At 42.2% G+C, this 275,440-nt stretch overlaps 1 protein-coding gene across 1 annotated transcript; it reads left to right on the top strand.

Moving 5' to 3' along the window:
* The first annotated feature begins 12,685 nt into the window (after positions 1-12,685).
* Positions 12,686-241,814, top strand: APBA1 (amyloid beta precursor protein binding family A member 1). The gene is made up of 13 exons (XM_068552336.1): positions 12,686-12,779; positions 162,755-164,011; positions 202,702-202,797; positions 207,045-207,084; positions 210,790-210,935; positions 219,639-219,671; positions 220,686-220,772; positions 221,400-221,585; positions 225,283-225,462; positions 226,942-227,154; positions 237,091-237,210; positions 239,463-239,603; positions 240,374-241,814. Exons 2-13 carry the CDS (start codon positions 162,824-162,826, stop codon positions 240,443-240,445), a joined length of 2,502 nt encoding a protein of 833 aa, XP_068408437.1. The 5' UTR covers positions 12,686-12,779; positions 162,755-162,823; the 3' UTR covers positions 240,446-241,814.
* The last annotated feature ends 33,626 nt before the right edge of the window (positions 241,815-275,440 follow it).

A 275,440-nucleotide genomic window follows, 5' to 3' on the forward strand; every position in this document is an offset into this window, starting at 1 on the left:
ACGATAAATTTCTCTGAGAAATAAAAGTAGAAAGTGTTGTGTTTTTTTTTTTTTTATGTTGACTAATGTCCTTTTTTAAAAGTCAGTTTTCTGTTTGACAGAAAAAGTCAGAGACTTCTGAACCAGGAAAAAATAGAAAATATGAACAGACGAATCACAAGTAATGAAATTGAAACTGTGATTAAAAATCTTCCAACAAGCAAAAGTCCAGGACCAGATGGCTTCACAGGTGAATTCCATCAAACATCTAGAGAAGAGCTAACACCCATCCTTCTCAAACTCTTCCAAAAAATTGCAGAGGGAGGAACACTCCCAAACTCATGCTATGAGGCCACAATCACCCTGATACCAAAACCAGACAAAGATATTACAAAAAAAGGAAATTATGGACCAATACCACTGATGAATATAGATTCAAAAATCCTCAACAAAATACTAGCAAACAGAATCCAACAACAATTAAAAGGATCATACACCATGATCAAGTGGGATTTATCCCAGGGATGCAAGGATTCTTCAATATATGCAAATCAATCAATGTGATACACCACATTAACAAATTGAACGATAAAAACCATATGATCATCTCAATAGATGCAGAAAACGCTTTTGACAAAATTCAACACCCATTTATGATAAAAACTCTCCAGAAAGTGGGCATAGAGGGAAGCTACCTCAACACAATAAAGGTCATATACTACAAACCCACAGCAAACATGATTCTCAATGGTGAAAAACAGAAAGCATTTCCTCTAAGATCAGGAACAAGACTAGGGTGTCCACTCTCACCGCTATTATTCAACATAGTTTTGGAAGTCCTAGCCATGGCAATCAGAGAAGAAAAAGAAATAAAAGGAATCCAAATTGGAAAAGAAGAAGTAAAACTGTCACTGTTTGCAGATGACATGATACTATATACGGATAATCATAAAGATGCCACCATTGATAGAGCTAATCAATGAATTTGGTAAAGTTGCAGGATACAAAATTAATGCACAGAAATCTCTTGCATTCCTATACACTAACAACAAAAGACGAGAAAGAGAAATTAAGGAAACACTCCCATTTACCACTGCAACAAAAAAAATAAAATACCTAGGAATAAACCTACCTAAGGAGGTAAAAGACCTATACTCAGAAAACTATAAGACACTGATGAAAGAAATCAAAGATGACACAAACAGATAGAGAGATATACCATGTTCTTGGATTGGAAGAATCAATAGTGTGAAAATGACTACAATACCCAAAGCAATCTACAGATTCAATGCAATCCCTATCAAATTACCAATGGCAGTTTTCACAGAACTAGAACAAAAAATCTTAAAATTTGTATGGAGGCACAAAAGACCCTCAATAGCCAAAGCAATCTTGAAGGAAAAAAAAGGAGCTGGAGGAATCATACTCTCTGACTGCAGACTATGCTACAAAGCTACAATCAAGACAATATGGTACTGGCACAAAAACAGAAATATAGATCAACAGAACAGGATAGAAAGCCCAGAGATAAAACCACGCACCTATTGTCAACTAATCTATGACAAAGGAGGCAAGGATATACAATGGAGAAAAGACAGTCTCTTCAATAAGTGGTGCTGGGAAAACTGGACAGCTACATGTAAAAGAACTAAATTAGAACATTCCCTAACACCGTACACAAAAATAAACTGAAAATGGATTAAAGACCTAAATGTAAGACCGGACACTATAAAACCCTTAGAGGAAAACATAGGAAGAACACTCTTGGACATAAATCACAGCAAGATCTTTTTTGACCCACCTCCTAGAGTAATGGAAATAAAAAAAATAAACAAATGGGACCTAATGAAACTTAAAAGCTTTTGCACAGCAAAGGAAACCATAAACAAGACAAAAAGACAACCCTAAGAATGGGAGAAAATATTTGCAAATGAGTCAATGGACAAAGGATTAATCTCAAAAATATATAAACAGCTCATGCAGCTCAATATTAAAAAAACACACAACCCAATCAAAAAATGGGCAGAAGCCCTAAATAGACATTTCTCCAAAGAAGACATACAGATGGCCAAGAGGCACATGAAAAGATGCTCAACATCACTAATTATTAGAGAAATGCAAATCAAAACTACAATGAGGTATCACCTCACACCCGCTAGAATGGGCATCATCAGAAAATCTACAAACAACAAATGCTGGAGAGGGTGTGGAGAAAAGGCAACCCTCTTGCACTGTTGGTGGGAATGTAAATTGATACAGCCACTATGGAGAACAGTATGGAGGTTCCTTAAAAAACTAAAAATAGAATTGCCATATGACCCAGCAATCCCACTACTGGACATATACCCAGAGAAAACCATAATTCAAAGAGATACATGCACCCCAATGTTCACTGCAGCACTATTTACAATAGCCAGGACATGGAAGCAACCTAAATGCCCATCAACAGATGAATGGATAAAGAAGTGGTACATATATACAATGGAATATTACTCAACCATAAAAAGGAACGAAATTGGGTCATTTGTAGAGACGTGGATGGACCTAGAGACTGTCATACAGAGTGAAGTAAGTCAGAAAGAGAAAAACAAATATATATTAACGCATATATGTGGAATCTAGAAAAAAGGTACAGATGAACCGGTTTGCAAGGCAGAAATAGAGACACAGATGTAGAGAACAAATGTATGGACATCAAGGGGGGAAAGCGGGGTGGGGGGGGTGTGGTGGGATGAATTGGGAGATTGGGATTGACATATATACACTAATATGTATAAAATAGATAATAAGAACCTGCTGTATAATAAATAAATAAATAAATTTAAAAAAAGAAAAAGTCAGAGACTTTAAGTCCTTTTTTTTTTTTTTCAGCTTTCAGAAAGTTTGTTCATTAGAAAGATGATCTCTATTATTTTTCTGGAAGCAGACACATTTGTCTGCCCATAGTGCTTTAAAATACATGTATTTCTCATCTTGGAGAAACTCACAAGACTTTGGGTTTAAAGGAAATCAACTCCAGGTGATCATAGTATTTTATAAAATTAGGAAACAAAATTTCTTTTAAGGAAAAAAGCCCTGCTCACTTAATGACAGACCTGACTTTTAGAGAATTGATTTAATTCCCTGAACACATAGTAGTTAGCAAAACAAACAAACAATGACAGCAACAACAACAACAAACATTTGTCCAGGCTCTCCTTTGTACACTTCCCTGAAATGATTTGTTTATAGGTCTGTCTGCCTTTCTTAAGGTACAAAAGTCCTCAAGGGTAGAGAGATTGTGGTATTTGGCTTGGTCTCTCAAATGCCTACCACAGTGACCAGCATATGCATATGCAGCTTGTGGAATGAAAATGTAATACTTAGTGACTTTTTGATAGTATAACCTACTGGAAATTGTCAGTATGGCCATGACTGTTAGTTATATTGTTACTGCTCTTCCAGAGTAAGAGAGACAGAGGGAGGGAGGGAGAGAGAGAGGGAGAATATATTACCTCTCTTGGCTGGCAAAGAGCATAAAGTTCTGATAAAATTGCTGACACTGATTATATGTACTATTAAAGCCTTACCTGGGCTCTTTATTTTTGAGTCAAGAGAGATACTTATAACTTTTTTTCAGAGGCTACTGAATTCTAGTAAAACTAGTAATGAAGGAAAAAGTAATTCTTTTAAAGGCAAATCACTTCAGTAGTCTCGAACAACCTAGCTGTAGTAATTAGAAGGATAGTTAGTAAATATATCAACCAGCCAACAAATATTTGATGAATACTTTTCCTAGGAACTTTATTATATGCTAGGTGTTTCGTGGAAGGAACACAAACGGAATATAACTGACACTTGGTCACTAATCTTTAAGTGTTCATGAACTAGTTGGGGAGGTGATACAACATACCCAAAACAAAATACCTAACAGAAAATAGGAATAAAGCGGTGATTTTTAAATTACACTTCCATATGTCAGTGCTATTGTAGAAATGGTACTGAGGTGATCTGCCCAAAATGAATAATGGTAGCCTATTTCTTGGTTTATGAACTGATAAAAGAAAAGAACTGGTTAATAGAATTTTCTCAATTTTATATTTTTATCCTACACAACTTCCTTAGACAATTGATGTTTACTACCTTTTCTCTATTAGTAAGATGGCAAAAAGATATAAATCTGTAGCAAACACATATTAAGAGAAAAATTTTCTGAAATTGCTGAGCACTTCATTTCATAGCTTCTTATTTTTAAGTAAATACACTTCTGGTTGCAATGTTATATTTTATCTAGAGCACATAGTCATATTTTCTTCCAGTAAAATTGTTCCTAGTGTGAAGGATGAATTAAATATATCAATATTTTATGCTGTTCCTACGAGATGACCATAATATTCAGTTGTTTACTACTGAAATAAATTGGGAAACAACCAAGTGCATAAGCAGATGTTAAATAGAATGAGAAAACAATTTTATCAGTTTTTGTCTACTTATACTCTGACATTCCATAGAGGCTGTAAGGCTCCCAATGCTTCAAACAAATGCTCAGACATTAAGGTACATCAATAAGAGCAACATAGTCTGAAAGCATTTTCTTGAAGTATGTGGTATTTCAAATAAGCCTGGAAGGATAAATCAAATCTGGAAAAATGTTTTAGAAATGCAAAGTGACCCAACCGTTTATTTTGGGATGCCATCAGGCATCTGGTGGTAACGTTTTTAAGTTTTACAGCCACATTTTTAGTAACCTTATTTTTTCAAATTGTTAAGGTCATGTGTATACTGGAAAAAAATTTTTTAAACTACTAAAACACAGAAAGAGGAAAAGAACACTAATACCTGAGAGGACTACTACTAACATTTTGATGTTCCTTTTATTCTGTGCACTTTTTAAAAGTTGTGATCAGACTTCCCTGGTGGTGCAGCGGTTAAGAATATGCCTGCCAATGCAGGGGACATGGGTTTGAGCGCTGGTTCGGGAAGGTCCCACATGACGCGGAGCAACTAAGCCCACCTGCCACAACTACTGAGCCTGTGCTCTAGAGCCCACGAGCCACAACTACTGAGCCTGTGTGCCATAACTACTGAAGTCCGTGTGCCTAGAGCCCGTGCTCCGCAGCAAGAGAAGTCACCACAATGAGAAGGCCATGCCCCACAATGAAGAGTGGCCTCCACTCGCCACAACTAGGGAAAGCCCATGCACAGCAACGAAGACCCAATGCAGCCAAAAATAAATAAATAAAATTTTAAAAAAAGCTGTGATCAACTGTCTACCTAATTTTGTATCCCGATTTTTAAAAACTGTGATGAGAATAAAATTAAAAGCTGGTTCTTTGAGAAGACAAACAAAATTGATAAACCACTAGCCAGACTTATCAAGAAAAAAAGGGAGAAGACGCAAATCAATAGAATTAGAAATGAAAAAGAAGTAACAACTGACACTGCAGAAATACAAAGGATCATGAGAGATTACTACAAGCAACTGTATGCCAATAAATGGACAACCTGGAAGAAATGGACAAATTCTTAGAAATGCACAACCTTCCGAGACTGAACCAGGAAGAAACAGAAAACATGAACAGACCAATCACAAGCACTGAAATTGAAACTGTGATTAAAAATCTTCCAACAAACAAAAGCCCAGGGCCAGATGGCTTCACAGGTGAATTTTATCAAACATTTAGAGAAGAGCTAACACCTATCCTTCTCAAACTCTTCCAAAATATAGCAGAGGGAGAAACACTCCCAAACTCATTCTACGAGGCCACCATCACCCTGATACCAAAACCAGACAAAGATGTCCCAAAGAAAGAAAACTACAGGCCAATATCACTGATGAACACAGATGCAAAAATCCTCAACAAAATACTAGCAAACAGAATCCAACAGCACATTAAAAGGATCATACACCATGATCAAGTGGGGTTTATCCCAGGAATGCAAGGATTCTTCAATATACGCAAATCAATCAATGTGATACGCCATATTAACAAACTGAAGGATAAAAACCATATGATCATCTCAGTAGATGCAGAAAAAGCTTTTGACAAAATTCAACACCCATTTATGATAAAAACCCTCCAGAAAGAAGGCACAGAGGGAACTTTCCTCAACATAATAAAGGCCATATATGACAAACCCAGAGCCAACATCGTCCTCAGTGGTGAAAAAGTGAAACCACTTCCACTAAGATCAGGAACAAGACAAGGTTGTCCACTCTCACCACTATTATTCAACATAGTTTTGGAAGTTTTAGCCACAGCAATCAGAGAAGAAAAAGAAATAAAAGGAATCCAAGTCGGAAAAGAAGAAGTAAAGCTGTCACTGTTTGCAGATGACATGATACTATACATAGAGAATCCTAAAGATGTTACCAGAAAACTACTAGAGCTAATCAATGAATTTGGTAAAGTAGCAGGATACAAAATTAATGCACAGAAATCTCTTGCATTCCTATACACTAATGATGAAAAATCTGAAAGTGAAATTAAGAAAACACTCCCGTTTACCACTGCAACAAAAAGAATAAAATATCTAGGAATAAACCTACCTAAGGAGACAAAAGACCTGTACGCAGAAAATTAAAAGACACTGATGAAAGAAATTAAAGATGATACAAATAGATGGAGAGATATATCATGTTCTTGGATTGGAAGAAGCAACATTGTGAAAATGATTCTACTACCCAAAGCAATCTACAGATTCAATGCAATCCCTATCAAACTACCAATGGCATTTTTCACAGAACTAGAACAAAAAATTTCACAAATTGTATGGAAACATAAAAGACCCCGAATAGCCAAAGCAATCTTGAGAACGAAAAATGGAGCTGGAGGAATCAGGCTCCCTGACTTCAGACTATACTACAAAGCTACAGTAATCAAGACAGTATGGTACTGGCACAGAAATAGATCAATGGAACAGGATAGAAAGCCCAGAGATAAACCCACATACATATGGTCACCTTATCTTTGATAAGGGAGGCAAGAATATACAGTGGAGAAAAGGCAGCCTCTTCAATAAGTGGTGCTGGGAAAACTGGACAGCTACATGTAAAAGAATGAAATTAGGACACTCCCTAACACCATACACAAAAATTAACTCAAAATGGATTAAAGACCTAAATGTAAGGCCAGACACCATCAAACTCTTAGAGGAAAACATAGGCAGAACACTCTATGACATAAATCACACCAAGATCCTTTTTGACCCACCTCCTAGAGAAATGGAAATAAAAACAAAAATAAACAAATGGGACCTAATGAAACTTAAAAGCTTTTGCACAGCAAAGGAAACCATAAACAAGACAAAAAGACAACCCTAAGAATGGGAGAAAATATTTGCAAATGAGTCAATGGACAAAGGATTAATCTCAAAAATATATAAACAGCTCATGCAGCTCAATATTAAAAAAACAAACAACCCAATCAAAAAATGGGCAGAAGCCCTAAATAGACATTTCTCCGAAGAAGATATACAGATTGCCAACAGACACATGAAAGAATGCTCAACATCATTAATCATTAGAGAAATGCAAATCAAAACTACAATGAGATATCATCTCACACCGATCAGAATGGCCATCATCAAAAAATCTACAAACAATAAATGCTGGAGAGGGTGTGAAGAAAAGGGAACACTCTTGCACTGTTGGTGGGAATGTAAATTGATACAGCCACTATGGAGAACAGTATGGACGTTCCTTAAAAAACTAAAACTAGAACTACCATACGACCCAGAAATCCCACTACTGGGCATATACCCTGAGAAAACCATAATTCAAAAAGAGTCATGTACCAAAATGTTCATTGCAGCTCTATTTACAATAGCCAGGACATGGAAGCAACTGAAGTGTCCATCAACAGATGAATGGGTAAAGATGATGTGGCACATATATACAATGGAATATTACTCAGCCATAAAAAGGAACTATTTATAGTGAGGTGGATGGACCCAGAGACTGTCATACAGAGTGAAGTAAGCCAGAAAGAGAAAAACAAATACCATATTCTAACACATATATATATAGAATCTAAAAAAAAAAAAAAAGGTCATGAAGAACCTAGGGGCAAGATGGGAATAAAGATGCAGACCTACTAGAGAATGGAGTTGAGGACACGGGGAGGGGGAAGGGTAAGCTGGGACAATGTGAGAGAGTGGCATGGACATATATACACTACCAAACGTAAAATAGATAGCTAGTGGGAAGCAGACCCATAGCATAGGGAGATCAGGTCGGTGCTTTGTGACCACCTAGAGGGGTGGGATAGAGAGGGTGGGAGGGAGGGAGACGCAAGAGGGAAGAGATATGGGGACATATGTATATGTATCACTGATTCACTTTGTTATAAAGCAGAAACTAACACACCATTGTAAAGCAATTATACTCCAATAAAGATGTTTAAAAAAAATAAAAAAAATAAAAACTGTGATGAGAACTTAAGCTTGTGTTTTTTTCATATTATTAAAAAATCTGTGGATATAACATTTTTAATGGCTGCATAATATAACACTGTAAAGACATATTAATATATGTGCCAATTCCCTTATTATTGTACATTTATGTTAAATTTTCTCATTTTTCTCTGGTATAAGCCTAAGATGAACAAGATAGTTGCTTTCTTCTGTCCATTTCCCGCTCTTTGTGGTAATACTTAGGTCTGCTCTATCCTTAATCAACCACGTGGTTTGAGGAGGATCAACCCAGCTCCAGGGGTGGGAGTCCTGCCACTGGCCATGGACGTTGGTTCAGGAACAGGCACATGACCATTTAAACAAGACAATATGTTCCCATGACATTCTTCATTCAGAAACTCCATTTTCAGCTGTAGACTTACTATGTGTGGAACCAGAATATCTTCCAATGGGTCAGATAAGCATAGCCACAGTACAAAATTCTGGTGGGAATCTTTAAAAGGGCACAGTGAATGTGATTCAAGGAAGAGAGAGAGGGAGCCTGACCTGTTTGGGGAATAGAAAAGACGGGGATCTGTCTGAAGCCAGGACGGAATGTATGTCTAGAGAAAAAGCTGGTGAAATAAGAATCAGCGTGTAAAAGTAAATTCACTGAAATTTACGATATGTCCATTTCATAATTGTTTATTTTGTCCATACATTTAAAATTCTGTGACAAAATAACTATACTGTAGATTAGAAAGGTTGCTAGATTATCAAATGTTAGCAAAACTGAAATCCTCAAGAAAAACCTCATTACCTGAAGGTGGCTGAGTGTTTGTCCTATATACAACCTCAGCTCATAAGACAAACTCAGGGACTGAGACAGAAAGAAGGCAATCACTAAGCAACTTTCTGAAGTCAAGCAAAAGTATCTACCACTACCCAAAGAGACATGTCCAGTTTGGGCTGTCCAGAATCATAACAGAGGCTGAAAGACATGGTCACACTCTTTTGAAGTGTCAATGAATTTAGTTAATCCTGGAATATTCAGGTCTTTGCTGAGAAAAAGAAACCTAAATGAGTAAAAGATCATGGATCCCTGCCCTCTCATCAACTGAACAAACCGTGCTTATACCACTAAGATATACTTGTAAGTACAGGGCAGGCCGATGAGTTCGGGAACTTGGAGATCACACTAAAGGAAATTATGAAATTATCTATGAGCCAGTGGGAGACAAACTTGAGTGTGCTTGTAATAGGAGGCTCTAGACTGGCATGCACAGAGACTTCAGATCCACATGCAATGGTGGACAAGGCCTGAATTTAAACTCAAGTCACTTGGCACAGTGTCTATAGTATTGTACCCGCTACAATGGCTGGCAGGGTGCCAGTATTTTATATCCTGGCTTCTGAAACATTGAACAGCAGTTCTGACCCTTGTTAAAATAGCTGGATACAAATATTTGAAGTGGCTTATAAGAATACCTATAATAAAGTAGAAAAATACCAATAAACAAGGCACAGGAAAACTACAGATAGAACAGAAAAACAAGACGAAGGGAAGAGCTATGACATAGATATGAATGTTATATGGATCTACCCATTTCCTACAATGACCTGCAAATTTGGCTTGAGTTTCCTGCCAGCCAAGGCACAGAGTAACATGAGCACTTCAGACAGTTTGTGCTCTCCAAAAGAAATAGGCATCTCTGTGTTTTTTCGTGGGAGGGTGGAGGGAAGAGGAGGGAGTGAGTTTTCAAGATGTGAATATTTGGTAACTAATTAGTTTTGGAAGTCTCTAAGCTGCCATTATAACAATGATTATTTTCTTTTATATGGCACTTAATACTTCACAGAGTAATTTCACTCACTTTCTTTAATCTGCACAAAAATCCCGTGATGCAAAATTTGAAGAAAAGATATTATATTATTAAAGTAATAATGCATCTCTCATTCATGCATCAAGGAATTTTGCCTCACCGTAAGCACAGCACAAAAGCAGAAAATAAGCAGAAAGATCACTGAGATAATAAACCAAACGACACCAAGCATATGCACAGAAAAAGCTTCTCACTCAGAACCTACAACCCCTTACTGAACCTGAAATTCTAACAAGATTAGTTAATTTCTTTCCTAAACTGCAGCAGATTAAAAGTAACAAAATAGGGACTATTACAGAGAGGCACTCTGAAAGGCCCCCAAACTGGTACATATGAAAGCAGAGGGAAGAACTAAAAGCAAACAGAAGAGCAGTCAGTGTAAAGACTAAAAACTCTAAATACTCACCAAGCATATAGGCAGGGATGTGTCATGGGGCTCAGATTCTCTCTGCCCTGGACCCTACCCTCCATGAATCACTTCTTCACATCACTACCTCAACCATCTTTAAAGAACTAAACTGTGATCATGATCACTCACTCCCAACTCTTACAGCCTTTCAGAGACCTTCCAAGGCTCACAAGATAAAATCCTTATTCAAAAAGGCCCACAGGGTTCTACAGTTTCTGGCTGCTGCTGCTGCCTGCCTCTCCCACCCGGCTCTCCTTTCCCTCTCATTTCAGCACCACCTGGGTGGGCTTCTGCACATTTCCTTCCTTCTGTCTACCTGTAAGTGTCTCAGTGCTGCCTCTCCTGGGCAACTTGAAAGGTCACTTCCCCGGAAAGACTTACCCAATCCTGGAGAATATATTAGGTTTTTCTGTGAACCCTTAGCACCTTTGCATTTGAGAACTGATCGTGGTTGCACTTATTAGTCTGATTGTTTAATACCTGTTTCCTCCAGTGTACTGAGAGCTCTGGGAGAACAAGGACCTTGTCTGGAGCACATGTCGAATAAATATTTGCTGGAAAAAAAATGGAAATGTAAGGTCACAGGGCAAGTATGTTACATCTTCCTAGTATATAATATTTCAATTTTACTAAAAGATCTTTTTGAGGAGGGGAAGTTATTATTTGCTTTATTAAAGCGAAAAAGAGAGAGAGATTCATTGTGGAGTAGAATGCAAATTCATGTGAATTTTAAAACTGAAACACAAAACTTCAAGAATGCTTCAGGCTACATACCCAGATTTTTCTGGAGGCACTGTGCTCAAAATAATATGGAAACACGATGTGATAGAAGATCTCTTTCCCAAGGGATCTAGATAACCAAAGCTTACCTTCATTTTACTAGATGAGAATATGTGTATGAAGATGGCTTTGCAAACTATAAGGCTTTGTGCAAATATCATTTCTTATTATTGCTAAGAAATCTGTGAAGAGGGGAAATGATTTTGCCCATAGTGCACTGCCAATTACAGGTGAGGCAGGCCGGCGCCAGAACCCAGGTCTCCCGAGGCCTGTCCGTCCCACTGCTTTTCATTAACACAGAGCGCCTGCCACCTGGTCCCTGCTGCAAAGGTCCCCTCCCTTACTCCCTTCCAGGCATATCTGGGGCTGATGCCATAAACCAGGCTCAAATACACTCCCGGCATCATAATCCAGATGCTTCCTGCTCTTTCCCGCAGGACTGGGCAGTTCCCCTCAAGGGCTGCAAACGCGCCCCAAACCCGAGCAGCTCTCTCCCTAGCGGCGAAAACGCAGAACTGCAGCGCGCTCCAGAGACACCAGCAACCCCATTTTCTTGGGGGGCCTTGTGCGCCTGCCTGGCCGCGCAGTGCAGGCAGCATTCAAGGGGCCGGAAGAGCGGGAAAGCTCGGTAGTAACTCAGGAAAGGGAACACCCCTCAGGAGCCGACGCGGCGGCCGGGCTTCGTGGTCCCGCGAGCAGAGGTTGGCCACAGCTGCTGCTGAGGAAGCCGGGGACCCCTTTGGGCTTCTACCGAGGAGGGTGGAGGTCCCGCAGCCGCATTTCCCGCTCCGTGCGCCGGGCCGGGAGCCGGAGGGGGTCCGGGGAGCTCCAGTGGGGCCTGCGCACCCCAGGACGCGCCCGCCCGAGCTGGGGCGCGATGGGCTGCGAAAGACAGTAGCGCCTCTCACGCCCACCCGCGCCGCGACTGTGGAGCTTCAGGGGCGGCGCATGGAAAACACCGCCCCGCGGCTTCGGGCTCGCGCGCTGCGCGTGCGCGCAGGTGGGCGTGGGAGGCGAGGACGCTCCTAGCACGCGGCGTGCGCGCGCGCTCCCCTCGGCGCCCTCCCTCGCCAGTCCGCCAGCTCAGCCCAGGCGCGCGTCACTAGGGGTGGGGAGAAGGGGGTGGGGCCGCGGGACCGGAGGGGCCCGAGCGCCGGCTGCGGAGCCCCAGCCGGAGCTGGGCGAGGGCGGCTGCGGTCGCTGCGGCGGCGGCGGCGGCGGCGGCGGCGGCGGGAGAAGATGGTGGCGCGGGAGGTAGGAGCGGCTGGAGTGGAGCTTTATTCCCAGCCTTGGCACCAACGCTGTCGTTAGCACCGCCTGCTCCCGCGGGCCCGCGGACCCAGCTGTCAGGCAAGGTACCACCGCCAGGGACGGGTGGGTGAATGCGGGGTCCCCGGTGCTGATGCTGCCCCCGATGGATACCCGGTCCTCGCCGAAGGGCGCCCCTGGGCGCCTGCAAGGGACAATAGTGCGGATGAGAGGGGACAGCCGGCGACATCCAGGGGCAATGACTTGAGCCATCGAGCTAACGGGGCGGGGGAAGGGGTCGCTGAGGGTAGGTGGTGTCCGGTGCGCGCTGAGGTGCGGTGCTTTGGGGGTAGCGGCGGGCCTGATGACAGTCATGGCAGGAGTGTGTGTGTGTGTAAAAGGTAGAGCCGAAGGGATGGGGGTGGCGTACGGTGTTGGGGGAAGGTGTTGGGGGATGACATTTCCAGGAATCCCCGCTAGGATCCCTCAGCTCTCGGCTGACTTCTCCGGGAGAAAGAGTGTGGTGATGGCAACGATGAAGTGGGCAGGATGCACTTGGTGTCTGAGTGTGGAGGGAGGCATTGGGGTGGTGCGGATTTGTAAAATCCCATGTGTGTGAATCTGTGTATGTCTGTATACTCGTGTGATTGCATACTGCTCTCCAAACCCGGAGATCTGCGGGTGCCCTGACTTGCTGCCACCCGTTGACTGTAGGACAGTGTTCGTTATTTCGACCCTGCAACTCTGAGCACAGTCTCGGTTCTGCTCCTGCCGCGTGGATGGCCGGGTGTAGGGATTCTCACTTCCCTTTGCTTCCCCTCACTTCCCTCTTTTTTCACATGTCTCTTGACATGGGGATGTGGAAGTGTGCATGTGGCTTTGGGCACATGGCAGGGAAACAGGATAATGGTTACCCTTTCTGGGCTTGCTGGCATCCAGGTTTTGAAGGGAGCTTGCATCCTGTGACACTTGTCCTCTCCTCAGCCCCTGTTCTGTAAGGGTCTTAGATGCCCTGACTCTGCAGTTTCTATTGTTTATCTCTTGTCTGACCTGAAGGAGAAAGGTCTTTAATGGTCACAACCTTCTCTCTGTCCCCATAACTTTGAATGTGAACTAGACCTTCTTCCACATTTAAACACTGGAAATCTTATGGCTGAAGAATATGGTCTTTTTGTGGGTTCTTGTAGAATGAACTCTGGAGGTGTGTATAAGAGATGGAGGGTAGTATTTAAAAAGAAGAAAAAGATCATACTGAGAAATGTTTGGTATCCCCCCACCTCCAGCCTTGGTCAGCGTCACACAGGCAGGGCGTTTTCCTTAGGAAAAGGGATACTTTATTTCTACTGCTGGTGACATCCACTCTTCCAGCCTTCACAATGACTAGGTGGTACCATGTATTATTCGGGAACTGAAATCCCCAAAGACCCATGGTGATGGGGTCCCAGGTCAGTGTGTCTGCTTTCCTAGCCAATGTAGCCTGCTAGTAGGGAATTTGGAAAATGTCAAGCTGGCAATAAGTCACCCAGTGGGAGCCAGGACCCAGAATTGCATCCAAAGCCTATAGCTGTTTAATTGTTTCTGTGTGATAAAGATAGGCTTGTGTGGGGTTGGGTAGAGAGAGATAGGAAGGGAGATAGCATATTCATATGCGTGCCGACTGCAGTTTGGCTCCCCAGCTCCTGTATTTCTCCTGCGGTATTTATAGGAATGAATGCACCTTTACACTTAGTATCTTGATACTTCTTTATTAAAACGTTGTGGGACTAGGTTAACCTGCTTAGAACCTATTTTAATCGTTAACACCTTAGATTCTACTGCATTGCTGTCAGAATCCAAACTGGCTGCCTCGGTCCTCTTGAAGAGCCTGTAGCAGTCATAGCTACACAAGTAAGTATACAACACGTTGGCATCAGACGTTTCTTTCTCTTTTAAAAAATTTTTGTTTTGTTTTGTTTTGCAGAGGTTGTGTTGAAAATAATAGAAGCAGGGCTGTCCACATATGTTTTTTTCTTCTCTTAATTAATGATGAACCGTAGACCAGGTTTTCTTGGAGCTGTGAGCATTAAAGTAAATTTCCTCATGTCCTTTAAGTCAAGCCTTCTAAAATTTTAATATGAGGTTGTTGGATCGCATCCAAGGTTTAAGGATAGATTTATAAAAATGAATTTGGAATCTTAGTTCTTTACTCTCTTATTAGTTCTGCCAGTTTCTTTCTGAGAAAAGTACTTTGGAATGTAAAAGGCATTCTAAGAGGTTTTAGCTTTTTTTTAAAAAAAGTTGTCGTCTTTATATTTGCAAGTAAAATACGGAGATATCAATATCTTACAAGGAAGTTTAAGAATGTTAACAATTATCAAGGTAAATCAACTGTTTAGAGAAAGAATAATTATACAACAGCACAATTGATGACTCAGGAATTAGTGATTTCCTTTCTAATGTAACTGTGATGATTTTTAAAATGCAATGCCCAGCTTTCTAAAGATTGGACTATTAAGGTTAATGATACAGCTTGAATCCTGTAATTCAGTCTGCTAAACGGTTGTACCTTTTGCTGTAGCCTGCAGCAAGTAATTTGTTTTGCATGGATGCATTTTCTTCACTTAAAGGAGCATTAATTCTTTTCTTTTCCACTATTGGGTCTTTTAAAGAAGTTTGTTTTTCGGAAGACTTGGGAATAAAAGACATCTGAAAATTGACCTTTGGGGCCAAAAGGAATAAACTATGGTACTGTGGGGGAGGTGGGACTTACATCCTGCAAGGAAAAAGTAATTGTTATTACAGTTGAGAGAATTTCAAGCACTAAAACCCAAAGTTAACCCTTTGGGTCACAATGATTAATTTACAAACGTTTGTTAGTTGCCTACTACATCTCAGGCAGTGTATACCTTTGGATAGGGTTTGGGAAATGTTACGGGAGCTGGAGATTTGAAGAATAAGGAGACTTAGATCCTGCCCAGAGGAAGTTCATGGCCAGCAAGGAGAGACAGGGCATGCATGTAACGAACTACAAGAATGGTGGAAAATGGTTAAGTGCTGAAAAAGCTATACGCCTGTAGAGCTGTAGGAGTTCACAGGATACAACAATGACTTCAGAAGGAAGAATCAAGAAGGATTTCTTGGAAGAGGGAGCCTTTGAGCTGACATTTACATAGGTGGAGTTTGGGCTGTCGGGGAAGGAAGGGCATACTCGGGGGAGGAACAGCGTAGCAAAGGTGGAAATTATGTGCCCATTCAGGGAACAGAATGGTGTGCTTAAAAATTCTTTCTCAGTAAAACTGGGGGAAAAAAAAGAATGATGTGCTCTGGCTGGAGCGTAGGAGATGCCCAGAGATGAAGTGAGAAGTAAGGTAAGAAAGAGAGGGTCACTCAAGGCTGTGGGGCAACTTTTCTGTGGATTGTATTCAGTAACTGCCAGGGAGCCTTGGAAGGTTTCTGAGGAGGAAGGTTGACAGGACCAGAACTGTGCTTCAGGGTGCTAATCTTGAAGCATTGTGCTGGATGTATGAAATGAGGAAAGAATGGCAGTAGCTAGACCAGATAGACTCTATTGTCAAATTAGGGGTAAGAGGAAATGAGACAGTGGGAGTGAAGGGGAGAGGGCAGACTCAAGAGACAGGGCGCAAGAATAACCTGAACACTGAGCAGGGAAGTCAGAGGTCATTGTAAGGCTCAGCTGAGAGAATGCTTGGGTCATTGTCAAGCAGGAGCTTCAGAGGAGGATGAGGAAGAGGGGAAAAAAGAAGTTTCATTTTGGGCCTGACAGGTTTGTCCAAATGAAGGGACTACCATACAGGGGTAGGTCTTGGAGAGAGGTTAGAGCTACAAAGAGAGATTTGTAAGTCATCTACTTAGGAACAATTTTAATGTCTCAGGAATGGCCAATAAAGAAAATGGAGCAAGAAGAGGCGAAGGCTAAGGGTAGGATCCTTGGGGGATGTCTGTGGGTTGGAGAGGAAAAGAGAAAAAAGCGGATATGAACAATGTTAAACAAGGGGCAGTTGGAGGAATGTGGTGGCAGTAGTGTGGTTCATGGAGGCTGGGAAAGGTGAGGGGAGCACCGTCGTTCCTATAGCACGGCACAAGGGGATGAAGGTGCAGTGAAGGAAGAGCCATTGGATTTGACTCCTGGCGTTCCTTGATTATCTTGAGGCAGGTAGAAGTGTAGCCAGCCTGTGAGGGGTTAAAGAGGAGAGGGTGATGCACATGGAAACAGTGAGGACAGAGTTCCTTTTTAGTAAGTGGGGTGAAGGAGAAGGAGAGAGAGTTTACTACATCAAAGGTAGGGTGTAGTATAGGGAAAGTAATTTTTTAGTATAAGAAGACCTGAGCCTACTTTATAAGCGGAGGAGAAGAAACCATTGAAGGGAAAAGAGATCAAAAATGTAAGGGAGAGGCTAAACTGATGGGACAGAATCTTTAAAAAGATGGGACTCTTCAAAGGAGGCACTCTTTTGAGACAGAAGCATGGGAACTTTGCGGTAGAAAGAAAGGAATTTGGCTATAGTCTTCTAAGTCAAGTCAGAGAGAGGAGGGCAGGTTGAGGTCATGGGTAGAATAATAAAGACTTGGACTAAGTGCTGTGGAAATGTAGTGGTGAGTCAATCAGGGGTGAATAAAAGATTATCACCCAACTATGAGGGCCTCCTTGTTTGGAGAGCATGAATTTGTGGTGGAACCAGTTAGCCCTATGTAATTAGTTTGACAACCACTTATGTAATTTTTGTTATTAAAATTAATAACATTAAATGTTGTTAAATACAGTGGTTCCTCCTTCCCTTAAACTCAATCAAAAGAGAAAAATGTTTGCCTTTAAAATTAGCTGAGTAAAAGACTGCACCTGAAGTATTTCCTGTGACTATTTTCTCTCAGGGATTGCCCACTTCAATAAATAATGGGGGAAAATGTAAGTATTTTTAAAAAGATGAACTTTCCCTATCTATAATGGCAGAATGTTGCAAAAGAAAAATCAAGTATAGCACTTCACCCAACACCATGCCCATCATAAGCACACAATAAGTATTTTTTGCAGGAATACATGAATAAGTTATTTCTTTTAGTAAAATAGGTACAGTATCTAAGATCTAAAATTTCAGGATTTCTTTCCTATTTACACTGTGGACATTGAATGAGTTGCATTCCATGGCCTGTCCAAGTTTATGACAAAATTAAAACTTTTATTTATTCATACCTGCTATACACATTGAAGCTTTACAAAAGTTTTTTTCACAAAATAATTTTGTACCCTTTAGACCCTTGAGTTAAAGGGTCATGTCATGATTCCAGACAAGTATATAGAAATTCGATTGTGGTGAGTGATGATTTTGAGGTTCTGATGATGAAGTCATTTGTTCATTCCTTCAGCAAATGTTCACTGAGCACCTTCTCTCTTCCATTCACTATTCTTGGTGCAAGGGATACAGCAGGGGGGGGAGAAAGTCCCTACTACCACCGACCTTTTAGAGGGAGGAGATTAAAACATAAATAAGCACATATATAATATGTCCGGTGGCAGTGCTTGCCATGAAGAAGAAAGCAAGGAAGGAGTAGAGTGTGGTGATGTAGGGGTTGCTGTTATTTTATATGGAGTGATCAGGAAAGGCCTTGAGCAGAGAGAGCTTAAGCAGCTGAAAGAGTGAGCCATGCAGGTATTTGAGGGCAGGGCCTTCTAGGCAGAGAATGTCAAGAGCAAAGGGCCTGAGATGGGAACATGCTTGGCATGATCAAGGAAGCCTCACTGGTTTCCTTGCTTCGCCTGGCCATGTAGTGTCACACATGATACCTGGAGCGGTCACTTAGGGACCCTGCAATGTGATGCCTTGCCTTTAGGTATTGAATCAGTTGCCCATAAGGCTGTATCACACGTACCATGTTTGGGCTGACCTGTGGGTGAGTCAGTGCTGAGTTTATAAAAAGATAGATGTCCTCAATCACACGTTTGAGTTAGAAAACTTGAAGAGTGGCTGTGTCTGAGTAGTGATGAAATACTAGTCAGCTGGAAGTAGTCCCTCTCTTGGAACTGCGCATCACTTTTCTGTGGCCTGAATCTTCTTCAGTGATAGGGTTCCTTTTCTTCTTCCATCTTTCATGTCTCATTCTCAAGTCTAAGGTCTTTGAAACTAGAACTATATTTTGTTCATCTGGGCATACGCTGCAACCCATAGAAAAACTCTTTGCCTTAGTAAGGGATCATCAAATGTTTATTGAAAGGAATGGATGAGATATTTCCAAAGATCTTTTCATTTGTAAAGAATGAGGGTAAAGCTCTTTTACCTTGATTCCTGCAGACACCTGTTTTTCAAAGAGGACACAAAATCACCACATGATGCTAAGTAGTTTATGCACGCAGGGCCTGAGACGACGACTTGGGTACAAGTAGTCTATCTGGGAGGTGATCCCAAGAAGCACACGTGAAAGAATGGAGAAAATGAGACAGGGAAGGAAGGAAAACCAGTAAGAAAAGAGGCAGATTAGTGAGCAGATTAACATTGTGGGCAATGGAGGCTCTGTTCTTTATGATTGTCCACCAAGCAGTGGGGAAACTGGGATTTTATCCACCATTTAATACTGGAGGCATTAAGTCCCCAGCACTTTAATGCTGCCAGTATTAGCCTGAGCAAGCTTTGGAGGCACCAGAGAAAGCCGTTGGGTAGCTAAGCAGAGAGGAAAAGTGGGCTAGAGGCGGGAAGCTGTCAGTGTGCAGGGGAACTGTCCGTCAGAGCTACAGGTGAACTCCCAAGTGGGCTGAGGGGACAGCACAGCAACAGCCTCTGTGGCACATGGCACAGGGATATCATAGGGAATTTTTAACAGATAAGAATTTGTTTGATAGCAGTTACTGGTATTTTATTTTAGGGATTTTAGTGTATTGTAACAGCTTCCTACTCTTCAGGTTCACTCACAAGCCAACTATTGACAATCCTCAATTATCTGGGATGGAGATTACCACATATGCCCATGTATAAGGTACCCTTGATTATGAGGTGGTCCCCAATTTTCCAACGAGGTGGTTTTTTAAATGGCTTTACATCAACTTGAATAAGCACGTTTTAGGGATGTAAATAAAGGATGAAATATCTACTTATATTTATTAATCTACTTGCATATATTTTAACTCACATTATATAAAATTAGTAATTTAAAAATATGACATTCTTCGGGGCTTCCCTGATGGCACAGTGGTTAAGAATCTGCCTGCCAATGCAGGGTACACGAGTTCAAGCCCTGGTCCAGGAAGATCCCACATGCCGCGGAGCAACTAAGCCCATGTGCCACTACTACTGAGCCTGCTCTCTAGAGCCTGAGAGCCACAACTACTGAGCCCACGTGCCGCAACTACTGAAGCCCGCACTCCTAGAGCCCGTGCTCCACAACAAGAAAAGCCACTACAATGAAAAGCCCGTGCACCACAATGAAGAGTAGCCCCCGCTCATCGCGACTAGAGAAAGCCTGTGCACAGCAACGAAGACCCAACGCAGCCAAAAATAAATAAATAAAATAAAATAAAAACATGACATTCTTCTACTTTTGCACTTCACAAAATCATTTCTTCAAGTGCTTTGACTTCAGAGTCTTTTTCATCATTAGGCCACTTTCGGCATATTCATTTCTATCTAACTTGTTTAAAATGTAGTACTTCTTGAATTTCCGTATGATTTTGGCCCTGTACACTTAATTCTAAGCCCCGTGTGCCCATTCACATAGCGTAAGAACAATTGTTTTTTTCCTTTCTTCCTATAGGCGTATATTCCTGCTCTCCACAACCCAGCACTTCTGCATGACTTGTCGGACATCCAATGCAGGCAGTTGTGAAGGAGTATATTCTTAAATTGGTGTTAAAATCTTGGCCCCCTTCATTCATTCATTCATCTATTCTATTTCAATCCTATGACCTCCGTAAGCATCCCTATCTAGTATTGATTGCAGTTGTTTCTGGCTATCTTCTCCAAATAGTTCTCAAGTAACCTCTGAAACATACATCTCCTTTTCATAAAATCTTCAGTCTTACCGGGTAAATGTTTTTGACATGGTTTCTCCCTTTAAAATCAGTTGCCATCACCTCCAGGATTAATGAATTGCTTGATTTCAGTTCCTGTTATCTTGGAGATAATAGACTTTTTGCTTTTTGGCATTCAGAAGAGAGTGATTGAGGGAATGCCTATTAGGATGGGAGACTTCATATGGAGTTAAATACAAGGTGACTTTCTCTCTTCCGAAATCTAATTTTGGGGGGACTAGGAATCTCATCTTATTTTGTATACACCAGGTAATCATGGGGGTTGTTCAACTATAGTGGTGGTAAAAGCCATCCCTGCCCACTGTTTCCTCTCCAGCCTCCTCCTCTTCTGCTCCATGGTGGATTAATTAGTGTGAAAAATACTTCAGTGATTTTGTTTCATGAAGCAGGTGATCAGCCATCGTTCTGAACAATGTAACCATTTATGTTTCTGACTTTTGATAAATTTTGTATCTCAAGATCAATTCTGTATTAATTGACAGATACACTTTATTTTAGAGAAGAGGTATACATGACAAGGTGGGCATAAATCCTTTATCCTGTAAATTGTAGCATACCTTAAATGCAAAGGAAGAGCTTATCATTTAAAGAAATTCCACTTATCAGGAATAATAATTACCCTCTCATGTGGCTATTCAATGAATTAGGATTTTTATACTGGATTTACCTACATGGATCACACTATCTCAATGCCTTTAAACTTGTTTGACCACGATCTCTAGTGAGAATACCATTTACATCATAGCCTAGCAACATAGATGAGTGTGTGTAAACACACACATACACAAACATATAACTGAAACAAAAGATTCACTTAACAATACTTGTCCTTTATTATGTGTAATGCACTTGGATATCTTCTGTTCTATTCTATATGGTTGTCAACGCAGTAAACTGATTTCAGCTCTAATGGGTCCTGACAAGCGGTTTAAGAAACAGTGTTCTGTTGTATTACATCCATCAGAAGAGTGCTTATTTCCTTATAGTATGAAATAATTTCACATCAGAGAGTTTTTAAAATTTGTTTCAAATTATTAGCATATTTGGATATTTGGTAGTATGAGTGTAGGAGGTCACAGTAATACTAAAAGGAAATTTATTTTGAGTAGATGTTTTATTTCCCAGAGAAGAAATTATTAGTGTGGAAAGTGGAGCAAGATGAATGGATTGATTCTTAAATCTAGCGGCTTTCCTGGGCTGTATGAACCATGCTCGGCCCCTGGGTCCCGACTGCATTGCTGGACTGATCATCACTCATGGGTCTGCTTAATCTCTCCTCATGGTTCTTTCCTGCCCTTCTCCCTTCCTGCCTCTTTCTCAGACCACTGCCCCCAAACCCCAAGAGTTCTAGATGTTCGGTTCAATTACTGAATTCTCAATTTCAACTTAACATTTCTTCCTAGATGTAAAACTAGATTTTACACCCACTTCTCTTCCAAATAGCTTGAAAGTACAAGAGTCTTTTTTTCCTGAGCTAATACCTAGGAGGGTTTTTTAAAGGAGCTAGAATTTGTTCCACAGGTGGAATGTTTCCATAGTGTTGGGTGGTGTGAAAGTCTAACCTAGTCTGATGTTCAGGTGTGATTGCACTCTTTATGGCTCTCCTGTTGTCTAGTGGAAGGACATGTCAATTCCTGTTTTCAAAGCCCAGTAGGCTCCCCGTCCAGTGAATGAAAGCAGGTTAACATCATAGCTACGAAGTGCCAGGTGTTGTGCTAAGCACTATACATACACAGTTAACTCATTTGCTTCTCATACTGACCTCACTTACTCTTCATAACTGTATCAGGAGAGGACTTATGTTACCGATAGGACTTGAGTCTCTCAGAGGTTCTCTCAGTGACTAAAGGACAGGGCCAGAGAGACTCACCTCGGGTCCAGGGATGGGAGCAGACCCTGACAGCTCCTGTCTCCTTTGTCCTGGGGCCCAGCAGAAGCCCTCCACACCAGCTGCCCAGCTGGACTCCCTTGTTTATGGTGCCCTTGTCCCATCTGGGATGTCTGTGTATGCGTAGCTGTTGCACCAGCATCTCTCCAATCTCTGCACCCTGGGGTAGAAAGGCTCAAGACATATGTAATGTGGTACTGCCACTGATTAGCTACCAACATTGAACAAGTCTCTAGATTGGGCTGAGCCTCAGCTTCCCCAGCGGTAAAAGGGGGGAATGATGAAACCTGCCCTTCCCTTCTCGTCCCCCAAAGGGCCACTGGGAGGGTCACATGGGCTATCAAGGGCTATAGGAAAGTAAGGTAGGTTTGTCACTTCCCTCATAATGACCTTGGGCAGAAGTGACATCTCCCTCCTCTAGGCTAGGGGTTGGCAAACTGTTTCTGCATATGACCAGATAGTAAATAGGTTCCGAGGGGCCACACAGTCTCTGTCACAACTTCTCAGCTCTGCTGCTGTGGTGCAAATTCAGTGGTGGGCAATGTGTAAAGCAATGAGCAGGGCGGTGCTCCAATAAAACTTTATTTCTGGATGCTGAAATTTGAATTTCGTATCACTTTCACTTGTCACAAAATTTTGATTCCTCCCTTGATTTTTCTCCAGCCATCTAAAAATGTAAAACCACTCCCAACTCCCAGGCACTGGGCCAGATATGTTGCATGGAACTTAGCTTGCTGACTCTTGGTGTAAATGTTCACAGCGCTTTGTACCACTTGTTAGTGAGCAACTCCAGTTCACTTTGGACTGCAGCAATGCGTGCTCACTCTATTCCATCCCTCTCTTGTCCTTCCAAAATATACACCCACCCACTGCCATTTTTTCATCTCCTTTAGCACTGGGAAGGCTAATAGCATGTAGATACTCTGCACACATATACACAGATATATAGTATATGCTGAATACATATTTGTTGAATATATGATTTATATGATGAGAAAATCTGCTACTTTTCTGTGTATCTTATTTTTCCATCTTTAAAAGGAATTCTGTCTATTTTCTAGTAAACCTTTGGGAATGAGTAAGTTAACATTTTGTAATTAAATTTAAGGGCTTTAAGAATCATGTTTTTCCCCCCTGCTATTAACCAAAAAAGGAAAAGAATGTCAGGGAAGAAAGAAGGGGAAAGCAAACAGACAAAACAAAACCAACATTTCAGCATAAAAAGGGCTTGTTAGAGAATAACTGAAGTGGCCAAACGTTTAGCTTTGGTCCCTGGGGCTTTCTGTCACTGTAGGAGCTCTGGAGGCTGACGTGCTTTGTGCCTCAGCTGCCAGCAGCCCTGCTTTTTGCTGTGCTTTCCCAAAAATTTAACTCAGGGGCCAGAACTTTGCATTTGGCTATATATAAAGATAGAATGATAGAATGTATTTTATCTTTTCATCTGTATTTTCTCAACAGGTATCAAGGAGTCACATCTCTTAAGAGCAAAGCCTTGAACACAACTCCTGTTTTATTTCTTAGTAGGTATATAGGCTCGGGAGTTGGCAGTATTAGGAAATATATAAATCTAAAATTTTCTTCTCAAAATAAGATGGGCAGAAACTGGATGGTGGAATTGCAGCATGCATGTGTGTTATTTTTCCAAATAGTCTGTGATGAAGATATTACTCTGTGTTCTGTCATGAGGAAATTAAATATATGTGCGTGTACGTGTGTGTGTATTTAAGGAGGGGGAAGGAATATGCTAGAAAATTGGAACCAAAATTGTTAATAGTCTATGCCCCTTATTAAAATTTGTTAAGGAAAAGAACAGTTAGGTCAGCTTTCAAATAAGCACTTACCTTTTTTGGTCTGCCAAAACGTATTAACCTGGAGAAAAGATCCACGGCTGGTGTAAAAGAAATTATCAAGTGTGCTTTCGACTTGGCGTAAATTGTTACTGCTCTGGTAGATGCTGTCTAGCCTTGAAGACAGAATGTTAATCCAGTGTTAGAAGTGCATATTACATTTAAGTCGTGTGAGGTATTCGAAGCCTGCTTGGGGAAGAATGGAGCCTGAGGCGCCCAGGATTTTGTTCCCTATTATGTCTGAGCTGCTCCCGGTGAGACACAACATACCACTTACTGGCAGTGCAAAGACTGTTTTCAAAATTACTCTCGGTGGATAGAGGCAGAGGGGGTGAGGGAGGGGGGCAGGCTTACCTGAGAACTGCAAGGTGGGGGGGTGGTAATTACCCATCTGTCTGCGGTTTCTTGTGTGGCATGAGGCTCCCCTTGATGAAGTAGAGACTGTGCTTATGCAGGTGGATGATTAAGGTTTTGTTCATTATGTTATCTGCACAATGAGTCTTACCTTTTCTTCTTTTACTGAGTAAATTTGTTCCTTTCTTACACCCCCCCTCCTCCTTCTTTCTTCCACTTGGGGAATTACAGTGGGCTCATTTACATCTCATGGCTTATTTGGATGGCTCCCTTCCATGCCAGAGGTTTTCAGCTAATGTCTGGTCATCATGGATTGTCCATTCATATTAAGGCTGTGACACCGAAGATGGCCAGGCATCTGTATTAGTTGGCAGGGTTTGTAAAGGTCTTAGGTTGGGCTCCCCAGAGCAGACACTGAAAAGAGGGTGTGTGCAGGCACTGCTTTATTAAAGAGATGCTCCCAGAGGAGACTGGGAAGGGAGGGGAGAGGCAGTCAAACAGGGTATGATCCCAAAGGCACGAGGGTGGGGAAGCTGTGGTATGATGTGGCCTCAGGACTGTCCCCACCAGAGTCAGTGGGGTTGGCAGTACAGACTCCATACCTGTCAGTCATTGGGTAAAGGCCCTGGGCATGAGGGGGTACTGTGGGGAGGGGGACATACATTCTCAGGTATTTCTGGTTCTCTGTTTGAAAAAGCAAAGCTAGTGCAGCCCTCCCCAAAAGAGTCGTAGGTGCTGGCTGTTGACCGGGTGGGGATTTGGATGTGACACCAACATTGTCCACCACCAGACCAGTGGCTTCTCCTTGGAGCGGTCGGCCAGGGAGCCAATCCAGCTGCTTCCCTGGGAATCCCCAAATGCCAGTCTTTTTCCTGAGAAGTGGCTGCTGGCTTCTGGTGATATGTGTGTGTCACATCGAGCAGAGGACTGGGATCCAACTGTCTGGTTACAGTGAGTCGCCTGTTTCCATAGCCTTCTGTACCTCCATCCTTTGCCAGGCCTGTATCCCTGGGGTTCTACAGTCTAGTCACTTCCAAAGAAATGTGTTAAAATCTCGTTTGTAGATATTCTCTCTCCTATTCTCTTTGTGGCTTTATGGCTTATCTATGCCTTTATACTCATTTAAGTGGGACCTTGAGAGGAAAAGGATAAAAATGTACACGGTCAAGTTGTCACCTTTAACCAGGAGCCACTCAAAATAAAAGCTAAAGTAGAATTGTGGACTGAAAAATATATCTGAATGTATATACACACACTTACGTATATACACACACTTACTTAAGCATAAATGCTTAAACATTTATATTCCTGCAACTCCATGGAAGTACACTAATAGTTGGGAATTAGCCAATCTTAGTATCACCTAGCAAAGTGGTATATTAGCCAAAAGGAATAGTTACAATCTGTTACAGTCATTAGCTGGGTACTGTGAGTCAATGGTTGTTGTTGCTATCTTTGGGCTAAGCAAGAGGACTTCTGTCTTCCCCAGTATTTTTGTATAGTACCACCAGACGTGGTAAACTGCAGATGTCAGCATGAACCCTGGTTCCCATGTTATCACATCAGAGTTCATCTTGGCGGTTAACTAGTAAACAGAAACCTAAGTACTAATAACTTCGACAGGCTCCAAAACACTGTCTTGTTATTTAGGGGATCTTGAGTTAAAGAAACTGCCCTCTGTGTAGAATAGGTTTATGGAACGGGTTAGGTTCAGTAGGGTGCACATAGCCACCCTCCCCAGTTCTTCTTACATGGCTCCTTCAGGTCCACTTAACAGACTTGTTTTCTCTTCCCTGTTGGAATCCAGTCTTGGTCCTTTAGATTTCCTTCTCTTGAGTGGTGAAAAGTTAAATCCAGTCTACTGATCACATAATATAGTCCAGTGTAATAATAAAAATTCCGAACTCCTGCCTCATTCCTGACTTTTAAAAATTGCACAGTAACCTGAACACAGTATAGAAATCTCAAGTGTGTAATTTGTTGAATTTTCATGTATCTTAAAACCCATATAACTAGCACTTAGACGAGATACAGAACACATCCTAACCCTCCCCCTCGCCCCCCAGGCTCCCTCTTGGCCCTTCCCAGTTAATATCAACCAGCACCCCAAAGGTAACCACTAATTTGACCTCTATCACCATAGAGCATTTTGCCCGTTTTTAACTTCATATACGTGGAATCATAGAGTATGTAACCTTTGGTGTCTGACTTTTTTGTTCAATACTGTATTCAAGATTCATCTATGTTGTCATATGTATCAGTAGTTCATTCCTTTTTATTGCTGTTTGGTAATCCATTGTGTGAATATACTGAGTTTATTGTCCGTTCTGTTGAAGGACAGTTGGGTTGTCTCACTGTGAACATCCTTAAACGTTTATTTTGGCGCGCATAAGCGCTCATTTCTATAGGAGTGGAATGGCTGAGTCATAGAACAGGTGTACATTTAGGTTTTGAGCTATCCCCCAGAGGTTTTCCAAAGTGGTTGGGCCCATTTACTGCCCCAACAATGGCCTATGAGAGCTGCGGTTAGTCCCCATCCTCGTCAGCACCTGGTTTCACACCATTCATTTAGCTCTAGCGGTGCTGGTAGGTGTGTAGTGGTGTTAAACACATAGAGCGTTCAACTTCACCTCCTCCAGCTCAAGCAGGCTGCTTCTGTGGAGTCCACAGGAAACACATGTTGCTGTTCCACTGGCAGTACAAGTGCCTTTTGCTGCAAACACAGCCCCCTCTCCCTTTGCCCTGCCGGTTCTGACTAGCTTTTTGATTTCTCATAGCCAGAGTCAGATAACAACACCTGGGTCCCCAAACTCCAGAGGGCCTACGTCAAGCTCCCGGAGTTTTTCTTGAAGCCTCTTTGCATGGTGTGTTAGTCTGCTAGGGGTGTCATAACAGACTACCACAGACTGAGCGGCTTGTCCAACAGAAATCAACTTTCTCACCGTTCTGGAGGCTGGAAGTCCAAGATCAAGGTGTTGGCAGGCCTTTCTCCTCGGCCTGCAGACAGCCACCTAGGCTCTGTGTCTCTACATGGTCCTTTTCTCATGTGTGCACATACTTGATGTCTCTTCCTTTTCTTAAAAGGACACCAGCCGTGTTGGATTAGGGCCCCAACCTTATGACCTCATTTAACTTTACCTCTTTAACGGCTCTCTCTCCAAATACAGTCACACTGGAGGTTGAGGCTTCAACGTGTCGGGGCAGGGGGCACACAATTCAGTCCATAACACTTGGTTTGGTGTGTACATGGGAAGAGTTCTCTGCCAACTCTGCAACAACACATGAAGTACTCACATGGCAGTCAGTTTTGTTCAATCAGAGTACAATTGGTCATGATTTAAATTACCAGTCGGGAAGATTTTTTTTTTTTATAATAGGAGTAAAACACATACAGTAAAGTACAAAAAGTATGTACATCTTTAGTGTACAGTTTGAGGAATTTTCCATATGTATAAACCTGTGTAACTGCCACCCAAATCAGGATGTAGAACATTGCCAGCACCCCATCGATTCCCCCAGCCTCTACCTGTTCCCCCTCCCCGGAGATAAACACTGTTGTGACTTCTATCATCATTTATCAGGTTTGATGATTCTTGAACTTCATATAAAAAGAATCACATATGTACTTCTTTTTCGTACAGATTCTTTTACTTGGCATAATATCTATGAGCTACATGCATGTTATTACAGGCATCAGTGGTTCATTCTTCTCATTGCTGTATAGTGTTCAGTTGTATAAATACACAATGATTTGTTCATCTGTTCTGCTGATGGACATCTGAGTTATTTGCAGTTTTTGGCTATATGAACAAAGCTGCTATGAACATTCTTGTATATGTCTTTCTGTCTTTTTTCCTGTTTCTTGGATATGTATTTAGGAGTGGAATTCCTTGATCATAAGGATTGGTGTGTGTCTAGTTGGAAACATTTTAATCATTTGTTTTTGTAAATACCTTTCTGTTTGATGTCTTAACATATCCTCTTCATAACTCAAGGATAGATGTAGGTATACATGCACTGCTTTAGGGCAGAGATGTGTTTTGATTTTTTTTCTGATTACTTTTATTGTCTAACTCAGTTAACGGAATGTGATTTTGTTACTTTATATATCAAAGGTAAATGAGGCATATGCTTGTGAATTCAATGGATACTGAACAGGTTATTCACACATATTTGAGGAATGTTTTTGTCACACTCTGTTAAGAAGTCAACAACCATCCACTAACACATTTTGTTTGCTTTATCTGAATCAACAAGTTTATGCATTCAGAATATTTTCATTAAAAATAGTTTTATGCACAACAAAACAAGCCAGTGCATACTTTAATTTTTAACATCTTCGTTTTAAACATTAATTGAGCCCCATTCGAACCAAATGATATTCGTTTTTGCTAGAATACCGTAAAGCAGCTTTAAAAAACACCTAGTAATAATAAAAGGGAAAACATTTACATATTGTCACATAAGACACTGTTGAATAACGTAAGACACTGCTCAAAGCACTTAATATGCATTAACTCATTTAATTCTCGCAACAACACTATAAAGTCTGCTATTATTATATACCTCATTTTATAGATGAGGACACCGAAGTACAGAGAGGTCAAGTGACTTGCCCAAGATCACACAGCCAGCAAGTAGCCAGGATTCAGAGTATGTACACATATAACCACTATACAACACTGCCTTTTAACTCATTCTTTCATCTTTCTGTTTATTCATGGGAGAGAGGGCTGAGGGAAAGAGCATGCCTGCTTTTTCAATTCTTAGACATTTTCTCAGTTTAGATTAAAGCTGTAGCAGTTAAAATCTTTATTGTTACTTGAACAGATTCTGTCAATCAGATGCCTAAAGAACGCCAACCTGCTCTCACTGCCTTAAAAAAATCACATTAAAAGAATACCAACAGAAATAGTGTCACAGATGTAGAAAACAAACCTATGGTTACCAGGGGGTAAGGGGGGAAGATAAATTGGGAGATTGGGATTAACATATATACACTACCATATATAAAATAGATAACTAATAAGTACCTACTGTATAGCCCAGGGAACTCTACTCAATACTCTGTAATGGCCTATATGGGAAAAGAATCTGAAAGAGAGTGAACATACGTGTATGTATAACTGATTCACTTTGCTATACACCTGAAACTGACACAACATTGTAAATCAACTATACTCCAATAAAAATTAAAAAAAAAAAAAAGAATACCTCTCTCCCCCTTTTTGAGCCAGGAGGTTATATTGGGGAAATCTGTTAAGGGTAGAGCCTGGATGTTCCTCCAGACACTCTGAGGCCCTGAAAGACCGGCCTCTGTATGGCAGGAGAATGATCCTCAGTGAGAGAGGCCTTAACCACCGTGATCTGAGCACTAACTCCTTTCTCAGGGTTCACCCTCCAAGACATTCATTCTACACGTATTTGCTACACATGGACAATGTGCCAACCCTGTGTGAGGCCCAGTGGGTTGATGGGAGCAGAGCCCCTGGAGCCCCTCTCCTCAGGGAACTAATTTAGAATTGAGCCCAGGAGACAGGTACTCACACTAACCACAGAAATGTCACTGCTGTCATTACACCTGATAAGTGCTGTGAAGGAAAGGTGAGGGTGCTTAGGTGTGACAGGGAGCCAACCCTGCCGGGGTCGCTCAGGAAGGGCTTCTCTGTGTGGGGAAGTGACTGAGACGAGGCAGAGGAAGTAACCCCAGCGGAAGGGAGAGGGTGCACCAAGGCCCTGGGAGGGGAAGGGGTTTCTGGAGGGGACAGTGGGGGCAGCTGGCTGGATACTGAGGACAATAGGGAGCCGTTTAAATGTTTCATATAAAGGAAAGACATGGTCAGATTTGTGCTTTTCTGAGACAGTAGATTGGAAAGAGGGCAAAAGGGAAAGCACATTTGTAAACATTTTGCAAAAGGGAAGGTGATTCCCATTAGAGCCCATCATAGAACTCCAAGGGGGAGGTGATGGTTTGGAAAATGCTGGTAGAAGAGCTGGGAGATGGACAGACCTAAAGATATTTAGCAGGTAAAGTCATCAAGACCTGGGGATGGATTGGGTGTAGGAGGCGAGGAAATAAGGGGCATCACGGCTGACGCCCAGGTTTTTTGTTCTGCTGGAGGGATGGGGTCTCCAGTCACTGAAATAAGAGATGGAAAATGGAAGGTGACTCATTGGGAGGGTGGGCAGGGAGTGGAGAAGACACTGACCGTAAGGTGTATGTGAAGTCTACAAGGAGGGGCAAAAGGTGGGTGCTTGGATATGGGCGTCTAGAACCTAAGGGGAGGTCCGGACTAGAGATTATGCTAATCAAGCATCATAGCTTTAGAAATGAGGTTCTAATCCACAGGGATGCCTTGAGTTTGGTTAGATCAAGTGCTGTTGTAAAAAGAGCGTGGATGAGGAGTAGAGCAAAGAACCAGGAGTTAGCCTAGTTGAATTGCCCTTTCTCAATGCTTCAGACCTGCTCTGAACTGACTGCATCTGGAGTCCTAAAACCATAGAGCTCTATCATAGCACCAGTGGTCCAAGCTCTTCAATTGCTCTTAAACTGAAAATTTGTTAAGTATTTGATCAGTTTGTCTTTAAAATAGGTGCATGGTTTGTGTAAAATGTTTATAAATATGTTTACATGTAAACTTGCTGATAGTAAAGTTTATAGTATCAACTACTGATTAATTGGAAAAATTACTTCTATGTCCTGGGCTTTAGGTATGTTAGAGCCACTTACTCAAGTGCTTCTTGTAACTTTGTTGTGAAGTTAAACCCATTTATGTTTTCTGACCTAGACTCTGGTATAGTTTTGTTCCTAACTTTGTTCTCACCTCCCTTTAGATTTGCCTCAAGGGCATCACTCTTGGTGAGAAATGGTGAGGCCAAGGGTCTAGTGGCCAGACTGTGGGAAGCCAGCATAGAGGACTTTTACCCATGCCCTGCTCTTCCAGGCAGGTGACTAGCCCTTCACCTGTCTAGACACTGTAAACAAGGACATCCGAGTGCCTTTGAGCTCTGACCCAGAGTCACAGAGGGCTGGTGCAGGATTCAGGCCCATGCTGGGGCCAGCAGTGTGGCTCAGCCTTCAAGCCCCGCCTTGGTCACCCCCCTGTTCCTACTCCCGGAGAGACCAGCACCAAAACCCTGCTCAACAGTCTGCACTCTTTATTAAAAAGGACTTATCACGAGCTTCACTGGTCATTTGGCACCTTTAGCTTGATTTTCTAGAAAACAATGCTGTTAGAAACATTTTACCTAAAGATTTTTAGATACTCAATAGTATTGTTTCATTTTTGTGTATTTTTATGTGCTTGAATCTTAATATTTTAATAGCGTACATTCTGGTGCATTAAGGAAGCAACTTTTAAAGCTTGGTTATTTTGAGGTTTGCTTTTCTGTGTAATGACATGCATATCTTAAACTGTTGCTTTCATGACCTTGAGTTATAAGTTAAGAATAAATTTGAGAAAAATATTGTCAGGAAACCTGAGAAAGAAGTTATTGTCTACCCTGAAAGCTGTCAGATAGAGATTACATGTAATATTTGGAATTTGGCTGGCCCCTTTACTGTGGTTTTTTAAAGCACTTGCCATATCTAGCTACTTTGCAAAATACTGATAAACTCTCGGGAAGATGGGTGTGTTTTTTATGGCTTGATTTTAAGAGTAATGATTTATGAAACTTAGATACTTTATCTGAGGGAGGCGAAGAATAATAAAATAGCCAGGGTAGAACTGTAGGTTTGAGATTCCGTGCTTTGCTTCTTTTTCTTATACTTTGTGAACAAAAAGGTTAAGATCAATAGATAAGCTTTCTAGGCTTCAACGTGCCTGCTTTCTGAACAAAAAGAGCTGTAATCCCATTAAAGTGTCTTGCTGCTAATAAAACCTCAGGGCCTGGCCTCGGATATTTTATTTGAGGGCACAGGTTATATCCTGCTGTAACTAAGACATTGAGCCCTATTTGGGGGAGGGCAGTTTCTGAATATTAAGTAATGATACATTTCCCAGCGAAGCAGTGGGAGAGAGGCTGCAGGCTGGACTGCCAGCGCATCAGGGGCTGTGTTCCCCTGTGTCCCGGGACTTAGGCATGGAGGGCGCTGAGAAGCCTAGAGAAATAGTGTTCATCACAGGGCCCTGGGTGCCTGGGTGTGTCTGGGACCACTTAATCACATCCCTCAATTCCCCTCCCAACTCTGGAACCAGTGAGAACAAATCAGGCAGGAGACAAATGGAGCTCTGTTGCTGATAAAGCCAGCTGGAAGCCGTGCCTTCGGTCTGCAGCCGCCAAGGACTATCTGAAATCCATCTCACTCACACTCTCCGCCCTGCCACAGCAGGGTCAGCGCGTGCTGGTAAGCTCACCTGTGGGCAGGCAGAGGTGAGAGAGAGGAAGGGTTGAAACTGGGCACGCTCAGGGCTTCCTCCCAGCTCTCCCACGTCCCACGGGACACACCCCGTCTTGTGAGAAGGGATGAATGTTTAGGAGTGGGGTGTGGCTGAGAGTTGGGGAGGGTTACTCCCTTCAGTATCCCTCGTGGGAACCTGAGACCATGGGAAGGAGGTTGCTCCTAAGATGGAGAAAGTAATGATCAGCATACCTGCAGAAAATATCAGACATGTTTCTGTGTCTTCTAAAATGACTGCTTATCATATGAGAGTTACACAGGCAAGGTAGAAAACATATAAACTGTGTATAAGCAAAATGAAGGAAATCAATATCACTCTTTATCTCACTAGCCCAAAGTAATGACTGTTAACATTATGATGTAATCTCTTCCTGTGTGTGTAACGAAAATACAGCATGTGTGCTATTTTATGTCTGCCTCTTTTCACTTAACAAAATCATAAATTTTAATAAATCTAGAAAATGACGCCTAGGAGCTTATCAAACTAAAACTTTTCCTATTTTCAGCTTGTTTATATGCTGGAGGACTTGATTTCAACTGGTTGTAAGATTAGTGAATGAATATACACGTGTAGGATTTAGAGTAACATATGTGACATTTATGGTATTAATGTGTATCAGTCAGGGTTCTTAGACGCAAGTAATAGAAAGTGACTGGCTGACCAGGCAGGAAAGTTACTGGGTAGCTCGCAGAATTGTTCAGAGACCTGGAGGCCTGGGATGAAGGTTGAGCTTCCTGAACAGCACCCAATATTAAGCCTCCAAACTGGTCTGACAAGAAAAATGCCACCTCTTCTGAGCTCTTCATGACACATGACTTCATTGCCAGGACCTTAACTTTTTGCTTTTTTTTTTTTTTTTTAAATTGAAATGTAATTGACCTACAACACTACGCTAGTTCCAGGTGTATTAGAAAATGATCACCCAGGACCTTAACTTTATCACAACGACTTGTCCCACGATCATTGAAGCTATCTCTGTGTCAGGTACTCAACCAAGTGGCCATGACCTCTTCTGCCACCACTGAAGAGAAAGCGAGCTCCCCTCTTCCCCTTTCACATCTCGAGCTCCTGAGTCTGCCTCTGTACAGCTTTGCCTGGTTGGCAGAGTCCAGGTCATATGCCTTTCCTTGAGCTGCAAGAGAAACTGGGCAAGCAGGTATCTAGTTTTTTTTCTCTCATGTTTCTTGCCTAACTTGGACTCATAATGATGAACTCGCCAAACACAGAATGAAGTTCAGGCAGGGGTAGCTGAATGAAAGAAAAATGTTTTGCATGAGTCACGTTGTTATGAGTTCTTACTTTAACTGATGTTTTCAGATAACTGACCAAATTTCTGTCTTGATCATGTTAGAGAAATTGGCTTCAATTCTTTTGGCTCATGTGGCTTGGACAAGTTACATTCTTTCTTACCTGCCTATGCCACAAATAAGGTGAAAAATGCTTTGGGAACGTAAAGAACATATAAGCTGTAATTATTCAACCCCCTCAACCAATTTCTTTATATCTCTTTTGCAGTCTAACCCCCATCTGACACTGTTATCTTGAGGATTATCGTGCATCTTCTAATAAACAGTCCAGCAACTTCAGGCTTGACCCTTTGGCAGCATCTGACACCTCTCCCATCCCCACCAACCTAGTCCCATCCCCACACATACTTCTAGTCACCTTCCAATCCAGATATATTCTTCCCCCGCTGTTGTTTTCTAGGGTTCTATTTCCAGAGCCCTATTCAGGCCCTACTCAGAATAAAGTCAGCTTCTAAGAGGCTTCACCATTAGGACCCTGGCTCTCCATTCAGAATTATTTTGTAGTTTCAACAGATACCCCCGGCTTCCTCTATTCAAACCAATTACTTGTGGTCTCCCAAACATGCCCATCCCCAGGCTTTGCTCACATTGTGTCCTATTCCTGGAGTGTCTTCCCCCATCTCCCTCTCTCTAGACATTCTCCACTCTTTTATTTCTAGACCTCAGTTTTATCTATACTGATTTCTCCTTTTATATTCTGTTTTATTTGAATCTTCCCTCTTTCTTCTTGGCAGTCTTGGCAGATGTCTATCTTATCAAATCTTTTTAAAGAACTATCTTTTGGTAATGTTAATTTTTCAATTTTTTTTTTTTTTTTTTTTTTTTAGTTTTCTAATGTATTGATTTCTACCTTAATTATTTACTTCTTTTTGTTAATTTGGGTTTGCTCTGGGGGGGTTTTCCCCAACTTTTTTTTTTTTTTTTTTTTTATGGCTGTGTTGGGTCTTCGTTTCTGTGCGAGGGCTTTCTCTAGTTGTGGCAAGCGGGGGCCACTTCATTGCGATGCGTGGGCCTCTCACTATCGCGGCCTCTCTTGTTGCGGAGCACAGGCTCCAGACGCGCAGGCTCAGTAGTTGTGGCTCACGGGCCCAGTTGCTCCGCGGCATATGGGATCTTCCCAGACCAGCGCTCGAACCCGTGTCCCCTGCATTGGCAGGCAGATTCTCAACCACTGCGCCACCAGGGAAGCCCTTCCCCAACTTTTTTATTTGAGCGCCTAGCTCATTTATTTTAAAACTTTCCTTGTTTCCTGATAATTGTATTTAAAAACTATAAAATTACCTCTAAGTACTGTTTTAGCCACATCTCTATATTTTTCACATGTAATATTTATCTGCATTTTAATTCAATGCTAAGTATTTCTTTTCTCCATTCTCGAAGGTTTTTTATATGCTACCTCCTTTCTAATACCTCCCCCATCACACATCCAGAATCTGTTTTGCTCTACTCTCCTTGACTGTGAGAATATTTTTCCCTCTCAGTACCCTTCTTATAATCTACCTTATTAGTTATCTGTGTGGTGTTTTAATCCCTGCAGTGAACAGCCTGTCCCTTGGCAGTGTCTAAGGACTCTGTATTGTTCATCTCTTCTGGCTCCAGCCCCCGGTACAGGGCAACAATGGTACGTGCTCACTATTATTAAATTGTCTGGAACAAAGGTTTTTATTTTAGGTTCCTGTGTACTGAATGATCAATCAGTAACTGTCAATCCACAGGCACTTGCTAAGCATATTTTGTTTACAAGCTTCTGTGCCCAGTCCTGTAGGTGTGTCTAAAGAAGCTTAAACTCTTGAGGTCCCATCTAAGACGTGGCCAAGTTGGAAAGAAGAAGGGGGTTGCTGGCCCTCTAGAAATAGAACTCTCTAGTGAGAGCATCTGGGTCTTATGGATAGGGAAAGCCAAACTGAAGCTGCCAGAACGTGATTAAATGGCTAAAGAGGAATTGACCTGAACCTCTTATTGAGAACTAACAGCAGAATTTGGCTGGGGGGGATGGAAAAAAACTAGGTCAACATTGAAAGAGTAGAAAATAGGGGCATAGACATGGTAGGAAATACCCCACCCCCATGGGATATTATCAGTGGGGATAAATGGACTGTGATGATGGTCACTGAATTAAAGTGGGTATGTAAAAATTAATTAGTACTTTATAAAACATATTTATGGAACATTTACTCTATGCCCGATACCGAGAGTCCTATTGATACAGCAGGGAACGTAACAGTTCTCACTCTCATGAAGCTTACATTCTAATGGAGAAAAATAGATTAACAGGTATATGTGTGTGTGTGTTTTACAGTGATCTGAGGACAGATAAAGCAGAGTAATGGCAAAGAATATGGCATAGAGTTTGCTGTTTTAGATATGGCCACCAGGGAAAACCTGACCATTTGAGCAGAGGCCTGATGAAGTGAGGGAGTCAGCCTTGTTGATATCTGTGCGATGAGCCTTTTAGACAAAGAGACAGCAAATGCAAAGACACTGAGGCCAGGATCATGATGGAGTCCTTGGGGATAACAAGGAGCTAAAGGACAATGGTATGAAAAATGGTGGTCAGTGTCAGCTCAGGTAGGGCCTCACAGGTCAGAAAGCTGATCCCTTTCCCAGAGAGTTGTCTCCTAGGCCAGCCCCTGTTCACTGGACATTGGGGCTTGGGATATAAGCTCTGTATCCTTAGCCAAATAGTCCTCAAGATGAATCAATTCATTTCTTTCTCCTGAGAATTTGGATATGAAACTATATTAGGTGGTAGGAGACAAGGCAGGGCTGGGCTGGCCATGTTTGGCTCCTGTTTCTGGAACAAGAAAGAGAAGAAGCATGAGGTAGATATGACTGGAGAGAAACAGTTATGAGAGACCACCTGCTCTTGAGGAGGAGAGGAGATAAGCCAGTTCCTGGTCTCATACCTTCCTGAGGTCAGCTGTGTTTCCTTTTTTCAAATTCCATAAAATATCCATGTCCTCACTAGTAAATTCACATATACATAAGCCAGCTTGAGTGAGCTCCTGTTTCTTTTTTTAAAATAAATTTATTTATTTATTTATTTTTGGCTGTGTTGGGTCTTCATTGCTGTGCGCGGGCTTTCTCTAGTTGTGGCGAGCGGGGGCTACTCTTCATTGCGGTGCGTGGGCTTCTCATCACGGTGGCTTCTCTTGTTATGGAGCACGGGCTCTAGGCGCGCGGGCTTCAGTAGTTGTAGCACGTGGGCTCAGTAGTTGTGGCGCATGGGCTTAGTTGCTCCGTGGCATGTGGGATCTTCCCCGACCAGGGCTCAAACCTGTGTCCCCTGCATTGGCAGGCGGATTCTTAACCACTGCGCCACCAGGGAAGCCCAGTGAGCATCTATTTCTTTCAATCTAATAGTTGCTAACGCAGACACCATTCTATGCTACATGACAGGTATGGAAAAGGGGCTGTGGACATTGAGGAGGGCAAGGTCATTGGGTCTGGGCAGGTGAAGAAAGACCTCAGAAGGAGCTCATGGGCTTCAAAAAAAAGAAATATTAGGACTTCCCTGGTGGTCCAGTGGTTAAGACTCTACGCTCCCCATGCAGGGGGCCCTGGTTCGATCCCTGGTCAGGAAACCAGATCCCGCATGCCGCCAATAAGAGCCGGCACAGCCTAATAAACAAATAAATAAAGAAATGAAAAAGAAATATTATAGGCACCTATGGAAGTATTTTCAGTGTTCATAATGCTTACTTCACAACCGATTGTTATGCTTTTTATAAAAATTGAGGTGTAATGCACGTACAATAAAATTCATCTTTGTAAAGTATACAGTTTGATGAGTTTTAACTAACATATGCAGTTTTGTAACATCCACCACAATCAAGCTACAGAACATTTATGTCACCTAAAAAAGTTTTCTTGTACCCCTGTAGTCAATCCCCTCCCCTCCCCTTCAGCCCCTGACAACTACAGTCTGTTTTCTATCCCTATAGTTTTGCTATTTTTAAGAATGTCATATAAATGAAATATTACAGCATATAATCTTTTATGTTTTACTTCTTTCACTTAACATAATACATTTGGGATTAATCCATGTTGTTGCATGGATCAGAAGTTCCTTTTTTGTCATCTTATTTTTATCCTATCATATAGACACATCACTTGATGTGCATTTATCCATTTACCACTTGATGTGCATTTTGGCTTTTTCCCATTTTTCTACTATTATGAATAAAACTATTAAGAATATTCACAAAATATAAGGTCTTTGTGTAGACATTCGTTGTTTTTTTTTAGGAGGGTAAATCCTTAGGAATGGGACTGCTGGATCATATGTATGTATATGCATAATTTGATAAGAAACTGCCTATAGTAGAGTTCTCCAGAGAAATAGAACCAACAGGATATGTATATATAGAGAGTGATAGAGATTTATTTTAAGGACTTGGTTCATGTGATTATGGAGTCTTAATAAGTCTAAAATCTTCAGGATAGGCAAGCAGTCTGGAGATCTGGGGAAGAGCTGCAGTTTGAGTTGAAAGGCAGTAAGTATGCTGACAGAATTTTTTCTTGCTCAGGGGAGGTTGGTTTTTGTTCTGTTAAGGCCTTCAGCTGGTTGGAAGAGGCTCACCCATGTTATGGAGGGTGATCTGTTTTACTTCAGGTCCACTGATTTAAGTGTTAATCTCATCCAGAAAACATCTTTACAGAAACATTGAGAATAATGTTTGACCAAATATCTGGATACTGTGGCCCATCCAGTTTGACACATAAAATTAACCATCACACTGCCAAACTGTTTTACCAAAATGGCTGTTTCACCATTGTGATTTTTCCATCAGCAACATATGAGAGTTTCAGTTGCTCTGCATTTTGCCAACACTTGGAATTTCCAGGTTTTTTTTTATTCTTAGTCACCCTAATTGGGTTATAGAGCTAATTCATTGCATTTCCTTAATGACTGACTGATTAGTTTGAATATCTTTTCATGTGCTTATTGGCCATTTATATGGTGTCTATAAGAAAGTGTCTGTTCAAATGTTTTGCTTATATTTTTAGTGGATTGTCTTATTACTGAGCTGTAAGAGTTGTTTTTATTCTAGGTACAAATCCTTTAGCACATATGTGTTTTGCAAATACTATCTCCCAGTCTGTGACTTGTTCTATTGTCTTAACATTGTCCTTCAAAGGACAGAATTTTTTAATTTTGATGAAGCCCAGCCCAAATTATCAAATTTTTCTTTTATACTTTGTGCTTTTGGTGTGTCCTGTTTAAGAAATCTTCTCTTAGCCCTAGATCACAAAGATTTTCTCCTATGTTTTCTTCTAGAAGTTTTATAGCTCTAGCTCTTATATTTAGGCCTCCAATCCTTTTCAAGCTAATTTTTTTATATAGTGAGACTTAAGGATTGAGGTTCTTTTTTTCATATATGACTATCCAGTTCTTCCAGTGCCATTTTTTGAATAGACTTTGTTCCCCATTGAATCATCTTAGAGCTTTTGTCAAAGGTCAACTTACCATACATGGTGGATCTATTTCTGGACTCTGTTTTGTTCCATTGATCTATATGTCTGTCCTCATGTCAGTACCACATTGTCTTCATTACTGTAGCTTTATATTAAAATATAATATGTTTTATTATATTTTATCAAGAACAGTTGACAATATGGGGGTTAATCCATGAATAACTTATAGTCAGCCCTCCAGATCCAGGGTTCCTCTGTATCCACAGATTCAGCCAACCATGGACCATATAGTACTGTAGTATTTACTATAGAAAAATACCTGCAAATAACTGGACCTGAGCAATTCAAACTTGTGTTGTTCAAGGGTCAACTATAGTGTGAATCCTCCAACTTTGCATTTCCATATATATTTTAGAATCAGGTCCTTGGAATTTCCATACAACTTTTAGGATCCACTTGTCAATTTCTACAGAAAAGTCTGCTGGGATTTTGATTGGGATTATGTTGAAGCAATAGATCATTTGAAGGATAATGACATCTCATCTCAATATTGACATATTGAGTCTTCTAACCCATGAACATGGTATATCTATCCATTTATTAAATTCTTCCTTAATTTTTCCAACAACAACAACAGAAACAAAAAAGTAAAAACCTACGAAACTACAGACAAATATGCTTCATGAACAGATGTAAAAATACTTAACAAAATATTATCAAATCAAATCTAGCAATATGAAAGAAGACTAATATGTCATGACCAAGTGGGGTTTATCCCAGGAACGCAAGGCAATGTGTTCCGTTAGGGTTAGGATTAAGGTTAAGGTTAGGGTTAGGCACTGCGCAATGTTTTTTGATTTTCAGTGAACATATTTTGTTAAATTTATCCCTATATCATGTGTTTGATATTTCCTTTTAATTTCAGCTTCCATTTGTTCATTGCTGACATGTAAAAATGCAGTTGATTTTTGTATATTGGCCTTGTGTCTTATGACCTTGCCAAACTCAGTTATTAGTTTTATAACTTTGATAGGTTCCTTGGGATTTTCTTTATATAGATGATTATGTCACCTGCGAGTAAAGAAATTTTACTTCTTTATTTCTTTTTCTTGCCTTATTACGCTGGCTATGACCATCAACATTGAATAGAAATGGGGAGAGACGTGGTCATTCATCATTAATTATGATGTTAGCTGTTTGTTTTTTAGAGATGACCTTTTCAACTCTCCTTCTATTCCTAGTTTTTATTATGAATGGGAGTTGAATTTTGTGAAATGCTTTTTCTGTGTGCACTGAGATGATTGTATGGCTTTTCTTTGTTAGTCCTTTGGTATGGTGAATTAAATTGATTGATTTGTGAATGGTGAAACAGCCTTGCGTCCCTGGGATAAACCCCACTTGGTCATGACGTATTAGTCTTCTTTCATATTGCTAGGTTTGATTTGATAATACTTTGTTAAGTATTTTTACATCTGTTCATGAAGCATATTTGTCCGTAGTTTTGTAGGTTTTTACTCTTTTGTTGTTGTTTTTGGTGATGGTGATATCTTTGTCTCATTTGATATCAGGATAACGCTGGCTTCATATGATGAGTTCTCCCCTCTTCTGTTTTGTGGAGGAGTTTGTATAAAACAGTATTGCTTCTTTCTTTAAGTGTTTGGTAAAATTAACCAGTGAAACCACTTGGGTCTAGAGTTTTATTTATAGGGACGTTTATGACTGTGGCTTCAATTTCTTTAATAGAGGGATGCTCAGGTTATCTATTTCTTCTTCTGTAAAGTTTGGCAGATTGCATGTCTTCCAAGCAATCTGTCTGTTTTATTTATGTTATCAAATTTATTGGCATAGAGTTGTTAACAATATTCCTTTATTGTCTTTGTAATATCTGTAGGATTTGTGGTGATGTCTCATGTCATTTCTGATATTGGTACTTTGTGTTTTCTCTTTCTCTTATTCTGAGCAGTTTAGCTAGACGTTAGTGAATTCTATTGATCTTTTTTTAAAATTGAAGTATAGTTGATTTACAGTACTGTGTTAGTTTCAGGTGTACAGCAAAGTGATTCAGTAATATATATTTTCAGATTCCTTTTTATTATAAGTTATTACAAGATATTGAATATTGTACCCTCTGCTATACAGTAAATCCTTGTTGTTTATCTATTTTATAGATAGTGGTATGTATGTATTAATCTTATACTCCTAATTTATTTCTCCTCCCCAGCCCTTTCTCCTTTGGTAACCATAAGTTTGCTTTCTATGTCTGTGAGTCTGTTTCTGTTTTGTAAATAAATTCATTTGTATTATTTTTTTAGACTCCATATATGTGATATCATATAATATTTATCTTTCTGTATCTGACTTACTTCACTCAGTATGATAATCTCTAGGTCCATTCATGTCGCTGCAAATGGCAATATTTCATTTATGCCCAAGTAATGTTCCATTGTATATATATATGCCACATCTTCTTAAACCAATCATCTGTTGATGGCCATTTGGGTTGCTTCCACATCTTGGTCATTGTAAACAGTACTGCTATGAGCACTGGGGTTCATGTATCTCTTAGGATTAGAGTTTTTGTCTTTTCTAAATGTATGACTAGGGGTGGGATTGCTGGATCATATGGTAGCTCTATTTTTAGTTGTTTAAGGAACCTCCCTACTGTTTTCCACAGGGGCTGCACCAATTTACATTACCACCAACAGTGTAGGAAGGTTTTCTTTCTCCACACCCTCTCCAGCATTTATTATTTGTAGACTTTTTGATGATTGCCATTCTGACCCATGTGAGGTGATACCTCATTGTAGTTTTGACTTACATTTCTCTAATAGTTACTGATGTTGAGCATCTTTTCATGTGCCTGTTGGCCATCTGTATGTCTTCTTTGGAGAAAAGTCTATTCAGGTCTTCTGCCCATTTTTTGATTGGGTTGTTTGATTTTTTTCATGCTGAGCTGTTTGTATATGTTGGAAATTAAGCCCTTGTTGATCACATCATTTGCAAATATTTTCTCCCAGTCTGGAGGTTATCATTTCATTTTGTTTATGGTTTCCTTTGCTGTGCAAAAGCTTATAAGTTTGATTAGGTCCTGTTTGTATATTTTTGCTTTTATTTCTTTTGCCTTGGGAGACTGATCTAAGACAATATTGCTATGATTTATGTCAGAGAATGTTTTGCCTATGTTCTCTTCTAGGAATTTTATGGTGTCATGTCTTATATTTAGGTCTTTAAACCATTTTGAGTTTATTTTTGTATATGGTGTGAGGGAGTGTTCTAACTTCATTGATTTACATGAGGCTGTCCAGCTTTCCCAGCACCACTTGCTAAAGAGACTATCTTTTCTCCATTGTATACTCTTGTCTCCTTTGTTGAAGGTTAATTGACTGTAGATGTCTGGATTTATTTCTGGGTTCTCTATTCTGTTCCACTGATCTACATGTCCGTTTTTGTGCCAGTACCACACTCTGTTGATTACTGTAGCTTTGTAGTATTGTTTGAAGTCTGGGAGGGCTATGCCTCCAGTTTTGTTTTTTTCCCACAGGATTGCTTTGGCAATTCTGAGTCTTCTGTGGTTCCATGTAAATTTTAGGATTATTTGTTCTGGTTCTGTGAAAAATGTCATGGGTAATTTGATAGGGATTGCATTTAATCTGTAGATTGCTTGGGGTAATATGGCCACTTTAACAATATTAATTATTCCAGTCCAAGAGCATGGGATATCTTTCCATATCTTTGAATCATCTTCAGTTTCCTTTATCAATGTCTTATAGTTCTCAACGTATAGGTCTTTCACCTCCTTGGTTAGGTTTATTCCTACATTTTTTTTTTTTTTGATGTGATTTTAAACAAAATTGTTTTTTTTTACTTTCTCATTCTGATATTTCATTGTTAGTGCTAAGAAATGCAACAGATTTCTGTATATTAATCTTATATCCTGCTACCTTGCTGAATTCATTTTAGTTCTAATAGTTTTTGTGTGAAGTCTTTAGGGTTTTCTATATAGAGTATCATGTTATCTGCATATAATGATAATTTTACCTCTTTTTTTCTAATTTGGATACCTTTTATTTCTCTTTCACGTCTGATTGCTGTGGCTGGGACTTCCAATAATATGTTAAATAGAAGTGGTGAGAGTGGGCATCCTTGTCTTGTTCCAGAATTTAATGGGAAGGCTTTCAGCTTTTCACCATTGAGTATTGGCTGTGGGTGAGACTTTATATCATGAATGGATGTTGAATTTTATCAAATGCTTTTTCTGCATCTATTGAGATGATCATATGGTTTTTGTCTTTTCTTTTGTTGATGTGGTATATCACATTGATTAATTTGCATTGAACCATCCTTGCAACCCTGGAATGAATCCAACTTGATCATGGTGTATGATCCTTTTTATGAGCTGTTGGATTCGGTTTGCTAATACTTTGTTGACGATTTTTGCATCTATATTCATCAAAGACATTGGCCTGTAATTTTCTTTTTTGATGGTGTCTTTGTCTGGTTTTGGTATGAGGGTGATGGTGGCTTCATAGAACGACTTTTACAGTGTTCCCTCCTCTTCAGTCTTTTGGAAGAGTTTGAGAAGGATTGTATAAGTTCTTCTTTGTATGTTTGGTAGAATTCCCCAGTGAAGCCATCCAGTCCTGGATTTTTGTTTGCAGGGTTTTTTTTAATTATTATTACAGATTCTATTTCACTTTTACCGATTGGTCTGTTCAGATTATTTGTTTCTTCTTGACTCTGTTTTGGCAGGCTGTATGTCTCTAGAAACTTGTACATTTTTTTCTAGGTTGTCCAATTTGTTGACATATAACTGTTAATAGTATTTTCTTATGATTTTTTGTTTCTGTGGCATTGGTTGTTATTCTGTTGATCTTTTTAAAGAACCAACTTTTGGTTTAATTGATTTTCTCTATTCTGTTAGGCTTGAAGATACTGTTTCCTCATCTCAAAACCTATGCCCTAATATGATCAGCATAAAATCTCATTTTCCCTAAAAGATTCCCAGAATGCTTCTGAAGGAGTTTTTTTTTCATCTGTGAGACACTCTACACCAAATCCTGGTTAAAAGCCGCATATCTTCCATGTATATCTAGAATCCAAGATGAGTTGATCCAGCTTTTTTTGAAGCAGAATGGTGAAGTGGTTAAAAAAACCCCACACAATTTCTGGAATCATGTACTGGATCCACCAGTTACTAGCTATATAGCGTTGGGGAAGTTACTTCCTCTTGGTGAGAAATAGGGACAGTAATACTTGTTCCGATGGTTGTTCTATAATATATGTAAAATATTCAGCATAGAACCTGGAATTTGGTAAGAAATCAATAAATTTTGACTCGTCATAATATTATATACATTAAATATTTTTCAATTTTCCAAGTATAAACTTATATTTTTAATGTAATTTGCAAGCTTTTGCAAATTATATAGTTCCCAACAATCCTAGACTTCCCTCAAAGGGTGCTGTGCCTCATTTGAGGATTACTGTTGTAAGTTTTCCAAATTTCCTTTATTTCCCAAGTGTGAGGGCTCACACTAAGTTTTATGATTTCCCAATCAAAAATATGATATTCTAAAACTGTAGTAGTTTTCTAGTAATTTTAAAGCAATTTTTTTGTTTACATATGCATCTAGGACATGTTTGTCTCTGTGTGCTTGTGTAATGGTTTAAAAAGTTGTACATATATGTACTGTGCACAATTGACTGGTATCAAAACTGAATAAATTTTGTTATCATTAATATTTTCTGTTCTCTTTCTTCCCTTTATAATTTATTTGTTGAAAAAACAAACAGGTCGATTTTCCTGTAGGTTGTCCCAGAGTCTGGATTTTGTTGACCATCCCCTGTGGTGTCATTTAACGTCCTCTCTGGTCTTCACATTTTATATAAATTGGTAGTCAGATCTAGAGGCTTCATCAGATTCAGTTTTGATTTTTTTTGCAAGACCATTTCATAAATGGTTTTTCTAAATCTATTGATTTATTGGGCATTACAAAATGATGACATTCTAATTTTATCATTTCCTCATTTATTAGATGGATGTCTTCTATAAAGAGAAATTTCCCCTTGTCATTTATCTGGTTGCTTTGAAGTACAGTTCACACTGGCAAGGCAGGCTAATTGCTTTGTTCTTTTTCTTTGTTTACCAGTTTTCAAAATAAAGTGTTGGTTTTCTCACACCCTCCAGAGGTAACCAGTGAGGAGAAGTTTATATTGTTATTGTTGACTTTAGTGCCCTGAATTTAAACACATTTGATGTGTTTTCATCCATTACAGTTTGGCCAGTAGGAGCCTGTTAAAGTTGGCTCCTGAATCCTTTGGACATTATCCTAGTAGTCTTTGATAGCTCCCTTGCTTCTAGTGTGATAAGATATTCCAGGTTTGTCTCTTACATTTCCTGCTCCATACCTGGACTCAACCATTTCTCTTATGGACCCTGGTTCCTATTAGTGAGAAATGGTAAAGACCACAGTCCATTGGGGCTACTCATTGCTACTGGGTTGCTCATCATTTCTAGGCCAGGTGAATTGGAAGAGTTGGGAAATGCATATTTTTTTACAATACGAAATACGTCATGAGTTCATGCTGATCCTTCCCATTCAAATTTAACACTACAGGATTATAACTACCTTTTAAAAGAGAAAAATTTGCATAGGACCATGTAGCTTCTATGAGCTTTGGACCTCAGCTAAGAATAGATGAAAATAAGAGCAGGAGTCCCCAACCCTCAGGCCGCGGACTGGTACTGGTCCATGGCCTGTTAGGAACCAGGCCGCACAGCAGGAGGTGAGTGGTGGGCAAGCTAGCGAAGCTTCATCTGCCGCTCCCCATTGCTCCCCATCGCTCGCTCCGTGGAAAAATTGTCTTCCATGAAACTGGTCCCTGGTGCCAAAAAGGTTGGGGACCACTGTCATAGAGCCACTACCAAACATTGCTGACTTCCTGACAAGCTATAATTGAATTAAGATTTTCTAGTTTAATTCAAATAAGAAGCAAAATAAATACACTGGATATACATACAATGGTGAGAGTGTGCAGTCATCTCTCTCACTGATAGGAACATCTTACTATTCATTTTTAAATGTTTTACTTGTGTTTTTAAATGCAGTGAATATTTTTTTACATAAATTGATCATGTTATGTGCAATGCCCATTAAGTGATTCACAGATGGTGAAAATTTGAGAAACCATATTTTATAATTTGTTGTTTTCTTTTATAGTCTTAATGCTTTCCCCATATCCCTTAATGAGTTAGGGCAGTGTCCTTAATTTAGCCTATAGATTGGCAAATGAAAAAGGACAGTATAGCTCTTGACTTGTATTTTTTTATGGCATCACTAAAGAGTTGAACTTCTTGTGTTCACATAATTTGCCATGTGTGGGTAAGAAAAAACCCCCACATACTAGTCATAATGCAGGTGTTCTTTGTTTTTCACATACCATGTATGATATAGATATGAAAATGTGATATTTAAAATATGTGGGGAGTGGATTCTTTTTTATTCTGAAATAACACAGAAAAAAGTACATAAATCATATATGATTGTTTAACAAATAATTGTAAAACAAACCCTTGTGTAACCAGTCGCAACGTTAGAAACTAGAATGTTGCTGGTATTCCAGAAGTCCCCAGTGTACTTCTCCCTTATCATAAATCTCTCCCGCCCTCCACGAGTAACCACTATCTAACTTTTGATAATCCTTTCCTTTTCTTTGAAGTTATACCATTATGTAAGCATTCTTAAACAATGTAGTTCAGTTTTTCATGTTTTTGAACTTTATGTGAATGGAATCGTTGTATGTATTTTTGTCTCTCCATTTGCTTAACATTATGTTTCTAAGTTTTATCCATTTTTTATAGTTCTAATTCGTTCATTGTCATTAATGTACAGAATTCCATTGAATGAACTACAATATAATAGAAAATAAACATTTAGTCTTCGGAAAAAAAAGAATAGATGAATATAATATTATAAAAATGTCTTTCAATTGCAAACTGTCCCTGCAAAGTAGAGGTTTTTTGCATTTATAAGTAATAAAATGATTTAGTGCAAGTGGTGGGAACAGAAGATTGGATTATCATAGAAATGAAAACCTCTGTAAATTCTACAGTTCTAGCATAGAGCATGGACCTTCCTGTTTGAGAAGCCCTGTCCTAGGCTAAATCTCTACGTTATTCTCTTGTGACTTCATTAAAGGTTAAACCTTTTATCTTTTTTCTGTTAACCTTCTGAATGGGCCCTGAGGCATCTGAAGTAAAAGATTTTTCATATCTTTGCTTAGACTGACTCCAAGATGGTCTTTTCTTAGTAAACATTTGATGTGACTTTTAATCACTTCAGAGTCCTTTGCTGACTTGAAGCCGGAGATTCTTTACACTATTTAAACCCATATTCACGCATACCCACATGCATAACACGCACAAACCAACTGTTTAATCTCATACACATAGGACTTCCCTGGTGGCGCAGTGGTTAAGAATCCGCCTGCCAGTGCAGGGGACATGGGTTCGAGCCCTGGTCTGGGAAGATCCCACATGCCATGGAGCAGCTAAGCCCGAGTGCCACAACTACTGAGCCTGTGCTCTAGAGCCCGTGAGCCACAACTACTGAGCCTGGGCACCACAGCTACTGAAGCCCGCGCACCTTAGAGCCCGTGCTCTGCAACAAAGAGAAGACACTGCAATGAGAAGCCCATGCACCACAACGAAGAGTAGCCCCCGCTCACCACAACTAGAGAAAGCCCACACCCAGCAACAAAGACCCAACGCAGCCAAAAATAAATAAATAAATAAATAAATAAAATTATTTAAAAAACCTCATACACATAAATGAAGAGAGCGCGAGGGGCAAGGGCTTTATTATTCACTTTACAAAGTATTCACTTGAGTGTTTGTTCCGTAAAGCTAGATCCCCTAGTGCATTTGAAATATGATTCTCTGTACAAAAATCTGATTTGTACGCAGCTCTTCAGCAGCATGTCTCTTGAGTCAATAAAATTATAGCTTATCAGTTGTGTTGTGTTTTGGAAGAAACAACATCATTTTCAGAGGCTGCTAATGCTGCTCAGTTGTGGATTTTACAGGAAGGCACTCATGGTAACGTCATGATTTATGACATATGTGCCGCACTTGGACGATGCAGTTGGCCTGATGTTCCTGAATTTTCTTTCTTTATCTCATGTGTCCTGGCTCTCTTTTTCCTATGTTAAATACCTCTTCTTTAGCTCCATTTTTAGACCCATTATCCATTTTTCCTAATAAAATGTCGTTTCAGCATTAATGTTCATTAATCATGATTTTTTTAATATCATGTCAATATTGAAGATCTTAATACTTCATATCACTTTTGCTCTTGGGTCCACATTAAACAGATAGAACGTGTTATACACAACAAACACAGCTTCTCTGCATGAGAAATTCTCCATATTAGAACCATGTCTTAGCCTGGGCCTGCTGCTTCAGAGTATTGAAACGTACTTTACCCATTTTATTTACTTGGGCCAACAGTTATCACTAAAGCAGCCCACAAACATTTATTGAGTAATTTTCTTGTATAGAGTATGACCTAAAGATGCAACTCATGATTAATTCATATGGTGAAGCTGAAAACTGCTGCTGGTGTCACCTTCTAAAATTAAGCTCGTGGTTATAATTAAGAGCTGAAGCCCTGGGGCATTCAGTATTACTGCTGACTTGATTGTTAACAGGGAGAGCTCCAGGAAGTATCTTTCAACTCCTGTCCCTCTAAGCCAGCTTGGATAAGGTGAGGTAGCGTTAGAGAAACTTGTATTTGAACTTGTTCTCAAGGACCTGGTAGCAAGTGCCTCGGTGGATTGAATGCAGATGGAGAGGAAACTTTGATCATTTGAGAGACAGTGTACCAGTGTACTTATGTTGCAAGTTGTCAGAGGAAATAACATTTACCTGACCAGAAGGTCAGCGAGGAGAGTAAATGCTGAGAGGATTGGGGTCTCCCACTTTGCGCTCTAAGTTACCAGCTCAAATGGCAAGAGTTTGAAGTGGTGTGCTTTGCGTGAGAGTCTCAGCCTTCTGGCTCCACTGTGTTTTTTCACATATCTAAAGTGTTCAAGGTGCTCTCTTGCCTTCAGGTTTTGCTTGGCCATATGTCACTAAGCTTGACTTACTTGTCGGGCTAGGTCCCAGCAGGAAACAATCAAGTAATTTATTGAAGGGACTATTTAAAACCTTATGTTCGGGATTAAGGGAAACAAGAGATCATGAAACATTCTGGGGCTTGCAACAGCGGGGAGCCGTTACCCTTCACCACCCTCTAGGCCTGAAGGGGCCAGGAGAAGGAAGATTACCAAACCCTGGAGAAGGTAGCTGGAGCTGTAAGTGAGGGCAGCCTGGCAGGAGCTGTGACCTTTGGGAGAGGTGACTTAGCAGAGAGGGAGCTATAGGAACAGACACCCAGAACTCACTTTCCTTCCTCTGTCCTGTCCTGCCTATACCTCCCATTGGTTGAATCTAACCAGAAGCTAGAGGATAAGGAAGCCCATTGAGGCAGGTCAGCTTTGGAACACAGAGCAGATAGAGAGTAGATCCAGAGAGGCCATTGGGAGAGTATCCAACAACATCTATTTCTTATAATGTATACAAATGTAGATTGTCTTATTTAGAAAAATGACAAATATGGACAAGTAATTCAGATGTCTGATTTCAGATCACTTTGTGGGTTGGAAGTGAGAACTCCAATAATATTGGGCTAAAAATAGTAGTTATCAGCATTCTCATCTTAATATTTATTAGGAGCTTACTTTGTGCCAGGTAGTGTTCTAAATACTTCATCTGTATTAACTCGTTTAATTTTCAAAACAATCCTATGAGATACATACTGTAATTAGTCCCATATTACTATTGAGAGAACTGAAGCATAGGGAGCTTAAGGTATCTGCCCAGTCTCAGAGCTAGGAAGTGGAGAGCTGCACTCCTGCCCTGCACTGCCTCTTACTCATTAAAGCCAAAATATGTAGAATACATCTGATGGGGGAAGGGGGCTGCAGTGTTCAGTGATGATTACTATTTGCTTCCAGTTGGTAATTGGAAGAGATTTTATATGTTAGAATTCTCTTCCCACACTTGAGAATTTTAGGTCTATAAGGGCAAAATTCATTTGTTTGTGGGTCATTAGCTGTGACCCCCACCTAGAACAATTTAGTGATGGATCTTCTCTCTCCCCCCTTTATGTTATTTTTCTTTCCTCTGTTATCCAGACAGAAGGTACTCTTTTTGAGCCTCAGAAGGACAGTACCAACAGAATAGCATCTACCAAGTGCCAGGCACTGGCCAGAGGACTTGAGAAGGATAAATTATTTGATCATCATAACATCCCTGCAAGGCAGCTGTTAAACTCCCTATTTTACAGGTGAGAAGACTGAGTCCTGGGGACATGGTTTCTTGCCCAAGGTCACACAGTTAGGAAGTACAAGTCCAGGTCTCACTTGCTCTGGTGCCATCTTTTCCACTATACTGTCTCTCAGAGACTAAGTCACTTGCCCCAGGCCAAGGCCATCAAGGCTGATGAATAAGCTTTCACGTGACCAAAGCCCCTAAGTACTTTTCCACCTGAACACCTGTGTTTATTTATGGGTCATTCCCAAGAAGAGAAACTGAGGAGAGGCCTGAGATTTAGGAGAAAATGAGGATGGCTGTGGGGTCTTGGAGAGAGAAGAGTACTTCTAGAAAGAGAGCGTGGTCACCTATTGCAAAGGTAACAGACAGATAAGTTAAGGACAAGTGTCCCTTGGATTTGGACATGTGGAGAGCATTGGCAACTTTAGCAAGAGCAGTGTTAGGAGACAGATCCAATTAGAGTGAGAACTGAAGAGGAAATGGGAGGGCCAGGAGGTGGAGGCAGCATGTCTGGACTTTTCCTTGGAGAAATGTGGCTGGGAGAGATGAAGAAATTGAGTGGTAGCCAGGAGAGTGGGATGGTTCTTGAGAGATAGGAGATGATATCAATAGAATGTGTTTGAAACTGATGAACAGGATCCACAGACCGTGAGAGGATAATAATGTAGCAGAGAGGGAGAACAACTGAGGATCAAAATGGACCTTTTTAACTTAATTCTACATGACCTGGCCCCTGTCCACATCCCTGGCCCCATCTCCTTGGTTGTTAGGCCCAGTCACTCTCACTTTCTTTCTGTTTCTCCATGCTAAACTCAGTCCTGCCTTAGTACCTTGGCACTTGTGGTTCCCTCTCCCTGGTGTGCTCTGCTCCCAGATCTTTGTATGTCTGGCTCCTCCTTGAAATAGAGGTCTCAGTTAAAATGCCATATCCTCAGAAAGGACTCCCCTGGCCACTCATCTAAAGTGGCCCCCCCCTCCCTCCAGTCACTCCATCATAACCCTGTGTTACCTCCTTTGTAGCACATTTCCTCTTCAAGTCTGCTCAGAAGTCATCATCTTATTGGTGCCTACCCTGACTGCCCCAATTAGAATTGTGACCCACTGCCCCTCCACGTACATGCTTCTAATTACCTTTATCCTGTTCCCTTTCTCTCTTTTTTTTAAGATTTTAAAATAATTAATTAATTAATTTTTTGGCTGCGTTGGGTCTTCACTGCTGCACACGGGCTTTCTCTAGTTGCGGCAATCCGGCGCTACTCTTCGATGCGGTGCGCGGGTTTCTCATTGCAGTGGCTTCTCTTGTTGCAGAGCACAGGCTCTAGGCGTGTGGGCTTCAGTAGTTGTGCCTCGCGGGCTCTAGAGCGCAGGCTCAGTAGTTGTGACGCACAGGCTTAGTTGTTCCGCAGCATGTAGGATCTTCCCGGACCAGGGATCGGACCCATGTCTCCTGCACTGGCAGGTGGATTCTTAACCACTGAGCCACCAGGGAAGTCCCTCTCTCTCTTTTTAACATAGCGTATATCACCTTTTAACACAGTGCATAAATAACGTACTTATTATGATGTGTTTTTCTTTCTCTCCCCTGGTAGAGTGTGATCTCCATGAGGGTGGGAATCTATGTCTGTTTTGTCCAGTGATGCATCTCTAGTGGCAGAGCACTGCCTGGCCAGGAGTAGGACCTCCCTAATATGTTCACTTGAATTAACTTTCCACTATCTGAAATTACTTTGATCAGTTGTTGGCTTGCTTGTTAACTCTTTGTCCTCCAACTAGAATGCACGCAGGGACCTTGTCAGTCTTATTTGCTGCTGTTAACCCCAGCACTAAAACTGTGCCAATATATAGCAGATGCTCAATAAATATTTGTTGAGTGATTGATGGTTGCATTCCCTAACTTGATTGAATTCCCAGACTTGAGACTTTTGATTTGCCTTAAGCACAACTGAACTAAGACTCTCAACCTGTACTCTCAGACCTTTGCCATGCTTTGTCCCTCTGGAAATTTCTGGAACTTCAACATCTGCAGTAACACAAAATATGAATTCTGGCTCCATTTAATGCAACTTGTTGTCATCATTATATGGATGATATTATATCTGTTTTTACTTCTTAATACATACATATGCTGAATAAATATTACTCAAAAAGTAAGATAATCATGAACTATTAGCACTAGAATGATTCTTAGAGGTTATCTAAATCTATATCATGTACCATGATTAATATCAGAAATTGGGTTAACATTAACATCAGCTATCTAATTATAATGTGTAGTAAAAATTCAACTAAGAACTAAATATTCTAAGTATTAGCTAAATAACCTTGTCATTAACCAAATATTTGACACTGACATTGAACAAGTGGAGGAGAGGAATCCTGATAGAATCCTCAACATATAATGGGTATATTTAAGAGTTATTGGTTTCAATTCAGACGTTAGCTGTAATTTTTCCATTTATGCTCCACTTATTATAGGAACTACATATTCTAAAGATACCTTTTGTATAGTTTTATCTAAGCAACCTTATGTGATTAATTTTTGAACTTGTCATCCTATAAAACAGCTATAAAGAAATTACTGAGAGTCTAAGAAATGTAATTGAGTTAACATAGGTAGAGATTAACACAGGAAGTTTTACAGCCCTGTAAAAATACCTTCAAAGCAGAAGGCCACATTAGGCATTCTTTCTTTTATAACTGACTTTTATTCCAGAACTGATAAGATGATGACGAGAACTCACAGGTATAGAGATTTAATGGAAACTTATTTGCAAAAGCATGAGCTATAGGCAGACAAAGACAAATTGGTTATATGTCATTGTTCTGCATTTCCAGGAATTTTAAGTAAAGCTACCTAGAAGTTCCCTGTATAGTATAATAAGATTTTAGAACATGTCACTATGTCCATTATTTTTCATTGTCTGCTTAAGAAGCTCCTCTGGTTAATAAGCTTTCCGTCGGAGGACCCAGAACGTCTAAGAAGCTAATAGGCATCCTTTGGAAAAGTTGATACGGCGCTCAGCTGGCTCTGTCCAGCTCTGTCTGAATGTTTCTTCCTGGGATTATCTGCACAGGAAGGGGGTTAGCAAGGAGCTCTGTAGCCAGACTTAGAATGACCCTGATTCCTTTGCAGGGTGGGCGGAGAGGGACTTATCTAATTTCTTCTCTCAGTAAATTAGTTTTCTGTTTCTGCATACTGATTACCACAAACTTGGCAGCTTAAAACGACACACGTTTCTTATCTCACGGTTTCCATGAGTCGAGAGCCTGGGCAAAGCTTTGCTCGGTCCTCTGTTCAGAGACTCACAAGACTGCACTCAAGGTGTCCGCCAGGCTATGTTCTCATCTGGAAGCTTGACCAGGGAAGAATCCACTTCCATGCTCACTCAGGTCATTGGTAGAATTTATTTCCTTGAGGCTGTAAGACTGAGGGCCCAGCCTTTACTAGCTTTGAACGGGAGTCCACCCACAGCTCTTTGCCGTGTGGACTTCTCAACATGGGAACTGACTTCATCAGGCCAACAAGGAGAATCTCTCACTATGTATTAGTCATGGGAGTGACATCCTGTCGCCCTTGCTATGTTCTGTTGGTTAGGAGCAAGTCTACAGGTCATGCCTGCCCTCAAGGGGAGGGGATCACACAAAGGCATGAACAGGAGGAAGTAGCATCATCGGGGTCACTTTAGGGTCTGTCTGCCGTACTCAGGTACCTCATTCCCACACTGATGCTTTTGCCTTTTAGCCGTCACATCATACATAGCTTTTACTAAAGTGAGTGGTAACATAAAATGGAGGAATTTGGACCTTATTTTTTTCTGCTTGGGAGCCTAATTCATGTTCTTTTCTCAAGCTTCTTTCTGTGTTGTGGGATCTCTCTTGGTTACTTTGGGGGTGAGAGAGAGTCATTGAGGATAATGGAAGGAAATCAAAGAATTTGCTTCTGAGGAAGGAGAAGGTTGGCTCCAGAGTTTTGGAGTAGCCGTCATCTGTGTTTCATGTGGCATTCACACAACTTCCACTTGGTTTCTCATTATGTCACTGGGGAAAGTCCCTTCGTTATAACAATGAATTGACACCGAGGGCACACATACTGTCAAAGGAGTTCTGCAGTTAGGATGGGAGCTGGCCCAGATGAACTCAACGAGCATGTCCCACCCACAAATATTTTGTATTTGCTATAAAATTAGAAAGTCTGCCCTCCCATGCAGGCCAGTTAAGGAAAGATCTATTCCCCAGAGATCTAGTTAACGGAAGAGAGCTGTTTTCCACACTGACTGAGAGAGAGGGAGAGAGAAGGAAAAATAAAAACCCTAGGGTGACTCTAACTGCATTGAACTATAATGAATCTAAAAATGGTGTTATTTGATCATGAAAAAAACCTAAACCAAACCCAAACAAAAAGGGACTCTTCACAATTTAAAAAGCATAGTGATTTTGAGATATTGTAAAAATTCTCTCTCACATTGAGAGTGTTCATATTTGTGGTAAATATGATGTAGTGTGTTTCTGTTTACATTCTTACTAATAACTTGCTCTTGCGGTGCTTTAAGGAATGCCCACAGAGTGGTTTAGCTTTATTCAGAATAAAGAATAGGTCAGCTGTGTGTACCATTGCATGGAAGGATTTGAATGGTGACTAGAAGGCACTTTTAAGCACTGACAGCCAGAATTAGTGAGGTAGAAACCTGAAAAAGCAAAAGCATTATTTAAAATAATACTTCTGAATTTATCCAAGTTTTTTTTCCCCCCAAGTGCTGCTTTTCTCCCACTGGCCTCAGGATTACAAACTTTGTGGACTTAATGGCTGGCGTTAGTAGGTAAATAAATATAAGAAGAGACGCCATTGGCTTTTATGAATATTGGTATGCCTCAGGACATGAACAGAAAATCATATTTGTTTCTTAGGCTTTGGAAGCTTATGTCCCTATTCCATTCTCTCAAGGAGGTTTGTCCACATCTTAAAGAGTAAATTTATATAAACAGCCAAAGGTCTCAGAAATTGGGTGACAGATAAAGAGGGCAGCACATTTCATTTTTCCTGTTCCATATTTTTGAGGACATGCTGATGTATGCAGTGTAGCTTACAGCACTCTCTTACTGTCTTGTGTATTATCATAAAATTTGTGACTCTTAGTCCTTAATGGGAAGTGTGGTAACATATTAAAATGGAGAAATACTGGTTGGAATTTGACTTATTGGATCACCACTGTTGGTTTTTATATAATCCTTTTAAAGTACTAACAACTCCTAATGCATGTTTGTCAAAGACCAGTTTACCTCCTGTGCAGTAGAAAGACCTCTGTGGCCAAGAAATGAGCCAATACGGCTGCTCTTCACTTTTTGGTAGATGCTTATGGCTGAAGCTCAGTTCATCCTCAGCATAGCCACGCACATCACCAGTATGCAGGTTGCTCTTCACTGACCTTATAAGCTTGTGAACTATATTTAGAATCTACCAATTGGGCCTAGAAAAAGGGCAACTTCATTTAAAGGCTTGAACAAAAATTTGACATAACCGGTACTTAACAAATTGCTTTTTCTAGACCTAGAATGATATTTAAATGGTAGTTAATGTTTGAGTTTCCCCCAGTATCCAAGTTAATCCCCTTACCAAATAACTCAGATAAAACCTTTTCAGATGATCAGGGTAGCACTGGATATACTACGCCAATAATGTGCTTAAGAATTAATCTTCTGAATTTATTCCCAGAGAGTAATTTAGGCAGTGATGAAACTGAAGCCTGGTGACATGTGTTGCTGTCTTATATGTTCAAGTTCATGGTCGTGCATTGAGTCAAAACCTCTCATAGCTGTTGGGATATGTTTCAGACTTTAGTAGCACTTCTCTAATAATAATATGGTTAATGTTAAGTTTTATAAAAAACAAATGAAAAGTTTGAATTATGTTTTAACTAAATTAGCTCCAGAAGAGAACAGAAGTTTAAACTGATTGGGTCTATGGGTGACATATCTCTAAGCCCAGTTAATGCAACCTCACTGTTTCCCCTATTCACATGTCCAATAAATATTGATGGGCTGACTATGTGCCAGGGAAGGTTCTAGGCACTGGGGATACCACAGTGGTCAATTCAGACAAGATTCCTGTTTTATGGAGCTTACAGTCCATTTGAGGAAGAAGACAATTAGCAAAAATGTAAATGTTCAAGAGAAATATCAGCTGGAGATAAGTCCTGTGCAGAGAATTAAATAGGGCCTCGTGATAAAGAGTGATCAGACTCAGGGAAGGTCTCAGTGAGAAATACAGACTGTAAATGGAGATCCCAATGTCAAAAAGGAGCAGTCCTGGGAAAGATGAGGGGAGAAAGCATTCCAGGCAGAAGGGACAGCTGGTGCAAGCCTGGTGTGTTTAAGGCCGGAGAGAAAGCCTTTGTGGGCTATAGCGCGCTAGGAAAGGGAAAGGTGGCCCAGTGTCGGGGCCATGTTGTACAGAGCCCTGTTTGGTAGGGAAAGGAGTTTGAATTTATATTACACACAGATAGAGCCCAAAGATTCCTGGAATGTAAGCTCCACGAAGGCAGTATGGAGACAAGAGACCTCCATACTCTTGGGAGACTATTGCTGTGGTTTGGTTGTCAGCAATTACGTATCTGTAACAAAGGCTGGCCATGACCTATTTTTTCCTTTGAAAAAAAAGAAGAAAAACCTGGAAAAAATATGCCGCATTTTGACAGTGGAGAAAGAATTTAAAGCATTTTAAACTTACTGTTGACATCTATTTAAACTCAACTTCACATCTGGATTTCTCTGTATTTGTGAAAACTTAAACGATAAATCATGCCTGGTTTTAAAACCCTCACTCAAGAACAAAGTTTTGGGCACACACTGTTAATTTTGTTGAGAAGATTTATGTAATTTCTTGGAAATTTGACTTCGGTGTGTTGCCCTCTAGAATTCAGAACAAGTTTCACTTTCCACTGAAGGTGGAAGGTCTGACTTGGATGAGAATGTAAAACCAGGTCTTTTACCTGCTGGGCACCTCACCTGGGCTCTGTGGGTAGGGGGAGGGGCAGCCCTATTCAACTTCCCACAGGACAGCAGCGGGAACTGAACACAGACTCTCCTACTCGCAAAGAAAAATGCTATTTTGTGGGTACTTTCCTTAATAATTAATAAGAGAGGAGAATTAAAGAAATTATTTGAACTATAAAAATTGTTTCAAAATTGAATGTGTTTTTCATTTGGGATCTTGGCCCAGTTCTGAGAAAATTGCTTGGTACGGTAAGAATGAGCATTATATGCTCTGTAAGTGTGTGGGATGTTTTCATCTGAAGCATCCCCCATCCACCCCTATGCTGATCTTACACAGTATGGGTACTCCTTTAAAATTCAATGTATCATAAATTCATGCTGCTCTTTATTAAATTTGGAGACCATTTGAGTTTCACCAGAAACTGGCTCAGACTACACAGTATTCTAATTTGGGCCTCCAGGAACTTTATGTTTCCAATCCAGAATCCCTCAGAAGCAGTTTGCCAGCATGTTCTAAATACAGGTTACAAATGAGTAAATGAAAAAAAAAAGGATTATGATAATTTATGTTTCACATTTTATGTTGCTTTACATTTCTAAAAATACATTCACACCTACCTTGTATAATTCTCAACATATCCACATGAGAGAGGTCTTACAACACACAAAGGGAGAATCAGACACATTAAGGTGACCTACTCAAGGTCACAAAGCTAGAAACAACACAACTGTCCACCAGTTCTGTTGCTCACATTGTGCAGGGGGTCGGGCTGTGTTCAAATGGCCAGGGAGCCTGTAAGAATGCAGGTTTGGGCCCCACCCCAAACCTGAATCGGATTTTCTAGTTTTGGAGTCTAGAATCTGCATTCGTCAAGCACCGTGGCCCAGCTGAGTTTTATATATGGTAAAATTAAGAACAATTAACAGGTCTAGTCACGTCAGCCCTTGGCAAATTGGAGTTTGGGGAAGATTTTCTGTGACCCATCTACCTCCTGCTCCAAATCTTGTTCTTCCTTTTGAGCCATCAAGCTTACTTACCGCTTTCTTTTATCAAACTCCCTCTGAGAAGAGGATGTGCAAAAGCTAAAAGTACCACTCCTCCATGGGATTTCTGCTTTGTAACACACAAACCAAGTCTTAAGTAAAAAAAGAAAAAAGAAAGAAAAGAAAATCTATTGGAGAAGTGGAGGAAGCATGTAGGAATAAAGGAGAATGAGGTCCTCCCTGAACTTGTAGAATCACCCTCATGTCACCTATTCTGTTGCAATCTCAGGTCAGGTATGGGTAAAGCACTGACCTACCAGCTGCACATTTCAGAACAACTATAGATTGTTAATCTAGGTTTTTAGGGCAGGGTGCCTATGAGCCTCTCTTGAACTTGCTGGTTCCCAGACTTTTCAAGTACAACTTAGCTGTTTGAGCCAAAGATCATGTCAGACACTGGGCATTTAATGATGAAGCTTGGGTCTTCTCTTTCTAGTGGGACCCCCTTAGAGCATCTTTGGCAATGACCCCTGGCTCTGCCAAGGGTGTAGACACTAGAGTCATGAGGTCATTGTTGCAGATTCTGTTGCTGCCTGTGCAAATCACAAAGGCAACACGTGCCGTTTCTATGGGCTGTGATTGCCAAAACCACAGCTGACCATGAGCTGCTCTCCAAACATTAGAGGGGTTCGTTGTGAGTGGTTGGGAAATCATATTCCCCATCCTTACTGACACCTCCAGGGAGATATCTTTAGCTTGGGCAGGAATTTAGTTCCTGGGCTCTGGATAAGCTGTTCTGGGACATACAGAAGAACATGTAATCTCAAGAAGATCCCAAAAGGCTTCTTGGTGTAAAAAGGTATAAAAATAGATGTTTGTTTCATTGCACTGGCCTTAAATGCTATTGGTACTGAATGACTTCACAGGCCAGAAACATCTGTCAGTGGCATTTGTCTCTGCAAATGGAAGAACCCACGAAACCTAGCCAGAACCGCCCTGTTCTCGTAATGACCTCGACACAGACGTGCTCATGTCTAATCACCTTTGGAGATTAAGCCTCAGTGTATGATTCATTTCTTTGTTTCACTTTCTGGAGATGGTTTTGCTGGAGGAGACATCTGTGACATGCGTGAGCCTTGCTCTGCCTCTTAGTGATGCTGATACTTAGGGGAGGTGAGCTGATTCTGCTCAGTCTTAGTTTGATCATCTTTGACAGAAAGATAATGGATTGAATCAGTGGATCCCAAACGTGGATGGCATCCCATATTCCTGGGACCCGTCCCAGACCTACTAAAACAGAATCTCAGAGTCTGGGCCCTGGGAATCTACGTTTTTAAAAAAGCTCTCGGGGTATTTTGGGTACACATCAGGTTGGGTGCCTACTGCATCAGGTGATCTTTCAGAACCCTCTGGCTTGGATGGACCAGGAGGAAACACCTATCCTGTTTGTCAGGTTGCCATTCGGGACAGTAGGACATGGTTTATGACTAATCATAGCCAACAGAGGGTTCCAATTAATTGCTTCGTTTCTGCCAAATGCCATGGTTTATTCATTAGTAGAAAGTAGATTAAAGATCACAAAACATTTGCCTACAAAGCCTGCTGAGCATGACTCACTCCTATTTTCCTGTTATATTCATGAAGCACAGTTGTAATCATGGCCAATATTCGCTTAGTGCTGGTGCCAGGTGCTTTTCTAAGATATATATATATACGCTCATTTGATCTTCATAACCACTCTATGTCGTGGGACTATTGTGATACCCATCTTATAGATGTGGAAACTGAGACACAGAATAAATAACTTCCTCCAGCTACTTAGTAGTGGGGCCAGGACTTGAACCTGAGCAGCCTACTCAAGCGTGATACACTGAGCTGCTGTACTATACAGACTCTCCATGGATGAGAGTTTGTCACTGGCTTGTCTGCTTTTACTTAGGGTTTCTAGGCTGGTTGATTGGAAGGATGGTCGGGTACTAACCAAGACAGGGTGGTGGAGGGGCCATGGGTTTGGCAGGGAAAGATCTGTTTGGCAAATTGAGCTTGAGATGTATCATGGATATTGGGAAAAGTTGGGTCTCACTCTCTGAAGCGGAGACACGGGTAGAAGAGCAGAGTGGGGGAAATACTAGAAGAGACGTGGATGACATAGGTGAGGAGCGGGATACAGAGTGCTGGGAGAGCCAAAGAGAACAGCCACCATGAGGGTTGCCTCCCTTCTGGTCCAGATGGACGAGGAGCCGGCTAAGGGCAAAGGAGCAGTCAAAGAAGTAACAGGAGAACCAGGGGGCTGCAGTTTCAGAAAACCAAGAGAACACAGATTTTCTCAAATTAAGGAAAGATAACTAGTGTCGAGTGGTGCAGTGTCAAATAAATGGAAAACTAGGACCTCGTTGGTAACCTTTCAGAAGGGAATTTCAGGATGTTGAAGTACCAGACAACAAGGTCGTGTTAGATGAAACTGTGTTGACGTCCAACATTTAACTGAATTATTTTGTGTAATCCTCTGCGAAGTAATACCTGCGGAGTTAGTACTTGAAGGAAGTCCCACCTGCATCAAGACAACCAGCTCACCAGGCTGTCAGCACCTTTAACATTTCAGTATCTGTAGTTAAGCTCACCTCGCTGGTAATTACAGGTACCATTTGGTGAATGCTCACTCTGTGCCGAACGCTGATCCTTAACAAAAGTCCAACCATCCCCATTTTACAGGTCGGGAGACTGACGCACTGAGAGGTTATATATTTTGCCCTGCATCTCGGTCAGTACAAGCAGGGCTCAGATACAAGCCCAGCTCACACATTCATCCCCAGCAGCACTGCCTCCTTCTGCCACCTGTGCCCTGTGCTGTTCCAGCCGCCTCTTCCTTTCTGGAACCTCATTATTGTTCATCTGTGTACAACACAGGTGTGGCCAGACTGGCCTGAGCCTGCCTCCTTTAACCTCTTACCCAGGCCTTTCCATGCAGAGACGGAGTGAGTGGGTGTAAAGGGCCGGGACAGGGCCCTGTGGCTGCTCTCTGACCCGTGGGGCTCCTCCTGACCAGCCACAGAAGGAAGACGTGGTCTGTCACCTCCCTGCAGTCTCTGGGGACAGTCTCTCCATCTTACCCATTTCCTCAGCTTAGCGTGTACCCTACGGCCTCTCATGTTCTTCCTGAGGACTTTGCAGGGGAAAGAGGGACTAGCGTTTATGCCAGGCTTTGCCCTGGCTTACAGAATAATTTTTTTTAAACCCACTAGACCATCCTCAGGAGAAGTTGCAAGCCACCAGTACTAACTGCCAGATCTAATTTGGGGCAAAAGAGGGAGAGGCAATGCTAGTAACTGGGACCTAGTTTTCCAGAAGACGGACAGAGCTGTCAAGGGAAGACTGTTTTCAGTTCAGTACTTAATTGCCGGTTTTTGAGTGTTGGGAAACTTTTTATTTTTCCAGTGGTTGAGAGATTTCAGGCAACTTTTTACAGAGAAAGCCAGAGTAAGAATTTTTATTTTTGTCAGAGAATTTTGTTGGCTGTACAAACAAGGAATGGAAAATTTGCTGTTTACGTCATCAAGCAGAACATAGAGTGTGTGTGTGTGTGTGTGTGTGTGTGTGTGTGTGTGTGTTGCACATGCGGGGGCAGCCCAAGTACCTCTGTCAATGTGAATAATTAGGTCAGGAAACGTCTATTAAAACCAGAATTTAAGAAATGAGTGAGTGTCAGGTTCAAACTTTCTCATAAAGCAGGTTTTGTTTTATAAGCAGGTAAAATTTCATCTTGGTTTTTCTGTTTGTCCGAATCTAAGCACAGGGAGGGGGCCCGTATTTTAATAACTGAGAGATTTTGTTGTGCTCTTTGAGGTGATGGTAATAATGATGACTTGTCTTTATATGGCTCATGGCGGTTGGCAGGGCCTGTCCACATACATTATTTTGAGTCTCACAGCACCCATTGAGATAGACAGGAGAGAATGCAATCTGCTCTTCATGGTTGACGAAGGAGAGATTCAGAGAGTTTAAGCAATTTGTGTAAGGTCACACAGCTAGTAAACAGTAGGGATAAAATAGCAAATATGTTTGTAGTATTTATGAGTGTAGTATTTATGCGTCTCATATCTCCTTCCCTGATTTACAGAGATCTCTCCAGTAGCTTCACCGGTGCTCTCAGCCTTCGCAAACGACTGTTGTGTAATCACGCAGAGAGTATGTTTCTAAAGTAATGTTCGTATTATGGGTTCCATTCTATGAATGTAATTTCTTTTCTTATGGCTCTTGAAGATATACATTTCTTTTTGTTCACCACTGGATGAATTCCTTGAGAGTGGGAACTAAGACTTAAATTCCTTTTGAATTGCCTCAAAGCAACAGTACTGTGCTTATTTCAATAAATATTGACCCATGTAGTTTTGTGGTCCAGTGCAGTCCTCAGAAGCCCTTTAAATAAAAGGGAAGCAGACTGTATTAGTACCTGCCGCGTGCTGAATACTTTGCTCGCTGCCCTACAAACTGCATCTCAGTTAACTTTCACACAGTCCATCGAGGTAGACGTTATTGTCCCTATTTTGTAGAAGTGACATTCAGAGAAGTTGAGAGACTTACCTGAGGTCCCCCACGTAAGTCTAATAGGTGGCAAGTTAGGATTTGAACCCAGATCTTTCTGGATCCAACATGTTTGTACCTTTCCTCTATATATCTTTAAAAATAAAGACTAAAAATATATGCTAAGAATTTCTTATGACACTTGAGACCTCGCCTGTCTTTGTGTTAGTGAATCTGCCTTCAGCCTAGGTCCTTTTCTGCCCTGAGCCTTCTCCTTCTACCTGGGTCTGCCCTACCTCTCACCCCTGTCTGATCCTCCCTGTCACAACCCTCTGATCTTTTTTAGCCCAGATCAATCTCAGTTGAATGTAACAAGTGACCTTGACTTCCTTATACCTCCACTTCTGTTTGTCTCTCTGTGGAAAGTACCATATCCTTCCTCACATAATAGTTATTCTAGTACCTGCCTTGACCTCCCTCCACACTGTAAGCTTTAGGGGATTGGAACTTACCCTACTTTTCATTTAGTCATTGCAGCAACTGGAACAGTGTCTCTTGCACATAGCAAGGGTACGCTGAACGTTGAGCGAATTAAACTGAATCAAGAGAAACTGAGTGGTTCCTAGAAAAGAGCTGGTGCCAGCCCAGCTGCTTACATCTGCAGTGGTCGAAGAGTCTGAGAAGTCGTGCGGGTGCTGCACAAAGCTGTTGTCCGTGGCTGTGTGCTTGTCAGAGTCTGAGCTCTGTTCCATTGCTCTGAACCTGCACTAAAGTGACTAGTCCAAGGATGACAAATCCGGAGCATCCATGCTGCCATTCCACCTCCCACACGTTCCAGCAGGCGTTACCAAGCAATTAAAGTTGACATTTAAAAAAATGTCGTTGCTGCTCCTGTTTTGCTCTACCTAGGGTGTATGTGTGTGTGTGTGTGTGTTTAAATTGGATAGTATCAATAAAACATTGAGATGCTGGAGCTTTAGCAATGCCTGTTTAAGTATGTCAGTAAACACCCAGACTTGATCTTCTCATTGGCAAGAAAGCAGGATTTAAAGGGAAGTATAGTTTCACAATCATGTGAATGTACTTAATGCCACTGAATTCTACACCCCCAAAATGGTTAAAATGATAAATCGTATATTATGTCTGTTTTACCACAGTTAAAAAAAGAGGTATAAGTCCCAGATATTTGGTGTTAAAAGTTGCATGACCTAGCACTAGGGGTGGATACAGTTTTGGGGAGAGTGGAGGTATAATCCCCACTTCTTCCCGATCATACTCCCAAATTCTCAACAATTTCCCAAGCCTACAGCAAACATGCATCATGACCTGGGGTAAATTTATTATTAAACCATATTTCTGGCTCTTAAAGTGGGGTTGGGTGTATAGGGAATAGTCAGTAAATATTTGTTGATGATGGTAATGACCACATGTAGGCGGAATACATACATACTCACTAGATGAGATTCCATCATTGGTTATCCAGTATAAATATAATTGCTCAGTCAGTTTCTACACTATGCCATCTTGGTAGTGTGTAAGTCTTCTCCATCTGGCTTTAGGCTCTCTACAGACAGGAAATAAGTCAACCACTAGAAGATGAACCCTCCAAGACATGAATTGTCATTACTTTTATTTAATGTCATTTCTTTTTCCCACTCCCCAGTATAATGCTCAGCAAGGAATAAGTGTAAGCATTTTTAAAAACGTTGCATGAAGGAATAGAAATGACATCTGGTTTGTTTTACGTTCATTTCAGTGCCTAGCCTAGTCTGTCACACATACAGTACATGTTTATAGGTTAAACTGATGTTTTAGATGAAAAGCAGATCCCATACCACAGTGGGTATCACCTACTTAATTAGCCCTAAGAAGGGCTAATTAAATATTAGTGGCTGTTATTAGATTATGTCTAGAAAATATTAAAGCTAACACAGTGGCACAAGGGTGGAAAAAAGCCACATCTTTAGAGGAGGGACAGAGGGTGATGGAAACATCGCATAATTAGGGCTCAAAGTTGGGAAGGGATACCTGATGGGTATATGACCTAAACCTAAGTTCTCAGCATGGGTGCTCTTTAATTCAGTTTGCTTTAGGTAATTGCATGTAATTATCTACTGGGTCTGTATCACTGCTTCTAAGGAGGAGAAAACCAAAGGGGACCTCTTGAAGATAATGGTATTTAGATATTCCCTTGTGACCTCTTTTCCCTTTGTATGTTGAAGTGGTGTGTTGGAAATACTGTTCTTATGGAGGCTAGTGCCTTAAAGAAGACTTGTGCATGTAATGGGCAGTCATCCCTTCCCAAGGTGTCATTATTCTTCCTCACTGCGTTTTCTTTTTAGCCCTTTTGATATTCTGAAGTTAGCTGTGAATATTGGTTATAATTCTGCTCTCTGATCCACCTACCCTCCCCCCACTTCCTCTTGAGTAATTTGATGATGGTATAGATTTTTAAAAATCCTTTCAATTAAAAAATAAAAGAGGAAATAAGATTGATTAAGATGTACCTGATCTTGTGTGGGTGTACTAATTCACCACTGTAGCAGTTTCCACCTAGGTAAACATTTCTTTTTTTTTTTTTTTTCATTTTCACCAAGACCTTTATTGAACAACATATTCACCATTTTGTTCCATTACCTTCCTCCATTTTTCAGGCAACTTCATAATTCCATCTTCACAAAGCTTTTTATCTTTTTGAGCAAAGAACAGACATTTCTATTTTTTACTACTGAGTTTGCAGTCAACAGTTTTCATCATGGTAAATAAAAAGATTTTGTGATTTCTTTTCCAAATATGATACTAAGTGTTATTGGGGGAATACCACTGCATATAAAAAGGGTGCGTTGTAGGGTAGTTTACAGTATGATACACTTACAACTAAATGATTATCTCCTGTGGTCAGAGGAGTCTCAAAATAGTAGATGTGGCTTGTTTCTACCCTGTACTGCCTTGTTAGCACTAATATTTTGTAGGCATAGTCTAATGATAACTGATATTTATTTAGCTGTTACTGTGTTACATGCATGACTTCACAAAAACCCTATGAAAGAGCCGCTGGTAATATCCGCATTTTACAGATAGAGAAATTAAGGATTAACCAACTTAAAACATTTATCCATGGTCAGTCAGTAAGAGACAACACTGAGATTCCAACCCAAGTGGTCTGAATCTGGAGGCACAGCTCTAACCTCTGGTTAGTACTCCTTTCCATGCTCTACTGGTTGGCACAAGGAGACCAGTTTTTGTCCCATTAATGTTTTACTTAACAAGTCAAAATAAGTAAGTCAAAAGTTATCACAAAGTACTTTGGGGAAACAGAAGAAAAGAAAAATATGTGCTTTTATTTAGAGATGAGTACTACAGTGTATTATTCAAAGCGCATAGGGTAAAGCCTAGGTTAGAGGAAGCTTGAATTAAAAACTATAAGTGTGCCCATTCACCAGTTCTAGAAGTAACTGTGGATGCTGCTGCCGCTCTTCTTTTTTCACTCCAAAGGAGATGATCACAGAGTCAACTAAAGGCAGAACTCCTCATTTCTGAAGCAAATGAAGTTCTGGTTGGGACCGTGGGGGGTTTCTTTTAAAGAACTTCTACTGTGTTTCTTAGAAATAAATGGAGTGGTGTCATTTTATTTTTAACTTATCCATTTCCCGTCAGACCAGGAAATCTTCTCTTCATCTACGTTTTTTACCACTTGCCTTCTTGCTCCCTCATCACCTTGTTTCACTTCTTTTAGGAAGCAACATGGCCTGAGAACAGAGGAAGGACTATAATTGGACAGACTTGGGTTCAAAACCAACTTCCCACTCACCTCCTATGAGAACACTGTTTAACTTCTATGACAATAAAGCCTAACTGATAGAGTTCTTGTGAAGTTTACACTAAGTGAAGAATAGCAGGTCCCTATCGCAGTGCCTGCTGGCCTGCGGCGGGCACTGATATAATACACTCTAGGTCCCGCCTCTTCCCCTCTTCTCCTCTCCCTGCTCCATTAAACCAACATTCGCCAGTACTGGGTTTTTTAAATCAAAAGCAAGTATCTGCTAATGGACAGAGGGCAAGGAGCCCTCTTTGCTGCACTGATATTCTAGAGAAAGACCAATCCATTTGCTTGCATACCAATGCTTTTTTTCAGAGTGTTGGCCATAAACTCTAGTGCATATATGTGTGCATTCTTTTGTGTATATTTACAGTTGTTAAGCCTGTTGGCAGGACTCTTTGCCTATTTTCTTCAGATTCCAGGAGACTGAGGGCCATGGATATTTTCTATGGTTTTGTGAATTCTTTTTGAGAATTTTCCATTCATTCACTCAATCATTCATTCACTGAATAAGTATATATAGAGTGCTAGCTATGTGCTAGGTATTCTTTTTTAAAAATTTTTTTATTGAAGTATAGTTGATTTACAATGTGGTGTTAATTTCTGCTGTGCAGCAATGTGATTCAGTTGTACGTATATAAACACTTTTTAAAAATATTCTTTTCCATTATGGTTTATCACAGGATATTGAATATATTTCCCTGTGCTATACAGTAGGAACTTGTTGTTTATCCATGCTATGTATAATAGTTTACATCTGATAACCCCAAACTCCCACTCCATCCCTCCCTCAACCCCCTCCTTGGCAACCACAAGTCTGTTCTCTATGTCTGTGACTCCATTTCTGTTCCGTAGATAAGTTCATTTGTGTTATATTTTAGATTCCACATATAAGTGATATCATATGGTATTTGTCTTTCTCTTTCTGACTTACTTCACTTAGTATGATAATCTCTAGTTGCATCCATGTTGCTGCAAATGGCATTATTTGGTTCTTTTTTATGCCTGAGTAGTATTTCACTGTATATATGTACCACATCTTCTTTATCCATTCATCTGTCCACGGACATTAAGGTTGTTTCCATGTCTTGGCTATTGTGAATAGTGCTGCTATGAACATAGGGGTGCATGTATCTTTTTGAATTATAGTTTTGTCTGGATATATGCCCATGAGTGGGATTGCTGGATCACATGGCAACTCTATTTTTAGCTTTTGGAGGAACCTCCATACTGTTTTCCACAGTGGCTGCACCAACTTACATTCTCACCAACAGTGTAGGAGGGTTCCCTTTTCTCCACATCCTCTCCAGCATTTGTAATTTGTAGACCTTTTTAATGATGGCCATTCTGACTGCTGCGAGGTGATACCCATTGTAGTTTTGATTTGCATTTCTCTAATAGCTTGTGCTAGGTATTCTGCTAAGTGCTGGGAACACCACAGTCAAAAAAGCGGACACAAATCCCTGACCACACGGGGCTTACAATTGTAATGAAATTCATTTTGATGATAATTTAAAAACAAATTTAATGGCAGCTTGTCCTGGATTGTGTGGATGACCAACTTGAAACTAAATGCTGCTGCAAGGCCTCGGTGCTCACAATGACGTGTGTTCCTAGTGCTCTGTCATCAAGTGGTTTTCCTTTAATAGTGGCTCAAAGGGCAGAGGTGAATATGATTACAGATGATGCCTTCCAACCAAGGCAAGGCCAAATGACAATATGAGGCAGTGTTTGTGACAATGGAAGCTGCATGTAGAGCCTGAATAGGAAAAAGTGGTTAGACAATTGAGTCATCACATCATATACAATAGAATAAGGAGGTCAAACTTGAAAGAACCAGGCCACAGTATGGAAATCTAATTTCAACAGTATATTACATATCAGACTGATTAATGTGATTCACTTGGATTTTACTGGCCTTGTGGGTTTGTTTGTATTATCAGTTATAAACGTGTTCTGATTTTATAGCTATGTAAGAGCTTAACACATAAGGAATTTATAGCTTTATAATTTTTTTTTTAGTTAGCCCAAGGGGGGCCTGAGATAATTTTTTTATTGTAAAGGAGGTCAAGTGCAGAAATGTTGTTTCAGAGAAAGTGTCTCTACAGGTAAAATCCTTTGGAAATATGAACAGTTTAGCAGGAACTAGTTATATCCTTGATTTATCAGAAAAATAAGAAAAGGGCTATGAGGAAAGGCTGTAGCTATTGTTTTTACCCCCAAATCATGCTGTGTTCTGTTCTGGAGTTGTGAGCTATTGTTTTTATGTTAGTTATGACTGAGTTGTCATGACTGTAAGTATTTCTCATTAATTCTTTTAGAAGAAAAAATTCACACCGACTTCTTTTTCCTTGCCATGCCTCTCCACTTACCCACGTGTACACGTGTTTGTGCACACACGTATACACACATGCCTGAATGTCGACCTATAACCGTCTCCTGAATTATACTCATCACTCATTTATTTTGGACCTGTCCTCATTATAAATTCCCTTGTACAGCATTGCAAGACTTGTTTTAAAACAGTTTTAGTATTCAGGAAGACTTTAGCCTATTCGAGAAACATTAAAGAGCAATCATAAGAGATTATATCTTCATAATAATTATCATCTTCTGCTATGTAATATAGAGTATCTGATCTCCCCTTCCAGATTTTAGGGTCCAGGGCAGGACTGGGGAGGTGGTTCTCTGTTAGGATGTGGCATGATGCCCATACGCAGGGTGACCATACGTCTCTCCCCAGTTGTCTGGCACTATCCAGGCTTGTGTCTCCTGTCTCAGCTTATTAAAGGTGCCCCCTTTCACTCTCAAAAGTATCTCATTTGGATGATAAGTTGGAAGGTCACTCAAGTTACACAAAACACTTTGGCTTTATGGTCTTACTAGATCCAAACAAAGAAGTTGCTTCGCAGTCTCAGTTTAATCACTAATTCTGTTTCTTCACTTACTCCTAACTATAGATCTATGTTTGAGTTTACACAATTGGGAAGTGTTTATGTAGAAAGATATGGTGATATGCATGTACTTGTTAGTAGCAACTCTCTTACGGATAACAGCAAGTTTATCATAGAAATGGTAGTGATTGTTCAGTTTGGAGCGGTGATTGTCTGAGCTTCAGCAAAACTTTTTGAAATGTGAGCTGATCAGGACATTCCACATCCAGGAAGTCAAATCCTGCAAATCCTGTTACAGTGAACTTCTGGAACCTAAACATATTCTTCAAAAATGAAAAGTGAAGTTGCTTCATTGTGTCCTGCCTAAAAAAAAAAAAAAGAAAAAAAGAAACGTCTAATTGCCTGGGTGGGGCTCAGAAATTAAGGTTGGAACCTGCTATTTTGGATGATGATCTTACCTTCGTCAGAAGCTTATTATTTGAGGTCTTAAGCCAGTGACTGGGCTCAGATGGTGGTTTGTGGTGTAAGGCACATGGACACAAGATGAGGAAAGACCTCTGGGTGTTCTGGAACCAACTGTCCAACTTGACCATGGCCCAGGCTGTGCTTCACTTCCTGCTTCTTGCTGTTAAGCTATTTGGGTTGATCCTTGCAACCCTCCCAGAGGACCAGGAGGAAGAAAGAAGGGAAAATTTCCACACATCAGTTTCCTAGAAAAAGTCATTGATAGAAAAAAGTGTTTGAATCTGTTCTGCATATTTTCATGGTGTGCATGCTTGGGGAGGGTGTGTGTGTGTGTTTGGGTTATCTTTTTTGTTTATCAGACTGAGAATATTCTGTTTTCTTGCATGTATTTTCTTCTCACTAAATATATATTGCCTTTAATTTGGTGAAATGAATGTAGTCACTAGAAGAAAATCTCCATTTAGAGGAGGCTCGTGGCCTGTTTTTGTTCACCAATCTGTCCCCTTATGCCTAAAACAGCACCTGGTGCTGAGAAGGTGCTCAAAAATAGTGATGAATGAATGAATGACACAGGGACAGAAATTAGATTAGTTTGTGCCAGGGACTGGGGTCGGGGGAGAGAAATGGGAGTGACTGCTAATGGGAGTATGGTTTCTTTTTGGGGTGATGAAAATGTGCTGGAATTAGATAGTGGTGATGGTTGCACAACCTTGTGAACACACTAAAAACCACTGAATTGTGCGTTTAAAAAAGATTGATTTACAGCATGTTAACTATATCAGTTTTTTAAATTGCAAAGAGAGTGACTTAGTGAATGAATGATATGCTTTACTAGTAGGTGCTTAATAAATATATCTTTTGGATGAATGAATGATTGTTTTTCTCTACCAAAATAGCCTAAGTAAGTGTTTCTCTCTAAGCATGGGGTGTGTGTGTGTGTGTGTGTGTGTGTGTGTGACTGGTCATATGGCTTAGTAGTTATATGGCTAAAAACATTTGAGTTTAGGAAGTTTAGGGCTTACTGTGGTGTCTGAGCATCATCTGGGATTAGAGGGAATTAGAACACACTTTGGAAAATGTAGTAGAGTCTCTCCGGGAAAGTAGTTTTGTTTGTGAAGAATCAGAGATAAGAGTAACTGCCTGTCTGCTGAGATTGTTTGAGTCTAGCACTACCAAAGAGCACTGCAGTGGGATGTTTTTTAAATATTTTTTTAATATTGGGGGAGAGAGACCTCTGTCAGAGGCAGTTTCAGTTCAAATCTTTCCAACTCTTTTATTCTATGCTCTCGTTAAGTCAGTTTAACATCCCTGAGAATCTGTTACTCTTCAGAGAGCAAAATCTGTCAAAACAGATTAATGTCATCACCCAAAACATTTGGCTGTATGGTGACAACTAATCAGGAAGGATTTATCAGAATTCATGTGATTTAGCCACTTACTAGTTGCCAACGGGTTGTTATAGAATCATTCAAGTCAGCAAATGCAGGTTGTGGAGGTGAGGATGGTTTTATACCCTCTTTAGCACAAGGTCATGTAAAATTCTTAAAAAACCCCCAAAAAACCCTCCTGTACTTGAGCTGATTTTCTTATATTATCTTTTCTCTGAGGTATTGGATATGAAATTAGTTAAAAGAGTGTTTACTGTTACATGAATATTAAGTAGTATCATCTTTATTCTGTCTGAAGAACTACATTCAGAGAAACTGACCTCCTGATCAAAACAGGAGTTTAAGACTCTTTGGGTTTAGAATACATTAACTTTTTGCGTTTGAAATATTTTCTGCAAGGTGAATATTCTGTCTTGTTCACATTAAACTAATGAGCTCAGTAGCTTGCATCTCTTTTTTTGTTAAAATATCTGACTCTGCTGTACATACTGTTATATTGTTATCAATTGTTTCTTTTTGTGCTCTAAAATTATACTAAGGATACCTGATATACTATAGGCTTTACTTCTACTTCTACTATTACTCTTACTAAACATTTCATTTTTTTTTACCATGTTTAGGAAGTATGCTATGCCCTTTATTTATATTGTCTCACTGAATCCTCACAACAACCCTCTGAGATGGAAGATGGGTTGATATCCCTATTTTGAAGTTGTGCAGAGCTGACACGTGGTAGAGCTGGATTCAGACTGTGACCTGGGGCTGCTTTCTCATAAGGGGCTTTCACTTACATCTTCTCAGACTCCCGAAGAACCCTGCCACCCCCATGTTACAGATGAAGAAGCTAAGGCCCAGGGTCACATGGCTAGTAAGAGAGAAACAGACCCAAACTGAGGTCTTCCAACCCTCAAACCTGGTACTGTCTCTACAGAATCACCTTAACCACAGTCAGTGGAAATTGTAGGTAGCCACAGCCTGCACTCTTCCTGTCCTTCTTTGAGCTTCTGTAAAGAAGGCAGAAAATTGGGGGTTGACAGAAGTCCTGGTTTCTGTGGTAGCCACAGTGGTGAAATATTCCCTTTCCCTGGTCCTTACCAGGGAGTCAACAGATCAGATAGGAAGAGGGAGCACAGCTACGGCTCCCCTGACACAAACCAGCAGGTCAGTGTGGGCAGATTTGGTCTTGTCTCCTAGGGGACGTGAAGGCTGTAATCCAATGAGACGTTTGCAGAAATACCACAGGCAGAGTGCACCTTTGACCTATATTGGGTCAGTCTTATAAAAAACTCATGAAGCCCCAGAAAAGAAACACTTTGGCCTTCTGACTGTGCTCGCCCTTCTAGTGAACATGCTGGTTCTTCACATTTTGGAGGTCACAGACCCCTTAGAGCAGTGGGTCTCAAACTTCAGCATGCTTCAGAATCCCCTAGAGACTTAAGAAAACACAGACCTTTGGGTGGACCTCATGCCCAGAGTCTCTGATTCAGGAGATCTGGGCAGGGCCTGAGAATCTGCATTTCTAATACATTCCCAGGTGATGCTGATGCTGTCCGGGGACCACATGTTGAGAACCACCACCTTAGAGAATTTGGTGAGAGTTCTATACCCTCTCCTCCTCAGGGGGATACCAAGTTGATAGTGGGAGTTTACACATTATCAAGCTCTGGCAAGCTGGTTCAAGAGTGCTGGCGATGGTTTGGTGTTGGAGGAAATACGTGAGGGTGTAAGTTGCTGAATGATGTGAAGTTGGTTTGGTGAGTCAGTTAGGAACTGCACCAAAGATGTTGTGAGAGGAGCTCCACGGGACCTGGGGGGGACCCTGCCTACGGTGGGTGAGTTTTAGGAAATGCTTTAAAACCATTTGTAATGTTTGCAAAGTTGTTACAGGCAATGACTAAAATACTTCTCAAAATACCGACACTTGGAATGAAATGCAGTTCTCCTAGATATGCAATTCGTATTAAGACTAATTTTTTAATTGCGACAAAATATACATAACATAAAATTCACTGTTTTCACCATTTTTAAGTGTACAGTTGAGTGGCATTAAGTACATCCACAATGTTGTGCAACTGTCCCCACCATCCATCTCCAGAACTTCGTGTTACCAAACTGAAGCTCTGTACCCATTAAACAACTCTTCCCCTCTCCCTCCCACCCCAACTGTTGGCAGCCACTGTTCTACTTTCTGTCTCTATGAATTTGAGTACTCTAGGTACCTCCTATAAGTGGAATCACGTAACATTTTCCTTTGGTGACTGGTTTAGACCAAGTTTTGAAGAAGTGTTAAAACAGTTATAAAATGCAGTAATAATAACCCTAACAATGAATGGAGTATCAACTAAAATCAAACTTGAAATAAAAGCATGGTAGAAAGCTTGATCTTTGGGCTTTTAAGCATCCTTCTTCACTGTCCCCTGTGACTTGAAACCTGTTTCTCAGTGCACTATAGGTCCAAGGCCACTCTGGATACATGGACTCCTTTCCCTCACCTGCCCGTTGACTCTTGCTCCTAATTCTTACAAGAACCCTGTTATCTTGAAGGCCCCAAAGCTGAGCTGAGTCTTGGGCCCCCAACCTCATCCATCCATTTATTAATTCAGCAGATACTCATTCAGCATACACTAGGTGCCAGGCCCTGTTCAAAGGGCAGGGACCTCGAGGGGAGCCAGATTCCCTGCACTTCCCTAGGCCCCTCTCCGCCCCAAAGCTTCCATTAAGGCCTGGGACACTCACAGAGTGAGAAATGCTGCTGCATCAGGTAGATTTCCTAGGTGCTGAAGCTCATGACTTTAAATGTCGTTCAAAACTTTTAACCATGTTAATGGGAATCTTTGCATTGTGTATCTGTCCTTCCATGCTTTAAGCAGAATGTGCCAAACATAATTTAATTTTCCCTCTATAACCAGGTCTGTGTTTCACTGTAATTATTGATTTGCTCCTCAACTAAATGACTCTGAGCTGCTGCATGTAATTCAGCAGCCACTGCTATTTCAGCTGTCACTTTTCAAGGTGTCTTCAAAGCCCCTTCTAATCCGCTAGCTCTAGGAAGATCGAAGGAGAAAATCAGATATTTCAAGCTTGAAACAGCTAACTGGGCTGAAGATAGATTGTGATGGGAGAGAGATTTTTTCCTTCAATCTCTCTTTCTACTCTCTTTCTACTTCTAGACGTATAGAACTCCCAATATTTAGTTGGACATATGGCCACCAAAATAGGGAAGGCCATGTTTCCCAGCCTCATTTGCAGCTATGTACAGCCGGCATGACAGTGCTAGCCAACGAGGTGTAGACAGAATGCATCTTCTGCGGGGTGTTCTTTTTTTTTTTTTTTTTTTTTTTTTTAAAGATTTATTTATTGATTGATTGCTTGCTATGTTGGGTCTTCGTTTCTGTGCTAGGGCTTCCTCTAGTTGCGGCAAGCGGGGGCCACTCTTCATCGCAGTGCGCGGGCCTCTCACTATCGTGGCCTCTCTTGTTGCGGAGCACAGGCTCCAGACGCGCAGGCTCAGTAGTTGTGGCTCACGGGCCGAGTTGCTCCGCGGCATGTGGGATCTTCCCAGACCAGGGCTCGAACCCGTGTCCCCTGCATTGGCAGGCGGATTCTCAACCACTGCGCCACCAGGGAAGCCCCTGCGGGGTGTTCTTAACCAATGGAATGTACTCTTCTTTCTGACCTGCTTGGTACACGGATGTGATGGCTGGAACTCCAGCTTGAACCATGAGGATAAGGAAAACACATTTGGGAAGTGGCTCAGAAAGCTTAAAGCTGTCTAGTTTCACGTAACTGGTGCTATCTTGCCATCCATAATCTGAATTTTTAGGTGAAAGAAATAAACTTATACCTTGTTCATGTACTATTACTTTGGGTCTCAGTTACTTGTAGCTAAACCTCACTGTAACTAATACAGAGATGAATTTGATGAAAGGATTTAGATGCCTGGAAAATAAAGAAGTTCCACATCAGTAGTTTAAACAATTGTCAGCAGAACCCCAACATATAAATAGATAAAAAGGAAGTAGTTCTGATTGGGTGGAGGTGTCCAGAGTCCCCCTGGTTCAGCTTTCCTTCCTTTCTACCAGGACTCTGAGGCAATTCCGATGATGAATTGACATAGTTTAAAAAGTGGTATGCGTGACCTTAAGACCTCTTCCCAAGCTTAGATTCTGGAAGGTAAAGAGAGCCATCCCTCAGACCACTCTAATTGTTGAGCTCACCTTAGGATATCTCCTTAGGCATCCTGTTATCACCCTGTAACACCAGCCCAGTGGACCCAGAGTGTCTAACCTCAGTGTGGATACGGCTGGATTCAGCCATATGCTGGTGAACTTTTAGCAATTTAACTGTCTGGAAATAATCTGGGAACTGATGAATAAACAAAACTACACTTGATAATGAAGGGAAACAGTTATCATCCAGCCCATACCCTTTATTGCGTGGGAAACATGGGGCTACCCTCAGACTGCTGCCAGTGGACATAAAATGGCATATGAATTAGAGGTCCCCTTAAATATGTCTTGAAAGAGTGACATAGCCCCAAGCACTGGAGAACACGTTGGACTAGATAATCTTAGAGGTCTTTGCCATTCTAACAAAATATGATTCTAGTAGTAATCGGGAAGGCAGAAGTTGGGAACCAAGTCAGTTTTCATTAGTGCGCTTTGAAGTTCCCCATAGGTACAGATTCCCAAGGAAACCAAACTAGGAGAGAAAGGAGATTTAAAATATTAAGTATTTAATTATTTAAGTACTGACTGAAAATATTTATTTAATATGTATTGAAACTATTTTATATTAGGTAAGTATTTCTTTGACCTACTGCCTGTGTGGTGTTTAGTATCAGACCTCAGGCCAAAAGGCAACATTGCCGACGTTACCTGGACACTCAGTGGCAGCTTTTGTACAAAGTTCCTCACCTCATTGCCTAGAGCATCAGCTCAAGGGTGAACTCTAACAATATGTGATTGTAGAACCTAGATTGTATTATTAATAATGTTTATAATAGTTGTCATGAGTTGAGTGCTTACTTTGTGCCAGGCTTTGTATTAAGTACTTCATACCACATTTCTCATTTAATTCTTAGAATTAAATCGTAGCTGTTAATATCCCATTTGACAGATGAGGAAATTTATGTCCAGGGAGGTAACTTGTCTAACTAGTAACAGCAGAGTGTGATTCTGGCCTCTTGGCAGGCTCTAAAGCAGTGCTCTGTTTCCCCACCTGAAAGTATTTTATGATTGTTTTGGGTAATGCCTGTTCATCAGAAAAGAGCTGAAAATGCTAGGTTGGAAAGCATTTTAGAACTTTTTGTGCTGTCAGTTGGATAAGCCTTTCCTATTAGTGTTTTGTTCACCAGCAATCCCCAATTGTTTTGTTATTGTGTACTATTATAATTCCCAATCATGTCATAATAATATCTTACCATATTGCTATGCCCAATCGTATTATTTTCACCTCAGCCACCCTTGCCTCCATAATCTCGTCCAAATAATTTTATGTCATTCTTCTTCCCTTCTCTCACTCCCTGATTCCTCTCACATTCCTTGGTTTACTTTTCATTTAATAACCTCTTTCATGGTGATTAAATAGTAATACAGATAGATAAGGAAGACTGTTTGTCCAAGGGCTGGCTTGACATTTTGGCTCACCTTGAGGCAGGAGATAGATAGGCTCCAAGCTAGACATTTACAACTGACCTCCTGTTCACACTTCCTGGGGTGAGAAGAAGATGGGCTCCAGGCCAGACATTCATTACCAGCCCCCTGTTTACGTTTCCTGAGGCAAGAGACAAACGGGCTCTGGACTACATATTTATGACCAGACTCCTGTCTATAGTTTGAGATCAGCACTTCAATATAAGAAACAACAGAATAGGGTAGATAACCGGACATTGGACACTTTTATAGCAGGGACAGAGAGGGGCTAAACCCTGTTAAAAGATCAAGAGGTCATACATTTCACATCCTGGGGGCAAGGGAAACATTGCACACGCGCAGAAAGGCTCCTTGGGGGGTCAAAAAGGAGGGGGCACCACCCCATAATATGTGATGCTAAGACTGTCCCAAAGGCCTCTAGGCTGAAATCCATCTTGGAAAAAAGTTTCGCACGCATGTTTGGGAGGGTTCTAGGACAGGTCAAGTGTGGAAAAAGGAACCAGATAATTGGCCAAAGGTAAACAAAGACCCGGAAGAACTGCCCTATATAAATGACTTAACCGCCTCTTTACTGCTCTCCTCCTCATTAGGGGGGGCGCCCACACCCTTTCTCTCCTGGTGTGCATCTCTGCCTTGCTTCTATCTTAACTAAACAAACTGTTTCTCTGTGTGCTCTCCCACTTGTTGTTGTGCTATGTCTCTAATAATAAACTTTGTACCTGTTTGTACAGTTTTTGCCTCCGTGAGAAATGCATTTTTCACTGGGGGCAAGAGCCAAGGGGTCTGGTGGCTAGGATTCCTGGTTTTCATCCACACTACCCAGGTTCAATTCCTGGGCAGGGAATTAAGATCTCGCTTCACGCCACCATTCACTGCTGCCTCTCCAAGATCAGCCTGAGAACTTGATTGTACACCCTGGTTCCTTGTCACTCAATGTTGTGTGTGAATCAGCAGTAGCATCACCTGGGAACTTAACAGTGTAGGGTCTTAGGCCCCACCCAAACCTACTGGATCAGAATCGGTGTTTTAAAGACCGCCCGCTACCCACCCCGACCCCAGGTAATTTTAGGCATGTTAAAATTGGAGAAGCACTACCTTTGTCCATTGTTGCAGTCATGATACAGCACAGCTAATCCCAGAGGCTGTTTACAAGGGGAAAAGATGGGCAGAACCAACAGGGAGAAGACCCAGAGCTTGTGACCCAGCTCAGGGGTATGATAAGCCAAGGGGAGGAGAGACTTCCTCTACATAAATAAAGAACATCTGTGGAATCTAACACCAGAAGAGCCAACACCTCTGTTTTGCACAGATGCAATAAAAACACATTCTGGGGCTTCCCTGGTAGCGCAGTGGTTAAGAATCTACCTGCCAATGCAGGGGACACGAGTTCGAGCCCTGGTCCGGGAAGATCCCATATGCCACGGAGCAACTAAGCCCGTGCGCTGCAGCTACTGAGCCTGCGCTCTAGAGACCGCGAGCCACAACTACTGAGCCCACATGCCACAACTACTGAAGCCTGCGCACCTAGAGCCTGTGCTCTGCAACAAGATAAGCCACCACCACAACGAGAAGCCCACGCACTGCAATGAAGAGTAGCCCCGCTCTCTGCAACTAGAGAAAGCCTGCGCGCAGCAATGAAGACCCAATGCAGCCATTAATTAATTAATTAATTAATTAAAAAAAAATACATTCCGCCCAACTTGGAAACTATAGAGAGTTAAATAAGAGTTGGGTAATCAAGGGCATGAAAGTCATTTAAGGGAAGTCATTTAAAAGAGCTTCACTAAACAAAATTTCTTTTCGTAAGTAATGAATCCTTCAAGGATGAAAAGAGCTGATGAAACAAAAGGTTTCCGTTTTCAAAAGTAAATTTCTTATTTTATTTACTTGCTTAATATGTTTTTTTCTTTAATCCTAACCCTCTTATCTACTTTGGCTTTCATTGGAGCCAATAGGAGTGTGAAAGAATTGACCTCATTTGAAATTTCCTTTCAGCAAATGGTCAAACCTTTGTATTCTGCTCCACTGTTTTCTAAACTGGTGCATAAAAATAATGCTTCTGCTTCAGGCGTGTGCTTGGAATGTTAACCTCCTGTAATTTCCTGAAACACATATTACATCTGTTCTCTGATTACACATGCACCTCTACTCCTCACTCTCTTAGGGTCTCCTTTGTGTTCTTTCTCTTCTCTCACTGATGATTGATAATTCTCATGGTTATAATTACTTGAATTTTTTTTCCTGGTGATAATTGGATGAGAACTGAACAAGTGAGATACCACACACTGCGTTTTTCCTATCAAAGCAACCCCGTATCATATATGCATGATAGTGTGGTTGTTGATTTAAAAAGCAACTCTAGAAGAAAAAATATCATGCTTCCCAGAGATTATAAATGACTAGACAAAGATAAGAGCAGGTGTATTTATATCATTCTCCAAATATTGTGATAAGAAGGAAGAACTATAGTTTGCTATTTGACTTCAATGGATACATTTTTTAAACGTAATAGAAATGCAGATTCTTGGCTTTTGTATTTTAAATGCATTATCTTCAGAAAATACTTTCTTATGAGAGAGAGACACTACAATGCCAACAGTTATGGTCTTATAACAGTGATAATAACTGCAGTATTTGAATGACTAGTAAGTTTCTTATATGGCTTTTTATAACCCTTCTTGGTTGCAGAAGCCTTTATCATTTTACTTCATTCAATGTGGTAAACTGACCTACCATTCCTATGTATGTAGAAGACCTCAGACCCCAATTGATGGACTAGAGTCATATTTACAGTTCAGTTTTCAGGTTCAGGGCAATTTTAGTCTTAACAAATGAAGAAAAGCTTATATGAGAAACCATGTTCTTTGGCACAAAAATGATATATGCTTTGTGGATCCATAAGAATGAAGCTATCATAAAATATTGTGACTTTAGGATGTGGAGGAGCTTTAGTTTCCTGTTCAGCATTCTAATGGGGTAATTTAGATAAGTGGCTTTGTAATTATTGAAAACGATAAATGTATCTACAAAAAAAGAAATCACTCTTCAAGCAGGGAAATGTAACTTAGAACACATTCTGTGAAATTGCTATCAGCAATGATAAAGTAAGGTGAGGACTGATCACTATCATTAAAAACACCTATCCCGTCAAAGGTAGTTAGGAAATGTAAGCCTGGGCTGAGGACCCGGCTTATTGACACTGGGCCACTAGGCAAATATTGCTGATGGCTTGTGTGTTAGGCATTCAAAGTAAGTGGCAGGCACGGCCCTTGGCTTTGAGGGGTTGCACTTAATTGAAGAGACTGGACATTTTATACATCGAGACATTTAAGAATATTTTTGAGTCACCTATATTTGAAAATATAAAATGTTATTTTACTGGGAGGTTTTTGTATTAACTGTGGATTCAGGAATCCACAGGATAAAAATACAAAAAAGACATAGAATTAAGAGAAGGAAAGAAGAAAGGCGTGTGAAGGGAGAGGGGAAATGCAGTATTGGGAAACATCAGGACTTCAAATCTGGAGCTCTATCTTGAAAGCATTTAGGAAAATGGAGCCTAATAGGCAGTGCATTCTGTCTGCCCAGAGCCCTGCCTTGGCCTCACTGGGGAAGCATCACGTGCAATTTTTCATCTTCTCTCACAATTTGGGACAGGGGTTCAGGGGCCCTCCTGGAGTCATGGCAACAATGGGAAAGAATTTTCTTCATGGATCTGTTCAGATTTGCTCGGCCAAAAACTTTCTGCTGAAAACCCCCAGCATTCCTTTAGGACTTTGGTCTTAATATTGAGCTTGGAACCAGATCTGGGGAGTAAAATATGCTGTTCAGCTGTGCGCAGTGCATGCCAGGTAGCAGGACCCCGCTTGCATTGGGTATCCGGGTGTGTCTCCTGCCCATCCCCACCCTAGAGAAGCAGGGGGTTTGCCTTTGGGATGGGCAGAAGCCAGGAGAAGGGCAGTGTTTGCACTTGGCCTGAAAAAGACTGACACAATTAATAGATATTAAAGCACGATTCTCTTTGTGGAAATTGAGGGTGATTATTTCTCCTTCATTGTGTGCAACATCCTTTAGAGATCATTTGGGGAGGGATTTTGTTAGACTGGAGAATTGTGATTAATGGTGAGGGCCTTGTAGAGCCAGCCTGCATGAATACATTATCCTCAGTTGCTTTCCCATCTGTGCACACAGATCACTCAGTGCCAGAGTGTCGGGGCCTTCGGAGCTAAGCTGGTCCAGCCCCATTATTTTGGCTGATGAACAGACAGGCCCAGCGAGAGTAAGGGACTTACCCCACAGCACACAGAGAGTTGACCCAAGGCCAGGACTAGCACGAGGGTCTCCTGTGTCCACAGATTCCTCTTCCTCCGGCAACACAATGCCAGTCTGTTCACTGTTCAACTCAACAGCTATTTCTTGACCCTCACTGTACCTCACTGAACTGGGGTTTATAAGATGGGTAAGATGTGGTCCATGTCTGGGAAGGAGAGTGAGATTGATAGCACATCTTATCATTTTTCAGAAATTAAGACAGGAATGAACACAGGGGTAGGAACACAGTGAAGAGGACTTGGGCCACCCTAGGAGTGCTACAGGGGGTACCATTAGAGCTGAGGCTTACAGAACTGGCAAGGGTGAGTCCAGGGAGGAAAAGGTGAGAGGGCCCTCCAGGGGAGAGACAGCATGAGCCTCGCCACTGGGCTTTCCTGACAAACCACTTCCTTGTGATTCTCTACTGAGAAGCAGTATGGTCTTCACTGTGGGTTCAGTAACCCCATTTCTCTTAAAACTGTAGGTGGAGGCTGTACTAAGTGTATTAAATTATTCATTCCCTATTTCATCAAGTGGAAGATTGACCTAAAGCATTTGGCCAGGCAGAAATAGAAAAGCCAATCCTAGTTTGAATTGCTTGAATCTGATTCAATCAGGATCTCAGCCTTTCCTGCTTATGATTTCAGCTTTTTGGAAGCTACCTGGGTTTGGCAGGGTGCGGGGGCACAGAATGAGTTTTAGCTTTAATGTACTGAAGCCTGCTGCAACTGCTTGAGAGGCCTGATTGAAAACCATGGCCTATATGAGCTACTGAACGGAAGCTGTGTGCTAAGCACCACCCGCCCCCAGCCCATGTTTGGGGTGACTTCATGCTCCAAACTTGTCACAGTGTACTGTACATACCCTTCTGTGGAGTGTTCTAAATGCTTGTGAAATAGGAAGATGGACCAATGGGTCAGAAGCCCCTTGTTACAGGGAGCTAAGGAGGTAAAAGAGAAGAGAACAGAGAACAGGAGGGGACGACTTCTTGTTTGGGCCTTGCCTTATGCCATTTGGTCTTTTCCCACGAGTGATGGAATTGAGCAACAAATATTGATTGAGCATCTTGCGAGGACAAAGTGCTTCAGGAACGTAAAGAATGAAAAGATACTGTCCTTCCCCAAGCACCTTATATTCTAGTTCAGGAGATACAGCACACTTTGTGACAAGGTCTCAGGCAACCTAAGGTAGAACTCTACTCCTGGTTTAGTTAGTAGCCGTGTCACTGTTGACAAGGTGCTTTACCAAGTCTGAGCTTCAGTTTCCTCATCTGTAAAATGGAAGTCCTAGCTTAGAGGGATGTGGTGAGATTATGAGAGATGGTCTTTGTATAGCACCTCACATAATGCCTGGCATATAGTACATGCTTAGTAAATAGTAGCTGCCATCACTACCACCACCATCATCATCATCATTGTGGTTTAGAGGAACTAAGCTCTGACATCTAAGCTCTGATGTCTACATTGATATCTTCACATGAATCTTTAACAGGAAGATCAAACTTAACATGTCCAAAAATGGAAATCCTGATTACATTCCACCCCAAAATGGTTCTTTTCTCATCTCACCATCTGACTAAATGACATCACCATCTAACCAATTGCTCAAGCCAAAGACTTAGGAGACCTCCCTTTTTCTCATCCTTAATTTCCAACTACCCAGCAAGTTTTGTTTGTGTTACTTCCAAAAAATATCATGAATTTGCCCACTTCCTTTTTTAGCTCCATTGCTACCACTCTGGTCCAAGGCACCGTCATCTCTTGCCTTGACCACTGGGCCCTGCCTATCCAACCTAGACTATTGGATGCTTTCATTCTCTTGCTGTCACTAAGCTCCAAGGACATTAACCACTTTTCTGTTCCTCCAGTATGGCAAGCCCTTTCTTGCCTCAGGGCCTTTGCACTAGCTATTTTACCTATTGGGAAAGTACTTTCTTCCTCTCCTCCCCCGAGCAGCTTCATTGCTTGCTTACATTTGCATATCAGGTCTCTGTTCAAATATCATTTCCACAAAGAGGTCTTCCCTGACGCTGCCTGCCACCTCACTCCCATCCAGTTTCTTATATCACAGTGCTCTGTTTCATACCACCTGCAACATCTCCGAGAGTGCTACAGAAGGGGGAAAAGTCCTGGAGGATCTTATAGGATTGGGGGGAAAAGGGCTTGGAAATGGCTTATGTCACTTATGTGCATATTCCTTTAGCCAGAGTTCAGTCTCATAGACCCAACCTCCCTGCAAGGGAGGCTGAGAAATATAGTTGTCTCGTGTGCTCAGGAAGAGGAACAGTATGGGAACACATGTTGTTGACTGCCATAGCTCAGGAACTGAGGGTCCAAGTGTGTGGTTTTGTCGGGACACTCAAGTGACACCAGCATCCTTTTGTCCTCTCTCCATCTCTGGAGTCTCCTTCAGTTTGGCCACATTCTCAGATAGGCTCTCCTCTCACTGAAGTAAGATGGATGCAGAAGCTCCACATCTTGCCACCTACAGTGGTAAAGAGTAAGAATCTTTCCTAGAAACCCCAGCAGGAGTTTCACCAATTACGAGTGGGTCACCTTCCCATCACGCAACCAATTACTATGACCAAGGGAATGAGATCTTAGAGCAATGTTGTGTTCTCCATCCCTGAATTTGGGAGACCAGGGGGACTGCTGAACCTCAGTTGATCAAGATTGGGGGAGAGGTGGAATTGAAAGGGCTCTTAAGGGATGTAGGGTGAATAGACACCAAAGGCAAAAAAATCGAGCATCCACTACAAGTGCTCCTAGGATTTATCGACCTACACTGTACAATTCTAAATACTTTCCAAATTAACCTATCTCAGGATTAATGGGCCACATTTTTGGAAAGATTTTTCTTCTTAAATTACCTCTGGCAGCAATGGCCTCTACCAGAAGTGTATTGTTCACAGCCACAACTATTTGTGAAAGAATGTGGAAGCTCTTAGTTCTTTGATTTGTCTCACTTTAGCCTGAATTTTTTGTTGACTAAGGATAAACCTAAGTGGCTTCATTCCAGTTAAAAAAAATAAGTATTTTGAGTTGTAGGTTATCATGAGCAGTGAGGACTTGCCCTAAATCACCGCACCTCTGCTGAGGTTGCAGAGGATGCAGTTCAAGCTCATGATAAGATGGAGGGTAAGACTGAGTGGCTGAATGTGAGAACAAGATCATCGGAGGAGAGGAACTTGGAGTCATGGTATTATTAGGACCATCTGCCTGTATATTGGAATCACCCAGGATTGTGATGGCAGGGACATCACAGAACCCAAGGAATGAAGCTAAGGGACTCAGAGACTTCTGAATGACTGAAGCAGTGAGGTGTAGTGGCTAATTTATCATGTGATAGGGTGAGTTTCAAAGCTGAGGGAGTACAGTCAAGTAGAGGAGATAGACATTAGTCAAATAATCAGATAAATATCCAAATAGAGACTTTGGTAATGGAGGTGTGCAAACATTCAGAGCATCATATAGAGAGTTCTGATTCTGGGCTAATTCTAAGCAGGTGGTAACAAGAAGACTCCAGTTGTCAATCTGGATACAACCACTTGGTGCTTGGAGTTAACTACTGCAATGGCCAAGTCCTAGAAGTATACTGATTGGTCTTTGTAATGGTGATGATGTGTGGGTGGGGTGTTGCGTGATGTCCCCAAATGCTTGCCCCAGCAGAAATCCTGGTGAGCGGCCACAATAAGGGTTCAGGAGCTCCAAGGGAACAGCAAAATTCATGGGCCAATTAGTCACTGTGGCAAGGTCCCATCATGAAGTGACAAGGTAGGCATAGACATCAGTGGATGGTCCAGAAACTGGCCCAATTTGAAAATGCTGGGAAAGCATGGCCCACCCCAGGGCTTTATGAGGGATGTATGATGAGCAGGAGAAGACACATAGTCCCCAGTCCAAGGAGTACTGGAGTGCTCAGTAGGTGGCCAGAATGGGGCTTCGGTACAGAGATTAAACCAGGAATCCTGTCACCAGAAGTGGGTCATTAGTTTCGAACCAAGGCTCACGTACAGGGAGGAAGCCCGCTTTTCAGAGCATGAGTACAGGTCAGAAATGGTCAAGAGGAGCTGGATACTGGGCCCTGGATGTCAAACCAGAGCTCCAGAAGTCCCACCACCAGCCGGTCAGGACTGAGATGTGAGGACCTGGCTGGGGCGAGCCTGGCTGGAGGTCAGATGGTAACACTGGGACCTGGGGAGAGAGGCAGAAGCTGGGAACCAAAGCCAGGGCTGGGTCAGCCCCTGCGGTGCTCCCCTTCTCTCCAGGGTGCTTTGGCCTAGGCCAGCCTCCTGCCCCTGCAGGGGTGGAAGAAGCCAACACATACCCCTTCCCTCGTGGCCCAGGTTCTTCTCTTCATCTCTTTTGCTTTCATTCAGAAGATCCCAGCAGAGGTTTGGAATCAAGTAGCTGAGCTAGAGACCTAACAGATTATTATGGTTCAGAAACTATTTTAGTCTTTAAATCTTTCCCCTCTGCTTGTAGTATTTTAAGGAAAAGATAATTTTGCAACTGCAAATTTACTAATTAGACATGGTACTATCACTACCTACATGTTATTATGTACTTATCTGTTTGCTGTCTACCTCACCTAAAAGAGGGCCAGCTCCTCGGGGGCAGGGACTTTGTTTTGTTCACTCCTGGGTCCCTCAGTGCCTAGATCAATATCTGTCACAGAGTAGATGCTTAACATGTTTGCTGAGTGAATGAATATGAATAAATGAATAAACAAAAGAAGATTCCATTCTGAGGGGTATGGATAGCTCTATTCTGTCCATAGACACATTATACCCAAATGAGATAATTTACAGGTTCAAGCTTGTTATCAAAAGGTTCCTCTGGATATCGTAGGCAAATGATGACTATTTCATCCTGGACAATAAATGAGCATTCCTTTGTTTTCTTGGCTACTCTGAGCATAATTCAGGTTTTTAATGTTAACTCAAACTTTGACCCTTTTTTCTCGTTTTCCTGCAAGAGAAGAAAAGTGAGCTTTTCTTGTTTGTATTTATAATCATTGAGGTGGATTTTACTACGTAGAAAGGTATTATTTCCTCTTTAGAATGGACCCATGGTAAAGTTTGCTAAAATTTACTGAGTTTTTGCTGTGTGCCTGGCACTATTCTAAGCCCTTTACTTTGCTCTTTATCAGCAGATCTTTAAAATAGGTGCATGTGTGATTATTATTATTATTCCTACTTTACATTGGAGAAATTGGGGTACAAAGAGGTTCAGTAACTTGCCTAAAGTTGTACTGCTAATAAGTAGAGGAGCCAGGAGCATTCTTAACCACTAGACTATACAGCCTGTAATGGTACATTGGTAACCATCACATAAGTCTTCGTTTATTGAGTGAATAGAGACTGAATAAGACATATTGACCATAGGCTTCCTGTGAAGATCAAATGAGTTAGTACATGCAAAGCACTTAAAATGGTGTCTTCCTCATGGTAAGCACTGAACAAATGTTAGCCATTTTCATTCTCCACCACTCTCCAAAAGCTTATTATGTTGTAGAGGTAACAAACATGGATATATGTGCTTTATAAATATCTAGATATACACACCTATGGATGTATATACCTATATATATTTTATTAGATTTTTATTTGGGGTTGGTCAATATTTTCTGTTACTGGCAGAAGTTGGGAGAAGAGAGCCAGTGACATTAAATGAGGTTTGTTTAGCAAACACACAGGAAGGGAATGTGACACGCTGCTGGAGAGATTGCAGATCTTAGCCATTCTTCAACTGACCTGATAAAAAAGAATTTTACAAGTAGATAGAAAATGGCTGACGTTTATTCAGTGCCCGCTATGGGCTGGACACTGTGCTAAGTACTTTACATGAATTATACCCTTGAATCTTCACCACATGCCTTCACATTAGATACTGTTATCCACATTTGGGAGATGAAGAGATGGGATCCTGGAGAGGTTAAGTACTTGCCTAGGGTCCCCAGCTGGCTAGCACACACAGCAGAGCTGCTGCTTTTAATGATTCTGCAAAACCACACATTACAACGTGCATTGGGTAAGAGAAGGTCAGGCATGAAAACTGCTACTATCTAAGACTTTTTATGAAATGTGGGGCGTAGTCAGGACAGAAACCCTGGTTATTTTTTAAAAACTGTGTAATTAGAAATCTCTTTTAAGATGATTTTTTTCTTTTAAATTCCATTCATTTGCTGGATAATTTTCTTGAGCTAGCTCTAGTAACACCACTTTATTATAATTACTTGAGATATAGGAGCTTAAGATAGAATTCTTAAGAACAATGTCAGATTGATGAAGGGTAATTTTGTAGTAATAGATTTAAAGTAAATCCCAGTTGTCAAAACCATTAACACCCAGGGTTTCTATATAGGCTGGTTGTATATGTCTTCATTCATTTGCTTCATTCATTCATTCATTCAGCAAATATATATATTGTGAGCCTACACAGGATCTGTTCTAAGTGAACATGACAGATTCCAGCTTGCCTGGGTCTTAACTCACTTTCGTAGCTGAAGGAACCAGGAAGGCAAGCGAAGGCAGGAAATTAGAGGGATGGGAGTGGGAGGTGTAAGTCCCCAATTAGAAGAAGGAGCCCCCTATGGTGGGGCTAGTAAAGTGAGGCCAAAATGGGAACAGCCTGAATGGAAAGAAAAAGCCAGTGGGGTAGAAGTCAAGAGGGTTCCAAAGGAGAGAGCAGGATGCATCAGTAGTATCTCCCCCATTTTATCAGGGAGGAGACTGGGTAGAAGAGACTCATAAGGTGAGATGGGAAGCAACATAAGCCAGAGAGAGTAACAGGCATTGTACCTAAAATCTGCAAAAATACCCAGTTTACATATTACTTTATCCAGAAGTCTATGGTTTAGCTTGGTGGGCTGATGCATCACCATCTGATTGTCTGATTATCGAGGGTGGAGAGCAACCAGTCCTGATAGTGGGAAAGCTGTTTGAGCTGCACTAGAAGCAGGTTGGAAAGTGCAAGCTTTCACTTCTATATTGTACACTTAAAAATCTGTTAAGAGGGTAAAACTCATATTAAATATTCTTAGCACAAAAAAAAAAAAAAAGATTTCACTTCTTTGTTCGGACTCCTACAGTATCTAAAAGGGGGATCTTAGCTATTAAAGAGCCTCGCACCGTTGGTTTATCTGACTTTTTTTTTTTTAACATAGTTGCGTTTATTTTTTATTTTTTTGACTGAGTTGGCTCTTCATTGCTGCGCGGGCTTTCTCTAGTTGCGGCAAGGGGGGGCTGCTCTTCATTGCAGTGCGAGGGCTTCTCATTGCGGTGGCTTCTTTTGTTGTGGAGCACAGGCCCTAGAGCTCGCGGGCTTCAGTAATTGCTGCAAGTGGGCTCAGTAGTTGTGGCGCACGGGCTTAGCTGCTCCGAGGCATGTGGGATCTTCCTGGACCAGGGATCGAACCCGTGTCCCCTGCATTGGCAGGCAGATTCTTCACCACTCTGCCACCAGGGAAGTCCCTTATCTGACTTTCTATCTGATCATTTAAATCAGAAAACAAATTGTGCTGCTCGGTGATCAGTTGGGTGCTAGGCTAGATGCCCAGGGGCACTTAGAATAGACATATCTGGTGGCTTAAAATGTAGCTTCTTCTTTCTCTCCAGTGTAAATAACTTGGTCATCACTAAAGAAAGGGCCTCAGACCTTTTATAAGAGTCACACAGGCAACAGCACATTTTTTTCTGCTGTGAAGAGCTGTCGTAGTCCCATGAGGACACTTAACATGTTGGTCCTCAAGCCAGGACTCCTTTTATCAAATAACTAGACCCTACTGGGTGTGGTCCCTGTTTCACAGGTATCCTTCACTTTCCCCAGGGTGCCCTCACCTCACTTCTTTTTTTTTTTTTTAATAAATTTATTTATTTATTTATTGGCTGTGCTGGGGCTGTGTTGGGTCTTCGTTGCTGCGTGCAGGCTTTCTCTAGTTGCAGCGAGCGGGGGCTACTCTTCATTGCAATGCACGGGCTTCTCATTGCGGTGGCTTTTCTTGTTGTGGAGCACAGGCTCTAGGCGCGTGGGCTTCAGTAGTTGTGGCTCACAGGCTCTAGAGCACAGACTCAGTAGTTGTGGCGCACGGGCTTAGTTGCTCTGAGACATGTGGGATCCTCCCAGACCAGGGCTTGAACCCGTGTCCCCTGCATTGGCAGGTGGATTCTTAACCACTGCGCCACCAGGGAAGTCCCCCTCACTTCACTTCTGAAAGAGAAGCCAGGCCCTTGTCCTTATCCTCAAATTACCCTCAAGAAAACTGAGGCTCAGTGAGTGAGATGACATGACCCAGTCACACAGCTGGGAAGTAAGAAGTAGGATTTGCACTGAGATCTCCTGCTCCTCAGGGCAACAGTCCCCCATACACCCTGCACTCTACTCATTCCATGGGGCATTGTGAGTAAGGAATAGTCTTCCTATAGAGGCTTTCCTCTGCTCATTAAATATTTATTGAGGGCCTACTCTGTGCTGGGACTGTTCTAGGCTGATCATACCTCTGCCTTCTTGTTTTGAAACCAAATTGCAAAAGACAAAATATGAGAGTCCTTGAAGTGTGGAAGTCCTGTTAGTCAAGCCCCTTCCCCCAATCAAACACACACATCTGAAGATGGTATATTTTCCTAACCTCTTATATCATGGAACTTCTTTGAAGGAGTCAGGACTCTTTTTTTCTGCCCCCAGAGAAGTGTGATGAGTTAAGCTTTTGGATGCACAATGGTAAATGTCAGGGATGTTTTCTCAGTGACTCTTACTGGCAGATCTTATTTTCACTTGCAGCAGAAATAATAACTGTGGCTGTGCTAACATATAATCCCGAGGTGAGGAAATTGTGGGGCAGGGTGAGGGGAAAATGCATTTTGACACTCTTCCTTTGACTGATACCATTCATGTGGCCTATTGTGAACCTGAATTTGATTTCTGTCAGATGGCTCAGGAAATTCCAATGCCAGGAAAGGGCACCTGGAGATGACGCCATCCGCAGGGCACTTCAGTGGTGTTGCCGATCGGGGCTGTCTTTGATCTTTGTCACCTGTGGCTACGAAATGAGTGACTATCAATTATATAAGCTATCAGAGGCTCATAGAGTCTTGTCAAAGATGGATCCAGGTCAGGATACCCATCAGGAATCTGGAAGAGCAATTCAGCGATTCAGTTTAGGAACAACTATTCATCTCCTAATGGGTCTTCATTTTATTTAACTGCTTGATAGCAACCCCGTGAAGCTGCCACAGTGACACCGAGAGGGATCTGTGAAGTTTATGTCATGGGGAGCTGGAGGTACGTTATCTAGCCGACAGGATTCTGTAGGCTCAGTCAGTATGTGTCATGTGGAACACCATTCAGTGGACTGAAAAGCATTTCATGCTTTTGGTTTTTCAAAGGACGCCTGTCAGCAGGTTTCCTAGGGCAAAAAATAACTGTGCCATAGTCAAACTTCACTAAGAGTCCTATCCAATCAGATAATGTCATACCACCATGAGGAGGAATTTAGGGCTTTGCTGGAATAATAGGATCCTAATCACTGCCAAAAGGATTTGTTAACACAGGCCAGGAGCGTTGTGCATGACCACTGGCACATTGATTTTTACCCTTCACACAAAGTTCATCTTCCTTTCTCAATGCCTATTCTCTGTCCTGAGGTCAAGCCAGGGGAGGAAGAGGTTGTGCTCTGGTGCTCTGGTCAGTAGGAAGGTTTCTAGGGCTTAATTAGCAGTAAAAGATGCATTATTTGTTGGGTATACACTCAGTGTAGGCATTGTGCTAGAAACTTCTCCACTATGTGCTAGTGGGGAACAATACTCACCCGTGCAGCCTGGATTCAGGCTTATAATCCTCCACAAAGGCTTCTGGCAGCCACAATCAATCAATTGGGGTTGGCAGGCAAAACAGCATCTGGGTGCCATCCGGCTATTGAAAATGATTTCCTCAAGGACAGAGACCACAGCTTCCCATCTCCTCACTATGCTCCGCTGTATTCACTGCCTGGTAAAGGTCTGATGTTAAATTAAGACTTGCATTTTGAGAATGGTACCCACAGGCGGATGTGGCTATGTTTTTTTAAGGAAGTGAGGGAAAAAAACCTCCATATGGGGCTACAGATAGCCCCAACTCTGGGTCACACAGTCTGGCTGACACAGTCGGGTGGGCACACCTATAAAACCACTCTGCAGTTAATTGGCTTTTGAAAATGGGATAGAACAAGCAAGAATCAAATCAGATCTACTCCAAAATTGGCTTTTCTCTGTTTTTTCTCCTTTACTTCTTCCTCACCACCCACTCACTTACCTCTCTGTTTCCATCTTATTTCAGTTAGGATATATTTACGGGAATCAGGTAACATCCGTTAACTGATATCTACAACTTTTCTGTGAGCACCGCAATAGGTTTGACAAGATGCTTGAGAGCATTGGGTTAAAAGTCAGAGTGTCTTGGTTTCTACTACAAGCAACTCTATGCCGATAAAATGGACAACCTGGAAGAAATGGACAAATTCTTAGAAAGGTATAACCTTCCGAGACTGAACCAGGAAGAAATAGAAAATATGAACAGACCAATCACAAGTAATGAAATTCAAACTGTGATTAAAAATCTTCCAACAAACAAAAGTCCAGGACCAGATGGCTTCACAGGTGAATTCTATCAAACATTTAGAGACGAGCTAACATCCATCCTTCTCAAACTCTTCCAAAAAATTACAGAGGGAACACTCCCAAACTCATTCTACGAGGCCACCACCACCCTGATACCAAAACCAGTCAAATATACTACAAAAAAAAAAATTACAGACCAATACCACTGATGAATATAGATGCAAAAATCCTCAACAAAATACTAGCTAACAGAATCCAACAACACATTAAAAGGATCATACACCATGATCAAGTGGGAATTATCCCAGGGACGCAAGGATTCTCCAATATATGCAAATCAATCAATGTGATACACCATATTAACAAATTGAAGAATAAAAACCATATGATCATCTCAGTAGATGCAGAAAAAGCTTTTGGCAAAATTCAACACCCATTTATGATAAAATCTCTCCAGAAAGTGGGCACAGAGGGAACCTACCTCAACATAATAAAAGCCATATATGACAAACCCAAAGCAAACATCATTCTCAGTGGTGAAAAACTGAAAGTATTTCCTCTAAGATCGGGAACAAGACAAGGAGATCCACTCTCATCACTGTTATTCAACATTGTTTTGGAAGTCCTAGCCACAGCAAACAGAGAAGAAAAAGAAATAAAAGGAATCCAAATTAGAAAAGAAGAAGTAAAACTGTCACTGTTTGCAGATGACATGATACTATACACAGAGAATCCTAAAGATGCCACCAGAAAACTACTAGAGCTAATCAATGAATTTGGTAAAGTTGCAGGATACAAAATTAATGCACAGAAATCCCTTGCATTCCTATACACTAACAACAAAAGATTAGAAAGAGAAATTAAGGAAACAATCCCATTCACCATTGCAACAAAAAGAATAAAATACCTAGGAATAAACCTACCTAAGGAGACAAAAGACCTGTACTCAGGAAACTATAAGGCACTGATGAAAGAAATCAAAGATGACACAAACAGATAGAAAGATATCCCATGTTCTTGGATTGAAAGAATCAATACTGTGAAAATGACTCTACTACCCAAAGCAATCTACAGATTCAATGCAATCCCTATCAAATTACCAGTGGCATTTTTTACAGAACTGGAACAAAAAAATCTTAAATTTTGTATGGAGACACAAAAGGCCCCGAAGAGCCAAAGCAGTCTTGAGGGAAAAAAGCAGAGCTGGAGGAACCAGACTCCCTGACTTCAGACTATACTACAAAGCTACAGTAATCAAGACAATATGGTACTGGCACAAAAACAGAAATATAGATCAATGGAACAAGATAGAAAGCCCAGAGATAAACCCACGCACCTATGGTCAACTAATCTATGACAAAGGAGGCAAGGATATACCATGGAGAAAAGACAGTCTCTTCAATAAGTGGCGCTGGGAAAACTGGACAGCTACATGTAAAAGAATGAAATTAGAACACTCCCTAACACCCTACACAAAAATAAACTCAAAATGGATTAGAGACCTAAATGTAAGACCGGACACTATAAAACTCTTAGAGGAAAACATAGGAAGAACACTCTTTGACATAAATCACAGCAAGATCTTTTTTGATCCACCTCCTAGAGTAATGGAAGTAAAAACAAAAATAAACAAATGGGACCTAATGAAACTTCAAAGCTTTTGCAAAGCAAAGGAAACTACAAACAAGACGAAAAGACAACCCTCAGAATGGGAGAAAATATTTGCAAATGAATCAACAGACAAAGGATTAATCTCCAAAATATATAAACAGCTCATGCAGCTCAATATTAAAAAAACAAACAACCCAATCCAAAAATGGGCAGAAGACCTAAATAGACATTTCTCCAAAGAAGACATACAGATGGCCAAGAAGCACATGAAAAGCTGCTCAACATCACTAGCTATTAGAGAAATGCAAATCAAAACTACAATGAGGTATCACCTCACACAAGTTAGAATGGGCATCATCAGAAAATCTACAAACAACAAATGCTGGAGAGGGTGTGGAGAAAAGGGAACCCTCTTGCACTGTTGGTGGGAATGTAAATTGATACAGCCACTATGGAGAACAGTATGGAGTTTCCTTAAAAAACTAAAAATAGAATTACCATATGATCCAGCTATCCCACTACTGGGCATATACCCAGAGAAAACCATAATTCAAAAAGACACATGCACCCCAATGTTCATTGCTGCACTATTTACAGTAGCCAGGTCATGGAAGCACCCTAAATGCTCATCGACAGACGAATGGATAAAGAAGAAGTGGTACATATATACAATGGAATATTACTCAGCCATAAAAAGGAATGAAATTGGGTCATTTGTAGAGACGTGGATGGATCTAGAGACTGTCATACAGAGTGAAGTAAGTCAGAAAGAGAAGAACAAATACCGTATATTAACGCATATATGTGGAACCCAGAAAAACGGTACAGATGAACTGGTTTGCAGGGAAGAAATATAGACATGGATGTAGAGAAGAAACGTGTGGGCACCAAGGAGGGTAAGTGGCGGGGGGGTGGGTGGTGGTGGTGGTGGGATGAATTGGGAGATTGGGATTGACATATATATACCAATATGTATAAAATAGATAACTAATAAGAACCTGCTGTATAAAAAAATAAATAAAATTCAAAAAAAATGAAAAAAATGAAAAAAAATAAAAATGAAAAAAAGAAAAGTCAGACTGTGTTGGTTTGCTTCCCCACCCTCTTCCATTACTAGCTATATGACCTCAGCCAGATTAACTTCTTAAAACCTCAAAATCTCAGCTGTAGTACAGAGCCGACACCAGCGTCAATTTATTGTGAGGCCAAAAGATGATTTTACTATTACAAAGATGAAGATAAAATATAGCCCCTGCTTATACTGTAATTGAGGAATTAGATTGGTAAAATATAAATGAAACAAAGATACATATATTCCTCCTATAGTTGGAGGTCCCCATAAAGCAAACTGATACACGAATGCCCGTAATCTGGGGAGCATAGTGTCCGTCACGTGGCCTCTGTCATTGATGACCTAGTCTTGCTCAGGAATTAGTACCATCCCTAGAAAATAAATACCGCTCCAAGTGCAGCCCAGTGGCGCTCTTTGTGTGGCTTTGTACATTATCACCACAGTGTGTGGATTATGCTGTGCTGACGTTGGTCCCAATGTGATGGGTGGGAGATAGGGGAAACCCTTAATATTGAGGTGCATATTAACAAACACTGAGTTTTCTTAGTAATGCTTGGGGTTGTTTTTAGCTGTACCCTTCTATGTACAAAAAGCTTATTGAGGGACTTCCCTGGTGGTCCAGCAGTTAAGACTCTGCGCTCCCTATGCAGGGGACCTGGGTTCGATCCCTGGTCAGGGAACTAGATCCCACATACATTCTGCAACTAAGAGTTCGCATGCCACAACTAAGAGCCCACATGCTACAACTAAAAAGAGTCTGTGTGCCACAACTAGAAGATCCGAGTACCGCAACAAAGACCCGGCACAGCCAAATAAATAAATAAAATATATACATTTTTTAATTTTAAAAAAAGCTTATTGAAATTTCTATAGGAAATAGAGCTCAGTTATTGCTAGAACTCTAGTCTCTAATCCCTTTTTACCCATTGAAAGAATGGTTTTCTGTAAGGTAGTTTTTGACAGCCCAAGGTTTCTCATTGATTCATTGATTCATCCATCCCCTTCCTTCCATCCATGTATCCATTTATGTATCTGTCCATCTATTCAACAGAAATTTAGTACCTTATATGTGCTAGCATGGTGCTAGGTGCTGGGTACAATGGTGTACACAAAGACAGAGTCCCTGTCCTCATGGAGCAATGTAATTTTTGCAAAGTTCTAATAAAATTACATTTGCTAACATGCAGATTATCCTATTGTAGCAGACAGACTGCATGTGCTAAACTCAACTCTAAAGCCTAAAAGGGGAAGAGCAGAGAAGATATCAGTGGTGGCCAGGGGAGGGGGCTCCATGCTCCCATAAAATCTACCATGTTTTCCCCCTTCAACAGGATAACATTTCCAGTTATAGACAGTTGATTTCTCAATCTTTATGAAGTGTGAAAAAGAGGATTTTTAGAAACTTTGCAGTTTTTTATTTAAAGGATATAAACTAAGTAAAACAATGTGCTTACTTTCAACCAGATTGCCACCTCAAAGCCGCTTCTATCCAGAAATTCTGGATAGAATTTAGAGAAAGGAGAAGTAAGTAAACGTGAGAAGACTTGGAGAGCCTCAGACAGGGAATGGTCTGTGAATTGAGCCTCAAAAGATGATTAAAATCTTGACCCTAGATGCCCTGGCTTCCATACACAATCAGCACATACTCATAAAGAAAACCACCAGGCTCCTAGGTGTGCCTTGGCATGGAGTGGTAGGGTCTGTGAGGACCTAGGAAAAGCCTTCGTGGTTAGATTCCATGTTCCAGAGAATTTGGCTCTCTGCTTCTCATGGTATGTTGGGCCTTGCTGGGGGCTCCCTTGACACTGCTGCTGGGATGCTCTAATTTTGCTTGGTTGATTTAATTTCTCACTCTAGAGGAAGCAAGTACAATTGATGTTTTCTAATTTGCCTCTAGACTTCTTTAACATTTACCTTCAGCACAACAAATCTGAGGCACTCCACTGTAGAGCAGCTAAGGGCTCAGAAGACAGTATTTGCAGAGTCACTTGGGACAAAAGTATTTCTCCAGCTGGGCCAGTTCTGGTGATTGCCTGGGTTGCTGCCACACCGGGGGTGTCATGGTGGAGAAGTCCAGAGACATGAATTCCAACTGTGTGACCTTGGGCAGGTCACTTCACCTCTCTGGACCTTATTTTTTTTCTCATCTGAAATATGAAGAGCCTAAATTAAAGATTCCTCAACTGTGGTGAGTCAGGTAATTTAAAATGGCTAAAGGATGAGCATTCTTTATTTACTAGCCATATATTTTCATGGTCCATTCTGTTTATGTTAAGGGATACTAGGTTTTCATAATAATGATCACTGTTTCTTCAAAATAATTTTATTTATTTTCCTCATGTGATTTCACTCACAAGCGGACCATGACTCCTTATTTGCCTTGTCCCCGTGGTCCTGAATTGTAAACCCTCCAATATCCTTTCCAAAGTCTTCTTCCTTGGCCATTTGTTTCATGACGGTCTTGAGGGAAACTGTTCACTTTGTGTATTGGGTGCTGGATGGGCCCTCATTAGAAAGTCAGAAAACCACTTGGGTTTCACATGATGTGGGATTGGTCCATCCAGGGCTTCCCAGCCTCCATTCAGTCACATGTGACCTTCACAGCTGTTGCCATGTCTATGCACCGTGTCTACTAATAATGATTTGATGTTTTCTTCAGATAAACTGGGTTTACTTCTTACTCAAAAATTATTTGTAAAGCTCTTACAAATGTTTTTCACATTTACCTGAAATAAGAGTAAAACCAGCATACCGAATACAAGGAATGATCATGACCCTTTACACTTTTTAAACTTTAGTTCCCCAGAAACTTCACAGGATCTCTTTTGCCAGAGTTTCAAAAACAGATCAATAAATTCATTGCTTTTGTGGAAGGTTATCTAGATAGAGGCTTTTAAATTTTTTAAATTTCTTAATCTGGATCTATTCACTTAGGTCCAAAATTTTCAACTCAGCCTGAAACAAGTGAAGTTGTCAGTGAAGAAAAGGTGTATAGACCAAAATGTGTTCCTTTAAAATTGAAAGAAGGGAAAATTTGAGGTTGGGGAGGCAATAACTATATTATAGTTAGAACAAAATAAGGCTCTAATGTAATGGTTTACAAACTTCAGCAAGCTTAGAACTTTTCTACAACTTAATGGCAAAAAAAGTAATCCAGTTAAAAATGGGCAAAAGACTTGAACAGACATTTTCCCAAATACATACGAATAGCCAACAAGTACATGAAAAGGTGCTGAACATCATGAATCATAAGGGAAATGCAAATCAAAACCACAGTATCACCTCACACCTGGCTATTATCAAAAAAAACCCAAGAGATAAGTGTTGGTAGGATGTGGAGAAAAAGGAACACATGTGCACTGTTGATGAGAATGTAAAATGGTGTAGCCACTATGAAAAACAGTATGGGGGTCCTCAAAAAATTTAGAGTAGAGTTACCATTTTATCCCCCAATCCTATGTCTAGCTATATATCCAAAGGAAATGAAATCACTTTCTCAAAGAGATATCTGCACCACCCTCCATGCTCATTCCAGCACTATTCACAGTAGTCAAGATATGGAAACAACATAAGTATCTATCAACAGATAAATGGATAAAGAAAATGTTTTATATATGCATATGTATACATATATATACACACACACATAAGTATATAATGGAATTTTATTCAACCATGAAAAAAGAAGGAAATCCTACCACTTGCAACAACATGGATGGACCTTGAAGGCATTATGCTAGTGAAAGACTAGTACTCTATGATCTCACTTATATTTGAGATAATAAAAAAAAAAAAGCCGAACTCATAGAAACCGAGTAGAATGGTGATTGCCAGGGGATGAGGGGTAAGGGAAATGGGGAGATGTTGCTCAAAGGATACAAACTTCCAATAATAAGATGAATAAGTTCCAGGGATCTAATGTACAGCATGGGGACTATAGTTGACAATACTGACTTATGTCCTTGAAAGTTGCCATGTGAGTAGAGTTCTAATGTTCGTACCATAACAACAGCAACAGAATTATAATTTTGTGAAGTGATGGAGTGTAACTAACCTTATTGTAGTAAACATTTTGCAATATATACACATATCAAGCCATCACATTGTACACCTTAAATTTACACAATGTTATATGTCAATTATATCCCAATAAAGCTGGGAGGGAAAAAGAACTTTTCTGGGAGCGTTTTAAATACAGATCCCTGTGCCCACTCAGTAGGTAGGTGTGGCCCCAGGTGATCCTTACACAGGTCCAGGGAATAGACCACATTTTGATGTTCTTTACCGGCATGTAAAAGTTTGCCATTTTAAAGATATTTGGTGGGGGAGATTTTTGTTTTATCAATAAGACATTTATTTGGAGATACATAAATATGTATATATGTGTATACATACCTATATACAGAAATTGCTATTTGTGTAGGATAAAAATATTTGAATATCACCAATTTCATATCACCTGATAAAACAAAATTTGAAAGAAAGTGTTATCTCTGGGTCAGGGGAGAGGAAATACCACTGAACGTGAAGGCACTGATATCAATGTGCTGTTTCTGAGCAGCTGCGCTGAGTTGCAGGAGCTCCAGATTCAGTCACCTCTCTGGCCTCCGTGGGCAGAAAGCAGAAGAAAACCGAGCGGTTTCTTTCACCTCCCCAGGCCTCGTGGCTGAGGCTGCCCCTCTGGGTGGAATGTGTGTGTGTCATCAGGGGGCCCAGGCTCTGCATCTGGGGAAGCATCGAAACGCTGAGGTTCTTCAACAGGAAGGCCATTTTACAGGGCAAGAAGTTAATACAAGCAATTTAGTTGATGCATTGAAAGGACAGCAGCCATAAACATGTAAGACGGAGACTGGAATCTAAAGATACGAAGCCCTCCACTTTGGCAATGTGTAGTCAGAGACTTACGCTTGCCAAGCAAGTCAACAATTTTTTACCTTAAATCTTACTGTTTTTTAAAGAATAGGATATATGTATTAGGATGTTCCCTGTAAATTATTTATAATACCGCCCCATCCTCCCCCCCCAACCAAAAGAGGACTACAGTAGAAAGAGAATGGTTAAATAGATTGTAAAACCTATAACACAATAAAATATTACGTAACCACTAAAATCCTATTTTTCAAGATGAGTGACATGGCAAAAAGCCATTCAGGCAGTCACCATCTTGGAGGATCTGCTGTGTGTTAAACCCTGTGCTAAAGGCTTGTGATGAAAATCACGGCTCTGGCCTGGAGGAGAGAGAGGAATAAACAGGCAAACATAATGTGGCAAATGCTCAAATGGAGGTGCTTACTAGGGACTCTGGGATACCTCCCCAAAGTGGGGCAACTAACCCAGACAAGGAGTCCCAGAGAGATCACAAGAGGATGGTTACTTGAACTGGGTGGGCATGAGTTGGCCCCTGTAGAGACGAAGTGGAGGAGCTTTCTGGAATGAGAGCCATACACACAAAGGCAGTGGAAGCTAAGGAGTTGCTATTCAGGCAAGTTGGAATGATTCATTCCAGCTGGAGCTTCAGGTGACTGAGGAAGAGGTGGGAGTGGGGAGAGAGAACCACCACAGCAGCACCCTTCTCTGAGTGCCCTCCATGTGCCAGGAGCTCTATATCCGTGTAGAGTAACATACTGTTCCATTCCATGACCACGCTATGAAGGAGTGGCAAGGCAAAATTTTGACCAGGACATCCAACTCTGATGCCTGTGTTCTTAGCTCTGCCCTGAGTCTGGAGCAGTTGGCAGAGGTCAGATCATCAAGGCCTCATTTTCCATGTAAAGCAGCTTGGATGTGGAGTCAGGAGAAATTCAAAACATGAGCTATAATAGCCTCCATTCCCCACAAAGAAGAATTAAGCGAAAAATCTATGTCCATTCAATGGCGTATTGTACAAGCATTAAAATGATGGTTATCGACACTAGGAACATGGGAAATGTTCCATGTAATATTCAGAACTTTTTCCAGTATAAAATTGATAAATGCTTATTGTAGAAAGTGAAAAATTCAGAAAAGCTATAATAAAAAAATAAATAATCCTGCCATCCAGAAATAACCACTTTCCATCTACTTGTGTGCCTATGTGTGTGTATACACACAAAAAATTAGGCTTGTAAGTTGTATAGTTTTGTATCTTGTCCCATTATATTAAAAGCATTTTCCCATGCCTACCATTAAGTATTCTCAGAAAACATACACTTGAATGCCTGCATAATCCGTTTTATAGACAAATAGTTACTTAAATGGATAAAAGACAAGAATACAAAGTTTCAGGGACTTTGTGGTTATAGCAATGTAAAATTGGCATAAGAAACAAGTTAACAGTTCTGGGGTTATGGACTTCTTTTATTTTCTCTAATGTGGTTATTTTCATGACTTAGTTTTTAAAATATTTTCAGCCCTTGGTATTAATTATTCAACAATGAAATTTTTTGCATCATTTTACATTTGCCAAAATCACCGATTAATAATAAAATTGTGCTTCTATTTGATATCCCACCCTGGGTTTGGGTTTGTAGGAAATGTACATCGTGAGAGAAAGGAGGGAAAGAGATCGAGAAATCCTCCACAATGCCCTTTCAGTGTCACTGCTTTTGAATGTCGCTACTATGACAGTGTGGCTGAAAAACAGTGGGGAATTGTGCTTTCCAGTAGAAATCCCAGCATGGAACTAGAAGAGTGCCTTACAGCACCCACCATCCCACTCCCGTCTGAGAGCTGCAGAATTACTTTGTCAATATAAAAAGTAATAAAAACCAGAAGAGACTTGCTTTATTAGGCTGATATTGTTCATGTTGATTTATTAAGTGTAACATTTTTCTCTTCAGAACGTGGTCACAGACAAACCAAGAGGGAAAATTGAGATTCTAGTCAGAGGCTTTGGTGATCCATGGCTCTGAGAGTGAAATGTAATTCAATTTATAGCCTGTTCAAGTTTGTATATGGCATCTACAACATTATTCAGGGAGAGAAATATAGAATCTGGTCTGTAACAGTGAGGATATAATTTGTTAGTTGGGCGAGAGGTGATGGGAAAAAAGTGAAAGGGAACTACTCTATCAAAACATCTCCAGAAGTTCCTTGAGCTACAAAACTGTTAGAAGGTAGGTCTTTTCTATTACAAAGAATTTACTTAGCCCCCTTTTAGGGAACCATTCTATCATTTATTATATGTGTTTGTAAATCTCTAAATGTCAGAAAAACAGGTTCTTAAAGGGGGCCAAAATATCTTTGGGAAGTCACTTTGAATTTTAGACGAAAGATAGATTATAATATTATAACTGTCTCAATATGACAATGAGAAAGCCTAACTTTATGCCATCAAAATTGTATTTGTTTGCTAGGCACCCATCTGTATTTCCAGCAACAACCCCCAGAGTGTCTCCTTCCCCCACACCAGGACACTCTTTCAGCTCCAGAAACCCAGTGTGTTGAGCTTCCCGAGCAGACACCTCAGTGCCTTTGCACAGCCACCCCAACCCATCAAATACATCTGGAAAATATTCTTCTTCCTTCAAAACCCAGGGAAGATATCCCCTTTTACAGCATGCCTTCCTTGAGCTACCCCAGATCATGACTCCTCTGCATTTTCTCTGGGATTCTTTGAACATTGAACTGTTGCTCTTGTGACACAACCCCATGATGGCTTTGTTGTGGTCTCTCCGCCATGAGCCACTGGAGGTCAGGGGTGGGTCTCACCTTCATTTGTGTCCTCACTGCCTGGCACACAGTAGGCACTTAATACATTTTATATGGAAGTAAATGCTTCCATTTCAGAAAACAAGTGACTCATTAAATTGTGCTAAGGAGCCTTTAGGTCCTAGAACCTGGGCAGGGTCCCAGGTCTGAATGATGCCCGCACCAGTCCCCTTTCTGCTAGAAGGAAAGGCAATGAGTTAAGTGCTTTCTCAAGCTTCTCAGAACCCTGATTAATATCCTCTGATTCTCTGTCTAAGAATACATACAAATCTCTCCCTCAATTCCGACCTACCTGGCAGGGGAACAAGAATTTACAGTGTCACTCACCCACAGTGAAGATTGCATGCTTGGCAGTTTGATTTAATTATTTCTGGAGCTTGATTCAGACTGTTCTTATTTGCCTAGGAAGAAAAAGGACTTTAGTAAGTTTCTTGGGCACTTTTGAATCAGTGCTATCACAGAAGAAAGCAGAGGATAATTTTTTTTCCATTTTAAGCCTGGGATTCACCTCTACAGTAGAGTTTTATTTCACAAGAATGTCAAGTCTAGTGGACAAACTTTGTTTTTTCATGATAACAGCAATTTCTACTGTTGCCCAGTCACCTTCAATCATAACAGAAATATATGTAAATATATTTTTTTCAGGGTTTCTCAACCTCGGCACTATTGGCATTTGGGGCTAATTCTTTGTGTGGGAGGCTGTCCTGTGCATTGTGGGATATTTAATAGCATCCCTGGGCTCTGCCCACTAGATGCCAGTAACCCCTCAACACACACACTTGTGACAATCAAAAATGTCTCCAGATATAGACAAATGTCACAAGGGGGGAGGACAAAATCGTCCCCAGTTGAGACCCATGGATACACACACACAAACCCACACACAATAATATATAGAAATGTATACATATAACACACTTTCTCGCTCTCTCATATACCCTTGGCACTTGGCGAATTCTGCTTGGCTTTCATTTCTTTTATGAAAATCACTTCTTTTAGAAATACTTGTCCAGTTTAAGGGCGTGACGTGGTATGGGGTAGTGTGTGTGTGTGTGTGTGTGTGTGAAGCCACACCTGAATGAAAAACTTAGTCTCCATAGAAAGGTGACCAAATTAACTTTCCTTTTGTGGGGAAAGCACCATAGGAGGTAAACAGAAACACTACAGGATGCCTGTTCCATCACTAAGTGATACAATAGGGGAATGGTTCCATATTTGTTCCTTTCTGTTTCCCCTCTCTTGGCTTGGAGCATGCTTTTTCATAGCTGGATTTTGGGAGCTTACTGGATTGTAAAGATTGAACCTTCCTGAAAAGTCCGGGTCTTATACACTGGCTCACATTTACCTCTGATGTACTTAGCTGGAAGTAACAGAGCTACTGCTTTTGCATTGTTTACTGCATCCCAGACTCTATACTAAATACTTTACCTGTATTATTTCTTTTAGTCTTTACGGTAATTGTATAATGTAGGCGCTATGACTATCCCAGTCTGACACGTGGGGAGACAGGCAGAGAACACTGAACACAGAATGCAGAGCTTACTCTTGACCACAGCACTGTGTTACCTTCCAAAAGATTAGTGGATTTGCTTATCAAGAACCTCAAATGACTACATCATAAGCTATTCCTATAGGAGCCTTTTACATTTTTATATGATCTTTTCTGTTGCTGGTCGAAAATGAGAGGGATCTGGAGGAGGTGAGGATCTACTTAAAATTCTGGTAGAGGAGACCAGAAACATGGTTGGGGAGGCTGGTTCTCTTTCTGTTGACTACATGTGATATAATGCATGCATTCGGGCTGGATTTTTATGTTAATTAATTGGAAGATGTAATTGGTTTTCTTCTAAATGAATAACATATTAAAGCCCTGAAATGCAGAGTGCAGGCAGACTATTTCTCCCCAAATTTAAATTTTCAAACGAGAGATTCACCTGAAGGCTAAGAGAAGGCTCTGGATCATCCCTGAGGTTTTTTCCCCCCCGCTTTGTTGAAGTGTTATCACAGGCTGACTCTGATTAAGAGCTTTGAGAAATGAAAACTTTCACTTAGGGCATGTGAGGCATTCTCAGGAAATCCCAGTGACTTCCGTTGTCCTTCCGTAAGTGGAAAACCTTCCCACCTAGACAGTTGGGCTGCTCATCCAAGGCAGGCCAGCCCTTCCCGGGATTCTCAGCACAAGCCCAAGGTCTCCATCATTTCTCCTACCTCCTCCTAGCTGGGGGACGCCGTGCTCCCCCAGGGCAGGCTCCCGGGGCAGAGATGCTCTAGATGAAGGGCCCGCCCACCCACAGGATGTCCAGGACCCTCATGTTGTCTAAAGCAGCTCTGCTTCCTCCAGCCCCCACTCATTTTCAATCAGCAACCTGGGATTCAAAGTTAATGAAAAACGGTGAAAACTCAGTTTAACAATTCGAGTTAAGTTGGGTGGGGGTGGGAGTGGCAGGAATTTTTTAGTGTTGGAAGAAGCTTCCACAGCCCCGGCCTTCCCTTTGCGAGTGCACTTTTCTCTGTGGCTTTTCCTTCCCTATCTGGCAGGTATCTGCTCATCTTTCAAGAGCCCCCCTCCAGTATTGTTTCTTCTGTGTGGAAACGGTTGATCCCTCCTCTGTGCTTTACTGCCATGTATAGAATCCAGTAAATTCTTATTGAATGAATGGGTAATTCCATACTGGAATCTACACCTTTTTATTATTATAATAAATGATCATTGTAAAAAAAAATTCAAGAAGTACTTATGTGTATACACCATTCAGTTTTGAGCATTTATCCATCCACTATTCATTCAACGAATATTTCTTGCACACCTACTGGGTGCCCAGCATTGTTCCAACAGCTGGGAATACAGGCGGGAGCAATATAGAGAAAATCTCAGCCCTCTAAAACTTGGCATTCAAAGAGGGTGAGGCAGATAGTAAACAAAGAGCAAATATATGTTAGATAATAACGCACCATGAATAAATATAAAGCAGGGCAAGAGAGTTGTGAGTGATGGGGGGGTGAAGTGGTCCTGGTGCTATTTAAGCCAGGCTGGGCAGGGAAACATCTGAGCAGAGGCCTGAATGCAGCTGTGGATCCAGCCATAGGGATCTCTGGGGGAAGATGGTTCCAGGTGGAGGGAACAGCAGGTGCAAAGGCCCTGATGAGGCCTTTAGGAGATGAGGTCAGATAAGTAGCCAAGGGCAAAATCATGCAAAGCTTGACTGACCGTGGAAAGGACATTGAATTTTATTCTAAGTGAGATGCAAAGCCATTGAGCAGGAAAGTGACAGGAACAGATTTATATTTTTAAGCATTGCTTTCAGAGCATTTTCATGACCTTTCATTCAACCAGCAATTATCAATAGTGCCAGGCACTGCCCTAGATACTGAGGGGTGGCAGGTAAAAGACACAGAGCATGTCTTCAAGAGGCGTGCAGTCTGGTGTGGAAACCACTATGCAAATGGACAGCTTAGCACGCTGGGTTAATGTCGTGGTCAACACGGTGGAGGGCTGTGGAGCCAGGATGAAGAGATGCAGGGCAAGGGCAGAGGAGATTTTCCAGGTGAGGTCATTGTCAATGACGTTCCTAATCTGTGTCAGAAAAGCAGGAGTATCTGTTGCTGTGGGGATACGTAACAGGAAGGCCCACCTCAGTCTGGGGAAGGGAAGGGAAGAATCTTTGGGGAAAGGATTTTTAGGCTGTGTTCTGAAGGCTGAGCAGTAGCTGGTCAGGCAAAGACGTGGGATAGAGTCCAGCACAGGCCCTGGAGTGGAGAGCTGGGATGGCAGCAGGAGCAGGAGAGATGAAGCTGGGCTGGGTGGGGGCAGTCCAAGTGTGCAGGTCTTGAGGCCACAGTCAGGACTTAGGTCATTACTCGGAGAGCAGTGGGGAAAGAAGCATTTTAAAGAAAGAAGGGGCATGATTAGAGTTGTATTTCAGAAAGATCATTCTGGTGGAGAATGTTCTAGAAAAGAGCAGGGACAGGGAAGAGAACAGTTAGGAGCTAAGTTGTGGCCTAGAATGGACAATGTGGGAATGGGGCAGAGTGCTGGATTTGAACAACGGGTAGGAGATGGACCAAGAGGATTGGACAAATGATTGGATGTGGAGGGTGAGGAAGAAAGATGAACCGTCACAACTGCCAGGTGCTGCTTTGGAAGTGGTGGGCGTCAGCACTGTTGATCGAGATAAATGATATGATACGGAAGAAGAAATGTGACAGAGAGAAAGACAATCAGTTACTCTTTGGGCAGTCTGAGACAGCTGCAGGGAGATATCCAGCGGGCAGTTGGATATTCTGGTAGGAAGCTCCACAGACCATCCTTGGGAGAATTAGCACGTGGGTAGTTAAGGTCTTGGGAATGGATGGGATTGCTCAGGGAGAGTGTTACAATTTGCATGTGTGCGTGTGTGTGTGTGTGTGTAACTGACAAACACCCACATTTGAGACCGCCTAAGGACTGTCATCAGATGGCTGTTTAAGTCTCAGACCCATCACAGCTCTCACAGTAGCGCTGGCTGTGGGCACTGCAGAGACTGTGCAGCAGTGTGCGTTCTGAGACTGGGGAGCAGGGCAGGCACCCCGGCGACAGGAGAATCCTGCTAAAGGTGGCCTCGGGATGATAAATGAGTTCAGGTCTCCGCCTGACAAGTGCCTCCAATCACCTTCACATTTCAGTTGTTTGGAGGCTTTTGCATGTGAATAATCAATCTTGTTTTCTGTTTCTTACTTCAGGATTAGAAAGAGTATTTTAGAATATTTTCTTCTCTCGGCCTTATGCCCATCCTGTATGAAGAGCAACAAAGGAAGATGTGCCTTTTCTTCTTTCTTACAGACTTGAGCTGCAGCTTTTCACTAAATTCACAGTAGCAATATTTCAGGATGGGTGAAGGTGGTCCAAGAGTACAAACTTACAGTTACAAGATGAATAAGTTCTGGGGATGCAATGCACAGCATAATGACCATAATTAACAATATTGTATATTTGAAAGTTGCTAAGACAGTAGTTCTTTTTTTTTTTGGAATTTTTGAACTTTATTTTATTTAATTTTTTATACAGCAGGTTCTTATCAGTCATCCATTTTATACACATCAGTGTATACATGTCAATCCCAATCTCCCAATTCATCACACCATCACCCCAACCCCCCCGCCACTTTCCCCCCTTGGTGTCCAAATGTTTGTTCTCTACATCTGTGTCTCAATTTCTGCCCTGCAAACCGGTTCATCTGTACCATTTTTCTGGGTTCCACATATATGCGTTAACATACGATATTTGTTTTTCTCTTTCTGACTTACTTCACTCTGTATGACAGTCTCTGGATCCATCCACGTCTCAACAAATGACCCAATTTCGTTCCTTTTTATGGCTGAGTAATATTCCATTGTATATATGTACCACTTCTTCTTTATCCATTCGTCTGTCAATGGGCATTTAGGTTGCTTCCATACCTGGCTATTGTAAATAGTACTGCAATGAACATTCGGGTGCATGTGTCTTTTTGAATTATGGTTTTCTCTAGGTATATGCCCAGTAGTGGGATTGCTGAATCATATGGTAATTCTATTTTCCATTTTTTAAGGAACTTCCACACTGTTCTCCATAGTGGCTGTATCAATTTACATTCCCACCAACAGTGCAAGAGGGTTCCCTTTTCTCCACACCCTCTCCAGCATTTGTTGTTTGTAGATTTTCTGATGATGCCCATTCTAACTGGTGTGAGGTGATACCTCATTGTAGTTTTGATTTGCATTTCTCTAATAGTTAGTGATGTTGAGCAGCTTTTCATGTGCTTCTTGGCCATCTGTATGTCTTCTTTGGAGAAATGTCTATTTAGGTGTTCTGCCCATTTTTGGATTGGGTTGTGTGTTTTTTTAATATTGAGCTGCCTGAGCTGTTTATATATTTTGGAGATTAATCCTTTGTCCGTTGATTCATTTGCAAATATTTTCTCCCATTCTTAGGGTTGTCTTTTCGTCTTGTTTATGGTTTCCTTTGCTGTGCAAAAGCTTTGAAGTTTCATTAGGTCCCATTTGTTTATTTTTGTTTTTACTTCCATTACTCTAGGAGGTGGATCAGAAAAGATCTTCCTGTGATTTATGTCCAAGAGTGTTCTTCCTATGTTTTCCTCTAAGAGTTTTATAGTGTCCGGTCTTACATTTAGGTCTCTAATCCATTTTGAGTTTATTTTTGTGTATGGTGTTAGGGAGTGTTCTAATTTCATTCTTTTACACGTAGCTGTCCAGTTTTCCCAGCACCACTTATTGAAGAGACTGTCTTTTCTCCATTGTATATCCTTGCCTCCTTTGTCATAGATTAGTTGACCATAGGTGTGTGGGTTTATCTCTGGGCTTTCTATCTTGTTGCATTGATCTATATTTCTGTTTTTGTGCCAGTACCATATTGTCTTGATTACTGTAGCTTTGTAGTATAGTCTGAAGTCAGGGAGTCTGGTTCCTCCAGCTACGCTTTTTTCCCTCAAGACTGCTTTGGCTATTTGTGGTCTTTTGGGTCGCCATACAAATTTTAAGATTTTTTGTTCTAGTTTTGTAAAAAATGCCATTGGTAATTTGATAGGGATTGCATTGAATCTGTAGATTGCTTTGGGTAGTATAGTCATTTTCACAATATTGATTCTTCCAATCCGAGAACATGGTATATTTCTCCATCTGTTGGTATCATCTTTAATTTCTTTCATCAGTGTCTTACAGTTTTCTGAGTACAGGTCTTTTACCTCCTTAGGTAGGTTTATTCCTAGGTATTTTATTCTTTTTGTTGCAATGGTAAATGGCAGTGTTTCCTTAATTTCTCTTTCAGATTTTTCATCATTAGTATATAGGAATGCAGGAGATTTCTCTGCACTAATTTTGTATCCTGAAACTTTACCAAATTCATTGATTAGCTCTAGTAGTTTTCTGGTGGCATCTCTGGATTCTCTATGTATAGTATCATGTCATCTGTAAACAGTGACAGTTTTACTAATTCTTTTCTAATTTGGATTCCTTTTATTTCTTTTTCTTCTCTGTTTGTTGTGGCTAGGACTTCCAAAACAATGTTGAATAATAGTGTTGAGAGTGGGCATCCTTGTCTTGTACCTGATCTTAGAGGAAATGCTTTCAGTTTTTCACCATTGAGAATGATGTTGGCTGTGGGTTTGTCGTATATGGCCTTTATTATGTTGAGGTAGGTTCCCTCTGTGCCCACTTTCTGGAGAGTTTTTATCATAAAAGTCGTGTTGAATTTTGTCAAAAGCTTTTTCAGCATCTACTGAGATGATCATATGGTTTTAATTCTTCAATTTGTTAATATGGTGTATCACATTGATTGATTTGCATATATTGGAGAATCCTTGCATCCCTGTGATAAATCCCACTTGATCATGGTGTATGATCCTTTTAATGTGTTGTTGGATTCTGTTAGCTAGTATTTTGTTGAGGATTTTTGCATCTATATTCATCAGTGATATTGGTCTGTAATTTTCTTTTTTTGTAGTATCTTTGTCTGGTTTTGGTATCAGGGTGATGGTGGCCTCATAGCATGAGTTTGGGAGTGTTCCTTCCTCTGCAATTTTTTGGAACAGTTTGAGAAGGATGAGGGTTAGGTCTTCTCTAAATGTTTGATAGAATTCACCTGTGAAGCCATCTTGTCCTGGACTTTTGTTTGTTGGAAGAGTTTTAATCACAGGTTCAATTTCATTACTTGTGATTGGTCTGTTCATATTTTCTGTTTCTTCCTGGTTCAGTCTCGGAAGGTTATACCTTTCTAAGAATTTGTCCATTTCTTCCAGGTTGTCCATTTTATTGGCATAAAGTTGCTTGTAGTAGTCTCTTAGGATGCTTTGTATTTCTGCAGTGTCTGTTGTAACTTCTTTTTCATTTCTAATTTTATTGATTTGAGTCCTCTCCCTCTTTTTCTTGATGAGTCTGGGTAAAGGTTTATCAATTTTGTTTATCTTCTCAAAGAACCAGCTTTCAGTTTTATTGATCTTTGCTATTGTTTTCTTTGTTTCTATTTCATGTATTTCTGCTCTGATCTTTATGATTTCCTTCTGCTAACTTTGAGTTTTGTTTGTTCTTCTTTCTGTAGTTCCTTTAGGTGTAAGGTTAGATTGTTTATTTGAGATTTTTCTTGTTTCTTGAGGTAGGCTGTATAGCTATAAACTTCCCTCTTAGAACTGCTTTTGCTGCATCCCATAGGTTTTGGATCATCGTGTTTTCATTGTCATTTGTCTCTAGGCATTTTTTTATTTCCTCTTTGATTTCTTCAGTGATCTCTTGGTTATTTAGTAATGTATTGTTTAGCCTCCATGTATTTTTTGTTTTTACTTTTTTTTCGCTGTAATTCATTTCTAATCTCATAACGTTGTGGTCAGAAAAGATGGTTGATATGATTTCAGTTTTCTCAGATTTACTGAGGCTTGATTTGTGACCCAAGATGTGATCTATCCTGGAGAATGTTCCGTGTGCACTTGAGAAGAAAATGTAATCTGCTGTTTTTGGATGGAATGTCCTAAAAATATCAATTAAATCTATCTGGTCTATTGTGTCATTTAAAGCTTCTCTTTCCTTACTTATTTTCATTTTGGATGATCTGTCCATTGGTGTAAGTGAGGTGTTAAACTCCCCCACTATTTTGTGTTACTGTCGATTTCCTCTTTTATAGCTGTTAGCAGTTGCCTTATGTATTGAGGTGCTCCTATGTTGGGTGCATATATATTTATAATTGTTATATCTTCTTCTTGGATTGATTCCTTGATCATTATGTAGTGTCCTTCCTTGTCTCTTGTAACATTCTTTATTTTAGAGTGTATTTTATCTGATACGAGTATTGCTACTCCAGCTCTCTTTTGCATGGAATATCTTCTTCCATCCCCTCACTTTCAGTCTGTATGTGTCCCAAGGTCTGAATTGGGTCTCTTGTAGACAGCATATAGATAGATCTTGTTTTTGTATCCATTTAGCAAGCCTGTGTCTTTTGGTTGGAGCATTTAATCCATTCATGTTTAAGCTAATTATCGATATGTATGTTCCTATGGCCATTTTTTTAATTGTTTTGGGTTTGTTTTGTAGGTCCTTTTCTTCTCTTGTGTTTCCTACTTAGAGAAATTCCTCTAGCATTTGTTGTAGAACTGGTTTGGTGGTGCTGAATTCTCTTAGCTTTTGCTTGTCTGTAAAGCTTTTGATTTCTCCATCGAATCTGAATGAGATCCTTGCCGGGTAGAGTAATCTTGGTTGTAGGTTCTTCCCTTTCATTACTTTAAGTATATCATGCCACTCCCTTCTGGCTTCTAGAGTTTCTGCTGAGAAATCAGCTGTTAACCTTATGGGAGTTCCCTTGTATGTTATTTGTCTTTTTTCCCTTGCTGCTTTCAGTAATTTTTCTTTGCCTTTAATTTTTGCCAATTTGATTATTATATGTCTCGGTGTGTTTCTCCTTGGGTTTATCCTGTATGGGACTCGCTGCGCTTCCTGGACTTGGGTGGCTATTTCCTTTCCCATGTTCGGGAAGTTTTCGACTGTAATCTCTTCACATATTTTCTCGCGTCCTTTCTCTCTCTCTTCTCGTTCTGGGACCCCTATAATGCGAATGTTGTTGTGTTTAATGTTGTCCCAGAGGTCTCTTAGGCTGTCTTCATTTCTTTTCTTTCTTTTTTCTTTATTCTGTTCCGCAGCAGTGAATTCCACCATTCTGTCTTCCAGGTCACTTATCCGTTCTTCTGCCTCAGTTATTCTGCTATTGATTCCTTCTAGTGTATTTTTCATTTCAGTTATGTATTGTTCATCTCTGTTTGTTTGTTCTTTAATTCTTCTAGGTCTTTGTTAAACATTTCTTGCATCTTCTCGATCTTTGCCTCCATTCTTTTTCCGAGGTCCTGGATCATCTTCACTACCATTATTCTGAATTATTTTTCTAGGAGGTTGCCTATCTCCACTTCATTTAGTTGTTTTTCTCAGGTTTTATCTTGTTCCTTCATCTGGTACATAGCCCTCTGCCTTTTCACCTTGTCTATCTTTCTGTGAATGTGGTTTTTGTGCCACAGGCTGCAGGACTGTAGTTCTTCTTGCTTCTGCTGTCTGCCCTCTGGTGGATGAGGCTATCTAAGAGGCTTGTGGAAGTTTCCTGATGGGAGGGACTGGTGGTGGGTAGAGCTGGCTGTTGCTCTGGTGCGCAGAGCTCAGTAAAACCTTAATCTACTTGTCTGCTGATGGGTGGGGCTGGGTTCCCTCCCTGTTGGTTGTTTGGCCTGAAGCAACCCAACACTGGAGCCTACCCAGGCTCTTTGCTGGGGCTAATTGCAGACTCTGGGAGGGCTCACGCCTAGGAGTGCTTCCCAGAACTTCTGCTGCCAGTGTCCTTGTCCTCACGGTGAGACACAGCTACCCCCCGCCTCTGCTCCTTCCCCTGGGTCCCGATGCGCACACCACTTTGTGTGTGCCCTCCAAGAGTGGAGTCTCTGTTTCCCCCAGACCTGTCAGAGTCCTGCAATCAAATCCCGCTGGCCTTCAAAGTCTGATTCTCTAGGAGTTCCTCCTCCTATTGCCAGACCCCCAGGTTGGGAAGCCTGACGTGGAGCTCAGAACCTTCACTCCAGTGGGTGGACTTCTGTGGTATAAGTGTTCTCCAGTTTGTGAGTCACACACCCAGCAGGTATGGGATTTGATTTTATTGTGATTGTTCCCCTCCTACCGTCTCACTGTGGCTTCTCCTTTGTCTTTGGATATGGGTTATCTCTTTTGGTGAGTTCCAGTGTCTTCCTGTCGATGACTGTTCAGCAGTTAGTTGTGATTCTGGTGTTCTCACAGGAGGTAGTGAGAGCATGTCCTTCTACTCTGCCATCTTGGTTCTGTGCGAGAATAGTTCTTAAAAGTTCTCATCACACACAACGTACACACACACACACAGAAATTGCAACTTTGTGAGGTGACAGATGCGTTGACTAACCTTATTGTGGTCTAATCATTTCACAGTACATGCATTTATCAAATCAATATGTTGTACACCTTAAACTTATACAATTTTATATGTCAATTACATCTCAGTAAAGCTGGAAAAAAGAAATATTTCACACAACTTCAAAAGGGTTACTAAGTGTTACAGAGAGTTGAGATTTCCTTAAACCAGAGGTGTGGCCATGAAAAAGCAAACATCTAGTGAACCATATTTGGCCAAAGCAGAATTGATCATTCTTGGTAAGACTTGATTGTAGTGATATTATTTATTCTGATTGTTCAGAATGAGAATTGATTCACTCCCCATTTCTACCCTTTCTGAAGTAGGTATGGACTTTCGTGATGGTCCATGCAATGTCAGGCACATTAATATATAGTAAGTCCTCACGAATCCTTATTCACCATTATTACTGTTGTTTTGTTATTATTACGTTTTTGTACTTGAATGCTTGTCCGTTGCCCCCAGACAGGGACTAAGGAAACTTTTTATGCCCTTGGGACTAGCAGAGTCCTTGACACAAGGTAGAAATGAAGTATTTTATGTTTTATTCTAATTGTTTGATTATGTTAGTGATTTTTTCCCAGTTTGAGTTTAAACTCCTTGAAGACAGGAACGATGTCTCCTTCTTCTTTACTTCCAAAAATTCTAGCCCTGATCTGAACACATGGGAGTTATTTACTTATATTTATTTAAAAACTGAAAGATTGAAATAATGAGTTCACTTTTGCCAATTCAAGAAGAGCATAAGGATTATAGAAACACTTTGGACCTCCCACCCTAACAGCAGAAGCAATGTCAAGCCCACCTTATTGAAATGCACATCCATAACCTGTAAAACTGATGGGGAAATTGGCCTTTTACAATTCAGAGATGCAGCAGTCAAAAGTGAAGACATACCTTTTGTTTTTAAACATTGCTCTTTGATCAGGGTATTAATATTCATAAAACTCTTGAAAGGAGATTGTCATTAGGTATTAGAGACATTAACGTTGTCACTGGTTTTCAAAGCGTTTCTACAGAGATGAAATTGCCCCTCTGCTTCCACTGCTCTTCAGATTAACTGCATTTGGTATGAGTTCCCTTGTTCATTTTCAGGCCTGTGCTCCTGAAACCTAGAGGTGTGATTACAAATACAGAAGTCAGGAGAGAATGCTTGGAAGGAGTGTCTGGAATTCACAGTTTGTGGAGTTGCGTTTTTTGTGCACTTTATGAGGATAATGTCACTGGGAATAGAACACCACCACCAGGAAACAGTCTCTTGCTGTCACATGAATGCCACCGTACACACTTGATTGAGAATTGACATTGAGGAGAGGCTGCACTATTTGTTTTCAAAGAGAGTAGCTTGTATTTCTTGACATTTTATCCCAGTGACTTTTACATTAACAAAAGCCAATGGGTGCTATGGAAATAATCAGTCTTTGGAAAAGCCAAAGACCTCCTGTTGTTGCAAACATCTTGGAGAAAGCTGTCCATCTGAGTGTCAGGAACCCCAAGATCCAAAGCAGTTCATCCAGAAGGATTTGGTTTCTTCAGAGTGATCTGAATCTTGATTGATGGATGGACAGACAAGTCTCTCTAGCAATTTTTTTTATAAATTAAAACCAAGTAAGCAGTAAATGTGGAATGATAGGAGCCAACATATTCACTATCGATACGAGTCAGGCGAAGTAGAAAAGGTTAATATAGGGAGTTGCTTGGTGGCTTATTTGGTAGCCATGCAACCCATGTACTAACCAATATGTTTACCTTTGCTACTTTTTTTTTTTTTGAAAAACAATTTTTAATTAATTTATTTTATTTTATTTTTGGCTGCGTTGGGTCTTTGTTGCCGCGTGCGGGCTTTTCTCTAGTTTCTGCGAGCGGAGGCTACTCTTCGTTGCAGTGCGTGGGCTTCTCATTGCGGTGGCTTCTCTTGTTGCAGAGCACGGGCTCTAGGCGTGCGGGCTTCAGTAGTTTTAACACGGAGGCTCAGTAGTTGTGGCTCGCGGGCTCTAGAGCGCAGGCTCAGTAGTTGTGGCGCACGGGCTTAGTTGCTCTGCGGCACGTGGGATCTTCCCGGACCAGGGCTCGCACCCATGTCCCCTGCATTGGCAGGCAGGTTCTTAGCCAGTGTGCTTCCAGGGAAGCCCACCTGTGCTACTTTTGAATTTAAGACTGTTTTTTATTTCAGAAAATAGAAAGTAGGCCTTAAGTTGGATCTTGATGAAAATTGTGCTAATCCTGGGATAGCTTTTCCCTTGTAATCATTTAAGAACAGGAATTTTGTTGATATCTCCTTTGCTGATGTTAGTGGAGGAGAAATTTAACAGTTAAATCTTTTTAATTTCAAAGTCCATTTTGAGTGGCTGGGGAAAACAAGTCATTTTAAACTGGAACATGACAAGTTGGATAGAGATATACTTTTTCTTAAATTTATTAAAAATGATGTGTACCCAAAAGTACAAGAGTATATAATTCAGATTTTAAGAGTTTTGCCAAATTTCGGTGACCTTATGTGTATAGAATAAAACAGAATTGAGACTTGTGTAGGGGTAGGGTTCAGTTTACAAATGGACTGGCCCAGATGACAGGGCCCCGCTGATGCCCAGAGCAAAGATTAACTGAAGGTTTTTAAGTATTGTGAGATGACTTTAAATTCTGTTCAAGATTTAGAAAACAGTTATCTCCAAAGTAGCCAGGTAAATTTTGTGAACCACACCTCTTGGAATTGATAGTGATAGTGAGTTTTTAAATACTTATTTTCTACTGCATTCAAGTCTACCAAATACTGTTTTATCATATTGTTTCTAACTTCATTATTTTAATAAATATTTTTAAAGATCATATATTGTATTTTAAAGCCCAGAATTAAAATTTTCTATTTGGGCAGATCTAGCATATTTTCTTTACAACAGGCCAAGCACACACAATAGGTTGTGAGTTTTGTTTGTTTCTTGTTTAGTCCTTAAATTGATCTTTAAAAGTTTTAAGTAAAGCAGAAATTCAAATAGAATCAACAAAATCTGAGATATTTTGAGTGTCAGTTATATTTACACTATAGGCTTTACTTGTCTTGAGGTCCCAGTATAAGACTTTAAAAAATTGCTTCTGAATGGGATTTAATATTTGATTTGACCTTACGGTAGCAATCCAATTCCTTTTGAATGTACATGGAAAATATTACTAGATCTACTTTGGAAGTACAACGAGTCATTCCACCTGCTGCATTTTTTTATTGGAAATTAATGAAAAACTAATTGAGAAAAATTATCACCTCCTACCAAAAACACCATTAGATGGCAAATAGCAGAAATGAATATTGTGGTAATCATAGTCCCCTTAAAACAACAGTCCCCAACCTTTTTGGCACCAGGGACCGGTTTTGTGGAAGACAATTTTTCCGCTGACGACAGGGGTGGTATGGTGCAGGTGGTAATGCGAGTGATGGAGAGCAGCAGATGAAACTTCACTCGCCTGCCCGCTGCTCACCTCCTGCTGTGCGACCCAGTTCCTAACAGGCCACGGACCAGTAGCGGTCACGGCCCGGGGGTTGGGGACCCCTGCCTTAAAAGAACCCCTAGACCCACAAGTGATAAGTTGTAGGCAGATTGATTGGCAGATCCATATAGATCCCAAAATCAGCTACAGTCAAGACTCCAGTGGACCCCAGGACTCTATAGCAGATATTGATTTGTTCATTAAAAACCAATAATGAACTTTCTTTGAATATGTAGCATAATTAGTTTTGTTCTCCACCTGAGGTTATTGCTTAACTCAGATCCCAAGCATCCTTTTCTGAGGAATGTGCACTTTCCTTCCTATATAACAATAATAACACTTTTTACAACAGTGCTAACATGTCCCTAAAGCCACGCTATTCAGAGTGTGATCCTCACACCCAGTCAATGAACTGTTTATTACTGGTCTGCAGGGAGTTAAAGGAGCTCACAGCCCCAGGTAAACCAACTACGTCACTAAGCACACTGTTTAGTTCATCTGTGCATTATGGCAACTTCCTCAATGAAGGAAGCACGTGCATTGACTTACATTCTGAGGGGAGCAAAGTGCCAGTGTTCTCTCTTATAATGTTCTCTCTCTGACTTTCAATGATTTTCTCCAATCTTGGAAAGTTCAGCTCAGAATGTATACAGAAAGAGAACGTGAGATTTTTGTAGGGCAGTACTTATAAAGAGCAACATTATCTATCCCACATATACAAAGTCCATATTACCATATTTAATTATTATTTGGTTTACTTCTTTTTCATGAAAGATACATTTCTGTTTCTATGTAGCATCAGCTTGTACATCAACTTGGTTCCTCGGTAGACAAATTAATTAATTGAATAATATCATTATGCAGTGTTTCATAACATTAATAGTTATTGATGAGTGCTTGCTAAGGTACTCTGCTGAGTACTGTACATGCATTAGCATATTTTATCCTCACAAGAACCCTTTGCAGGGAGATTTCGCTCATCTTCTTTTTGGAGGTGAGAAACCTGAGGCTTAGAGAGGTCGGATAACCTACCCACGATCAAATAGCTAATCAGTAGTTAGAGCACTGTTTCAAAATCAGGTTGGCTTAGCTTCAGGGCCCTTGCTCTTAGCCATGCAAAAGCCCATAAGGACCAGTCGGGTAAATGATAAATGAGTGAATCAGATTCAAATTCTGGCAACATGGTGGACAAAGCTCATGCAAAACAGACAAATAGAAAAGTTGGTTAAAATATACTTTTTTAAAATGTCATAACAATTGAGATTGAAAGAAATAAAGAGAATCACAAGGTTTCAGAAAGGAAGTGGGGCTCCAAGGAGCCAGATGAGAAGGCTGAAGTTAGGGCCCTAGGAGCACTTGGATCTGGAAATAGACCCTCGTGTTAACCCTCATGCATGCAGAAACTGGACCTGTGCAAGCAGGGAGCTAAAACTTAAACTTCATGTAAAGCTGAGCTCCTCAAGGGTCAGCCTTTTTTCCAGAAGGGGACTTGAAAAATTCCATCCATCAAACTCATTCCATATACAGGTGTGGAGTCCAAATCTACCCCAGTGATGCGGAAGTCTGGAGAGATTATTTTTACCTGAAGGGTCATAAGCCCTCAGATTGATGAAGCACATTGCTTCTGTCCATTCTTCTATCATTACCAAAAGCAAGTCCTCATTCTGATATAAAGGATGGAAATTTTAGAACACCAAGGATGAAACGGGCATCTTAAACATAAACATAACCACAAGAAGGAAAAATAGAGAAAAAGATAAAATTGCCATCAAAGGAAAAACAGTTCAACTAGCAGCAGTACTTCTTTTTGGAAACAATAAAGACTAAAAGTCATAGAAATAACATCTAAGAAAAAATAACTATCAACCTGGAATTTTCTACCCTGCAATCCATCATTTAAGAGTGATAATGACATGGAATACAGAGTGATAGGAAAAACTACTGATTAAAAACAGTAATCTCACAAACATTATGTTGAGTGATACAAGCCAGACACAAAAGAGTACCTACTGGATGATTCCATTTATATGAAATTCAAGAAATAGGCTAAATTAATCAGTAGTGAAAAATGTGTGGATAGTCAGGGTGAGTATTGACAGAGAAAGGGCATGAGAGGACCCTCTGGTGTGATGAAAATATTATAAATCTTGATCTGGGTGGGATTTGCTTGGGTGTATACCCAAGCAAAAATTAATTGAGCTAAGTCCTTTGCATGCATGTGAATTACATACCTCATTGTATATATATCTACATTGTTGGCTGTGTAACACAGCTTGTGGGATCTTATTTCCCCGACCAGGGATCGAACCCGGGCCCACAGCAGTGAAAGCCGGATTCCTAACCACCGGACCGCCAGGGAATTCCCCTCACTGTATATATTATGATCCCTCCAAAAAAAGAATATATATATATATATATATATATATATATATATATATATATATTTTAACATCTTTAGTGGAGTATAATTGCTTTACATTGTTGTGTTAGTTTCTGCTGTGTAACAAAGTGAATCAGCTACACGTATACATATATCCCCATATCCCCTCCCTCTTGTGTCTCCCTCCCACCCTCCCTATCTCACCCCTCTAGGTGGTCACAAAGAAGAATATATTTTTAAAACAGGAAGGGCATAATAAAGACTTTTTAAGTTTGCTTTTTATAGGTGCTCACTAAAGAATTGCTAAAGACATATTTCTGCGAGAATGAGATAGAACCCAGAGGATCAGAGTGGGTTGTAATAATGAATAGTAAGAAAAGAAAGTGGAAATAAGAGTTTTCTTCTAAACAAACATTGACTAACAACAATAATAATGACTTTTGGGGGTGGGGGGGTCAAAAGCAAGATGGAATTAAAACACTAGATAACAACCAGTGAAGGTGGTAGGTGGCCGTTGGAGTTAAAGCATTCTAAGATTCTTGCTTTTTTCTGGAGGAGGGTAGAAATGTAATTAACTTTGAGTCAATGTTAAAAATTTAAGGTAGTCACAAAAGCAGTAGAGACAGAATAACTTTCATATTAATTGATTGTAAAATAAGAATTAAGAAGTTATTCAATCTAATAGTAATCAGGAAAATAGAAAAATAGAGGCAAAGAAAAGGCATATAGCAAATAGGAAAAAATTATAGAAGAAGTAGGTCCAATTAAGTTAGTAATTATAAATATAATTTATTAACAGATGTAACTTTTTAACATGTTAGAAGACAGTCTACCATACTATTTATAAGAGAGACTCTCAAACCAAATTACACAAAGCCACAGGGAAAGAAAGTGATAAATTAGAAAGATTTTTTTTAAATGATAGTTGATATAACTACTTAATATCTTGCAAAATAAACTTTAAAGCAAAAATGTATTTTTAGGAATAATTCACCAGGAAGATATAAAAATCCTGAGCTTGAATCCTCAAAGTGAATCAAGCAAAATTTGATAGAATGACAAGGAGATACAAATTCTTAATTACAGTGGGAGATTTTAACACACATCCCACAGAAAATGGTACCGTAAGCAGATAGAAATGACCAAAGATGTGGAAGAGTTGAACAATGCTGTTACTGTACTTGATCTTTTGTATATATGAAGATCCCTGCCCCAAGAGTTAGGCAATGTACGTTCCAAGCACAACATACATCATTTACAAATATAAGCATGTATTATTGATACAAAAGAAATATCAGTAAAGGTAAATCAGACAAAGTATAAAACAACTGGGAGTGTTGAGGCTTGTGGCAAACCAGAGAGAGTGTGCTTTCTTAACAATAAAAAACAAAACAAAACAAAAATACTCTGTAGCATATAGCCTCGGTTAGAAACTTCTAAGTGATTGCACTATTCTGGAGTCATCCAAGCACAAACATTTGCTGCTGCCTTTACATCTTGTTGCCCACTCTCTGATCTTTTGACAATTCAGACAGCTGTATTCATAGAAGGGAAAGGTGTTATCAGTGAATAAGACTCCCTCCCCCACAATCAGTCATCTTTGGAGTTGTAAACACTTCTGATGGGGGGGGACATGGCATGGGGGGGGGACAGGGGAAGGACAGGAAGAGGCTATTGTCTTAAATTAGTTTTAAAGATTCTGTGATGAATTTTGGATTATTCATTATCCCTGGTCCTCAGAGGGGAGGTTGTATGAAATCTTTCTCTGAAGATGTTGAAGAATTAATCAAATAATTTTCTTCTTGGATACAGTTAAGACTTTATTTATGTGTTGAACATATTTAATAAGTGCCTACACTTTGTCATGGCTGAAAGAATTTTGTGACCCTGAGAAATCCTGGACATAGATTCTCTGCAAACTGGGTGAGTGCCGGATTTATCAGGAACGCTATAGGACTTCACTTAGACATCTAATTGTCTCATCTCCTCTTCCGTGGTTTACAAATCATGTTGTTCAGTATTGTTCAATATCATGCTTGTAATACTCTAGATTCAGTGTGTATCCTTTTAATTTGTTAATCTATAGCAGTCTTAACCCTTTACTAATGATTCATGATAGGCTTTCATTTTGTTAGATTTTAGTATCTCTTCTTGCTGACCTAGAAATTCTACAGGCAGCTCCATTTTTAGGTTGATGAGATGCAGTGATCCCTGAAGCGATCTGTGCAGTCTCCCACAGGTAACTTCCTTCAAGCTTGAAATGATTCCATTTATTACCATGAATCCCTGCCCTTGAGAACACATTAGCTGAATGTTTGCTAATTTTATTCTCCGCTCCGCCTTTGAATACTGGATATCAATCTATCTCCTAAAATCTTTCTTAACTTTTTTAAGTTAAGGCTTTGATCACCAAATTATGTATCCCATGAGTGTTTTTGGTTGACAGAAGAGGAATAAAACAACCCGTCCTGTTTATTTTACAGTGTAATTGAAGAGCTAAAGCAACTATTAAGGATTAGCATCACCCCTAGCTCTAAGGAATAAATAATGCTCAGGTTTGTATTTTCTAAGAGTGCTAACTATTGGTCCTTTTGCAAAGAGTATTAAACTACAACTGTACTTGGTCACAAACTCACACTAGGCATCAGAATTCTTACCACAGCAGCAGTCATCATTGACTGCATTTGTGTCAATTCTGACAGGCTGTCAGCACAGTTGTGTTCATGAACTTCCAGTCTCGGTGTCTGCGTCCAGCATCTCTCTGATTTCCCATATCTATCCCTAAGATTTCAGTCTTTAGTGTGTGCACTGAACAGAGATGTAAATGCTTTGGTTTGCCCTTGGTGACCAAAGAAGAGCTGGTATGGTTGCAGATCCAGATATATTTGAACTGATTTGATATTTTCCACTTGATATAAAGTGGGGGACACGTCGATGTGATAGTGACAGATTTCTCTGGATTATGTTTGTGTAATTGCTGTGCCTTAAGGGTTCCTATGAACGACTTCATGTACCACACATGAGTCCTAGTTGAAGAATCATCTAAATGCTTTTCTGATTTAGGTTCAAGTAGCAATTCATGTTGAGCTATAAATATGAAAGGGATTTGGTTTTGATGTTTTCTTTTTCTCTCTCTCTCTTTTTTTTTTTTTTTTTTTTTTTTGCCATTTAACTGCTTCCTCATTTTGGGTCCATCAGTTTTAAGCTTAGATTAAAACAGGCACCTGAGTCATAAAATTTGGCAGTTAAATGGACGGTATCCTCATTACATAAATAGCTTATATAATCTTTACGAATAACACTAAGGCCACAACAGATAAGTGAGTAGAGGACATGAACAATTCCCTAAAGTAAAAATCCACGTGGCCAGTGTGCATTTTAAAAACTGTTAAACTCACTAGTAATCATAGAAATGTCAGTTAAAACAACCACAAAGTATCCTTTCTTATCTTTAAAATTCTACTTCAGTAGGTTACTTAACTTTTTCTTAAAGTTTTAATTAGAAGAAGGCATTAAAGATTTTGACATATTTGTTAAATTAATAAATTTTAACTTATGTTGCAAAAGTGTTTGCTAAACTGTTGTACTCCCAGGTATGCCAGTATAGGGAGGAGAAGCCCGTCTCTCTGCACTCTTGGGTACATTGAGATGATCCATTTTTAAAATGCTGCCAAATAAGAGAACAAATTACTGCATAGCTATATAATACTTTTGGGCATTAAATGAATACTTATGAAGATCTTATATAACACAGAAGAGATGCTTATGAAAAGGACAAATGGCACTTTGGGTAGCCCCAGCCCTACACTTCACATAGTCAAATAGAGTCCAAGGGAGGGTTCCATTCCTTTTGTTCCCACTTCATACATCCTGAGGAATGTTTAAAACCTGGGTGAGGTCTTCCCTGGTGGCGCAGTGGTTGAGAATCTGCCTGCCAATGCAGGGGACACGGGTTCGAGCCCTGGTCTGGGAGGATCCCACATCCCGCGGAGCAACTGGGCCCGTGAGCCACAACTACTGAGCCTGCGCGTCTGGAGCCTGTGCTCCGCAACAAGAGAGGCCGCGATAGTGAGAGGCCCGCGCACCGCGATGAAGAGTGGTCCCCGCTCGCCGCAACTAGAGAAAGCCCTCGCACAGAAACGAAGACCCAACACAGCCATAAATAAATAAATTTAAAAAAAAAAAACAAACCTGGGTGAAAGAGCCCGGTGGTAGAGCCCACTTCCTCCCATGTATTGGAAAATGGTTGTGCAAATATTAAAACTCATTTCCGTGGTTAAATCATCAACTACTGTTTGGAAGAAACCTGGATTATCTCCAAGCAAAATGAGTTTCTGATGTTGAAACGTTCTTGCCTGCAGTGCCTCACTTAGTTTTGAATACTTAAGTTATGGAGATATTTGGACACGTGCAAGACGTCAGAATCATCCATCATTCTTCAGCTCCCTTAGCTTATCTCTATCCTGTCATCTGTTTATGTCTGTGACGAATTCTTTAGAAACCATGTTGTGAAGAGAGCCGACCTTTCTGCAGGTGTCCTTACCACTGAACCAAAATGAATAGAGAGCTCTCAGAGACTTATCTTCAGAATCTGTGATATCACCATGTGTGTTTCTTTCAACCTAAAAATATCTGCCATTCTTTGCGATTTCTAAAGGGTGTGCCTCATTTGAGAGGCGGCAGCAAATTCTCACAATCAACATAATTTTATTTTTAAGGTAGAAAAAAATTAGAAATGACGAACTGTTTTGACTGGTGGGTCACTGAAGCCCTGATGAAAGCTGTTCTTGTAAGCACATCAGATAAGTCTTTGTTGTATTATAAAGACACATGTACCCCAATGTTCATTGCAGCACTATTTACAATAGTCAGGTCATGGAAACAACCTAAATGCCCATCGACAGACGAATGGATAAAGAAGATGTGGTACCTATATACAATGGAATATTACTCAGCCATAAAAAGGAACGAAATTGGGTCATTTGTAGAGACGTGGATGGACCCAGAGACCGTCATACAGAGTGAAGTAAGTCAGAAAGAGAAAAACAAATATGTATATTAACGCATATATGTGGAATCTAGAAAAATGGTACAGACGAACCGGTTTGCAAGGCAGAAATAGAGACACAGATGTAGAGAACAAACGTATGGACACCAAGCAGGGAAAGTGGGGTGGTGGGGGTGGTGGTGTGATGAAGTGGGAGATTGGGATTGACATGTATACACTGATGTGTATAAAATAGATAACTAATAAGAACCTGCTGTATAAAAAATAAATAAAATAATAAAAACTAAAAAAAAAAAAAAGAAAAGCTCCCTGCAAGTGTTTGGTGCTGATGGAAGCTTTGAGGTCTGTTTGTGTGCTGACTCTTTGGATGTGGAGATGTTAAAGGTTTGGATTCCTCCTCATCAAAAACTGCGGTTGGATCTCAAGTGAGCCAGTTGCATCTATGTCTCACTTCTTCAAGTATGGAATTTATGGAGCCCACTAATTTTATAAAGATGTTTTAGTGTAAAGCATTTGGGTGGGCTTTGGACTGTGCCAACCTGGGGTCGAGTTCTGGCTCTGCTAGAAACTAACTGCATGACCTTAATTTACTTAACATACCCTTATGGCAGGTGAAGTTTGGTTCTTCATCTGACACGTGGGAATAACAACACTCACTTGGCAATCTTGTGAGGATAATGATAATATATGTAATATATAAGAATCAACACATGTTAATTACCATTAATACTTCCTTAGTGTTTTATTAACATTATATAAGGAAGTACTTGAACAAGCTGCTCTTTTTTTTTTATCTTTATTGGAGTATAATTGCTTTACAATGTTTTGTTAGTTTCTGCTGTAAAACAAAGTAAATCAGCTATAAGTATACGTATATCCCCATATCCCCTCCCTCTTGAGCCTCCCTCCCACCCTCCCTATCCCACCCCTCTAGGTTGTCACAAAGCATTGAGCTGATCTCCCTGTGAGCTGCTTTTTGAATGACTTTATGATTTACCCAAATTAACCCAATGCATTTTAGGTTCAATTTCTAGTCTAGGTGAGGGGTTTTTCTAGTGATGCACAAGACCCTTTCCACTGCCTTTGTGCTCCGTGACACGCACTGGTAAGATGGTCGGGGTGGGGGGTGGTCTCTATTGTTTTCTGAGACCTGGGAGTGAAGTTTTTTTCACCAGAAAAACCAACATACTCATATAGGATTCAATCCACACTTTTGTATTCACTAGCACCATGCTGAACCAAATATATTTAATTGGATGCTTAATAATTCTGCTTCAGACACTTTATAGGCTGCAAGAAAGATAGATTCTATTTCTGCCAGGAACTTGTAAAGTATCCAGAACAATCTTTTTAAAAAAAAGGTCTGTGCTTATAGCTTAGTTCATTTCTCGTGCCTCTCCCACCCATTCTTAAACTCATGAAGATCTGTCAAAAACAGTGTTCACACTGGAAACAACCCAAATATCCATCAGTAAGAGAATAGACGAACAAATTGCATATTCATACGTTGTAATACTACTCAACAGTAAAAATTTCTGAGTTATGAAGAGATGCAACAACGTGGGTGAATCTTAAATACATTATGTTGAGCCAAAGAAGCCAGACACAAAAGAGTATATACTGAAAGACTTCATTTTTGTGAAGTTTGTGAAGAGGAAAATCCAATCTATGATGACAGAAGTCAGAATAGCAGTTCTCTGGGGGTGGAGCAGTTATCTCTGGGGATAGTGAGTAAGAAGGGGGCAAAAAGAGATTTTCTAGGGTGATGGAAATGTTCTGTAGCTTATAGATACAAGGTATGTACACACACACACACACAGATACATGTTCATCAAGCTGTACACTTAAGATTTGTGCATATACAGTATGTAAGGTATACCTCCATGAAAAAAAATTATCCGAGATAGAGCACCATTTTGTTTGGAGAAAGTAAGGTGAGGTTAGAAAGAAATTAACTCTTAAAATAGCAATTTTTGGGGGGCTTACATTTTTGTAAGCTCTGTTTCTATAAAAATGAAGCTACCGTTGAATTCTGATTTTAAAACTAAATAAAACTTGTCAAGGTAGCTCCCAGTAGATGAATATATTGGATCCCTTTACTTTTCATGTAAAGTTTTAGCTCTGAAACAGAATAAACAGTATAAACAGTACTCACTTTCCCAGAGAGTTCCAGCCCTGAAGTGCCAGAAGTTTAGATTTAGAAGGAACATTGATTTTAAATGTTTCTTTGGATGAATCGATAGTTCAGTTCAAAGAAAAGAACAAGTTATGTTGTAGATTCATCCTCCCATCTTGGGTTTGTTAAATTCCATGGGAGAAGCAGGAGGATAAATTACTCAGAGTTGAATGTGAGAGTGTTTGAACTCAAAGTAAATTGATTTTCATGCGGGACATCTTCATTTTACGCATAAAGAGTGAGCCATTAGTTGATTACTCTCTTGCTCTGTGGTATGCTTTTTCTGAGGCTGGAAGAGAGAAACACAATGAATCAAGCAAGGGGTGTGGGGACATACCCAGGTGTCAGCTAAATAGAATTATCGCCCAACTTATGAAGATCATCTGGAAGGCAAACGTCAACACTGTCACTTCACTTTTTTCCTTAAAAACCTTGATTGAAAAATTTGTAAGCAACTTCTTCTGTTGTAGTGTTCAAAGCCTTTCATGATCTTTTCTCTCAGTCTTTCTAGACATTCTCCCACTTTTCTGAAGGAATCCCCACCCCTAGCTTTCTATCCACAGTGAACTACGTGGTAATTCGTTAAAGCTCTCTCAACAATTCCATTTTGGCCTCTGCCACGTGCTTCCCATTTCTACATTAATCACAGACACCATGCCTTACACAGAATAGGCATTAAAAGTTTACAGAATTAAGGGAAGTGGAGAAAGAGAAAGCCTGCATCTATCTGAACAGCAAAGATGAAAAGGAACGATGAAATGTTTCAGATTTACCATTTCATGGTACACAGGTTTTGCACTAAAAGAGATTTCACGGAATCTTTCAAAAGCCTTGTCTTTCCCTGATTCAGAACTTCATAATACCGAGTAATTAAGATTTTTGTTCCAGGAATATGGAAGGTCACCCAGACTTATTTTTGTAACAAAATAGTTTAACGGTTGCAGGAAAAAATAATCAGGAAAAAAAAAGATTGATTCTGAAACTCTATTTGCTAAAGTTAGAAAGTAAACAGATTTATACTATTTTATTTTTAAAATATTAATATTAAGTTTTAAAACCCCACAATCTGCTATGAGCCACAGTGTGTGGCAGCATTATGAGCAGCTGTGACCTCGTCCCCTGGAATCTGTCACCAAGGCCTAATAGCTGGTTAGAGATCCAAAAGATGTCCATTGAATTATTTTTCCAAACATTTTTCTTTTTAAAAAATGTCTGTTTAATGAACATTATTTAAAGGTAGAATATGTCAACACTACTTTTCCTCATAGCCAATGATTTAACATAACTTCTGTTAAAGTTTTAAGTTATTCATATATGTATTATATATATACATATACGCATATATAATATCTATATTATATATTATACATATTTACATATACACCTAGAGTGTACCTACACATATACACCGAAAGTGTCCAATAAGTTAGTTACACATGGTGGGGGGGGCAGTATAATGCTCCTCTTTGCTCTTGCCTCAGGACCTTCGAACTTGCTGTTCACCTGTCTGGAATGCTTTTCTCCCAGGTAACTGTGCGCTTACTCTCTCATCTGTATCTTCATCCTTGTTTGTTCCCTTTACAGTCCTTCTCAGAACTCACAGTATGTATATTTTATTACTTGTAAACTCCTCAATATGGGATCCACCAGGACAAGGATCTTGTCTGTTTCATTTACTTTGTATCCCTAGTACTTAGCACAATGCCACACGTATACTAGGAGCTCATTAAATATTTGCAAAATGAATGGTTGCATGAATGACAATGGTCATCTGACCAACCCTCTACCAACACATGAATTCCCCCTGTATCATTCCCAATAAGAATCTACAGTCGCAAATTAATCGAAGGGCACTTATAAAATAATATGGGAACAAATTGAGTCCAGAAGAGGTAAAAATAAAACAAATGAATGGCCCAAGTTGAGAAAGAGGAGGAGGAAAATTTCAGAGAGCATTTAAAAGGGAGGAAGAAGAAATCAATCTGACCCATTTTATATTATGGAAAGATGGCTGGTGGATATAAACTGCATCATTTGTCACAGAGTTTATTATTTTTATTCCTTAATCCCTGAGAAATTAATATCTGTGTAGCACTTTAAGGTTTATGATGTTATTTATAACTAAGTGGCTACATAAATAAAAACAAGCCGTGTAAGTAGTAATGATGAGAGTATATCATGAGCCAAAGAGTATAAGGTTCAATATAGAAAATACTGCATGTGCCTCATCTAATTTGGACCTCGTGACAACCAAATCAGTGAGGCAGGTATACTTATTATTCCCGTTTTTCAGATGTGGAAACTGAGTCTCAGGGACTTTAAATGACATGCATCTTACATCTTATGCATACCAGTTTCCAAATTTGATGCCAGATATTTAGAATCTAAAGCCTAACATATGATGGAAAAACTCTGTTACAATTTTTGCAGCAATTCTGGGCAGCCTCCTTTCCATGCTGGTATTCACGTAAAGGTATTCCTTTTTTTTTTCATTACAAACTTGTTTTAAAAGTTCTTTACTCTCACTTCTTCCACAGTCACTTTGTAACAATAGATTGATGTGAATTGAATCATTTGGATTTAAAAGGTGCTTAACTCTGCAGTTACCCTCTTTTACCACAAGAGGGCACTTACAGGCCAGTGAGGCCAAGACCACTGAGGGGTTTATGAGAAGTTGTAAGAGAATTGGGGGAATTAAAATTTAGAGACCATGTCATGACTCCTGACAAGGTGTGAAGTTGATGACTCATTGGATGAAGATGGCAGGAAGTGAAATATCTGTGGGTTTTAGACACCCTTGGACGAGAGAGTGGCAGAATACAAGAGGACAAATAGTGCAGAGGCCTCAGCTGGTGACAGTTACCCTTGACATAACTGTTGTCTTAAGCAAACACTACTCGAAGCACCTACAGTGTCTCAGGCACTGCGCTGGGTGTTTGGACAATGACAGCAAGGACATAGCCCCTTCTTCCCCCAAACCCCCTGTCTAGCAGGGTGACTGACAGCCTCCTCCCACTAATCTCCGTGTTTTGCTTTAAAGATAAGATTGCAAACGGAGAGCCTGCAATGGCCTGCAGCTGGCCGTGTTTGGCGTTGGCCCACACGCTGCCCCGTATTTTGCTTTTTCGTACGTCTGGCTGGCTCCATTCATTTTACATTACCTGCCTGGCTCCTGTAGACATTTGAGTTTTGTCCCTGTGATTTCCCTGCTCTCCTTTGCCTTGCCCACTGTGAAGACAAGCCCTGTCTACTTCTGTGCTTTTTTTTTTTTTTTTTTTGAGAGGTTTGGTTACCACCGCCCTGGGCATTTCAGGGCTTCAGCTGCTTTGCTGCCTCAGCAGCTGCTGTGACAAAGGAGACGTCAGCTACTTCTTCTCCAGATGAGATCTGAAGTAAAATGACCTTGTTTGCCTCAAAGAGAAGGACCAAAGGCTTTGTGGGGAGGAGGGGGGCCAACCAATGAGCAGGATGTCCTAACATGGCTGGCCCTGGGGACACCAGTGGCAAAATGTTGGTGGCACCAGGCTACCTCCAATGACATATTACCCTGTCCTTTTCCTTCCAGGGTTTTATTTCTTTTCATCTTTTCCTTTTTCTTATTTCTTACCTTATCTTTCCCATTTTACCCCTTTCTTCCCATGTTATCTTCTCATTGCTTTCTGCTCCCTCTGGTGGCCCTAACAGAAACTGATGGTGATGCAGGGGCTGAATCTGGCCCTTAAGTGGATGTTGTTTGGCTGGTGTCGTGTTTTAATTCAATTGTATTTGATGGTCTTTGGACATGGCATGCTGTCCAGTTCATGCCACAGTCCCTACTACTCAAACAATCACACACCTACAGCTGCATTCATTTAATTAACCTGCCTGGCCCCAGCACCTGTGTGCTCCAGATGTTATTTAAATGAATGAAGGTGTGTGATGCCTGTATTACTATTAAGATGGGGCTCTTCTAATACCTGGGAGCTCAGGTGTCCCCACCACATTTTACCCTTTAATGGCTTCCACCTGTTAATTTGTCAGAAGCTGTTCCTGTGCAGGTAAGGAGACATTTATAAGCTTGCTTACAAATATGAAAAATATTATAGGAGGGCTTGCAGCCTCTGTCTGAAGGCTGTCAGCCCACTTGTACTAGTTTCCTGTTGCTGATGTAACATTATCACAGATTTATCAACTTGAAACAACAAAAATTATCTTACAGTTCTGTAATTCAGAAACAGACACAAGTCCCACGGGGCTGAAATCAAGGTGTATGTAGGACTCTGTTCCTTGCTGGAGGCTCTGGGGGAGGATCCGTTTCTTTGCTCATTCAGACTGTCAGCAGAATTCAGTTCTTCGAGGTTGTTGGACTGAGGTCTGCATTTCCACGCTGGCCAGCAGCTGACGCCCATTCCAGCTTCTAGAAGCCACTTTCATTCCTTGGCTCAGTCACACTCCAGATCATGCAGTGCCGGGGACAGCATCTCTGCACGCAGCCTACCGCCACCATCTTGAACTGAGGGTAGCGCGCAGTGAGCTTCTGCTTGGGGCCCACCAAGAGCAGCTGTTTCACACGAGGAACTTGGGTCTGAAGTGCTGGGTGCGAGGCTTCTGCATGTGGCTCCCTGTGACCAAGGGAAACTGGACTAAGCACACGCACTAAAAGCCAGTGATTATAGAGGCAGAGCACACCCCTAGCAACGAGAGCAGCACCGCCAAGCTCTTTCCCTGGGAACAACACTCAGCATCAGCCGCCGTAGCTTTTAACTGTGTCCCTGTGTGGATGAAAGGCTCTTGGTGCTCCAGCCAGGCATCAGGGCTGTGCCTCTGAGGTGGGAGAGCCAACTTCAGGACACTGGTCCACAAGAGACCTCCCAGCTCCACGTAATACCAAACGGTGAAAATCTCTCAGAGATCTCCATCTCAACATCAAGACCCAGCTTCACTCAACGACCAGCAAGCTACAGTGCTGGACACCCTATGCCAAACAACTAGCAAGACAGGAACATAGCCCCATCCATTAGCAGAGAGGCTGCCTAAAATCATAATAAGGCCACAGACACCCCAAAACACACCACCAGACGTGGACGTGCCCACCAGAAAGACAAGATCCAACCTCATCCACCAGAACACAGGCACTAGTCCCCTCCACCAGGAAGCCTACACAACCCACTGAACCAACCTTAGCCACTGGGGACAGATACCAAAAACAACGGGAACTATGAACCTGCAGCCTGTGAAAAGGAGACCCCAAACACAGTAAGATAAGCAAAATGAGAAGACAAAAAAACACACAGCAGATGAAGGAGCAGGGTCAAAACACACCAGACCTAACAAATGAAGAGGAAATAGGCAATCTACCTGAAAAAGAATTCATTCCTTGGCTCATGCCCACTCTCCTTCACCATCTTCAAAGTCAGCAGTGGGGGTCCAGTCCCTCATGTTTCCAACCTCTCCTCCTCCTTCTATCCCATCTCTGTGACACAGCTGGAAAAGAGTCTGTGCTTTTAAGGACTCAAGTGATTAGGTTGGGCCCACCCAGATAACCCAGGTTAATCTCCCCATCTCAAGGTCCATCCCTTTAATCACAGCTGCAAGTCCCTTCATCACATAAGGTAACATCTGCACAAGTTCCGGGGATTTAGGGCATGGACGTCTTTGGGGGCCATTATTCTGCTGACCACACTGCTGGTCCCGGCTCTTAAATTGGTAGGAACCTCACATGGTAATTGTATTTGAAACCAGACATGAGGTGCCCTGCTGAGTAAAGCACTTGGCCAGAGATGGGGAAAGCTTAGATTTCATTCCAGCCCTGTGGTCATGACCCTGGCCAAGGCTGTGAAGCTTTGTTTCTTTTAGGATATTGCCAAGATGACCAGTTTTAAATTGTCTTAGAAATTGAAAATGAATAAAATGAACATTCTAGTAACCAGAATTCTCAATTACTGGTATAACAGAGACCTACTCAATATTCTTCCCTTCTTAATTACTAAGAGAAACCAGGTTTTATTTGGGGTAGCAAGGGGTACAGCCAAAAACCCAAACCAAACAACAATAAAATCTGTGGGTCTGAGCTTTCCTGGCAGGTAGAGGTGGTCAGTGTGACACATTTTTGGTTGAGATATAAATGGAAATTACTGGATAGGGATTCCAGGAAAGGTCTTTAGAAGGAGCCGACTTAGCTGATACACACCCCCTCTTGCCCGATGCCCTGCCCCATCTGCCTGCCTGGATGTAGACATGACGACAGGCACTCAGGCTGCCACCTTGAAAGTTGTGGATGAGAGACAAGCCCTAAGGAAGACAAACTGGAAAGGGAGAAAGAGCCAAGTCCTCAACAGTATTGCAGAACTCCCATACCAGCCCTGGACTGCCCACTTCCAGATTTCTTTTCTATGAGAGAAAAAGATGCCAGTGGCAGAGTTAGAGGAGGGAGGAAGTAAAAGGTCCTTTGTTTCTAAGCGGCTGAATTGAATTCCTCACTAGTCTCTGTGTTCTAACAATTGATTATTACTCTAAAGATTATCACAAGATTCAGAAGTGTCCCCTACCAGTAGGAAATGAGCTGTGAAAAATAACCTTTTCTTAATATATTTAACTTTATCAAATGATTTCAAAACAAAAGTAGGTATAAATGTACATCTAACACCTTTAATTGCAATATCTTTTTCCACATACTTTATTATTATTATCTGATATTTTATTATCAGAATAACCCCATGAGGCAGGTGGGTCAGACGTTGGCATTGTTTTCATTTGCAGTTCAGGAAACTGAGGTACAAAGTGGCTTAGCAGCCTTCTTACAGACCCCAAGTCCTTATTTATATTTTTGACTCTAAGCCATTTGCTCTCTCCTGCTCCTCACTTCATAAAGTTTATTTCTTAATGTTATATTTTGATAGAACCACTAATATATGATGTGAAAAAAAGGACAAAAATTGTTTTCCTTTGCCTGTGATGTGTATTTAACATGGAAAAACTGTAAGATTATCCTTCTCAAGGCTTCCCTCCCCTAGGATTGGGCAGGTCACTCAAGCTGGTTCTAATGAAGGAGAAGTTGAGGGACATCTCGGAGATGAGGATGGCCAGGCCCTGGGGATTGATCTGTGATTCCAGACGCCACTAGCAAGCATCGCCCTGTGGTTCTCTGACCTCCTCCAGCTCTCTCCACCTTCTCCTCTAGTTAAATCGTGGCGGCCCAGGCTGTCCTTTCAGCAGAGTCCCTGGGTAGGAACAGTTCCTAGAGAAATAGAATTGGGGACAGGAAAGGCAGCCCACAATCTGTCGTCAACAGTTACTTCACAGAACTGAAGTAAATTGACCCCTGAATAAGAATAAGTTGCTCTGCTACTGTAGTGAACTATCTGGTCAGAACGATTTCAGATTTTCTAAGTCTCGTGGGTTAACCTTTAGAGCAAAATGCTGATTTTTTATGATGATGAAATGGAATCTAGACCAAAGAGTACAAATAAGTGACATCCTCGTTTTCAGATTGCTTCCTCCATCTGAAGGACTGAAGAATTCTCAGTATAAATTATGAACTTTTAAAGGTAAATGTATCTTGTATAATTTCAAAGATCAACATGCTTTAGAAAACTTATAAACTGAAGAGGAATAAAGAAGAGTGTTTCCACCAGGCAGAGCAGAGGTCTCTCTTCAAATGCCTTCCTCTTCTTTGAAGAGGTGATAACTTTGACCTGGATCTTCTATGACATTTAAAAGCCCCTACGTTGGGGACTTCCCTGGCAGTCCACTGCAGGGAGCGCGGGTTCAATCGCTGGTCAGGAAACTAAGGTCCCACATGCTGCGTGGTGTGGCAAAAAAAAAAAAAAAAAAAAAAGCCCCTGTGTTGAAGGCCATTTATTGGTAATTTAATTGACTTAAATATCTTGTTTTCAAATTCTGGGTTTTTTTAGTATCGAAACTGATTTCACATCTGAGTCAAAATGGTAAGATTCAGGACACTGAAAAATCATCATCATGAATGCAAATTCACAGAAGGCTTCCTACATTGTACATTACAAAAGGCACCCTGAGGGTTCCTAATTGTAGTGGAGGCTTGGTCTCTGCCATCAGAGTATTCAGAATCTAAAGGGAGAGAGAGACTAAACACCAGATAAATTTTTTTTTTTTTTTAAAGATGCAATGCTTTATGACTATTGGCAAGCACCTTACCTGAATTAGCAGATGTCTCCTGCCCAACTTGATCCTGTTTGTATTGTTTAGAACTATTGGTCGTAACTAATAGAAACCAAGGCAAGCTAGATTAAGGAGGGAAGAAAGTGGGGAGAAGATGTATTTAAAGAATATGTAGTGTCTTTTTTTTATTATTAAAGTATAATTGATTTACAATGTTGTGTTAGTTTCTGGTGTACAGCACAGTGATTCAGATACAGATATATATATATGTATATTCTTTTTCATATTCTTTTCCATTATGGTTTATTACAGGATACTGAATATAGTTCCCTGTGCTATACAGTAGGACCTTGTTGTTTATCTATTTTATATATAGTAGTTCGTATCTGCTAATCCCAAACTCCTAATTTATCCCTCCCTCACTCCCTTTCCCCTTTGGTAACCATAAATATGTCTGTGAGTCTGTTTCTGTTTTGTAAATAAGTTCATTTGTATTGTATTTTCGATTCCACATATAAGTGATATCACATGGTGTTTGTCTTTTTCTTTATGACTTACTTCACTCAGTATGATAATCTCTAGGTCCATCCATGTTGCTGCAAATGGCATTATTTCATTCTTTTTTGTGGCTGAGTAGTATTCCATTGTGTATATGTACCACATCTTCTTTATCCATTCATCTGTCCATGGACATTTAGGTTGTTTCCATGTCTTGGCTATCGTGAATACTGCTGCTATGAGCATAGGGGTGCATGTATCTCTTTAAATTATAGCTTTGCCTGGATATATGCCTGGGAGAGGGATTGCTGGATCATATGGTAACTCTATTTTTAGTTTTTTAAGGAACTTCCATGCTGTTTTCCATAGTAGCTGCACCAGTTTACATTCCCACCAACAGTGTAGGAGGGTTCCTTTTTCTCCACACCCTTGTCAGCATTTATTTGTAGACTTTTTAATGATGGCCATTCTGACCGGTATGAGGTGATACCTTACTGTAGTTCTGATTTGCATTTCTGTGATAATTAGCGATGTTGAACATCTTTTCATATGCCTATTGGCCATCTGTATGTCAAGAATATGTAGTGTCTTATGGATCCCAAGAACATGCAGCCTGGCTACAGGAGGGACTGGAAAGCCAGCAAGAATCCAGGCAGGTGTTTGTTGTTTGCTTTGCATTTTGTTTTTGCCTCCCTCATCCACTGATTCTCAGTTTCAGTCTCTCTGTGCCAGTTAGCACATCTTCTACGAAGCCCCTTTTGTCCAAGATGACTAAATTGGTTTTTGTTCTTCCATTCATGCAGCCAGCCCAGATTAGAACTGAAACCTCTTGGTCCCATTTCTAAATTTCTGCAGAAAGAACTCTGACCTATCATGGGTAAGGGACTCACCCCTAGTCACTTGGCTAAGGTCCAGTGGAATAAATGAGACAAACAAAGGCCAACCCCTAGGAACATGTGGATGATGAAAAAGCAGTTTTAGAGAAGGTAGAACTGTGATAAGCTGCACAGAGACCCCAAAAGGTGTCTTCTAGTCTGACTGAAGAACAAAACATCGCTTTGTAACCTGTGGGCCAAGGCCCTGGGTGGGGAATGACAGGTGGGAGGGTAGAGACTCATATTTATTGATGGGTCCTTCCTTGAAACCATCCACACAGATAACAAGCCTTCTCCATAGACTGAATAAATAGTATATCCTGAGCATATGGATGTAGATGGTTTTTAATTGTGTGTAGATGCTATTACAATTAATACAATTTAAATTCCTTTATATGTGTTAGTGAATTAATCCTGTCTTTTGGTCATTGTGTGTCTTTTTCAATCACTGGGCACTGTTAGTAAAGCTGTTCTTGTGCGAGAGTCCCCTTTATGGAAGATAGTTGGGGAGCCCTGTGTATAAGGTTAGGTTTTGACTGAGAAACTATGTGAGTAGTTGTGAGTGTTGGCTGTGATGGTCAACAGGAAGCTCGACACATGAATTTTATTTTATTAGTCCTCCTTTTTTTTTCTTGTCATGAATTTGTCTATAGACACCTTACTGCACGGAAGTGTTTTATATGCATGATATAGTAAGTTTGTAGAAAGCCCATTCTGATTGATAAAGAATATTTAAATTGACCTTGTGTTACTTTCAACTCTGTTTAGTAACAGGAATTTGGCCAACAAAGGGTTAATAAGAAGAGGTCCTTTGTAATGTGCCATGAGCAATATTTAAGCCTGGCTTGTAATTGCCTGGTGATGGTTGACACGAGAGCAAATGCTTTTAAAGTGTTTAAAATATCCCTTAAAGGTAACTTAAATTCTAAAAGTACTGTTTGCAGCATTTTACAAACTCTCTTCCTATATATTGCAAAGGGAAAGTTCCATTTCGGCCTAAAAATAACAGTAACAATCAAATAATATTAGAAGCTAGTATTACTGTGGCAGTTTCTTGATACAAGGACACCACACTTTATAAACATGTCTTCATCTTATTCTTGCAAAAAATGTCAATACCATATCTACCCCTGTTTTATAGGGAAGGAAATTGAGTTTGAGAAGCCTGCAATTTACATCAAATTACTTGGATCCAAATTAATATGCTTTCACTGTTTGTAAAATACTCCCTTGAATGGAAGAAATGATGACAGAGAGATCCAATTAACCCATTAGGTTAACTGGGGAAAATTCAGACATTGCTGGCACATTGAAGAGACACATAGCTTTGTCATTAAGACTAGATCCTGGAACAACCCAGACTGCATTTTCAAATCCTAGCCCCACTGCTTACCTGCCTTGTGACCTTGGAAAAGTTACTCAACCTGTATGTTCCTTGGTTTCCCCTCTTTAATATGAAGATGAGTAATAACTCCTTCGTAGAGTTGGTATGAGGGTTAAATAATATTTAAGGGCATAGAAGAGTTCCTGGAACATAGGAAATACCATCCGGGTGCTTTCGATTGGCCTGGAGCCTGTGCACTTGGTGTGTTAGCACAGCCAAGGGGTGTTGCTGGTGCTGCTTCTGTAAGCCCAGTGGCCAAAGCAGTGGAGCAGTCTGGAAAGGCAGCAGGGTACAACATCGAGTACTTCTTCAGCCCCGTGATTCTCCACTTTCTAATGGTTTCCAGACCTCTTTGCACCAACACAGCAGTCGGGAGCCCAGGCGTGGTGCAGGCTGTGGCGCACAGGCCAGGAGGGGCAATCCCAGCCCAGCCTGCAGCCCAGGCTCGAAGACCTGTCAGGGGCCTCTCTCCAATTAGCGAGTACTGTCCCTCTCAGGGCTGCCACACTTCCATTTTAAATCCATCGAGTGCCATCCTTAGAAGCTGAGGAACCCTAACTAATTGGACAATAAAAGAAGATTTTGGTCTAGAGACGACGGCGCATTTAATGGAGTTTGCAGAGATTCTGACTGCACTCCTGCTCCGCAGCTGGCTGGCTGGGGCCTGCAAAAGCCTCTTAACCTCGTTGTCCTGATTTCCCCTGCAAGGAAAATGAGAGCCAGCTCACTTGCCCTCTCTCCTCTCCCCAGTAGTCCTTGGATTAATTGCTACTTGTGATTCATTTTGATTTGGTTCAAAGAAATACAACCACAGAAGTACTATAGTGGGGTGAAACACTGTTTTTCTATAATTCAGGAGAGATTATCTGTCTTAAATAGAATGACCATTCAATTTAAATTGAATAAAACTTGGACATGAGAATAAAAGGAAGCACTAAGCATAATTAAAATTATATAGATTTTCTTGGAAGACAGTTTAGCAGTTTCTTGACAAAACTAAACACACTCTTACCATACATATGATCCAGCAATCATGCTCCTTGATATTTACCCAAAGGAGTCTAAAACTTACATCCACACAAAAACATGAACATGGATGCTTATAGCAGCTTTATTCATAACTGCCCAAACTTGGAAGCAACCAAGATGTCCTTCAGTAGGTGAATGGATAAATAAACTGTGGTACATCCAGACAATAGAATATTCAGCACTAAAAAGAAATGAGCTCTGAAGCCATGAGAAGATATGGAGGAACCTTAAATGTATATTACTAAGTCAAAGAAGCCAATCTGTAAAGGTTACCTACTGAATGATTCCAACTGTATGATATTATGGAAAAAGCAAAACTATGGAGACAATGAAAAGATCAGTGGTTGCCAGCAGTTAAGGGGGAGGGAAGGATGAATAGGTGGAGCATAGGGGATTTTTAGGGGATTATTCTGTATGGTACTATAATGATGGATGCATGTCATTATGCATTTATCAAAACACATAGTATGAACAACATAAAAAATAAACCCAATGTAAGCTATGAACGCTGGGTAATAATAACATACCAATGTAGATTCATTGATTGTAACAAATATACAACACCGGTGGGAGATGTTAATGGTGGAGGAGGCTTGGTGGGGGGGAGGTGAGTAGGAGGGAGGTATGTAGGAACTCTATATACTCTCCACTCAATTTTGTTGTGAACCTAAAACTGCTCTAAAAAAATAAAATCTATTATTTATTAATTATATAATGTTTGGACATATGTATTAATCAGTTTTATTATAAATAGCTATACTTTTAGACTATTTTCAAAAATAAAATTATTTTTATAAAAGTAAAACTGTTCTTTTTAAAAAAAGAGTATAAACTGGGATTGTCGCAAGGATCAGAGATGTGTGGTCATCTTAGTCTCAAGCAACAAACTGTGATTTGGAACGAAAAAGAAAATAAAAGATAGCATGCTTATTAATAAATTGCTTTTCTGTAGAGTATTTACCCTTCTGCTGGAATCATATGCTGTCAAACTTTTCTCCTTTTTTTCCAGGTTTTTATTACTAATTTATTGAGCAACTCACACTGTGCCCATACTCTATTAAATGCTTCACATACATTAATTTAATCCTTACTAAATAAAACCTTGTTCATTCATTCACTCAGAAATCTATCGGGCACTTGTTAATTATCACATACTCTTCCAGACAATGGGAGCATAGTAGTGGTGGGGGAGAAAGACAATAAACAAATGTGTAATATGTCAGGTGAAAAGTGCTATGAAGAAACAAGAATAAAGTAATAAAAGTAAGAAATATAGTAATATTAAATAATAATAAAAAGGGAAAGAAATAAGAAAGTAAGGTGAGCAGATAATGATGGGGGAACTGCTATTTTAGATAGATTGTTGGGAAGAACTGCTCTTAACAGGAGACATTTGAGCAGGAAACATGAGGAAATGACAGAAATGAGCCATACAACTATCTGGGGGAAGAGCATTCTAGACAGAGGGAACAGAGAGTGCAAAGGAGCATGTTGGCATTTCGTGGAATAGCAAGGAAGCTGGGATGGCTGAGCAGACATTAGCTGAGGGGAGCTTGAGAGTTGAGGCCAGAGTGGCAGTGGGGACCAGATCGAATAAGGTAGGTCTTTGTAAAGATTTGGGGGTTTACTTGTAGAAGACACGAAATCATTGGAGGAGATACATGATCTTGCTTACAGTTTGGCAGGATTGTGGAAGCCTGGACACCAATGAGGAAGCTGTTGAATGGTCTGGATAAGACTGGCAGTGGTTGCAGTGGAGAGAGTGAAAGTGCTTGGTTGGTTCTTGATCTGTTTTGAAGGGAGGAAGGACAGAGTTGCTGACAGATTTGATATAGGATATGAGAGAAAGGATTTAAGGATGATACCAAGGTTTTGCCTGAGCAACTGAAAGAAGGGCGATGAGGAAGATGGTGGAAGGAAGAGGTTTAGAAGTAGAAATCAGAAGTTTGTTCTTAGACATAATTTTGGGATGCCTGTCAAATACCCATGATGACATGTCAAGGAGGTAGGTGGTGTGGAAAGGAGTCCAGGGGAGTGGTCTGAGCTGGAAAGATAAATTTGGGAATTGTCATTGTATAGATGGTTTATAAGCTATGAGTCTGCATGAGATCACCTGTGGTAGATGGTGAAGTGAAGGGTCCAAGGACTAAGCTCTCCAAGGTGGAGAGACCTGGGAAATGAACCAGCCAACGAGATGCTGAAAGAGCAGCCAGGGAGGGGAACCAGGAGAAAATGGTCCCCTGGAAGCCAGGAGAGGAGAGTGCTTAGAGAGGGTGTGATCTGCTGTATCAAGTGCTGCCCAACAGTCAAGGCCAATGACTGCCAGATTGTGCAGCATGGAACTTGTGGGTGACCTGGACAAAAGCTGATTCAGTGGAACAGTAGGGATGAGACCCTGATTGGAGTTGGCTTACCACAGAACTAAAAAAGAGAAAGGAGAAAGCAAGAGATGGTCTCAGAAAGGTTAATAACCCTGCTCATGGGAACACATCTTGTAAGTGGCAGAGCCAGGATTCCAACTCAGATCTTTCTTACTCCAGAGTCTGGAGAGTTTACAGTAGGGGAAGGAGTCCTGAACCAGGAACCAGTGGGGCTTTGACACTAACTGTGTAATCTTGGAAACTCATTCAACAAACTTCTCTGAGGTCCTACTATGTGTCAGGCACAGCGCAAGGTGTGAGGGCTACAGAGGTGAATAACACAGACTCCTGACCCAACTAGGGGGTGAGAAAGGAAGTTAGGGATGGCTCCTAGAGAGAGGTGGAACAGACCACCTCTTAGTTCTTCCTCTCATTTCTTAAACAAGTGGGGAGGTTGGCTAAGAAAAGCTCTTAAACGCCTTTCTTATCCTTAAATTCCATGGATTGGGGATATAAGCAGATCCTTTCACCTACAGATGAGGAAGGGAAAATCAGCACAAATTTCCCACCCCCTCCAGGGTGTATTGCCAAGGTATTTTAAAGATGTCAACCTTAGTTGGAATTATAAATTGGGAGAAATGTGCACAGGCACTTTAGGTGCAATTAGTGCAGTAGATTAAAATCATTTTGAAGTGACCTCATTCACTTCCCAAACTGTTTAAATTGATTTTACAATTTTCTGCCCATGTAAGTGGCCAGATGACATATGGATAGCTGGGGAACTGCTAGTAGATTTTAATGAGCTTACCCTTGTCAAGCAAGGAAAAAAGGTAAAAGCTGTTATAGCATGTCTTTTTACTGCATCAATAAAAAAGGGCGGGGGTGGGGGCTTCATGCTTTTTCAATGGGCTTTTACAGTATTTTCAATAAACCTGAAGTGCCTGAGATTCTTTTGTAGTATTTCATCACAATGAAGCAGCCCTCATCTCTGCTGAGTGGCACCACTAAATAAAAGTTTTGTTTCTCTATGGAAAGAGAAACTGTAAGTCCAGTCAAAAGCCAAATGATACACTGGGAGAAGATATTTGCAACAGTGTGACAGTCAAAAGGTTAATATTCTTAATATTTTAAAAAATCCTTCTCCAAGTGCATAAGAAAAGGACTTGATAGAAAAGCAGGCAGTCCACAGAAAAGGAAATGCAATGGCCAATAAGCCTATGAAAAAGTGACCATTCTGTTAGTTGTCAGGGAAACTCAAGGTAAAACACAACCTATCAGATTGGCAAAAATGAAATATATTGATAACATCTTTGGAGGGAACTCCATTTCCCTGCCTCGTGATTCATTGTAGAATAACACTGGTGGCCCCTCTCCCTGCCCCTCATTCCCTTTTCTCCAGAAGAGGAGGACTGTTTCATGAATTTGGGAAAGTAAACTGTGTTGGATTGGTGCCATCTGGGTCTCTTTTCCAGCTCTGCCTGCCTGCCTGCTGTGAGAGGGTATTCTGATGTGCTCCCAGCCATATGGCAAGCTTCCCCCAGCAGGCATGACACCTGTGAGGGACACCTGTGGTTGACCGCTATCCCAGTGACTCCGTGAGGTCCATTTATTTAATGCAGAGGTGAAGTGTTAGTAAGGCAATTTGGCTAAAAATATAAAGGCAAATCATCCAATCCAGCTTTTCAGATGACATTTTAAAATCTCCATTTGTGTGGCTCCTATATCCCTTTGCTGGTTCAGAATTTGGGAAGAAAAGAGAGGAATGTTTACTGTTTCCTGTATGCCCCTCCCCCCAGAAAAAATAATACATATATCCATGGCTACACGTGGAAAAATTGAAATTCCTTGGAGTTGGAAGGGAATTACTAAAGTTTAGGGGGAAGTACCTGGCAGTGTTATCAAACCCAACTTGGGTCCACTCACCCAAGCACAGTAAAGCCAATCTACTGATGCTGGGTTGTGGTGATGGAAAGTGCAGCATTTATTGCAGGTGCCAAACAAGGAGCATGGGGCAGCTAATGCTCAAAAGTCCTGAACTCCTTGATGGCTTTCCAGGTAAGGTTTTTAAAGACAGTGTGAGGGAGAGAGTTTCAGGGTATGTGATCAGCTCAAGGACATTCTTCTGATTGGTTGGTAGTGAGGTAACTAGAAGTCAATATCATCAACCTTCTGGTTCCAATCAGTCTGGGGCTCTACATGCTTGTGGTCAGCATGCAGTTAACTTCTTCCACATGGTGGGGGTTTCAGTATCTGCAAAACAGCTCAAAGGACATGGATCGGAGTATTATCTGTAGCCTTTGAGGAGGAACTAAAGGTACCTGACTTTGCTTAATGGCTAAACTATTATTATTTTGTCTTGCTTGACTATTTTCCTTTGTTTCTGCATTTTCTCACTTCTCTGATTAAGTTTATTCTTTGGAATTTGGGGGAGGTGTAGGAGGCTAAAGTTTTTCCACAAGCAAGAAGCAGATGGAAGAGTGGGCAGGGAGCGGGGGTGGGGGGGTGTGTGTCCCTGGGAGGCCCCATAAGGTCCTGCCTGGTTATAGCTGTATCTATTAAAATGTGAACTTGTATTCATTTGGATGACATGATTTAGTGTCTGGCATTTGCTTCAACATAGTCCAAGGAGGGGGTGGAAGTGGGTAGACGTATAGATACATTAAGACCAGCCTTTTTCATGTCTGCAAGTTTTTTAATCCTCTCAATCAAATTAAGAGAATAATTATACCATTCTCTCTAGCTTTCCACATGTTTGACATTTTCCATAATAAAAAGTTGTTTTAGAATGTGTATTACTTCCAACCAGCAATCTCACTTTCAGGAATTTATTTCATAGAAATAACTGTATCAGCCCTTATGGATATAAATCTATGAGGGTGTTTATCGAAACACTGTATGGGAAAAATATGGAAATAACATAATGATCATTAATAAGAAAATGGTTATATAAACAATATATGTTGACCTTATTAAGGAGAGTAAATTAGGGGAAACAATCTTGTGCAACATCAAGGAAAACTCACACCATCTACTTCATCCTTTATTCTTAAGTATGAACAGACAGGAATCACCAAATACGTAGGGGAAAAAATAGCAGCATGAAAGAGAAAGGGCCAAGGTGAACAGAAAAACAGACCCCAGAGGAAGCGAAGACAATCCAGGAAACTTCAAACAAACAAACAACAGCTCTCATTAGTATGTTCAGAGCGATCCAAGAACTCATAATATCCATTTAAAAATGACATGAAATCAGATAATAGAAAAAGAAAGAGCTTTTAGAGATTAAAGATAGGCTGTCCAGAAATTCAATAGAAGGTCTTGGGGAAAATAAGATGAGGATGTTTAATAGAACATAGAGCAAAAAAGGGAAAGAGATAGAGACAGTAGAGAAAAGAGAAGTCAAGGTAGTCCAAAAGCTCTGATACAGCCACTGTGGAAAACACTGTGGAGGTTCCTCAAAAACATAAAAATAAAACTAGCATATGATCCAGCAATTCCATTTCTGGGTATTTACCCAAAGGAAATGAAATCACTATCTTGGAGAGATCTCTGCTCTCCCATGTTCATTGCAGCATTATTCACAATAGGCCAAGATATAGAAAAAACCTACCTGTCCATCAGTGGATGAATGAATAAAGAAAATGTGATATAGATAGACAGATAAAGATATATAGAAATATCTAGATAGATATAGATAAGTATCTATATCTGTCTCTCTATATCTCTATATCTGTTTATTATGTTTCATATAATATATATAATAGAATATTATTCAACCATGAAAAAGAAGGGCATCCTGCCATTTGTAACAACATGGATGGACCTTGAGGGCATTGTGCTAAATGAAGTAAGTCAGACAAATATTGTATGACATCATATGTAGTTGAATCTTTAAAAGCTGAATTCGTAGAAATAGAGAGTAGAATGATGGTTACCAGGACTGGGGGAAGGGGGTGGGGCAGGGGAGGGAAGTGGAAAGATGTTGGCCAAAGGGAACAAGCTTCCAGTTATAAGATGAATAAGGTCTGGAGATCTAATGTACAGCATGGTTATTATAGTTAATAATACTGTATTATATACTTGAAAGTTGCCAAGAGAGTAGATCTTAAATATTCTCACCACAAAAAAAGAAACGTTAATTATGTGACACGATGGAGGTGTTAGCTAATATTATAGTGGACATCATTTTGCTATACAGAGTGTAACAAATCAACATGTTGCACGCCTTTAACTTATGCAATGTTTTATGTCAATTATACCTCAATAGAGCTGGAAAAAGAAAAGGCTCCAACATCTAACCAATAGGAGTCTTAAAAAGTAAAGCCAGAGAGAATGCCAGTGGGAAAGGGAGGACATTTTCAAGGAAATAATTGAACATTCCCCAAAACTGGAGAAAGACACAAACCTTGAGATTGAAACAGCCTACCAAGAGCAGAGGACAATGATTAACAAAAAATTTAAAGCCTCATTCTCTGAAATTTACAAACACTAAGAATAAGAACAATATGTTAAAAGATACCCGAGAGAGAGAACTCCAGAGGGATGTGAATTGGGCTCATACCAGCCTTCTCATCAGCAGCATTAAATGCTGGAAACTCATTGCTCAAGCATGGGCCTCAGACCACAGACAAGATCATGATCTGGGGGCTTATTAGAAATCCAGGTCTCAGGGACTTCCCTGGTGGCGCAGTGGTTAAGAATCTGCCCGCCAGTGCAGGGGACACGGGTTCGAGCCCTGGTCCGGGAAGATCCCACATGCCACGGAGCAGCTAAGCCCGCGTGCCACAACTACTGAAGCCCGCACGCCTAGAGCCCGTGCTCCGCAACAAGAGAAGCCACCGCAATGAGAAGCCCGCGCACCACAAGGAAGAGTAGCCCCCGCTCGCCGCAACTAGAAAAAGCCCACGCACAGCAACGAAGACCCAATGCAGCCAAAAATAAATAAATAAATTTATTAAAAAAAAAAAAAAAAAGGAATTGCAGGTCTCAGGCCCACCCCAGACCCACCAGTCAGGATCTGCATTTTAACAAGATCCCCAGGTGATTCATGTGCACACGGACAGGCTAGAGCACATAGGATGATGACTTCATGGTATGAGAAAAAAATTATTATGAACTAAGAATTCTATGCCCAATGATCAGTCGAGTATAAGGGCAGAATCAAAGCACTTTAAGGCAGAGTACAAAAACTTTGTCATTCTAGTGAGTGATGTTGATAATGGGGGAGGCTATGAATGTGTGGAGGTAGGGAGTAGATGGGAAATCTCTGTACCTCCCTCTCAATTTTGTTGTAAAGCTAAAACTGCTCTAAAAATAGTCTTTCTTTTTTTAAAAGGTGGTATTTAAATCTATAAATGTAACCAATAAAAATATAATTATTAAACATTGGAAGACAGCAAGAAAAGGAGAGTTTAAGTGAAATAAATTCTCATCTTTCATCATCTTTCATAACAGGAAGTCAATAGATTTTGTCTAAATTATTAAGTCAGTAAATTGTGATATATTTTGTAGAATTAAGGAGGTAAGCCTTAGAAGAACTAAAAATAGTAACAGGATATTTTTTTCCTCTTGTTACTCAATGATTCATTTTTTTTAAAATATTTATTTATTTACTAGGTTGCGCCGGGTCTTAGTTGCAGCAGGCAGCCTCCTTAGTTGCAGCATGTGAACTCTTAGTGTGGCATGCATGTGGGATCTAGTTCCCTCCCTGCCCAGGGGTCGAGCCTGGGTCCCCTGCATTGGGAGTGCAGAGTCTTAACCTCTGCGCCACTAGGGAAGTCCCTCAATGATTCTTTTTTAAAGCTGAGAGGTAATGACTTCTTTTGAGGTCTCACTGAAATGTCCCTGTGCACAGATTAGAATAACATAAACAAGCTCCAAAATTTTATTGTCATAACACATTAAAAGTTAATTTGCTAACAATTGCAGTCCCATGAAGGCTATTTCTGATCAGTAGGCAGTTTTCCTCCAATTCAGGGATCCAGGCCACTTTCTTCCTGTGATCCAGGCCACTTCTTCTATCCTTCTTGTGATACCCTGCAGGTCTAGGACTCTTTTGCATGTAGCATGAATGAGGAAGGAGAGCATGGAAGAGGCAAACTCACTTCCTAAATGACCTGGCCCCCAAAGGACATCCTCACTTCCATTTTCATTCCCTTGGAGAGAACTAGTCATGGCCCCATCTAGATGTCAAGAGGGCTTGTAAATGTAGTGACAGTTCTAGTGACTGTCTTGGTGACAGTTCTATGTCATGAAGGGTGAGCTCAAATTTTTGGTGGGCAACAAACCATTTCTGCCACACTCTGTATCCACATAGTTATGTATAAATGGCATGTACCCCTTGCACCTCCTCAGAAGGGCATGTGGGTTCCGGACACTGCAAAGTCAAGGGCCCTGCAGATAGAAAGGATGGTGTGTTGATCAGATTTGCTCTGAGTTGTTTGAATATTAATTCCTTTCCCTTGCTCTGATATCATTTAACCAAGCACCTGTTTATAATCATTTCCTTTCACTTAGTAGATCTGTCTCTTGTAATTGGATAGTATGTCCTCTTTGTAAATTAATAAATCGGTGTTATAATGGGACAGTGGAAGGAGGTGTGGAAAGAGACCGGGCAACATAATGCTCCCTGGTAGCAGCTTCAATAACACGTGTGTGACTTTGAACTGGTAATGTAACCTCTCCACTCCTTGGTATCCTTATCTGTAAAATAAGGGACTTGTTGGGCTTTGCCAACCCTTTCTGTTCTAAATTTTTATTACTTTATAATTCTCTCCATCAGTGAACTGATCATATTGAGTTTCTGGAGTGCTGTCAGAGTGACCACAGCCTGGACTAGAAATTCCCACATAAGTACAGCAACTCTTAAAGTCCTTTTCACCACACCCACCCCTGCAATCTGTCACAGAGACGTCAAACTTGAATAGTGAGACTCAAAAGGAAAACAGAGGTTGAGAAACAGTGTGGTAGCAAGGAATCTGACTCATGATGAGAAATCTCCATCAGTAGCAGAAGAGAAAGCTTTTATGGGGATTCAGCTCATCAGCCCCACCGCAAAGCCCTCCTCAACAAAAAGGGTGATAAATTTTCCCAGGCACTTAACAGTTCATAAAGCAGTCACCATCCCCACAAGGTAAGCAGAATAGGTTATTATTTTCATTACATATTTAGGGTTTTTTTAAAAATAAGTTCATGGTTCAAACATTAAAAAGTACAAAAATGCATGTGTTGAAAAGTCCCCCATCTGCCCAGCTCTCACTCCTCATCCTCCCACCCCCCCAAAAGAAATAAGTACTTGTATTAGTTGTTTGTCATTTCAGAGAATTTCACACATATGTATTCTTTTCCCTCCTCTTCTACATATATAACAATATTCATTATACACTGTTCTGACCTTGCTTTAATTTAATATATCAGAGAGTTCTTTCTTCTCTCTGTACATAAAAATCACCCTATGTTCTATAGAAATCTATCTATAATTTATTTTATCAGTTTTATTTGTTTCTAGTCTTTTGTGAGCGCAAACCATGCTTTAGTAATTTAAGTAGAGTTGTACGTAAGTCATTTCACACACTTGTGTATGAATACATACATAAATTCCTCAGAGCGGTAATTTTGATAGATACTTTCAAATTGCCCTTCGTTGACCCATTTTATAGATGAGGAAAGGTGGTAAGAACTTACGGTCGCAAATCAAGGGCAGTACACGGCTTGGTGCTCATAGGTATGATTTTCCTGAGTTGGAGCTGCATGGGCGTGAGAAGGTCTGGTATTGTAGGCTGACGCCGGCTGCTGTGAGGTGGGCGAGCAGGACAGCTGACCAGGGCGCGAGCTGGAGGAGTGAGGCTTGGCTGCTGCGTGCTGGGAAGTCACAGGGCAGATGTGAGCCGAGCGCTTCCAGTGTCTGAGCAGGCACTTTGTGAGCCCGGAGCCCAGGGTGTGGGCACCGGCTTGTAGGAGGCTCCAGAAAGAGCAGTTACACACAGATCCCAGGGGAGCCTTTGAGCCAGGTGGCCAGGAGGTGGCTCTCTGTGCCAGTCAGGCTCCTGCTACCCACACCTGGGTTCACTGGGTCTTAGATTTGGGACAGTGATAGGGCAGTGGCAGGGTTGTGGCCAACCACAATGTCACTTAAGCGTCAGTGAGGGCTAGTGGGGTAGTTTTGTTCAAGTGGAGCAGCCTTGCTTGCATATTTTAAGTAATAAAATATGTATTGATATATATGTGTGTCGTTATATATTCTTATATAATATTTATATATATATATTTAAATATTTTATATATTTATATTATTTATATACAGTAGTCACATATATATTTAATTATATATCTATATTTTTACTTATATAATATATTATATATCACATGTATAATATAAAGTATATTTTAAATATATATATGCATATATAAATTATATATACATATAAACATATATAAATTATACAAACATAAATTATACATATTTATATATAAATTATATTTTAAATACATAATTACATAAATATTTAAATAATGGAATTCTTTTCATATACTTTATTTTTTAGAGCAGTTTTAGGTTCACAGAAAAATTAAGTGGAAAGTACAGAGAGTTGCCATGTGCCTCCTCTCCCACACATGCATAGTCTCTCCCATTAACAACATCCTGCACCAGAGTGGTACGTTTATTACAGCTGATGAACGTACATTGAACGTCATTATCACCCAAAGTCTGCAGTTCACATTAGGGTTCAGTTTTGGTGTTGTACATTCTGTGGGTCAACAAGTATATTTTTTATCCTTGTTCTTAGTGCTACATTAACACATTTATTTGGCTTGTAACACTATGAGGTAGGTGCTATTATTACCCCCATTTAGGGAAGAGGAAACTGAGACACGTAAGGTTAAGTGACTTGCCCACAGTCACATATCTAGTGAGTGTTGGAACTGAATTTGAACGTAGGCAGTGTGACTTAGCATGTGTTCTTAACTGCTATGCTCTACTGCCTCTAGCTTGATTCCCCAGTACCTGGGGTTCTCTTTCCTCTTCCCACTCCTCCAGATGAGAGAAAAGGGCTCCCTCTGTTCTTATTTACCTGGCTTTCCCAGAGCCTCACTGCCTGCTTGAGGAATCTTTGCACAACTTCTGTTGTTCTCTACAGCATGGGTGCTGTGGGTTAGCACAGGTGCACAGGTTAGCACGGATTCCTGGGTGCTGTGGCCATGAGCCTGAGGGTTATCAGTGAGGGGGACACAAGGGGAAAGGGAGGGTGAGGCTGGGAGTGATCGAGAGGGGAAAGGAGCAGTACAGCAACACTGGCCTCAGCGTCCAAAGAGATCTGAGATTAAAGGACAGCAGTGAAAACTGGGGGAGGGAAGAATATGGGACCAGTCCCTTTGAGAGACCGAAGAACAGACAGTATGGGACTTCTGGCTCTAGGTCACAGCAACAATCAGGCTTTTCACTCATTCACTTATTTGTTCATAATCTCCTGTTATTTGGAGGGAAAATGCTGATAATTGGAGGGTCTTTTGTTTGTTGAAAAGGGTGATGGAGGAGGGTGACGTTACATGCTTTTGGAAGAGCTTGAACACAGCTAAATTGTTCTGCAGAAGAAAAGGAGAGAGTTTAGGAAGCCCAAAAGGAAGATCTAGAATTGCACTGTCCAGTATGGTGGCCACATGTGGCTATTGAGCACTTCAAATGCGGCTAGTCCTAACTGAGATATCTGTAAGTGTAAAATTCACATTGGATTTTGATGACTTAGTAGGGAAAAAAGAATGCAGACTGTCTCAGTAATAATTGTTTATATCGGACATATGTTGAAATGATCATATTTTGGGTATATTAAGTAAAATAAAATATATTATTAAAATTAATTGTACTTTCTTTACCTTTCTTTTTATGTTACTACTAGAATTTTTTAAATTATATATTTGATTTGCATTATATTTCTACCGGACTGTGGTGATCCAGAAGGAAGGAACAAGAACCATGAAGACTCAGGACTGTAGGGGAAAATTCATGAGAGAGGGAAGCCCTATAGCTGATGACAGAAAAGCAAGATGTGGGAAAAATTAATCGCTGAGGTTTTGGGAGGGTAATGGGTATGATGCACACTGTAGTCTCTCACTCCGGTCTTCCCTATGAGATCTTTAGTAAAATCCACATTATTTTTTAATAAAACAAATTAAAAATAATTTCCCTTAGAGAAACTCATATCTTCTCTTGAGGTGACTAAAAGCCTCCGGGTCCTAGCAAAACTGTGTTTGAATTTCACTGGCCTGTATTTGGGGCCTAAATGAAATTAGTTAACTAGAAAAAGAGTTACCGATACTCTACCTCTTTATATTCTAGTCAACATGTCCAATGAACTCGAGTGTTTCCAGACTATCCTTGAGTCACTTTTAAGAGAAAGTAGTTTTCTTCGTTCCTCACATATGTTTTTTTCCCTGTTAACTTTTTGCTAATGTGGCCAAATTGAGAGAGTTGATTGTCGAGGGAGGCTTTGAATCAATGTGGGATTTCTGGCTCATCAAATTCAAATTCAAGTCATCACCAGTGTTGCTACCTAATAGTTGCTTAATGAATTTTGTTCTTTGGGAGTTGTGAAGCTGAATTGTCAGGGAGTGAACCTTCCGGGATACAGCTGTTTTTAATCATCTTGCATGTCAGATTTGAGGCATAACTGAAAAGACGTTTGAGGACAGTGGCCAGCATATCTGACGCTGCTTTCTTGATCTGTGAATAAAAAGAATGTCAGAAACAGGAACTTAATCTGAAGCTTTGTAATTAGGATTGTGGCTGACATTCTGGTGTGAATTTGGGGAAGGAAAATGCTAAAGGAAGTTACAGAAAACTTGAGGGAATAGAGAGAAGCAAGTTAACTGACTTTCTAATGAGCCAAATAATTTGAAAAAGTAACAGTAGCGGTAAATTTGAGGTGATGTGGTCTCAAAGGAAGGACTACATTCTAATGAATTACTTTTCAACTCATCCTTAGCCTGGTATTTCCCCCGTTTCCATCTCCTTTTGCGGGATGAAGTAATGAGCCTCTGAAAACTAACATGGCTGAACTGATTTTAGAAATTTACTGTCTTTAACACTAAAGTGTGGTGTGTGCATGGCTTTCTATATAATAACAGAAATATCAGGAAAATGGTCCAGGTTGATTATAACGGGTGATTTAGTACCCCTGAACTGAATGTAGTGTAGCAACAGAGATAGTAAATGTAGTGGAGGGTGAGGAAAGGAAGTTATGTAGGGGCATGAAAAAAGGGATTGAAATGGGGAAAAAATATCTATTTTGTGTAACCCTCAGTAAATATGGATTTTGTAGATATGTCTGACTTTAAACCAGGGGCATTTCACAGAAATTCAGATAGACTTTTATTTATTTTTTTAAAAGATTTATTTATTTGTTTATTTGTTTGTTTATTATTGGCTGCGTTGGGTCTTCCTTGCTGTGCGCGGGCTTTCTCTATTTGCAGCGAGCAGGGGCTACTCTTCGTTGTGGCGTGCGGGCTTCTCATTGCAGAGGCTTCTCTTGTTGTGGAGCATGGGCTCTAGGCGCGGGCTTCAGCAGTTGTGGCTCACGGGCTTAGTTGCTCTGCAGCATGTGGGATCTTCCCAGACCAGGGATCTAACCCGTGTCCCCTGCATTGGCAGGCGGATTCTTAACCACTGTGCCACCCAGGAAGTCCTCAGATAGACTTTTAATCGGCTTTGATTTCCGGAGAATATCCCTTGAATTTTCTATAAATTTACAAGATTTCCCCTCTGAGTTTCCATGATTGCCTTAAGCTTATTTCATGTATTTTATTGGAATCAGAATGATAAATGAATGATTTGATTGTTAAAGTGTTAGACAAAGAGCCAGACAATAAGGTAGTCTGCATAAATTCAGAATTTTCTCTTTAATCAAAGGCTGGGTTGTGATCAGAGCTTTGAGGTTGGAGTGGCTGAATTAATCCAAGTGGATGAATTAATTTTCCTGCCTGTTTAGTGTTAACCACAATTATACAGATTTCAAGGTGGATGAAAGTAATGAACCTGATTTTGTAGCCATCACACAAGAATGTATTCTTCCAAATGGCCTCTGTCCCTCTGTTCACTCTGCAAGGATAAAAGCATACGTGAAAGATGCGGCCACTGGCCAAAACAGTATTTAAAGTCCTCTTTTGGAATTGACTTCAGAGCCTGAATAGACTCTTTTTAATAATCTTGGCTGTCGCATATCTTCATCCTTTAGGGATAGATTTGGTATTTGGAGAACATCAAACAGCATTCTCAGCCAAATCTTGTAAACAAGGTGGATGATAAATTTGGATGACACCCTTTGAGGTCAAAAATCAAATATGACTAAATATGACTATAGAATATTGAAAACGGTTTGCTAGTAGCTTCAAATACCTCAAATTACCTTTGAAATCAGTTCCAATAAAGGAGTGGCCAAAGTATTTTGAGCAAAGACAGTGCCCTTGGAACAAGTAAGTATAGAGTCTGCCAAGGTGACTATTCTAAAACGGATTACACCAATTTAGATGTTTGTTTAAAAAATCAATCGCATCACTTGCTGGGCACAGTGAAATGTAATAGAAAGAATAGCGAAAGCCAGAGGGATCCACTTCCACTCCTTTTGGCTCTGAGTGACCTTGGACAAGTTATTTAAACTGTCTTAGCTTCTGCTTCAAAATTAGCAGTTGGAGATAATAATTTCCACTGAGACCGTTGTGAGGGTTAGAAATACAGTATGTAAAACACCACATATATTATTGGCCTACACATAGTACAGGGTTTGTGATTATTTGATGGATTTATTTATACCCAGCCTTACTTCAAAATGGATTAAAAGTAGCTTAACTGCTTGTTTTCCACCTCTACATAGCCTTATTTAGGAAAGGGTAATAATAAATGTACTATGTGCTCTAGTCATTTATATTAACCTTTTTTTTTGCTTTTTATTTTATTTTATTTTAAAAACACTTTTATTATTTATTTATTTATTTATTGGCTGTGTTGGGTCTTCGTTTCTGTGCGAGGGCTTTCTCTAGTTGTGGCAAGCGGGGGCCACTCTCTTCATCGCGGTGCGCGGGTCTCTCACTATCGCGGCCTCTCTTGTTGCGGAGCACAGGCTCCAGTCGCGCAGGCTCAGTAGTTGTGGCTCACGGGCCCAGTTGCTCCACGGCATGTGGGATCTTCCCAGACCAGGGCTCGAACCCGTGTGCCCTGCATTGGCAGGCAGATTCTCAACCACTGCGCCACCAGGGAAGCCCTTCTTTTGCTTTTTAAAAACAGTATATTGATCTGTTAAATACTAACTATGGTGTGTGCAGAAAATGCACTAATGAATGTTAAATAGCCCTTAAAACGTATCAGACATGATTCTAAGTTTTATACATATATATAAAATATTAACTTGTAGTATATCTATTAACTTGTATCATCCAGTAACCATGTGATGTAAGTACTATTGGATTGACCAAAAAGTTCGTTTGGGTTTTTCGTAAGATGTTACGAAAAAACCCGAACGAACGTTTTGGCCAACCTAATATTACTATGCCCACTTTAGAGATGGTAGAATTGGAATATTTTCTGTGATTAAATTATTCAGAGTCAAAGAGCTAGTAAGTGATGAAACCACGATGCAAATTCAGGCAGTATGTCACCCACATCTGTCCCCACACTACTACAATACCTCATTAAGGATAGTGAATGACAGGATGATCCCTTAGGGATAAATTTGGTATTTGAAAACTAATAAGCACCATTTATAGCCAACTCTTGTAAATAAGGTAGGGAATAATCCTTTGGAGTCAAAAGTCAAATATGACTAAATATGAGAATAGAATATTGAGAACAATTTGCTGGTAACTTCAAACCCCATAAATTAACTTCGAAAGCTGTTCCCATAAAGGAGTGGCCAAAGTGTTTTGAGCAATGGCAGTGGCCTTGAAACATGCAAATAAAGAGTCTACCACGGCTAGTTGAGAAGGACCAGGACCCACCAACCTGTGCTGGGCAGGTGCTAGAAGGCAAATCCAGCTGCACTATGGACAAAAGTGTAGTCCAGCAGGCAGTCCACTATCTCTAAGGGATCAACAAGTGGCCATTCAGACAAGCCGTTGGCATTCTTGATCCAGAAAATAGGGTATCCAAGGTGGTGAGGCAGCCAACATTGGGTCAGTCTGTCCACGGGTGAAGAACCCAGATCACTGGATCAAGGGACAGATCCACCAGAGCTTTCCACTGGCCAAACCCAAACAGAAGCCAGAGCAACAGGGAGCTGTTGATGCAGCCCAAAGAGGCCAGCCTCGCAGGGCACAGGCAGGGTGGGGAAGGTACACAGTGGATCTGAAGAGGGAAACAAGATGTCCAGCCCCCATGTCTTCATCAAAGCTGGACAGGGTCAAGGACACAGTCCTGAGTTCCAACCAGAGACCTCAGTCTGGTTGACATCTGGTACTCAACTCACTCTGAAACCATTACCAATACTATCTGCCAAGCCATGCTTCACAATTTCAGGCATAAGGATATCAGGGAAAACAAAATGATAGTTTGCTGAGGCAAGATAACTCTGTGTGAGGAGGCTTTTTCTGACCATGTAAGCCTATTTAAACTGGTAATGATTTTGGGAAGGGGAAATGTGTGTTCTGTATCCATCTTGGCTCCCAGTATCATTAAATTTAATTTCCAAATGATTCAAAGGAGATTAAGCTTTAATAAACTCTAGTCTTTTTTATTTCTGTCTTTTATATGTTACTCTTATAAATAGATGCATTGTGTTTAGAAGAGCTGATGATTTGAGTAGGGTTCTTGATGTCCTTTGGATTCCCTAGTAGATGTTTTATGATTGATCTAACTCATGGAAGGGAAACACATTTATAGGCTAGGGAAGGTAGATAAGAATACCTGGGTATTCCTATTCTGTCAGCTTTTCTTTTTTTAAATGAGAACCATTAATCTCCCAGCCTATGCAGACTGTGTGTGTGTGTGTGTGTGTGTGTGTGTGTGTGTGTGTGCGCGCACGCGCACGTTTGCATGCCCACTCCATCCAGGGCATAATCTTGTTTGGCAACCACAGATTTGTTATGGAAATTAATAGTCTCAGTGTCATCGACGGCCCCTCCAATGGCTTGGTGGCAGGCGTCATGTTGACTGGAACAGTATGTGCGCAGGTGGATTAGGATAGGCTGCAGTCCCAAGAAATAGGACTTCCCTTCCAACTCCAGCAGGGCAAGACAAGCAACATTCATTAAGTCCACAGGAGGTAGTTGTACTACTTTAAATATATGCAAAAATATAAAAACTTATATAAATGGAATCATATTGTTCATTCTAGTTTTCTCAGAGGAGAGAATGGCTAGTACAGATTTTCTTCTTCTTTTCCCACTTGTCTCCTCTCCACCTTCATGTGTTTTCCCTACACCTGCATTACTACCCCACCCCCTCCCCATACTCACACAATACTATCCAGGTTAATAATCTGGTATCATTCTTTTTGTTCTTTTTTACATTTCATTTTGTCTTCAGTCAGGCCCTTCTAAGACTACTTCTGAATGTGTTAAAAGAAACAGTCTATTGGAAATTGTTATTAACAACTACTTAAGGACAGATCAACCAAAGTAATTATAGCCTCCCCTTCTATTCATGCCAAACCAACAGGAGCCTCAGCTAACATTATGAGCTACCTGGATTCAATTGCTAAATCATGAAATGTTTTGTTTCTAAATGGTGCACTGCAGTGGAGTTCCCTCCCTTTGTTCACTTTTTCCAACTCAGCTGTGGAACCTTCCAGAACCAGGAGCCAGAAAGCCACCTGTGCTTCACCACAACCTGGATTCCCTCACTTCTCCATCCAAGATGCCGTAGCACCTCCTTTTCATGTTGTGTGGCTGCTCCTGCAGAGGAGACTCTCTTGCCTGTGTCTTCCAGGTCATCCAGCCTTTTTGTAGAAGGGGAGGGATTTTCCTCAATCAGCTGTAACTCCTCCCTTCTACTCTCCCAGCCTTGAGGGGCACATGGGTCATAATCAAGAACATTGGCTGGATGATGGCACTCCTCTCCTAGGCCTCAGTTCCTAGGATGCTTACGAGCTATGAAGTCCAGAAGCTATAAGAACAGTAGCACTCACATGATTCACAAAGGTGATGCAGTTGTTGTTTTAACTCTAGCTTCTTTTTGTAGCTGGAACCTATTTCTGTTTTGCATTCATCACCAGGTATTATAATCGCCAAAGCTGTCTGCCCTTGAAGGCTGGGATCATGGTTTAGAAACTTGCATCCCCTTGCCTTGCACAGTGCCTGGTACATATCCAATAAATGCCAACTGGATCAGCGCCCTCAAATGTAGGCAGGGGTTGAATCACTGGAGTTCTTTGGGCACTTGAAGCATCAGAAGAAGGTGGAGAAGTTTGCAGGGGCAGATGAGGGCAGTAAAGATTCAAGGTGGAAAGAAGAAATGAGTTCTCCAAAGGCTGGGCATGCCAATGTCCAGGAGGCCCCTGATATTGGGAAGTGGGAGGATAATTATTTTCTTTCTAATCACTAAAAATTTACTGACTACCTACTATGTTCCCTCTGTACTTGGCACTGGGGAATCAAAGATAAATGACATGTCCTCTTTTCTCAAGGACTTCATATTTATAAAGAATTGCTACTCAGAATGACAGGTGCTATAATATGATAGATAGATAGATAGATAGATAGATAGATAGATAGATAGATAGAAAGGGTACAGTGAGGATGATGGGAGAGGTTAATCAGGCTTTATTACTCCCCTGCTTAAACCCCCCCAGTAGCATGCCAGTGCACTTGAAATAACTCTTTACCATGAGGTACCAGGCCCTGCCCTGCTAGCCCCTTCCCAACTTTCCATCCTCATCTCCTACCACATCATCCCTTACTCAGTTCACAAACATTATTTCTGTCTTTGAACACAGCAAGTCCTTTCTCACCTCAAGGCCCTGCCCTCAGATCTTCAGTTGGCTGCCTCTTTCTTTATCATTCAGACCTCAGTGCCCATATCACCTCCTCTGGCCACTGTAGGAGGCCCTCTCTCCTCGGTCAGTTTCTCTGCCATTACCCTGTTTCATTTTCTTCATAAGACTTTTTGTTCCCTGATGTTATTTTATTTGTGTATTAACATAATTATTGTCTCTTCCCCTCTCCTTTCCCTCCACCCCCATGAGCTAGAATGGTGGCTTCCTGAGAACAGAGCAGCCTGTCTGGCTTGGCCACTGCTCTGCCTCTATGCCCAGAACATTGCCTGGAGGCTGGCACGTAATAGACATTCATTAGGTATGAACTTGCTTTGGGGAAGATAAGACAGATTCACCAAAGAAAAGTTAGGTGAAAAATATGCTGAGGATAGGGAAGGCAGTTAGGGCCAGTGTCAGGACTCTGGGGTGTTAGAATACAGGGTGGAGGTGAAGCGTGAAGGTGAGGCTTGGAGGAGTGATGTGGCCCAAGGGCTCTGTTTTTCAGGAGTAGGACTCAAGCACCAGAGTCTAGAGGCGGGGACAGGGGTGGGGGTGGGGTGGGGGGGGTGACACCAGTTCCACCAGCAGGTGTGTGACCTAGGCAATCACCTAACACCACCCGCCTCCATCTCCTCATTTTTAAAAGAGCTGACAATAATCTCTCTAAAGACAATAGAAGAGTATGCTCTTTGTACGCTAGTGTGAGTCATTATGTGGCAAATGCCTAGTAATGTCTGGTAGACAGTTCGCTAAGCAGTTGTACTATGTACTGGAGGGAGATCACTGAAGAGTTTGAGAAATAGGGCTACGGGATTCAGATTTGTATCTAGAAAGGTGAGCAGGTTGGCTCATAGCGAGGTGAGGATCGACTGGAGGGGACTGAGAAATTAGTCAAGGAAATTTTGTAGGCGAGAGGGACCGAGACAGGGTAGTGGCAGTGAGGATGATGCGAGAGTTATAAAGACAATGGACTTGGTCCTCAGTCTGGGGAAGGAGGTTAGAGAAAGAGACAACTCAGTAATGATTCCTGGGCTGGGGACTTGGTGGTGCCTTTCAGCCATGCAGGAAATACAGGAGGTGGGGCCAGGTTTGGGAGCTGAGATGGGGAGGGAGGATAACGAGGCATGACTTGTTCAGCTGTGGCAGGTTGAGATTGAGTGCTGTGGGAACTCCAGGTGGAGCTACCCAGCCAGAAAAGCCCCACACCTTCCTGAACTGCAATATGATGCTAACACGCTTATTAGCACTGTACTTATTCGTACTTAATGTTAGCGCTTAATAGTTAGTGTTTATAATCTTTACTTTTTAAGCAAATACCGTGAGAAACATCTTTGTCCACATCTGAGTTTTTCCTTTGAGATTTCTATAAGTAGAGTTAGCGAGGCAAAGGTATATTACCTTTTTAAGATTTTAATTCATCTTGCCAAATTGCTTTTCAAAAAGGTGGTACCAATCTCTATACCCACAATAACCTTGGATTCTTTCAAAACAGCCTCAGTGGGGTTTTTAAATAAATATCACCCCCAAAGTTGCCAGGGTACAGGGAACCGTCCTCTCGTGTGCTACCGATGGACCCGACCACCAACGTCAGCTCCATCTTTAAAAGTTGGTAGTTGCCTTTGTCCTAGAGAAATCCCTCAAATCGATGTCTGTTATTAATTAACATGCCGCGAACACCACAACCCAAACTATATTCTTGAAACCACGGTGGTGAGTGAAATAGAAATACTCCATGCGTGTGGGAATACTCCCCTGAGGCTGGGGGAGGGGGTATAAGGACAATGCCCCCAGTGAATAGAAAGCTCCACTGTACCAAAACTGCATTATTTTGACAGTATTTTTCCTTAAAGAAGTGGTTTCTTGTAACTTTCTTTACCATAACTCAGTGTATGGACATGCATGGAAATCTCATTTCCTTTGGATCAGTGCTCAATGAGATGGCACCATTTGCTGGTCAAATACAATTTTAACCCAGAATAAACTCAAATCTCTTTCTGACGCATATATCGATAGATTTTCATCAAAGTGAAAAGGGAAAGTGCCATTTTCACTGAAGAGTGTTTTGATCAGTTCTGCACATGGTTATCATGAATTCTTGGCTTATTCAGGTGTTTTGGATGGTGGTTGTTGCATTGCTAACACTAACCACACACAGCTGACACACCGCAGGGCAGCAATACCCAGGGAAGTATCTGGCATGTTTGGTATCCCTCCCTGTGAATGCTTTCTTTGTGCTCAGCAGACTTAGATTTGTACATGAGTGTGGTTTTTATCTGTTGTCTTTTCCAGAGAGTCCTTATAAAGGAAACTTGGATAGACTGTTGTTGTCTATGTGTTGTATTGAATTGAATATTTGTTTTGTATTTTGCATGATCCACTGGAGGCCACCTAACCTGGGGGCCCTCAGCACCAGCATTTGCCTCTTCTGTTCAGTGCATTAACCATCCATCTGGTCTGAATGGAGACTCGTACTTGGAAAACTTTCTTATACCTAGTTCACAGTCACTGCTCTCAGGGGTTAAATGAGAGGAGGCCACAGTTTTTCAAAGAAGACAAGGTCTAATTAGTATGAAGTGGGACTCTTATCAAGGAAGGAAGCAATAAGGATTGATCACCTCTGCTAAACCACAATTGTTTTCTAGTGAGTATTAGTCAGTGGTGGATCCATCAGAGAATGGGAGAAAGATGATACTTCTGCTTTAAGATGAACGTGGTAGCTCCAAAATGGCCTCCTTTACTACTGGGACTGTCATAGTGTCTGAAGGAAATTGCTTTCATTGTGGTGGGAGTTGAGTAGAATATAATGCATCAAAACATTAGGGAGTCCATCAGATGTTCCTGGTCCTCCTGGAGCTTTCTGCTATTACATTAAAGAGTTCACTTCCCACTTTTGTCCATTTGTAAGATGAGCTTTCCAAAAGAACACTATGAGAAAACTTTACACATTTTTTAAAAATATTTATTTATTTAGGCCATGCCGGGTCTTAGTTGCAGCACATGGGGTCTTTAGTTGCAGCATGCGAGATCTTTTTAGTTGCGGCATGTGGGCTCCTTAGTTGTGGCATGCATGTGGGATCTAGTTCCCCGACCAGGGATCGAAACCGGGCCCCCTGCCTTGGGAGCTCGGAGTCTTACCCACTGGACCACCAGGGAAGTCCCTAAAAGTTTACACATGTTGAACCTATTTACCATAAATGTCTTGAAATCATAGGGGTCCTGCCTGTTTTTGCTGTTCTTTACATCCTTTATTTCCATACACTGTACACAGATTATGCTATAAAGCTATTTTGTGATAAGAAGAATTGAGAGAGGTTGAAACCAAAGCTGTCTCTCTAGCTGCAAGTCCCTCTGAAAATAGGGAAAGAGACCTAGCCATATTTTAAAGAAATAAGCGTGTTATCCAATATCAGCTATAATGCTAATTCATAGAATCAAAGAATTTTAGATCCAGGGTGTATGAGGGAAGTGAGTATTAGAAATTAGCTAGTCTGTGTTTCTTTAAGTGCATTTGTCAGAACACTGGCCTGTAGGAAAAAAGTGTTTCCCAGTCAAATAAGTTTGTGAACCCAGCATCCTGTATCTTCCTCCCCTTGAATATTCACAATGAAAAGTCAACTCGAAGTCAGCATTTCCCAGACTTATTTGACCACGGAGCCTTTTCTTGTCTAGGTAATAGCTGTTAACATCCTGCTGTAGGAAATGAGTCCAGTCTCATGGTGGAGATCCGGAAAATTGAGCCACTTAACCGGAGGCAACAGAGCCAGCAATGCCAGGACGAGAACCCATTGATGGTTGACAGCCTCCCTCAGAATGGCTGCGAATTTGTATTGACAGCAACGGATTCAAAACATTCCAAGATTATTTTCCCTTGAAACTTATTTTAAAAATCGGTTCTAGTATAACTTAGATTTATCCCTTAGCGGATGGAAAATGTTGTCAATTGTCTCATTCAATTTGGTAGTACTCTCTATTCATATGCATCAGAAACAGAACCTGAATAGTAAGCGTGGTGGGGAACTAAAGGCTCAAGAGGCTCTCAGTCTGAGGGGTGGAGAAGGGAGAAAGCCAGTAAGCAATTACACAAGGAGATATGTAATTACAAATTACGACACGTGCTACGAAGATGATGAACTATGTGCTCTCAGACTGAGCTTAAATTTGCAATCACTTTTTAACTGACCGAGATTCAGATGGGATCAATAACAGCTGTTTTTATGGTTATCTTGGTACTCAGCTCCTGACTACAGTCTGAACCACGTAATAGCCCCTCCCCCTTTTTGTTTTTCCAGCCGGGTGGAGCAGAATGAGAGCGCAGTGAGCCGGTCCAGCCTCTCTCCCAGCCGTCCCCGACGCCCACCATGAACCACTTGGAGGGGGCCGCGGAGGTGGAGGTGACGGACGAGGCGGCAGGCGGGGAGGTGAACGAGTCGGTGGAGGCCGACCTGGAGCACCCGGAGGTGGAGGAGGAGCTGCAGCAGCACTATGCGGGCCGCCCCCCGCGCGGGCGCGCCGTCGAGGACCTCCGCGCCCAGCCCGGCCAGCAACAGCCGCAGCCGGAGGAGGAGGAGCGCGGGGAGTGCCTGGCGCGCTCCGCCAGCACGGAGAGCGGCTTCCACAACCACACGGACACGGCCGAGGGCGACGTGATCGCCGCGGCGCGCGACGTCTACGACGCCGAGCGCGCGCAGGACCCCGAGGACGAGAGCGCGTACGCAGTGCAGTACCGGCCCGAGGCCGAGGAGTACACGGAGCAGGCGGAGGCCGAGCACGCCGAGGCCACGCACCGCCGCGCGCTGCCCAACCACTTGCACTTCCACTCGCTGGAGCACGAGGAGGCCATGAACGCTGCCTACTCGGGCTACGTCTACACGCACCGGCTCTTCCACCGCGGCGAGGACGAGCCCTATGCCGAGCCCTACGCCGACTACGGGGGCCTCCAGGAGCACGTGTACGAGGAAATCGGGGACGCACCCGAGCTGGACGCGCGCGACGGCCTGCGGCTGTACGAGCAGGAGCGAGACGAGGCGGCCGCCTACCGCCAGGAGGCCCTGGGCGCGCGGCTGCACCACTACGACGAGCGCTCTGACGGCGAGTCCGACAGCCCCGAGAAGGAGGCCGAGTTCGCGCCCTACCCGCGCATGGACAGCTACGAGCAGGAAGAGGACATCGACCAGATCGTGGCCGAGGTCAAGCAGAGCATGAGCTCGCAGAGCCTCGACAAGGCGGCCGAGGACATGCCTGAAGCCGAGCAGGACCTGGAGCGCGCCCCCACCCCGGGCGGGGGCCGCCCGGACAGCCCCGGGCTGCAGGCGCCGGCGGGGCAGCAGAGGGCGGCTGGCGGCGAGGCGGTGCAGCGGTACAGCAAGGAGAAGAGGGATGCCATCTCGCTGGCCATCAAGGACATCAAGGAGGCCATCGAGGAGGTGAAAACCAGGACCATACGTTCGCCTTATACCCCCGACGAGCCCAAAGAGCCCATCTGGGTCATGCGCCAGGACATTAGTCCCACCAGGGATTGTGAGGACCAGAGGCCGGTGGATGGAGATGTAAGTGTGTGCGGGTTCAGGCCCGCTCAGCTCCACGCGCGGCCAGGAGGGGAGACAGGCGCTCGGTGGCCTCATTTGTCATTGGGAAATGACTTGATGAGAGAAACGATCTGTGGGGATGCTCAGAAACAGCTTGTGCTTAAGCGCCCCTGAGTGAAACACAGGTGGGAGGGAGTTAAGTGTTGAGAGGTTGCCGTAAATCAGTGGTTCTCAAACTGTTCCTGGAGCACTTGTTCAGAAATTGATTTCCAGGCGCACCGCTTCCCATCCCCTAGTTTCCCACTTAGAAGGTATGGGGCGGGGCCTGAGAATTTGTATTTCTAACGTCAAGAAAAACAAGTCTGGATTAAGGAGAGACTTTATTGGAAAGGATTATTGCAAATGGGAAAGGTCCTGTTGTAACAGGGGAAGGGGGACTGTTGCAGTAGCAGAACCTCTGTAAGATCTGCAAGCGTCTCTAGAGTTAGGCACAAAGGGGGTTCTTTTGGAGGGAGGAGTAAACAAGGCTTGGAAGAACAAGGTGTGAGGAAGTGGGATGAAGCATGGCTTGAACGCATTGCCCATGAGAGAGTATTTTAACCTGACACCAGCCTATTCCCAGGAGGAGCTGTTGAGTAGGGGTGGTAAGCTGGCCAAAGTTCAGGGACCTGGAAGAAGGCGAGGAGCTTAATCAAAGGCTGGTTAATAAGCATTTTGTCTTGATTAATCAGCAGTTCAACTAACCATTTGTCAGGCAAAGAATGTAAATTTGGAGGGTCTGTGTCTGGCCTTGTCATAGGTAAACAAGGGGGCACCTGTGAGCTACTCAAGTCTTATGGGAAGGTAGGTTCTTTGCCTAAGCCATTTCCAGAACACAAAACGAGGGGAGGGGAGCCCTTTGCTGTTTTCCAGGATCTCAGGGCTCAGGTGAAACTCAACGTTGTCGCTGATAAGTTCCCAGGTGATGTTAATGCTGCTGGTCCCAGGACCACAATTTGAGAACCACTGCCTTAAAGCAACCCCTTAAAAGTTTGGGATGGATAGTGTGGCCTCTTTGGAGGAAATCGAGGAAATCCTTCTGGGCTCTCTCCGGGGGTGTCTGCAGTTTTTTCACTGTGACTTTCAGGAAGGGCTTAGTTTTCATCTCTGGTGGTACCAGAGTGTCCTCACCTCACAAAAGACATGTTTTTGAACTGAAATATACTTTCTTGTGAAGAGCTACAGAAAGCTATTGCTGCCCTGTCTGCATTTTATTTTCCGTTTTTGAAATACCTAAGAAATTTGATAACTCAGCAAGCTTGAGTGTCACAGTCTATTCAAAATAAATCAAGAAGGCTAACCTTTACCCCCACTACCTGGCTCTAAAGATTCTCTTTCTCCTCTGACTCTCACTTTTCCATTCTCTTGAATAATTTTTAAGCACTTTCATTTAAAATGGGAGCTTGGGGTAAAAGAAGGGTCAAGAGGTTAAATTCCGTTTCATTTAATTCTGCATTTTATGATTGCACCAGCCTATTTCTCGGTATATCTTTTGGAGTGAGAAACAATTATTGGAAGCTGTTTGTTCGTTTTACTTAAATAGGTAAAGGGCTATGCAGGTCAGAAAGGTATCATTCGCCTGCTCTTTTAGTAACAAGTCAGCATTGGCTGTTAGCTGATTAAATCGCGGGCACCTTTAAGGCAAGGTTGGGAAGGGATCTGCATCCTCCCAGCCAGGGGGCGGCATTGGGTCAGTTAGTTTAGCATGCTTGGTGTCTCCCTCTGCTTTCCAGGCTTCAAAGTCAAACAGTTAAAAATAGGTGCCCTCATGTGCAGAATTCTCGGTGACCTCCTGCTGTCTCCAGGTTCCTTCTGGCTTGGAGGGATGGAGTGCAGCAAGTATTTTGCAAATGTAGTGGAAATGGAGCAGGTTTTTAAAAGTAGGGAGCTGTCAAGAGGCCGAGTTCTACATCCTTTTTAGAAACTTGGAAAGCCATCCCAGAAAAAGATGCAGGAGCATTCGGTCCAGATGCTGGCTTCTTCCTTCAGCTCTCTCACCTGCTGCACCAGCTCCATGAAACTACCGGCTTAACTACCTGGTTCCTGCAGCCTCACGATGAACCCATCACCCAGCCTCCACTAGGGCTGGGGGCTTGCTTTTATCCATTTGAACTAGGAAAACAGCTTAACCCTCTTGCAAGATGTTTCATTCAGGAGGTACAATTGATTCCAGAATATTGAGTGATGCTTTAGAAACCCATCCAGTCAGAAATTCAACTTGACACTAAGAAATTGGTTAGTAGGGCTTTCTGGGTTATGAATAGTTATACAAAGCAAACCCAAAAACCTGTGCTTTAAAATATTCCACCAGTTGTCTTTAAGCCATTTGAATTTGTGGGTTGCATTTCATCTGTCATGCTGCCACATTTACAGGAAAGACCTTCATTTGCTACCTCTTTGATGGGATCATGGGGGGAAACACATACATTCTGTGGATTTCTACCTCAGCATCACAAAATATTTACTGAATGCTCATTCCATGTATACTGTTGTAGAAAATGGAAAAGCACTATTAAAAGCCATGTGGCCTGAAGTCTTTCTGGAAGGTACCTGTTAAAAATACAAATTAATTACTACCTTTCTTTTCCAAACCAGAATACCTAAGATGGGGTCCAGTGATCTGGGGTTTTGTTCATTGGGTTTGTTTTTGTTTTGTAAATTCTCCCTGTGATTCTAGAGTATGTAAAAAATTAAGAACCACTGATTTAAAGGACAAGTATCATCTGGGTATTTTCCCCATGTTCGCTCTATGGATTAGAGACCTAGCTAATTAGAGACCTAGACCTAAACCACAGGTGTGGTTTCATGGAAGGGGCTCTCCCACTGTGGTTTTGGTCAACAGGCCTGGAAAAGGGGCCCTGGAATTCTTGTTACAGAAGCAGCGCGTTCTCAAAATAGCAACATCAGAAACTACAGTGATGCAAATAGATGGAAATAAAAACCACCTGTACTACTACCTGCCAGAGATATCTGCTGATAGCTAAATCTGCTCTAAATACTACTTTTTAAAAAAATTATTTATTTATTTTTATTTATTTTATTTATGGCTGTGCTGGGTCTTCGTTTCTGTGCGAGGGCTTTCTCTAGTTGCGGCAAGTGGGGGCCACTCTTCATCGCGGTGCGCGGGCCTCTCACTATCACGGCCTCTCTTGTTGCGGAGCACAGGCTCCAGACGCGCAGGCTCAGTAATTGTGGCTCACGGGCCTAGTTGCATGTGGGATCTTCCCAGACCAGGGCTCGAACCCGTGTCCCCTGCATTGAGGCAGATTCTCAACCACTGTGCCACCAGGGAAGCCCCTAAACAGTACTTTTTTTTTCTTTTTTTTTTTAAACATCTTTATTGAAGTATAATTGCTTTACAATGATGTGTTAGTTTCTGCTCCTAAACACTACTTTTAATTCACTCGGAACTTTAACATTTTTCTCATACTTGGAGGAAACTGGCATCTGTTTGCAAGTGAATCCTACAGAATGTGAAAATAGGATTGCTCGTTAGCAAGGACTTACTGAACGTAGACTAGATGCTCAGCAGTGAGTGAATATAATTGTTTTCTGAAAAAAGTACTTATAAATGCTTTGCTTCTAGTAAAGGCTCTTTTCTAGGTATGTGTTTGAAAACTACCACCCAGCCCCCTTCTTGAAAAGTATTGTTAATGAGTGACCAGTTCTGAAAAGTTCTGCAGCCTACCCGTCTCTCTTTAGGCAACAAACTCATTCTGAGTAGAGAACAGAGGCGGGGTGGAATCAGAAAGATGGATGGGAGCAAGCACACAGCGTAATGGGAGGGTTTTGGCTACTCGGAGTGGTGTGTTGTACAGTTTGAATTGGTCTTTATCACTGCTCCCTCTTAAAGCTACACTAAACATACATACACTAATATGTATAAAATACATAACTAGTAAGAACCTGCTGTTTAAAAATAAATAAATAAAACAAAATTTGAAAAAAAAGCTACACTAAAATGACAGTAAAATGATAAAAATACGTAAAGCCGCAATCACCAGGAGACAGAGGAAACAGCTGCAGATGAGAACAACAAAATTCTGGAACACCATAGTGGTGACTGGCTGTGGTAGACATTAGTGCCCCTCCCCCATATTGCCAGTTGTCCTCTGCTTTCAAGCCCAGTGATGACTGCAATGCACCTCCTCGTCCCCTAGGAGCAAGACAAGGCCAGTGAAACGGGAGTAGTGAAGTGTGATGTTGCTTCTAGGCAGGAGCAGCTCAGAGCACCTTCTTCCCCTGAAGCCTCAGGTTAAGATGGCGGTGTCACAGGATGGCAGAGCCTCTGTCCGTATGGGTCCCAAGTGACCGTGATGAGCTGGGCTCTCTCCTGCGCCTGTGCACATGTAGTGTGGGAGAGGAAGCAACCTTTATTGTTTTAAGCCTTGGGGATTTGGGGTGGTTTGTTGCCACAGCACAGCCTGATCGATTCTCACTCATACACTGATGAGGTTTCTGTGTTCCCTACTCTGCGAAGTGTCTGTGAGGAGTTGTGCCGTGGACCCCCAAGAAAGGCTGAGGAATTTGAGACACCAGATACCTCCGATGGCAGGAGTATGGCTGAAAAAGAAAAGAGGATTGTTTGAAGGTGTGTCACAGGAGAAATTAGACTCCAAATCCTTTCTCCAGCCCATGCCACCAAGTTTCCACTTCTCCTCCACCCCCCACGGAAGGTGGGAGGTTTACTGTAAAGAGAGGGTGAACCAGAGAAGTGCTGGAACTGGGGACACTAGCCACAGCTGAAAAAGGGGGTAAGGGGTGCCTTATGGAACACAGGGCCCACTAAGCAGTGAGACTCTGAGAAGGCCTTGGAATTCTTAGCCATCAGGCTTAGAACCTACCCCCTCCCAGCCCCCAGCCCCAGCCGGAGATTAGACTATTCCTCTCTGAGGAAACAGAAAGACCCAAGAGAAGGTACCTACAGTTACTCATGTTTGGGGCTTTTCCAGCATAAAATCTGGTTCCCTACCTGATCACCACACAATGAAGGTTACTACTGCTCATGGATCTTCCAACAGGCTTTTTGGGACCCACTGTTAAATATGAGTGGATATCCAAGGATCTCCGGACATTTGACGAACATCTCTTAACATGAAAGACAAAGACACAAAAAAAACAAATGGAAAAGGAACTTGGAGAAATAAAGGCAGTACTCAGAGCAGGATAAAACACTCATCAATATCCTCAGAAGGGTAGGAGATGATAGGGGAGCCACTAAATTAGAATAGGATGCCATTCTTAAAAAAGAACATTCCAAAAAATTTTTTTTTCTTTTTATTCTTTTTTTTTTTAATGTCTGAAACAATATATTAACGTATTTCCATACAAATAACCCAATGAAAGTTTAGTATTAGTTGTTTTGTTTGTTTGTTTGTTTATACTGCAGGTTCTTATTAGGCATCAATTTTCTACACATCAGTGTATACATGTCAATCCCAATCGCCCAATTCAGCACACCACCATCCCCACCCCACCGCAGTTTTCCCCCCTTGGTGTCCATATGTCCATTCTCTACATCTGTGTCTCAACTTCTGCCCTGCAAACCGGCTCATCTGTACCATTTTTCTAGGTTCCACATACATGCATTAATATACGATATTTGTTTTTCTCTTTCTGACTTACTTCACTCTGTATGACAGTCTCTAGATCCATCCACTTCTCAACAAATGACTCAATTTCGTTCCTTTTTATGGCTGAGTAATATTCCATTGTATATATGTACCACAACTTCTTTATCCATTCGTCTGTTGATGGGCATTTAGGTTGCTTCCATGACCTGGCTATTGTAAATAGTGCTGCAATGAACATTCGGGTGCATGTGTCTTTTTGAATTACGGTTTTCTCTGGGTATGTGCCCAGTAGTGGGATTGCTGGGTCATATGGTAATTCTATTTTTAGTTTTTTAAGGAACCTCCATATTGTTCTCCATAGTGGCTGTATCAATTTACATTCCCACCAACAGTGCAAGAGGGTTCCCTTTTCTCCACACCCTCTCCAGCATTTGTTGTTTGTAGATTTTCTGATGATGCCCATTCTAACAGGAGTGAGGTGATACCTCATTGTAGTTTTGATTTGCATTTCTCTAATAATTAGTGATGTTGAGCATCTTTTCATGTCCTTCGTGGCCGTCTGTATGTCTTCTTTGGAGAAATGTCTATTTAGGTCTTCTGCCCATTTTTGGATTGGGGTGTTTGTTTCTTTAATATTGAGCTGAATGAGCTGTTTATATATTTTGGAGATTAATCCTTTGTCCGTTGATTCGTTTGCAAATATTTTCTCCCATTCTGAGGGTTGTCTTTTTGTCTCGTTTATGGTTTCCTTTGCTGTGCAAAAGCTTTGAAGTTTCATTAGGTCCCATTTGTTTATTTTTGTTTTTATTTCCATTACTCTAGGAGGTGGATCAAAAAAGATCTTGCTGTGATTTATGTCCAAGAGTGTTCTTCCTATGTTTTCCTCTAAGAGTTTTATAGTGTCCAGTCTTATATTTAGGTCTCTAATCCATTTTGAGTTTATTTTTGTGTATGGTGTTAGGGAGTATTCTAATTTCATTCTTTTACATGTAGCTGTCCAGTTTTCCCAGCACCACTTATTGAAGAGACTGTCTTTTCTCCATTGTATATCTTTGCCTCCTTTGTCATAGATTAGTTGACCATAGGTGCGTGGGTTAATCTCTGGGCTTTCTATCTTGTTCCATTGATCTATGTTTCTGTTTTTGTGCCAGTACCATATTGTCTTGATTAGTGTAGCTTTGTAGTATAGTCTGAAGTCAGGGAGTCTGATTCCTCCAGCTCCATTTTTTTCCCTCAAGACTGCTTTGGCTATTCGGGGTCTTTTGTGTCTCCATACAAATTTTAAGATGATTTGTTCTAGCTCTGTAAAAAATGCCATTGGTAATTTGATAGGGATTGCATTGAATCTGTAGATTGCTTTGGGTAGTATACTCATTTTCACAATGTTGATTCTTCCAATCCAAGAACATGGTATATCTCTCCATCTGTTGGTATCATCTTTAATTTCTTTCATCAGTGTCTTATAGTTTTCTGCATACAGGTCTTTTGTCTCCCTAGGTAGGTTTATTCCTAGGTATTTTATTCTTTTTGTTGCAATGGTAAATGGGAGTGTTTCCATAATTTCTCTTTCAGATTTTTCATCATTAGTGTATAGGAATGCAAGAGATTTCTGTGCATTAATTTTGTATCCTGCAACTTTACCATATTCATTAATTAGCTCTAGCAGTTTTCTGGTGGCAGTTTTAGGATTCTCTATGTATAGTATCATGTCATCCGCAAACAGTGACAGTTTTACTTCTTCTTTTCCAATTTGTATTCCTTTTATTTCTTTTTCTTCTCTGATTGCCGTGGCTAGGACTTCCAGAACTATGTTGAATAATAGTGGTGAGAGTGGACATCCTTGTCTCGTTCCTGATCTTAGAGGAAATGCTTTCAGTTTTTCACCATTGAGAATGATGTTTGCTGTGGGTTTGTCATATATGGCCTTTATTATGTTGAGGTAGGTTCCCTCTATGCCCACTTTCTGGAGAGTTTTTATCATAAATGGGTGTTGAATTTTGTCAAAAGCTTTTTCTGCATCTATTGAGATGATCATATGGTTTTTATTCTTCAATTTGTTAATATGGTGTATCACATTGATTGAGTTGCGTATATTGAAGAATCCTTGCATCCCTAGGATAAATCCCACTTGATCGTGGTGTATGATCCTTTTAATGTGTTGTTGGATTCTGTTTGCTAGTATTTTGTTGAGGATTTTTGCATCTATATTCATCAGTGATATTGGTCTGTAATTTTCTTTTTTTGTAGTGTCTTTGTCTGGTTTTGGTATCAGGGTGATGGTGGCCTCATAGAATGAGTTTGGGAGTGTTCCTTCCTCTGCAATTTTTTGGAAGAGTTTGAGAAGGATAGGTGTTAGCTCTTCTCTAAATGTTTGATAGAATTCACCTGTGAAGCCATCTGGTCCTGGACTTTTGTTTGTTGGAAGATTTTTAATCACAGTTTCAATTTCATTACTTGTGATTGGTCTGTTCATATTTTCTGTTTCTTCCTGGTTCAGTCTTGGAAGGTTATACCTTTCTAAGAATTTGTCCATTTCTTCCAGGTTGTCCATTTTATTGGCATAAAGTTGCTTGTAGTAGTCTTTTAGGATGCTTTGTATTTCTGCGGTGTCTGTTGTAACTTCTCCTTTTTCATTTCTGATTTTATTGATTTGAGTCCTCTCCCTCTTTTTCTTGATGAGTCTGGCTAATGGCTTATCAATTTTGTTTATCTTCTCAAAGAACCAACTTTTAGTTTTATTGATCTTTGCTATTGTTTTCTTTGTTTCTATTTCATTTATTTCTGCTCTGATCTTTATGATTTCTTTCCTTCTGCTAACTTTGGGTTGTGTTTGTTCTTCTTTCTCTAGTTTCTTTAGGTGTAAGGTTAGATTGTTTACTTGAGATTTTTCTTGTTTCTTGAGGTAGGCTTGTATAGCTATAAACTTCCCTCTTAGAACTGCTTTTGCTACACCCCATAGGTTTTGGATCGTCGTGTTTTCATTGTCATTTGTCTCTAGGTATTTTTTGATTTCCTCTTTGATTTCTTCAGTGATCTCTTGGTTATTTAGTAACGTATTGTGTAGCCTCCATGTGTTTGTCTTTTTTACGTTTTTTTCCCTGTAATTGATTTCTAATCTCATAGCGTTGTGGTCAGAAAAGATGCTTGATATGATTTCAATTTTCTTAAATTTACTGAGGCTTGATTTGTGACCCAAGATGTGATCTATCCTGGAGAATGTTCCGTGCACACTTGAGAAGAACGTGTAATCTGCGGTTTTTGGATGGAATGTCCTATATATATCAATTAAATCTATCTGGTCTATTGTGTCATTTAAAACTTCTGTTTCCTTATTTATTTTCATTTTGGATGATCTGTCCATTGGTGTAAGTGAGGTGTTAAAGTCCCCCACTATTATTGTGTTACTGTCGATTTCCTCTTTTAGAGCTGTTAGCAGTTGCCTTATGTATTGAGGTGCTCCTATGTTGGGTGCATATATATTTATAATTGTTATATCTTCTTCTTGGATTGATCCCTTGATCATTATGTAGTGTCCTTCCTTGTCTCTTGTAACATTCTTTATTTCAAAGCCTATTTTATCTGATATGAGTATAGCTACTCCAGCTTTCTTTTGATTTCCATTTGCATGGAATATCTTCTTCCATCCCCTCATTTTCAGTCTGTATGTGTCCCTAGGTCTAAAGTGGGTCTCTTGTAGACAGCATATATATGGGTCTTGTTTTTGTATCCATTCAGCCAGTCTATGTCTTTTGGTTGGGGCATTTAATCCATTCACGTTTAAGGTAATTATCGATATGTATGTTCCTATGACCATTTTCTTAATTGTTTTGGGTTTGTTTTTGTACGTCATTTTCTTCTCTTGTGTTTCCCAGCTGGAGAAGTTCCTTTAGCATTTGTTGTAGAGCTGGTTTGGTGGTGCTGAATTCTCTTAGCTTTTGCTTGTCTGTAAAGCTTTTGATTTCTCCATCAAATCTAAATGAGATCCTTGCCGGGTAGAGTAATTTTGGTTGTAGGTTCTTCCCTTTCATCACTTTAAATATATCATGCCACTCCCTTCTGGCTTGCAGAATTTCTGCTGAGAAATCAGCTGTTAACCTTATGGGAGTTCCCTTGTATGTTATTTGTCATTTTTCCCTTGCTGCTTTCAATAATTTTTCTTTGTCTTTAATTTTTGCCACTTTGATTACTATGTGTCTTGTCGTGTTTCTCCTTGGGTTTATCCTGTATGGGACTCTCTGCGCTTCCTGGACTTGGGTGGCTATTTCCTTTCCAATGTTAGGGAAGTTTTCGACTATAATCTCTTCAAATATTTTCTCTGGTCCTTTCTCTCTCTCTTCCCCTTCTGGGACCCCTATAATGCGAATGTTGTTACGTTTAATGTTGTCCCAGAGGTCTCTTAGGCTGTCTTCATTTCTTTTCATTCTTTTTTCTTTAGTCTGTTCCGCAGCAGTGAATTCCACCATTCTGTCTTCCAGGTCACTTATCCGTTCTTCTGCCTCAGTTATTCTGCTATTGATTCCTTCTAGTGTAATTTTCATTTCAGTTATTGTATTGGTCATCTCTGTTTGTTTGTTCTTTAATTCTTCTAGGTCTTTGTTAATCATTTCTTGCATCTTCTCAATCTTTGCCTCCATTCTTATTCCGAGGTCCTGGATCATCTTCACTATCATTATTCTGAATTCTTTTTCTGGAAGGTTGCCTATCTCCACTTCATTTAGTTGTTTTTCTGGGGTTTTTTCTTGTTCCTTCATCTGGTACATAGCCCTCTGCCTTTTCATCTTGTCTATCTTTCTGTTACTGTGGTTTTTGGTCCACAGGCTGCAGGATTGTAGTTTTTCTTGCTTCTGCTGTCTGCCCTCTGGTGGTTGAGGCTATCTAAGAGGCTTGATGGGAGGCTCTGGTGGTGGGTAGAGCTGACTGTTGCTGTGGCGGTCAGAGCTCAGTAAAACTTTAATCCATTTGACTGTTGATGGGTGGGGCTGGGTTCCCTCCCTGTTGGTTGTTTTGCCTGAGGCAACCCAACACTAGAGCCTACCTGGGCTCTTTGGTGGGGTTAATGGCAGACTCTGGGAGGGCTCACGCCAAGGAGCACTTCCCAGAACCTCCGCTGCCAGTGTCCTTGTCCCCACGGTGAAACAGAGCCACCCCCCGCCTCTGCAGGAGACCCCCCAACACCAGCAGGTAGGTCTGGTTCAGTCTCCCCCAGGGTCACTGCTGCTTCCCCTGGGTCCCGATGCACACACTACTTTGTGTGTGCCCTCCAAGAGTGGGGTCTCTGTTTCCCCCAGTCCTGTCGAAGTCCTGCAATCAATTCCCACTAGGCTTCAAAGTCTGATTCTCTAGGAATTCCTCCTCCCGTTGCCGGACCCCCAGGTTGGGAAGCCTGAGGTGGGGCTCAGAAGCTTCACTCCAGTGGGTGGACTTCTGTGGTATAAGTGTTTGCCAGTCTGTGAGTCACCCACCCAGCAGTTATGGGATTTGATTTTACTCTTATTGCGCCCCTCCTACCGTCTCACTGTGGCTTCTCCTCTGTCCTTGGACGTGTGGTATCCTCCTTGGTGAAGTCCAGGGTCTTCCTGTCAGTGATTGTCCAGCAGCCAGTTGTGATTCTGGTGCTCTCGCAAGAGGGAGTGAGAGCACGTCCTTCTACTCCGCCATCTTGGTTAATCCACCCAAAAATTTTTAATTAAAAAATGGCAGCAGGAATTTTTTAAATCCTTTAGTAGGAAGGTTAGAAGACAAAGTAGAGGAAATCTTCAAGAAAGTAGAATAATTAAGGCAATGGATGGAAAGAAGTAGGAACATAGATAAAATTGAGAAATTGTGAAAGACTGTTTCCTAGAAGCAAAGGACATGAGAGTTTCCTGATTAAAAGATTCCACTGGGTGCCTAGAACAATGAAATAAAAAAGATCCACAGAAATTTCAGAACAGAAGGGAGAAAGAGAACATCCTCCACGCTTTCAGAGAGGTAAAAACAGGTTACAAATGATCAGGAATCAAAATGGTGATGGACTCCTCAAAAGCAACACTGGAAACTGGGAGGCCTACACCCAGTCTAATTTCCAATTAAGTGTGAAGGTGGAATAAAGATGTTTTCAGTTGCACAGAGTCCCAGAAAATTTACCTCCCAAGCACCTTTACTCAGGAAGCTACTAAAGGATTGCTTCCCCAAAATGGGAGTGTAAATCAAACTCAAGAAAGAAGATGGGATCCGGGAAACAGAATCTAACAGGGGAAACAGGCAAAGCAATGCCCAGGGTGATGGGGGAGGAGATGACAACCGTGTAACAGGACAAGGCAGCAGCCAGTCCAGGGTGGACCAGAACTTGGGGGGCTCCAGGTAGGAGGTTTCCAAAAATGCTGGAAATGAGAGATTTCCTAATATTTTTTTTAATATTTTAAATCTATATTTAATTAGGACTTTTTTATCTTTGAAGGATATACTACTTCTTAAATTTTTTATTTTATATTGGAGTATAGTTGATTAACAATGTTGTGTTAGTTTCAGGTGTACAGCAAAGTGATTCAGTTATACATATACATGTATCTATTCTTTTTCAAATTCTTTTCCCATTTAGGTTTTTACAGAACATTGAGCAGAGTTCCCTGTGCTGGACAGTAGATCCTTGTTGGTTATCTATTTTGAATATGGCAGTGGGTACATGTCAACCCCAAACTCCTAATCTATCCCTCCCCCGCACCCTCCCCCCGTGGTAACCATAAATTCATTCTCTAAGTCTGTGAGTTTTTCTGTTTTGCAAATAATTTCATTTGTGTCATTTTTTTGGATTCCACATGTAAGTGATATCATCCAATATTTGTCTTTCTCTGTTTGACTTACTTCACTTACCATCCATGTCACTGCAGATGGCATGGATTCTTTTTAATGGCTGAGTAATATTCCATTGTATATATGTACTACATCTTCTTTATCCATTCATCTGTTGATGGACATTTAGGTTGCTCCCATGGCTTGGCTGTTGTAAATAGCACTGCAGTGAACATTGGGGTGCATATATCCTTTCCAACCATGTTTTTCATCAGATATATGCCTGGGAGTGGGATTGCTGGTTCATATGGTAGCTCTATTTTTTTAGTTTTTTAAGGAACCTCCATATTGTTCTCCATAGAGGCTGTACCAATTTACATTCTCACCAACAATGTAGGAGGGTTCCCTTTTCTCCACACCCTCTCCAGCATTTATTGTTTGTAGACTTTTTGATGATGGCCATACCGGTGTGAGGTGATACCTCATTGTAGTTTTGATTTGCATTTCTCTAATAATTAGCAATGTTGAGCATCTTTACATGTGCCTCTTGACCATCTGTATGTCTTCTTTGGAGAAATATGTATTTAGATCTTCTGCCCATTTTTTTGATTGGGTTGTTTGTTTTTTTTGATATTGAGCCGCATGAGCTGTTTGTAAATTTTGGAGATTAATCCCTTGTTGGTCACATCATTTGCAAATATTTTCTCCCATTCTATGGGTTGTCTTTTCATTTTGTTTATGGTTTCCTTTGCTGTTCAAAAGCTTTTAAGTTTCATTAGGTCCCATTTGTTTATTTTTGTTTTTATTTTCATAACTCTAGGAGGTGGATCAAAAAAGATGGTGCTGCAATTTATGTCAGAGTGCTCTGCCTATGTTTCTGTTTAAGAGTTTTTATAGTATCTGGCCTTACATTTAGGTCTTTAATCCATTTTGAGTATATTTTTGTGTATGGTGTTAGACCGTGTTCTAGTTTCATTCTTTTACATGTAGCTGTCCAGTTTTCCTATCACCACTTATTGAAGAGACTGTCTTTCCTCCATTGTATTCTTGTCTCCTTTGTCATAGAGTAATTGACTATAAGTGTGTGGGTTTATTCCTGGGCTTTCTGTCCTTTTCCATTGATCTATATTTATCTTTGTGCCGGTACCATACTGTTTTAATGACTGGAGCTTCGTAGTATAGTCTGAAGTCACGGTGCCTGATTCCTCCTGCTCCATTTTTCTCTGAAGATTGCTTTGGCTATTCGGGGTCTTTTGTGCTTCCATACAAATTTTAAGATTTTTTGTTCTAGTTCTGTGAAAAATGCCATTGGTAATTTGATAGGGATTTCATTGAATCTGTAGACTGCCTTGGGTAGTATAGTCATTTTGACAATATTGATTCTTCCAGTCCAAGAACATGGTATATCTTTCCATCTGTTTGTGTCATTTTCGATTTCTTTCATCAGCATCTTGTATCAATAGTTTTAGGAGTACAGGTCTTTTGCCTCCTCAGGTAGGTTTATTCCTAGGTATTTTATTCTTTTTGATGCGATGGTAAATGGGATTTTTTCTTTACTTTCTCTTTCTGATCTTTTGTTGTTAGTGTATAGAAGTGCAACAGATTTCTGTGTATTAATTTTGTATCCTGCAACTTTACCAGATTCATTGATGAGCTCTAGTAGTTTTCTGGTAGAATCTTTAGGATTTTCTATGAGTAGAATCATATCATCTGCAAACAGTGACAGTTTTACTTCTTCTTTTCTGATCTGGATTCCTCTTATTTCCTTTTCTTCTCTGATTGCCATGGCTAGGACTTCCAAAATTATGTTGAATAAAAGTGGCAAGAGTGGACATCCTTGTCTTGTTCCTGATCTTAGAGGAAATGCTTTCAGCTTTTTACCATTGAGTATGATGTTTCTGTAGGTTTCTCATATATTGCCTTTATTATGTTAAGTTCCCTCTATGCCCACTTTCTGGAGAGTTTTTATCATACATGGGTGTCACATTTTGTCAGAAGTTTTTTCTGCATCTATTGAGATGATCATATGGTTTTTATTCTTCAATTTGTTAATATGGTGTATCACATTGACTGATTTGTGTATATTGAAGAATCCTTGCATCCCTGGGATAAATCCCACTTGATCATGGTGTATGATCCTTTTAATGTATTGCTGGATTTGGTTTGTTAGTATTATGTTGAGGATTTCTGCGTCTGTGTTCATCATGATACTGGCCTGTACTTTTCTTTTTTGTGTGTGGTATCTTTGGTTTCAGTGTCAGGGTGATGGTGGCCTCATAAAATGACTTTGGCAGTGTTCCTTCCTTTGCAATATTTTGGAATAGTTTCAGAAGGATAGATGTTAACTCTTCTCTAAATGTTTAATAGAATTTGCCCATGCAGCCATCTGGTCCTGGAGTTTTGTGTGTTGGAAGTTTTTTTAATCAGTGTCAATTTCAGTACTTGTAACTGGTCTGTTCATATTTTCTGTTTTTTCCTGGTTCAGTCTTGGAAGGTTGTATCTTTCTAAGAATTTGTCCATTTCTTCTAGGTTGTCCATTTTATTGGCATATAGTTGCTTGTAGTAGTCTCTTATGATCCTTTGTATTTCTGTCGTTTCTGTTGTAACTCCTTTTTCATTTATAATTTTATTGATTTGAGCCCTCTCCCTTTTTTTCTTGATGAGTCTGGCTAAAGGTTTATCAACTTTGTTTATCTTTTCAAAGAACCAAATTTTAGTGTTATTGATCTTTGCTATTGTTTTTTTTCCTCTCTATTTCATTTATTTCTGCTCTGGTCTTTATGATGTCTTTCCTTCTACTAACTTTTGGTTTTGTTTGTTCTTCTTTAGTTGCTTTAGGTGTAAGGATAGGTTGTTTGTGATTTTTCTTGTTTCCTGAGGCAAGATTGTATTGCTGTAAACTTCTCTTAGAACTGCTTTTGCTGCACCCTGTAGGTTTTGAACCATCATGCTTTCATTTTCATTTGTCTCTAGGTATATTTTAATTTCCTCTTTGATTTCTTCAGTGATCCATTGGTTGTTTAGTAGCATATTGTTTAGCCTCCATGTGTTTGTGTTTTTTAGTTTTTTCTTGTGGTTGATTTCTAATCTCATAGCATTGTGGTCAAAAAAGATGCTTGATATGATTTCAATTTTAAATTTACTGAGGCTTGATTTGAGCCCAAGATGTGATCTATCCTGGAGAATGTTCCATGTGCCCTTGAAAAGAATGTGTATTCTGCTGCTTTTGGATGGAATACTGTATAAATATCAATTAAGTCCATGTGGTCTAATGTGTCATTTAAGGCCTGTGTTTCTTTATTGATTTTCTGTCTGGATGATCTGTCCATGGATGAAAGTGGGGTGTTAAAGTCCCCCGCTATTATTGTGTTACTGTCAATTTCTCCTTTTATGTCTGTTAGTGTCTGCCTTATATACTGAGGTGCTCCTATGTTGGGTGCAGATACATTTACAATCGTTATATCTTCTTCTTGGATTGATCCCTTGATCATTATGTAATGTTCTACTTTGTCTCTTGTGACAGTCTTTATTTTAAAGTCTATTTTGTCTGATATGAATATTGCTACTCCAGCTTTCTTTTGATTTCCATTTGCATGGAATACCTTTTTCCATCCCCTCACTTTCAGCTTGCATGCGTCCCTAGATCTGAAGTGGGTCTCTTGTAGACAGCATTTACACAGGTCTTGTTTTTGTATCCATTCAGCCAGTCTGCATCTTCTGGTTGGAGCATTTAATCCATTTACATTTAAGGTAATTTTATTGATATGAATGTTCTTACTGCCATTTTGTTAATTGTTGTGGATTTGTTTTTGAAAGTCTTTTTTTCTTCCCTACCTCTTCTGTTCTCTTGTGATTCGGTCGCTAACTTTAGTGTTGTGTTTGGACTGCTTTTCTTTTTGTGTGTATCTATTGTAGATATTCCATGAGGTTTTGATAAAGCAGTCTATATATAAACAAGATTGTTTAAAGTTGCTGGTCTTTTTATTTCAAATTCACTTCCAGTATCCTGCATTTGTGCTCTCCTTTTCGCACAATTGCTAGTTTTGGTATCATATTTGTGTGCGAATGATTTCCTGCCTTTATATTTGCCTTTACTGGTGAGGTTTTCCATCCATAATTTTCTTGTTTCTAGCTGTGGCCTTTTCTTTTCTGCCTAGAGAAGTTCCTTTAGAATTTGTTGCAAAGCTGATCTGGTGGTGCTGAATTCTCTTAGCTTTTGCTTGTCTGTAAAGTTTTTGATTTCTTCGTCAAATCTGAATGAGAGCCTTGCTGGGTAAAGTATTCTTGGTTCTGGGTTCTTCCCTTTCATCACTTTAAATATATCACGCCACTCCCTTCTGGCCTGCAGAGTTTCTGCTGAGTAATCAGCTGATAACTTTATGGGAATTCCCTTGTATGTTATTTGTTGCTTTTCCCTTGTTGCTTTTAACGTTTTTTGTCTTTGATTTTTGTCAGTTTGATTACTGTTTGTCTCGGCGTGTTCCTCCTTGGATTTATCCTGCCTGGGACTCTCTGCACTTTCTGGACTTGGGTGACTGTTTCCTTTCCCATGTTAGGGAAGTTTTCAGTTATTATCTCTTCAAATATTTTTTCAGGTCTTTCTCTCTCTCTTTTCCTTCTGGGACCCCTATAATATGAATATTGATGCATTTAATGTTGTCCCCAGAGGTCTCTTAGACTGTCCTCATTTCTTTTCATTTTTTTTCTTTGTTCTGTGGCAGTCATTTCCACCATTCTGTTTTCCAGCTCACTTATCCATTTTTCTGCCTCAGTTATTCTGCTATTGATTCCTTCTAGTGTATTTTTCATTTCAGTTATTATATTGCTCATCACTGTTTGTTCTTTAGTTTTCATAGCTCTTTGTTAAACACTTAGATATGTGCCTCAGTTATTCTGCTATTGATTCCTTCTAGTGTATTTTTCATTTCAGTTATTATATTGCTCATCACTGTTTGTTCTTTAGTTTTCATAGCTCTTTGTTAAACATTTAGATCTGTGCCTCTATTCTTTTTCCGAGATCTTCAATCATCTTTACTATCATTACTCTGAATTCTTTCAGATAGATTGCCTATCTCCACTTCATTTAGTTGTTCTTCCTGGGGTTTTATCTTGTTCCTTCATCTGGGACATATTCCTCTGCCGTCTCATTTTGTCTTTCTGTGATTGTGGTTTCTGTTCTGCAGGCTGCAGGGTTGTAGTTCTTCTTGCTTCTGCTGTCTGCCCCCTGTTCTAAGAGGCTGTGCAGGCTTCCTGGTGGGAGGAGCTGGTTCCTGCCCACTGGTGGTTGGAGCTGTGTCCTCTCCCTTTGGTGGGCAGGGCTCTGTCAAGCAGTGTGTTTAGCAGGAAGCTGTGTGCTTAGGAAGACTTTAGTCAGCCTGTCTGCTGATGGGTGGGGCTGTGTTCCCACCCTGTTGGTTGTTTGGCCTGAGGTGTCCCAGCACTGGAGCCTACAGGCTGCTGGGTGGGGCCAGGTCTTGGTGAGAAAATGGCAGCCTCCTGGTGGGCTCACGCCAATGAGTACTCGCTAGAACTATCGCTGCCAGTGTCTTTGTCCGCACGGTGAGCCATAGCTGCACCCCACCTCTGCAGGAAACCCTCCAGCGCTAGCAGGTAGGTCTGGCCCAGTCTCTTGTGGGGTCACTGCTTTTTCCCCTGGGTCCTGGTATGCACGAGACCTTGTGTGCACCCTCCAAGAGTGGAGTTTCTGTTTCCCCCAGTCCTGGGGAATTCCTGTGATCAAACCCCACTGGTTTTCAAAGCCAGATTCTCTGGGGGCTCCTCCTCCCACTGCCAGACCCCCAGGCTGGAGAGCCTGACGTGGGGCTCAGAACTTTCACTCTTGTCGGAGAACTTCTGTGGTATAATTATTTCCCAGTTTGTGGGTCACCAACCTGGTGGGTATGGGATTTGATTTTATTGTGATTGTGCCCCTCCTAATGTCTTCTCGTGGCTTCTTTGTGTTTGAATGTAGGGTATCTTTTTAGGTAGGTTCTGGGGGGGGGGGGTGTTTTGTTGTTGATGTTTGTTTGGCAGTTAGTTGTGATTTTGGTGTTTTTGTAAGAAGAGGTGAGCTCAAGTCCTTTTACTCCATCTTTTCTCCATGTGAGATTTCCTAATATGTTTGTACCGAGAGGAATCTTAGATTGTCTTAGAGAGTTTGGCATAAATTATTGATCAGTATACAGAAAACTAAGCAAATGGAAAAACAATGCAGCTATTTACCTCACTAAAAACAATTGTTATGCAGGCACGAAATGCAATAATATAATGCATGTGTCTCAGGGAATACCACGTGCATGGTCCTCAGCATGCAAACGCTGAATATTGATTAACCAAAAATGGTAATATTGAGAGGATAAGGGAAGGTATAGTATAAAATGGGTAAATCGTAGTCTTTTATAGTAGAAGCCAAGAAATAATGTCTGCAGTTGAAAAATCAAGGAGAGGCAGTGTAAACACGCTATTTATGATGTGGAAGTAAACACCAGAAGAAATGCTAAAAGGGAGTGGGGAGAAGTAGGGAAAAGGGCTTCAGTTTTTGCCATAAGCCACATAGTACTGTTTGACTTTTAAAACTCTATTTCTGTATCTCTTTGCCTTATTAAAAAAACAAGAGTTGGAATCGTTATTCAGAGATCACTAACTGTACAAAGGGCTTGCCTCAATGTTATCGTCCATTTTCTTGAAAAAACAGAGAAAGGCGAACACTTCTGTATATTATGTGCACAATTTATAGAAAGTGACTGCTTTATTAACTGTTACATGGTGAGCTGAGTGTTCTGAGTTTTTCATTTTAATTCCATGCTGTGTTTGTGTATGTACTAAGCACACACACTTGCATTTGGCTTATATTACACACATAAGAGTAAGGAGGTAAAAAGTAGGTCAAGGATAGGGCTGTACTGCTTAAGGTGAAGAACCCTAATTGGTAAGTGGATTTGCATCTTGACAGTGAATAACCTGAAGAGTTCAGGAACTGTGGGTTTGATAATGGGCTTAGAGTTTAGAAACTGCTGAACATACATGGGAAGGATGGCAGCCAGAATACGAATAGCTGCAGTGAGAATGATGTTTGCTGAGGTCAAAGTGGATGCATTGATTTCTCCTCAGGTTTATATACTCACTTAGGTTAATGGTCTGTACTTTAAAAATGAAATGTTTTCAAGGTGCCATAAGCCATGGTAGGGTACATATAATGGCCCATTCTGCAACTTAGGGTCAGCAGTAAATGGCCATATCCTTGGCAATGGGGAGTAATGCTCTAAATAACAGAACTGTGCTGTCAATTAAAAAATTCACTTTTCTGTGAACCATGAGGACCTGATGTGACCAGGGTAATGTTTTTAAACATGTGATAATCTTGCTGTTACAACTTGGAAATGAAAAGGCTTGACCTGGAAGTCCCTATCAGAGAGCAAATATGTAATTTATTTCAATCATGAAAAAGCCAAAGGAGGTAGGAGAATGTGTGCTTTTGCTCTCTCCTCCTGGATTTGAAGTATTCCTGATTATTTTAACTCACCTTTTGAGTATTACCTGTCAGTTCAGCTCCAGACCAGCCCTGTTTACAGGGCAAGGCAGGTATCTCCCCACTATCATCAGACCATCACCATATTGGAATCACCGGCACAAACCAGTCTGATAATCTGCACAGCAGAACGCGAGGTCTCCAATTCTCTGTGCTCCGTGGAATGAAGATACATGATGGGAAAGACTGATTTTTTTTAACCCCCAGGCTCCAGTTTTTTCTCTTGACCTGATGCCACTCCCAAGAGGAATCTTTCTCAACTTTTTAATGGATTGTCTCACTAGTCAGTGTGTATGTGAAGCTGTGCCAAGAAATTTGGGGAGAACCACAGGGAAGGAACTGCATGATTTTGCCAGAGAGCATTTTGTTATCACTTTCCAGGTAGAAACGCAGCACGCAGGGCCACGGTTTGGGTGTCTCACATGCTCGCTTAGTAAGTTGGAGCTCAGGAAACTTCCCAGGAGTCTCTAGAAACCATTGTGTCAGTTCTCCCAACTGTACACTCTGGGTATTTTCTGTCAGTGGACTGGGGCTGGACAGGGGAGGAGGGACGGTGCAGGGAGGGGAGCAGATAGATCATAGATAATTGAATTCCATATGTAACCCGGTTAAATCCTGGGCCCATGGAATCATGAAATGCGATTTATCTGTAAATGTGATCATCTTCAAAATGGGAAATACTCCCATTACAGGTGTAACTGACAACATGTTCTTATACAAAGATGTAGCTCCTCAGTCCACTTTTTTTGAAACACAGTTTTTCACTGGAGAGCAGCCATGGCGAGGATGTTGTTTTCTTTTGACAAAGGCCACCTCACTCTCCTGAAGAGTCCCACTGGCAATTTCTCTCTCCTGCTGTTTTGCACAGTAAGACAACGGGCACTCAGCTGCCCACTTGGTGTGCCTGGTTGACCTCTTTAGTTGGTCACATCCTGCCAGTGGGACACCAAAAACGGATGAAGTCTGGGAATGGATTGAAGGAGGTTTGGAGCCAGGCTGGGCATTTTGGCCTCAGTTTCCCCAGACAGAATAGCTGAAAATAGCTGGGTTATGTGACCCAGCAGCCTTGACCTACCAGTCATGGTCTTTGACACATTTCACAGCTTTAGAGGGCGAATTATCCCAGATGTCTACACCCTTGGTCTTGGGCAAAGACAGATTCCTCCAGGCAGTAATTTCCTCATGTGATTTCAGGTATGACTAGGCAGACCCCACTGGACCGAGACCAGATGGCGCCTTTGGTGTGTAAGGACCCCCTGAACCCAACCCCGCCCTGCATTGGCTTACTCATTTCCTTGTACTTACAAATTCTATGTCTGCTTCTGTTTATGCAGACTTGCCTCCATACCCCACTCCTTACCACACTGGCTCTCACTTCTGACCAGATCACATTCGTATTCAGTGCAGTCAGGGCCCCAGTCTTTGAATGGATAGATTCCAGATTCCAAACTTCCTGATTAAAATCTCTGGAGGTCGGGTCTTATCATCAGTATTTCTGAGGCCCAATCAAAATTGGTAACCACCAACTTAAACTGCAAACTACAGTCTAAAACTTGATTCTTTACTGTCTGTCTTTCTACTTGTCTCACGTGCATTAGCCTATTGCCTCTGTAAGTCACTGTCAAGTCTATTGCAGGCATAGTGTCTTTTCCTCCTCTTGTAACTCAGAGGAAGTCACACAGCGCTGATGCTCAGTGAGCATTCATTATACGTAAATCTTAGCCCTATTGTTGACCTGCTGCAGCTACGTTGAGTTGGTCACCTCCTTTCTTCCTCAGATTCAGTTTCCTCATCAGTAAAATAAGTTATCAGATTTATTTCCCAGAATGGCTGAGCAAAAATGGTTTTGCAGATATTGAGTCCTCCGTGGAAATGTGTAATCAGAATTACAAGTTTGGTGTATTAGTTGCCTTAGTAGGTTAAAACTCACTTAACATTTAGGGTTGGTCAGTGGCAACCTGAATTAGAGGAGTTGGCTGTTAGCACCCCTTCCTCACTTTCTCCAGCCTGGTGTTGCCCTTCTGCTTCCCCCAGCACTCACATCCCTCCCGTGCCCTCACGGTGCTGCCCATCTGGTCAGGCACTCTGAATAACCTAGGGTCTCCAGTTCCACTTTGAGCACACTGTAGTATCAGCTTTTATTTTGCAGAGCTGGTCTGATTAAGTCAAACTAAACTGCTAATTAGTGATAATGGCAGTATGCACCACCCCCTTAACATAACACTTACCTTTTATTGGCATCCCCAGTTCCAGAGACCAATTGGTGAAAGTATTTTGAGGGAGGAAACCATTTTGGCACTAACACTTCTTAGTCAGAAACCAGCCACTTTCCTGCTGAGAGGGAGATATTGGTAAAATCCTGGGAAGTGAGGGCTTGATGTTAACACCTGCCCTGATCATGTGCACTTTTGTGCCCACCTTCTTTTTTTAATTTTTTTATTTTTTATTTTTTTTGGAGAAAGATGATGTAATGAGGGTGGAGAAGCATCCTGGCTTCATCTGGGCCTTGGTTTCCTTGACATCACCTACCCCCATCCTCTCTCCGTTTCCCTCTATCCTGAATTCAACATCAGCCTACGTGGATTTTTGTTGTTGTTGCTAGGAAACTGTTGACCAAGGTCAAGTATACGTGCTAATTCATTAAGGCTTGTTGGCAGCATCTTATCCTGTCATGGTTGTGTTGTCAAGCTTACAGGGGTGAGTAAAAAGAACCGTTTTTGACAATAAAAAAAAAAATGTTTTTGCTGCTGAAGGATTCTGTTTTCATGAAGGATTCTTGTTGAGGTATCCTTCTCTGAGAGGTCCTTTTGCCAATCCACACTCCTTAGGGAGCTCTGGCCAGCCATAGTTTTTCCAGGATCTGAATAGCAAAGGATGGAGTTGAAATGAGATCTGCAGTCAAGCAGACAGACTTTAGAATGAATATGTATTCTGTTGGGGCCTGATTTCCCTGAGTAGATCAGTTCCTAGCTGGAATGTGATGTATTCTTGGCAGGTGGGGGGCATGGAGGAGAGTTTTCCTAGGATAGTCAGCTCCATTCTGTGTCCTTTTGTGGCTTGAAAAGGACTAGACCCCAAGCATCCTTAACTCAGAGTGTTCTCCTGGCCTGCTATGGAAGAGTATACCAGTATCCCAGTATTGGTTCTAAAACCAACTTTGTTCTGTTAATATGGTTCATACTGTTTAGAAAAGGGGGGCTGGCAGACCCTCTAGGTTAACATCCCAGAAACTTATCCAGAAGCATAAGTTTAGAACCAAAGGATATGCTCTCAGGACAGCAAAAATGGGCCCCAGGATATTTTGCTAAATAGAACTCAGAAACCAATAGGAAACCTCATCTTAGACAAATGAATGATATCAGAGGAATAAATGTGCTCTCAACCATCTGCCATGCAAATTGCCGTAAAGTGATTGGGTTGAGCTGTTACAGTTGTTCCCCTGCTAACGCTTTTGGGTTTAATAGAGTACAAGCTACATAGAGGACACTGACCATGAGTAAGAAATAGGGCCTGGCCACATAGCCACACTATTCTTAGTTTTGTCAGTGAACCAAAGAGAGTTGTGACTGCTTTATCTCATCACGAATTGAAAGTCTGGCTCTCAACTTATCATCCACTCGGTTAACAAATACTTTCGAGTTCCTTCTATAGCTCAGGCACCATGCAAGACACCAGGGATACAGCAGCCACGGAGATGCAGGCTCTGGCTAAAACAGACACAGGGCCTGCCTGTGCAGAGTTTATGATCTGTTCGAGGCTAGTTCTTTAGTGAGCCCTCAGCCAGACCTCAGGTCTTCTCTGTTCTTGAGGCTTTCCTCTGAAGCCGCCTTTAGTGTCTTAGCTGTGTAAAAGCTGCTGCTGTGTAAAAAAATTGCCCCAAAACTTAGTGGCATAAAACAAGCCATGGTGATTATCTTACAGTTTCTTTGCTTGAGAATCTGGCATGGCTTAACTGGTCCTCTGCTTTGGGGCCTCTCAGAGACTGCAGTCAAGGTGTCAGGGGCCTGTAGTCACCTTAAGGCTCACCTGGGGAAAGCCCTGTTCCCAAGCTCTTGCACTTGCTGGCAGGATTCAGCTCTTCATGGGCTGTTGGACTGAGGACCTCAGTTCCCAAATGACTCTTGGCCACAGGCCTCCTAGGTTCTTTGCCACTTGGGCGCTCTCCTCCATGGCAGCTTGTGTTAATAAAGTGTGCCGGACGAGAAGGCTGAGTCTGATAGCGAGATGGGTTACAAAAGACTGTGACTTCCCATCGCAGAATGACATCCCATTACCTTTGCTGTATTTTATTGTTGCTTAGAGTAACTCACTAGCCCACACTCCCTCCCCAGGAAGGGGATTACACAAGGGTCTGAATACCAGAAGCTGGGGGTCACAGGGGCCACTCGAGAAGTCCACCTACCACATTTGGTGTCTTGTCATTACCTTGTGCCAGCAAAGAGCTGCTGGGCTTAAAGCCTGAGGACACAGCAGCTGCTGGCCTCCTCCTCCCCCAAGCCGACCTTGTCAGCCATTCCCAGCTCCTAGGCTGTATGAATTTTGTTGTCTGGCTGGGAATGGGCAGATCTGCAGATCCTGACATGACTGACAGAGAATGAAGCCAAAGTGGCGAAAAAGGGAATCAGGGTGTGACCCAGCACAGAGGTGAGGCGGGCGGCTATGTCAGAGAAAGTTAGGGCTCAGGAGGGCCTGTGGAAGTGGGAAAGAGGAAGGATTTTGTCCTGAAGGAACACACATGACCACATGGATTCTTAAGTAGAAGGAGTTTAACTTTATTCTCAAGGGACTTCCAGAGCCCAAAGAATTTTCTGTAAAGAGTCCTTCATAAGCTAAGGTGGAGCTTTCAACCACTGTGCCGATGATCCCCCCGGATTTTGGACACAGGGGCGACCTGGACCACCGGCTATGTTGCCTTCAACTCCGGCAGCTTCACTTGGGGCTCCAGACCCTCTCCAGGTGACCCAGCGTGCTGTCCCAATGCTGTCATCTCTCTGTATGCCATGGCGCAAAAGGAGGTAGAGAGGCACCAAGTTAAGGGGTCTTGCCGGTGCTGAGAGAACAGGCCTTGAGGCTGGCTGGCATCCTGGCGCCTTGACGTCTCCCTCAGCTGTGGGTGTGCCTCCCGTTCTCTATGCTCCCATCTCAACTGCTGTCTTGCTGTTGGGGGGAGCAGTTTTCGGTCGCAGGTCGCAGTTATCCATTATGGATGAGGCATGGAGAAGGCCGTGGTGAATAATTAAGCAGGTTTCAGGTGCAGATTGAACATTAAAAGGAAGGAAAGAATGAAGAGAGCCAGGGGAAGAATTCTGGATTCTGTTGCACAGACAGAACACTGTGTGTAGATGCTTTCTGTAACTTTCCAGAAGGTCTGTTTTCTTTGCAGTCTCTCTGGTGATTTTCAGTCTTATGTGTGATGGTGGTTCTCTGGTTAACAACTGGAAAAATTACAAGCTTTCCACAGCGGCAGTGAAGATTCTGATGGCTTCAGTCTGGCCTGAGTGGCTCATGAATCCAAACCAAAGCAATTTTTAAGAGTGATAATGGAGAAAATGGCTTCACACATGAGCCAGGGAGAGTTCAGCGGTAGGGGCTATTTAATTTGGACACTTGAGAGTCAACACCCAGAGGCTTTCTATCTTTTAACTAACTCATGGAAAGAAGACAGTGTTTTGAGAGATGCCCAGTGCTGTAAATTCAGAAGAAATACCTCCTGCACTGCTCACCATTTTGAAAAAGCTTCCTTGAATGGGGCTGACAGCCACAGGAATTGCATCAGACTGACCCAGATTATAGTAGGTACAATCTGGCTGCACGCAGAGTGGTCAGAAACACAAGAACAAAAGAGGAGGGACAGAGAAGTGCCCGAGGACCCCCTCTCTCTGGTCTGGCCTGCAGAGTTGTCCACAGCACAGGAAACCGTCACTTAGCATGGGTGGGCTTTCCAGCTGTGGATTGTTCAGGTCCTTTGCTTCTCTTTTTTCTACCTTTTGACTCTATTACAATTCATCAGGTAGACTCAGGGAGAGAGACCTGTCAGCATGTCTCATGAAGAGTTAGGTGAGAAAGAAGGCCCAAGCCGTCCGTTACGAGTGTCTTGAGTGTTCTGTGCCTTTCATGTCTCATGCACCCAGGTGCTCCCCCATTGCCATGGCTGGTTAGGAGGTACATTGGCTCTGGGAGGTCTCTCTGTCTGTTTCCTGTCGTCAGGCTTCAGAACTACGCTGCCCCCCTCTGTTTCCATTAGTTCCCTCCAGCTCAGTTCCACCCATGTTTGTCTTGACTTTTCTGAGAACCACAGACCTGGTCCAGCTCTCAAACCCAGTTTGGGCTTACCTATTGGTTTGGGTCAAACCATGCCGACCCTGGGGACAGCTTCTTTTTGTGTTTGTGTATCTGGCTTGCCATTTCCCCTTCTTCAGATTGCAGTGCAAGGACGTTAGAGCACAAGAATGTTCAGCAAACGTGAAGAGGAAGGGAGGGTCCACTTTCAGCATCCTGTGCCCCCAGAGCCCCAGGCCCTGGCTGGCCACGTGCCCAGGTGCTTTCTGACGCAGGTTTTAAGAGAGACTCTTTTTCCCAATTCCCACTCCTTCCATCCACATGAACTAGATGCTTTTTTCACAGGTTCTATAAACGTAGCAGAGTTTATAGAGTGTGTGAAAGTTTCTGGTAGCACCTCAGAACCGAGTTTGTTTCCCCCAGAAATAGGAGGCATCACTGCCAGCCGGGGTAGGTCTGCCCCTTCTCAGAAACGTCAGGTGATGGTGCCCCACCAGTGGCGCACGACTGCCAGGGCCACTGGGCACCCAGGGGTTAATGCAGCTGGGTCAGACACCCCGGGATGTGGCCACATCTCCTGTTACAAGTTGCATTATTGACTAGGGAACATCTAACACCACTGGAAACAATCCATCAGACACACGCTGAGGGTCAGGAGTTAGCCTCAGCTCACAAGTGGACCCACAAGAGCTGGCCCTTCTACCCAAAGAATACCAGTAAAGATGGAGAATTTTTGGATGTACCAATTTGAGTGTCACGAAGACGAGGTAGGCGGATCCTCGCGCTTCAGAATTATGTTTGCTGCTTTGCTCTTGGTTTTCTTCTCCTAGTCCTGTCAGATTGCGCGTTCTCCGCATTTCCCTTGATAGTAGGAGTAAGTGAACAGAGCTGGAATAGGAATAGGACGGGAAGAAATGTAATCAGGTTTGCCTGTTGCTCACAAGTCCAAGATGACCTGAAAAGAGAAAAGGCTGTTTGATCACTTAGAAAGATGTGCACTTTGCTTCCTCTCCATCAGCGTGGCATTGTTATTTGCTGTGAAAATGAGTTCCTTTGGGCACTGTAGCCTCTAATTCTGGGCTCTATGTTGTGTCTTTTGCTTCCATGATGCTAATGAAACTGAATGGAGATTAGTGCCTTGCGCATTAGGAACTGTTTTGCTAATAAATGAACTAATGGGCATAATGAACCCTGTACAGTGCCTGGCACATAGTAATCCATCTGCAAATGGTAGCTATTATTGTTCTTAGCAGATAATGTGTTATTACAGCAAATAGTGTGCTTTTAGCTGCATCTCTTAATACAAACTAAAAGTCACTTTGGTTTTCTTCTCACCGTTCAATGTGGCCTGAGGATGACAGTGTAGGAGAACCATCAGGGAATATGGACCTAGATGGAGAAATGAATAGTAGGCTTCCTCCATAAATGAGTCCATCACAAATTGTAATACCTTTCCAATAAATACAGGGAGGCTATTTTGGGGAAAAGATAACATCGGTTTATAGATCAACTTTATCAGATAAGTTATCCCACCTTGCAGGGATGACTCTAGTTAATAGTTAACTAGTCAGTTTTGTGGGGTTTTTTTTTTCTTTTTTGCCTTTAAGAACATGGTTTCAGAAGCTTGGAGCCCTTTAAATGGTGATAAAATGAGTGATCTGTGTGGTCCCCACAAGATGAAAGCAGCCTCTATCTGAGGAGATTGCTGCAGTGCAAGGTTCTCTCCGAACTACGAGGTGGGCCAGATCTTCACACTACAGCCTTGCCATGGGTTGAACAGACTTGGAGATGGGAATGGGAGCATTTTCCCTGTGGGAAAAGAGGATGGAAATAGAATATTCTGACAATTATCTCAAAATGTTCCATTGGTATTAATTGAATCTATTATAAATGTGTATATAAAACACTTCATTAGGCCCAGGCTATTATCATTTTAATGACATAATTATGCCCCTACAATGTCTATGCTAACTTTCCTGCTTCACCACATTAAGGAAATACAAACATGCATTGATAATATAGTTTGAATTGAGAGTGAATAATTATGGGTTTCTTCAGCAGTTTCCATTTTCAGAAGCACAAACATATCTTGGAGCAAAGAGAAACTAATCATATATTTGTTTTTTTAAAATAATTGTAACATGGAATAGGTCAATTCAAAACACCTTAGATCAGTGAGGAAAACAATGTACATTTTCTTGAGAAAAAGGATTACGCTGGTTAAACCAATATGCATAGTGAAAAAGCTATGTGAGGACACTGGAAGCACAGAAGCTCCATACAGCCCCCAAAACGGAAGTTTCCCAGGAGAACTAGAGCATGTACTGTGGCCTGCCCTGGGTAATGCCCCCACCTTTGAAAGTCCATATAGAAAAGGGAATGGAACCAGAATGTTCAGGCTGGACAGGACTTGAATGACCAAATGCTTGATTACAGTCTATGAAATACCACCTTTGAGCACACTTGTTCCTGCTGTGTCTGCAAGACTATTCTAATCATCTGAGGGTGCAGACGTGCAAGCAGAATCTGCCGAAGAAGGGAGACAGACCGTGATCAAGAGTAAAGGTGAGGCATCACCTCACACCAGTCAGAATGGCCATCATCAGAAAGTCCACAAACAACAAATGCTGGAGAGGGTGTGGAGAAAAGGAAGCCCTCCTACACTGTTGGTGGTAATGTAAATTGACACAGCCATTATGGAGAACAGTATGGAGGTTCCTTAAAAAGCTTAAAATACAGCTAGCATATGACCCAGCAATCCCACTACTGGGCATATACCCTGAGAAAAGCATAATTCAAAAAGAGTCATGTACCGCAATGTTCACTGCAGCACTATTTACAATAGCTAGGACATGGAAGCAACCTAAGTGTCCATCGACAGATGAATGGATAAAGAAGATGTGGCACGTATATACAATGGAATATTACTCAGCCATAAAAAACTAAATTGAGTTATTTGTAGTGAGGTGGATGGACCTAGAGTCTGTCATACAGAGTGAAGTAAGTCAGAAAGAGAAAAACAAATACCGTATGCTAACACATATATATGGAATCTAAAAAAAAAAAAAAAAAAAAAAGAGGTTATGAAGAACCTAGGGGCAGGACAGGAATTAAGACACAGACGTAGAGAATGGACTTAAGGACACAGGGAGGGGGAAGGGTAAGCTGGGACGAAGTGAGAGAGTGGCATGGACATACATATACTACCAAATGTAAAATAGATAGCTAGTGGGAAGCAGCCACATAGCACAGGGAGATCAGTTCAGTGCTTTGTGTCCACCTAGAGGGGTAGGATAGGGAGGGTGGGAGGGAGACGCAAGAGGGAGGGGATATGGGGATATATGTATACATATAGCTGATTCACTTTGTTATACAGCAAAAACTAACACAACATTGTAAAGCAATTATACTACAATAAAGATGTTACAAATAAAATAAAATAAAATCAGCCTTTAAAAACAAAAAGAGTAAAGAGCAGACATAGAGAACAGACTTGTGGATGATGAGGGGTAGGAAGGTGGGGGGAGGGATGAATTGGGAGTTTGGGATTAGCAGATGCAAACTTATGTATAGGGTGGACAAACAACAAACTCCTACTGTATAGCATGGGGAACTGTATTCAGTATCCTGTGATAAATGATAATGGAAAAGAATATGAAAAAGAATTATATATGTATAACTGAATCACTTTGCTATACAGCAGAAATTAACACAGCATTGTAAATCAACTGTACGTCAGTAAAATTAAAAAAAAATATATGGACAAGAACGCTGAGCTATATGTGGGTACCAACTTCCACATGAGCACATAAGTGCAATGCTGCATGTGTCCAGAACCTACTGTGTATATAAACCTGTTTCCTTTTTGTGTTACCTTTTTCCTCTGATACTAGAGGATTGGTGTCCATGCATCCTTCCAAGTATTCAACACACTTATTGAACTCCCGTTGTATATTTTATGGGGAATCCCGTATTAAGCACTTGAAGAAGAAAATGTAAATTAATCATAAATCCTGCCTTCATGGTGCTTATTAAAATATTATAATTAAAATATTATTCAATAGTATTAGAATTTTATAAAATACAAGGGAGAAAGTGATGCACCATAAGAATGGCACAGATAAAATACAAGCAGCTCTCTTCGGAGAGGGATTCCTTTCACCTAAGAGAATTAGAAAGACTTCATGAAAGAGTTAACATTTGAAATGGGCCTTTGGTGTGTCGTGGACATGTGGAGTTCAGACAAGAGCATCAGCCAGGGCTCTGAGCAGAAACTCACAGGTTATATACAGGGAACAGAAAAGAGTTCAGTTTGGCTTGACGACAGAGAATAGGAACTGGAAGGGTAGAAAACGGTAAAGAAATTAAGGCCAAACCTTGGATTCCTTGAGTGCCAAGGTAAAGAGTCTAAGATTTATTCTTTAAGCAAAAAGGAACCACTAAAGTTTTTGAATTGAGGAATGAATTGCTCAGAGCTTGTTAAAACTGTCTTTAAAAATGAGAGTAAATAGGTGCTTAGTGAGAAGCCTCTGGATGTCTTAGTTTGGGCTGCTGTAACAAGATACCGTAGAACCAGTGACTTAACAGAAATTTATTACCCACAGTTCTGGAGCCTGGGAAGTCTGAGATCAGGGTACCAGCATGGTCAGCTTCTGGTGAGGGTTCTCTTCCTGGTTTGCAGATGGCTGTCTTCTTGCTGTGTCCTCACAGGGTGGAGAGCAGGGAAAGAGGAAGCACGTTCTCTTGTCTCTCTTATAAAGGCACTAATCACTTTCATGAGGGCCCCACCCTCATGACCTAATTACCTCCCAGAGGCCCCACCTCCTAATACCATCCCACTGGGGGCTAGGGTTTCAACATATATGTTTGAGGGGGACACAGTCCGTAACACTGGTGAAGAAGGTTCATGAGTTCTTAGTGTTTAGGTCACATGTAGTATGTCGACTGCTTGGTGACCTTAAAAAAAACCTTATTCTCAGGTTCTGTGAGTTGCTCCATATCTAGCCTTCGTTGCAGTGAAATTTTTGTCACTGAGTTCCCTTGGAGGGAATGTGTACTTGGATCCACGGGTACTGAGACTTGTTAAACTCGGCTAGAGCTGGCTGGGGTCTTTCACCAGGTGTCCTAAACAGTGGAGTATCTCGGTGTGTCATGGTTATACATAAGCAGTGTTCTCAATTAACACTAGAGCAATGCATATGCACACGATTCTCTTTTGTAAATCAATCACCATAATAGCATCATGCTCAGCTCTCGTATTCCAACGTGCTACCTTGAATGGGAGACTGGGGGCATGTCAGAAATTGCATACAGCCATCGTGTATACCCCCCAGCCATAGCCAGTAATGAGCTATTCTTGCCAGCATACCAGTAAGAGTCTTGGGCCTTATAAATTAACTTAAAGTCTTTGTGGTATGATTTTTATAGAGCCTTCTGTGTGCTTTTTAATTTTATTCATGAATAAAATGTTAATAAGGAAGGAAATGAGATGAAGAAAACATCCCCATGGGTATGTGTTGTCCTTGTGAACACTCTCCCATAGGGGTGAAATCATTTTTGTTACTGTTGGAATCTTAAAAGACGTATCAAATATTGATTGAGTGCATTGTGTGTGCCCAGGCACTGAGCTGACCCTCTGTGTGCTTTGTCACCAATTAATCCTCACCTCAATCCCGAGAGGCAGGTAATTACTGTTTTCCTCAATTGTCAGGAGAATCAGAGAGGTTGGGAACCTGCTCAGGGTCTCAGCTGTGAGTGGTAAAGTCAGAATTCACACTCAGCTCTGCCAGATGCTAGGGCTTGAGCACTTAACCCCTTCAGTATCCTGAAACCTCAGTGGCAATTTTACTTGTTCTGCCATAATACAAAATAGAACGCCAGTCTTTTTCAAAGGAGAAATGTTAACGTGTGTTCCCTGTAATCACCTATACTTTTGAAAATAGACCCTAATATTGGAAAGCCAGATCGTGGTGGCTTTGAAGACTAGACCCAGTGTCTTAGGAATTGATTTTTTTTTCTTTTTTTACTTCTGCCAACCAACAGGCTTTGTTCAGGGCTTTCCAACTCCCAGACACTGTGGCAGGAAAGGCTGTGTCTTCTCCACTGGAAGCCTTCTTTGACCCAGATGGTCTCTCCTCCCTCCTGCTCTTGCCTCTTATGGCAGCTGTCATGTCACATTTTAACCACCAGAGGAGAGGGAGGGCTGTGTCAAAGGATCCCTATGTAAGTGTACCTTCAAAGGCCTACTTAAAATTAATTCACTTACAACAAAGACCAAAGTTTCAAGTAAGAATGGGGAGAAAGGGATTTGATTAGAACTTTACCTTGAAAGACAGTACTAAAAAATTACAAACATAAGCTTAGTTTATCTTTTGACTAACAACATGTGGGTTATAATTTCATCTATATGTGAATTCTTAGAGAAGAAGTATTTTTTCATTTATTTTATTGAAGTATAGTTGATTTACAATGTTGTGTTAATTTCTGCTGTACTGAAAAGTGATTTTTATGCATATATATTCTTTTTCATATTCTCTTCCATTATGGTTTATTACAGGATATTGAATATAGGTTCCCTGTCCCTGATCCCAGTAGGACCTTGTTGTTTGTCCATCCTGTATATAATAGTTTGCATCTGCTAATCCCAAACTCCCAATCCATCCCTCCCTCCCTCCCTCTCTCTCCCTCTCGGCAACCACAAGTCTGTTTTCTATGTCGGTAAGTCTGTTTCTGTTTTGTAGATAAGTTCATTTGTGTCGTATTTTACATTCCACATATGTGATATCATATGATATTTATCTTTCTCTTTCTGACTTACTTCACTTAGTATGATCATCTCTAGGTCCATCCATGTTACTGCAAATGGCATTATTTCATTCTTTTTTGTGGCTGAGTAGTATTCCATATACATGGAATGGTATGGTACATACCACATATAGGTACCACATCTTCTTTATCCATTTATCTGTCAGTGGACATTCAGGTTGTTTCCATGTCTTGGCTACGGTGACTATGGCTGCTATGAACATAAGGGTGCATGTATCTTTTTGAATTATCGTTTTGTCTGGATATATGCCCAGGAGTGGGATTGCTGGATCATATGGTAGCTCTATTTTTATTTTTTTAAGGAACCTCCATACTGTTTTCCATGGTGACTGCACCAATTTACATTCCCACAAACAGTGTAGGAGGGTTTCCTTTTCTCCACACCCTATTCAGCATTTGTTATTTGTAGAGTTTTTAATGATGGTGGCACCTCACAGTAGTTTTGATTTGCATTTCTCTAATAATTAGTGATGATGAGCATCTTTTCATGTGCCTCTTGGCCATCTGTATGTCTTCTTTGGAGAAATGTCTATTTAGATTTTCTACCCATTTTTCAGTTGGGTTGTTTTTTTTTGTTGTTATTGAGTTGTATGAGCTTAGAAGAGAAGTATTGACTTGGGGAGTTGTAATTTTTCTCAAAAAAAGTCATTGAATCATACAATAGAAGAACTGCCTTCAATTCACACGTGACTTGCACAGCATGATCAGAAACAGTCCTTTCAATCATAAAGAGGACCATTTCAGCAAAAATATTTAAAGACTGTTTTCCCAAGGGCCTCTCCTTATTATCAGATGTTCTGATCATGCTCTTTTAAAGCACCTCTAACATTGTCATCCTTCCATTTTTCTCTTAATTGTTAACTGGTGTAACTCCACCAACTTTTCAATGGTCCATAGTGGGTTTGAGCAGTTCTCCAACTTTGCCGCCTTCAACTTTCTGAGATTCTGCTTTTTCTTTCTTTAGTTTTGCAGTATTTGCACTTCTACTCTGCAGTGCAGTCGCTGTTTTGTTTTGGTTTTGCCTAGAAATGCCAGATGGTCCCAACAGTCAACAGAGAGCAGCTGACAAGACATGGACCAGGTAGATGCTAGTGTTTTGGAGGGAGGCTGTTAAGGTGGACACTAGCCTTGCGAGTAGTCGGCTCCTTAGTGGCTGTTTTTATGTTATGGTGACTTTTATTTTTCTCAGGGACTCAGAGACATTGCTATGGAGGACACACTGCATTTGTTTGTGGGTCTGTCTGCCCTGCTAGATCAGGAGCTCCTTGGGCACAGTCAGGGATCTGGGCTCCCCAGACACTGTCTGCACTTCATGTTAAATAAATGAGTGAATGGCCCGGGTCAGACTCACTTTTTTGTGTCTTTTGACTGGAATTCCTCCAAAAGTCTTTCAAGATCCTTGTACACTTCTCCAGATCACAGCTTTGCTCTCAGTCCTGCCTCAGTCCTTAGGCCTTTCTGAAAAGAACGCTGCCTGTGTGGAAAGAGCCAGGGACCCTTTACCCATGGTTTTGGGGTGTTCCTATTACCATCCTGTCAACTTTTCTGGGTGGTAATCTTCTCTTCATGCTGATGTCCAAGGATGAAAGAGGATTAAGGGAAAGGGAAGAGCGAACCCCTCAACCCTCTAGATTTCCCACCTTAATTCAGGAAATAGTTATTAAAGTGCCTACATTGTGCTTCTTCCATGAGGACAATAGGCCAGTGGCTCACAAAGAAAATACCCTCTGGGCAGAGAGTAGGCAGTTTGTCACCAAGTGGGGCTCCAGTGACTGGTCCCTGCCCTTCAGCTCATCTCTCCCTTCCCTGCAGAGCTGTGCTTCCCTCCCTGCCTCTGTTTCTAGTACCTTCCACCTCTTCCCTATCCCATCCCATCCTGCTGCATGAATACCATCCAGTTTTCAGGATTCAGCTGAAGCAATTCCTTCCCAATGTAGCATTGCTGATAGACACCCCTCCCCTTCTGCAGAGAGACACCCTCCCAACCCTGTGTCTTTATGTATGGATTCATATCCTAGCCACCTGCCGTGACACTGACTTTACGTGTCTCCTCCCACTACCTGGAAAGGGGTGGGGGACAGAACCACAACATCGCTTTCCTCTTTGTTTCCCTGGCCCAGTGCTAGGAACACAAGGAGGCACTGAAATGTCTGTTGCAGGAATAAATTAATAGTACTTATTTGTGCACTGTTTTTCTCCCCTTTGTGCATAGCCTGAAAGTTCTAGGAACTATTTGTCTCTCACCTCTACCACCAGCAGTTAGTTTCCCCAAGGAGATGTCCAGTTGGAATGAAAATGAATGATTGGCTTTCCCTTGGGATGCTATTGCATCCTTAGGCCTAAGATCGGGACTGTCCATCTCTTGTCCTGGCATTGAAGAGCCTAAGTCTTAAGACTGACAGCTCTGCTTTGTGGAACCCCAGAGTTGTGGGAAATCTGCTGGAACATAATCTGCAGAAGACATATTGTTGAGCTTAAGGAGACCTCCTGTAATTACCAACACAGGGAATTGTTGAGTCATCTTTGAACACTACCTCCCTAGAGACACGCTGTGTGGCACTTACCTTTGTGAATTTCCAAGCCCACATTTGCTTCCCACCCTTGGTCTCATTTGCCTAAAATTGAATATCTGTTCAGTAACCCAGAAGGCATGAGACTCCAGACAGAAACATGTAATGATAGTTTTTACTTTTTGCATCATTTTGTTGGTTAAATTTTGCCTCCAGTACATCTTTGAAATATAAAAAGTATTATCCAATTTCTGGTTTTCTCTCCACTCTTGAGCATATAACAAGGCAGAAGTTGAATTGATGTTAACACCTTTGTTTTGGCTCTGTGGAGCCTGTGTCTGCTCTGAAGGTGTTTGTCCACCTTGACTTTGTCAGCAATGGTGTGGTGGGTAGTAGGCTTCCACCAGGTAGGGTACTCTCTTGTTTGGGGACAGTTTTTGCTTTAAAGGAGCTTAGCTGGAGCTAAGGTCGGAGTCTTCAGAGGCAAAGGCCACTTCTCTAGTTCAAAATGCAGATGTAACATTCCACACATAACAGCGTAGAGGTCTTATATCAGAAGGAGGCTTACCACTGATCACTAAAAATAATGCAAGAGAGTAGTGGTTGACTGCTTTCTGTGCAAGTTTGAAAACATGGTAAGGCTGGAAACCACATTGACATCAGTTATTCAGTAAATGTTTACTGGGTGCCTACTGTTTACAAGACCCAAGGCTAGGAACTTGGATTATAAAGATGAATAAGACGAGCCCTCGGGAGAGTTCTTGGGAGAGTGGAGGCAGACACATAAACAGATAATTACAAAACCCGAAACATGCCACCAGGGGAGAATGGTACCTTGAATAGAGTCTGAGAAAGCTTCAGCAAGATGAGTGCTTTCGAAAGAGAGAACGAGGGAGAACTCTCTAGGTGGAGGTCAGTAACGGCACGTGCAAACAGAAGGAAGCACAAGGGGTCTCATTTGCATGCAGAAGGCTAGGGCATGAGCGTCTGAGGGGAAGTACCTCCTGATAAAGGCTGGTGTGGGTCCCCTGAGAACCTTGGTGAGAGCAGTGCCCACCAAAGTCACATTTGTGCCTCTTCTCCGGTGTCCCATGGTGGACGCCTGGCACTGGTCATCGAGCCTTACTGTGGGGTCTGACCTGCCTCTTCTGCATCCCAGCCTGCTCTCCAGATAATCTGTCTTCTCACATCATCCAGAGATGACCTGGTGCTCACAACGTTGCAAAGACTCCATTTTCAGAAGACTTGCAACAGAAAATAATTAGAGAAATAGGCGCTGTGGGATACTTTGGGAGCATTTTTTTTAAAAAATGAAGGTGATATACATGGCTCTCAAACCAAGCAATTAAAGAAAAAGCAGCTGCTCTAGCTTCCCCAGGGACTAGACCTTTAAAATTTTTGTGACAGAGAAAATTACTTGGGGAAAAATAGACATAAATATCTAAGGAAGCTCTTCAAATTTGAAAAACTGGGAAAATTTAAAGGCATTAAATTCTCATGAAAACTTTACTACATTAATTTTGAGTAAGCCAGACATGGAGCTAACTCAGCAAGTCCCCACCAACTCTCTTGGGTGCCGAATGAAAAATTCTGTGTGTTCTTTTTAAAGGCACACAGGGCACCTTTCTTGTGTCCACGGATGGTGGGGCTTGGGTACTTTGTGTCTGATGTTACCCTAATGCTCATCTTCTTGACTCAACTGCGGAGCAGCTGATTTCTGCATGTGAGTGTTGAAGAGGCTCATTGGTCCTCACCTCCCTGCTCAGAATCAGGTATATCGGCTCATGGGAAACAAATCCAGGCTTCACAGCAATAGACTGGGATGGTACCACATCTGTGTGCATAATACTGCATTTCACCGCATCACACTTCAGTTCATTTGGCGTCTCCTGTAATTAAGACTCTTTGGAAAGGATTTATTGTTTTTATGATTTCACACAGTGCTTGCTGGGGCCCCCCTTGTATGTGAACGTGCCCCCTCCCTTCCTGAGCACCGCTGCTCTGTGGAACATTCTCCCTTCCCACGCAGAGGTGTATTACTGATGTCTCTGTGCCTCCGCTTCCCCGTGAGGTTCAGTCTCCAGAGGTCAGAAGCAGGTTCAAGCTACTGCTCGTGTGATCTTGCGTTCTTTACCCAGAACCTACCTCTCCTCACTCACAGCCCCAGGCTTTCCTCAGAGAATAGGGTCCTTGACTGGGTTCGGTTTTCTGCCTTCTATCAAACATCACCAGCAGACTGTGAAGCTGCATGTTCTTCCTCTCAGAGGACCATGGCTACAGAATTCTTAAGCATCCCTGTGGCTCACCTGAAGGTTCTCTTCATCCCCCCCCCCCCCCAGATTTCAGGAGCGTGCAGAAATGTTTGGGAATCAGCTGGGGAGGGTTTTCAGCGCCTGCACTATTTCCATCCCTGTGCTTGTTTTCTTTCTTTGGTCGTTCAATCAGCAGGGCTTTAAGGGCGCTGGCCTGGAGCTTCAAATCCATTCAAGCAGGACCTGCACAGGGAGCCTGAACCCATCACCGAGCTGGGGACTGTGCTTTCCAAACCTTTCCTGTGCCTTATTTTTAAACATACCATTTAACAAAGAATTCTTTAACTCTTCTAAGAGTATCCAAGGTAATGTTTTTTGGATGCCGAAATATCTCTGTGTTTTCAGTGGCCTCTGGATTATATCAGACAAAATATTTCACAGGTGGTGTGGTTTCCAGTCATCGAAATCAGTCCCAGCTGCCTCTTTAAAAATTCATGTTTTAATTTTTCCTTTTCCTTTCAGCTAATCTTGGGCAGGTGATTCTATAAGACATTTAGCACCCAAAGTCTTTGTTCCCCTCAGTAAGAAACATGTTTTAAAAACGGAAACATTTGAGTATCACTATTAGCTTTATTCACCTAGGGCTTTAAGTTTGATATTCAACTTTTGCGATGTTTAAACACTTGGCCTAAGGTGGGGGGCCGGGTGAGGCTGAACTGTAAGGGCTCCTTTGAAAACAGGGCAGGAATTTAACGAAAGCTTGACAAATCCAAGCCTTCTATGTCCATTTGGCAGTTCCTTTCCAAGGAAGTTTTCTCACTGCTGAAATGTTCTTCAGCTGCGTGCGCCTCTCTCTCCCGCAAGGCTGGGCGGTTCCCCCAGGCCCTCACTATGCGATGCTCACTGTGTTTTCCTGTGCTGTCTGTGTTCCAGTCCCCGTCTCCTGGCAGTTCCTCACCCCTGGGTGCAGAGTCTTCGAGCACACCCCTTCATCCCAGTGACTCCACGGAAGCCTCCACAAATAAAGAGGTAGGGTACCGTTTTGTTTCAAAAGCCATCAGCCCGTTATGTCGTATTCTGTTTCTGGTTTGTGCTTTCTCCAGCCTCCAGCAGAGCCGCTGACCCAGATTACCCTGCGGAGAAAAATTCTCATCTCTCCAGCGGGGAATTCGGTGACAAAGCCATGCCATCCAATTTGACAGCCGCTAGCCACAGGTGTCTATTTTAATTCATAAATAAAATGAAAAAGTCACTTCCTCAGGCACACTAGCCACATTTCAAGGGCTCAGTTGCCACATGTGACTAGTGGCTATTGTACTGGAAGCAGAGATTACTGAACATTGCCATGAGTGCAGAAGGTTCTCTTGGACTTGGGACATCAAAAGCTCTGTTTAGCAGCGTCCTTCCTAGAGGTGTTATGAGCCTCAGTGCCATGGCATTACAGTTGCCGTGTGGTTTGGGAAATGGGCTGGTTTCTTAAATACTAATTTATTTCAGGCCCAAGTGAAATATCTTTCATGACAACAGGATGACTGCTTGTCCTGGCTTACCTGGGGAGGTTCCGGTTCACACCTGTTGTCCCAGCAGTACACCTGGTGAGCACCCCCTTCTCACTTTTTAAAGCAGCAGCGCTGTCCAGGAGAACTTTCTGTGATGGAGGGAATGTTTTACTTCTGGACTGTCCCATATGATAGACACTGCCACATGTGCCTAGCAAGGCCTTGAGGTGTGGCTAGCGGCACTGAGGAAATGAATTTTGCATTTTATTCCATTTAAATTAACTTAAATAGCTGTGTGTGGCTAGGGGCTGCTGGACTGTGCAGGCTTAAAGTGTCCCTTTGGACAGCAAATCGTATGGTCACCCTACTGATGGAGGCCATGCTGAGCTCTGGCAGAGAATATTTAAGAGAGAAGATGCTGCTTGCTCCCACTAAGGGTTCCGGGGCTAGAAACGGGCAGGTGTTTTTCCCCTGAGAGGGAGCCATTGCCCTCTCCAGCACCTGTTGTCCTGACTAACTGCTACCCTCACCTACTTAGGACCTAGCATCAGGTAAACACTGGCCTGCACCATCATCTGTGTGTGGGCTCAGCTCATTCTAAGTATAGATGCTGCCTAATCAACACTGAGGACATGCGTTAAAGAGCTAAACCACATAATGAATGATTGTCTCATTTTTCCTTCCTTTTGCTAATAATTTTCCATTAAATTCAATGGAAGAAAGCGATCTCCATTTTAACCTGAGTGGCAGATCGCTTCTAAAAGGAGTCTTAGTTAAAATTTACCCTTAAAATATCATTGAATTCACATACGTTTGCCATTAAATATTCATGCAGGGGAGAAGTATTTTTTTCATTAATCTATTTATATTAAACCAAACAAACATAAGGAGATCTTCTCTGAAATGGCACCAACATTAGAATTTAGATTTGAAATACGCTTTGTCCTTCTCTGGTCTTCATCAGGCCACAGGAACAGGAGTAATGGGCTTACAGTTTCTGCTGGCCCTGCATCCTACAACGTCACCTTGTACTTTATTCATAGCACACGAATAGGTAAGAACAAATGGCAAGAAGAAAAGCCACAGTGATAGTAACAGTAATGAGAGTTACCATTTCTTGAGCATTTATGGCGTTCAGGCACCAGACCAAGCAAGTCACATAGTATCTCATTTAATCCTTAAAATACTGCTGCGAGGTAGGAATTAATGTCCTCATTTGTTAGTGGAGGAAGCTGAGAGGTTAAGTAACTTACTTGAGGTCCCAGATCTCACATGTGGTAGGGCCAGGTTTTGAATCCAGATCTCCGGAGAGCCCAGGCTCTTAACACCAGAATCTGCTATCCCTGTGATGAAGAGTACTTGCAGGTCACACACTGAATGGACAAGGTAGCTTGTATGTTATTATTGCAGTTTTCAAGCCTCCAGGCTCTACACATGGTTTACGTGACCTCCTGGAACATCCCAAAGATTTGGCCTTTAACTTCTTGAATGTGGCTTTATTAATTCTTGAATGTTAAGGATCAACTAATGTTCATCTCTGTCCACATGTGGGAAAACACAGGGCTAATCAGACATCTGAATATTCAGTGTTTGATTATTCATCAGATATAATAAGCAAGTTTCTCATTTGGCACATGTGTCTGCATATCTTTAGAAATAATGATGAAAATCCTCTTTGTGTGCAATAATTAGAGACTCTTTTGTTTCACAGAACTCTTTAAAAAAAATTTACTACCCCAGAGACTAAAGAAAGCCAGTCATGAGTTCATGAATAGAGAATAAGTGAATGTACCAAATGCCCTCCGTTGTGACTCTAAATAAAACAACAGCTTTTAGAGCCATAGACTAAAGCAATTCTTTTGTAGCATCTGCTAAAATCTAAATCTAATAGCCCAAGAAAATATAAATATAAATTGGCTTCTTGGTTGTACCTGGAGGCTAAACCATTTTGATTAGATGAAGTAAAGCCCTCATTGCCCCTAGATGCTGAGGGCAAGGACAGGGAAATGGTTGGGGAATAATTATCTAAAAGTCTTTGGCTCTTATGAAGAAGCTAGCTTTCATCTGCATACCATGAAGTTACGGATTTTTTTTCCTTAAAGCAACAGAGTTTAAGCCAACAGGCACTCAGCTGGGCCTATCTTCTCACTTGAGTAAATGGAAAGAAAGATTAATGTGAGGCACCATTGAAATTGGAGTCCTCTTTTCTCCTATCCACATAATCTTGGCTTTCACTAGGTGTGCATCTTTCCATAAATGCATTAGCAGCCAGTAACTTTTCGATCCTGGTGATCTTGTGTCCTTAGTTTCTTTAAAGGTGATCCTTGCTGAAACCAGAAACCCACCCTCTTTGGTGTGAGGGACCATTTCATCCCAGTGAGCACATCTACAGCAGGTTTACTGAGATTGATCTGCATTGTGTACTGTGTGATTAGTGTTGAGTTCTTGTCATTGTCCTGGATTGAGTTTAGAGTCTTAAAATGGTTTCTTTGACTGCCTCCAATTTTTCACATAACAATTAACACTAATATTTTTTAGAATGTTGTGCAAATATTAACTAATTAATCATTCCTTAGCCATTCCCATCTTCCAAGTGAAGAGCACTGTATAAAGTGCTGTGATATGAAGTTGTTTCCCATGATATCCCAGCCATCATCCAGGGCCCTTCGGTCTTCGAGTCCACTAGGCACCTCAGAGTATACCATCAATTCAAGCCAACCTACTGAGCAACTATGTTGTACTAGATAGTCTTGTTCTGAAATGATCACCTAACACCTGGTAGATTCTCAGCAATGAAAATCTTTAGGTTTTCTAAAGATAACCCTTGGCCATGCAAACCCTGATTTTGCCCATTTTAGGGACTCTTGTCTTTTACATTAGCTCTCCACTCTGCTGTAATGCTCTCATCACCCTGCCCTAGACATACCAGCTGCAAATTCTGTCACTGGTTGGAGCAGGAATTAATTACCTATTCTTATTCCACTGAGAGTTAACTCTAGGACATTTGCTTGTGAAAGGAACCAAGTGGTAAGTACTGCGCCTCTGAGAGCTAGCATTGAAACTGCCATCCAGTCAGGTTCTAGAAGGTTTCTAGCTGATTATATCCACTTCCAAGGATGCTTTGGGAGACTGACCTTTGCTATGAGCTTTTACTTAGTATAAGAAATTCCAGGGTTTTTAAACTACCTCTTTGTTTATTGGGTTCTTATTTTAAGGTAACACAATAATAACTTATGTAATGGATTTTGTAAACTAAAATACATCAGTAAGGGATGAAAGGAAGAGATAAAAACTGTAGCAATCATTTTTAGCACAGTTAGAGATCAGTGCAGCAAAGACATAAAGTGGAATAAAATTCTCAAAGGGAATTCTTAATTTTAGCATATAATCATTTCACTGGTGCCTTTACTAATCGGCAGTTTCTCACTTAGACACCCAGATTCTTAAGAATACAAATTGAGTCCTTTTTATTGCTATTACTGATTATGAATTTTGGTCCATGGGTTATTTTTTAAGATGACAGACACCTCTCTGATTGTAGAATGTAGGATTTTTAGATTATCTAAAATATGAATGGGTGGTTCTGGGCTTTGGGTAACCTTTAATAATAAATGCATATGTTTATTCACGCTTCACTTTTTGTAGCCAAAAATGGTTGACAACTGGTTAATATCTGTCATTGGTGATGTATTTATTTTTCATGTTGCACGAATGGCTGTGTTAATGCATTTTTCATCATGCTTTGCCCTTTTTGAAACCTCTTTGTCTTAATTACAGTCAAGAAAAAGCTTGGCTTCATTCCCAACCTACGTCGAAGGTAAGAGCTGAGAAGGAAATATTGAACACCGAGTCATTCATGAATCTTCTAGCATTTTGGGTATTGGAAGCCCTGGGCTGTAAGACGATAGTGGGGAAAAAAGACCACAAAGTCACCTATTCTCAGTCTTAAGTCTTAGAATCTTAGACTAAAACAGCAATAGCCGTGAACCTCTCAAAGACCCTCCTCCCTGCCTTTGCTGATTCTGTCCAGGAGACTCTGAGGCTGGGGTGAGGCTGGGGGCTTTGCCCAGCCTAGAACTGGCCATACTGGATCTAAAACCCAAGTCTCCTTATCTCTAGTCCAGTATATCTCTTGCATCCATCAAGGCCCATTCAAATGGGAATGATGATGTTTAACTAAGGGAGAAATTTTGCTCTTCATTTAAACAATAAATAAATAAAAAGACCTTCCCAGTAATTCCCGTCTCTTGGTTGGATGACCTAGTGATAGTAACATTTATCAAGCTCTTTCTTACTGTCTGCCAGGTACTGTTCTAAGCACTTTCTGTGTAATAACTAATTGAATCCTCACGTTGATCTTGTGAAGTGGGTTTTATCATTATCCCCATGTTATGCATGAGAGAACTGAGTCATGCAGGGGGTGAGCAACCTTCCCAAGATCCCACAGTTAGAGTAGCAGAGACAGGCTGGGAACCAGAAGTCTGACTCCACCATTCTCCCTGTAATCAATATCTGATGCAGTGCCTTTGTTTTCTGCCACACAAATGTTGATATTATGCAGGTCCTATGGATTCTGGCAATTTGCTTGTAGTTTGGTGTTCCTGGCAATATCTTGTCACCTAGTTTTGTTGTAAATATATTCCAATGGTTTTTGGTTTCCCTATCTAGTTTCTTTGTTTTAGGTGGTGATTAAGAGAGAATTAAAAACTATGCTACTACTACCATCTTCTTAGAATCCTCCAAAGTAATTTTTTAACGCTAAACAAATTATGTAAATTTTTGTCTAACACCCTCCTCTGACTTCTCAATTCATTTACAATAAAATTACAATTTATTAACCTGAAAAAAAAAATATCTGATGCAGGACTGCCACACATGGTTGTGCAGGTTGTTCACTGCACAAATGTATCCTGTCAACAGGCCTGGTGGGGCCAATACTCAATCCAGGCTAGACATCCCAGCTTGAGGTCAGGCCACACAACTGGAGCGTGCTACTGATCCTCTACCAGGGAGGATAGCAGATGATTTGGGGGGCAGGGTAGATTGTCATTTCCTTGAAGGAGGATTTTCTGGGGGCCAGAGGATGCCCAGACATCGTGTCTAGCCTTTGGATCCTGTGCATGAACAGTTGGTGTGTTCCACTGCCCAGGAATGAATTACCTGGATTCAGAAACCTACCTGAACCCTTGGGCCTGAAGCCCAGGACAAGCTCATAGGTTTGGTTGTTACTCAGGTTTCTTTCTTGAGTAACTTGGAAATTATTTCCACCATCTTTGCAAAGCTCCAAAACTCCACAAGAGTACCTCGGGGAGTTTTCAGAAGTTGACTATTTCAGAATAGTCAAAACTATTCTTCATATCCATTCCTCTAGGCCTAGAGATTTTCAAGCTCGGCATTAACATGAGTGTGAAGATATAACGTGTGTGCTTGTTCACCCACAGAGCAACATAAAGGCATCACTGAAAAGGAAAACCTGCAATTCTTTGACTTAGGACCATTATAACTTTAATTTTTTTAACTTTTAAAAAATACACTAGCACTGAGCCTAAAATGAACTTATGAAATTCGGGCTGTTTTTTGTGAGTGTAATACCGTGACATTTGATTCTAGTCAGTTTCCCCAGAGGATAATTGACATAAGATCATATCTCAAATATATATTTGTTTAGGTCCAATATTTCTGTCTCTTGGCTGCCTGCCATTTATACAGTCACTTAAATATTATCTGGATTGCTCTTAAACATATCTGCATATCCATACTCATCATGGTTAAAGAAGGACCCTTTTCAGTAAATAGAGCTAAATCCACTGATGAATATATTGATATTGGAAGTCCCATAGAGAAGATGTTGCATTTTTGTTATTCTTTTAACATTCATTATTTTCACAAAATAAATGGAAGCTTTTTAAAAGTTGCTATTCCAGGTGAGACCTTTTTTTCCTCAATACCGGATTGTCAAAAATGATTATGTTTATGTAACATTATAAATCTATCACTGGAATTTATGAGAGAAGACTGATAATCTCTTACTTTTTACAAGGCATAGTGTGGATCCAAACTTGTCCGTGCATTATTTTAGTTTGACAGTGCTTCCCTGCTATATACCTAAAGTTGTACATTGTAAATAACCTGCATCCTTCTCACATCTATAAAAGCTTCAGGGTAGGAAGGGTGTAGCTGTTGAGAAGCATGTAAGTGACTGGTGTGTGGTGGAGGCAGCTTTGGCTGTGTACCACTCAGTGTTTATCCAGAGTCTTTCTCAGAAAGATTGAGAATCAGAAAACAGGTTTCCTGGCTTAATTACTACACACACGCTTTGTGAAGGCCTTTTCTAAAACATTGTTAAATTTCTTTTTTTCCACCACCAACTTGGTTTTAGGAAAATGAATAGATTACTTTCAGGCTGTATCCTGATAAGTAGCTTATCGTGGGAAGCAGCTGTTTAAGCTCAAGATGAGCTGGATGTGTAAGGATAAAGATAAAAACCATTTCAGATTAGCTCTCCAAGAGGAAAAAGCAAATTGTTTCCATTTCAAGTTATCTAATTTAAGACCCTGAGGTTTTAACAGTGGGTTAAAAAGTATATTTTAGTCTTTCCAAATATGGCGTTCAAGCCAAAGAAAATACATATGTTTTCACTGCAGAATTAAAACGCCTTTCTTAGCGCATCTGTTGTAAAGTTATATATTATTCCGAAACATGTTTTAATTTCCAGTAGGGTTTACAGGTGATTGTGCTTAGAATCAGATGCCCCCATTTTAAATATTTAAAACTAAGGTTTGATTTAAAAGGCTGGTGAATGAGAACAGAAAATTCCAGTTTTCCTTGGAATTGATATGTACGTGGACGCAGGCCGGGAACATTATAACCTGTAAGTCACCAAGGTTAGCAGCATGAGACCATGGCTTTAGGGTAATGGTACCTCTCTTGCAGATTTCAGGTTAGAGGCTATTTTGGGAATCCAAACATTTGGCAACAAATACTCATTTTTCTGATTTATAAAATTTGTTTCCCCCATTATGGATAAAATGGAAGGGGGCGATATGCATGGGTGGCGAGTAAAGGAACTGCTGTAAAATGAGTTTTTCTACTGCTCACCTAACCATTTGTCCAGCAAACATTTATTTGATACCCACTGGGTGACAGACACTGACTAGACACAGGAGAGCCAGAGATGACTGTGACGCGCTCTTTGTCCCAAAGAGCTCACAGTCTAACAGGCAAAACAACATCTTTTATCACTGAATTTTATGTTTCATGTTTAAATAAATATGCACACTGTTTCTCACAATAAATGGACTGGGTGAAATAAGCTACTCTAAGAAGAAATTGTTCCTGCTATTTGCAAATGAGGGCTGAGTGAAGGTAGACCAGAGAAATGCTCTAGACTCGCAGGTTGATGTACCTGCTCAGGGGTCTCTGGAACTGGCCCACCTGTGCTGGAGGTGAGCGGCGGGGGAGAGGTGGTGTGATCGGGGGTTTAGCGTGGCTTCACTCACCACTGCGGCTCTGTGTGTTACAGTTCCTGGACCTTGTGACCCTGAGGACTTGATCGATGGAATCATTTTTGCTGCCAATTACCTTGGCTCCACCCAGCTTCTCTCAGACAAAACCCCCTCCAAAAACGTGCGCATGATGCAGGCCCAGGAAGCAGTAAGCAGGATCAAGGTGAGGGGGTGCCGTGTGCTCCGAGGGGGGCGGTGGGCACATGTGGGCACCTGAGCCGTCCGTAGTGGTCACCCCACACCTCATGTCCCGAGCTTAGAGGAGAGGAGATTGAGGTGACACGGCAGGCAGTGCTTATACATGTACCTGCCAACAGTTCTAAACGGAAAAAAGATTTCCAAAGTACGCTGGAGTCCTGATGTATAAATGCTATATAATTTGGTTGTTCTTAATGGCCAGTCTTGAGGAAAAAGTGATAAGCTTTGAAAAGTTGAAAAGGTGAGGAAGGATAACATTTTAAGTATTATATTTCCAATATAATATGTGAGGGCTGTATCACTGTATTTCCATGTACAGCTAGAGACCAGTGACTAAAACATCCGTGATACAGTGTGGTTCAAACTAGCTGTCATTGCATTTGAACCGGTTGATCCTGTTCAAGCTAGATTGAACTGGCTTGCTTCACCTAAAACGAGCCATTTGATCAGATCTACCCTGGCTAGTCTGAACCAAGTCAGTGCAAGGGTGACTCAGTGCAAACCAGTCATAACCTGTCTGAATCTGTCTTGTCAAGATTTAAAAGGAGCGAGCCTGTTTGATCCCTGAAGAAGCACTTTTGTCTAGTTTAAATCATTCACAACTAGTTTGAACCAGCCAGAACTGGTTTGATCCCATGGAAATGCAGAGCTCTAGAATCTCCACCACGATGCTAGTGCCACCTAGAACCATGGACAAGCCAAGGGCGACAGGGACCCTCACGGAGCTATCATGTAATTCAAGTGCCATTAAGTGCCACCAGCACCTAGAACCCCTGAGGCTGTTTCCATGTAGAGCCACAGGCATCGCATCACCATTGAAATCAGAGCCGGGTGTTTCGAGTGAGTTGGGATATAGGTTATGACTTCCCAGATTTGGTTCTGTCTGGTGTCCATTGGTCAGAATCAACTCCCTCGTCAAGGGACCAGTCCCTTTTTCCTGTCTTCTCTCTCACACATCCCCAAGTTCCATCCTGGGCTTTGTGTGGCGTGTGGAATGAGAATCACGAGTAGAAGGCCATACGTGAGAGTCCTTACTCTCTCCATCAAGGGAAGAATATTTCTTGAGCACTTATGTGTGCAAGGCTGTGCAAGGTCTCCTGAGGGAGGGAAAACAGTGATTTATAAAATGAGGTCCTTACCCTCAAGCCCAGCAGCACAAATGAGAAGTGAATCAAGCCAGCGCATGTGCAGGGGGTGCCAGAGGAGGAGAGAGGGGTGTCAGGTACTAAGGGCCACAGGAGTGTGGAGAGACCTTGAGAGATGAGATGCTGCGCAAAAGCCCAAGGGAGGGGAGAGCAACAACCACAGAGGTCACAGAGGTCACACAGCAGGGGCCGTGCTTCTGGTCCTCCGGTCGGGGCTGATTCCCATCTTATTCACATGCCCAGGCTGTGCCATGCCCTGAGTATTAAACAAGGTCAGCGCTGGCCCTTCCCTTCACTGCCCATCACAGCACAGTAAGCCCACACTGCAACTTTTGATAATATTATCGACATTTTAGGAATTAGGATGTATAAGCCAGAGAGTAATTTACAGCTACATCTTACCCCCAGAGATGCGTCTTATCCTGCGACTCCCAACAAGACAACTCCCTGACAATGTATCAGGCTGACCTTCCTGCCCTCCGCATCTTTCAGACTCGATAATGCTGCTGGTAGAACATCAGGTTCCTGTTGAGCTGCCCATTCAAGCGTGGCCTGATTCTTTTTCACTGTCTCCGTTATCATAAAGAGGTGACATTACTACCCACAGATGTCCCCACAGCCTTCTCCATCTTAATTTAGTACCTCCCAGGCACAACATTCAGAACAAGAACGCACAAACCTCTCTGAGAGAACAAGCTGCTTTTCAGGCATTGTCCTGCCTTATTTCATACAGAGCAGAGAACCTTAAAAACATAGTCTTTAGGGACGTACTTCTGACCCCTCCTATCCCACAGTTTACGAACATGTTATGATTTTGTTACATTAACATTTGCTAAGAAAACCCCCAGGGTGCCAGATGGTGAGCAAAACACCACAAGAGAAATTGAGATAGAGAAGTTTATGACTCACAGGTCCTGGAGGAAGTACCTGCACACCTGGAGGGGCCACGTGGGGAGGTCAACGCAGGACCTGGGCACAAGCCTTTCTTGATTGGGGTCTGTGGGTGGAATGCTTTGAGGTTCCCAGACTAAGGCCGGCTTGTCCACTTCAAACCAAAATGGGGTTTTGGTGAGCTCCATGGGGGTCTTACCTAAGGGGCACCAACGGGGAAGGCCCTGGGAGGCAGGGGGAGACTTGTTCACAAGGGCCATCGAGGGGGTCCTTTCAGGAGCTTACATTTGCATGTGACTCTGCGGGCTGCTCTCCACAACATTTGCTTGCATGAAGGAGCCAATGTCATTTTAAGGCCCACGCACGCTGCTTGGCCAAACCGAATGGATGCTGAGGCAGTAATACCATGGAGTAACTTAGCTGAACTGAACTCTTACCCCGGCACTTAGTTTCCCAGGTTAATGGTACTGTTAGCTCCCCCAGGGTCAGTGGGCGTGCAAGGACCCGGCGTGGTTCTCTGACAGACGGGGACCCCCTGTCAGAGAACCATGTGTTTGGAAATGGGGTGGTGCTTTTGGTTGTCACAGTGTCTGGGACATTTATATTGGCATTAGTGGCCAGAACCAGAGGTACTGGATACCCTGTAATGTCCAGAACAGAGCCACATGAGAAAGATTTATCTCCTCCAGAATGCCAGAGCACTTCCCTGTCAAGGAACACTACCAGGGCCCATTCAGATGAATCCTCCAGAAGAAAGCAACAGTCCTCCCCCAGACAGTACTGAAGACCCCTGAGACCAAAGACTGCATGTTGCTTTTAGATGAGTTTTTCCTAGGTTCTGTTTACTGGCCTCCTGACAGGTCCCCTTGACTCCTACAGCTAGAGTCTCTCTGTCTTTCCCCTGCCCCGTGACAGGTATGTGTACTCAGTGACCTTGAGGGGAGAGCAGGCACAGACACGTCACCTGAACACAGAGCAGCGCTTAGGAAAGACGCCGCATCCCAGTACCAGATCCTGCCCAGTGCCAAGTGTTCTGTGCATTTTCTGATTTCCACAGTGGTTTCTGACAGTGTGTTTTTGCCTTCTTTAAAGTGCAGCTCCGTAATGAAAAACCGGAAAGCTTACTTTGAATCTTCAAAGGATTGGTATCCAGAAGTTCCACAGGTCATTTGAACAAAAAATTAGATGGCTTTGTCGATCAGAACAGGCAAGACAGAGGCTGTCTGATTATAAATCCATTTTAGACCTGCCTAGAGCAGAGAAGGCATTTGGAAAACGTGTATTTATTTTTACAGCAAATTACTCTAGTGTGAGGAATTCATTATACAGTAGTAAGATTAAATGGTTGCGTTTCATTTATAAGTATCGTTTCACAATGTGCTTCTTGCATCTGAAGGAACTGTTGCCTAACGTTATTTTCTGCCTCATGTTCCTTTTACATCCATTTAAATGCCTGTCAGATTGTTTGCCTTTACACCCAGCCTGACGCTTTTTCAAATTGTAAGTGGAGAAGGCTGCGTCTAGAACCCATGGTTTATTTCCATGCCCCCTAGAAAGTTACCGTCAGGATCGTGCACAGAGACTGCATTGCGTGCACAGGAAACCGAGGGGCCGAGAGCATTTCTCCAGATCACTCGGGTGGTCTCAAGGGGAGCGTGCACTGTGGTGCCCACACAAGCTCCCTTCTCTGAGGGAGGTGGTGCCACGCTTTTTCCTAAAGAGAGGCTGCCCTTTCAGGAATGAGTTACTCTGGGCCACCTCTAGAGAGATGCAGAACAGAATGAGGCTACAGAGTTTATAGGCATATCCATCCAGGAAGGAAGGGGGAAAAATGCTCTGTGGATTTACTTGGAAATCCATTCAGTAATAACCTCACCACAAACTGATGAGTAATTCCTGGCTTGGTGCTCTCACCTGCACAGAGACAGAGGAGTTTCCTCCTTTCTTTTTCCGATTCCTTCTTCCCTTCCTCCCCGCAGGGATCCCATCTTGCCCCTCTCTTTCCTCGGCCTGCGTTATTTGTTTGACCTGAAGTTGGTGCCAGTGAGACCTACCTCACCAGGAGTCCAGCTGTGGCTGTGTGTTCTTGGTGCTTTCTTTCTGAGCAAGCACTGAACCTGACGTTTGGGTTTCCATTTCAAAGCAGGCTTTAATACTTGGTCTTTCCGTCAGTTACATGGTGCCTGTCACTCACACAGCACCACCTGTGGACTGGAATTGAATAATGATACTGAATTTACACTTGGAGTCTTAAGAATTATGATTTTCCTAATTTAACAAAGAATTTATAGGTTTATTTGCCAAAATGGGAGGCAAATTTGGAATTGTGGTTTGGCTAGATATGGATTTGGCTCAAAAAGCAAACTGTCCCTATGCAGGATCCTGTGATAGGCATCTTAGGAGATAAAAATCAACCAATTCCTTGACCTTGAGAAACATGCATTTTAATAAGGAAGCCAAGAAGAGTATTTAGGTAACAGTAATACAAGGCAGGCTGAGGAATCTGAAATTAAAAGACATTTCCATCTACCAAAATGTAAGAAATAAGGTGCATCTGAATGCAATAGCAGAATTACAGGACATCTGCCATTTTTTTAAAGTTTTTTTTTTTTTCATCTTTGCACCCTCCCTAATATATTCTTTCTGCCTTTGTTCCTAATTTTTGAGAAGTAGTAATATCCTTCCAGGAAGCTTCCCATATGATTTAGAAATGCATTAGAGCAATGGTCCTCAAAGTGGGACCTGGGAATTTGTTAGAAATGCAGATTCTCAGGCCCCACCCCAGTCAGAAACTCATGGGGGTAGAGACCAGGAATCTGTTTTCATAAGCCCTCCAGGAGACTGTGATGTATGCTATAGTTTGGGAGCCACTGCCTGAGAGAAGGGTGGATCATCCAGCCTGAAGGAGCCTCTGTTCTCCAGCTGTGCTCTGCACGTTCCGGTCAAGCCGAGTGCTTCTCGCTGCTGGGGTTCCATTGGCAAATAAGCGCAAGAAACGCTGCCAAACAGATCTTTTTTGGGTATTTGCCACATGTGTTTTCCTATTAAAGGCTCTGAGAAGTCCTGTACTGAGGAAATTTAATTCAGTGTGTTTAACCAGAAGCTTCCACAATTACTTGAACGCAGAATACATTATCGCTGTGGTGGTACCTGATAGTCTTGTTGCTAGGATTCTTTTCAACATGTTTTAGGGAAAACTTCTGGAGAGAGCTTTGCCCTACATGCTGTCAGTATCAAAAGTGCCCTATGCAGAGACAGCCCCCCGCCCCAGCCCAGGGTGGGAATCCTGCCTTAACCCGACCTAGAGAACCAAACGGGAAGCCAGTGCAGCTAGCTCACTCGCCTCCCTTCCTCTCACTACATCTCCGTGCTTCGTTCCACCCTCATTCCCACTTCATTCTCTGCTCCTCAGCCGGAAGACGGGGTGATGTGCTAGATGCTGCCTGAGCCGTAGAAACTGCTTCATGTCCATGCAGAGTGTGGTGTGTTTGTCTCCATTTTCTTTCTCCATTTGTGAAGCCTCACAAATGGCGTTTTGATATTTTTTTGGTCCATGCATTTTTGTAAGAAGCATGCATTATCAAATATTTTTCTGTCTTTACTAGCCTGCCCCAAAAGATCAGATTTGTCCATTCTTTTATAGAGAGATTTTCTTTAAGCGTTAAAAATTATGATTTAATTGTAGAATGAAAATTTCTATCAGTGTAGCGTTGTCTAAGCCATCTGATTTCCCATCTGACTTGAAGTCTGTGGTTGATAAAAGACGATATTGACACTGGTAGCAGACCCTTCACGTACATTATCTCATTCACTCCTCCAAATGGAGGGGGTGGGGAATCCTGTGAGGTAGGTATCATTAACCCCATTTTACAGACAGCCTTAGAAGTTTATAGATGAGAAACTTGTCCAGATGGCACAGTAGCAACTTGGAATATAGAGTGAGATTTCCAGGGTTTGAATATCTCTTCTGCCACTTAATAGCTGTGTGACCTTGGGCAAGTTAATTAGCCTCTCTGTGCCTCAGTTTCCTCTCCTGAAAGATGAGGATAATGTAGCGCCTACCTCACAGGGTTGTTGTAAGCTTTTACATTGGTACACATGAAATGCTTAGAAGGATACTGGCATATACCAAGTGCTCATTGAATGTCAGCTGGGGAAAGAAAAGCTAGAATAGCCAGGAGGATCCCCGGCATAACTAAACTTAAAGAACCTTAACAACAGCAGATACCCAGTACACATTGCAGATCGAGTGATAGGATGGACGGTGCTGCAGTATGTCCTGTGCACCACAGCCTGCTGGTGGTAAGCCATAATCAGTCTCATGAAACACAAGGATTTAAATGGATGTTGTCACTCCCTGCTTCAAGATGCATGCTGGCCTTAAGGCTCTCTTAGACCTTTCTCTGCTGTTCCAGCTTCTCATTCTGACCCCAACCCCATCATCATTTCCAATGTTATGTCTAAATTTTTAGTTTGTTTCAGGGCACTTGGATATCATAAGCGATTTAAAGGTGGTGTCACTCTAAGTGCATAAAATATTTTTAACTTCATAAAAATTGTCTCAGAATGCCTTTCATGAAACTCAGTTTGCCTTTTGGATTCTCTTCCTCATCACCCATTCCAGTAAAAAACAGAATGTGGGCATTCCATTGGCGGCAGACTTACTTTCCTTTGAAAAGGGCCCTTTCAGCTCACTCTTCCTGAGAGTGAAGAATTTTGACCAATAGCTATTAGGTTTTGGTATCAAAAATAATGGAAATTTATATATTACTGCCATATCATTCAGGGGAGGTAGTAGAAGACAAACGGAGGTTAGGATCTCACAGCAGTTGTTTATCTTGAGGATTATAAGTGGTGCAGATCAGAGCATCCCTGGCAGAACTCTGAGATTCCACCCAGTAATCTCCGTGGCACAGCATCAGCACAGGGCCACTCCTCAGATGTGCAGGTATTTCCACCGTCATGTACAGTGGGTTAGGATGATGCTTGCAGTTGCTGCCTTCAGACTTTTCCAGAGTAGGCTGTTCACCACGAACTCATGACCACCAGTACAAGCTGTGGGGTGGCTCTGTGGGAGTGGGGCTGCCTTAGTCTCCTGGGTGCACCAAGATTAGCTATTTGGTGTTTGGATAGCTGACTCATCCAGTTTCTCCCCGATGAGGTAGTACAGACAACACATTTAGTCACTAATGAAATAGTGACATGCTGCTGAGAGCAAGAGCTTTCCCACCAGGTGAGTACCAAGGATGTGAGGGAGCAGCTCTTCCTGTACCCCACCCCCATCCCCACAGCAGTTACATGGTTTGGCCATTGACTCACCATCGTTTGAGCAAGTTCTGTGTATATGTACCAAGCCCTACCAAAGCCAAGAGGTTGCACCCTGACATAGGCAGATTATAATCATCTAACATCATAATCATATAAGAGCAAACGCAAATAGAGTGCTTATAAGGCACCAGGCACTGTTCTGAGAGCATTGTATATACAGTTGACCCTTGAACAGCACAGGTCCACTTATATGCGGATTTTTTTCAGTAGTAAATACTACAGTACTATATGTTCCAAGACTGGTTGAATCTGTGATTGGTTGAATCCGAGGATGTGGAACTGTAGATACAGAGGAACCCAACTACATATACAGAGGGCCAACTGACTGTAAGTTATATGCAGATTTTTGACCCTGCGGTGGTTTTGGCACCCCTAACGCACACATTGTTCTCAAGAGTCAACTGTATTCGTTTTATCCTCAACAGCCTTATGAAGTAGATACTGTTTTTACCCTCATTTTACAGTTGAGGAAACTGAAGCACAGAGACATTAAGTGGCTTGTTCCAAGTCACACAACTAGAAGGTAGCAGAGCCAGAATTCAGTTTTAGACAGTCTGGCGTCTGAGTTTCTATTTTTATCAACTATTCTATCTTGAATAAACATTACATCCGTTTCTAGTTAGGTATAGGCTCTATTAATGTTACACAAATTTAAGGCAAGAAGTATTACTAGAGATAAAGAAGGAGAACAATTCAGAAATCAGTAACAAAAAGATAACTAGGAAATCTTCTAATATATTAAAATTAAGAAGAACACAGTTCTAAATAATGTTCAAAGAAGAAATCACAGTGGAAATTAGAAAGTGTTTTGAATGAAATGATAATTTGGGATATTGCTAAAGCAGAGATTAGAGGAGGCTCATAGTTTTATATAAATATATCAAGAACGAAAAAAGTTTGAAAATCCATACTTTAAGTTTTCATCTTAAGCTAGGAAAAAAATTGGCAAACTAAACCCAAAGAAAGAAGAAGGGATAAAGATACAGGCTGAAATCAGTGAAATAGAACACAGGCATACGATAAAGGAAATCAACAGAATCAAAAGTTGGTTCTTTGAAAACATCAATTGCAGTGAAGTATAAGAAGCACCTCAATTACATGTCCTTCCTACTACTGCCCCCGGCAGCTACTAAATTCTGATTTAGGAAATCAATAATAGAGTGGGATTTTTTTAAGCCAGTCCTCCTCCCACAGAAATGCTTTATACCCCTGTCAATATTAGTTTGTTGATTCCCTTTTCAACTGAGTCTCTGCAAATTCTTTTCTAACTGTTCTCCTGTCTCTGTTTGTTCCATGCTAAGCAGATGGCCCAGAAATTAGCCAAAAGCAGGAAGAAGGTGCAGTACAAACAACTTCATCAGCTTGGTGTTATGCCTGTTTTGTTTTGTTTTTTTCATTTATTTACGTTTTGCCTTTTTTCTTATTTCGCGTTTTTGTTTTCTGCATCCAGCAAGTTTTTGTTCAGATTTCTTTTTGAACCGCCCCGTAAGCCAACGTTTCTCAAAACTCAGTTGCCCAAAGTGGCTGTTTTCTGTTGCTCATTAGTCATCTCACTCCAGAGGAATGACAGGGAGCAGATTGGGGATGCTGAAGGGATCCTGCAGGCGTGTGCAAGTGCCCACCATCCAGGAGCATTCACGTGGCAGGGACCTGGGTCTGCTCAATTCTAGTCATGTTTGATTTGTGGATTTGTCAGATTGCTGGATGCAAAAAAGAAAACTCGCTAATAACCACATGTGTGCAGAGTCAAGCCCTAAGTGAATCAGACTAATGTGCTTTTTTGGTTGTGAAGCTTCTAGGTGCTTATGAGCTGCCCATGGGACACTGAGGCATTGGGGCTCGCTCTTATTGGGGTGGCTTCAGGAGTGGGTACTGCTTGTGTGGTGTGTGGTGTGTGGGAACACGAAGACCCTCTTACCACAACTACCTTGTTTGCACCTGCTGTAAGCATTGTCCCCCATCACTTGAGCAGGAGCAAACTCTGACTTCTCCAGGGTCCTGGGGGTATGAGTCAGTTGCCCTTGTTCCTTCAATCTGTTGGGCTCTGAAACCCTTGCAGACAGTGCCATTCACGATCATTGTTCATGGAGTCAGATCTACTACAGTTACTGCTTCCATGGCGGAAGAAGCAAGGAGGAGTCCGCATTTCTCCCTGTAACCTGGAGATGCTCACTCCCGTCCCCGTGTCATCCTCTGTGTGGTCCCTTCAGCTTTGGCAGTCTAGTTCTGAAGTCTGCATCGCTGTTCTGGTGACTGTGTCTCAATGCCTCTGTGTATGAGCTAACCTTGCTCGCACGCACCTGGGTCAGAGTAACGTATTGAGCTTTCCCTTGGTGCATTTTCCTTCTCAGGCTCCTGAAGGTGAGTCTCAGCCAATGACTGAAGTGGATCTCTTCATTTCTACCCAGAGAATCAAAGTATTGAACGCCGACACGCAGGTATTAACTGGCTCCCACCTTCCTCGGGGGTGAAGCTTAGCATGACAGCTAGGAGGCTGTGCCCTTGTCTGTAGAGCCGCTGTCCCCAGATGCTGGCTTCCACACAAGCTAGAAGGTTGTGTATGCAGTGCCTGCTGCCGGGCTGGGGGCTGGGGGATGGGAAGGGACTTGGTAGGGAGGATTGGGGCTCTTAAAGATCAAAGGAAAAAATAAGCCTTGGATATTGTTTGCTAATAATTCTCATAAGTTTTTATCAGAAGATTCATGAACAAACTAGCCTTTTAAGAAATTTTGTTTAAAATCACACACACACACACACACACAATACAATCGTCCAATCATCACATGCAGATTTTTTATTTTTTAACTTCCCCACCAGAGATTCTACTGGTTGTAAAATGATTGAAATTCCTTTTCACATACTACAGACCACTTCCTGCTCTGGGTTATCACAAACCAAAGGAATTGCTCCCAGGCCTGAGTGGGTGCATGTAAATCTGCCAACAGGGTGTTTGCAGCGAGCTCCCACGTGTGGACCGCACTTGGCTGGGCTGTGGGGTGGCAGGCTGTCTCATGGGTCATTAGATGCCGCACTGGACATACCATCCTCTCCCTGCTGCCTTCCAGGAGACGATGATGGACCACCCTCTGAGGACCATTTCCTACATTGCAGACATCGGGAACATCGTTGTGCTGATGGCCCGCAGGCGGATGCCCCGCTCCAATTCCCAGGAGAACGTGGAAGCCTCCCACCCATCCCAGGATGGAAAAAGGCAGTACAAGATGATCTGCCACGTCTTTGAATCTGAGGACGTAAGGGCGGCCTCCCTTCCATGTGATCTGGGCTGCCCTTGGGTGGCCAGGTTCCCTCTAGTTCTCAGGACCTTAATCATATGTGAGACAAATACTTATTGAGCACTTACTATGTGTCAAGCACTGTTCTAGTGCTAGGGATATAAGGCTGAGCAAAATAGACAAGATACTCATTGTAAAGGTTGTAGAGAGACAGAAAATAAATAGATAAATATACTTAATATACAGTTAGGTAGTGGAATGTTTGATAGGGAAAAACTAGGTCAAGGGATAGAGGGACCAGGGGCTATTTCAGGTAGAGTGATGAACAAAGTCCTTTCTGAGGTGACATTTGAGCAGAGACCTGAGTAGAGTTGAGAGTGAGGAAAGAGCAGGTGCAAAGGCCCTGAGACAGGGGCCTGCTGATAGAGGTTGAGGAAAGGCAATGAGGCAAGCCACTAGAGAGGCCAGAAGGGTAGGAAGAATTCAGCCAGACCCACAGGGGCCCGAACAGGTCTCACCTGGCCACTAGGGCGTTTGGGGAGGGCAGTTCTTGGACGTGCAGGACTGCCTTTCCTAACAGGAAAGTTAGCGTCCCTGACCCTACCCACCAAATGGCAAGAGCACCAGCCCCCCACTCCTTAGCAAAACCAGCTGTTCCTCCGGTCACAAAGCCAGTGATCCCTAACACCCATCTCTCCAGGTGATAACGTCAGCAGAGGAAATCAGCGTACAACAGAGGTGGGGCCCATTCTTCCATTCAGCTGTCCTACCCAGTTGTCCCTAGAACTGCCGGCGAGAACACCAGGCTTCAAGCTGTGTTAGCATCATGCTTCTCCCAAAGCTCGACAGGCCTTGGAAACTCCCTCTGGGCCTTGTTTTTTTTTTTTTTCTGGCCAAGCCATGAGACTTGCGGGATCTTAGTTCCCCGACCAGGGATTGAACCCGGGCCCTCGGCAGTGAAAGCACAGAGTCCTAACCACTGGACCACCAGGGAATTCCCCCCACGATGGTTTTGAACTACAGAGCCTGCCCCAGAGGGCCATGTTGGTGCCGTTGACTGGTCTAACTTTTCCTCCTGCCACAGTGGAATAAGCTGTATTTCTCATATTGAGCAGGGAGCCCTTATATACTTAAAGAAAATTGCCTATGGTAGCCTTGGCTCCTTAGAAGGGGCCATTTTTCTCCAGAAGAGTGTTCATCCAGCTGCTTTAAATGGCCTTCCTCTGAGAAGTTAGGAGTCTGAGGGGAGCTGCTTTTCTCCAGGGAAACGGAGCTGACATGGCTGTAGCCACAGACAGGAGGAGACGCTTAACACTTTTGTACCATCTTTTACTTGTCTGGTTCTCTAGAAAGCAGCCCCAGGGACACGGTCACTGAGAAGGCAGAGAGCTTGAAGCACCTGTCCTGGCCATTCTCCCCGCTTTTCCTTTAAAACTGAGGCCAAACCTGCAAACTGGGAGAAAATGAGTTTAGAAGGTTCTCGGAAAGTTCCAAAGGAGTTACATTTAGAATCTTAAGTTTCATGTGTCCTGCAGGCCCGTGAAAAGGTGGAGTTAGCTCTGCTCACCAGACATGAGGGTTCTGGTACGACCCTCTGCCACCTCCCCCTGGCTTGGTGCTCCTAAGGAGGGCTTTCTTTCCCTTGGGGCTCCTTTTTGTCTGTAGGGGGAGATGATGAAGGGGAAGAAAGAGGAAGCAAGAGTGGATCTGGGAATCTCACTGCTTTGCTTCCAAAGCCCAGGACAAAGGGGGAGAGCGTGGGCTGCAGAACTGGGAGAACTGGATGTGGATCCCGTCTCCCGTTCTACAGAAGCTCAGGCTGTGCAGCTGCTGAGCTTCTGTAGAACGGGCTGCCGTGCGGCTCAGGTGGACACAGCAGAGAAATCAGTAGCCTGTGTGCGTTCGCCCGGTGCATCCACTCGTGACGGTCGGGAGGTCCGCTGGCCGTGTTCTCAGACACATTTTTTTAGTTCGTCTGTTCACACAAGCCTCTGATGCCCACGGTGATGCCTCGGCAGGAGGCAGCATGGTGGTCCTTGATGTGACTTGCGGCATGTGACGTCACCAGATTCTCAGAGTGAGAAAAGTTGAGCATTTCTTTCCCCACTGCCAGCCACACAGAAATTTCTGATATCACTTTGAAAGCACTTCTGCTTTCAGCAAAAATTACCAAAGGTAGGGAAAGGAGGAGTGGAGATTAGAGTTGTGTGTGTTTGAAACATTGCCCTAGAGCTTTTTCTTGTTTTGCAGGCTTTCTACCCACTATTATTAGACAGAGCAGCAGTCCCAGTGGTGGGCAGGAGATGGGCTCCGGAATCAGGCTGCCAGGATTCTCAGCCCCCATCCCCACCCCAGCTTAAGCTCTCAACCTCTTTTTCCTGCTCTGCCCAATGGGAGCAAATAAAACAGATACGAAGTCTAAGAGCTCTGAGAAACAAAAGGGATTGTTGTACTCAGTTGGTTGATAAACCTGCTTTGAGCTGCCATGAGACACTTTATAGGATTTGTCCAGCTTACCGTGAATCTTACACATTTGTTGCAGGAATATTACCGTGTTTAGGCACTTCTCCAGGCTCTAATGGGGTTTTTACACAATGTATGATAAATGCACCGTTACCTTTCTAAAATGTGAACATTTCTGAATTCTGAAACACTGCCTTCAGAGCTTAGGATGAGGGCTTATGGACCAGTCATACTTACGTCTTCGACTTGCTGTGAGGATTTATGTGACGGTGCTTCTACAGCATTTAACACAGCACAGGCTCAGTTGCTGGTGTCTCTCCCAGGTTGTAATGTTGGTTAATTAATGCAGGGAAAGGTTATCAAAGCCCAGTGCAGGAGAAAGAACAATAGAAGCAGAGTGAGCGGTGTGACCTTGAACAGGTTCCTTCACGTCTCTGGCCGCAATCTCCTCACCTGGAAAATGCATAATAAATATTCTGTAATGTCCCATCCATAGATAATATGAATGAAATGAAATTCATAGATAATATAACCTCCCTTTTTGAAAAATTTTTCACAAAATAACCAAAATATTGCCATAAATATAACACAAAGGAGAAATAAAAGGAAAGCAAGCTAAAATAAAATAGGTTGATAGACACACACTCACACACACATGCAGAACCACCATACTCTACGGCCAGTGTGCAGGCTGATGGGAATGTGATTTATTGGCAACCCACATCCCACGAATAGCACTGATGCTGATGATTTTCCAAAGTCATGAAGCTAACTCGTGGTAAAGTGTTGGACAAAACAAAATACCATCTTCTCTCAATTTACAGAATAGTTGTATTCTTGGAATGTTCAGTGTGTACTAGAGCGTGCAATTAAAGCCTTGTGTTTTTATATAAATTAGAGTTGAGTCCCAGCCTTTAGACACAGGTGTTATATGTTCATGAATGTCCAGTGGGATATTTGAAAATTGTGCAGGATGTAAAACAACTCGTCCTGTGTAGGACTGTCCTTTGCACGGCAGTAGGTCCAGCATCTCTGACTCCTGTCCATCAAATGTCAGGAGCTCCATCAGGATCATTGTCATAGACAAAATTGTCCCCACTAATTTTGAAAATGCCCTCTAGCAGGCACTGCCGCCCCATGGCGACCCACTGGGCTAGCTGCTGCCTAGGGTTCTGTAGTCCTGAGGGACCCAGGTCGCCCACCAGCAGCGCTGCCCTGTTGACCCCGTCTCCCCTTTCCGGCTCCTCTCCAGGCTCAGCTGATTGCACAGTCCATCGGGCAGGCATTCAGCGTGGCATACCAGGAGTTCCTCAGGGCCAACGGGATTAACCCCGAAGATCTCAGCCAGAAGGAGTACAGTGACCTGCTCAACACCCAGGACATGTACAACGACGACCTGATCCACTTCTCCAAGTCGGAAAACTGCAAAGATGTAGGTACTTTCCAGAAGCTGTTGTCTGAGCTGGGCCAGCTGGGCCCACCCGCGGTAGAAGTGAAGGCAGAGTGGCCGGGTTGAAGAGTGCGCTCAGGCCCATCTCTGGCTCCCCTCACATGAGGCCCGATAAAGACTGCAGCCGAGGGCCGTGAACAGTGAGACAGGGCGTCGTCTGCTCCCTGCAATCCAGAGCCGACTTTGGGGTGGGCTCCAGAGGCAGACAGGACCTGAACCCTGCCCTTTACCAAGCCCACAGTCTAGGAAAGGGCACAGAAGATTTTAAATGATGGTGCTGGTACAGGCACTGGTCAGAGACAGCTGTACTTGGCAGATTGGAGCCGATCTCGGCTCTCAGGTCTCAGATGATAAGTGCTGTTGCTCCCCCAGGGACCGAGCTCTAGAGGAGTGTCTGGAGGAAAACGGGGCCGTCTGATCTGGTCTGAGGTCTGGGTATTCTTTGAAAAGTGTAGAGGAGTGCAGAGGGCTGAGCCAAAGTAACAGAAGCATGAGGGTCCGAAAGCTCAGGAGTTGTCTGGGGAGCCATGAATGAGGCAGCCAGGCTGCAGCAGGGACTGTGCATAGGAGAGGATGTGAAGAGGCCAGGACGGGCTTTGGGTCAGAACTGGAGGGCTTGAGAGTCCAGCTGTGGTGAGGGGCCTGGACTTTATCCACTAGGTGTGAGAAAGTGATCGTTTTATCCACTAATGAATGTTAAGTGTCCTAGGCTCCCTGGAAGCAGAGCCTGAGATGGGAATTCTTGTTCATGGCATTTGGGGGAAGGGTGCACTCAGGAAAAAGTGAGTGTGGGCAGCAGGGTGGTGGGGATGCCAGGGAGGAATGTGGCCTCGCTGGAGATGAGCATCATTCGGACCCAAAGGGAAGGTCCAGCTCACACGTCGCAGGACAGACCTTGTCCCACCTAGAGCCAAAAGAGCTGGCAGGCCTTTGTAGCCTGTGCTGATCAGTCATTGACACCAAGGTCAGACGGAGGTGTGTTAGTGTGCTTGGGCTGCCGTAACAAAGTTCCCCAGACTTGGGGGGCTTCAACAACAGAAATGTATTGTGTCACAGTTCTGGAGGCTGGAAGCCCGAGATCAAGGTGTCCGCAGGGTTGGTTCCTTCTGAAGGGCAAGATGCATTCCAGGCCTCTCATTTGCTTGTAGATGGTCTTCTCCCTGTGTCTTCACTCTGTGCATGTCTCTGTGTCCAAATTTCCCCCTTTTGTAAAGATACCAATCATGTTGAACTAAGACCCCTCCTAATTATTTTAACTTGACTGCCTGTGAAAAGATCCTATCTCCAAACAAGGTAATATATGCCATGGAATATAGAGAGGACAGGACGCGTTTGGGTTGGAGTCATCAGGGAAATGTCTGTCATGTTTAGTCAGGACAGGAATAGGGAAAATGCTTTGATTTCTGTCGCTACCCTGGATGGTTGCTGATTCAGGCTTTCTACGTGTTTTCCTCCTTTCAGGTCTTCATAGAGAAGCAGAAAGGGGAAATCCTAGGTGTGGTGATTGTGGAGTCTGGCTGGGGATCCATCTTGCCAACCGTGATCATAGCCAACATGATGCACGGAGGCCCAGCGGAGAAATCGGGGAAGCTGAATATTGGGGACCAGATCATGTCCATAAATGGCACCAGCCTGGTGGGCCTGCCTCTGTCGACCTGCCAGAGCATTATTAAGGTAACTGGAGATGGGAAAAATCAACCTCTCTTGTAGATCTGAAGTGACATGAAGTCATCAACATTTGAGCATATTCTGTCAGGCACTGAGAAGGACACAAATACAAAAGGCGTGGACTTGCACTTGGGTTGTTTACCATCAAGTTGCTATTTACCGATTCCTCCCTGAAATTGTTTTTTCAGGGATGGTATATCTGGCTCACATAGCACCACTCACTAACACCATGCCCTCGCAGACATCACTAATCAATCACAGCATTCTGTCCCCATTAAGCCCACACTCAGCCTCAACAGAATTTTCCTCAGCTCAATAATCAAGACAGTCACTTATAGTCAGCTGGGTGTACTTGAGATGACTTGCCATCCCTGTTACAAATCATGGAAATGCTTCAGATCCCAGGGCACTTTCCTTCACTGTGATCCAGGTGAGTGTATCCTCCCCAGAGCCTGCGTAACATGATCCACACATGCCAGGTAGAAGGAAGGAAACTGGTACAGTCTGTATACTCCTTCTAAAACCTGAACATAATTACTTCTTGTTCAGCCTGAATTGATACTGTTGCATGAGGCTGAGAAGAGCTACTTAAAGGAAAATTGAATATGAGTATTTGAGGGCAAGAAATCAGATTTTCTTAGAAATGATATATCCATGTGTAGTCTCTTGAGCGCATTGGAACTTGCTGATTGCATGGGAAGTAGGAACAAGTATCTTTTTCCTTCACTACAGTATCTGTAGACCCTGCCAGCTCTGTACCAAGCAGTGTGGAACAGGCAGACTAGGATCCTATGACTTTCTTTGGTTCCTTGGGGTTTCCTGAAAGACTGTTAACTAGAATATAGCTCTGTATGTGTGTGTGTGAGAAAGAGAGGGAGAGAATAAATGTGAATTTATAGAATAGTTATTCTAAGCAGAAGAACATCACAAAAGACAACATCCTTGGCCAAGGGCCCTGGGATGGAGCGGAGGTCAAGGTGAGCGTATAGGCCAGACATGTCTACCTCTTTGTGTTTTTTGTTTGTTTTTTATGTTATGTAGGAATTCATCTTTTTTCCTTTCTCTTTCCTGCTTTTTTTATCAATATTTTTTATGGAAGTATGGTTGATTTATAATGTGTTAATTTCTGCTATGCAGCAAAGTGATTCAGTTATACATATATATATATACATTCTTTTTTTAATATGTTCTTTTCCATTATGGTTTATCATAGGATATTGAATATAGTTCCCTGTGCTATACTGTAGGACCTTGTTGTTTATCCATTCTCTCTATAACAGCTTACATCTGCTAACCCCAACCTCCCACTCCATCCCTCCCACAACCCCCTCCCCCTTGGCAACCACCAGTCTGTTCTCTATGTCCATGATTCTGTTTCTGTTTCGTAGATAGGTTCATTTGTGTCACATTTTAGATTCCACATATAAGTGATATCATATTGTATTTGTCTTTCTCTTTCTGACTTACTTCACTTAGTACGATAATCTCTACTTGCATCCATGTTGCTGCAAATGGCATTATTTTGTTCTTTTTTATGGCTGAGTAGTATTCCATTGTGTATATGTACCACATCTTCTTTATCCATTCATCTGTCGATGGACACTTAGGTTGTTTCTATGTCTTGGCTATAGTGAATAGTGCTTCTATGAACATAGGGGTGCATGTATCTTTTTGAATTATAGTTTTGTTGGGATATATGCCCAGGCGTAGGATTGCTGGATCATACGGTAATTCTATATATTTTTAGTTTTCTGAGGAACCTCCATACTGTTTGCCACAGTGGCTATCCAACCAGCAGTGTAGGAGGGTTCCCTTTTCTCCACACCCTCTCCAGAATTTGTTGTTTGTAGACTTTTTAATGATGGCCAACCTGACTGGTATGAGCTGGTACCTCATTGTAGTTGTTTTTTTTTTTTATAAACTTATTTATTTAATTTTATTTTTGGCTGCGTTGGGTCTTCGTTGCTGCGCACAGGCTTTCTCCAGGTGCGGTGAGCTGGGGCTACTCTTCGTTGTGGTGCACAGGCTTCTCATTGCGGTGGCTTCTCCTGTTGTGGAGCACGGGCTCTAGGTGCGCGGGCTTCAGTAGTTGTGGCTCGTGGGCTCTAGAGCGCAGGCTCAGTAGTTGTGGCGCACGGGGCCTAGTTGCTCCGTGGCATGTGGGATCTTCCCGGACCAGGGCTCGAACCCGTGTCCCCTGCATTAGCAGGCGGATTCTTAATGACTGCGCCACCAGGGAGGCCCCCTCATTGTAGTTTTGATTGCATTTCTCTAATAATTAGCAATGTTGAATATCTCTTCATGTGCCTATTGGCCATCTGTATTTCTTCTTTAGAGAAATGTCTATTTAGGTCTTCTGCCCATTTTTCGATTGGGTTTTTTTTGTTGTTGAGCTGTGTGAGCTATTTGTATATTTTGGAAATTAAGCCCTTGTCAGTCATATTGTTTGCAAATATTTTCTCCCATTCTGTAGGTTGTCTTTTCATTTTGTTTTGCCTGTTTATTTTTAATGAAACAAATCTAAATCCTCATAAGATAATCACGCCCAGAAAGAAATAGTCCTTTTTGGGCTCATTTCTTTTTGTTATAAATAAATTCTACCTCTTGCTTAACATACATTAAAGATAAGATTAAAGGTCCTAGTTTGAACATGTATATTCATTCAAACATGTTTAATTGGGCTTCTGTTAGCCTGAGCTGAACTGTGAAGAAGGCGGAATGAAAAATAAAAATAAATATAAAATAAAAATTTTAAAAAAAGAAGCCAGAATGACAGTATGCACATGGAGGATAATTTATAATTGAAAGGGTTCAGTGGGCCCTAATGGCAACATAGAGGTGACATGCTCAGAGCATTTGGAGTGGGGGAGCGGAGAATCTTACCTGATTTTTAAGGTGGGCCTTAAAGGAGGAGTTAGACTCAGGTGGATAGCAGAAAGGAAAGTGGCCTTTGGGAGTTTCTTCTGGAATTGATGGATGGTGGACTGGCTTTGTGTTGGGAGAGACAGGTCTGAGCCAGGCTGAGAAGGCTGATCTGATGGTGTGATAATGTGGAGAAGCCAGGGAGGGCCAGGAGTAGGGAGAAAGGACCCACCCACGTATGGCTTCCTCACTCACACATGCCAAGGTTCACAGATGCCCTCTCACACCAGGGAGCAAGTTACTTATTAAACACCCATGCATGTGTGAGAACTGCCGAGGGGCCATGGGAACCAGAGATGCCTCAGACACAATCCGCACCCTAAGGAGCTTGGCCTCGATGGGGAGAAGTGAATGAAAGGACTGATAATAAGTGACTGAGTGCTGTGCGCCTGGACCAGTCTGAGAATGTGTATGTTCACTCGCAGAACCCTACGGCAGCCTTCTGTAGGGTAGGTACTATTGTGTAAGTTAGGAAACAGGCGCAGAAAGATGATACACTCATTTGAGGTCACACAGCGTGTCAGTAGGGCAGCCAGATCACTCGGCCACCCTAATATCGTTCCAGCGGTGTCTGTGGTCAGACCCTGGGGCAGTGGTTCTCAACCTGGGGGATCTTGACCCCCCGGGGGTCATTCAGCAATGTCTGAAGACAGTTTGGGTTGTCACGACTAGGGAGAAGGAGATGCTACTGGCATCCAGTGCATGGAGGTCAGGGATGCTGCCGGATATCCTACAGTGCACAGGACAGTCCCCACAGCTAAGGATTATCCAGCCCAAATGTCAGTAGGTTGAGAAAGCTTGCCTGCGGAAGATAGTTCAGGTGTGGGAGAGAAATCTGGAGAAAGGGAGGTCGGGGAGGGAGGGAGGGTGGGGAGTTGATCTACGTCTGGAAAGGTCTGGGGAGGAGGAGCCAGAAGAGAGGATAACTTGAGCGCAGGTGGGGCTGGGGCCTGGGTGGGAATAAGCAGACCTTCCTGAGGACTGGCAAGGCTGCATGCCTGAACCCATTTACACACCTGCCCGGCAGTGCCCAGCCCTTGGCACTGGTCACCTCCCTTCCTCTTCATAAAAAACAGCCCGTGAGGGAGGGTGATGGCAAATGCCCGGTTCACAGATGAGTCGTCAGCTACTCAGAAGGTGTAGACAGCACGCCCAGGACACCCCAGCTGACGGAGTCCAGATCCCCGTCCACCCCTCCCTGCCTCTGCATGAAGGAGGCAGACGAGGTGAGGGAGGCTGTGAGACCCATGGCCTGCCTTCCCCTGGTACCACACGGGGACTGGTCTTCTGTCCAGTGCATCACACATCAAGGTGGAAACAGACTAGCGCAGGGCGCAATTGGCGCACTGAGCAGTTTCCTAAGGGGAAAAGGTTTGTTTGCAGGAGTAGCTGACCTTTGATGTCTATAAATGGAGTCTGTCTGGAATCGGAAAATTAAAAGGCCATGTGGTGATGAAAGAGATGTAACTGATGAAGATGGAGAGAAAGAAAGCCAGCACCTCTGTGGCCACCCTCGGCAGAGAAGTACTTAGCAGGCAGGCCCCAGCTAGGACACAGCTGCCCTTTCTCGGCGCTGCAGGATGCGCTGCCTTGTCAAATAGAAAAGGGTGATTGGCCCTGTCCCCCTCTCCCCCCACCCCGAGAATCTTCCTACTGATTTCAGCTAGAATTGCCGGTACCAAAGAAGACGTTTAATGGGTTGTCTCCTTGTTTTTAAGCTCTGTAAAAACACATCTTTTTTGCCTCCCCCTGAGCAGGTACTCACACTGCCCCACCCTCACCCCTAGGCCCCCGCAGGGGAGCATTCTGGGCTTCTTCAAGGCTTCCCATTAGTATCGCTTGTTTCAGTGTTACGTCAGTGCTCCTTGCGATGAATTTAACTAGCAGCTCTCATCCTGGAAAATCAGTGCTTAGCAAACTTTGATTGAATCACCCAGGGATCTTGTTAAACTGCAGGTTCTGATTCGGCAGGTCTGGGGTGGGATTCTGCATTTTCAACAAACTCCCCAGTGATGACATCGCCAGTAATGGGCTTCGAGTGTTCTGCATCTTGCCACTTTAATGCATGTTGACCTTTTCTCTCCCCTGGTTATAGGGAATAGAGTACGTTTCTAGAATAGATTACAGGTATTGAATTATTTTCTGTACTTTCTTCCCTAGCTCTTATTTTTCCTGTCATAGTTCCTAAAGCATAATTATTGGTAGGCAAAGCATGTTAGCAGACCGCCTGTTCATGCCATCGCCTCCACGGTCCTGCCCTCCAGATTTGTTTTCTTTTTGAAACTAGAGCACCGCTTCCTTACCTTCCACAGGATCATCACGGGTCTGCTTTCCCATTGCTATAGAGACCATCCTGGCTTCTCTCCTCTCCCGTTCCCTCTTCCCTACTCTTCCCTCCCACCATATTTCTTAATTTGCTACGCCATTCCACTGTTGTCATGGGGACGAAATGACCATTTATTTAATTGGCACCTCCAATAAAGTGGCAGCTGAGAAATCCGAGTTAATGGGACCCAACTTGAAGCATTGATGAGGAACAGCAGAGCAAGTGCGTGGTCTGGTTGTTTCAGATTGCCATCTCTCTGGGCTTCGTCTTGCAGCAAATATCCCCAGTCTAGAAATTCTTTCACTCAGGGACCAATCAGCATCTTAAATCAGTGTACACAAAAGAACCCACCGGAGCGATGTGGACTTTTTAGGTAACATCGAGAAAATAGAGTCCTTCTCTTGCTTTTCAGGAGCTCTCCAAGGTTTTCCTGTGCCTCACAGACATACCTGAACAACCCCCGTGTTTCATAGGTGTAAACGTTTAAAGCAGGTAGCTCCGTCTGGAGGGTTGTGTCTCTGACAGCGTGCTCCTCGTTTGTATCATCCTTTGCTCTTGTTTCCCACACGCTCCTGGTCTCGTGGTTTGTGATGTGGAGAGAGAGAGGGGAATGGACTCTGGCTGCCCTGCCTGCGCCCGCAGCCCTCCCCTGAGCTCCCGGAGGCCTGGCTCCACCAACTCCCAGCGCCTAACACGTGTCTTGGCACATTGCAGGTGATCCGTACATATCTACTGATTGAGTGATCACGAGGAGGCACTCAAGGGAAAAAGAAATATATGCACGAATGGTATCTGAGCAACACCCCCAAAAGAGAAGCCGATTTGTAATGTTAGAAATAGCTGTTTCTGAGCATGATGGTTGAGATGTGGTGTTGTCAGCAGACATGCTTAGGAAAGAATAAAAATGCATAACAAGGGCTGAAATCGTAGCAGTTAGAAGTGGAAGAGCCCTTAGTAGGTTTCAGCATTTGTTTTGAAGATGTGGAGACTGAGGTAGAAGGTGGAATAGAGGGTCTGAGACACCCCCCCCACCCCGGGGCTGTGGTGGAGGAAACACAGCTGCAGCCCAGGTCTCCTGACACAGCAGAGGCCTCTTCACCCAGCCCCGCTGGTCCCGCTGTTAGGGGAAGAATTCCAGCACATCCCCGTGGGCATGGGTGACAGGACCTGCTGCTGTGCGGGAGGCCTGGATCTCCGCAGACTTCCTTTACCCTGGGAGAATCGCCCTCAGCACATTCTGTTGCTCTCGTTTGAAAACATTTCTTGAACCGGAGAAGTTTCCTAGAGCTGTTCCAGAAACCACGGAGAGATGCTGGTAACTGCTGCCTACGAGTGCACAAACATCACCACAAGCCAAATCACAGCCGCCGGGAGGCTCCAGTCCTGCAGAAAACAGCAACTCAGGAGACTGAGGAAACAGCTGGGGGTGGGGAATTAAACTGACCTCCTCAAAACTCACACGTTGAGAGGACAAGCTGGAATCACCCAAAGGAAGTGGGGCAGCCAGGGAGCAGGAGCCCTGAAGTCTCGCCAGGTAGGCAAGTAAACTAAAAACACGGCCCCGTGCAAGGCTGGGCTAAAAGGTTGGGGGCACAGGTTCATCCTTCTGTCACTCTCCCTGGCTTCTCTGTCGAGCAGGCCTTACTCATGAATAACACACACCCTCCCATTGTCTATATGGGGAATCACGGTGTAGGAGAAAATGCTCTGGGTTTGAATACAAATAGACCTGGGACAGAACCTTGCTGTGGGTGAACTTGGGTGAGTGGTGAAGCCGCAGTTTACTCCTCTATAAAATGGGCATAATTAGAGCTGCCAGTTTGTCAAGGAGATTGAAGGAGACAGCTCCTGTGACTCCAGGTCGGTGCCTGGCAGGAGTCAGCGTGCAGTGACAGGTGGTTGGGCTGGTTTCGTCATCAGGATGGGTTTTGACGGACAGTGACCTTAGGGGTGCTCACACACATGGGGGCGGCTGAGTGGGCACCAGGCCAACTAGCTCTCCGTCACCCTTGCCCTGGCGTGGCTGGCCCATGCTCTCACGGAGCATGCTGGCCACAGGTGTGAGTTGTAAACTGACATCTTTGACTCTGATCATCCCTGAGTGCACGTGAGTTCATTGTTCTGTGGCAGTGGTCTGTACCAGTTGTTCTCAAAAATTGAGTGTATCGCCAGGAAGTGTGTATCAAGTCACCGGGAAGACTCATTAACACACAGATTGTTGAGACCCATCCCTGGAGTTTCTGATTCTGTAGGTCTGCGTGGACCCCAGACTCTTGCATTTTTTTTTAATTGAAGTATAGTTGATTTGCAATATTGTGTTAGTTTTAGGTGTACAGCACAGTGATTCATTTATCCATATGTATGTGTGTGTGTGTGTGTGTGTATATATATATATATATATATATATATATATATATACACACACACACACACACACACACACACACACACATTCCTTTTCGGATTCTTTTCCCTTATAGGTTATTACAAAATATTGGGTGTAGTTCCCTGTGCTATACAGTAGGTCCTTGGTTGGTTATCTATGTTATGTATATAGTAGCATGTATATGTTAATCCCAGCCTCCTAATTTATCCCTCCCCCCACCCTGCATTTCTAACAAAAGCATCCGGGTGCTGCTGGTGTGGGGTGTCCCCACTTTAAGGACCTGTTGGCCGAGCATAGGGGACAAAAAAGCCCCTATCCATCCCTCAGTCTAGAGTGTATCTTCATTACTTAGAAGCAGAAGGTGTGCGGGTCCCTCCTGCCACTCAGAGGGGCAAGTTATACTCTTGCCACAAATTCTGTTGGCACCGAAGTCACCTAACACCACTTTCACCTCTCTGCTTGGCAAGGTGCTTGTGAGGAAGGCAGAGTCTCCATTATCCCCGTCCCGACCCCACTGAGCCTCAGACGAGGCAGGTTTAATGTCCGTGTCTGCGTCCTCACCCGTAAAATGTGAAGCAGAAGTCCTGACCTCCCGCAGAGAGTTTGCAGACTGGTCGGAGGGTGACTGTTGGCAGCAGCGGCTGTGGAATTTACAGATTTCTGTTTATAGAATCAGAGGCGATCACCCTTCGGGCTGAAATGGATTTGTCATTGTCCTCCCAGGCCTCTCTTTCCACTTCGCCGATAGAGGGCATACACTGGACCCATCTGTGAATTGATGGGGCAGGGGGGTGAGGGGGGCGTCTCCAGGGGATACGGCGGACTTGGTGGAATAAGAGCCTACCTTTGCCTGTCACTCCTCTGCTGGCGGAGAGGCTGTCCACTCACCCCACAGTACCATCTTTTAGGAAGAGCTTCTCCCCTCAGCTCTGGCCCTTTGGAGGAGTGGACCTTGGCAGGCCTGGCGCCGTTTCCCAATCAGCTAGCCTCGCAAGCTGGGAGGTGCAGTGAGGCAGGCATCAGACGGGAGTGCTGAGTCCTCCCTGCCTCAACTCTCAAAGCAGGGCCTCCAGCCACAAGCGGTGTGGTCTCTCTACCCTGGCCCTTCCCCTGTGTGCCATGATGGAAGCGGGTTGGAAAGCACCTGCTGTTGGCCATTTGGTCTGGACCATCTGGCAAGTGGGAGTTGCCTGAGGCAGAGCACGCAGGCTGGGGAGATGTCGGGGGGCTGGGGGGGGGGGAGTTCATTTCAGGACTGAATTACTTTTGTCTGGCACCTTCCTCTTGGGTGAGGCTCACAAGTCGGTGGTGGGACCAGCTGGAGCAGAACCTTCCCACCGCCTGAATGAGGGAAAGCGTAGCTTCGTGATGATCTTCTAGGGGTTCTCCTGTGCATGCCCGGGCTCTGGTCCCTGCTGAGCGTGTGTTCAAGGGGCAGGAAGACAGGCCTGGGCTCAGCTTGGATCACAGTGGGGTGGAGGAAGCTCTCTAAATAGACTCTGAAACCAGATGGAGTCCCTCTTTATCTTTAAAAACCAATTTTGCCTCTATACTCCATTCCAATTTAGAGGGCGGGACGTGTTACCAGGGAGCATGAAATCGGAGATGACCATTAAGCCCTATTTCCTCCTACTTCCCTCTCCACCGGCGCTGGTCCTACCACCCTATTCATTCTCCCAAGGAGGCCTTCACTGACTGCAGTCCTGCCTCTGTGCCCTGCTTCTCCCCACATGCTTGTGGGAATGTTGATAAACTGTAAAATCTCTAACAGGCAGAGAGAATGGGGAAGCGGGAGCATCAGGGGCGAGAGACAGCAAGCCCTGATGAATTGGGCTGTTGTGTGAATTAGTTGTCCTTTGTTAGAAAAGGAGGAATTGCTACGAGCATGCCTTTCAGAGAAAAAGTTCCTTTCGTGCTTGTCTCCCACCGGACCAGGAGAGAGATTGTGCATCCTTCATCTTTCAAGCCAAAATGCACATGTGGCAGTTTTCCTCTTAGCTGCACAGACGATCGCTTTTTTCAGATGCCTTGAATGCAGCCCGTTTCCCAAAATGAAGACATTGCCCATAGAAACTGGTCTCTGCGTGGGCTGAAAGGGCTCCATGTAAACCTAATGGTTTTCTCCCCTAGGTTGACAGAATCTAGCTTGGACTGTCTGACTCAAGCGCTGTCAGGCTGGATGCAGGGCACTGGAGTCAACGAAGAAACCAAGGCTCAGTGCAGCATCTTCTGCCTATGGTGCCGTCTGCATTTATCTCTTGTTGGCATCAATGGTCATCGAATCCCCTGTGCTTTATTCACATTTCAGGGCTTGAAGAATCAGGCCCGGGTCAAGCTGAATATCGTGAGGTGTCCCCCAGTGACCACCGTGTTGATCAGGAGACCAGACCTTCGCTACCAGCTGGGGTTCAGTGTCCAGAACGGAATCGTAAGTACAACCCCACACCTCTTCCAAAAGTCTGACACACGAAACCGCGGCCCAGGGTTTGGGTTTTGGGGCTATTCTTGAAAGCTGGTCATTTACCGGAAAGAATCCAGCAAGGAAGGGACGAATGGGTGAAGGCAGACTCACTTCCTCCATGGGCAGAGAATTCTGTGCCTCCTGTGGGGGAAGAGAGGGACCCTCCCAGATCCATGTGCCCCAGAGCCCAGCAACTCTGTGATGCGCAGGGTGACCCTCCCAGCTGCCAGCTTGAGATAGTTTGAGGTACCCACCGTCCCAACCCCCCCAGCCAGCAGCTTCCCAGGGCAGGGGGCGAAGAGCCCTGGGGGCTGGGCTTCCAAACCCTTGGTGATACCAGCGCAGCCCAGGCTGAGAACCCAGCCCTGTAGGGGTTATGCCTGAATGATCTCTGCCTTGCCTTTTTAACCTGAATTTGGCACTTGGGAGATAAAGAGTACTTCCATCACCTGGATGTCTGCCTTCAAATACTTTTTTTTTCCCCCCTTTATTGTGATAAAACATACACAACATTAAGTTTGCCATTTAAATCATTTTTAAGCATACAGTTCAGTGCCTTTAAGTACATTCAAAAAGTGGTTGTGTCCATCAGTGCTATTTCCAGAACTTTTTCTTCATCCCAAACAGAAACTCCATACTCAGTACTACTCCCTTTTCGTCCTGGTTTGCCTTGTTCTGGACTCATAGTAGTTCTGGGCTTTGGTGACAAATCCGTAACCTTCTTGATATTATAGATTTTGGATGTGCCCTCCCTCTCTCTGCATTCATCTTTGCAGATAGAAAAACCTATTCTTGGGCTTCCCTGGTGGCGCAGTGGTTGAGAATCTGCCTGCCAATGCAGGGGACACGGGTTCGAGCCCTGGTCTAGGAAGATCCCACATGCCGCCGAGCAACTAGGCCCGTGAGCCACAATTACTGAGCCTGCGCGTCTGGAGCCTGTGCTCCACAACAAGAGAGGCCGCGATAGTGAGAGGCCCACGCACCGCAATGAAGAGTGGCCTCCACTTGCCGCAACTAGAGAAAGCCCTCGCACAGAAACAAAGACCCAACACAGCCATAAAATAAATAAATTAAAAAAAAAAAAAAAAAAAGACTATTCTTTTTCCTCCCTTAATTTTTTTTTTAAATAAATTTATTTATTTTATTTATTTATTTTTGGCTGTATTGGGTCTTCGTTGCTGCGCACGGGCTTTCTCTAGCTGCAGCTAGCGGGGGCTACTCTTCGCTGTGGTACGCGGGCTTCTCATTGCGGTGGCTTCTCTTATTGTGGAGCATGGGCTCTAGGTGCGTGGGCTTCAGTAGTTGTGGCTCGCGGGCTCTAGAGCGCAGGCTCAGCAGTTGTGGCACACGGGCTTAGTTGCTCCGCGGCATGTGGGATCTTCCTGGACCAGGGATCGAACCTGTGTCCCTGCATTGGCAGGTGGGTTCTTAACCACTGAGCCACCAGGGAAGTCCCCTGCATAGGCTTTTAAAGAAAGTTGCACAGTCAGGAGTGAAAAGTCAGCTCTGTAAAGTCAAACCATGTTCTTTTGGGAAATTCCGATTGCTTTGTATGTGAGGTAGGGGTGGCTATATCCTGCAGCGCTGAGCCCAGAGCCCTCCCCCAGCCTGCAGCCTCTGCCCACCGCAGTGCCTGGCTGCACTGAGACAAAAACCAGCCACGTTATCGTTTCTGCCAGAAGGGATGTTTGAACAAGAACCACTGAGTTGGGACAGCCAAAGGGAGCTTCTGCCTTCCAGCTGGCCACACTTTGGAACACAAAGTGGGGTTCTAGCAGGTTCTAGCCCCATTTTAACTCAGGTAACTGTGACCCTAAAAAGTGGGCTGCTAGCATTACCACAGTTCAGTGTTTGAGTTCCGGATAATACTAAACTGGGTTACACAGGCTGGCAGCTCTGTGACAGGCCCAAATAGCTCTTTTTACCAAGACGGAGCTGGGATGAAAAGTACTCAGAATTCACTGTGCCACGAAATCCAGTGACGTGCTGCATCCCTGGAGCAGAGTGCGAGAACAAGGGGGCCATCTGGGCATCCAGAGTCCTATCTCTTATAAAAAGAAACAAAGAGATGTAAATGTCCACAGCCTGACCATGGCAGCTTCTCAGAGCTGAGAGTGCTGGGGATGGGGGATTCTAGAAAAGACAGTCTCCCACCCCCACCCAGTTCCCTAGCAGGCAGTGCCGGCCAGGGTGGGTAACTTGGCCTTTGACTCTGATAGATCTGCAGCCTCATGCGAGGGGGAATAGCGGAGAGAGGAGGCGTCCGCGTGGGACATCGCATCATTGAAATCAACGGGCAGAGCGTGGTCGCCACCCCGCACGAGAAGATCGTGCACATCCTCTCCAATGCTGTTGGGGAGGTAAGGGAGAGTCGGAGGCTGGGGGTCCCCTGGTGCCCTCGCCCCCTCCACGAAGCCCTCCTGAGCGTCCTTCCCTGTCCTCAGCACACCTCCACAACTGAACAGTCTGCCTCGGACCAGAATTTAAACCTGGTAACGAGTGGTTATCTTAGAAAATCCCGTCACGTCACCCTCAGCCTTCTCCCCTGGCATCACTTGCCCACCTCCTCTTTTTAGTTCTCAGATCTGGGCATTTTCTCGCCATAGCTGCCCAAGTTCTCTCCATTTTTCCCAGCTAATCCTGCCAACTGTGCCTGGAAGATTTTAAGTCTTAGATTCAAGTCTAATCAGCAGCTCCCCAGAGCCAGTTCCCTGGTGTGGCTGGGCAGGGGTCAGAACAGCTGTTCCGGGGCTGACTTCCTGCCGGCGGAGGGAGGGAGGCAGGAGCAGCCAAAACCCCACAGTGGTCCTCCTTCTGTTTTAAGGGTTTTCTCCTTTAAAAAAAAAAAAAAAAAGGCCTGGTGAGAGCAAGAGCTTTTGGGAAATAAACCACCTTACCTGGTTTTCATTGTTCACTCTCTGTCACCCCTAACTTTTTAGAAGCCCATGGATTCCACACTTCCTGGAGGCCACCTGGGTCAGGCCCCTGTTAGGAATGGTGGGGGGACGAGGGGTGTACCTTCAAAGGCGTCCCATGGCAAGAGGTGCCACCTCTCCCGCCAGCCCTGGGGCAGTGCCCACACAGCTCCCGCAGCCTCAGTCCCCCCGCTAAAGTGTGTCTCTGCCCTCAGATTCACATGAAGACGATGCCGGCTGCCATGTACAGACTGCTGACGGCCCAGGAACAGCCCGTCTACATCTGAGGCCACGCCCCCCCCCCCGGGCAGCATGCATGGAGGACTCTCCTCACTTGTGGTTGTGTTTCTCGTGCTGCATCTGTGTGCCCACTGAGACATGCCCCTCTCATACCCAGCACTCGGTTTGACACAGGAGGAAAAGAATCCACAGAGACCTCCTTCTCTGTTCTCTGTCTCTCTCTAGTTTGCTTTTTTTTGTTTTTAACACCGGGGAAGTTTTGTATGCACTCCCTTGAGGCTGGAGAGCACCCAATATCCACCCAGAATCTGCCCAGGACCATCCTGAAGGGCCCTTGGGGGTCCTGAGGAGGGTTGTCACCGCTCAGGAAGAATCTTCCCTTCCCAAGAGGTGCAGACCTCTTAGAAGGAACTCCTAGGGGTGGTGAAGAAGCCGATTCAGCAGTGCCTACGATCCAACCGCTGATCTCTGCTCTCCTCCAGTCAATTTACGGGAATATGGTAGTAACAGGGAGGGCCAGCCCGTGTCTTTACAGATATGCCTGCCCACCGTGTACGTGGGGCATCATACATTATTTCTGCCCAGAATTTCTGAGCCAACCTCATGCCTCTTCTATAGCTAGTTTTAGTTTCAACGTAACTGTGTTTTCTAATGCGAACCTTTTCACCCAGGATAGAAGGGGAACTGCCATGGACAAGAATACCTTCGTGTTGCAGAGAACTGGGCGATTCCCAGGGCATCCGTGGCTTCCCAAGGTTACCAACCATTAGCTAAACACAGGCAGGTGATTCCTGCCTCCTTCTAGATCACACGTACGTACAGAGTCTCACTTGAGTATGTTTCAGCCTTCCCTCCTCCCTGCTGCCAGTGAGGCACCCAGAGCCCCTGGAGAACCCATGTCACCTCCCTGTGAGGCCCCTTCCCCCAGCAGGTGAGGCCTGCAGGGACTGGTGAGCCCTGTCTGGAGAGAGCTGCCCCTCTGAGGCTGAGGCCTGGCCCTGCCAGCACCGCCTTGGCTAGAAGTGTTCTGGTGGACCCCCCCTCGCGCCTCCACCCAGACACACACATCCCACACTGGGAGTCTGGGAACGATGGACTGTTCCCCCTGAAGATGAGGCCGGGTGGAATCCTGTTATGCTTCCTGGCCCAAGGTAGGACGAGCCTTGTTCTCCGCTCAGGACCATGAGGCAGGATGTGACATTTGAGAGGCCAGAACAGTATATAAACCACAAAACTAAGGGGACAATCATGACCTCAAGCGATGCCTAAGAATCCCCAAATGTGTTCCAGAAACATCTTGCTGCCTCGTGGGCCTGAAAAAGCTTTTATTTGGTGTGGAACGTTACGTGTTTTATCAGGTGCCTCATGTCCATGGGTTTTGTCTCAGTTTGGTGCAGATGTTTTAGTAATATGATTCTGAGCCAGTTTTCACTTCCTCTTGGTCCAAAGAGCATTTTGTTTCCGTGTGGGTGGGGTGTGGCTTGGTTTGGTTTTTGTTTTGTTTTGCTCGTGACCTCTGCAAAGACGGGGAAGAGAAACTAATATATTTTGTGATATTAATATAGTCCCTGTTCTCAACATCTGCGTTATTTATGTTGTGTCCGTGGAAATAGGAACCCGGTGAGCACGTGTTGGATAGTATGGATTTATACGTCGAATGGAGGGATTTCAGGGAGGGAGAAAGTGAATAGGAAAAGATTGGGAACAAGATACTTGCGCCAGAAAGCTGTGTGGTCAGTGCCCCTGGGATCTCTGTGCCGTCTTGAGTTTTCTGCTTAGAGTCAGGAAAGCCGGTTGTTTCAGCGGCGTCAGTGGCTGGACTCCCAGTGTGACCGTGGGACAGGCCCTGCTGAAGAGTGGCTGTGCTGCCCGCATGTCCCCTTTAGGAAGGGGCTGCCCCTTCTCCAAGGGTCCAGTCTGGGACCCCTGGATGACTTTTGAGGACACTTAGCTGAATGCTGCTGGGAGACCAGCCCCAAGGCTGACCCACTGCAAACGTGAGGAGCCAGGAACCTCAGCTCCATTTACCAAACCGTAGTGTCTGATGACATATAATTAAATACTAAAGAGTCCTAAGTTCATCTTTCCTTTGCCAGAAGGAGCGAGTAAAACAGGAATGAAGCATTCTGGGTGGTATTTTTCAGGCATGAGGAGCCTTGGGAAGTCACTGGAGAGAGGCTCATGCCATCTGCTCCCAGGGTGACCGCTTGAGCCGCCTGCCCGAGGGCCCGTTCAGAGCCCCCGCAATCGGCCAGGGGACGGGAACCCCACCAGCACGTCCCTGGGCAGCCGCCCACATAGTTACATAAGGCTCTTCACCCAAAGGAGAGAAGAGACAATATACTTTCTATTGCTACTGCACAAAAATCTTGGGACGTTTGACAGGTGCTGAAAAGGCCAGTTTGGTAAACTCTCCTAGGAGGCTAACATTTTAGCATGAGATTATCCGCCACATACCTTTGTGTTCGTGTAAGTGGCTCCTCACGCCCAGATAGCGAATGTTTCTGTAGCTTGGTCCAGGTTCAGCGGACTGCAGTGTATTCGTTTCTCTGCTCCCACTGGATGGAGGGAATCAGCCCACCTTCGGAAGTTAACCAAGGAGGCAGAATCTTAATAGTAACTCTGTTTTTGAAAGTCCCACGGGAAGTGGTGGTCTGTTTCCTTTCTGACATCCCAGTATATGTAGTTACATATGTAAATATCTGAAACCCTGTGTAATGGGGAAGACTATGTACAGAACAGCCTTCCCAAACGTGGCCCCGGGCAGAAAGCCACTCTTGCCGCTCGGCTAGGACATCTTGGTGACTCAGCTTTGGGGACAGATTCCTAGATCCGTCTACCCTTCCTGGTCCAGCCAGGATGCACCAGAACCCACCCTGCCTCTGCCTTCTCAAATGTGAGCATTTCAGGGAGCCACCATCAGCCTTGGGTTCACGAGAGGATGAAGCCCCCAGAGACCAATGCCTGGAGCCTGCTCCCCGCACCGGAGCGGCTCCTCCAGGCCCGGAGCCCATCACGGGGCGCCGGACTCCGAGTCCCTGCAGCCGGCTCTGCTTTCTGAACATTGCCCGTCAGCACCGGCCTCAGAGAGTCCCAGAGTAACCTACTACCTCCCCATCACTCCCACCACCCCTTTTCACACCCGCCACCCCGGCCGCACGCAGATGAGACCCACCCACAAGCCCTCCTTGGGTCCCTCAGCCCAGCGGTGAGGCTGTTAACAATGTTTACAACCAAGGGCACCTCCTCTTAGGTGTGTTTACTCTCCCACTGACAAGGCCACTTGCTGGTTTGAGTTTCACGTCTGTCTGCTCCTTCCCTGGTTGACTCCGACTTGAGCACACAACCCTGATCTTACATCCCCACCCTCCATCAAGGCAGTCGTGAGGACCGTGTGGGAAGGAAATTCCGTGTACATATTCAGCAGTCCCTAGAGTATGAACTTGTACTATTGTTCTGTAAAGAGGGTGAAATAGAGCTTATTGTAAAGCGCTGGGAGAAGTATAGTATTGTATTTGTAACAATATGGTTCTTTGTATACACAAAACTCAATGATCTCTATATATAAATATAAATAAATATATAAATAAGATCTATATACACGTGAGCCTGGAATGTTGATGCCGCACACCCACTGAATGTACTTCCTCTGACAGTCTGGTCACCGGGCTGGCCCGCCCTCCCCTCCTCCATACCGTTTTGGGGGTTGTGATGTATTTAATGTGTTCTCTTCCTTTATTTAACTGAACGCTAATGTCTGTAAGAGTTGCCGCAACAATAAACAAGAAATTCACCTCTTGGCCCGGGCTGAGTGTCTTACTGTTTCGGGGGAGGGACAAGACTGAAAGTGGGGGAAAGATGTCATCGTCCCAAAAGGCCACCTCCTACCCATCCCGTGGGACCTGCTCACTGCCCACAAACCATTTCCTAAACAGGCAGGTTCTGTGAAACCAACTCAGCTGTAAAACACAATAGGCTGTATCTTTTTGAATTATGGTTTTCTCAGGGTATATGCCCAGCAGTGGGATTGCTGGGTTGTATGGTAGTTCTATTTTTAGTTTTTTAAGGAACCTCCATACTGTTCTCCATAGTGGCTGTATCAATTTACATTCCCACCAACAGTGCAAGAGGGTTCCCTTTTCTCCACACCCTCTCCAGCATTTATTGTTTCTAGATTTTCTGATGATGACCATTCTAACCGGTGTGAGGTGATACCTCATTGTAGTTTTGGTTTGCTTTTCTCTAATCATTAGTGATGTTGAGCATCTCTTCACGTACCTCTTGGCCATCTGTATGTCTTCTTTGCAGAAATGTCTATTTAGGTCTTCTGCCTATTTTTTGATTGGGCTGTTTGTTTTTTTGATATTGAGCTGCATGAGTTGTTTGTATATTTTGGAGATTAATCCTTTGTCCGTTGATTCGTTTGTAAATATTTTCTCCCATTCTGAGGGTTGTCTTTTCATCTCGTTTATAGTTTCCTTTGCTGTGCAAAAGCTTTTAAGTTTCATTAGGTCCCATTTGTTTATTTTTGTTTTTATTTCTATTTCTCTAGGAGGTGGGTCAAAAAAGGTCTTGCTGCAATTTATGTCAAAGAGTGTTCTGCATATATTTTCCTCTAAGAGTTTGATGGTGTCTGGCCTTATATTTAGGTCCTTAATCCATTTGGGGTTTATTTTTGTGTGTGGTGTTAGGGAGTGTTCTAATTTCATTCTTTTACATGTAGCTGTCCAGTTTTCCCAGTGCCACTTATTGAAGAGGCTGTCTTTTCTCCATTGTATATCCTTGCCTCCTTTGTCATAGGTTAGTTGACAATAGGTGCGTGGGTTTATCTCTGGGCTTTCTATCCTGTTCCATTGATCTATATTTCTGTTTTTGCGCCAGTACCATACTGTCTTGATTGCTGTAGCGTTGTAGTATAGTCTGAAGTCAGGGAGTCTGACTCCTCCAGCTCCATTTTTTTTTTCCTCAAGATTGCTTTGGCCATTCAGGGTCTTTTGTGTCTCCATACGAATTTTAAGATTTTTTTTTCTAGTTCTGTGAAAAATGCCATTGGTAATTTGATAGGGAGTACACTGAATCTGTAGATTGCTTTGGGTAGTATAGTCATTTTCACAATATTGATTCTTCCAATCCAAGAATGTGGTATATCTCTCCACCTGTTTGTGTCTTCTTTGATTTCTTTCATCAGTGTCTTATAGTTTTCTGAGTATAGGTCTTTTACCTCCTTAGGTAGGTTTATTCCTAGGCATTTTTGTTCTTTTTGTTGCAATGGTGAATGGGATTGTTTACTTAATTTCTCTTTCTGATCTTTCATTGTTAGTGTATAGGAATGCAAGAGATTTCTGTGCATTAATTTTGTATCCTGCAACTTTGCCAAATTCATTGATTAGCTCTTGTAGTTTTCTGGTGGCTGTGTACAGTATCATGTCATCTGCAAACAGTGAGAGTTTTACTTCTTCTTTTGCAATTTGTATTCCTTTTTTTTCTTTTTCTTCTCTGATGGCCATGGCTAGGACTTCCAAAACTATGTTGAGTAATAGTGGCATATACCCAGAGAAAACCGTAATTCAAAAAGACACATGCACCCCAATGTTTAATGCAACACTATTTACAATAGGCAGGTTATGAAAGCAACCTAAATGTCCATCGACAGATGAATGGCTAAAGAAGATGTGGTACATATATACAATGGAATATTACTCAGCCATAAAAAGGAACGAAATTGGGTCATTTGTAGAGACGTGGATGGACCTAGAGACTGTCATACAGAGTGAAGCAAGTCAGAAAGAGAAAAACAAATATGTATATTAACGCATATATGTGGAATCTAGGAAAATGGTACAGATGAACTGGTTTGCAAGGCAGAAATAGAGACACAGATGTAGAGGACAAACGTATGACACCAAGGGGTGAAAGGGGGGCATGGGATGAACTGGGAGATTGGGATTAACATATATACACTAATATGTATAAAATAGATAACTAATGAGAACCTGCTGTATAGAAACTAACACAACATTGTAAAAGAACTATACCCCAATAAAAAAAAAATAAATTCATCTGTATACCACAACTCAGAAAACTTACCGATAAGAGAAAAAAAAAAACACACAATAGGCTGTGTCACCTGTTAAAGCCGATAATCCAGTCTTGTCGGCCTCCTTGGAGTACACTGAATGGGAGAGAGGAAGCCTCTGGACTTCTAAGGGGAGGAAGAGAAATAGAGATTAATTACGTCCCTCAAGAAATGTCCAATGAGGGGAGGTAGCCTTGGTTAAGTAGATAGTGGAAGGGAAGCTCTGCCCTGTCCCGTCTCCCCCACTTGGCCTGGCTGAAGGCTCTTCTGGTGCTCTTTACAATTCTTCTTTTTAAGCTTGCTGGGCATGACTTCCCTGCTGTCAGTGATGGGCTGGGGGCACCCAGTTCCCCAACACAGAGTATCTAGCCATGTTTCTAAAGCAAAATGCCCTTAATGCTTCTCCTCTGTGGACACCACTGCCCAGTCTTCCCCCTACAAAGCCTAGTCCCAGCTCTTGAGGGTCCATGAGTTAGGGCTGCTGAAGGCCTTTGGGGACAGAATGTGGCCATTCTGGCTGTCCTGCAGCCTGTGTCCACTCTGGCTGTCCTGCAGCCTGGCCTCAGGGGCTCCCTCCCCACCTTTCTCCCCTCTCACAGAAGGCAGATCTCACCACATAGAGATGTCTGCTGTCAAGGAAATCAGAAAGAAAACACATCTTACTGATGTGTGGAGAAGTTACAACTTGGAAAATGACCAACAGCCTCTCTTTCAGTACCTTCTATGTACCAGGCACTGTTCCATCACTTTACACAGATTAACTCAGTTAATCCTCACAGCACCTCAAAGAGGTAGATGCCACTAGTATGCCCATTTTGTAGATGAGGAAACTGAGGCACAGAGCATTCAAGGACTTATGTTTATTTTTCCAACGGCTCCCAACTGTGCTAGGACTTCCCGTTCTATCACAGCTGATGAACTCAGCATTATACTTTTTGGTCTCTTGGTTCTTACACTCTTTTCTTTCCAGGTTCCTATCTTTTGCAAACCTCAATTCCTATTCAAAGCTGCCCCACCTCTTAAAGACTTAAACATAAGACATGACACCATAAAACTCCTAGAAGAGAGCATAGGCAAAACATTCTCTGATGTAAATCGTACCGATGTGCTCTTAAGTTGGTCACCCAAGGCAATAGAAATAAGAATAAACAAATGGGACCTAATCAAACTTACAAGTTTTTGCACGGCAAAGGAAACCATAAACAAAACAAAAAAACCTACAGAATGGGAGAAAATATTTGCAAACAATGAGACCAACAAGGGCTTAATTTCCAAAATATACAAACAGCTAATACAACTCAACAACAAAAAACCAAACAACCCTGTCCAAAAATGGGCTGAAGACCTAAACACATTTTTCCAAAGAAGCAATACAGATGGCCAATAGGCTCATGAAAAGATGCTCAACATCACTAATTATTAGAGAAATGCAAATCAAAACTACAGTGAGGTACCACCTCACACCAGTCAGAATGGCCATCATTAAAAAGTCTACAAACAACAAATGCTGGAGAGGGTGTGGAGAAAAGGGAACCCTCCTAACTGCTAGTGGGAATGTAAGTTGGTGCAGCTACTGTGGAAAACAGTATGGAGGTTCCTCAGAAAACTAAAAATAGAATTACCATATGATCCAGCAATCCCACTCCTGGGCATATATCCACACACAACTATAATTCAAAAAGATACATGTCCACTCTCACCACTATTATTCAACATAGTTCTGGAAGTCCTAGCCACGGCAATCAGAGAAGAAAAAGAAATAAAAGGAATACAAATAGGAAAAGAAGAAGTAAAACTGTCACTGTTTGTGGATGACATGATACTATACATAGAGAATCCTAAAACTGCCACCTGAAAACTGCTAGAGCTAATTAATGAATATGGTAAAGTTGCAGGATACAAAATTAATGCACAGAAATCTCTTGCATTCCTATACACTAATGATGAAACATCTGAAAGAGAAATTATGGAAACACTCCCATTTACCACTGCAACAAAAAGAATAAAATACCTAGGAATAAACCTACCTAGGGAGACAAAAGACCTGTATGCAGAAAACTATAAGACACTGATGAAAGAAATTAAAGATGATACCAACAGATGGAGAGATATACCATGTTCTTGGATTGGAAGAATCAACATTGTGAAAATGACTATACTACCCAAAGCAATCTACAGATTCAATGCAATCCCTATCAAATTACCAATGGCATTTTTTACAGAGCTAGAACAAATCATCTTAAAATTTGTATGGAGACACAAAAGACCCCGAATAGCCAAAGCAGTCTTGAGGGAAAAAAACGGAGCTGGAGGAATCAGACTCCCTGACTTCAGACTATACTACAAAGCTACAGTACTCAAGACAATATGGTACTGGCACAAAAACAGAAACATAGATCAATGGAACAAGATAGAAAGCCCAGAGATTAACCCACGCACCTATGGTCAACTAATCTATGACAAAGGAGGCAAAGATATACAATGGAGAAAAGACAGTCTCTTCAATAAGTGGTGCTGGGAAAACTGGACAGCTACATGTAAAAGAATGAAATTAGAATACTCCCTAACACCATACACAAAAATAAACTCAAAATGGATTAGAGGCCTAAATGTAAGACTGGACACTATATAACTCTTAGAGGAAAACATAGGAAGAACACTCTTTGACATAAATCACAGCAAGATCTTTTTTGATCCACCTCCTAGAGTAATGGAAATAAAAACAAAAATAAACAAATGGGACCTAATGAAACTTCAAAGCTTTTGCACAGCAAAGGAAACCATAAACGAGACAAAAAGACAACCCTCAGAATGGGAGAAAATATTTGCAAACGAATCAACGGACAAAGGATTAATCTCCAGAATATATAAACAGCTCATTCAGCTCAATATTAAAGAAACAAACACCCCAATCCAAAAATGGGCAGAAGACCTAAATAGACATTTCTCCAAAGAAGACATACAGACGGCCACGAAGCACATGAAAAGATGCTCAACATCACTAATTATTAGAGAAATGCAAATCAAAACTACAATGAGGTATCCACCTCACTCCTGCTGGAATGGGCATCATCAGAAAATCTACAAACAGCAAATGCTGGAGAGGGTGTGGAGAAAAGGGAACCCTCTTGCACTGTTGGTGGGAATGTAAATTGATACAGCCACTATGGAGAACAATATGGAGGTTCCTTAAAAAACTAAAAATAGAATTACCATATGACCCAGCAATCCCACTACTGGGCATATACCCAGAGAAAACCGTAATTCAAAAAGACACATGCACCCGAATGTTCATTGCAGCACTATTTACAATAGCCAGGTCATGGAAGCAACCTAAATGCCCATCAACAGACGAATGGATAAAGAAGTTGTGGTACATATATACAATGGAATATTACTCAGCCATAAAAAGGAACGAAATTGAGTCATTTGTTGAGATGTGGATGGATCTAGAGACTGTCATACAGAGTGAAGTAAGTCAGAAAGAGAAAAACAAATATCGTATATTAACGCATGTATGTGGAACATAGAAAAATGGTACAGATGAGCCAGTTTGCAGGGCAGAAGTTGAGACACAGATGTAGAGAACGGACATATGGACACCAAGGGGGGAAAACTGCGGTGGGGTGGGGATGGTGGTGTGCTGAATTGGGCGATTGGGATTGACATGTATACACTGATGTGTATAAAATTGATGCCTAATAAGAACCTGCAGCACAAAAAAACAAAAACAGAACAACTAATACTAAACTTTCATTGGGTTATTTGTATGGAAATATGTTAATATAAATGTTTCAGACATTACATGAAATTTCTAAAAATCTTATATGTTCTGGTATAATGTTATAAGTCATAATCCTAGTTATTACTTTAAAATGTATATCTCAGAAATAACTAATTTTCTTGTCAACTGCATTATTATGAACTTTCATCAAATCTTTAACCGTGGTCATTTTTAAGTCTTTTGTCATTTACAGACAGTTCTGGGTGTACTCTGATGCTTTTGCAAATATGTTCCTATAAAAGGGTTTCATCTTCAAGAAATTCATGGAAAAGACTCTGACAAGTACAGGTTTCTGGTAACTGACTGTACTGCTGAACTGAATGAATAAGCATTTTCAGAACTCTAAGGAAAAACTGATGAACTCATAAAAGTGCTAACAAAAGATCAAGATGAAAAAAAAAATTAATTACATGGGACTGAGTGAACTGATGAGGATGAGTATAATTTTTGTGACTTTCTGTCTGAATTAAAAAAAAAAAAAATCCCACAAGGACTCAGAGGCAAAGAATATACAAATCAATTTTCACTGCAAAGTAAAGGAGCTGTTACAGTGGAGGATTACTGGACTGAATGTCAATATTATGACATAGTATGAGTGTGTTTCATGTTTGGTAATTGCAATCATTGTTGCTTTTGTTGTGGTCATCCATGTACAATGCTTGGTGTCAGTCTATTTATCTCTTGTAAAAATAAAATACAGTGTGTGTGTGTGGAAAAAAAAAAAAAAGGTACATGCACCCCTATGTTCATAGCAGCACTATTCACAATAGCGTAGACATGGAAACAACTTAAATGTCCATCAACAGATGAATGGATAAAGATGTGGTATATGTATACAATGGAATACTACTCAGCCATAAAAAAGAACAAAATGGGGCTTCCCTGGTGGCTCAGTGGTTAAGAATCCACCTGCCAATGCAGGGGTCATGGGTTCGAGCCCTGGTCCAGGAAGATCCCACATGCCGCAGGGCAACTAAGCCCATGCGCCACAACTACTGAGCCTGCACTCTAGAGCCCACGAGCCACAACTACTAAAGCTCGCCCGCCTAGAGCCCGTGCTCTGCAACAAGAGAAGCCACCGCAATGAGAAGCCCACGCACTGCAACGAAGAGTAGCCCCCGCTCACCGCAACCAGAGAAAAGCCTGAATGCAGCAATGAAGACCCAAAGCAGCCAAAAAATAAAATAATAAATTTATTTAAAAAAAGAACAAGATAATGCCATTTGCAGCAACATGGATGCAACTAGAGATTATCATACGAAGTGAAGTAAGTCAGAAAGAGAAAGACAAATACCATATGCTATCACTTCTACATGGAATCTAAAATATGACACAAATGAACCTATCTATGAAACAGAAATAGAATCATGGACATAGAGAACAGACTGGTGGTTGCCAAGCGGGAGGGGGTTGGGGAAGGATGGAGTGGGAGGTTGGGGTTAGCAGATGTAAGCTATTATATATAAGATGGATAAACAACAAGGTCCTACTGTAGAGCACAGAGAACTATATTCAGTATCCTATGATAAACCATAATGGAAAAGAATATTTTAAAAATGTATATATATGTATAACGGAATCACTTTGCTGTACAGTAGTAATTATCACAATACTGTAAATCAACTATACTTCAGTTAAAAAAAGAAAAGAGCTGCCCCACCTCCAGGCTAGACTTTGTCTCCAGGTGCTAGGGGCGGGGCTTAGCTTTCCCCCTGTCTCCCTCCCTCTCTGCATGACCCCTTTAAGGAAAGGTCATGGGTGGGAGCTGGGCAGAGATCTCCCAACTTTAGATGTTGGGCTTGGAAAGGTCACAGGCCTCTCCCTGTCTGGGTCCTTCTGCTGATCCAGTTCATTGACTAGGGTCTCCACATAGACAAACGGTGAGCAGCCCCCAGGCACTGGGGGTCCCTCCAGCCCTCGGCCCCATCCTCCCACGGGCCCCTCAGGCCACAGTTCTCTAAAGTGTACACATCCTCAACCCAAGCTGTGTCCCCAGTAAGTCTGCAGCCCCCCGTCCCACCAGCCAGCAAGCTCATGTGACATCCATTTCCCTCATCCCCCAGAGGAGACGAGGCTGGGGACCCTTGACGTCTCTCACTTGGCCATCCCATGAACCATGTCTCCACCAACAATGCTTTCCACCAGCCGGTCCCTCAGATAAGATGGTCACCAGTGTGGGGGGAGGGCTGGGGCACCCAAACTTCACAAGTGATTCTCTTGGGGTTCCCCTCCCTTGGCTTGGGGCAGGAGAAATACTTTCCTCACCCCATGGGAAGAAGGGGTGTAAAGAGCTCCTTTCCTACATTCTGCTCTCCCCCACATGGCAGCACCCTGCCGCGATCCTCATGTCGCCGGGATGACGTGGGAGCGGCAGCTGGTGATGGACCCTCTTCTTTGGCACCTCTCAGCAAGCCCCCTGGAGGTGTGCTGTCCCCTGCGGGTGGTGTCTGCCCCCATGGGTGCAGCTGCCTCTACCACAGATAAGACCTCATGCTTTCCCCTCTCAGCTTTTATCTCTGCTGCAACTGCTGAAGAGAGAATAAATCCACCCAACCATTGCAATGCACACAGAACCATTCATTGAGAACCATCACAGAACTTTCACTTTAGTCTTTCGTCTCTAATTTCCCCTTGTACCATGATCTCAGTTACTTAACCCCTCAGAGCTTGTTTCCTCATCTGCAAAATGGCATCTACCTTGTGGGGACTGTCTGAGGATCAGTGGCCCCAGAGATCCAGGTCTTCACAAGCTCCCCCAGGATTTGCATGTCCCCAGACTGTACAAGCAGTGGCCATGACTCAGGAGGGCCCCCAACCCTGTGAGTGTATATGCTGTTGGTGTCTCCACTTAGTTCAGGGGACACCAGCACACCTGCAGCCCCAGCCTGGCTTGCTTGCAGAGCACTATGAACTACTAATTCATTTAATTTTCCACAAATGCAGATTTTAGTTCCTAGTAAAAAGTTCTGGAATGTCAATGCATACATTTTTAAAAGTCAAAAATCTGACTCTCAAGTGCAAATCAAAACTACATTGAGGTACTACCTCACACTGGTCAGAATGGCCATCATTAAAAGCTCTATAAATAACAAATGCTGGAGAGAGAAAAGGGAACCCTCCTGCACTGTTGGTGCAGCCACTGTGGAAAACAGTATGGAGGTTCCTCAGAAAACTAAAAATATTGATAGAACTACCATATGATCTAGCAATCCCACTCCTGGGCATATATGCAGACAAAACTCTAATCCAAAAAGATACATGCACCCCTATGTTCACAGCATCACTATTCACAATAGCCAAGACATAGAAACAACCTAAATGTCCATCAACAGATGAATGGATAAAGACAATGTGGTATATATACAATGGAATACTACTCAGCCATAAAAAAGAAAGAAATAATGCTATTTGCAGCAACATGCATGCAACTAGAGATTATCATACTAAGTCAGAAAGAGAGAAACAAATACCATATGATGTCACTTATATGTGGAATCTAAAATATGACACAAATGAACCTAACTATGAAAGAGAAACAGAATCATGGACATAGAGAACAGACTGGTGGTTGCCAAGGGGGAGGGGGTTGGGGGAGGGATGGAGTGCGAGGTTGGGGTTAGCAGATGTAAGCTATTATATATAGAATGGATAAACAACAAGGTCCTACTGTATAGCACAGAGAACGCTATTCAGTGTCCTATGATAAACCATAATGGAAAAGAATATTAAAAAAGAATGTATCTATATCTATATATCTATATATATCTATATCTATATATATATATGTATAACTGAATCACTTTGCTGTACAGCAGAAATTAACACAACATTGTAAACCAACTATACTTCAATAAATAATTAATTAAAAAACAAAAATCTAACTCTCATACAAATATAGAATGAACACATCAAAGATTTATTAACTCATTAATGATGAAACAAGTAAGATGGTAAAGCTGGTCAAAACAGTACTTTGAAGAACTAAGTATTTACAGATTTTTTAAAAAGGAATTAGAATGAAATTACTATGTTAGATATAATTGGTTAATGTCCTTTAAGGACCTACAACTATAAATGTGGGATTATCTTTTCTAAGCAAAAATCATTTGCATCTCTAGTTGGGGGTAGAGGGAGAACTGTTGGATGATAATAAATGTTATACAGAAGACTAAAGCACAGAAAAAGAACTGAAGGCAGGGACTCGAACAGATATTTGGGCACCCATGTTCATAGCAGCATTATATACAATAGTCAGAGTGGAAGCAACCCAAGTACCTATCAAAGGGTTAATGAATAAACAATGTGGTATACATACAAAATGGAATATGATACAGCCTTAAAAAGGAAGCAAAGTCTGACACATGCTACAACATGGATGAAGCCTGAATACAATTATGCCAAGTGAAATAAGCCAGTCACAAAGGGACAAACACTTCATGACCTCACTTTAATGAGATATCTAGAGAAGACAAACTCATAGAGACAGAAAGAAGAATGGTAGTTGCTAGGGGCTGGGGGAGGGCAGAATGGGGAGTTATTGTTTAATGGGTATGGAATTCCCATTTGAGAAGATGGGAAAAGTCCTGAAGACGGGTGGTGGTTATGGCTGCACAACAGTGGGAATGTACTTAATGCCACAGAACTTTACACTTAAAAATGGTTAGATCTAGGAGCTTCAAGATGGCGGAAGAGTAAGATGTGGAGATCACCTTTCTCCCCACAAATACATCAGAAATACATCCACATGTGGAACAATTCCTACAGAACACCTACTGAACGCTGGCAGAAGACCTCAGACCTCCCAAAAGGCAAGAAACTCCCCACGTACCTGGGTAGGGCAAAAGAAAAAAGAAAAAAGAGGGATAAAAGAATAGGGACAGGACCTGCACCAGTGGGAGGGAGCTGTGAAGGAGGAAAGGTTTCCACACACTAGGAAGCCCCTTCGCAGGCGGAGACTGCAGGTGGCAGAGGGGGGAGCTTCGGAGCCACGGAGGAGAGCGCAGCCACAGGGGTGCGGAGGGCAAAGCGGAGAGATTCCCGCACAGAGGTTCGGTGCCGGCCAGCACTCACCAGCCCGAGAGGCTTGTCTGCTCACCCGCCGGGGCGGGTGGGGGCTGGGGGCTGAGGCTCGGGCTTCAGAGGTCGGATCCCAGGGAGAGGACTGCGGTTGGCTGCATGAACACAGCATGAAGGGGGCTAGTGTGCCACAGCTAGCCAGGAGGGAGTTCGGGAAAACGTCTGGAACTGCCTAAGAGGCAAGAGACCATTGTTTCAGGGTGCGCGAGGAAAGGGGATTAAGAGTGCTGCCTAAACGAGCTCCACAGACAAGCGCAAGCCGCGGCTATCAGCGCAGACCCCAGAGACGGGCATGAGTCGCTAAGGCTGCTGCTGCCGCCACCAAGAAGCCTGTGTGCAAGCACAGGTCACTCTCCACACCTCCCCTCCCGGGAGCCAGTGCAGCCCACCACTGCCAGGGTCCCGTGATCCAGGGACAACTTCCCCGGGAAAACACACGGTGCGCCTCAGGCTGGTGCAACCTCATGCTGGCCTCTGCTGCCGCAGGCTTGCCCCGCATCCGTACCCCTCCCTCTCCCCAGCCTGAGTGAGCCAGAGCCCCCCAATCAGCTGCTCCTTTAACCGCGTCCTGTTTGAGCGAAGAACTGACGCCCTCAGGTGACCTACACGCAGAGGCGAGGCCAAATCCAAAGCTGAACCCCAGGAGCTGTGTGAACAAAGAAGAGAAAGGGAAATGTCTCTCAGCAGCCTAAGGAGCAGCGGATTAAATCTCCACAATCAACTTGATGTACCCTGCATCTGTGGAATACCTGAATAGACAAAGAATCATCCCAAATTGAGGAGGTGAACTTTGGGAGCAACGATATATATATATATTTTTTCCCTCTTTCTCTTTTTCTGAGTGTGTATGTGTATGCTTCTGTGTGTGATTTTCTCTGTATAGCTTTGCTTTTACCATTTGTCCTAGGGTTCCATCTGTCCGTTTTTTGGTTGTTGTTGTTGTTGTTTTTAGTACAGTTTTTAGCGCTTGTTATCATTAGTGGATTTGTTTTTTGGTTTGGTTGCTCTCTTCTTTCCTTCTTTCTTTTTTATTACTTTTTAAATTTTATTAATAATTTTTTTAATTTTTATTTTAATAACTTTTATTTTATTTTATCATCTTTCTTTCTTTTTTTCTCCCTTTTATTCTGAGCCGTGTGGATGACAAGCTCTTGGTGCTCCAGCCAGGCATCAGGGCTGTGCCTCTGAGGCGGGAGAGCCAACTTCAGGACACTGGTCCACAAGAGACCTCCCAGCTCCACGTAATACCAAACGGCGAAAAACTCTCAGAGATCTCCATCTCAACATCAAGACCCAGCTTCACTCAACGACCAGCAAGCTACAGTGCTGGACACCCCATGCCAAACAACTAGCAAGACAGGAACACAGCCCCATCAATTAGCAGAGAGGCTGCCTAAAATCATAATAAGGTCACAAACACCCCAAAACACACCACCAGACGTGGACCTGCCCACCAGAAAGACAAGATCCAGCCTCATCCACCAGAACACAGGCACTAGTCCCCTCCACCAGGAAGCCTACACAACCCACTGAACCAACCTTAGCCACTGGCGCAGACACCAAAAACAACGGGAACTACGAACCTGCAGCCGGCGAAAAGGAAACCGCAAACACAGTAAGTTAAGCAAAATGAGAAGACAGAGAAACACACAGCAGATGAAGCAGGAAGGTAAAAACCCACCAGACCTAACAAATGAAGAGGAAATACACACTCTACCTGAAAAAGAATTCAGAATAAGGATAGCAAATATGATCCAATATCTTGGAAATACAATGGAGAAAATACAAAAAACGTTTGACAAGGACCCAGAAGAACTAAAGAGCAAACAAACAGTGATGAACAACACAATAAATGAAATTATAAATTCTCTAGAAGGGATCAATAGCAGAATAACTGAGGCAGAAGAACGGATAAGTGACCTGGAAGATAAAAGAGTGGAAATAACTACTGCAGAGCAGAATAAAGAAAAAAGAATGAAAAGAATTGAGGACAGTCTCAGAGACCTCTGGGACAATATTAAACGCACCAACATTCGAATTATAGGGGTCCCAGAAGAAGAAGAGAAAAAGGAAGGGACTGAGAAAATATTTGAAGAGATTATAGTTGAAAACTTCCCTAATATGGGAAAGGAAATAGTTAATGAAGTTCAGGAAGCACAGAGAGTCCCATACAGGATAAATCCAAGGAGAAACACGCCGAGACACATATTAATCAAACTATCAAAAATTAAATACAAAGAAAAAATATTAAAAGCAGCAAGGGAAAAACAACAAATAACATACTAGGGAATCCCCATAAGGTTAACACCTGATCTTTCAGCAGAAACTCGGCAAGCCAGAAGGGAGTGGCAGGACATATTTGAAGTGTTGAAAGAGAAAAACCCACAACCAAGTTTAGTCTACCCAGCCAGGATCTCAGATTTGATGGAGAAATTAAAAGCTTTACAGCTAAGCAAAAGCTAAGAGAATTCAGCACCACCAAACCAGCTTTACAACAAATGCTAAAGGAACTTATCTAGGCAGGAAACACAAGAGAAGGAAAAAACCTACAATAACAAACTCAAAACAATTAAGAAAATGGGAATAGGAACATACATATCGATAATTACCTTAAATGTAAATGGATTAAATGCTCCAACCAAAAGACATAGACTGGCTGAATGGATACAAAAACACCACCCGTATATATGCTGTCTACAGGAGACCCACTTCAGACCTAGGGACACATACAGACTGAAAGTGAGGGGATGGAAAAAGATATTCCATGCAAATGGAAATCAAAAGAAAGCTGGAATAGCAATTCTCATATCAGACAAAATAGATTTTAAAACAAAGACTATTACAAGAGACAAAGAAGGCCACTACATAAAGATCAAGGGATCAATCCAAGAAGAAGATATAACAATTGTAAATAATTATGCAGCCAACATAGGAGCACCTCAATACATAAGGCAAATACTAACAGCCATAAAAGGGGAAATGGACAGTAACACAATCATAGTAGGGGACTTTAACACCCCACTTTCACCAATGGACAGATCATCCAAAATGAAAATAAATAAGGAAACACAAGCTTTAAATGACACATTAAACAAGATGGACTTAATTGATATTTCTAGGACCTTCCATCCAAAAACAACAGAATACACATTATTCTCAAGTGCTCATGGAACATTCGCCAGGATAGATCACATCTTGGGTCACAAATCAAGCCTTGGTAAATTTAAGAAAATTGAAATCATATCAAGTATCTTTTCCGACCACAACGCTATGAGACTAGGTATCAATTACAGGAAAAAATCTGTATGAAATACAAACACATGGAGGTTAAACCACACACTACTTAATAACCAAGAGTTCACTGAAGAAATCAAAGAGGAAATCAAAAAATACCTAGAAACAAATGACAATGAAAACACGATGACCCAAAACCTATGGGATGCAGCAAAAGCAGTTCTAAGAGGGAAGTTTATAGCTATACAAGCCTACCTTAAGAAACAAGAAATATCTCAAATAAACAACCTAACCTTACACCTAAAGCAATTAAAGAAAGAAGAACAAAAAAAATCCCGAAGTTGGCAGAAGGAAAGAAATCATAAAGATCAGATCAGAAATAAATGAAAAAGAAATGAAGGAAACGATAGCAAAGATCAATAATACTAAAAGCTGGTTCTTTGAGAAGATAAACAAAATTGATAAAGCATTAGCCAGACTTATCAAGAAAAAAACGGAGAAGACTCAAATCAATAGAATTAGAAATGAAAAGGGAGAAGTAACAACTGACACTGCAGAACTACAAAGGATCATGAGAGATTACTACAAGCAACTCTATGCCAATAAAATGGACAACCTGAAAGAAATGGACAAATTCTTAGAAATGCACAACCTTCCGAGACTGAACCAGGAAGAAATAGAAAATATGAACAGACCAATCACAAGCACTGCAACTGAAACTGTGATTAAAAATCTTCCAACAAACAAAAGCCCAGAACCAGATGGCTTCACAGGGGAATTCTATCAAACATTTAGAGAAGAGCTAACACCTATCCTTCTCAAACTCTTCCAAAATATAGCAGAGGAAGGAACACTCCCAAACTCATTCTATGAGGCCACCATCACTCTGATACCAAAACCAGGCAAAGATGTCACAAAGAAAGAAAACTACAGGCCAATATCACTGATGAGCATAGATGCAAAAATCCTCAACAAAATACTAGCAAACAGAATCCAACAGCACATTAAAAGGATCATACATTATGATATAGTGGGGTTTATCCCAGGAATGCAAGGATTCTTCAATATATGCAAATCAATCCATGTGATACACCATATTAAAAAATTGAAGGAGAAAAACCATATGATCATCTCAATAGATGCAGAGAAAGCTTTCGAGAAAATTCAAGACCCATTTATCATAAAAACCCTCCAGAAAGTAGGCGTAGAGGGAACTTTCCTCAACATAATAAAGGCCATATATGACAAACCCACAGCCAACATCGTCCTCAATGGTGAAAAACTGAAACCATCTCCACTAAGATCAGGAACAAGACAAGGTTGCCCACTCTCACCACTATTGTTCAACATAGTTTTGGAAGTTTTATCCACAGCAATAAGAGAAGAAAAAGAAATAAAAGGAACCCAAATCGGAAAAGAAGAAGTAAAGCTGTCACTGTTTGCAGATGACATGATACTATACATAGAGCATCCTAAAGATGCTACCAGAAAACTACTAGAGCTAATCAATGAATTTGGTAAAGTAGCAGGATACAAAATTAATGCACAGAAATCTCTTGCATTCCTATACACTAATGATGAAAAATCTGAAAGTGAAATTAAGAAAACACTCCCGTTTACCATTGCAACAAAAAGAATAAAATATCTAGGAATAAACCTACTTAAGGAGACAAAAGACCTGTATGCAGAAAATTATAAGACACTGATGAAAGAAATTAAAGATGATACAAATAGATGGAGAGATATACCATGTTCTTGGATTGGAAGAATCAACATTGTGAAAATGATTCTACTACCCAAAGCAATCTACAGATTCAATGCAATCCCTATCAAACTACCACTGGCATTTTTCACAGAACTAGAACAAAAAATTTCACAATTTGTATGGAAACACAAAAGACCCCGAATAGCCAAAGCAATCTTGAGAACGAAAAATGGAGCTGGAGGAATCAGGCTCCCTGACTTCAGACTATACTACAAAGCTACAGTAATCAAGACAGTATGGTACTGGCACAAAAACAGAAATATAGATCAATGGAACAGGACAGAAAGCCCAGAGATAAACCCATGCACATACGGTCACCTTATCTTTGATAAAGGAGGCAAGAATATACAGTGGAGAAAAGACAGCCTCTTCAATAAGTGGTGCTGGGAAAACTGGACAGCTACATGTAAAAAAATGAAATTAGAACACTCCCTAACACCATACACAAAAATAAACGGAAAATGGGGCTTCCCTGGTGGCGCAGTGGTTGAGAATCTGCCTGCTAATGCAGGGGACACGGGTTCGAGCCCAGGTCTGGGAGGATCCCACATGCCGCGGAGCAACTGGGCCTGTGAGCCACAACTACTGAGCCTGCGCGTCTGGAGCCTGTGCTCCGCAACAAGAGAGGCCACGATAGTGAGAGGCCCAGGCACCGCGATGAAGAGTGGCCCCTGCTTGCCGCAACTAGGGAAAGCCCTCGCACAGAAACAAAGACCCAACACAGCCAAAAATAAATAAATAGATAAATAAATAAATTTTAAAAAATAAATAAATAAATAAACTGAAAATGGATTAAAGACCTAAATGTAAGGCTAGACACCATCAAACTCTTAGAGGAAAACATAGGCAGAACACTCTATGACATAAATCACAGCAAGATCCTTTTTGACGCACCTCCTAGGGAAATGGAAATAAAAACAAAAATAAACAAATGGGATCTAATGACACTTAAAAGCTTTTACACAGCAAAGGAAACCATAAACAAGACAAAAAGACAACCCTCAGAATGGGAGAAAATATTTGCAAATGAAGCAACAAAGGATTAATCTCCAAAACACACAAGCAACTCATGCAGCTCAATATCAATAAAACAAACAACCCAATCCAAAAATGGGCAGAAGACCTAAATAGACATTTCTCCAGAGAAGATATACAGATTGCCGACAAACACATGAAAGAATGCTCAACATCATTATTCATTAGAGAAATGCAAATCAAAACTACAATGAGATATCATCTCACACCGGTCAGAATGGCCATCATCAAAAAATCTAGAAACAATAAATGCTGGAGAGGGTGTGGAGAAAAGGGAACCCTCTTGCACTGTTGGTGGGAATGTAAATGGATACAGCCACTATGGAGAACAGTATGGAGGTTCCTTAAAAAACTAAAAATAGAACTACCATACGACCCAGCAATCCCACTACTGGGCATATACCCTGAGAAAACCATAATTCAAAAAGAGTCATGTACCACAATGTTCATTGCAGCTCTATTTACAATAGCCAGGACATGGAAGCAACCTAAGTGTCCATCGACAGATGAATGGATAAAGAAGATGTGGCACATATATACAATGGAATATTACTCAGCCATAAAAAGGAACGAAACTGAGTTATTTGTAATGAGGTGGATGGACCTAGAGACTGTCATACAGAATGAAGTAAGTCAGAAAGAAAAAAACAAGTACCGTATTGTAACACATATATATGGAATCTATAAAAAAAAAAGAAAAAGGAAAAAGAAAATGGTCAGAAGAACCTAGGGGCAAGACGGGAATAAAGATGCAGACCTACTAGAGAATGGATTTGAGGATACAGGGAGGGGGAAGGGTAAGCTGGGACAAAGTGAGAGAGTGGCATGGACATATATACACTACCAAACGTAAAACAGATAGCTAGTGGGAAGCAGCCGCATAGCAGAGGGAGGTCAGCTTGGTGCTTTGTGACCACCTAGAGGGGTGGGATAGGGAGGGAGGGAGGGTGGGAGGGAGGGAGGGAGATGAAAGAGGGAAGAGATATGGGGACATATGTATATGTATAACTGATTGACTTCGTTATAAAGCAGAAACTGACACACCATTGTAAAGCAATTATACTCTAATAAAGATGTTAAAAAAAAAAGATGTGGCACATATATACAATGGAATATTACTCAGCCATAAAAAGAAACGAAATTGAGTTATTTGTAGTGAGGTGGATGGACCTAGAGTCTGTCATACAGAATGAAGTAAGTCAGAAAGAGAAAAACAAATATCATATATTAACGCATATATGTGGAATCTAGAAAAAAAATGGTCATGAAGAACTTAGGGGCAACACGGGAATAAAGACACTGACCTACTAGAGAAGGGACTTGAGGACACGGAGAGGGGGAAGGGTAAGCTGGGACAAAGTGAGAGAGTTGCATGCACGTATATACACTACCAAATGTAAAACCGATAGCTAGTGGGAAGCAGCCGCATAGCACACGGAGATCAGCTCGATGCTCTGTGACCACCTAGAAGGTGGGAGGGAGGGAAACGCAAGAGGAAAGAGATATGGGGATATATGTATATGTATAACTGATTCACTTTGTTATAAAGCAGAAACTAACACACCATTGTAAAGCAATTATACTCCAATAAAGATGTTAAAAAATTAAAAAATTAGAAATTAAAAAATAATCTAAATAAAAGTGGTTAAAATGGTAAATTTTATATTACGTATATTTTACCAAAATTTTTAAGATAAAAATACAGAAGGATGGAAAGAGTTTGGAGGTAGTATTTTATATGGAATGGCTAGAGAAGGCCTCACTGAGAGGAAGTAACGTGGGGCCCTGTGGATGTCTAGGGGATGAGGGTTCCAAAGAAGGGACAGCACACACAAAGGCCCTGAGGCCCCCTCTTGCAGGGAGGGCTGTAGGCCAGCACAGCTGGAGCAGAGAGAGGCAGGCAGCAAGTGGTTGGAGATGAACTCACTCCAGTGGGGTAAAGTGCCATAGTGGTGAACGTAGGTGAGGGTAAGATCTTTGGTGCCACGCAAGCACACGTGCACAAACATACACACACTCCCCTAATCGTTTCCACACAAACCCCCTCACTCCATCACACTCAGCTCACACTCCTCATCACCTCCTCTGTGCTGCCATCACTAGCAGGAGCTAGGAATTGGCACCCTCCGGTGACGTAACATTGGAAATGCCAAATCCAGATGACTACCTGGATCCCAGATGGTGATTGAGTGAATGAGGAATCTTAGCCACCCATTGCAGGCCCCTTGCTTCCAAATAAGGAAACAAAAGTCCCTGGGAATTCCCTGGTGGTCCAGCAGTTGGGACTCTGCACCTTCACTGCCAAGAGCGTGAGTTCGGTCCCTGGTCGGGTAGCTAAGATCCCGCATGCCACAACACGGAAACAGAAGTCCTAAATAGGAACAGGAATCACCCGAAGCCACGCAGTGAGTAGTCAGCTAGAACCCCACTCCCTGGCTCCCAGGCTACTGCTCCCTTGTGTAATCCCAGCTGCTGACCAATGGGGTGGGGGGAGGCTCATCTTCCTATTGGCCAGGCTGGGAGCTGCCTAGGGCAGGCTGAGCACACTGCCGTGACCTCAGCCTTGGGCCACCTCCAGGGTCTTTGTGAGAGCTGGGCAGAAAAACACAGAAAACTGCTGGTACCCCATCACTTCTGTTAGGCTGGGAGAAGCCACTCCAGGAGGGCTGAGGGTGACAGTGTGAGAGGCAGAAGGTGGGAATCACAGCCTCATTGCTACTCTGCACTCCCTTCCCCAGAGCCCACTCCACACTCTGCTCCTATTGGCCACCTTACCAGTTGCCTAACTATATGACAGCTCTCTTTCCCCTCTACTAAATAGAGTTTCTTATGGGTAGGGACCAAATTTTTCTCAACTTTGTAGGCATGGTGGGTTATAATTAGAAGAAGAGTCATAGACAGGAATTTGAATTATAGCTCAGCTTTTATATTAATTATATTCTCACTGTGTGACCCTGGGCAAGTTAATTAACTACTCTGAACAACTATGTCTTCACCTGTAAAATAGGCACAGCTTGGCTCAGTTCTTAAGATTAGAGAGTCTGTCCTTGAAGCATTAACATGTGCAATAGAGGCAGGCATTATGTACAAAGTACAGAACTGGTCCTGGAGGGAAAGTGTCAGGGAACTCTTTTCTGAGGAGGTGATATCTCTGCAGGGTTTTGAAGGTGCTATAGGAGTTTGCCAGGTACCATGGCTGGGGAAGAACAGTCCATGCAGAGGCACAGAGGCCTGGAAGAATGTGGTAAGAGGATCCAAAAGCACTTGGTACTATGAAAGCATGGCGTGGTGACTTTCCCCTGCGTCAACTTAACTAAGCTGGAACTTGGGTTTCCAGACTTCCCTTCCCTGTGTGATTCCAAATTAGGGTTGTCCACAAGAGAATGAGTGAGATTTGGACGGCAGATATGAAGCATCAGCCAAAATGCACTGCAAAGGTAGCAGAGAGCTGGATGTTGCTGCAGCACACACACAGTGTCCCTGGGCTGCTGGTTCCCGCAGTTGGCTCAGGGCGAAGACTGTCCAGCGGCTCCTCCAGATCCTCTTCTAGCCTCTCTGAGTCCTGGTCTCGGTGTGTATTTACAATACATATGTACATATGTGTGCACACACACACATACTCCCTCCAGAGAGCCGGTTGTTAAACCCTTACCAGCACACCTGCTCCAGTCCAGCTTCTCCAGTTGGCTTGGACCATCTCCAAGCTTACTTGTGGGGAGTTAGCCTGCAAATCTTTATTCATAAAATAAACAGTAATCTTTTTATGGCCCATTTGAGAGCAAAGTATCAAAAAATCTTGGTGAGTCTTGGTCACAGCACTAGGTGGACAGGCTCTGTGGGGTCCCCAGGGCCTGCCTTGGCAAGGTGAGAAGAGAGATGCATTCTGGGTGACATCTGAGGGTCCCTTGGGTGCATTGGCCTCAGAGCAAAACAAAACGCTTGCCACTCACCAGGGTTGAATAAATTCTAACCAGCCCCACTAACAGTCATAATGAAAACTTGCATTCTTTGACCACCTCTAAGATGCCAGGCAGATGAGTTGCATTCTTTGACCACCTCTAAGATGCCAGGCAGATGAGTTGCATGTATGTTACATCATTTCATCGCACAGCAATATCACAAAGCAGATACTGATGAAGAATCTGAACTCAGATGTGGTAGGTAAGTTGCCCAAAGTACCAGAGTGATGATTTCAACTTAATCCTGGCTATGCAGTGCCACCCACTCTTCCTGCAGGAGCGTGTGGTCAGGGGCGTGGCCTGCAGGTACGCAGGTACCTGGACTGCCAAGCAGGATGCTCATCACAAGATGTCACCTACAGGGGGCTTGGTGGCAGGGGGACTGGATGGGGGGTAAGGGCAGAGGGCCAGGGAGATAGATATGCAGCCACCTTAGAATAGGGGGCTAAATTGATACAGCCACTATGGAGAACAGTATGGAGGTTCCTTAAAAAACTAAAAATAGAACTACCATACGACCCAGCAATCCCACTACTGGGCATACACCCTGAGAAAACCATAATTCAAAAAGAGTCATGTACCAAAATGTTCATTGCAGCTCTATTTACAATAACCAGGACATGGAAGTAACCTAGGTGTCCATCGACAGATGAATGGATAAAGAAGATGTGGCACATATATACAGTGGAATATTGCTCAGCCATAAAAAGAAACGAAATTGAGTTATTTGTAGTGAGGTGGATGGAGTTAAGAGTCTGTCATACAGAGTGAAGTAAGTCAGAAAGAGAAAAACAAATACAGTATGCTAACACATATATATGGAATCTAAGGGAAAAAAAAAGAAAAGTCATGAAGAACCTAGGGGCAGGACGGGAATAAAGACGCAGACTTACTAGAGAATGGACTTGAGGATACGGGGAGGGGGAAGGGTAAGCTGGGACAAAGTGAGAGAGTGGCATGGACATATATACACTACCAAACGTAAAATAGATAGCTAGTGGGAAGCAACCGCATAGCACAGGGAGATCAGCTTGGTGCTTTGTGACCACCTAGAGGGGTGGGATAGGGAGGGTGGCAGGGAGGGAGATGCAAGAGGGAAAAGATATGGGAACATATGTATATGTATAACTGATTCACTTTGTTATAAAGCAGAAACTAACACACCATTGTAAAGCAATTATACTCCAATAAAGATGTTAAAAAAAAAAAAGAATAGGGGGTAAGAACAGGATGTTTGGGGCCACAGGGAGCACAGACAAGTCACAGTGTGTCAGGAAACGTTGGCTACACTTAGGTTTTGAGGCCCATGCAGTCCAGACAGGAGCAAGTCCATTTGCAACTTCATGGTATTTCATTTATTTCACTCTTCACTAAAGAAGAGCTCTGGGGGAGGGCACACGCAAATTCTACCTGTGCTGTTATTTGCCAGCTTCCATTCTCACACCCGAGACTTCCTTAGTCCATTTCTTCAACTTCTGAGCTTGGTGCCAATCACTGTGCTGGGAACTGAGGATGCACGGCTGGACCAGAGGCACCATCTGTGCCCGGGGGCTCACAGCAAGGGCCCAGCATCAGCTGTGTGGCTGGAGGGTGGGTAAGTGCGTGGTGAGTTCTGGTTCCTTTACTACCTGGGCCCTCACCAGCACGGAGGCATTTGGTAAGTTACTTCATCTCATTGTGCTTCAGTATCCTCATCTGAGAAATGGGACATGCTAGCGGTGCTTACCACTGAGGGTGTAAATGAGATAAACAGATGAGGGACTTGGAATGGTGCCTGGCTGTAGTAAGCACTCCGTGGATGTCACCAATGATTGTCCCAGGAGAGTCTCAGTGGCTGGCATCCTCATCTGGGGTCCCCGTTAAGATACTCAGAATCACCCCATCTGGAGGTGAGCCAGGCATCTCTGTGGTGTGCCTGGCTCTCCTGGCCTCCTGCGATTGCTGGGCTGATCTGTGATATTCTACAGCCCCCTGGTGGACCTTATGGGAGTATAGCAACTAATTCAATAAACTCCATGATTCTGATTCTAGAGGGAACTAAGTCTGAGGGCTGGCATGGTCTAGATTTCACTCCCTATGCCTTGCTCAGGGCCTACGTTCTCCTCATTTCTCTTTAGTAAAAGAGAAAGTAGTCAGCTGCTATTCCCTTGGCTTATCCATAGTGGGTGAAGACAGGGCACGGAATAAACCCTTCCTGTTCTACTGCTTTGCTCAAGTTACTTCCATGCAAAAATAGATTAGGTGGAGAGGAAACATCTGGCTGGAACCAGGAGGCAGGGGAGGGGTCTCTCCCAACCCCACCCTGAGTTCCAGAGCCTTCCATCCAGCGCAGTGGCTCTCGCTGGCCAGGGTTGCAGGGGTCCCAGCCAATCCAGCGGGGGTGGGGGCACTCTGCAGCTTTGGACACCAGAGCAAGGGACGCCTAGGGAGCCAGAAGCACAGCTCATCCGTGGATGTGTTGACAACCGCCTGGAGCTGCCTTCTCAGTGGATGTTGGAGATGGGATGCCCAGAAACCCCCCAAGCGGAAACCACCAACACCACCCTTGGACTTGTGCTTCCCCAACCAGACCAGTCCTGCAACTGCTACCAGAGCGTCCAGGGCACCGCGTTGGATCCAGCACATCAAGGATGGCGCTTTCACACACTCTCGGAGGGATCAGCCCCGGCAAACCCCAGCCTCCCTTCTGCCAGGGTCCCCGCCTCAGTTACCCACCTCCACCCCCAATCTCTAAGCCACAAAGAGAGTCATGTTATTCCTGCAAACACAGAAACCAACAAATCACGTGGGAATAGAATACTTTAAAGTGGATTCTAGGGCTCCCCTGGTGGCGCAGTGGTTGAGAATCTGCCTGCCAATGCAGGGGACACGGGTTCGAGCCCTGGTCTGGGAAGATCCCACATGCCGCAGAGCAACTAGGCCCATGAGCCACAACTACTGAGCCTGCGCGTCTGGAGCTTGTGCTCCGCAACAAGAGAGGCTGCGACAGTGAGAGGCCTGCGCACCGTGATGAAGAGTGGCCCCCGCTCGCCACAACTAGAGAAAGCCCTCGCACAGAAACGAAGACCCAACACAGCCAAGAATAAATAAATAAATTAATTAATTAAAACAAACAAAAAGTGGATTCTAAATGCACCAAGAAGTCTAGCCATCCAATGGCATTTACTAAACAATGGTAAATCTGACGGTCTTTTGGTGGTGAATGAAACGTTTGGGTTCTTTATTCAGATTATGGTCATTCATTCAGCCAATTAGCATTTACTTAGGGTTAATTCTGTGCCAGAAACTGGGGACACCACACCGAACAATACAGACAAAATCCCTGCTCTCCTGCAATTTGTGTTCTAGTGGAAGAGACAAAAAATAAAAAGTGAGTAAAATACACAGTTATTTGAAGTCGTGATATGAGCTAGGGAGTAAAATTAAGCAAGGAAACCACAGGAGTGCCAGAGGGCTCCAGTTTTGGAGGCTGGGGGGTGGGAGGAGGCAGAAAGTGCTTCACAGATAAGAGGACGTTTGAGTTAAGGCTGATGGAGGTGACGGGGCAAGTGATCAGAAAGCATTCCAGGCAGGGAGAGGGCAAGTACAAAGGCCCTGAGGTAGGAACACGTGGCCATGTTTAGAAATAGGGAGGAAGTCGGAGCAGCCTGAGCAGAGGGAGAGGGTAAGAGAAGACCAAGCCAGAGATAATCCCAGGGTAGGGTGGGAGCTTTACGTGGGGCCTTGTAAGTGACTCCAGGGTTCTGGCTTTTATTCTGAGCCAGGTGGGAGCCATTGGAGGGTTCTGACCAGAGGAATGTTTTAACAGGACTGCTCTGGCTCCTTCGTGGAGAAGGGATCGAAAGAGGTGATGCTTTAGTCCTTTTATACTCTTCCTCTCACACCCTATCTGCTAGCAAGTTCTCCCAATTCTGCTTCCAAAGTATGTAGTCCTCTAAATCAGGTTCCTACAGCCAGGTTTTTCAATTATATTAAGTCCTTATTTTATTTTTTAATTTTTATTTATAACCAATTTTTCTGATTACAAAACATGCATATTCATCTAAAATGTTTCAAAAATTTAGAAAACTGAGAAGAAAATGGCAATCACGTGTAGTCTCAGTACCCAGAGAAAATCATTAGGAACTTTTTGGTATGTTTCCTTTCAGCCTGTGTATTGTGTGTTGTGCTGTGTTCCTAGATCCTACTTCTTTCGTTTAGCATTCTATCATAAACTCTTCCCCAGGCCAGTAAGAATTCTTTGAAACCATATTTAATGGCAATATACCATTCTATCACATATATAATTTTTTTAAATTTTAATGCAGAATATTTTAACTAATCTTCTTGCTGGACAGTAGGCCTATTTCAATTTCCTATTTCAATTTTTTTTCTTGGTATTTCAAACTGTGCTGCAATCATTCTCTTTGTTCTGAAATCCTAAACCTTTCCTAACGGTATTAGCAATAACATTTCAACGGGGGTTCATATTTCCAGTTTTTTTCCACTTTCCCTGCTGCCTCTGGGCTCTGTTAGGGGCTCCCACATGCCTCCAGGATAAAGTCTAATCGCCTTAGCAAGGCATTCCAGGGCCTTTACAAGCCTGGTTCTAACACTTCATCCTGCCTCTTCTGCAACTCCTCACTGCTTCTGGATACTATCTTTTCTCCACGTACAGCTTTTCCCATTGCCACTTCATTCTCTGCCTGTAATGCCCTTGCTGCCTGTGGAAACCCTCTTTAATCTTCTGTGGCCCCTTCCAGGACAACTTGCTTGCTGTTGTGTGATGCCTTGAGTACTTTTTACAGCACTTATTACACTGTGCTGTAATGTATCTTCAATCCACTACTCTTCCCTGCTCCTCTATGAGTGCCTCGTGGGTGGGGACTGTGTCTGTCTTGCTCACTTCTTTACCCATTACACCTAGCAGAGTGCCTGGCACATGGTATAGAACACAGGTATTTGTTCAAAGAATGGTCACCAATTGGCTAGGAGTTTACCAACGTGGCAGAAACTTCATTGTCTTATGTTAGTAGCACCACCTCCTGGACGTAAATGGTTGTGGCAGGAGCCACATCTGAATCCGACCATGTTACTCATGACCTCCACTGCGCCCTCCTTAGAACAAGCCATTGCCATCATTACCTGGATTAATGCAGCAGCCTCCTAACTGAGCTCTCATTTACTCTCTTCTCTCCACCTCCCCTTCCAACAGTAGGCAGAACGAACCTGTTAACATGGCGAAAGCATGTTAACCCCTGCTCAAATCCTTCCAACTGGGTCTCATCACACGTAGGCTAAAACCAAGGGCCATAGATCCCTCCTACACTGTTGGTGCGAATGTAAACTGGTGCAGCCACTGTGGAAAACAGTATGGAGGCTTCTCAAAAAACTAAAAATAGAACTACCATATGACCCAGCAAGTCCACTTCTGAGTATATAGCTGAAAAAAACAAAAACACTAATTCAAAAAGATACATGTACCCCTAATGTTCATAGTAGCATTATTTACAATAGCCAAGATAAGAAGGCAACCTAAGTGTACATTAACAGATGAATGAAGAAGATATGGTGTGTGTGTGTGTGTGTGTATATATATATATATACCATATCTTCTTTATATATATACCTTCTTTATATATATACCATATATATATACCATATCTTTATTCATTCATCTGTTAATGAATATGTATCTATCTGTATACACACACACACACACACACACACACAATGGAATGCTACTCAGCCATAAAAAAAGAACAAAATTTTGCATTTGCATTTGCAAAGAATGAAATTTTGCATTTGCAGCAATATGGATGGACTTGGAAGGCATTATGCTAAGTGAAATAAGAAAGAGAAAGACAAATAATATGTGGTATCACTTACATGTGGAATCTAAAAAATAAAACAAACTAGTGAATGTAACAAAAAAGAAGCTCACTCATAGATATAGAGAACAAACCAGTGGTTACCAGAGAGGAGAGGGAAGGGGGGAGGGGCAAAATAGGGGTAGAGGATTAAGAGGTACAAACTATTATGTATAAACTACAAACATACATTGTACAACACAGGGAATATAGCCAATATTTTATAATAATTATAAATGGAGTATAACCTTTAGAAATTGTGAATCACTATATTGTACACTAGTAATTTATATAATACTGTACATCAACTATACTTCAATAGAAAATAAATAAAATAAACCCAAGAGCCTTACAACAGCCGATATGACCTGGTCCCTGGCTACCTCTCTGATCCCATTTCCTATCAATCTTTTTTTTTTTTTTTTTTTTGCTAACTCCATTACATTCACAATGCTCCTTGAACACACACCAAGAACACTCCTACCTCAGGGACTTTGCCCTTCCTCTCCCTGCTCCCAAGTGGCTCATTCTCATTTCATCCAGATTCCTGCTGAAATGTCACCTCAACAAAGAGGATTTCCCTGAGCACTTCCTCTAGTGCAGCAGGGCCTAACCTAGTAACTCTGTCTGAAGCAGCAATGCTCATCAGCTCCTATCCTTTATCATGTTTTATTTTTTTAATAGTCCTTACTATCATTGCTGTTATTTTAATTTTTTTTAATCTGGCTCCTTTCACTCAATTATAATTTGTTTTAGGAAGCAAATATAACACTGATACCTAAACCAGATATACAGAAATATACAGACAAGTATTGTTCATAAATATCGTTGTTAACTTTCTAAATAAAATATTAGCAAACACAATGAATCTAAAACCACATTCAGAAAATAGTACACCATGAATAAGAGGGATTTATTCAATAATGCAAAGTGACTCACTATTAGAAATCCATTAACATCATAGTCCACATTAAAAAAAAATCTAAAGGGAAAAATCATGATTATCCCTATCAAGGCCAAGAAAAATTTAACACCCCTTCATGAAAAAAACAAAAACAAAAAAACAAACAAGAAAAATACACAAGAACTTAGGAACTGAGGTATAAGTATACCTCAACATGATAGAATGTATATACTTTCATCCTAAATCTCTTATTTAATGAGGAAGCATCAGAGGCATTTCCTCTAAGATCAGAAACAAAGCAAGGATGTCAATGATCTCTACTACTCTCCAACACTGTACTAGAGATATCAGCCAATGCAATTAGACAAGAGAAATCAAGTCAAGTTATAAGAACTGGTTGTTGGGCTGCACCAAGCTATAAGAACTGGTTGTAGGCCTACAAGGCCTGTACTCAGCCAGCTTCAAGACCAAAGAAAGAGTCAGCAACAGACATCAAAGGTTTAATGGATAGGGGGAGCTTACATGCCTGAAGCAAGGTCCTGGAGTGACACTTCACCATGGGTGGTGGATGGCAGGCAGGGCATGGGGGCAGGCTTCACTACTGGGGAGAAGTGTAGATTGACATTTGTAGAGGAAACTGACCTCAGGTTGACTTGTTGGTTACCAGGGAAACTAGCAGAGAGTCACATCCTTCACTGCCCCCTTGATAAGAACAGTCACTAGCTGGGGCCTGAGGCTAGTATGTAGGAAGGTCAGACATGTGAGTAGGGTATAGGTGAAGCAAGCACTGGCTGAGTAGGGGATGTACAGAGAGTAAAAGAACAGCCATGTTCTTGAGTGCAGGAGCACCACAAAACTAGGAGAAACAGAGACTCCACTCTTGGGGGGTGCACACAAGGTTTCACATACACTGGGACCCAGCATAAAGCAGTAACTCCATAGGAGTCCGGGCTGGAACTACCTATGAGTCTTGGAGGGTCTCCTGGGGAGGGGGGGTCGACTATGGCTTACTGTGGGGGGCAAGGACACTGGTGGCAGAGGTCACAGAAAATATTGATTGGTGTGAGCTCTCCCAGAGGTTGCCATTTTGGCATCAAGACCTGGCCCTACCCAACAGCCTACAGGCTCCAGCGCTGTAATGCCTCAGGCCAAACAACCAGCAGGATAGAAACACAGACCCACCCATCGGCAGACAGGGTGCCTAAAGCCATACTGAGCTCACAGTCACCTATAAACACACCTCTCGACACAGCTCTGCCCACCAGAGGGACAAGACCCAGCTCCACCCACCAGTAGGCAGGCACCAGTCCCTCCCACCAAGAAGCCTGCACAAGCCTCAGGACCAATTACACCCACCAGAGGGCAGACACCAGAAGAGAGAAGAGCTACAATCCTCCAGCCAGTGGAAAGGAGACCACAAACAAAGAAAGTTAGACAAAATGAGGTGGCAGAGAAATATGTTTTAGATGAAGGAACAAGATAAAAACCCATATGAACAGCTAAATGAAAAGGAGATAGGCAACCTACCTGAAAAAGAATTTAGAGTAATGATAGTAAAGATGATCCAAGATCTCGGAAAAAGATCTCAGAAAGAGACGCACAGACCGAGAAGTTACAAGAGATGTTTATCAAAGAGCTAGAATATTTAAAGAACAAACAAACGGAGATGAACAATACAATAACTGGAATGAAAAATATACTAGAAAGAATCAATAGCAGAATAACTGAGGCAGAAGAACGAATAAGTGAGCTGGAAGACAGAATGGTGAAAATCACTGCCTCGGAATAGAATAAAGAAAAAAAAAAAAAAAAAAAGAAATGAGGACAGTCTCAGAGATCTCTGGGAAACACTAAATGCAGCAACATTCACAATATAGGGGTCCCAGAAGAAGAGAGAGAGAAAGGGCCTGAGAAAAATTTGAAGAGATTACAGTTGAAAACTTCCCTAACGTGAGAAAGGAAATACTCACTCAACCCCAGGAAATGCAGAGAGTCCCATACAAGATAAAACCAAGGAGGAACACGCTGAGACACATATTAATCAAACTGACCAAAATTAAAGACAAAGAAAAAATATTAAAAGCAGCAGGGAAAAGCAATGAATAATATACAAGGGAATCCCCATAAGGTTGTCAGCTGATTTTTCAGCAGAAACTCTGCAGGCCAGAAGGGAGTGGCATGATATATTTAAAGTGATGAAAGGGAAAAACCTACAACCAAGTATACACTACCCAGCAAGGCTCTCGTTCAGATTCAACGGAGAAATCAAAAGTTTTCCAGACAAGCTAAGAGAATTCAGCACCACCAAACCAGCATTCCAACAAATCCTAAAGGAATTTCTCTAGGTGGAATAGAAAAGGCCACAACTAGAATCAAGAAAATTTCGAATGAGGAGGCTCACCAGTAAAGACAAGCATAAAGTAAAGGTAGGAAATCATCCACTCACAAATATGATATCAAAACCAGCAATCAAGAGAAGAGGAGAGTACAAAAGCAGGATATTGGAAATTCATTTGAAATTAAGAGATCACCAACTTAAAACAATCTTGTACACGTATAGACTGCTATATCAAAACCTCATGGGAGGGCTTCCCTGGTGGCGCAGTGGTTGAGAATCTGCCTGCTAATGCAGGGGACACGGGTTCGAGCCCTGGTCTGGGAAGATCCCACGTGCCGCGGAGCAACAAGGCCCGTGAGCCACAGCTACTGAGCCTGCGCGTCTGGAGCCTGTGCTCCGCAACAAGAGAGGCCGCGATAGTGAGAGGCCCACACACCGCGATGAAGAGTGGCCCCCGCGTGCCGCAACTAGAGAAAGCCCTCGCACAGAAACGAAGACCCAACACAGCCAAAAATATATAAATAAATAAATTTTTTTTAAAAAGTAAAATCTTTAAAAAAAAAAAAAAAAACCCTCATGGGAACCACAAACCAAAAATCTACAATAGATATACACACACACATACACACACACACACACACACAAGCAATCCAAACACATCACTAAAAATAGATATCAAATCACAAGAGAACAAAAGAAGGGAAGAAAAAAGACCTTCAAAAACAAATCCAAAACAATTAACAGAATGGCAATAAGAACATTCATATCTATAATTAACTTAAACCTAAATGGATTAAATGTTCCAACCAAAAGACACAGACTGGCTGAATGAATACAAAAACAAGACCCATATATATGCTGTCTACAAGAGACCCACTTCAGATCTAGGGACATATACAGACTGCAGGTGAGGGGATGGAAAAAGGTATTCCATGCAAATGGAAATCAAAAGAAAGCTGGAGTAACAATACTCATATCAGACAAAATAGACTTTAAAATAAAGACTGTTACAAGAGACAAAA

Source organism: Eschrichtius robustus, chromosome 10 (assembly GCF_028021215.1).
Source record: "Eschrichtius robustus isolate mEscRob2 chromosome 10, mEscRob2.pri, whole genome shotgun sequence".
NCBI classification, from domain to species: domain Eukaryota; kingdom Metazoa; phylum Chordata; class Mammalia; order Artiodactyla; family Eschrichtiidae; genus Eschrichtius; species Eschrichtius robustus.

Coding starts and splice junctions, on each gene's coding strand:
- APBA1 (XM_068552336.1), top strand. CDS start 162,824: ATGAACCACTTGGAGGGGGCCGCGGAGGTGGAGGTGACGGACGAGGCG. Junction 164,012..202,701: donor AGAGGCCGGTGGATGGAGAT/GTAAGTGTGTGC, acceptor TCTGTGTTCCAG/TCCCCGTCTCCTGGCAGTTC. Junction 220,773..221,399: donor TATTGAACGCCGACACGCAG/GTATTAACTGGC, acceptor GCTGCCTTCCAG/GAGACGATGATGGACCACCC.